The 202,739-nt window shown below is 51.8% G+C and overlaps 13 protein-coding genes, 1 long non-coding RNA gene and 1 pseudogene across 56 annotated transcripts; 9 read left to right on the forward strand and 6 right to left on the reverse strand.

Moving 5' to 3' along the window:
* The first annotated feature begins 11,765 nt into the window (after nucleotides 1-11,765).
* EXOC7 (exocyst complex component 7) lies at nucleotides 11,766-31,664 on the forward strand. 11 transcript variants are annotated; one of them, XR_009595633.1, is made up of 21 exons: nucleotides 11,766-11,891; nucleotides 12,079-12,144; nucleotides 13,268-13,452; nucleotides 13,641-13,746; nucleotides 15,773-15,995; nucleotides 18,211-18,378; nucleotides 21,201-21,293; nucleotides 22,201-22,269; nucleotides 23,235-23,380; nucleotides 23,607-23,759; nucleotides 23,981-24,079; nucleotides 24,441-24,503; nucleotides 24,759-24,825; nucleotides 26,327-26,392; nucleotides 26,685-26,805; nucleotides 27,023-27,118; nucleotides 27,870-27,933; nucleotides 28,124-28,165; nucleotides 28,266-28,399; nucleotides 28,647-28,808; nucleotides 29,844-31,664. XR_009595633.1 is itself a non-coding variant. In XM_060395836.1 (21 exons), exons 1-21 carry the CDS (start codon nucleotides 11,832-11,834, stop codon nucleotides 28,747-28,749), a joined length of 2,163 nt encoding a protein of 720 aa, XP_060251819.1. In that variant the 5' UTR covers nucleotides 11,766-11,831; the 3' UTR covers nucleotides 28,750-28,820. The 11 variants fall into 11 exon arrangements, 7 of the variants coding, with proteins under 7 accessions (XP_060251819.1, XP_027829907.1, XP_060251820.1 ...); XR_009595632.1 differs by lacking the exon at nucleotides 29,844-31,664 and adding an exon at nucleotides 28,931-29,576; XM_060395836.1 differs by lacking the exon at nucleotides 29,844-31,664 and adding an exon at nucleotides 25,555-25,593 and having other exon boundaries at nucleotides 28,647-28,820.
* Nucleotides 29,568-33,471, reverse strand: ZACN (zinc activated ion channel). The gene is made up of 9 exons (XM_004013114.6): nucleotides 33,203-33,471; nucleotides 33,000-33,124; nucleotides 32,815-32,859; nucleotides 32,564-32,670; nucleotides 32,155-32,324; nucleotides 31,241-31,365; nucleotides 30,920-31,127; nucleotides 30,591-30,755; nucleotides 29,568-29,958 (listed from the first exon to the last, which is right to left on the reverse strand). Exons 1-9 carry the CDS (start codon nucleotides 33,294-33,296, stop codon nucleotides 29,768-29,770), a joined length of 1,230 nt encoding a protein of 409 aa, XP_004013163.2. The 5' UTR covers nucleotides 33,297-33,471; the 3' UTR covers nucleotides 29,568-29,767.
* A 1,011-nt stretch (nucleotides 33,472-34,482) lies between these two features.
* On the reverse strand, nucleotides 34,483-37,180 carry GALR2 (galanin receptor 2). The gene is made up of 2 exons (XM_027975405.3): nucleotides 36,692-37,180; nucleotides 34,483-35,375 (listed from the first exon to the last, which is right to left on the reverse strand). Exons 1-2 carry the CDS (start codon nucleotides 37,057-37,059, stop codon nucleotides 34,580-34,582), a joined length of 1,164 nt encoding a protein of 387 aa, XP_027831206.1. The 5' UTR covers nucleotides 37,060-37,180; the 3' UTR covers nucleotides 34,483-34,579.
* Nucleotides 37,181-42,582: 5,402 nt separating this feature from the next.
* On the forward strand, nucleotides 42,583-66,763 carry SRP68 (signal recognition particle 68). The gene is made up of 16 exons (XM_004013115.5): nucleotides 42,583-42,773; nucleotides 44,615-44,681; nucleotides 46,667-46,780; nucleotides 49,749-49,944; nucleotides 50,480-50,562; nucleotides 50,811-50,920; nucleotides 51,261-51,343; nucleotides 51,657-51,797; nucleotides 58,364-58,462; nucleotides 59,394-59,458; nucleotides 61,639-61,795; nucleotides 62,671-62,765; nucleotides 63,239-63,368; nucleotides 64,962-65,037; nucleotides 65,468-65,520; nucleotides 65,954-66,763. The coding sequence occupies exons 1-16, from the start codon at nucleotides 42,590-42,592 to the stop codon at nucleotides 66,179-66,181; spliced, it is 1,881 nt and encodes a 626-aa protein (XP_004013164.1). The 5' UTR covers nucleotides 42,583-42,589; the 3' UTR covers nucleotides 66,182-66,763.
* Nucleotides 66,764-75,830: 9,067 nt separating this feature from the next.
* Nucleotides 75,831-93,768, forward strand: EVPL (envoplakin). Its single transcript, XM_027974100.2, has 22 exons — nucleotides 75,831-76,037; nucleotides 78,326-78,425; nucleotides 79,008-79,162; nucleotides 79,278-79,404; nucleotides 80,388-80,513; nucleotides 80,710-80,748; nucleotides 80,850-81,011; nucleotides 81,098-81,205; nucleotides 81,354-81,449; nucleotides 82,748-82,873; nucleotides 83,712-83,858; nucleotides 84,179-84,333; nucleotides 84,454-84,551; nucleotides 84,840-85,012; nucleotides 86,243-86,421; nucleotides 86,510-86,648; nucleotides 86,783-86,976; nucleotides 87,327-87,477; nucleotides 88,624-88,707; nucleotides 88,849-88,959; nucleotides 89,062-89,154; nucleotides 90,071-93,768. Exons 1-22 carry the CDS (start codon nucleotides 75,940-75,942, stop codon nucleotides 93,509-93,511), a joined length of 6,102 nt encoding a protein of 2,033 aa, XP_027829901.1. The 5' UTR covers nucleotides 75,831-75,939; the 3' UTR covers nucleotides 93,512-93,768.
* A 534-nt stretch (nucleotides 93,769-94,302) lies between these two features.
* CDK3 (cyclin dependent kinase 3) lies at nucleotides 94,303-98,271 on the reverse strand. Of its 2 annotated transcripts, XM_042256342.2 has the most exons (8): nucleotides 98,199-98,271; nucleotides 97,852-97,982; nucleotides 97,444-97,521; nucleotides 97,243-97,363; nucleotides 96,938-97,108; nucleotides 96,753-96,854; nucleotides 96,277-96,480; nucleotides 94,303-95,034 (listed from the first exon to the last, which is right to left on the reverse strand). In XM_042256342.2, exons 2-8 carry the CDS (start codon nucleotides 97,965-97,967, stop codon nucleotides 94,909-94,911), a joined length of 918 nt encoding a protein of 305 aa, XP_042112276.1. In that variant the 5' UTR covers nucleotides 97,968-97,982; nucleotides 98,199-98,271; the 3' UTR covers nucleotides 94,303-94,908. The 2 variants fall into 2 exon arrangements, with proteins under 2 accessions (XP_042112276.1, XP_027829904.2); XM_027974103.3 differs by having other exon boundaries at nucleotides 97,852-98,271.
* A 442-nt stretch (nucleotides 98,272-98,713) lies between these two features.
* TEN1 (TEN1 subunit of CST complex) lies at nucleotides 98,714-121,977 on the reverse strand. Of its 9 annotated transcripts, none has more exons than XM_042256344.2 (5): nucleotides 121,849-121,977; nucleotides 118,723-118,783; nucleotides 110,996-111,092; nucleotides 107,290-107,447; nucleotides 98,714-99,059 (listed from the first exon to the last, which is right to left on the reverse strand). In XM_042256344.2, the coding sequence occupies exons 2-5, from the start codon at nucleotides 118,748-118,750 to the stop codon at nucleotides 98,938-98,940; spliced, it is 405 nt and encodes a 134-aa protein (XP_042112278.1). In that variant the 5' UTR covers nucleotides 118,751-118,783; nucleotides 121,849-121,977; the 3' UTR covers nucleotides 98,714-98,937. The 9 variants fall into 9 exon arrangements, with proteins under 9 accessions (XP_042112278.1, XP_042112279.1, XP_042112280.1 ...); XM_042256345.2 differs by having other exon boundaries at nucleotides 121,840-121,977; XM_042256346.2 differs by having other exon boundaries at nucleotides 121,832-121,977.
* Nucleotides 111,608-118,717, reverse strand: LOC105616425 (ribosome biogenesis protein NSA2 homolog). Its single transcript, XM_042256343.2, has one exon. The coding sequence runs from the start codon at nucleotides 113,842-113,844 to the stop codon at nucleotides 113,041-113,043; it is 804 nt and encodes a 267-aa protein (XP_042112277.1). The 5' UTR covers nucleotides 113,845-118,717; the 3' UTR covers nucleotides 111,608-113,040.
* Nucleotides 121,978-122,053: 76 nt separating the features above from the next.
* ACOX1 (acyl-CoA oxidase 1) lies at nucleotides 122,054-145,708 on the forward strand. 7 transcript variants are annotated; one of them, XM_015098943.3, is made up of 14 exons: nucleotides 122,054-122,273; nucleotides 122,567-122,726; nucleotides 126,579-126,739; nucleotides 135,413-135,520; nucleotides 136,834-136,953; nucleotides 137,096-137,211; nucleotides 137,617-137,786; nucleotides 138,746-138,908; nucleotides 139,453-139,643; nucleotides 139,909-140,088; nucleotides 140,230-140,335; nucleotides 140,464-140,607; nucleotides 140,782-140,988; nucleotides 141,859-145,708. In XM_015098943.3, the coding sequence occupies exons 1-14, from the start codon at nucleotides 122,165-122,167 to the stop codon at nucleotides 141,904-141,906; spliced, it is 1,983 nt and encodes a 660-aa protein (XP_014954429.3). In that variant the 5' UTR covers nucleotides 122,054-122,164; the 3' UTR covers nucleotides 141,907-145,708. The 7 variants fall into 7 exon arrangements, with proteins under 7 accessions (XP_014954429.3, XP_014954428.3, XP_060251829.1 ...); XM_015098942.3 differs by lacking the exon at nucleotides 126,579-126,739 and adding an exon at nucleotides 132,965-133,125; XM_060395846.1 differs by having other exon boundaries at nucleotides 140,782-145,708.
* Nucleotides 145,709-146,823: 1,115 nt separating this feature from the next.
* Nucleotides 146,824-168,481, forward strand: FBF1 (Fas binding factor 1). Of its 9 annotated transcripts, XM_027974099.3 has the most exons (32): nucleotides 146,824-146,941; nucleotides 147,341-147,406; nucleotides 147,692-147,832; nucleotides 147,923-148,007; nucleotides 149,059-149,086; nucleotides 149,689-149,730; nucleotides 151,218-151,311; nucleotides 151,941-152,001; nucleotides 152,552-152,602; nucleotides 153,210-153,351; nucleotides 153,863-153,940; nucleotides 154,863-154,982; nucleotides 155,290-155,428; nucleotides 155,546-155,679; nucleotides 156,385-156,484; nucleotides 157,678-158,124; nucleotides 159,092-159,190; nucleotides 159,519-159,607; nucleotides 159,771-159,829; nucleotides 160,606-160,758; nucleotides 160,888-160,988; nucleotides 161,114-161,320; nucleotides 162,038-162,145; nucleotides 162,236-162,375; nucleotides 162,463-162,581; nucleotides 163,485-163,607; nucleotides 163,692-163,877; nucleotides 164,297-164,473; nucleotides 164,554-164,691; nucleotides 164,794-164,911; nucleotides 166,072-166,181; nucleotides 166,702-168,481. In XM_027974099.3, exons 4-32 carry the CDS (start codon nucleotides 148,005-148,007, stop codon nucleotides 166,783-166,785), a joined length of 3,450 nt encoding a protein of 1,149 aa, XP_027829900.2. In that variant the 5' UTR covers nucleotides 146,824-146,941; nucleotides 147,341-147,406; nucleotides 147,692-147,832; nucleotides 147,923-148,004; the 3' UTR covers nucleotides 166,786-168,481. The 9 variants fall into 9 exon arrangements, 8 of the variants coding, with proteins under 8 accessions (XP_027829900.2, XP_060251824.1, XP_042112285.1 ...); XM_060395841.1 differs by lacking the exon at nucleotides 153,863-153,940; XM_042256351.2 differs by lacking the exon at nucleotides 147,692-147,832.
* A 4,425-nt stretch (nucleotides 168,482-172,906) lies between these two features.
* On the forward strand, nucleotides 172,907-177,410 carry MRPL38 (mitochondrial ribosomal protein L38). 4 transcript variants are annotated; one of them, XM_027974097.3, is made up of 9 exons: nucleotides 172,907-173,004; nucleotides 173,139-173,321; nucleotides 174,242-174,376; nucleotides 174,456-174,664; nucleotides 175,147-175,219; nucleotides 175,388-175,433; nucleotides 176,326-176,484; nucleotides 176,713-176,849; nucleotides 177,060-177,410. In XM_027974097.3, exons 1-9 carry the CDS (start codon nucleotides 172,938-172,940, stop codon nucleotides 177,194-177,196), a joined length of 1,146 nt encoding a protein of 381 aa, XP_027829898.1. In that variant the 5' UTR covers nucleotides 172,907-172,937; the 3' UTR covers nucleotides 177,197-177,410. The 4 variants fall into 4 exon arrangements, with proteins under 4 accessions (XP_027829898.1, XP_027829899.1, XP_060251832.1 ...); XM_027974098.3 differs by having other exon boundaries at nucleotides 173,139-173,318; XM_060395849.1 differs by having other exon boundaries at nucleotides 176,713-177,410.
* Nucleotides 174,053-179,330, reverse strand: LOC114116823 (uncharacterized). Of its 4 annotated transcripts, none has more exons than XR_006061308.1 (5): nucleotides 178,925-179,330; nucleotides 177,509-178,758; nucleotides 176,902-177,053; nucleotides 176,195-176,283; nucleotides 174,053-175,614 (listed from the first exon to the last, which is right to left on the reverse strand). It is a non-coding gene; the product is annotated as an uncharacterized LOC114116823 (long non-coding RNA). The 4 variants fall into 4 exon arrangements; XR_003590617.2 differs by having other exon boundaries at nucleotides 174,053-175,064; nucleotides 175,442-175,614; nucleotides 176,195-177,053; XR_006061309.1 differs by having other exon boundaries at nucleotides 174,053-175,069; nucleotides 175,442-175,614; nucleotides 176,195-177,053.
* Nucleotides 178,884-183,892, forward strand: TRIM65 (tripartite motif containing 65). Of its 3 annotated transcripts, XM_027974095.3 has the most exons (6): nucleotides 178,884-179,300; nucleotides 180,390-180,485; nucleotides 180,713-180,946; nucleotides 181,032-181,206; nucleotides 181,346-181,411; nucleotides 181,964-183,892. In XM_027974095.3, exons 1-6 carry the CDS (start codon nucleotides 178,893-178,895, stop codon nucleotides 182,536-182,538), a joined length of 1,554 nt encoding a protein of 517 aa, XP_027829896.1. In that variant the 5' UTR covers nucleotides 178,884-178,892; the 3' UTR covers nucleotides 182,539-183,892. The 3 variants fall into 3 exon arrangements, with proteins under 3 accessions (XP_027829896.1, XP_027829897.1, XP_042112287.1); XM_027974096.3 differs by lacking the exon at nucleotides 181,346-181,411; XM_042256353.2 differs by lacking the exon at nucleotides 180,390-180,485.
* A 1,668-nt stretch (nucleotides 183,893-185,560) lies between these two features.
* LOC114116948 (small ribosomal subunit protein eS27-like) lies at nucleotides 185,561-189,668 on the forward strand (annotated as a pseudogene).
* A 405-nt stretch (nucleotides 189,669-190,073) lies between these two features.
* On the forward strand, nucleotides 190,074-194,514 carry TRIM47 (tripartite motif containing 47). 2 transcript variants are annotated; one of them, XM_027974094.2, is made up of 6 exons: nucleotides 190,074-190,800; nucleotides 191,779-191,874; nucleotides 192,169-192,399; nucleotides 192,560-192,758; nucleotides 193,202-193,276; nucleotides 193,544-194,514. In XM_027974094.2, the coding sequence occupies exons 1-6, from the start codon at nucleotides 190,105-190,107 to the stop codon at nucleotides 194,182-194,184; spliced, it is 1,938 nt and encodes a 645-aa protein (XP_027829895.1). In that variant the 5' UTR covers nucleotides 190,074-190,104; the 3' UTR covers nucleotides 194,185-194,514. The 2 variants fall into 2 exon arrangements, with proteins under 2 accessions (XP_027829895.1, XP_042112288.1); XM_042256354.1 differs by having other exon boundaries at nucleotides 193,205-193,276.
* The last annotated feature ends 8,225 nt before the right edge of the window (nucleotides 194,515-202,739 follow it).

Consider the following 202,739-nt stretch of genomic DNA (forward strand, 5'->3'; position numbering starts at 1 on the left):
CACAGGCTCAATTGTCATGGCACATGAGTTTAACTGCTCTTTGGCAGGTGGGTTCCTCCTGAATTAGGCATCGAACTCATGTCTCCTGCCTTGGCAGGCAGATTCTATACCACTGAGCCTCCAGAGAAGCCCGGATCTCCACTTTTGAGGTAAGAAGGCCCTGAGCCACTTCATTCTCAGGTGTTAGGAACAGTCCCTTCTCAAAGCAAGAGGCCACCCTTCTGTCCCCTAACTTGCCACCTTTTCCCCATCCTCCCTTCCCCATGGATCCCCCAGCAGGAAAGTGATGAAGCGGGAAAGGGCAGGAGCTCAGGCTTTGGGGGTCCTCCTCCTCTGTCCAGAGCACATCCCGTTCCACAGGACCAGCCACTCCTGGCTCCCATGACCCTCGGGATGTCTGGAAAGCCCCCCCAGGATGGGGTCCCATGCAGTCCTGGAGCAAATGGGTCAGGCCTCCTGCAGCGCTGGGCCCAGGGCAGGACACACTCTACTGCCATCACGCCTCCCCCACCTAGGTGTTCTTGGCATCCAGACCTGCAGAAGGAAGAGTGAGTGGAGGGTGGGAAGGGAGGCCTGGGAGGGCTGGTGGGGCCCAGTGGTCAGGAGTCAGGCGAGCTTCCGTCCCCATCCCTGGCTGAGGCCCAAAGGTAAACAGGTGTATTTGGACTCCCAGCAGGGGACAAGGGGCTGGCCCCGCGGGGCAGGCCTGGGCCTGTCAGAGGCAGGGATGTGGAGAGAAGCCTGCTTTAACAATGGGTGGCAGAGTGGCCCCGGGTCCTGCTGACACATTCTTGTGTGGTGAAGAGGGAAACATAGGTGGCAAGGGAGGGGAGGCAGCAGCACCGGGGACGGGTCTTTGGGAGGCCACCCAGGCTGGGCCTGCACGAGCCAGTGTGAGCCAAGGAGGTGCCTGAAGCCCCGGGGGGTCACCTTCCTCCAGAGGCCCCTGTGTCTAGCCCACTCCGAGGCTCCCAGGTGGGGACAGGTTGGAGGCATCGTGACTGGCTTGCTGGGGCCTGAACTTTCCCTGTATCATGGGCGGGCAGGGACAAGCTGGAGGGTACTGTCCCCCAGAACCCAACCAGACGGTACAGCAGGGCAGGGAGCAGCAGGGTACACGATCACCAAGCCAGGAGGCTGGGCTTCAGGTCTGGCTGCCCCCTACTCCGGCCCCCAGACGCTGCTCTGAGGGCAGGACGGCAGGGTCCGAGACCCAGACCCTCTTTCCCCTGGAAGGAAGCAGCTCGCTGAGCTCCCAGGAATGCAAGCGCTCCAGGAAGTGGGGAAGCCTGGCACCTTGCCCGTGGCCTACACCGCCCACGGCCCCAAGGCCCTTTGAAGCCGCAGTGGATTGCCGGCAGCGCTCCCAGCGCTGCTGTTTGCCCAGGGAATTAAGTTGAGGCTGAGAGGATGCCAATCTTTCTCCACCCCTCACCCAGCCACCCACCAGCTCTGTCACTGACTCTTCCCCTGCCCCCACTCTGCACCCCAAGCCCTGTCCCCAGCCCTAGGGGCACCCCATTCCTTCCAACTTGCCTAAAGTGAACCGCGGACAGGGGGTCGAGGGATGCGGCAGGGTGGCATACAGACCCCGCCACTGAGAGCTTTCATTCTCAGGAGCCCATGGGCCTGTAGAGCCCTGCGGGCTGATAACCTGAAGTGTTCCTATATCTGCAGCATCAAGGACAGGCCCCAGCTTCCGAAGTACTGAAGGAGTGAATGCGCGAATAAAGGAGCCAGCTGAGCAGATCGACAAAAGGTAGAAAAACAGCCAAGTTGCTTCGACAAAATGTGACCGCAGACAGTAAACACTACCGGGGTCATGGTCACTGGGCCCAGGGTGCTTCCTGATGCTCCCAGGAGTGCAGAGCATTCTGTCCTGGGGGAGCTTTTGAGGAAAGCCCCATGCTGCCTTTGCTGATCCTGTGGGTCTGAGTGGAGTAATGAAAGAGGGAGGGGGGCCCTGATGCCTGCTGAAGTGGGATGTGTTGTAGGTTCGAGCCAGGTGAGGGGGGAGGGGGAGGGGATACCAGATGAGGGACTAGAGGGAAGGGATGGAGAGAGGAGGGAGAGGCCAGGCCTTTCTCATTCTCATCTGCTCCTCCAGTCCCCAGCTCCCCTGGGGCTGAGACCCTGGGAATAAGGACACAGAGGCCCAAGAGGCAGGGCTGGTGCAGTGGAACCAGCATTCGAGCCCCCTCTCTCCCATCATTTATTACCCCACCCAAATCCACAGGATCAGTAGATGGCCTTTGACCTGTCTGCACCTGGCTACAAGGTCACCAGGTCAGAGGGGTGCCCAGCTAATCTGTCCATGCGGGCCCCACCCCGAGGTGCACCAGGATGGGCCACTGAGCTTGACGGCCATGGAGCCCAGCTACCCAAAGTCTAAGCTCAGGTTGGGAGCTCTGTGAGGTGCCTGAAAGTCCCCTGTGCCTGCTGTGTGGCTAACGATTAAGCCTGGCCTGGCAGAGACTGCCTGGGAGGCTGGGCCTGCGCTAACGCTGTGCTGCAGGGCTGGGCGCGCTTGGGCCCGCCAGTTCAAGGCCAGTTTTGGAGAGAGGCATGGGGCGGGAGGACCTTACAGAGGGCCGGGACTCAACCCCCAACCACATTCCCTGGGCCTCCCTAGGCTCCCTACTCCACCTGTGGGTTCTGTTGGTATGGGGACATTGAAGGTCTCCCAAGCAAAGAGGAAGAAAATCACCAACTGGACCACAAGAGACGGCGACCCCCACCCTGGCCCCCAACCCAAACGATCAGCTCATAGACTCTGCTATCCTTGGGCTCAGAAAGCTCTTCTCTGAAGGACAAGTCACTTCCCAGACCCCTCCAATTAGATGACCCACAGTGACCTCCAAAGGGACTTGGGAAGAGACAGGTATGAGTGACAATCAAAGATGTGGCTACACAATGAAAACGACTCCCCCCGCCCCCGGGGAAAATGAAGGATGGTTTGAAGGAGTGGAGAGTGAGGACACCTGTGGAATTCACAGGCCGTGGGCAACTGTGTGAATTAGGAATGAAGTAGAGCCATGTGGGAGAGGGGAGAGGTGACCTGGCATTAGCCCCGTCCTGGGGAGGTCACCCCAAGTCCTTCAGTGGAGAGAGCGGAGTCTGCCGCTTAACCAGTATGGTGCTCCAAACCGGAAGGAGATAGAGCCAAGACTTAGGCGCAGTCCCCCAGGACCTCATGAAGGTAAAAGCTGTGGCCCAGGTACATGGACTCTTCCAGATGTGGGATCAAAGAGGAGAGCAGAGGGTGAGGACTGAGCCTGGAGAAGGGCCACCCTTGGGGCAGGAGGGAGCCTCTTACCTCACCCCGCCCCCTCCTGGCCCCCTAGACACACCCACACAGACAGTCCCGTTCCTGGAGGCAGCCACCCCAAGGAGCCTGCAGTGAGAGTCAACAGGTCAGAGTGGGCTTGGAAGGAAGCCAGCGTTTGCCCAGGAGGGCTCCTGGCCTCCCACAGGGCATCTCATTAGCCCCATGGGGGTAGAGCCCAGAGTCTGAGAGCAGGCAGCAAACTCCAGAGCTCAGAACAGGGCAAAAGAGAGGAGAGGGTCAGCTGTGGTGAACACAGGGAAGCTGTTTTAAGATAAGCTGACCTGCATGTGCCTGCAGGAGAGAAAGGGCTAGCCCAGGGAGAGGGTGGGTCGCAGATGCTGGGCGGACAGGATGCTAGGAGAGCAAAGGATAGGCCCCTCTGGTGGGAATAGGAGCCGGTAGGAAGGGTGAGCCCTGCCCCAGCCCAGAGGAGCGGTCACTCTGCAGTGCCTCTTGCTTCGAGAGGGAAGATGGTGATGGTGGGGAGTGGGGTGGGGAGTTGGGGGCGGGGGAAGGGGGCTGTGCTGGGGTGTACGAGAGGACTGTGGGGCCCTCTGATTCCAGCTCGAGCTAGCGGACAGTGCAATGGGTGGAAGAGGAAGGAGCAATCTGGAGTGACATGGTAGGACACTCAGGAACCCGGAGACAGAAAAAAAAAGGGAACAGCAGGGACTTCCTGGTGGTCCAGAGGGTAAGACTCCATGCTCCCAATGCAGGGGGTTGGGGTTCTATCCCTGGTCAGGGAACTAGATCCCACATCCATCCTGGTGACTAAGAATTCGCATGTTGCAAGCAACAAAGATCCCGGCAACTAAGACCCAGCACCGCCAAAATAACTAAGTAAATAAACAGAGAGGAACAGGTACATGGGGGAGCCAGCCTGGGCCTCCTTGAGACTCTGCAACCAACGTATCAGGCCCACAACGTCTCTTGCCTCCAGCTGGCAGGACTCGGGGTGGATTTCCCACCTGCAGGGAGGACGCCCCGGTCCCAGGTGCTAGAAACCCCGGTCAGACATCACCTGGCTGCCTGGTCACCGTTCCTTACACCTGTGGACCAGTGTCTGCATGGACACAAATATGGGCAAGACCTGGTCTTAGAGAGCTTTTCTGACCCACTGAGTTGGGCAGCAGGGTGGTCTTGCCAGGGTAACTCTCCAGGTTCACTCCCAGGATCAGGCAGACTGGTCTTCTCAGGGCTGGGAGGCCACTGGGAGAGGTCACTTGGTGTCCTCAAGACTGGTGGGTGATGGAGTCACTGCTGCCTGAGTGGGAAATGCAGCGTGAAAGGGAAGGGAAGGGGGAGTCAGGCTGGGGGTACAGAGAGTTTGAGGCACTCAGTTGAGGGATGGCTGAGAGGCTTCTGGGTATCAAAGGATGGTTCTAGGAGACTCAGCTTTGGAAAGGCACCCCAGTGTGTGAGCACACCCTAGGCAAGCCCTCCTGCCCCTGCCCCCACTCCCCAATTCGATTTCTACCACCGCAAGTCAGTTTGATATAGATGGTATCAAACACTTTGTACTCTGTGTTTGGCTTCTTTCCCTCACCATTCAATTGTGAAATTTAACTACCTTGTCACATGCAGCGGCAGTTTGTCCCTTTTCACGGCTGAGTAGTATTCTACCAGACAACTATAGCAGTTTGTTTATCCTTTCTCTACTTGATAGATATTTGGGCTGCTTCCAGTTTGGGGCTATTGTGACTAAAGCTGCTATGAACATTCTTGTAGAAAGCTTTTTTTTTTTTTTTTGTCTGAACCATGCAGCATGAGGTATCTTAGTTCCCCCAACCAGGGATTGACCCCAAGCTCCCTGCAGTGGAAGCCTAGAGGCTTAGCCACTGGACCACTAGGTGAGTCCTAGGGTTTTGTTTTTTTTTTTTTTTAGTCCTTTACAGGACTTCCCTGTGATCCTGAAATTAAGAATCCAGCCTGCCAATGCAGGCGACATGGGTTCAATCCCTGACCTGGGAGGACTCCACATGCCACAGGGCAACTGAGCCTGTGTACCACAACTATCGAGAGCCACACGCCCAGGGCCTGTGCTCTGCAACAAGAGAAGCCACCGCAACAAGAAACCCACACACTACCACTTAGAGGGTAGCCCCTGCTTGCCGAAACTAGAGAAAACCCACGCATAGCAACAAAGACCCAGTGTAGCCAAAACAAAATAAATAAAATTTTTAAAAAAATCTTTTTCACGTGAATGGGGCTTGGGAAGAGAAGACAAACCCTTCACTGGACTATGTTGAGTTGATTCTAGAAGAGTCAGCATGGGTATTCAGCCAGACGCAGAGAGGACAGGAGAGGACAGGACAGAGAGACAGGCAGAAGGAGAGGAGGTGGGCAAGGGTGTGGAGGAGGACACCTGGCTGGCTGGCTCAGTGCAGGGGAGGATAGGGGCCGGCAGGACTCTTGCCAAGTGCTCCTCTGCCGTGTCACTCATCGGTTGAGAACCCTGCAATGACTTCCCTTGCCTACAGAAGGCCCTAAACACCATCAAGATCTTCCCCTGCTCGCCACTCACTTCCCACCTACCCCTCCTCTGTGATCAGTCACACTGATGTATTACCCAGAATTGCTATTTCCACCCCTGCCCTCCGCCCTGAGCAAACACCCTCCCACTCTCCCCCTTCACCTGGGTAACTCTTTTCTGAGTCCCCACCTGTGGCCCCCGAGCTGGAAGAACTCTACCATGTTGATAGGACTCACCCCAACCCTTGCCATACTTCTGCTTGAGAAGGCAGTTGGTTATACACATTGAGGTTCCCATACGGGTACCCCAACCGAGGACAGCAGGGCCAGATCATCAAGGAAGGGCAGGGAAGTTTCGGGCAGTGTCCCTGGACACTCACTCTGCCTCCAGCCAGCCAGAGTTCTGGAAAGCCCACCCCCTAAGGCCTCCTTGTGACCCTGAGCCATTTCATTTGGTGAATCTAGAGCCCAGTTGGGGAGGAGACCTCCATCACAACCTCTCTTCCTGCTTCATCCCAGCAGTCTGTTGCATGACTCAAGCTCAGAGGACAGGGGCTAGGGGTTTTATCCTCTTCCTGGCTGATGCTCATGCCCTTCCCCTGCTGCCAGCACAGACTGCCCACCTAGGGGCTCCTGACTGCTGCCTGGAGTTCACATTTGTTGGGGAAGGTTGTGAGCTGAGTTCCAGGAACCCACATCAGCTGGCTGGGCCCCTGGCAGACCCCAGAATCTGCAAGCCTAGGCTCAGGGCGGGGGCACTGCCAATGCTGGTCTGTTTGCCCCCTTTGCAGGAGGGAGGGGCCACCTGGAATGGTTCTCAGTCATAGAGACATAGATATGTAGTCTGCAGGAAATGTTGAGAACCTTTCAGTGTCACCTGCTGAAGAGGAAACTGAGGCACAGAGAGAAGACAGGGCTCTGAGGATGTCAGAGCAGATGAGGTTGGCTTCTCCTGGGCACTACTGGCTGGGGGACCCATCTGGACCTTTGCCACCTCTCCACTCACTGCCATCCTCCAGTGCCCTTGATTTCACCATACTGGCATTGCAGGCCTCTCCTGCTGGATGGGGAGCTCCAGGAAGGTAGAGGCAGTGCCTGGTTCTCCATGGCACCTGCCAGGAGCTGGGAGTGGCACATGGTGCGTGCTCAACCGAGCATGGTGGAACGGATGGAGGGGGTGGGAGTGAATGCCCTATTTCTCAGTGACTTAGAGCCAGAAGCCAGTGCTCTGAGCTGGGCAGGCTGTGGAGAGCCAGGGGAAAGACGGCTGGGTCTGCCTTCTCTGCCCTCAGGGACCCCAGGCCTTGCCTCCCAGCTCACCCCTCCTCCTTGGCCTTATTTAAAAAGCCGCTATTGAAGATGTTATTGCGTGTGTCGCCCTGCAGGTGGTATACATGGAGAACCGCATACACTGATCACTGGTCTCCGTGCTCATTCATTCATTCAATGAATACCTGAGGGATGGGAGGACCTTCCATGGAAGTGCCGGGCACACACGGCAGAAGACCAAACCCACAGAGCAAGTGGGTTCCAAGAGTGCACTGGGGGAACTTCCTGGTGGACCAGTGGTTAGGACCCCACACTGCAGTGGGGGCATGGGCTTGATCCCACATCCCGAGCAGTATGTTCGAAAAAAGAAAAGAGAAGACAAAGACACGAATGAGCTCACTTACATATGGAATTTAGAAAACCCACCAAATTTATAGAAAAACAGATCATATTTGTAATTACCAGAGGCACGGGTGGGCTGAGGGGGAATTGGAGAAAGGTGGTTAAAATGGTACAAACTTCCAGTTATCAGATAAACAAGAACTAGAGATGTAATTTACAACATGAGGACTCCAGTTAACATTGCTTTGTGATAGACAGAAAAGTTGTTAACCCAGTAGATCCTCAGTTCTCATCACAAGGAGAACTACTTTTTTCTTTACTTTGGATTCTATTTGAGATGATGGATGACAACTAAACCTATTGTGGTAATCATTTCACAATACAGTTGACCCTTGAACAGCAGGGGTTAGAGGCATTGACCCTAGGGCAGTGGAAAATTCCCATATAACTTTACAGCTGGCCCTTTCAATCCACTGTTCTATCGTGTGCTATCCTAGTGTATATTCACTGAAAAAAATCCAGGTGGACTCTCATAGTTCAAACCCATGCTTGCTGTTCAAGGATCAGCTGTATATATAATTCAACCACCATGCTGTACACTTTATGCACTAATGTAGGTCAGTCACTGACATTTACTGTCAGTAAAACATGAGACAGTAAAACTGGAGACAATAAATTAATTTTAAAAAGCCAGCAGAAGGGCACCCTGCCTAGGCTGTGAGCCCTTTAAGGAAGGCTCCCTTCTCTTTCTCCTTGCCTACAGGAACCCTGGGCTTAATGAACAAACGATTTAACCTGTTCCCCACCCCCGCCCCCCGCCCCCAAAGATCCACCTGCCTGGCAGGAGGGCCTGTGTGCGGCTGATTCCAGGCCCCTGCCCGCAGACAAGAGGCCGTGGGTCCATCCATCCGGCTGGGGTCTCCGCTCCCCCAAGAGGAAGGCCTGCCGGGATGGGGACGCTCGGAAGCGCAGAGAAAGCGCTGAGTCACGTTCAGGGAACACTGCCCCCAGAGAGCCGCGCCTTTGGGGCGCGGGGCTGCGGGAGCGCCGGAAGCTGCAGGGTGCGGGGGCGCGGAGGCGGGGCTGCTGGGGCGCGCGGGGCGCCCGGCTTCCCCCTTTGCCAACCGCCCGGCCGCTGGCGTCCTCGGTTGCTAGGAGTTTCCGGGCCGAAGTGCGGTGGGTGCCAGCGCCTGACGTCACCGCTGCCCGCCGGTTCGGGGAGTAGGGGGAGGGGGCACCCGCAGAAAGGCTCTGAACGCCCCCCAGCCCCCGGTTTGTGCCCGTCTTCCTGCACTTTCTCTCCTCCGTGCCCTCTCGAGTTTTCCTCGTTTATTTGCTCTCCGTTCCTCTCCTTTTCAGCGCCCCATTTGCCGCCACCCCCCCCCCACCGCCCCCCCGCCGCTCCTTTTCTGTTTCTACCCATCCATCCTCCTGTCTTCGGTCTTTCTCCTTTTCTTGCACCCGCTTGACTTTCTCGGAGGTTCCAGGGGGCGCGGTGTAAAGGTACCAGTGGGTATTGGGCGCCCCCTCGTGTCCCACTTGGCCCAGCCTGGGGGAGGGCGGAACACTCGCCCCACCACCTTGATTCAAGCCAGTTTACTCGGAGGACATTCAACTTACAGTTGTGAAAATAATGTTAAAGCTCACCTGAAAAAAAATAAACAACTCATCTTTTCATTCTTTTCCTATCTACTCTTTACTAGATATGGCTGGTATAAATATAATAATGGATTCACATTTCACAATGGATTTTCTTCAAGTCAGACTAACAGCTTTGCATAACAGCATGCAGAACTCCCGAGCTACCTGGCCTGGGGAGGCAGAGGTCTCCTGGCCAGCTGTGTTGACTCAGTGCAGCTGTGACCTCTCTGAGCCTGACCTTCCTCCTCTGCAGAAGGGAGATGAACAGCTGTGCCTGACTTGTAAGTTTATTGTGAAGATTAGACAAGCTAATGCAAAGTGGTGCCTGTGACAGATCCGGGCAAACAGAAGGCTCTCAAATCATGGTAGCTGGCTACCAAACCACACTTTGTTGTTCAGTCGCTAAGTCGTGTCCGACTCCTTGTGACCCCATGGACCAGGCTCCCCCGACTTTCACTATCACCCAGAATTTGCTCAGATTCATGTCCATTCAGTCAGTAATGCCATCTAACCATCTCATCCTCCGCTGTCCCCTTCTCCTTTCACCTTCAATCTTTCCCAGTATCAGATCTTTTCCAATGAGTCAGCTCTTCGCATCAGGCAGCCAAAGTTTTGGAGCTTCAGCATCAGTTCTGCCAGTGATTAATCAAGATTGATTTCCTTTAAGATTGACTGGTTTGATTTGCTTGCTGTCCAAGGGACTCTCAAGGATCTTCTCCAGCAACACAGTTTGGAAGCATCAATTCTTCCGTGCTCAGCCTTCTTTACCGTCCAACTCTTATATTTTTACATGACTACTGGAAAAATCACATGTTTGACTATATGGACCTTTGTCTGCAAAGTGTGTCTGCTTTTTAATACATTGTCTAGGTTTGTCATAGCTTTCCTCACAAGGAGCAAGCAAATTGCCCTTAGAGAAGGATATTTGAGAAAACACAAAACACACATGTATATAGTTCACAAAATTGCAATGGAATATAAAAAGCTCAGAGTATTTGTCCATAGCCGTAAAGGATTTCTTCTTGAGATGATGTTATTCATTTTCTGGAGGGTCTACTGTGGGCTGGGTGCTAGTCAGAGAGGTTAAGTGTTGAATGAGGCTCTTAGGGCTGGTCCATCTGAGCCCAAAGTCCTTTCCACCAAAGCCCTCTAGTCCACTTTTTCTTTTCTCTGGCTGCTAACAATTTAAACTTTTCCTTTCACTTAGTTCTCAGGGCTGCACAAGGACCACCTCAATGGAGTCATCCTAGGTGTCCTTACACACCTTTTACGCCTTACCTTACACGCCTTTTTATCTCCCTCATCTGCAATAGGGGTGCGCCTCCCAGATATTTCCTTCATCAGTACTTTCACGGCCATCAGCCAGATCTGAAACTGTCCTCTCGCCCCAAAAGAAAGCTGTCCAATCCCTCTCCAGGGGCTCAGTCCCACTTCTTCCTCCTTTTTGTGGAACTGGCTGGCCCCTGGGAGAGCCTTGGGAGCCCTATAACTTGATGCCCCCCAAACCTTCTCACCCACCAGCATATGCTTCACTGTCTGTCTTCCTGTATCTGGATGCCTCAACAAAGCTGTGCAGCCACTTACCACCCCAGGGTGAGACCAGAGGCAGGGTGAGCCTCTGCAATGGAGGAGGGAGTAATACTAGGTTTTGCAGGAGCTGTGTCTGTGGTGAATCTAGAACATTCATCCCTGCAGGAACCCTGACCCAGGGCCACCTCCCCACCCCTGGCTGGCCCCTAATTAGAGGAGACTCTGGGCAAAGGAGCTGAGATATTTTGGCCTCTTGCAGGAGGGTCCCTACCAGCCCTCCAGGCCTTTCTGATGTCCTCAGCGGCCCTATGAGAAACGCTCCCCTTGTGTCTGAGCACCAGCAGATAGGCCTCAGCGTCTCCATCACTGAGAACACCACCTGGGTTCTAACCCCTCGGACAGGTCTGGACTTTTTCAGCCTTCCCCTTGCACTGTTTCCAGACCTGGGCAAATACACCGCTGAAGCCACTCGCTACCCGCGGCCTGGCCCTCACCCCCAGCAAATAAAACCATGTCTCTCTTTCCAAAACAGACACCTTAGTGTGGCGCTTGGAGCTTCTCTCTGGTCCCATCCCAGTCCCCGGGATGAGTGCTCCCAGAACCCCTCCTACCCCAGGAATTTGGCCGAGCCCCTCACAAGTCGGGATTGTAGTTATGGATGCCTCTGGGGCCATGGGCGACCATTCTTTGCCCGGGCCAGGGCTTGCACACAGGGCGCATTCCGTGAGAGCTTTTAGGGCCGAAGGGGGACACGACTACATAGGTCCCTCGGTCATTAAATGAGCACACATTAGGCGCCTGCTGTGTGACAAGCTCTGTGCTGTGCTTTGCGGGGGAACACCTCATCTGTGCCTGGATCCAGACAAACGAATTTGTTATTAATCTTTGTGAAAAGAGTCAGCCTTCCCACGAAGACGGCAAGTGAGCTGTAACTGTTGTGCCAGCTGCGGGACAAAACACCCCTAGAGAACCTTCTCTGATGAGTGCGGCAACACGCATCAAGGTGAAACCCGGTGCACCTCCCCGCCACACCCAAGATGGCCACCTGCCGGGTTCCCCTGTCCCTGAGTTCCACGCAGGCGCACTTCCGCCTGCCACTCCCAACATGGCGGCAAACGGGCCCCCGGGAGGGGGCCACGGGCGGAAGTGGGTGTGACAGGGACGGGAGCCGAGAGGGCTCTCTGAAGCCAGACGCTGGGCTGTGGGAGCCGCTCGGCTGTGGGAGCCGCTCGCAGGGAGGGTCGAAGTCATGATTCCCCCGCAGGAGGCGTCCGCCCGGCGGCGGGAGATCGAGGACAAGCTGAAGCAGGTGGGGCTGGGGAGGCGGGGGAGGAGGTGAGGGAAGGGGCCGAGATCCGGGCCGGGCGTCCACTCAGGGAGGGGAGGTAGCAGGAGTGGAGGGGGCCGGGTACCAGGCAATAGGGTCCGGGCGAGGCTGTGGAGCCGGGATGCGGTGGTCTCTGGCTTCTGCTGATGTCCTCCCCTCCCCCTCGCAGGAGGAGGAGACGCTGTCCTTCATCCGAGACAGCCTGGAGAAGAGCGACCAGCTCACCAAGAACATGGTGAGTAACCCCTCGCTGGGAGGGCCTCCAGACGCTGCGACCCAGGGGTTTGGTACCTAAAGCCTGAGGCTTCTGGCCTGGGTGGTGATGGGTGGTAACGTCTGGGTTTCTCTAGCAACAGTGTTACACTTCTTACACCCTTGCCCGCCACTTCGCTGAGGATGCGGCAGCCTCCCCACATTTCTGCTTTCTGCCTAAGTTCTCCATTCTTCTTTCTCTCCTTCCGCAAACATTTAGTGAGACTGACTTAAGTGGGCTGGGTACTGGCCATGGGTCACCCTTAGTTTAAGTGCGGGTATCACGGGTGGGGTTACCACTTCTGAGATTACTGAGGGCAGGAGACTCAGCCGTCACTCTGGAGAGCTGGAGGGGTAAAATGAATCAGAAATCAGATAGATGCGGGATCTAGCCCTTGCCCCTCCACTTATGTGTGTGTGGCTCCTGACAGGTAACGCTGAGCCTCAGTTACCTCCTCTGCTAAAATAGACGATGCCAATCTCCATTGTAGCTGTGAAGGTCATAGAAGCTAATGCATGGAAATGCCTCTTGCACAGTATCTGGTATACAATAGGTACTCAATAAACATGAACTTCCTTTCTTATTCTGAAAAGAGCCTGGAAAACCCAAACTGAGTAGTAGATAGAAAGGTGGGTATGTATTCAGTAACACAGTCATCAGGTGCTAGTCCTTACTTAATGAGATTTAGCCTTAGAGAGAGGGGGTTTGAAGGTACCAGGAATGCTGGTATAGAGTACCTTGAGGCTACTCTATATGAAAGTAGTTCCTGTTCAGTCTAGGAAAGCATCAGGGAGAACATAAGTTGAGATCTGGCTTTAAAGGGTGGAAGGGAAGCCATCCTGAGGTGATTTTCTGAGAAGTTAATGTAATGGTTGCCTCGCCTTCAAATCAAACTTCAGCCAATTTATTTGGGCCACCTCCGATCTGCCAGGCATGTGGTAGATCCTGGGGATACAGTGGGGAATAAGTATACCCTGTCCCTCTCCTCTTGGAGCCTACTGTCTAGAAAACCAGAGAAAAGGCAGCAAATGCGAAGACCTGGCAAGGGGCAGAAGCAGTGCTGGGACAACCCTGAGGCCTGAGAGCACGGGGCTTCCCCCTGTAGGTGTCTATCCTGTCATCCTTTGAAAGTCGCCTTATGAAGCTGGAGAACTCCATCATCCCCGTGCACAAGCAGACGGAGAACCTGCAGCGGCTGCAGGAGAATGTCGAGAAGACCCTGTCCTGTCTGGACCATGTCATCAGCTACTACCACGTGGCCAGTGACACTGAGAAGATCATCAGAGAGGGGTGAGCTCGGACCAGAGGGTCACATTCCTAACGCCTCTTGGACCAGTAGGCTTTGGAAGCGGGGTAGAATATATATGAGCCTAGAGTCCCCTGTGTTAATTCTGTTCACCATTTCCAAATACCATTCCCTTAGTCCTTCCTATTCATCTTCCATCTGCCCGGGCTAATATGGTTCTTCTCCTTTCCAGGCCTACAGGTAGGCTAGAGGAGTATCTGGGAAGCATGGCCAAGATTCAGAAGGCTGTGGAATATTTCCAGGACAATAGCCCAGACAGCCCAGAGCTCAACAAAGTGGTAAGGGGCCAGCAGAGTGATGTGAGAGGTTGGGAGACACCAATCCCTGTCCGGGTCTCATGAGACACTGAACCAGCTAAAAGATAATATAGTCGAATGAAGAGAAGTATATAGTACCATGCACATACTACAGACATTGAAATGTCTGTTTCAGAAATTACAGGTCTACATTTTGATTGCATTTTAATAATTTAGCTAAATTATAAGTTGTTGTTTAGTTGCTGAGTTGTGTCTGACTCTTTTGTGACCCCATGGACTGTAGTCTGCCAGGCTCCTCCGTCCATGGGATTTCCCAAGCAAGAATACTGGAGTGGGTTGCCATTTCCTTCTCCAGGGGATCTTCTCAACCCAGAGATCTCCTGCATCGGCAGGCAGGTTCTTTACCACTGAGCCAGCAGAGAACACACATTACAAGTTACCTATGAAATACAGATTTAACATTTGATTTTTATAAATGCATGGGTATTTTTTATTGTACTGAAAAATAAATAATATAAAAATTACCATTTCTGACCATCTTTAAGGGAACAGTTCAGTGACATTCACATTGTGTAACCATTGCCACCTGGCTACACAGAAAACTGCAGGATCAGTACACTGTCACACTAGTAACCCAGAGGGGACACACCACTATAACCACTATACTGCAACCCATCAGTGGGCAGCCTAGACTCAGAGATTGGAATGTCAGGGGTTGGAGAACTTTGTTCTTGAGGATCTCTACCAAGTTCAGGTCACAGAGTGAAGAGCTCTGTGCTAGAACTTGGGCGTAGGGGTGGGCTAGAGAAGAAGACAAAAAAATATACAACTCCAGGTTTACCTTAGAGGACTTACTTTTCAAGTAAGCAGAAACACTCCAACTCTTCTATTTTTAAAGCATCTTTATTGAGATATAATTCACATACAATAAAATTTTACCCATCTGAAGTATAAAGCTTAGTAGTTTAGTAATCAGTAATTTAGTAGTTTTGATAATCACCAAGTCATGCAACATCCCTGGAATAAATTTCATGATATACTCATCCCCTGTAAAAAGAGACACATTGGCAGTAACTCTTCTTCCCTCGCCTCCCCCATTCACCCCGCCACTAGTACTCACTCATCTGTCTTCTTTGCACATTTACCTATTCTGGACTTCTGTAAGTGGAGTCACACAGTATGTAACCTTCTGAGTCTAGCTTCTAATTGCCTGTTTACAAGGTTCACCTGTGTGGTAACGCGTGTCAGTGCTTCATTCCATGATAGGGCTGAATTATATTGCATTCTATGGATCTACCACAGTTTGTTTGTCCATCCATCACTTGATCACTCCACTTTTTGGTGGTTATGAGCAGTGTTGCTATGAACACTTGTGTACATACTTTTGTGTGGGCATATATTTTTGATTCTCTTGTCTGCTCTGAATACCTATCACTTCAGATACATGATTTGCAAATATTTCCCTTCATTCTATGGATTGTCTTTTCACTTTTGTTGCGGTGGCGGGGGTGGGGGGCGTGGCGTGGGGGAGTGCTCACAGCATGGCATGCGGGATCTCAATTCCCTGGCCAGGGATTGAGCCCTCACCGCCGTCAGTGAAAGTATGGAGTCTTAAGCCTTGGACAGTCCGGGAAGTCCCCCTCTTTTCGCTTTTTTGATGGCATCGTTTTCAGCACATAAGTTTTTGACATCCAGTTTGTTTTTTTTCTTTTGCTTTTCTAACAAGGGTTTCTAACAAACCCTTTTCTAACAAGAACACAAATTAATGGTGGAATGAAAAAATAATCAGCTGATACCTGTAAGCACCTACTTCTTGTAAAACTGTGGGTTCACCTGCAAGCATACATTTTAAGAGAACACAAGGGAAAGAAATAATAAAGGAAGGCTTCCGAGCATTTCTTCTATGGGAAAAAGGAAGTGAAGGCAGAGGAGGGCTGAGACCCAGAAGCAGGAAGGGAAAGGAAGGGTATGGGGAGGCAAGGGCCAGCTGAGTACTGAAGCAGCTGCGGACCCTCATCTTTCTCCCCGCCCTCCCTCCGTCCGGTAGAAGCTGCTGTTTGAGCGGGGGAAGGAGTCACTGGAGTCCGAGTTCCGCAGCCTGATGACCCGGCACAGCAAGGTGGTGTCCCCAGTGCTCATCCTGGATCTGATTGGTGGTGAGGACGACCCGGAGCTCCAGGAGGAGGTGCCCCTGGAGCACCTGCCTGAGAGCGTGCTGCACGATGTGGTCCGCATCTCCCGCTGGTTGGTGGAATACGGCCGCAACCAAGGTGAGGCGGCCCGGGCGCTGGCAGCAGGCCAGAGGAGTGGGCCTCCCCTTCGTTTCCTTAATCCACTTGCATGTCTTTGATAAGGAGTTTAGTTGGAGACACCGTGAGCCATAAATCCTGAGCGTGTGTGTCAAATTGTGAATCTAGCAAACCCATGCGTTTCTTTATATACCTTCCTTTCCAGTGTCTTTCCGTCCCCCCCCCCCCAATTAATTCTAAAAATTTCAAATGGTGAAAGGTTTAGGTGAAAAACAGAAGTTCACTTCCCTGCTTCCCTGACGCCTACAGCGTAGCCCAAAGATGAGTACTGTTAAGGTTATTTACAGCCTTCCAAAAACATCTTTATGTGTGTGTGAGAGAGAGAGAGAGAGAGTGAATATGTGCGTTATCTCGCCCTCATTCCCAGGTGGAAGGACAATTGTCCTCTCTGACAATTGTTTTCTGGTTTTTGCTTTTAACTTAGTGACATGCCTTGAGAGCATTCCATATCAGTACATGTATGTCTGCTTCATTCTGTTTGACAGCTGCATAATATTCTGTGGTGTGTTGGTCCCATCATTTCTTTGGCCTGTCCCAGGATTTAAAAAAAACAAAAAAACAAAAAAAACAACTCCTGAGTTTAGCAAAAAATTTTTAAAAACTAATGAAAATTCAATTTTAAGCTACTTAGTCCTCCACATTCTTCTTCCCTTCGGCAGTGTGGACACGCGCCAAGCTGCCAGTGTGCCTTATCACTGTCCCCCTCCTTCTCGAGGACTGTGTGGTGCTGGGTCTCAGGGCTGCCTGTACCAACCACACAGGCTTGTCTGTGGCTCACGAACTGCACTCTGGGAGCTGAGGGGTTGGCAGGAGTGATCCAGGGCCTCCCTTGGGATAAGGGAGGCCAGGGGATGCCTCTAGACCCCTCTGCCTCCTTCAGCCAGAACCTCTGTGCTTTGGTCCATTTTGCGTGTTTGGAGCTGCTGAAATGTACCGTGGCATCTGTATCTTTTTTCCTCACTCATTTGAACTTTTTTGTTTTCTAATTTTCCAGTGTTGATAAAGTGCTGGAGTGAACATGCTTGTACTGCTTGCTCTTCTTATTTAGGAAGTCCTTTGGGATATTTTCTCAAAGGTGCAGTTATCAGGTAGAGCTGTCTGAACAGATCTGTAACCTTGCTCTCTTACACTCCTCTCCAGGCAGATGGGGCCGGTGGACTGACCCGTCGACAATCCTCCGGCTGTTTGTTCTTCCTTAACTTCGTTTATCCTAGCTATTTGACCGGGATATCACGATCCTCTAATTTTTAAAAAACTTTCACTTCATTCACAGCTAAAGAATGGTCTATTTTTCTTCATTTACTGACATTTATTGTCTCTTTGCTGCCTATGCATTGCTCACATCCTTTGCATGCTCAGTCGCTGAAGTCATGTAGGACTCTCTGCAACCCCCTGGACTTTACCTCACCAGGCTCCTCTATCCATGGGATTATCTAGGCAAGAATACTGAAGTAGGTTGCCATTTCCTCCTCCAGGGAGAAGGACTTCCTGACTCAGGGATCGAACCCGGGTCTCCCGCATTGCAGGCAGATTCTCTACTGACCAAGCCACCAGGGAAGTCCAAGAATACTAGAGTGGGTAGCCTGTCCCTTCTCCAGGGGATCTTCCTGACCCAGAAACCACAGCTTTTGACCTCTTACCAAGTTGAAGCTGGGTGTTAACTTTGTATTTTTCTTTTAATCTAAAAAAAACCCCAGGAATTCCCTAGTGGTCCCGTGGTTAGGACTCTGCTTTCAGTTCCAGGGGCCTGCGTTCAGTCCCTGGTCTGGGAACTAAGATCCCACAAGCCTCGGGGTGTGGCCAAAAATAAACAAAGTAAAAAAAGCCTTCCTTTCAAAGGGAGCTCTCTGGTGGTCCAGTGGTTAGGATTCTGCTTCCACTGTAGGGAGCACGGATTCGATCCTTGGTCGGGGAACCAAGAACCACATGCTGTGTGGCACAGAAAAAAAAAAAAACAACAAAAAACTCACAACTAACTGTTGGTTCTGTTGGGGGGTAGTTTCTCTCATAAGACTTTGCTTAATTTGGGACGAGGCCGCACTGGGGGCTGCTAGGAAGAGGTTCGCAGGTAGCAATAGCAGGTACCCACTGCTGCCCTGAGGAGCTGTGTCTGGAAGGGAGAGGGAGGCTCCCGGGCCAGGGCCAGGGACCTCAGCTGTTGCCCGTCTCCCCTCAGATTTCATGAACGTCTACTACCAGATCCGCTCCAGCCAGCTGGATCGCTCCATCAAAGGCCTGAAGGAGCATTTCCGGAAGAGCAGCTCTTCCTCTGGGGTCCCCTACTCCCCTGCCATCCCCAACAAGAGGAAAGACACACCCACCAAGAAGCCGGTCAAGCGGCCAGGTGAGCACCCCCCCACCGGCCCACCTCGGAACCATCCCGAGGGCCACCTGGGACCTGGGTTGCCCAGGCCCACCCTGGGGTGAGCAGCGTCAGCCCCTTTAGAGCTTGTCCTCACAGTACCCCTGACCAAGGTACACGGGACAGAAAGCAGGTGTCTGCCCACCCAGCAAGGCCTGGTCCAGTGAGCTCCTTTCTCGCGAGTCTGGGGGCTGTATAAGGATCCTTGGAGCAGTGGGTCACAGGCCTGGAGAGGTGAGGTGACGGGTGCAGGGGCAGCCACTCGCTGGGCGCCCTTGGCCTGTCTCCGTCGTCTTGTGTAAAGGCCAGGCCTGCTGCCGCCACCAAAACTGTGGAATGGGACAGGGGCAGGCGCGGTGGCCTTCACCTTCCAGGAAGCCCAGGCTGCTTGACCTGATGCATAGTTAAGAAGTAGAGAGGGGAGAGTGCTCTTTCACAGTCCATCCATCCAGAAAGAAAAAAAAAATCTCAGGCCATCCTCGCCGAAGGACACAGTCGGGCTTTTGGGTTCCACTCGAAGCTTGTGTCTGGCCATGGGGACTCGGGGGAGGGTTGTTGAGGGGGGAGAGGCCTGGGCTGCAGGTGTCCTGGGCGAACAGCTCACTGTCTGGCCTTCTTCCCGTCATCGTGTGCCCCGTGGTCTGTGCTCCGGATAAACAGTGTTCCCGCGTGCCATCTTCCGCTTGGCAAGCCTAGCTGTGTCTAGCCACTGAGAGGTGTTGCCCTTGAGAGGCTGGGGTCTTCCGGGGTGAGGGACCACTGCAGACCCCAGGGAGAGAGAGAGAGCACGTGAGGCCAGGGGCTGTTCCCGCCTCAGCCCACCTGGTCCAGCTGCTGTTGCCTCATGTGCCCAGAGGCACCGGTGGGACCGTCCTTCGTGACAGCGCTTTCCTTCCCTGCCCCTCAGGGAGCAGGGTTGCCTGTTCACAGTTGCCCTGAAAACCCGCTGCTCCTCAGGCCTTGGTTCAGGATTTGGAGACACGGCAGAGCAGAGGCTGCCCGCAGGCAGGGCACCAGTGGGCAGGGCGGGAGGGAAGCCAGGGGCCCTTCCCCCCACCAGTGTGGATGTCCTGGCCACCCCCCCGGGAGAACTGGCCGCAAACAGGGACTCTAGTAAGGCTGCCTGCATGGCCACAGCCGCCTGCCACACGGGCCTTTCCGTCTCTGCGCCTTAGCTCAGTGAGGCTGTGGGGCTTCTTGGGCCTCGGCAGGCCTGCGCTCTCCTCCCCTCTGTCTCTTCTCCGACGGGCACCCCAGGACCCAGACTGCATCCAGGAGCACTGCTGGCCCTGCAGGGGAGCCGGGGTCTGACCTCGGTGCTCCTGCTGGACCTAAAGCAGCCTTGACTTCGAGCCTGCCAAAAGGACGGCTGTAACTGTGAGGGTCCCTTTGGTTTCTGTGGGGTTTCAAGAGTTGTCAGAAGCTTGGGTTGGGAGGGGCTCAGAACTGATGTCAGAAACTAGGGAGACAGGACCCCAGGATGTGATTCCCAGCTCTTGAGCGAAGCTGGGCGGTGCGGTGGGTAATGAAACACTGACCCTGGCATCATCCGAGGTAGTTGGGCACTTGATGGGCTTGGTGGCTGCCAGATCAATGTCCCCAGCCCACATCCACGTGGACGTGCTGGTGAGGCTCCTGAAGGCTGCGTGGGCCCATCTGCTCCCGCTTGTCCGTGCGGCAGGAAACCGATTCACTCATTAGTGGGGCCGCTCGCTGAAGAACATGGCGAGACAGATGCTGAACCGGAGCCCTGAATTCGGCTGTTAGTAGCTAATTGTGGTTGGTGCGCACAGAGAGAAATGTCCTGCCTCCCCCAGCCTTTTGGGGAGCTGCCAGGACCCAAAGCAGCCTCCCTGTGTTCAGAGATGCTGGGGAGGGCACCCAGGAGTCCCCAGGGGAGAGGGACCCGAGTTACCCTCACGGTGCCTGCCCTGCCCCCTGCTTTGTTAACGAGGCAGCTGCACACGTCTGTTTTGAGTGCTGTTTTATTTCCCCCACGTGTTCTGCCCTGAGCTCTCTCGCTCCCGTAGAGGTAGCTGACTTGAGAGGCTGTGGGCACTGCGGCGTTGTCATTGTTCTCACGTGTGATACTAACTGTTGGTTTTTTCCCCCCATGCCAAGAGCATGCCCCCTTTCCTGTGGCCCTCCCGCTCCAGCTCTCTGTGTGGTGGCCTCTGTTAACTTCTCCTCGGCTTTTGAGTCATTCCCAAGAGCTCTGATGGTTCGGGTCCCTGCCCTGGTGTGTGGGCCACTCTGCCTCTGGATCTCCAAGCCTCCCACTGCTGTCCCTGGAAGCCCAGGCCCATTTCGCCACCTCCTGGGTCTCCTGCTTTTGGTGGGCTGCTGCTTGGCCGCTTCTGGCACTGAGCGTGCCCGGAGAGCTTCCCAGAGAGCTCGGCCTGCCCTTGGGAGAGGACCTGAGGGCCTCGAGGTGTCCCCTGGATCACCCTTTCTGGGCTCTAGAGCTCCATGACTTGCTCCTCTGTCCCAGGGCCTATGATCTAAGTGCCACTCAGTACTGTTGTTTTCTTTGTTAATTTTTGGTTCTCCTGGTGGATCTTTGCCCATCTCATCTCCTTCACCCACTGCACTTCCTCAAATGAACTCAGACCCAGAACATGAGGGTCACTGGCAGAACCAGGAGTCTCCTGAAAGAATAAAATGGCTCCATTCCTCTGTCCGGGCGTGCTCACTGCTGGGGGTGGGCGCGGGCCTGGGGGAGAGGGGCCGGTGGAGGGCTGCTGCTGTTTTCTCACTCATTTCCTAGGTCTTCTTGTCTCCTCTCTGTGTGGCTCTGGTGACAGGGACGATCCGTAAGGCTCAGAACCTTCTGAAACAATATTCCCAGCATGGTCTAGATGGGAAAAAGGGGGGCTCTAACCTCATTCCTCTGGAAGGTAATCACCCCGTGTTCCTCTCCAGTTCCCTCCTCCTCCACTGTGTGTCCACTCCCATGGCAGGGCAGAGCCTCCACCTCCCAGACGGCCTCTGGCATAAGCCTGAGAGGGGCAGGGGGCGGGGGGTGGGGTGGGAACTGAGGTCCCTGGGGTCACTGAGCCCCGCTGGCTGGCTCAGGGGCAGCCTTTGTGGTCTTGGCCTAGTCCTGTCTGACTGACGGCGGCTCTGCCCCCCGGGAGGCTTCCTGCCCCCTCCCCATCCTGTCTCTGTCCTTCTTGTCTCCCGTTTGAACTCGGAGAAAGTTCTCTGTCACGGGTAGCCCTTTCACGCTCAGACCAGCAGTGGCAGGACCAAGCTGGCTGCCCCCCGCCACCCCCCACCTTCAGAAAGGGGAGCGTGTGCCGTGGGAGACGGGCAGCCTATGTCCCCCCTGTCTCCCATCAGAGGAGGGACAGCCCTGCCCCAGTGGACCAGATCCGCCTTCAAAAGAATGTCCCTGGGGCACAAAAGGAGCCTGTCCCCATTCATTGGGCAGTGACATTTCTCTAACTGGATCTCTCCCCAATACGGTGAGACTCAGCCCCTGGGGCTGAACATCAGACCTTCCGCAGCTGCCGGAAACTCTTCAGAAACCCTCTGTGGTCCTCACAGCTTTCTCAGCCTCCGGGTTTGGGGAAACTGGCTCCCAAGGGTGGTCCAGGCACTGCAAGTCAGGCTTGAAACGGCTGTTCCTGAGGTGGTCTGAGGCAGAGGAGGGGCTCAGAGCCCTCTCCAGTGCCCCCACACACACCCCATCTCATATCCGCCCGGAGACTGAGGGCTTCTTCTCAGCGCCCCCCGACCCAAGAGGCAGCCACCCCGCCCCTGGATAAACGCTGCTTGTGTTTGCGGCCAACGTCTCGCTAGGTCACGAGCATGATTTCCGAGTTAAGCACCTGTCCGAGGCCCTGAACGACAAGGCCGGGCCGCTGGCCGGTGAGTACTGCAGCCCAGCCCGCGGGCCGCCACTGCCGCACTCCCGGCCACCCCTCGGAGGGCCCGCTCCCGCCGCCCAGCCGGCCTCCGCTCCGAGGACGAGCCAGGCCTACTCGCCTCTCTCTCTCCCCGGCCTCCTTCTCTCTCTCTCTCGGGCACTAGGTCTCCCTGCCTCTCTCCAGACGGGAGTGCAGGCTGGGCTCTCGGGGCCTGGGCCGAGGGCAGAAGCTGCAGGCGGCCCCTTGGAGGGTAGGGAGCGCCCGCACCTGACTCCAGCAGCAGGCTCTGACCCCCTCAGAGCCCGTCCCTTGGCATGTAGCATCCAGTTGCCTGCGGACACCACTGCCTCAGCCTCTAGTACCGGGAGGGACCCCCTGCTCCTCCTGGGGCAGCTGACAACCAAGCAATCCTCCCTGTCTGGGGCTCACGTGGCCTGCTCTTCAACTTTAATCCCATGTCAGCTAGCCTCATAAACCAGAGCCCACTGCCTTTTTATACATTCCAGGCCTGGCCAGGCCGGTGTCTGCCTTTAGAGGCCCAGCATCTTCTGAGATGGCGCCAACCTCCTTGGGGTGGACATTGCCTCTTGCCCATCCCTGGGTGTCGTCTTCCCAGTACAGTTCAGAATCCCCTGTCTGGGGTCAGACGTGTCTTCTCCGGGAAGTAGACTGAGGGGTCTTCTTGTCCTTGAATCCTCCCCCACACCTCCCACACCTGACGCTCTGGGATAGTAATACTGCCCACAGCAGAGCTGAAAATGAAGCTCAGACCAAGGCTGGACTCAGCCCCATTTTTCCCTCCTCAAACCCTGGCAGCTCTGCTGGAGTCCTCTCAGCTTTCTGCCAGCAGTCTTCCTCCCATCTGCTGCCAATCTGGCCAGGAGCTGGAGAGATTCACGGCCCCCACCCCAGCAGGGAGAGGGGCTACCCCAGACCAGTAGCTCAGGGGCCCTGCTGTCCCCCCAGGGAGAGATGACATGCTGGACGTGGAAACCGATGCCTACATTCACTGCGCCAGTGCCTTTGTCAAGCTGGCCCAGAGCGAGTACCAGCTGCTGACGGACGTCATCCCTGAGCACCATCAGAAAAAGACCTTCGACTCTTTGATACAGGTCTGGCCCCGCCCCGCCCCAAGTGAGAGCTATCCCTGCAGAAGCTTGAGTCTGGGCCAGGTTCCTAGCCCTTAACTCCAGCCACTGCCTCCACCCCGATCCTGGGGCCTCTGAACTGGGTGATCAGAGGCACACACCTCCTCACACCCTTCCAGGTCCCCTCACTGGCCATGGGAGCCGGCTGGCTGCCCCTCCCCTGAGCCCTCCCCCTGCCCCGCTCTCTCAGGACGCCCTGGACGGGCTCATGCTAGAAGGCGAGAACATTGTGGTGGCCGCCCGCAAGGCCATCATCCGCCACGACTTCTCAGCCGTGCTCACTGTCTTCCCCATCTTGCGGCACCTCAAGCAGACCAAGCCTGAGTTTGACCAGGTGCTCCAGGTACGTGGGGGTGGGGGGGGCCCTTGGGGATGCTGCCTAGCAGGGCCTCCCAGGAGAACTGCATTCTCTGCTCAGAGTGGTGGGCAGCGGCAGCTTCCTCAGGGCCCTGGGTGGGTGGAGGCACTCTCAGGGGAATGAGGAGAAGAGACAGTCCCCGGGGCGGGGGGCTGGGAAGGAGCAGGGCTCCGGAGCCCTGTGCAGCCCTGTGGCTACATCCTCAGGGCACAGCCGCCAGCACCAAGAACAAGCTGCCCAGCCTCATCACTTCCATGGAGACTGTGGGAGCCAAAGCGCTGGAGGACTTTGCCGACAACATCAAGGTGCCCTTCCTCTGTTCACGCCACCCAGGCCGGCAGGCGGGGCTGCAGGCAGGGCCACCTGCGACCGGCCTCAGGAACTCCTGAGAGCAGGCCTCCAAGTGGGTTGGGCCTGCCCTGCAGGGAAGCCAGCCAGCCGTGCTGCTGGTCTCCTGTCAGTACCCACGGGCCTCCCTTTCTTTCCCAGAGGCCCCCACTTGAGGCATCAAGCTCCTTTAGGTCCCTCTTGCTCGTTTTTTGTGCCGGATGGGGTGTCCTGACACTTGTCTGCCAGGAGGTGGTGCTGTGGGCCCACAGACGGGTGCAAGGTTGGCTGGGGCCTCCTTAGGAGCTGTTTCAGGGACTCAGGCTGTCTGTCCCACAGAACGACCCCGACAAGGAATACAACATGCCCAAGGATGGCACCGTGCACGAGCTCACGAGCAACGTAGGTGCTGCTGGGGACTCCTGGGGCGGGCGGGGGGCGCAGGTGGCAGGATGGGCTGGAGGCGCTAAGTGCCCTCTGCAGACGGGGCCTTTCCCTGGAGGCCAGACCCACAGGGTGAAGCAGCAAGTTTGCTCCCACCCGTTTCGCCTGCCCTCACCTGTCTGGAACGGTCAGAGGGGCTGCATTGTGGGGGCTGATCCAGCCTTTGGGTCCTGCCCTTAACCTTCTTCTTGGCCCCGTTTTCTCCCCACACAGGCCATCCTCTTCCTGCAGCAGCTCCTGGACTTCCAGGAGACGGCAGGTGCCATGCTGGCCTCCCAAGGTACTTGACACCTCCCAGTGGGGCCCCCCACCCCATTCCTCCCTCCAGGCTAGAGACATGGGGTTAGCCCCTCCCCAGGGGGCACCCTCCTCTCTGGGTGAGGAGATTCCCCCCACCCTGGGTGGGTGGAAAGGAGTCGTGGCCTGTGACGGGACCTCCCTCAAGCCTCTTGGACCATCAGACCCAGCATCAGGAGAGCAGGGTCTGACCACCTGCCCCGGCCTCCGTCCCCCCGGCTCCCTCCACCGTCCTCGCCCTGGAGCGCGGACCCCACTTGTCTGAAAGTGTCTTTCGTGCCCCGCTCCCGCCTCCTCCTGCACTTCCCCACCTCCTCTTGTGTTGCCTGTCCTCCTACTTGGTCTCACACTGCTGACCCATTGAGCGGGCTCGGCTGGCATCTCAGGGCCAGCCTGGTGTCTTCCCGTGACTGGGGCTGGGAAGTCAGCACGTGGGGAGGCGTGTGCTGAGACCCAGCCCTGGGCCTCCCCTGTACCCCGCATCCTGGGGGCAGCCTCTGGCCTGTCGTTCTCCTGATGTCCACTTTCCAGTGTGTCCCTGGCCTGCGGGGGTCCAGCCTGGGCTTTCCTGCTGTCTGTGTCCCGGTGTCGAGGGGCGTGGGCTGCTTGGCTCGGGTGTGGCGGCCGTCTCTAACCTGTTTTGCACTTTGCATCTTTCTCCCTCCTTTGTCTCCCCCCTTCCCCTCTGTGCGCACTGCCTCTCACTGCGTAGTTCTTGGGGACACATACAATATTCCTTTAGACCCCCGAGGTAAGCAGCAGGGCTCGGCAGCCCCATCCTACCCCTCTGAAGCCCCGTGGGTGAGGTTCCCTGGGGACAGAGGCCCCTGGACAGGCTCAGGGCCCCAGTCCGAGCAGGGTCAGAGGGGCACGGGTTCCTTCAGGGTGCTCCTGACCCCCTCAGCTCTCTGACCACCAGTTTCTGTCCCTGGGCTTCTGCAGACAGCATCCTGCTGTGCCCAGCACCCTGACTACACCCTTTGGGCAGGTCCAGCACCTCCCTGTCCCCTTCCTCCCCTGTCCACTCCCCACCCCCCTGGCCTTCTGCTCTGTGTGGGCAGGACACCTCTGGTCTGGTAGAGGAGGTTATGGGTAGTGGGGGAGAAGGTGGAGAGGCCATCAGGGGCCTATTCTAAAACTCTGCTGCTAACAAATGGGATATGTGGGTCTTGTAGGTACCACCCAGCTTGGGTGGGGGGAAGGGGCTGTCCCCACGCCCATCCTGCCCGTCTTCCTCCTGGTCCTTGGGGGCCAGCTCATTAACCCTACCACCCAGGACCATGGAGGGGCCTCCCCGGATTCCAGAAGAGTCCCAGGAAGCGCTCCCCTCAGCTGGAAGGGAGCCCCGTAGCTCAGGACATACCCAGCTCTGACTAAGGAAGGCTCCTCCCAGGGTTTCCCCAGCTGTTCCCCTGGCCAAGGGGAGACCAGAGAGGGTCTCGGCTGCTACCACCGCCGCGGTAACAGGACTTCTCCTCTCGCAGAGACCAGCTCCTCCGCCACCAGCTACAGCTCCGAGTTCAGCAGGCGTCTGCTGAGCACGTACATCTGTAAGTGGCCCCTGCCAGCCAGCAGCCCTGGTGCCTGGCCTCCCTGCCTTTTCCCTTCCTTCTCCTCTCTGTGTGCTCCTGCTAGTCCTGGGCCCGCTTCTGAGGGACCCCACCCTGCCCCGACCTTTAGAATTGCAACCTGATCTCTGGTTGGGGGATTGTGGGCGCTGGGCCAAGGACTGCTGAGTCTGGTGGGGTCTTGGGTCCAGGAGGGACAAGGAGCAACGAGTGGGAGTTGGTTTGCGGATCAGACTGCCGTGGTTGGTAGGTAACCACGTCCTTCCCTGTGCAGGTAAAGTCCTAGGCAACCTGCAGTTGAACCTGCTGAGCAAATCCAAGGTGTATGAGGACCCGGCTCTGAGCGCCATCTTCCTGCACAACAACTACAACTACATCCTCAAGGCCCTGGAGAAGTAAGTGGCCGCGGGGGCTGCTCTGGGGCTCACCTGCCTCTGCCCGGCCTCCTGGGGATGGCCATGCCCCCTGGTGTCCCGGTGGAGAGGGCACCCCTTCACCCTAGGCGGGCCCAGGACCCAGGGAGGTGGGAGGCAGGCCCCGTCGAGGTTGCTGCGAAGGCCAGCAGCCTGTGGGACCTCCTCTCTCTCCTCCCGCCCCCCGCTCCCACCCCAGGTCCGAGCTGATCCAGCTGGTGGCCGTGACCCAGAAGACTGCCGAGCGCTCCTACCGGGAGCACATCGAGCAGCAGATCCAGACCTACCAGCGCAGGTGGGGAGCCCCCCACCTCGACCTGCATACCCACCACTCACGCTTCCTTCCCAGAGCCTGGGGACGCTGGGCGGGGTCAGTGGTGGGGAACTGCTGCCCAGTGGACCCCAATCCTCTGCTTTTTAATCACATTTGTTGGGGGTGGGAGGCCCCCTCCCACTTGCTACTCCTTGGCAGGGAAGGGGCACTTTGCCAGTCTGTTCAAGGGTAGTCTGCCAAGGGTGACAGCTAAGAATGGTTGACTGTCAGAGATGTGGGTAACTTTTTGGCCGAGCAAAGAGCAAGGTCGCAAGGGCCCTTGAACTTGGCCGAGCCTCGCCCTCCGGACCTGTCTCTGGTCCTCTCCTCCTGTTTCTTAGTTCGTGTGTCTCTCTCCCTTCGGGTGTTTCTTCCCCGTGGCTGTATCTCCCTCTTCCTTCTTGTTTATCTGCTCCTCCTTTCTCATCTGCTTCTCCATCTAAATTGGCTGTGATGCTGACATGAACTGCAGTCGGCAGTGCTTAATCAATCTATTGAGTGCTCTGTTTCCTGTCCTTAATTTTAAAAGCGAGCAGCTTGAACATTTTTATTCCCAAGGGGGGAGAAAAAAAATCTCAGCTGTGTTTTGCTCAGTTTTGACCCAAACCGATCCCTGCCCTCACCACCTACCCCAGTAGATGAAGAGATTTTTGAAAAAACAAAACCCCAGGAAAGGGAGCAGGGGCCTGAGGCTGTCCCTTTTCTGCCCTGTGTTTCCCTCCCTGCCTCGCAGTTGGTTAAAGGTGACTGACTACATTGCCGAGAAGAATCTACCTGTGGTCCAGCCTGGAGTCAAGGTGAGCTGAAGGGGAGGGGAGGGATGGCTAGTGGATATGGTGCTCTATGTTGTCTCTCTGGGAAAAAAAGTAAACAACCAGGATGAGAAAGCAAGGATGCCTGTGGCCCCGGGGGCAGAAGGGAAGGAGCCAGGGGCAGGGCGCCTCTGCTCTGAGCTCCACTTTGTCTGCTATCTCCCCCGGCCCCCAGCTTCGGGACAAGGAGCGGCAGATGATCAAGGAGCGTTTTAAGGTAAATCAGGATCTTCTCCCCTCCATCGATTGATGTGTAGCAACACAGACCCAAACATTTGTCCCTGGATCACTGCTATTTCCCCCTGTTTGGTGGCCAGGGCTTCAACGATGGCCTTGAGGAGTTGTGCAAGATCCAGAAGGCCTGGGCTATTCCCGACACAGAGCAGAGGGACAAGATCCGCCAAGCTCAGAAAAGCATCGTTAAGGAGACCTACGGGGCCTTTCTAAACAGGTGAGCCCTTCATCTCTGCCTTCCCAGCCCCACGCTTCCCTCTGCCCCAACTCAAAGACCTCTGGGCTCTTTTCTTTGAGAAAACGTGGAGAGAGGGGGTGGGTTCAGGTGGCAGACCCAGCACCTATGGCTTTGGTGTGGGGCCAGACCAAAACACGACTCGGGGCACACCGTCAGGAGGGCCTTAGGCTGAGGCAGGGCTAGGGGCGGGCTCAGCCTGCACCCCCTGACCTTAGCACCTGGGCAGGTATGGCAGCGTGCCCTTCACCAAGAACCCGGAGAAGTACATCAAGTACCGCGTGGAGCAGGTGGGGGACATGATCGATCGCCTCTTTGACACCTCGGCCTGAGCTGCCACTGCCCCTGCCTGGCTCTGCCAGAGCAGCTGTGTTACTGGACAGATAAACAGGTGTGGACTTGCCTCTGGGCCGGGTGAGTGTGGCATCCTTTGCGACAGGGGCATTGCTCTGCCACCCAGCCAGGAGCCCTGCCCCCGAGTCATTGAGTCCTGGTCTGCCCTTCCTCTCGCAGCCCCCATTCCCTACCCAAGCAGCGCTCTCCCAGAGCTTTGGGGTTTGTCACCCTGACCACAGCCTGCAGCAGCCACAGGATGGCTTCAAGATGAGAAGGACAGAGAAGGGAGACAGAGGTCTGTGCCTACAGCTGCCTTGCGGGACGGGAGGAGGAGTGCTGAGTAGCCCTGCCTCCAGGCCAGCTCGGAACTGGTGTGGTGAATGCCCTTCAGCCCAGGCCTGAGGTTCAGGCTCAGGGGAGCAGGCCATACTGCAGCCCCAGGCCCTGCAGAAAAGCAAGGAGGCTGGACTGCTCTCAGACTCAGTGCAGAGAATGCCTGCCCCATTCCCACAGTCCTGCTGCCTGGGGGGTTCTGTCCCCAAGGTGCACCCGGTGGCTGGAGTAGAAGTGCCCTCCCTGCCCTCTGAGCACTCGGCCGGAGCTCACAGGAGGGATCCTAACCGTCCCGGGCCTGTCTCGGGGGCTCCAGTGCTCCTGGCCCGGGGCTAAGCGGCAGCAGTTGCTGAAGGAGCAGTTAGGCAGTGTTTGGGGACTGGGGGACCAGCGGACAGTGGTGAGACAGTCTGAAGCAGAATGGGGCTCAGGGACGTGAGATGGGGCCCCACCTACTCCAACAAAAGTAAACAGCGGAACGTGACAGAGACAGACCCCAGAGGTGCCCTTGCCCTGGGGTGATGTGTTTATTCCACACTCCTTGCTTACGTGCCAACAAGAAGGAGAGCTTGGGGTGGCTGGGGGTCCTCCAGGCTGAGGGAAGAGAGTCCACCTCCCTCCCCGTCCAGAGGCCCCGTCACAGCCCTCGCCCCCCAGGTCTGCAGCCCTGGGCCTTGCCCGTTACAGCCTGTGCTGCCCGCCGTGGGGTGCGGCTGCTCCAGGGGCGGGTTCCGACTTGCATGTCGCCCATATCCAGAGCACAATGAAGATGATCTGGCTACACGCCACCCCTACCACATACACATGGAAGAAGATGTGGTCAGCAGCCTCCGCCCAGCTCCTTCGGGACCCCTTCCGTGCTCCAGGGGCTTCTGTGTGGGCAGGAAGAGCGAAAGAAGACAGATTGCACGCTCTGCGTGTGCACAAGGGTGAGCCCCAGAGGGTGCTAGTCTGCCCCCCTTCATCACATTCACAGCTAAGGAACATTTGGGTCTAGCCCCTTTTAGATCATCGTGAGTTGAAGAAATGCCCCCTGAGAGAGGCTGTGCAAGGCACAGGGTTATCCTGTGCTAAGTCACTTCAGTCGTGTCCGACTCTTTGTGACCCCATGGACTGTAGCCTGCCAGGCTCCTCTGTCCACGGGATTCTCCGGGCAAGAATACTGGAGTGGGTTGCCATACTCTCCTCCAGGGGGTCTTCCCGACCCAGGGATTGAACCCATGTCTCTTAAGTCTCCTGCATTGGCAGACGGGCTCTATATCCCTAGTGCCACCTGGGAAGCCTAGAGAGTCTGAAGTCACTGGGCCTTGGGGAGGCTGATTCTGCTCCCTGCTCCAGACCTGCTGCTTGTGAGCACAGCCATGGTGGAGTCCGGGCAGCAGAGCCGGCCGAGGTGGGTGCAGGAACCTCTAAGGAGCCCGGTGACCTGCAGCCCCAGTCTGCCAGCTCTGCCCCTAGGCCTCCTCCTCCACCCCGCCAGGAAGGGGCCCCAGCCCCTGCCCACCTTCAGGGTTAGGCCCTGGCTTCCCGCGGTTGTGCTGCTCCCCATTCAGCGCTGGAATGGGGCTGTCCTCTGCCCTGAGCTTGCCCCGGGCCAGGAGCCCGGTCAACAGCACAGTCTCGGTGGTGCTGACAAAGAGCAGCAGCAGCAGGATGGTGAAGTAGTAAACTGGAGACGGGGTGGAGAAGAGCGGTCAGGAGCCAGGCCTGGCCTCGCGGGCCCCAGGACCTGAGCAGAGGCACCCTGGCTCTGGTGACAGCAGGCAGAGGCGGAGTGAGACAGGCCCAGCACAGAGCAGCCCGGACCCAGGCCGGGCGAGGGCAGGGCCTTACCTAACAGGGGGTTGCAGGAGGAGGAGCTGGGCAGGGCCTGTATCAGGGAGGAGTGGAAGACGAGGTAGCTCAGAAGCAGGGTCACCTTGTAGGCGATGCGCTCAGTGTGGAGGGGCAGCAGCCCCCCGCACAGGTCAGCCAACAGCAGCGCCTCCCCAGGGACCAGGAGCGTTAAGATGGCCTTTAGCGCTGTGTTCTGCAGGCGCAACTGGAAGGAAGACAGGGTGTTCCAGGGAGTGGGCATAGAAGGGTGAGGTCATGGCCTCTGACTATGCATCCCCAACACCCGCCTCAGCCCTCAGTAGCCACCTCCCAACTCACCGTCACCTGGAAGCAGGGTACCAGGTGCTGGGATGGGATTTCGGTTTTCAGATCCTGAACCACGAACTCCCTCTTGACACTCACAATCTCATTCACTGCGTGGACCTGGAACTCCAGCTCCCTCACTGAAGGGAGAGGGGTGAGAATGGTGAACTCAGAAAGGAATACCCTGTGCCTGCATCTTTCTTGGCAGTAGGGGCAGGGACGGACTGGAGCCCAGGGATGATGGAGCCCTCTGATGGTTGCTGGGGGCAGACTTGGAAGCTGGTCTGTCCAAGGGCTTTCCAAACTGATTTTGCAATACCCCAAGTTTTCTCCACTTAGAAGAAGGGCCATCTCAGATTCATAAAATGAATTTTCATTGTAAAAATAAACGCACTTCGCACCACTTCACAGAGGGGCGGGGGACATGGTCACAAACTCACTCACTGGTATATCATCTCACACCTGAAATACTAGGATTCGTGGGGCGGCAGCTGTGGTATTTCCCAGAGGGGAGGGATGGAAGGGAAGGTGGGACTACTCTGCTGAGTTGAACATCACATGCTGGGTTTGTGGGATAATCAGTGGGTGGCTACACCTTCAGGATGTTTTCAGGAGTGAGGCTGCAGCAGCCTGCGCCTCTGGGCTGGACACAAGTGGGCAGTTCAGCCCTGGCTGTTGGCCCAGAACTGTTGCTCTGGGGGTGAGAGAAGACGACTGGAGGGGCCCACAGCCTACAGCAGGGGAGGACCTGGAGATGTGGCCGCTATTTGAGTAGGACGTACGGAGTGAAAGAAGCGTGCCCAGCTCCCCTAAGCCAGGGGGTGGACGGGTGTGAACACAGGCCTGGTCCCCCAGGTCAGGTGTTTGCTGGGGGCCGGAGGCTTCCCCTCCCCTCTCCCCTCATCCCCCATTTCCTGTCCTGTCAGCACCGGTGTTGCTGAAAGCGAAGAAGGTGAGGTGGCAGTCACTCTGGTCCCTAGGGAAGTGGAAGAGCTCAAAGTCGCAGTTGGTCTCCGTGGTGAGGGCCAGGTAGAACTCGATGTGGCCGTCCCCGTCTACGCGGGCCTGCGGGTTCTTGTCCTGCCAGTTCACCCAGAGGCTGCAGAGGGACAGGCACCCCTCAGAAGGGGGAGGAGGGGGGACCCCAGCATGTTCCCAGCTGCTGTGCACTGCCCTCGAGGTTCTGGAAGCTGGGGCACCATAGTTTACAGGAGTCGTGTCAGTAGTCTGGCGGGGCCACCAGGAGGGGGATATTCAGTAAGAGGACCTCCCAGCTCCAGATGAGTAGAGAAGGCTGCGCCTGGCCTGTGCCAGGAAAACCACCCCCGCCTCACTTACGCCTCCCGAACAGTGAGTCTCGGCATCCAGAGCACGTCCCAGGGCAGCATGATTGGGTTCTGCTGGTGCCCAGTTGAATTCAAGGCCAGGCGTGTGTTCAGCCAGGACTGGGGACACAAGGGTGCTACTAAGGCTCCCACTCTCTGTGTATATGTGCCCCTGGGCTTAGCAGGTTGACAAAGGCCAGTACTTCTGTGCTGGACTCAAGGGGTCTCTCCCCTCCTCAGCCTCCACCCACCATGGATGCTCACCAGCCGAAGCAGCAATGTGGAGGACACCGTGTACCGAAGGATGTCCTGCGGTAGGGGGGGGAACAGTGTGTCACCTCGGGGGTGGGCGCTGTGGCAGGAAGGCCAGAGACCCCCGCGTTCACGAGGCTGAGCCCTGTTCCATCTCCAGCTCAGCGCTTGGGCTCCCGGGCCCTCAGGACACTCACCACGTTAAACACATTGGACACAAACACCTGCACATCCACCACCAGGGGCTTGCTTCCGTTGTTTGGAATCTGGATGGGATCCGGAACCTCCTGGGGTGAGTTGAGATTGGAGAAGGATGGCCAGTCTGAAGGGTGAAGGTCGAGGTCACCCTGTGCCTTGGGACCCAAATCCCAAAGCTCAAGGCCTTATGCTCTCTACCTACCAAATGCCGGCGCGTTAAAGCCCTGCTGCTGAGCCAAAGGCTGAGTGGTTCCAAGCCCGAGGAAGGTGAGATGGAGCAGGAGCCGCAGGACCATCTTGAGAGGCTATGCGGAGGGACTGGATGGAGCAGCAGCGCCTAGGCTACAACCTCTATTTCAGTCACTTCTCTGGGGGACTGGGCAGTCGGTTGGAGGCAGCTGTTGTGTGCAACAATCCTGGAGCCTCAGACTTGGCACACCTGCACCCCAGGTTCCGCAAACACCGAAAGACAAAGCTCAGGACCCAGCCCCGCCCAACTTGCATCTACCCAGGCTTTCAGGCCCCTGCTCCATTTCCACCACCTGGAACCAGTTTTCACATTCAAGACTCGCCAAGCAGACGAGACAAGCATGGGACCCCTGCCTAAACACACACACACCTTTCCCTGACAAGGTCCTTCCAATCTGGGCAGGTCCAACCTGTGTTTCCACAGCAGGCACCTGCTTGGCTAAGCTCCCAAACCCTTACCACAGTGCTCTGTGCCCAGCCATGTGAAGGTGGCACACCCTTGAGGGTTTCCCTGCCTCTCCTCAAACAACTAATTTCATGTCAAAGGCCTTGGCTCAAGGACTCCAGAAGTGGGGCAAACCTGGAACAGCTAGAGGCTCGCTTCTGACCAAAGCCCCTGGGGTCTTTCTGCTCCCCGCAGGATTCTCAGGCTGCCCGAGGCCAGCAGTGCCTTAGAAATACCTCTGTGCACCCTGAAGCAGGACCAATGGCTGTGGGGGTGATTTTCCTAACCTAAGGATAAACCTGCCCTGGAGACCAGATCCCAGACAGCTGCAGGGAGGAAAGGAAACAAGGGCTGAAGGTGGTTAGGCGCTGGTCTGGTTGGTATGACTCCATACAGCCTCAGGGAGCTGGCAACAGGCGAGGACCGGCCACACGCCTGTGCGCAAACGCTAATGGGAACACACACAGTGTCCTGGTCTGCCAAGTGTGTCATCAGCTGACTTACCCAGTATGCTCTGACAGCTTGTGTGCTGCTCACTGGCAGCTGCTGTTTTCTCCATCTACATACACCTGGGGCGTCCTGATGGCCACGTGGAAAGAGCCTTAGGTCCTCACACGCTCCTCAGTATCCATTAGGGATTTCTAGGCGGATTTTAACTCTGCTGCCTTCAGTGCAGGCCCCTCTCTTGTACTCATCCATCCAGAGCTCCCCGGAAAGTCCCAGAGGCTTCTCACCACGGAGCCTGGGGCCCCTGAGACAGGCAGAGACAGTGCGCCACAGCACATGGAATAGTTTGAGCGTTTTATTCACAAATGAAATTCCCTCCACGATCCCGCAACCTCTGACTCCAATCTTTCAACACCCAAGCATACCCCCTAAGTGCCCTCAGGTCAAATTAACTGTCAAGATGCCTTTGGGGGGCCTTTGGGTCCCTCCAGCACAGGTCGGGACGTGGCTGGATGACTGGCTGCGGAGAGGCGCCGGCACAGGGGCAGAGTGCCCGGCGGCCTCGCTCACGTGCGTCAGGTCAGTGGACTCGCGCTCCAGCACGCTGCCGCCATGGGGGCCCCGGGGCGCGACGCACACGCGGCCTGAGGCTCTGCGCGGGGCGCGGCGCAGCAGGCCGGCGCAGATCTCTCGGAAACCCTTGCGGAAGTGCTTGGAGATGAGAGCGTAGACGATGGGGTTGACGCAGGAGTTGGCATAGGAGACCAGGTGCGAGAGGATGCGGAGCGCGTAAGTGGCGCGCGTAAGAGGGAAGCGGCCGAACCACACGCAGAGGATCAGCGCGTGGTGAGGCATCCAGCAGAGGCAGAAGAGCGCGGCCACGATGATGATCATGCGTGTCACCTTACGCTTGGCGCGCCGGGCGCCCGAGCCGGCGGCCGCCGGGTCGACGGCGCGCCAGAGGTAGCGCAAGGTGCGCGCGTAGGTCAGGCCGAGCACCAGGACCGGCAGCAGATAGCTGACGACGAAGGTGCAGAGGTCCATGGCGCGGCGGCGCGGCGCGCTCCACGCCGGGTGGCATACGGTCAGGTTGGCTAACCGGGACTGGCGATAGTAACTCAGGTACGGCCCGGAGAAGAGCAGCGAGAGCCCCCAGACGAGACCGATGGCCGCCATCGCGTTGCGAGGCGTGCGCAGCTCGCGGGAGTGCAGTGGATAGCGGATGGCCAGATACCTGCGGGTCAGGCCAGAAAGCGAGACGTCGGATGAGCCAGCAGGATTCGCGGGAGCCGGGCCGGACCCCTCCACCTCGAGTCCCACACTCACCGTCCAGGAAGTTCTCTAGCGCAGCGTAACGCCGCACAAGCCCCAGAGGGCGACACCGAGCACCCCATCCCATCCCGGACACCCTCAGCTGCGCGCACCCGTGGGGCGGGACTCGGGAGCAGGAAAGGCTACTCATTTGTTCTTTCTGAGACTACGACCACTGTCAGACTCCACCCGGGCTGGCACCCCCAAGATTAAACCGGCTTCGGGGCTCTGGCAGGCTGTGATTACTCACCAGTGATGTTGCCCCCAGAGGTAGGACTCAGGCGCGTTGAGGCTCTAAGAGAGAGCCTGGAGACACCTCAGGCAAGGTACAGAGGGGATTTCTTAGAGCACTCGACGCTAGCCTATCGGAACTGGGTCCCACTAGCCTATCGGAACTGACACACTTAGTGTTCAGTGGAACTGGGGGCGGTGGGGGGGGGTGGCAGGCTTGGTGCATGGGGAATGTGGCTTGCCTCCTTGACCTCCTTGCCTGTCCAGGGAAGGAACGTGAGGGCGGAGGGGGCCAGGGAGGTAGCAGTCAGACCAGGATTCCCGCCCCAGGAATCATCCCGGTGTCCTTCCAAGCTTCAGCATTCAGGGGGACCGTTGGGCCCACTCCTCTCCTGCCCTTGACTCCAGGCCTGTTGGTAGGGTGGGACCAACCTAGGGCCCCTGGGGCGCGCTTGCTTGGAGTTTGGCGTGGGCCTTCACAAAGGACCCAGATTCTGCAGTCAGAGCCAGAGTAAACTGTGCCGAGCAAACTGTGGTTTGGAGGCCAGCGAGGTGGAGGTGCCTGAGCTTGACGAGAGGAGACAGAGCACTGGCTTCAGGCACGGGATTATAGGATAGGCCACTCAGCGAATCGCTTATAAACCCAGTTTGGTCTGTAAACTGGGCACAGCAATCCTTCCTGTCCCAGCCTCCCAAGGGGCCTTGACCCTCAGATGAAACTCAGCATGGGAAAACGCTTCGAACCCGGAAAGGCTTTATCAGACACCGAAGGGCTGAAGAGCTGAGGCCCTGAGTCCCTGAGGAGGCACCTAACAGAGGGACACCAAGGTCTCCCATTCTTCTTCCTCGTTTTCCTCCAACACACCTGCTTGTCTTTCACTCCCTCCTGGTGCCCCTTCCTTCCTAGCCTTCTCTCTCTCCTCTCTGCACATCTCTCCTTGACCCTCAAGTCCAGCCCCCTTCTTCAGCTCCAGCCTGCATTCGCGACCCCCTGGGACGCCAGCTCACCGGTCCAGGGAGACGGCGGCCAGCGTGAAGCTGCTGGCGTGCATGGTGAGGAAGATGAGGAAGTGCACCGCCTTGCAAAGCAGCGATCCGAACACCCAGTCGTCCAGGGTGTAGATGGTGGCTTGGAAGGGCACGCAGCACACGATGAAACACAGGTCGGCCACACCCAGGTTGAGGATGAACAGGTTGGTCGTGCTGACCGCCTGGCCACCACGAAGCAGCACGGCCAGCACCAGTGCGTTGCCTACGGTGCCCACTAGGAAGATGAACGCAAAGAGCGTGGGCACGATGACCGCCTCAGGCTGCCAGCTGCCCCCGCCTCCCGCCTCGCCCGTGTCCTCGGTGTCCAGGCCACCCGAGCCATTCATGGTGTCGCTGCCTCGGGGCTGCCTGGGCTCCGGCAGCCGTCTGGGTCCTGCCGAGCGCGCAGCTCTGGGGGCTCCAGCCGCTGCAGCGCCCGGCGCGACTCGGCGGAGCTGCGAGCGGAGTGATCTCCGTGGCTGGGGCAGGAGAAGGGGGTGCTCGGGGATCAAGGGGAGGAGCGAGCCGCCGAAGGGGGGCTGATCCCGCTGGCGGGCGACCGCGCCGGGGGAAGGGCTGCCCAGGGGCCCCGGCGCGCCCTGTCCAAGGCACAAGCAGCCCACCCCGGGGTCGAGGGCCGAGTGCGTTCCTGCTCCCTGGCCCTCCGGCTTCGTCGGCGCGCTCCAGCCTCAGGCTTCGAGCTGTGCGGAGCTGTGCAACGAACCGACCTCCAGGGCAGACGCCGGAGGGACCGACCGCCGGGACCTGTGGGCGCGCCTCTGTGCTTCTCTGCAGGCTGGCGGGCGCGCCGGACCTTCCGGGGCAGGCTGGGAGGCGTCCTCCAGAGAGTTCCAGGTGCCCCCTAAAGTGTGGAGGTGGGGGTGACGAGGAGTGGGGGCGGATTGGGCGGGGGGCTGCAGTTTTCCCGGCGTGGGGTGCCATTGCCGCGTGCTCCACGCCTCTTCCCGCTTTTAATTCCCAGGAGCATCGCGCCTCACAGGAACCCCAGGGAACAGACGAGGGAAAGGTGGAAGGATTTCGTTCCCTTCTCTCCCGCACTGAGCGTTTCCCACTCCAGTTCAGTCCAGTAAAAGTTGACTGAGCATCTCCTGTGTGTCAGGCTCGGTTCCCAGCTCCCTGCCTCCGTTTCCTCAATATTACAATATGGGCTAATAACACCTTCTAGAGGGCTCTGATGAAAATGGGAGATGTGTGTGTGAGACCTGAGGCCAGTTGGTAAAATCTGAATGAATCAAACTGTTCTTCTCTTTTTCCTTACTCTATCCAGATATCCAACAAGGGGAAATAAAAAGGAAACACAAACAGCAGAACTGAGACTCCTCCAGTGCTCCTGTAGTTAAGATTCCACACCAGTGCAGGCGGCCAGGGTCACGGAACTCAGATCCCGCATGCCACATCCAAGACGGGCACAGCCAAACTAAACAAACACGCCACAGCAGAGTTATTGATATGCATCAGCAGCATTTTCTGAGATAGCCAGGAGGATGTTTAGGTTGCAAAAACACTTAAATATTTATTTATGATGTTGACATGGTGGTGGTTTAGCCGCAAAGTCGTGTCTGACCCTTTGTGACCCCATGGACTGTAGCCTCTGTCCATGGGATTCTCCAGGCAAGAATACTGGAGTGGGTTGCCATTTCCTTCTCCAGGGGATCTTCCCGACCCAGGAATTGAACCCAAGTCTCCTGCATTGCAGGCAGATGATTTACCAACTGAGCTATGAGGGAAGCCCCTCAGATAGATGTTGACATACTAAGCATCAAAAGTTTGTGACCTAAAAAAAAAACAAAAAAAAACAAAAAACAAACAAACAAAAAAAAAACTTTGTGACCTGGAATCATGACTGTTTCTATATAACTTTAAAATTGGGTTTGAACATCACCACCTTCTGTAGCTTAACCTCTGCTTCACCTTTCCTTGCCCTGTTCCTTGTTGTTCAGTCACTAACTCGTGTCTCATCTTTTGTGACCCATGGACTGTAGCCCACCAGGCTCCTCTAGCTGTTGGATTTTCCAGGCAAGACTACTGGAGTGGGTTGCCATTTCCTTCTCCAATCCTGTTCCTGGGGTCCTAGTCAAAAACTTCCTTTTTCCACTTCCCCTCACCCAGAACCTCAGCCTCAGGAGCCCAGCTGCTTGCTCCTCTCGATAAGAAAACCTTATTTACACCTCTGCCCTGCCCACTTATTCATGGATTAGGAAGATAATAACCGTTCATTTTTCTGAGATGCTTGCCATTCATTTATTCAATACATATTTATAGAGCACCTACTCATTTCCAGGCACTGTTCTGGGTCCTCGGGATTTACCAGTGAGATCTACAAAGATCAAGGCCCTTCGTGAGCTTCCTTTCTAGCAGGGGAGAGAGACAATAAATATAACTCAAGTTATTAATCAGTTGGTAAGTACTTGCAGGAAAAGTAAATTATAGAGTGAGGGGACTAGGAGTATTGGAGTGGTGATGATGGTGCAATTGAAAATGGGGTGGTCAAGCAGACCTCATTAAGAAGGTAACATTTAAGCAAAGACTTGGATGAGGAGAGGGGGCTAGCCTAGCTGATATCTAAGGAACCTGAATTCCAGATAGAACAGCCAGTGCAAAGGCCCTAAAGCAGGAGTGTGTCTGTGTCCCTAACCAAGGAGGGGGTATGGCTTCAGTTGAATGAACAAGGAGATTGGTAGGAGAGAACATGAGAGGGATAGCATGCAGGATTTTTTCCATTGTGAGGAAGGCTTCTAGTCTGAGTAAAAAGAGAAGCCATTGGCAGTTTTGACTAGAGGACTAACATTGATCTGCCTTAAAAAAAAAAAAAGGCTTTATTGAAATAGAATTCACACACCATGGAGTTCACTCATATACAGTGTTTATTTGCTTTTTAGTATAGTCACTAAGTTGTGCAAATACCACAATCTTGGGACATTTTTGCTCCTGCCAAAAGAAATCACCTCAACCCTAGCCCACCATTCTTTCTGTCACTATGTATACAGTCTCTTTTCCAGCCACCCATGGGATTTTCCAGGCCATTTTCTCTCCCAGGGGCTCTTCTCTACCCAGGGATTGAACCCAAGTCTCTTGAGTCTTGTGCTTTGCAGACAGATTCTTTACCACTTGAGCCTTTAGGGAAGCTCTAAAAGGTTCTCGCTGTCAGTTAATTACAGGTTGGAGTTTCTGGAAGGGCATTTGCTTTTCTTGATAAGTGCTCCTACACTAGCCCTGAACTTTCCTCGAGCTCCTTTTCCCCACTTGAATCTATAGCTTTACCTGTTCCAGACACTTTATATGAATGAAATCACACATGTGACCTTTTGTGTATAACTTCTTTCACTTAGCCTAATGTTTTCAAGATTCATCTGTAATGTATCAGTACTTCATTCCTTTTAATGGCCAAACAGTGTCCCATTGTGTAATAATTACATTTTGTTTATCCAATTCATCTGTTGATAGACATTTAGGAGACTCTTTTTTTTTCCCCTTTTTTTCCCACTGGCCATGTAGGATCTCACTTCCCTAACCAGAGATGGTTGAACCAGTGCCCCCTGCTGGTTCAGGGCAGGAAGTTCAGAGTCTTAACCACTGGACTGCCAGGGAAGTCCCAGACTGACTTTTCAAAAAAAAAATTATTATTTATTTTTTTACTTTGCTGACAAAGGTCTGTCTAGTCAAAGCTATGGTTTTTCCAGTAGTCATGTATGGCTGTGAGAGTTGGACTATAAAGAAAGCTGAGTGCCAAAGAATTGATGCTTTTGAACTGTGGTGTTGGAGAAGACTCTTGAGAGTCCCTTGGACTGCAAGGAGATCCAACCAGTCCATCCTAAAGGAAATCAGTCCTGAATATTCATTGGAAGGACTGATGCTGAAGCTGAAGCTCCAATACTTTGGCCACCTGATGCGAAGAACTGGAAAAGACCCTGATGCTGGGAAAGACTGAAGGCAGGAGGAGAAGGGGATGACAGAGGATGAGACTGATGCATGGCATCGCCAACTCGATGGACATGAGTTTGAGTAAGCTCTGGGAGTTGGTGATGGACAGGGAGTCCTGGCGTGCTTCAGTCCATGGGGTCGCAGAGTCGGACACGACTGAGCAACTGAACTGATAATTTACTTTTTAATTAAAAAAAAAAAACAACTTTGGCCATATTGTATGGCTTGTGGGATCTTTAGTTCTCCGACCAAGGATTGAACCCACGCTCTTGGCAGTGAAAGTGTAGAGTCCTAACCACTGGACTACTAGGGAATTCCCTAGAAATTATTTTTAGTCATGGTAAAATATTAAAAACACGGTTTTCCACCTTAAATATTTTGTGTGCAGTTTAGTAGTGTTAAGAATATTCACACTGGTGTGCAACTAATCTCCAGAACTTTTTGATCTTGCAAAACTGAGACTCTATACACATTAAACACTATCTCGCCATTTCCCTTTCCTCCAGCCCCTGGCAACCACCATTCTACTTTCTATGAATTTCACTACACTACATACCTCATATAAGTGGAATCCTACCGTGTCTGTCTTTTGGTGACTGGCTTACTTAGTACAATTATTTTCAGACTTCAACTATGTTGTAGCAGTGTCAGAATCTCCTTCATTTTTAAGGCTGAATAATATTCCATTGTAGGGATTAGACCATATTTTGCTTATTCCTTGAGGGCCACCGAGTTTCTTCCATCTGTTGGCTATTGTTAATAATGCTGGTATAAACGTGGGTATACAAATATCTCAAGGCCCTGCCTTGAGTTCTTTTGGGCATATACCCAGAAGTGGAATCGCTGGAGCAGATGGTAATTCTTTTAATTTTCTCAAAAGCTGCCACACTGTCTTCCACTGTGGATGTACCACTTCATGTTTGCACCAAAAGTGCAGTACTTACAATTTCTCCATGTCCTCACCAATACATGTTTATTTTCTAGTACTGTAGAAAATAGTAGCCCTTCTAATGGATGTGAGGTGATGGCTCATGGTGGTTTTGATTTGTATTTCCCTAATGATTAGTGCCTATCACCTGGAGGCTTAGACGGTAAACAATCCGTCTGCAATGCAGGAGACCCGGATTCGATTCCTGGGTCAGGAAGATCCCCTGGAGAAAGGAATGGCAACCCACTCCAGTATTCTGGCCTGGAGAATTCCATGGACAGAGAAGCCTGGCAGGCTACAATCTATGTGGTCGCCAAGAGTCGGACACGACTGCACCACTTTCACACATTGACAGATGAGCGAAGAAAGGTTTAGAGAGAGATTAAGCTATTTGCCCGTATCTCCCAGCCATAACAACAGAGCCAGAATTAGAGCTCGCAGTGCCATATTGCAGAGCAAAGGTTCATAGTCTTCCACGCTTCAACACTTCTCTCTGCTCGAACTACTCGAGCGCGCCCCGAAGTCCAAAGAAGGGCACAGATCCCCATGCATCTGAGAGTTCCTGCATTAAGGCCGGCTCCAGAGGACGGCGCAGACAGAGGCGGTCCTCTTCCAGGCGGGGTGCTTCCTTCCTTAGGGTGGGAATCCTATCTCCCAGGTTTCCGGGGAGGAAGACACTCCGGGATGCAAAGATCTTATCCAACGGGGTCTCCCGCGCAGGGATGCAGGAGGCGGGGCCGGGTCCTCCATCCAAGGAAGACTGCCTCCAGGAGACCTTAACAGCTACCGCGTCCTCGCCCCTCCAGGGTCCCCAGCCCTAATCCCGCCACCGCTGCAGACCCAGAAACGGCATCCACGCGCAGGTGCGCTACCACAAGTGGCCGTTGCCTGCGGGCAGGGCTGTTGGCGGCGGAGTCCGCCGCTATCCCGTCAGCCAGTCCGAGCCGGCCGGGCTCTCTGCCACCCGTGTCGTCTCGCCTCCTCCATCCCGTCCTGCTCTGCGGCGCATGGGCAAGATGGCTGCTGAGAAGCAGGTTCCTGGAGGCGGCGGTAGCGGCGGTAGTAGCGGCGGGGGCAGCGGCGGGAGCGGTGGTGGACGCAGTGCTGGAGGAGAGGAAAATAAGGAAAACGAGCGGCCTTCGGCTGGGTCGAAGGCACACAAAGAATTCGGGGATAGCCTGAGTTTGGAGAGTATCCTACAGTAGTCGGGCCTAACTCGGCAATGACTACGTGTCGATCTGGCGAGCCGGCGGGCGGGAGAGGCGGTGGGGCCGCCTCATCCTGGGCAGGAGAGGCCGAGGGGTGCACTTGCTCTCGCCCCTACTTCCTGGGCACTTAACAGTTCCAGGGTCTGCTCTTCGACTGACTTTTCTTCGCATCTCCTCTGCCCTCTGCGCTGGGGAACGTTCTCTTCTTTCAGTCGGCACCAGAAAATGGGGCAGTTTTCGGCAGTTTCCCCGCAGTTGCCCAGTTTGAGGGGGCTGGTGGTGGGTCTGACACTGGCCACTCTGATGAACTTGGCACCTGGGGCTGCTGAAGTGGGGAGAAAGAAACTGCAGTCTCGACGTTTTGGCTTAATAGTTCTGTCTGACAGCCGTCGGAGAGTACATAGTAAAAAGTACAGTTTGATGCTCTGCAAGTGGAGGCGAAGGTTGACTGTTCCAAGGAAAGGCTTTTTGCCCGTTTTGAATATAAATCATCAAAGATTGTTACTTGTGTACATACTCTTAATATGCCTCGTGGGCATTTTGTCTTGTCGAGAGTCATTCAGAAGAGCTGTTGAGGAATCGGTTTCTAGTTTTCATCAGAGTGTATCACGGTTGAGTGTTTATGATATTAGTTTGTGGCTTTTTGAAATGAAAATGTAGGCAAATTTCTGAAATAGTACATGTAGCTTGACTTTTTAACATACTGAAGTTTTTCAGCAGATTGCAGTTTTACTTTTTGAACTGGTGATAATCCTTCCAAATGGATGTTAGATTGCTCTGATTTTTACTACAGATCTTGTACATGCTGGTCTCTTTTTAGTTGTTGAAATAGCCCTTTCATTGTTCCGTGTTTTAAATATCCCTATAAAGAAGCATTGAGGAAACTTTAAAAGAAAACTAAAATGGTAGATAAAGGTCATTGGACTTCCCAAAGTTTGGGACATAATCTTAAAATATTTTTAAAATTCTTCAAGAGGAGAATTTGGTCAATGCTTTTTCTTTTAAAAGAAAAACTGGTATTTTAATGCAAAAGGCCTGGTTTGGTTGGCATGTGCTTGCCATAGGCGCAGACAGCATCACAGCTGTTAAGGAAAGTCAGGTTTGGCAGTTGTAGAAGGTTATGCAAATAGGCTAGTAGTACACGTCATTTATAACCTGAATCTGCTTAAATGAGTAAAAACACTAGGTCCAGGTGTAAATCACTGGGAACCACCCCAAATATAGTCAGCATTTATCAATAGAATCCAGCAGCTTGATTTAAATGGTTGGGTCTCATTAATCTTCAATGACTAAGGGTGCCCTCCTGTTTTAGTTTGAAGTAGTAACTGAAAGTTCAGGCTGTCAGGTTTTTTACATGCTTAGCCCTGTCCTCCTGAGAAGGCAGTGGCAACCCACTCCAGTACTCTTCCCTGGAGAATCCCATGGATGGAGGAGCCTGGTAGGCTACAGTCCATGGGGTCGCTAAGAGTTGGACTTGACTGAGCGACTTCACTTTCACTTTTCACTTTCATGCATTGGAGAAGGAAATGGCAACCCACTCCAGTATCCTCGCCTAGAGAATCTCAGGGACAGAGGAGCCTGTTGGGCTGCTGTCTATGGGGTCCCACAGAGTCAGACTCGACTTAGCAGCAGCAGCCCTGTCCTCTGACAGGGTAGCTATTGAAAATGGTCACTAGAGATTTCACTAGTTAATGTACTAAGCATTTTAGAAGTGTTTAATGAGCTGTAATTTGATACAAATAGATTAATGGTACTAATATGGATGAAAGTTTGGGATTATTTGGATTCTTGGCACTGTAAGCTTTTCCTTAATCTTGACTCTAGTTCTTCAGATTATAAAGGAGTCCCAGCAGCAGCACGGTTTACGGCATGGAGACTTCCAGAGGTACAGGTTAGTATTGCTTGCAAGGTGTACAGTATCTCTGGCTTTTTCAGACTTGGTTTGCCTTTGTTACTGCCCTCACTCCTATGCCTTACCAGAAAGTATGCCTGGAAAGTCTAGTTCTTAACTTATATCAAATCCTTAAAAAGATACTTAATTTTCAAATTTAAAAAGAGTGAATCTTTTTATCCACTTTGCCTTAAGACGTTGCAGATACATGGAAGCTTCAGGCGAAAATAACAAGGAATTGTGATTTTTTTTTTTTTTTTTTTAATTTAACCATGTTACAGAATCTGGGTTATATCCCAGGTCTTGGCATTTGCTGTTCTGATTCCTGTCCTTGTAGTTTTGCTTTGTCCGGAACATGGCCTTTCGTGTCCATATTCTCTCACCTATTACTCAGTGGTATTCCATTGCAGGGGTGAACCGTCGTCTGCTTTTATCCTCCAGTTGAATGGCTGTTTGGACTCCAATTTTGTTTTGTTTTCTTAGTTATTATTAATCTTTTTAATGTTGGATTTTCAATTAGATTTTTTGGTAGTAAAATATAAAAATGACTTTGTGTACATTTTAGTCCATATTTCTTTTAGTACATAAATATATTTGTGTATGTGTGCCTACCAAATACTATTTTTCTTCTTCTAGTCTTTCTCTGAGCCTTTTTTTCCCATAAGTTTGCTCGCATTGTGTATACAACTTTGTATTCTCCTCTCTTGCCGGACGTTATGTATTAAGTAATTCTCCATGTTTATAAAAATGTTCTGTACATGTGATTTTTATTAGTTGTGTTATAACCTGATATATATCTGTATAGACATACCATAGTTTATTTACCTTTTCCCCTGAGCTGGTTATTTATATGGTTGCCAGTTTTGTAGGCTTAAAAATTTTGTCCCCGTGAATCTCTGATCATTCCTGTCTCTATTTCTGATTATTTCCTTAGTGTAAGAGTAGACTCTCAGTTCAGGAAGTATGAACATTTTTAAGGATCTTGATAAATGCATCGCCAGAAAATTTTTACTAATTTGCATTTCTATCCATAATATGTATGTTCCATTTGATTTTTATGTAAACGGGTAAGTGATAATTAAAGTATAATTATGAATTGAGGGAAAAGACCTATAGTTCATAGATTCAGTCAGACTTTTTTTTTAATAACCCATCCCTTGGTAGCTTTAAGACTGAGATGTTGAAGTTACTGTTTAAATATCATTTTATATTGTAAATTTTAAGCTGTTTTGAGTAAGAGTGGTAAAATTTTGGATGTATTTTTACACTAGCTTAGTCAAAATACTTTTATTGCCCATCTGTATGTTGGGCACTGTGCTAAGACATTGGGAGAAATTTGAAAATAAAATCATCTTTGTACTCAAGGAGTTTATATTAGTGAGAGATGTAAGAACATGATTATAATATTCTCAAACTATAGCAGAAGTAAGAATTAAAAACTGCATGAGTACAGAGAGAGGCTTGGCATAAGAGGTGACGTTCATCGTATTTCTTGGTGACATCCCTGTCCACCTCATTTTTCTTCAGATGCGCTTGTAGTTCCTTTCTCCATGCCTTCCTCGTCATCCCAGTCTCCGTCAGGATGCCCCTTCTTCCCTCTTACATCCATCAGAATCTGACTCATTCTTTCAAAGCCCGCCAAAAGCCCACTCCAGTGAAGGGGGTTAGCAAGAAGAGGAAGGTTACTCATGTCACTTTGGATTTGCCGTTTGCCTTTTGTGGTTGCCGTTTTGTCTTCATGACTCTCTCCAGCGTGAGTGTGGTTCTTTGAGAGTGGGCACCATGTCCTCTGTCTCTTCACGTGTTCTGTAACTCCAGTCATCGCCTTGCCTGTTTCCATTCAGTAAACATTTGCAAGAGGATGGTGGTATCTGTAGCAACCATAAGTAGAATATCCCAAACTTTTGACCTTGCCTTATTATAGAACTTACTATTGAAAGTACTATCAGCTTAGCTGAATGGTTTTGGGTTGTGGTTTCTTACAGGGGCTACTGTTCGCGTAGACAAAGACGTCTTCGGAAAACACTCAACTTTAAGATGGGGAACAGACACAAATTCACAGGGAAAAAAGTAACTGAAGACCTTCTGACTGATAACAGGTACTGACTGCTCAGTGCTGAGTACATCTTGTTAATACATTTATTGAGCAATTACAGTGTGACAGATGTCGTGCCACACCCTTGAGTTATTTCATGTGGTTTTTGTAGCAGCTCTGTGGAATCGGCATCTTTTCTACTACTCCTCCATTATGAGGAAACTGGGACTTCCCTGGCGGTCCAGTGGTTAAAACCCTGCACTCCCAATGCAGGGGCTACAGGTTCAATCCCTGATCAGGAAATTAGGATCCCACATGCTGCATAGCATGGCCCAAAAAAACAAACAGAAAACAGGCTCAGAGAGACTCTGTAACTTGTTCAGAAATAACTGTGGTGGAATGGTAAATGTTGAAGTCAGTGATTAGACTAATAACCTGATGGGTTATTAGGTAAGGTTTCTGGAATGCAAATTTCAGTGTCTCTTCAGTTCAGTTCAGTCGCTCAGTCATGTCCGACTCTTTGCAACTCCATGGACTGCAGCATACCAGCCTCCCTGTCCAGAACCAGCTCCTGGAGTTTACCCAACTCATTCCCATTGAGTCGGTGATGCCATCCAACCATCTCATCCTTCGTCATCCCCTTCTCCTCCTGCCTTCAGTCTTTCCCAGCATCAAGGTCTTTTCAAATGAGTCAGCTCTTCACATTAGGTGGCCAAAGTATTGGAATTTCAGCTTCAACATCAGCCCTTCCAGTGAACACTCAGGACTTATCTCCTTTAGGATAGACTAGTTGGATCTCCTTGTAGTCCAAGGGTCTCTCAAGAGTCTTCTCCAACACCACAGTTCAAAAGCATCAGTTCTGCGCTCAGCTTTCTTTATAGTCCAACTCTCAGTATACGTCCATGACTGCTGGAAAATCCATAGCTTTGACTAGATGGACCTTTGTTGGCAAACAAACCTTTGTTGGCTGCTTTTTAATATGCTGTCTAGGTTGGTCATAACTTTTCTTCCAAGGAGAAAGCGTCTCTTAATTTCATGGCTGCAGTCACCATCTGCAGTGATTTTGGAGCCCAAAAATATGAAGTCTGGCACTGTTTCCACTGTTTCCCCATCTCTTTGCCAAGAAGTGATGGGACCAGATGCCATGATTTTAGTTTTCTGGATGTTGAGCTTTAAGCCAACTTTTTCACCCTCACTTTCATCAAGAGGCTCTTTAGTTCTTCTTCACTTTCTGCCATAAGGGTGGTGTCATCTGCGTATCTGAGTTTATTGATAATTCTCCTGGCAGTCTTGATTCCAGCTTGTGCTTCCTCCAGCCCAGCATTTCTCATGATGTACTCTACATTATAAGTTAAATAAGCAGGGTGACAGTATACAGCCTTGATGTACTCCTTTCCCAATTTGGAACCAGTCTATTGTTCCCTGTCCAGTTCTAACTGTTGCTTCCTGACCTGCATACAGAGTTTTCAACAGGCGGGTCAGGTGGTCTGGTATTCCCATCTCTCTCAGAATTTTCCTCAGTTTATTGTGATCCACACAGTCAAAGGCTTTGGCAAAGTCAATCAGCAGAAATAGATGTTTTCTGGAACTCCCTTGCTTTTTCAATGATCCAGTGGATGTTGGCAATTTGATCTCTGGTTCCTCTGGCTTTTCTAAAACCAGCTTGAACATCTGGAAGTTCACGGTTCACGTATTGCTGAAGCCTGGCTTGGAAAATTTTGAGCGTTACTTTACTAGCGTGTGAGATGAGTGCAATTGTGCGGTAGTTTGAGCCTTCTTTGGCATTGCCTTTCTTTGGGATTGGAATGAAAACTGACCTTTTCCAGTCCTGTGGTCTTAAATCAGTATATCTCAAGTGAAATCTGGCCATATGTAAAGTACTACCTAAGAGTTCTGTATTTCATTGCTGAGTATGTACATGGTGGTTAACATGACAGGATTACTCTATCAGGCAGTGTGTGTTAATAGTCTGGGGGTCAGTATCTCAGACTGACTGACTTGGCTGCACCAGGTACTAGTTGTGGCATGCAGCATCTGGGTCCCTGATAAGGGATGGAACCTGGGCCCCCTGCCTTGGGAGTGTGAAGTCTTAACCATTGTACCACCAGGGATGTCCCTCTATATCTGTATTTAAACCAAGAGCTCAAAAACAAGAGATGCCAACTTCACCTTTTAAAAGCAAGATCATTTACATATGTGTGACCTGGCCATAAAGAGGAATGAAATCTTGCCATTTGCCACAATGTAGATGAACTTGGAGAGCATCATGTTAAATGAAATTAGAGGAAGACAAATACCATGCATTTTCAAGTCTATGTGGAATCTAAACAACAGCTGAACAAATAAGACAGACTCATAGAGAACAAGTTGGTGATTGCCAGAGGGAAGGGAAATAGGAAGGAGTCAGTAAAAGAGGGGAAGGGGATTAAGAGGTCAAAACTTCCAGTCATGAAATAATTCCCAGTCATGATTCAGGGGGATGTAATGCACAACACAGGGAATATGGTCAGTAATGCCTCATGCCCTGCACCTGAAACGAATGCAGAGTTTTAAGTCAGCTGTACTTCAGTAAGGGCTTTCCAGGTGGCGCGGTGGTAAAGAATCTGCCTGCAACGCAGGAAACGTAGGTTCGATCCCTGTGTCAGGAAGATCCCCTGGGAAAGGGAATGGCTACCCACTCCAGTATTCTGGCCTGGAAAATCTCATGGACAGAGGAACCTGGAGGGCTACAGTCTATGGGGTCACAAAGAGTCAAACACGACTGAGCGACTAACAACACCAAGTCTGGGTTTGCCAAGTTTGAGGTGGTAGCAGGCTTTTCCAATGAGATGTGTCTAGTAGGTGACTAGAAACCTACCGGAGATGCTGATTTGGGAACCATGGTTGATGCTGTGAGAAGAGCAGCTCTGAGGAGAAAAGCAAAGGAGGGCGTAGGGAAAAGTTGAGAAGCCGAGGATTACTCCTCAGAGGATACCTGAGTCTGGTGCTCCTTGCCTTTGCTGTTCAGTCGGCCTGTTCTGTCTCTGATTTAGATATTTGCTTCTGGTTCTGATGGATGCTGAGAGAGCCTGGAGCTATGCCATGCAGCTCAAACAGGAAGCCAACACCGAGCCCCGAAAACGGTTCCACTTGTTGTCTCGCCTACGCAAAGCCGTGAAGCATGCCGAGGAGTTGGAACGCTTGTGTGAGAGCAATCGTGTGGATGCCAAGACCAAGTTGGAGGCTCAGGTTAGTGTCATAACATCAGCTTTGCTTTATTGTGGAGATTAGAGATGTGACTTTAAAAATAATGATAATACAGTTAAACAGAAGAGTCTCTTCCATTGTATGTTGGTAATCAGGGGAGGAAAAAACCTAATCTTGCTTTTAAAAGGTGAAGCTGGCTCTTGTTTTTGTTTTTGAGCTCCTGGATTTTAAGAATTGGCTCTAACTTTTAAGAAAGCCCGTGCTTCTTTTGACATGTATGTGAAAAACATATCTGGGAAGTTCACAAAGTAAAAATTTTGTTCGTAATGGTATAGCCCAGAAGTGGGTTGTTAAGTAAAACAAAGAGAGTAAATTTTCTTTATTTTGAAGTTCTCTCCTGGGAAGTAGATGAATCATAAATTATCCATGGGTCACATTTTATTAGATACATTTTTTGATTTTTTTAGAATCAACCTGAATATCTATTCTTGATATCAGAGTTTGAAGCGAGTAGAGGTTGGGCTGTACCCTGGTTCCTGGGTATTGAAGCAGTGTCTCTTTTCCCATCACCTCACAGGCTTACACGGCTTACCTCTCAGGAATGCTGCGGTTCGAACATCAAGAGTGGAAAGCTGCCATTGAGGCTTTTAATAAATGCAAGTAAGTCCTCTGGCCCAAAGGCTGTGGCCAGTTTTGATAACAGTCACATGGAAGCTGCAGATCAGACAGTGAGTGACTGCTTCTGTGAAAGTTGTTACGGTTTCTTTCTTTTTGCCTTCTCTTGAGAAATGTGGATTGTTCTCTTTCAGCCTCAGAACTTGCCAGTTCTGGTAGTTGATCTGTGTTCCTTGTGAGTTTATTTTCTTAAAGCGAGGCTGCTATGAACCGTGATGTTCCTTGCCTGGCAGGACTATCTACGAGAAGCTGGCCAGCGCCTTCACAGAAGAGCAGGCTGTGCTGTACAACCAGCGGGTGGAGGAGATCTCGCCCAACATTCGCTACTGTGCCTACAACATTGGTGAGCGGGGCTGTGCGGGGCAGCGACAGGCGGCCTGCGGGACCTGGATGATGGCTTTAACTTTCCTCCTTTTCCCCTGCGTCCTTCTTTGGTGTGGGTTTGCGTTGATGAAAAGAGTACAGTTGTCGGCGTCAGCTCTGCTCAACATCCGGAAGGCAGTTCCCTAGCTTCAGTTTTGGCCCCGCCGTATCTGTGCCCACCCAGAGCCTTGTGAAAGGACTTAGGATTCATTGAAATGCGCTGGTGGACGGGGAATAGCTTGGAGTTGAATCTGAGAGTTCTTGAGGAAACAACCAAGACACTTGAGGGTTTTCCTCTCAATCTCTCTCTCTTTTCTCAGGGGACCAGTCAGCTATCAATGAACTCATGCAGATGAGATTGAGGTCTGGGGGCACTGAGGGTCTCCTGGCTGAAAAATTGGAGGTAATCTAGTATGCACATGCTGTGGAAAGTCTTCGGTTTGAAAAAATGTCCAATAAAAGAAGTAACACACAATCCCCTCATCCAGGGATAATTGCTGTTAGTATATGCATATTTATATTTTTAATGAAAAGTTTTTGTCACTTTTTTTTTTTTTTTTTTTGCTGTACCTTGTGGCTTGTGGGATTTTAGTTCCCTGGCCCAAGGATATGTAATATGTTAGTTACAGGAAGAGACAAACGATAGTTCCCAGTGAGCTTCACCTAATCACTCACATCCACGGTTGAAGCTTTAACATTTTGTAACTGTTTTCTAGGCATTGATCACTCAGACGCGAGCCAAGCAGGCAGCCACCATGAGTGAAGTGGAATGGAGGGGCAGGACGGTTCCTGTGAAGATCGACAAAGTGAGGATCTTTTTACTGGGTTTGGCTGACAACGAGGCCGCCATCGTCCAGGTACGGAGCTAGGCCTGTTCTGTTCTCTCAGGTGTGTCTGCCCGTTGTCCTTACGTGTTTAAGATACGATATTTTGTTGCTGATTAGGATTTGGGTAACCATCTCAAGATGCATGCTCTTAAATAGAATTCTTTTGAAAGCTGAGTTTATCGGGGAGTTTTCCTGTTGACAGTGACAGCCTTCAGTGAAAATGGGAGCAGCAGAGGGCTGCTTCAAGTCAGGGGTGACATTTGGCCCAGCAGGTGGTGCAGCAGCATGGCTGTTACGTCTCGTGTCTCGCTGACCTCTCATCCTCACCTTCCAGCCCTGAAGGGTCACCTCTTGTCCCTGGGTCCTTAAAAGACAGCCTGGCTAAACCCGATCAGCTTGTTGTACGTGTGGTGTTTATGTGGTATTCATGCAGAGCCGTACTGCCCGATGCTCCTGCTGACATAATTATTACCTGATTGTGGGTGTGAACAACCAAATGAGTTCCAGAAGAGAAGAGATTCTGGTGATCCTGGTTTGTATGGAGTAGACAGTGATGGAGGCGTTTTTTAGAGCTCCTTCTCTGTATTAGGTGAAGAACATCTGCAAAAAAGACCACGCTACTCCCTGTGTCTCCAGCCTCAGCAGGGACCAGTGGCATTTCATGAGACTTCACAGCTGGCTGCTGTCCCCAGAGGGATATGTGTGTGAGGCGCTTTGCTAGTTGTGCTGATGGGTTGTTAAGCATCCAGGCCTTTCAGTGACTTGTTCCAGAGCGGCTCCTTTGGTTGGGGGCAGCTTTCAACAACTGAAGGATTTCTTTGTGCCTTTTGTCTGTATTGCATATGGCCCCTCTCCTCCCCCTTTGTTTGCTTACAGGACAGAAGATTAGAACAGTACCAAAAAGTTGAGTTTTCATTCATCTAAAAGTCTAAACTTTTTCTGAAAGTATTTCATTGGCACTTAACAGTATAGAGGTCTCTCTTCTTGACTAGGGCTGATAGCAACCATTTAGATTATGCAGCTGGTTTTCTCTTCAAAGTGATACATACTGGAAGAAGAGAGCTGCCACAGATCTGTGCCAGGCATCAGTGACAATCAGGTAGGAATTCTGGATAGAATAGGGAGATTTAGTAAGTAACTTTAAAAGCTATTCATGCTTACCATTTGTACAATAGAAGTGTTTATAAGAGATCAGCCTACAGGCTGACTTCCCATATACCTTCACTGATACTGCATTGTACGAAAAGGAAAATATGTTTCAAGCCCTTCGTATTTGCAAGATATAACTTTTTTGTTAGACTGAGACCCAGTTTCACGTTGTTTTTTTTTTACTAACACGTTGTAAGGATTTTTCATGTTCTGACAAATTATTTCACCAAATTTTTTATTACCTGGTAGTCACCTGGACAGATACCACAGAGACAAGCAGGGAGTGCAGTGATCCTCCTTTGTATCCTGGATATACTGCTTAATGCTCTCGTGTGTTTTTCTCTTCACCCTGTGAGGTGGGTGATACTCATTTTACAGATGGGAAAGCTGTCACCTGTCCTTAACCATATGTCTGATAGAAGGGAGGGCCTGCGTTTAAAACCATACCCTTTTGATTCCAAAGCTCGTGTTCCTTGAAATTTTCCACATAGCCTTAGATTCATCAGGAAGGTTAGTAACAGGATCGTTTTATGTGGTTTTGGTGAAAAGCTAAATGTAAGTTCACTTAACAGAAAAGCAGGGTCCTGGGCCTCTGACTGAAAAAGTTGAATTTTAATGGAGATCTTAATGGAAAAAAGTAGTCCTTCACAGGAGAATCCTCTCCATTTCAGAAGGTTACTGAGGTTGGGGTTTCCCACGTGGGAGGAGAAGATACAGGCATGTTTTATCTGAATTTATCTTTCTTTTGCTTTTTTTTTTTTTTTACAAATAGAGAATAAGATCTAAATGGGGGAGGTATTTTTGCCTTATTCATAAAGTAATTCAGATTGGGCTAAATTAGACCAGGTGAAAAACATTTCACAATTGCACATGAAGCTGTTGCCTTTAAAATTGAAGATCACTTCAATCGCGGGTGACTAGTTGAGCTTTGTGTGCATATAAAAGGATTACTCTCAAACTCGGGTTTTAGTGTAGGTGAAGGGCTGACTTCTGGATCTCCAGGTTATAGTCCCCCTTACAAAGCAGTTCAAAGAAATTCCCTAGTGGTACAGTGCTTGGGGGTATGCCTTGCAGTGCAGGGAATACCAGCTCAGTCCTTGGGGAACTGGGATCCCGCACACTGCAGAGCAGCTAAGCTCGCACACCACTAGAGATTGGGGTGCCGCAGTGAAAGATCCCGCATGCCCAAACTAAAACCTGCTGCAGCCAAATAAATACATACTAAAAAAAAAAGTTCAAGATTGGCCAACATTTTGGTAATATTGGCAAGAAAAGGCAGTGACATGATTCCAGCCTTGACTAGATAAAGATTCTCACGGTCAGTCATCTCATCGCAGCTGCTGTTAGTTGTGTGTTCCCACCTCGCCTTCAGTGTGCGTGTTTATGGTGTTAAATATATTCTTTTTAAAAGCCCTTCTTTATACAGATAATGGCAGGTGGATTTTTTTAGGGTTGGTGTCAGGGTTATACATCCCTTGTAAAACAAGTTTGGGGATGTGCCCTCCTCTGCTTTCTGAAAACGTAACTTTTTGTTTTCTCCTTAAATGGTCGTTATAATTCACTAGTGATACAATTGGGCCTGGAGTTTTCTTTGTGGGAAGATTTTTATAATTTTTTTTTTTGCCTGTTTTAAAAAATATATAATTCCTTTATGAGTTGGAGGGCTATTCAGATTTTCTGTTTCATCTTGTGTCAGTCTGGATTTTATATTTTTAATGTATGTATGTATTAATGTATTAATAGTGCTCACATTAATTAATGTATTAATTTCATGTAAATTGTTGGTTTTATTGACAGTTTATAAATCCTCTTATCATTTTAGTGTTCGTAGAATCTGTAGTGTTATCTTCTGTTAAGTGCCTGGTTAATGTGCTGGTTGTGGTGAATACAGTTAATTGTGGTCTTTAAGGATCTTACGGTGAATTAGGATCGCTTGAATATCCAAGACCTTTAAATAATTTGGTTGAACAAACAAAATGTGTATTAATCCCAGGAATCCCATTAAGGTTTTAACCTTAAAAACAGCTACATGCCTGATAATGCTGCATCACACATACACCAGGTCAAGCCAGTAAGAAAATAATTTAAGTACGGTGTCAAAGGAAGTTTGGTTAAACCCTTAGGTTTCAGGCGTAGCTCTGTGGCTGATGAACTGTGTACTGAATTGAATGAACCCTGGGTTATTATGCATGGGAAAGGCCCTTTGACTATTCGGGGCTAATCTCCAGAACTGCTTGCTCACTGGTGCGCTTGGCAGCTGATTTGCCAGCTCTGCTTATTGTATCGAGCTTTCTCTGCCCAGGAGATGGGGCTTCTCACTGCAGTGTGTCCTGACCCTGCTGCTATTGGTGTTTCCCACCCTCTGGCAACTGGGTTGGAGGAATCTGGTAGCCCCCCACTTCTTGGTTGCTTGTAGAGGTTTTTATGACCTTTAAATACTAAAACAGCAGTTTACTGAAAGGCAAGAAGAAAGAAATAATTCAAGGAGATAATACTAAACTGCAAAGCCTGGAGCTGAGGCTTAATCAACTGTCAAAATCCAGCTGCGGCAGCCACCTTTTCTTTAGCCAAGCTTTAGGTCTTCATGTCTTTAATATTGCCTTACTTTCTCTTTTGTTTTTATTTTGCTTTGTTAATACTTGATCACACCTGAATTGTCTTGGTGGTAATTTGAGGATGTCACGCAGCTGGGGCTGGGGACAGGTTAAAAATGTCTATAGGTTTGATGATTCTTATAATATATTTTTACGTGAGGTTTGTGTCCTTCTTTACTCGATTTCTGTTTGTTTTTTCCTAGACCTCACTGTGCCAAGGGAGGCGGGCTCCCATTCCCTTGGTTCTCCTGCGGGTGTGGTGGAGAATGTGGTTGGACTCACCTTGCTGTCTCTGTCACACCAAGTAGACAAGTGAAAACAGTCTGGGAGCTCTGTCTTTAAGAGCTGAGGGTCTTGCCTCAGGACACACACAGCTGGTTTTCCTCAGCCTTGAGACGTGCCTTGGGGCTGTGGAAAAGCACTTCTGAGAGTGTTTGAAGTTTTATAAAAATTGATCTCAAACTTGTTTATTAGGACTGAGTAACGCGTTACTTCTGGGCTACGGGTTTCTCCCTGTCACGGGTCCACCGGGGAGATCTAGGCCGGCCACAAATTCTTCTGCAGGGAGTTGGCCCGTGTGTGCAGAAGCGGTTCTTGTTGGTTTTGTGGCAGACCTGAGCCACCTGCATGTGGGCTCTGAGGGACCCTCCCTCTGCATACCCGTGGAGAGGTGTTTCTTGTTCCACTGTCCCTTCAGGATTACCTTTGCCTCCAAGATAGGTTTACAGAATAAGAGTGTAAGTAGCAAAATGTGTTTCAGGCTTCCTCTGTGGACGTTTTGCCCAGCCCAGGGAGAACCATGAGAGGTTCTGCTCCAGAGATGAGTGATCTCTGTCCCTGTGCAGTGTGGCTGTGTACGAACACAGCCGACTGACGGCCTGTGATCCAGATCGGCCTTTCCCTTCATTGTGGTTTAAGACCTTTGTAAGATCCCAGGGGAACAAAGAATTTTCTGGAAGCAGAGGGGAGGGAGGTTTGCTGCTCTTCAGTACCTTGATGCAGAATGTCTTTATTCAAAGGGAATGAAGGTAATACCTAGCAGTAAAGAGGTATTGCATTTTTGCATCATATTAATTTTTTTTTACTTGAGCCATTCCTTCCCTAGGAAAGGAGGCAGGTCCCACATAGCTGGTAAAACCAAATGGCTCTTTTCTTCTACTTAAGCACTCACTGCCCCAACTGCTGAACCCCACCGGTCTTAAAAGGGTGTCGGTGGCATGTTTGCTGGATTGCACGATGCCAGGCTGGTGCTGGAGCTCACTTGCCTGCTTACGACGTGGCTCTGGTGTGTGTGTGTGTGTGGCTGGTCCAGGGCTGTTTCATATCTTATTCCAGTTGTCAATTCTGCAGCTGCCCCAGTCCACAGGATTTGTACTTTGAAAAACTTGGCTAGTTTGATTAAACGAGTAGAGAGAATCTTGCTGACTTGAGGTCCTTAACAGTGTTTGGCGTGAAGTGTGTTTCTCCAGAGCCGGGCTGTCTGGTTCCTTAGCCACCTGCACACATACGGCTGTTTACGTTGATTAGACTTGCGGGTGCTCAGCAGCCACCTGTAGCTGATGCGCACACTGGACCACGCAGGGGACGCCACCGTCACAGGAAGTGCTGGTGGACAGCCCTGCTCTAGCCTGCAGTGTGTTAATGGTGTCTGGGTTCGCCTTTATAAATTTATAGAATAGCCATGCCCCTGATTTGTTCCTCAGTTACTGAACAACAAGAAAGTCAAGTAACTTATAAATAGAAAAGTATGTTTGATTTATATTGGGTAATTTACAAGGAAGTTTTGTTTTTTTTTTGCTTCCTCACACTGGAAACTAGGAAAAACATGAGAGCTCTTAAGAGAAGAAAAGGTTTTTCTGAAGGCCCCTCCCAACCATATCTTAAAGGAGTGGGCAGTACTGGGTTTTCTTTTGAGCTTTTCTGGAGGTCAGTTGAATGTCAAGAGATCAGATTGGATGTTAGTTTCTGTGGAAAGTCAAATATAATCATGGGAATGTTGATGTTCTAATGTCAGAGTGGGTCTGCCAGTAACACAAGTTCATCTCCTTTCTGCTTTTTGTCCATTCCTACCTGCTTAGTCAGATTCCTTAGGATGATAATGTGGTTTGGCAGGTATTCAGTTAATGAATCACCTTTTGCCTTATCCCGGTTGGCTGGCACAGGGGCAACGCCCTGTGCTTTGCAGAGACTTATTAAATGCTTGTCAGCTTCATCTGCCCTGAGATGTTCTCAGCATAGCCGTATGGAATAACTCCTATATGCAGGAAAACCTCATATGGCATTTAGGAGAGAAATATATCTTTGGTTATTAGTAATATCATTAGTAATGTCACTCACCCACTCACCTACTTGGAGCTTAGAAGAAATCCAGTATCTACAACTCTGTTGGGTTACATTTGCAAGGGAAAGAAACTTGTGCTGTGCTTCAGAGTGAGGTGGCAGTGCCCCAAATCTAGTCCCTAAGGCTCCCCTGAAATGCCAGGTGCTGTGTCCTGAGCACAGGTAGAGGCATTGAAGGAAAAGAGTAGAAAGTTCTGTGATGGAGGAAAGATGAAAGCCTCTGTTGGTTGACAGTTTAGATCAGTGGTATCGATGTTTTTTCAGTATGTTCACTTTACATCTATATACACGCTTCTCATTTCCGTACAAATTAACGAATAAAACCATAAGAAAAATTGTATATGATAAAGAATATTAACAGTTGAAATGCTCTCTGATCCAGGCTGTTTTTTGGTTGGATGTGTGTATTTCGTGTCTAACAGGAGGAATCAAAGCACTATCATGCCCTCCTCCATCAGAATACCATGACTTACTCAAAAAGAAACTCTTTCGCCACCTTCTGCCTTTGTTTAGGCCGAGAGTGAAGAAACCAAGGAGCGTCTGTTTGAATCCATGCTCAGTGAGTGTCGGGACGCCATCCAGGCCGTGCGGGAAGAGCTCAAGTCAGATCAGGTAGGACTCTCAGCTGAGTCCCCAGCTCTTGCTCTGAGCTGAGGTCTTCTCTGCTCTGTGTGTCACATTCCCGGAGCAGGGACTCTTAGCCACTGTTGTGCTTAGATGTGGCGATTGGCTGACCAACAAGAGAAGCCTCCTCTGTGCTCCACCAAATTGAGAAACTCTTTCCCTCTGTCCTGCTTCTCCTATTGGCTTCATGTTTTATCTGTTGAGCATCTGGTCTCAAATCCATATCTCCAGGTGGATTTCTCCAGTGCTCCCTTTTTCTAATAATATCGCTGTGATTCATTCAGGCATCTAGGCTGGAAACCTCAGAACCGTTTTTGTCCTTCTTCCCTGTTGCCAAAAAGCCTGTCTGTTCTCCCTGTGTGATTCCCCTCTCCCTTCGTCCATTCCACCTGCCACTGATGGACTTTATTATGCCTGGACTCGTAGAGAAGTCCCCTGATTTCTCTGTCCAGGCTAATCAAGAGATCCTTAACTTCTCCACAGCTGTAAGGCCTCCTACCGTGTAAGGTCACGTCTTCACAGGTTCCTCCCTTTAGGAGCCATTCTTCAGTCAACCAGGAAAGCAGGAGCTGATGGCACGAGGCATAGACCTTGGGTCTGAGACACAGGTCCTAAAACGGAGCCGTGGCCTGAGGACTGTCTGCCTTAATGCTTTGAGTCTGAACACTGGACACAGTGGCCAGGAGGCCTTCCTGGCCGTTACTCTGAATTCTCGTTCACGTCTGGTTTTTCTTTGTCAGTGGAAACTGAGTGACCTTGTCGTTCCAGAAAAGCCCAGGAGTTCTCTGATATTTGAGGACCTCAACTTTGTAGTCTGTGCCTGTGTCCCAGGGCACTTTGAGGTCCACACCTTTGAATGAGGTGGTCAGAGCCAAGGACGTAATCAGCCATTTAATCTCTACCTTCCTACATTCTGCAGAAGCAGAGAGATTACACCCTAGACGTGGAGTCGGGGAAGGTGTCCAACCTTCAGTACCTGCACAGGTAAGAGATGTGACACTTTTGCTTTTTAACCTCGCATGATGTGTCATTGGAACAAGAGTATGCGCAGTTTATGTACATTAGAATTTACTGATACATATTCAAATATGAGTGCATCTGTGCGCATTTTTGCATATGAGATTTGCGTGTGTATATTATTCTAATATCCGTATAATTTCCCGTTTTTGTACAACAGAAGAACTAGAATGTAACCGATAACTTTGGAGTTCCGTGTGGCCCCCTTGCTGATTCCTGCCCCTCTTCTAGAGCTCACCGCTCTCCTTGTAGGAGCGCCAGACTCCTAGAGTGACCCTCCTCTGCATTCTGAATGGCTTACATTGTCCTGTCCACATTTAAGTTCAAGTTCAACCCAACTTTAATTCCATCTAGAGTTTATTTTTGAGTGCGGTAAGGATCTGCGTCACCTTTGTCCACAAGGGTGACGGATTGTTGCCGCGTGCGGTTTATGGGCCGGGGTGTCCTTCCCCACTGGCGCGCAGGTGGACATCCCGCACTCCCTGCACGCTGGCTTTCTGGACTCTGCTCCTCTGTCTGCACGGATGCCAGCGCTGTGATTTACTGTGACTTCATCACTGGTCTTGGTGTCTGGTCCAGCACGTTGTCCCCCTACCCCACCCCACCAGCTTTCTCCTCGGGTACATCTTTTTTCTTTTCTTTTTTTTTTTTTCAGGCACATCTTGATTGGTTTTATCCCTTTGCTCTTTCATACCCATTTTCAAATTGCCTTGTCAAGTTTAAGTTTTTAAAAGATAGGTCATTTTGTTTCACAGAAAAGAGGAGGAAGGAAGAGTGACATTTTTCAAACTTCCTGGGAGAAAAAATTCCACTTCTCCCCAGGTGCTCTTTCCATGTGACCTTGAAATTTTTAATGTCTTAGTCACTGCTTACAACTTTTTAGTGAACCTGGCAATATTTTCAGTCATTCCCAACCCCCGCCCCCCAGCCATTTTAATAAAAACAAAACAAAAAAAAACCTCCTCTCTCTGCCTTAATCTCCATTCTTAGAGAATTTGGTATTATGTCGCATTGACTGCCTTACGGCTCAGATGCACAGAATATTAGCAGGAACAGTCCTTATCTCCCTTCTGTTTCAACAAGCCCATGAGAAACAAGGCTTTAGGAGGTTAGGGGACATATTGGTAGTTAACAGCCACAAAGAGGCAAAGGCAGTTGTCAGCCTCCTAGCCTTGAAAGACCGAGAGAGCTTCAGCGGGGCTCAGGACACTTCCACATTGTGAAGCCCCCTCGCCCTGGGATCTGTCTTCCCACCTCCACATGTAGCTGGTATAGGGACAGTGAGCAGTTAGGACCAGAGGCCAGCTTTGGGATAGATTAAAGTCAGGAATCTAGTAGCTCTTGTATTTTAATAAAGCTCTGATATCTTAATAAAAATGTATCTAGATTCCTGTTCCACACGGTGAATAACAGTTACTTGTTTTGAGAGTCTGATTTTTCTGCAGAGCTCTAGGAAAGTCCATCTCATGACTTCTCAGATGCAGCCACTTTTGAGGATCCCTGGTGGCCCAATGGTTAGGACTCTACACTTTCAGTGAAGGGGGCACAGGTTCAGTCCATGGTCAGGAACTAAGTTCCCACAAGCCTGACAGTGCCAGTTTTAATTCTTTAACAAATTCTTTTGGTATTTACCTCCATGTGTCTAAATGACATGTGTACGTTGCTACTTGTTGATTTGGGCTTTTAGCATTTATTACCACTTTCTTCTACAGCCTTCTCACCAGTTCTACTCCTGCTCTTCACCCTGACCCCTCTGGCCTTCCACCTGACTCCTACACAAGCTCTCTCATTTCCGATACTGTTTTATTTGTTTAGTCCTTATTTCAGAAACTAGCTTGCTATCCATCTCTCGTCTTAAGGACCAGCAGTGTCCTCTGAAATTGGTAACTCTCTAAAGATACAGAAGATATAATTCAAGTTAAAATCAAATTTTGTCATAAGGTCTCATGCGGGTCCCCTGCGAGTTTGCCACCAAACAGCAGCCAGTCGAAGGTCCGTGGAGGCGGAGGCCCAGGCCTCCCAGCCCAGCCGGGCAACACGCCCTTGCCCTCGCAGCTCCCCAGGGCGGCCCAGCTTGTGGTCCATTGCTCTTCCCAGCACATCGGCCTCCCTGAGCATCACCTGAGCTGACATGTGGTCCATTCTAGCTACCTGACTTACATCAAGCTGTCAACAGCGATCAAGCGGAACGAGAACATGGCTAAAGGGCTGCAGAAAGCCGTGCTGCGGCAGCAGCCGGATGACGACAGCAGGCGCGCCCCCCGGCCCCAGGACCTGATCCGGCTTTACGACATCATTCTGCAGGTAACCCCGGGGGCTTGGGAAAGCCTGTCCTGTGCGTGGGTTGGCTACAAAATGACATAGCAAAAGGGTTGTGATAGCCAGGAGCTGTTGATGACTCGGTAAAAGACAGAAGTTCTTGTTTTCATACCAGTTCAGCTGTCCATGAACCTGATATCCAGACATGTTGATGTGTTTTGTTGTTGTTTAGAGTCTTAGTCATGTCTGACTCTTTAGTGACCCTGTGGATTATAGCTCACCAGGCTCCTCTGTCCATGGGATTTCCCATGGACAGAATACTGGAGTGGGTTGCCATTCCCTTCTCCAGGGGATCTTCCCAGCCCAAGGATTGAGCCCATGTCTCCTGCATCGGCAGGCAGGTGCTTTACCACTGAGCCCCAGGGAAGCCTATGTGGATATGCAGACATGGGTAAAACCCCCGGTATTCATCACTGAGCACTTGCTGTGCAGGCTGGTCGCCCACTTGCCTTGACGTGTCCTGGGACCTGAGGCCACGCTGCCTTGGCCCCCCGGGAGCTCATCGGTGAGGGAGTTTGAGACCCCTCCCCACAGTCAAGGTGTCTGTGTAGGCGCCACACAAGGGGCCCATCTGAAATGAGAGTTCAGAACCAGAGGGATCCCCTCCAGCTGAGAGGGTCTAGGGAGCCTCTGAAGAAGGTGAATCGTGACTGAGAGAAAGAGGCCATGTGGGCTCTCAGGGTCAGGAGGGTGGAGGTGATGCCAGGTGTGGCTACGGCTGAGTCACTCGTCACAGACGTCCCCGTTATCTGAAGCCCAGGCTCGCTCTTTCTGCCCACCTCTGTCCTTCCAAATCTTCTGTCAAACACTCATTGTGGGTCCCCGTCTTCATGAGTTTTCCTGTTATATCTGTTGTGCAGAATTTGGTGGAATTGCTCCAGCTTCCTGGCTTAGAGGAGGATAGAGCCTTCCAGAAAGAGATAGGCCTCAAAACTCTGGTCTACAAGGCTTACAGGTAAGTTCCCCTGGGATGGGCAGAGTTCCCCTCAACCATTGGAAGGTTCTAGAAGCTTTGGGAGCATGTCCCTGGAAGGTTGGGTTTTGGTTTTTGAAAGACATGAGCGGTTATGACCTAGATGTGTGGGTGGTGTAGGAAGCATTTGCAGCTGGACAACGTCCCTCCTTCCTGCCTGTCTTCATCTTCCTTCCTGGGCCTTTAGGGAATTACAGCTTTTTTGCAGAGTTAGCAGTAAGTAAAAGACAGTGGGTCAGCTTTGGACCTACACTGTCAAGTCAGCTCCAATTTCAAGGAGGAGTCTGCAGGTTAGCCTGGCAAACTGGAACAGTGAGAGTGGTGAATTCTCCCACCCCAGGGAGTGAGCCTGACGTTAAAAGACTTGACAATTTATTTAGCCTAAACAGCAAGGAAAGCCTTAATCTTGGGTGATTGTTGCTTAAGAATACTGTGGCTCTTTCCTTCCCCATCAGGTGTTTCTTCATCGCTCAGTCCTACGTGCTGGTGAAGAAGTGGAGTGAAGCCCTTGTCCTGTATGATAGGGTCCTGAAATACGCGGATGAAGTGAATTCCGACGCTGGAGCCTTCAAGAACAGCCTCAAGGTAAGCCAGTGGCCTCGCCTGTTTCTAAGCCCTGAACAGTTGGCCGTGAGGCTGTGATGCCTTCTCAGGCGGGTCCTGCTTGGTCAGCCTTGGGATGTGGTGCGCCCGAGTGCCTGGGAGCTGTGGGTGTAACTCGTGGCAGCGTTCCAGCCTGAAGAGGACTCAAGTACTAAGAGAGACGGCCTTCACCCGGTGTACAGCCCCAGAGCACTGTTCTCAGGCTCGGCTTTGTGTGGGAACTGCTTCCAAGGTGGATGTCTGGCTCTGATTGGTGTGGGATGAGAATTGGGGTTTTTATAATATTTATTTACTTTTTTGTACTGGGGCTTTTTTAAGCCCTTCAGTGATTCTACTCTGCAGAAGTGGAGAACCACTGGTGAAGCCTCTCCACACGAGGGTGTGGGGACCACCAGCGGCAGCAGCATTTGGGAGTTTGCTAGAAATGCAGATTCTCAGGCCAGGGCACAGGTCTACGGAGTCTAAAAGTGTATTTTACTTTAGCTAGACTGCCATGTGATAGGGTATATGTCAAAGCTTACGTGCCAATCTGGTATATTTTACTGATTTTTGAATGACAGATTTTTAAGCTTACGGACTGCTGTGAGGTTACAGAGATTCTTAAAGCAGTGGTTCAGGGGACCCATGTATATTTTACAAGTAGAAACTATTCAGAAAAGTGGGGTTAAGGTTACTGTTACCAACGTTACAGCCAGTGTGGGAGTGTCTACCTGGAACAGCCCTGGGCTCAGCCGTAGAGAAAACTTTGGTTTCTGCCTTCAGAGAGCTTGTGGTTTTGCTGCAGCCACAAGACTTGCATAGGACCCACCTCCGAATACAAGGAGGAGGCGAAATAGGAGTAGGTGGGAGGCGGGCGTGGGCAGTGGGAGGGGTGGCCAGTGTGGCAGCATGGTCGGGTGGGGTGTTACTGGAATGTGGGGACAAACCAGCGTGGACGGTCTGTCTCTGGAGAGAAGTAAGGAGGGTTTCACGAAAGCCCGTCTGCCCTAACATGCCAGGGGTTAGGTTAGGGGGGAACTAAGAGGAAGCAGGCGTGAGGGGTGCAGCAGTATCCAGACCTGACCGATCATTCCAGATTCTGCCAAGTGAGAAGCTGAGGCAAGAGAAGGGCTGTGAGTAGGGGCTGAGGTCCTCGAGCCAGGCGGCCAGGCTCTGGGTCCCGCCCTGTAGCCACTGGGGACATGACTGGACATGTTCTTTGGCCTCTCTGTGCTTTGTCTTCTCACCTGTAAAATGCAGGTACAGACTGTCCCGGGATTATCATGAAGATGAAATTGACAATTGTGTGGATTGCTTAGGGCAGTGCCTGGCACACAATCCATTTGGTGTATGATAAGTGTGTTAATGTTATCTTTGTCGTTATTATTATTTTCAGGCAGTATTACTTAAGACATGGCATAGATTTCTCGCCTTGAAACGGGCTAGTTTCTATGTTTTGCTTTTTTTAATAGGGAAAACGTTTAAATTACCTGAAATCCGTGAAAACACCAGTCGGGTTACTTAGCTCGGGTTAGTTTGGTGCACCTCTCTGGCCTGGCCCCGGCTCACGGGTCCATGTCTTCCTCACTGTCACAGGACCTGCCGGACGTGCAGGAGCTCATCACACAAGTGAGGTCGGAGAAGTGCTCCCTGCAGGCAGCCGCGATCCTGGGTGAGCCGCGCGCCTCTTCCTTGTGGCCTGTGTCCCCAGACTCCCCTTCTCTGCTGCTCCCCTTCTCTCCCACCCCCACTGGTGTAAGACTGAAAGGGGTTGTTTCGGTTCATCCGTGAGATTTTAGTTTTTCCTGCCATTTCCTCTGCCCCCGTGAGGCATCAGGTTATGTGGAAGAATCTGGAGGAACCCTGGCATGCGGTCCCCCTGCCTGTCCAGGGAGCCATGCTGGCCGCACTGGGCTGAGCACGCTGGTTCTGGGTGTGTGGTCTGTTATCAGCACGACTTGTCTGCCTTGGGTTGGAGAGGGCTGACTCCCCACAGATGGGCTGCCTTTACCCATGGGGTTTAGGATCCAGGCAGGTGATAGGTATCATTCAAGCCTGTTGCGTTAAGTCCATGTTCTCACTGAATCCTGTGAAACTTTCAGATACAAACGAGGCCCACCAGACAGAAACCTCTTCCCAAGTCAAGGACAATAAGGTAAGTGGGCTGTGGCTTTTGAAGAATAAATAGGATTTTGTGACTCCCTAGGAGCATGTACTCATCTGTAGAGCAGAGGGCCCTTCATTTATCAGGAAACACCCTCCCTTCCCCGCTCCTTTTACTCCGGACCTGAAAGCTGCCTGTGTTATGTTAGGTTAAGTTACGTTAAGTTAGGTGTCATGTAAATGGTCCCAAATAAAGTTAGGGACCTGCCGTGCACTCTGGTTGGGAGCTCTGGCTCTCACTCAGACAGCGGACAGGCGTGTATCATTCTAGCCCACCACTCTCAGCCTCTCTAGATTTCAGTGACTCTCAGCTATAAATAAAGTGAGGACATAATAATAACCCCTCACAGGAGGTTTGTGGGGATCGAATGTTCCACCGATGGGCTGTGATTAACTCTGGGTTCCTGGTTTGGTTTGACTTCCAGCCCCTGGTTGAACGGTTTGAGACCTTCTGCCTGGACCCTTCCCTCGTCACCAAGCAAGCCAACCTGGTGCACTTCCCGCCGGGGTTCCAGCCCATCCCCTGCAAGCCTTTGTTCTTTGACCTGGCCCTCAACCACGTGGCTTTCCCACCCCTCGAGGACAAGCTGGAGCAGAAGGCCAAGAGCGGCCTCACCGGGTACATCAAGGGCATCTTTGGATTCAGGAGCTAACCAGGCCCTTCCTCAGGAGGGGAGAGTCTGACTCTCAGTCTGTGTTGTGAGAAAACCCCAGCAGGTTCCGTGACATTAAGTCCAGGTCCGCGTCGGCCCAGGGCAGAGTGTGCCGTCCTCGGCCCGCCTTCCTGTGTCTCGTGTGTGTGTACACTTCCATTCCCACCCGGTGTGCTGGGAGGACGCCCTGTTGTCTTCTGGTAAACGTGTGCAGGGTCCTGTGTCGTCCTCCCCGGGGAGGGGCCCTGCCACCTGGTCTCATCTGAGCCACTGTCAGGACTGTTTCGTGGGGTCCACACTTGGCACGGACGGGGGCTCGCATGCTTTGTCGTGTTTCTTCAGTACCATGGATTTGAATGAACTCATCCTTGCTGTGAGCACCCAGGAGCCCTTGAAGAGTTGGTCTGAGATGAGGAGACGTTGGCAGCGTCACCCCAGGGTTACAGTCAGCCTTATTCCCCTCCACCTCTGAGCGAAAGTTGAGAAGTTTCAGAACAAGCAAAGAGCTCTATTTTTAGAAGAAATATGTTACCCTCAGAAATGATGAAAACAAATCTTCTATTAAAAGGCAAAGATGCTGGCTGCTCTGCCCGTTCTTTACACTCCCTCTTTCCCGTCTGGCCCCGGCTCTCTCCTTGGGAGCCTTGTTGCAAAATCCTGTCCTGTCACGTGCTTCCTGACTTCCTGGCAGTGCGGGTCTGTCTGATGGCCTGATAAGAGTGTAGAGGCCCTACAGGATTTCCCCACCTGTAATTTTTATATGCCATCATATTTTAGTCAGTCAGCTTCCTTACTCTTGTTTTTTCTCAGTCACTTTTTTATCTCTATTACAGCATCAACAGTAGAATTCCCAAAAGCAAGGTCGGACAGCAAGGAATAAAAGTGACTTAAACATGAGATGCATGAAGCTCTGTGGGCTCAGTGGGCCGCTGTCTTCCCGGTGGACCGCGGAGCGGCTCGCCGGAAGTGGTGGGAGGAAGAGCAGCTGTGTCTGTTAGACCTGAGCGTCAGCTCCGGAGGTGCTTGGGGAGATGTGCTCCTCTCCTTCTGGGGTTTGCTTTGGGTCAGTGAGTCTCAGGAAGCAGATTTTTTTCTTCTAATTAGAAGTTTCATAGTCTGTGCCATATAAGTTAGGGATATCCTTTCCTCTTTCCCTACTTCCTGAAGGTACAGCGCAGATGACCTTAGGTTGAGGTCCTGGATCTAGGTCCCGAAGATCCAGTCAGTGTTCCTGACGGGTAGTGGGCAGAGCGCTGGGGACCTTGCTTCTCCCTCAGCCCCATCCCGTTCCCAGCGCCCTTGGCAGCCCCAGGCCTGGGGTCTCAGGTTCTGCACCTCCCTCGCCTCTTCTCAGCGCTGACCTGGGCTGCAGCCACAGCTGGGTTGTCCTGCAGCCTCGGGAACCCAGTTCGAGGCCTCACTGTGGGCAGCCCTCCAGCCAACTTGGGCCAGTGTCTGTGGCACTGGGGGGTGGGGTTGGGGGGGATCCTATGATAAGGATAGAAGGTCCTGTTCTCATCTGGGAAGGTGTCCGTTTGTCTTGCTCAGAGTAGGCCCCTCCAGGTTTTCTTACTTTCTTTAGAGTGCTGGCAACGAGGGGGAGCCAGAATCCTAGGTTGGTCATTCAGATTGAGCCTTTTCTAAGCTTTCTCATGAAAAAGAAACACACTAGGAACTCCTCTCCACATAGTGGCCCTGCTCTTCAGCCTGTGAGACTGTGACAGGACGTGTTTGTATTAAAAGCACATATTTACCTGAGAAGACAGACCTGCAGGGCAGAGGTCACGCTTAGCTCTCACGTCTCTTCACCTGGAATCCCCAGACATTGAACAGGCTGTGTCACTGGGGGGCGGAACCCCATCCTGTCTCAGGCCTGGGAGCGGCTGATGCGTCTCATGGGATGGGTTCAGAGTCAGGCCCAGGGATCAGCTGTCTTTGCTGGGTGGGTTCACAGGATGAATCCGCAGAGGCCACCCGCTTCTGCCTTCCCGGGGGGAGGTTGCAGGTGTGAGGGAGGGAAGGGGACACGCTGCCTTGGGCAGGTCTGTCCTGCTTCTTCGGCTCGTCCCTCCTGCAGGACAGGCAGTGGTGCGGTCAGCAGGATGTGGTCCTGGAAGAGTTGTCTGTCTCCCCAGATCCAAGAGGATGAGGGGAAGCTCAGCTGAGCCTACACTTTGAGAACATGCCTGAGGGCTGCTGTGTTCCTGCTTTTTATTTTCTTACCTGTCAGGTGGTGACAGTCTCAATCTGCAGAAGCATTAGAGGTCAAAGCTCCACCAGGTCAAAGCTCTGCATGCAACCGAGAGGAATAAATGCTGAACCTTGGATAGGAAAGACACGATTTGGCCAAGTTTGTCATCCTTAGCTGTGTTGGCTTTGTTGGGGGAGAAAGGCAGTTGGGGGTGGCCAGGCCCTGCACTGCTCAGCCTCCTGGCTCTTTGCTTTTCGCATGCACTGTTTTGCTATACTGGCCAGTTTTCCATTAAACGAGAATTCTTGGATTCCCTGTTTGAAATGAAACACTGCCAGGCTTGTTTCCACTTTTCTCCTCTGGTGGCAAGCTGAGCCTTTCATCATGGCCAAGAGGTGACGGCCTGGGATGGCAGCACACCCATCCGCCCTCGGTGGCCCAGACCCTCGCTCTTCTTTCCTCCCGCAGCTGAGGCAATGGCTCCCCCGATCCCCACGGAGAGGATGCCGGCTCCAGGGCAGGACCTCGTCACTGTCGTCACTGTGGTGATGCTGATCTGCCCCACACTCAGCATCAACTATACACAAAAGCTAGTTGATCACAGGATTCGAAACAGCACGTGGCCGTCTACAGCTTTGAGAAGCTTGGAACCTTCAGAGGTCTTAGGAAAATGTCCAAAGATAGCAAAAATATGTGTTCTAATTTTTTTTTTTAATGTTTTGGAAGACACTTGTTGCTACAGAGGAGATGGAAACCAGATTTAGCTATAAAATTTATTGATGTTCCAAAGCAAAGAGATAAATTGAAAACTGTCTCCATCCTGACGCCACCAACTGGAAGAGTCCGGCCTGTGGTTCTGTGAGATGCTGGGAACCCTCTGCACGGGCGCGAGGTCACGGCATGGCCTCTCGCTGCCCGGGGGGGGGCTGTCCCTGTAAGCACCGTACAGGCCCTGCGAACATTCTCCAGCTGTACTGTTAGCTGGTACAAGTTAAAATTTAACCTTAGCTGATGAATACTGTCGGGACGCTTGTGACCTTTTGAAGCCACTAAGGGACTGTGGTCTGCATTACGGTTTGGTTTTGTTCTTTTTGTTTTCAGGGCAGGATCCTGGTGGCAGTTCGAGGCCCTGTGGCCCTGGGGCTGAGCCCTGCAGAGCTTTGAGGCGGAGTCTCTGCTTTCCTCCCTCAGCCACGGCCACTGTCGTCATTTTCATTGTGTTGGGAAGGGGAGCCTTGCTTCTCTGCAGTCCCCATTTTCAGCAGCTGGTTTCGTTCACCTCCATTAGCTGTATCCTTCAACCATGTGTCCTCATGCTCAGTCTGCAGTTGAATGACCCCTTGGGAAAGAACCACGGCCTTTCAGTTAGGCTGGACTTTTCCCAGGGACCTTCTGGCAGGAGGAAGTGTGGTTACAACAGGCAGGTAACTGGTCCCCGAAAGCTAGTGATGTTTGGAAGCTCTCACTCACTCTGGAATGGAAAAGGGATGGGGGTCGTCCCCTGGAAGCCGGGGACATCTGGTTCTCTGACACGCAGAGGCCTTAGTACCTAGTAGACAGGCCCTTGACAAACAAATTCCTTCCCTTTGCTCCCCCATGGATGGAGCTGGCATTAGAACACCATGCTTGGGGACTTCCCTGGTGGTCCAGTGGCTAAGACTCCTCTCTCCCAGTGCAGGGGGCCCAGGTTCAATCCCTGGTTAGGGAACTAGATGCCACAACTAAAGACCCAGCATGCCGCAGCAAAGATCAAAGATCTCTCATCCCGCAACAAAGACCCGGCACAGCCAAGTCAGTATTTATGTGTTAAAAACCAACACCCTGCTTCTCCCTCCACTGCTGTCCATAAGCGCCCGTCACACCGGAGTCCTGTTCTGGCCCTGACCTGGGCCTCGTGGGAGGAGCCCCTGCCTAGCTGGGACTCAGTCTAGAACAGCTTGCTCACTGTAGCCGTACCGTCTAAGCCCAGGATCCAGGCTCCTGTGCGCGGAGTTGGTAGGGCCCGCACGTTCACAGCCGCCTTCACTCTCGGCAGGCCCCACCACCTTCTTCCTCTTCCCTCCCAGGGGTGAGTCTTGTGAGGTCTCAGTGACATCATTAGGACAACAGGTGAGGCTAATGAGCTGGGCTGTGTGCTTTCCAATGTCCTGGCAATAAGGACTGGTTAGGAAGGCTTACCCCTCAGCTCTGAAGATTTAATAGTTCTTCCATTTTTTTTAGTTGTTTGTTTGTTTTATAAATCTTTCTTCCTGAGACTATTGAGATGCGGCTTGGTACATCTGAACCCCTGCTGCTTTAGTTCAGACAGTGTCACTCTCCTCAGTATAGTTCAGTATAACTCTCCCCAGCTGCTGGGCTGGGCTGTTGACACACGTGTGCCCGTGTGCATGCACTGTTGACCTTGTGTGTGTGTTTGTCACCCAGTCTGACTGTTTGTGTCTGACTCTTTGTGACCTCATGGACTCTAGCCTGCCAGGCTCCTCTGTCCATGGAGTAATGCTCCATTCCAGAGAATACTGGAGTGGGTTGCCATTCTCTTCTCCAGGGGATCTTCCCAACCCAGGGATCAAACCCGGGTCTCCTGCATTGCAGGCAGATTCTAAACCATCAAGGAATTTGTGAGGGACACGGCTAAGCCACCTCCATTAAACCTGAACTTCTCCGCAATAGGGCTGCATATCCCCAGACCTGGCTGTTAAGGCTCCTCATTGTCTTCAGGGTGACAGAGAGGCCCAGAGCCCCTGGGCGGCTTGGGGAGACCTGGAGGCCCCACAGTGAGTTGTGGGCAGGCTGTAGACTTCCAGAAGGCAGGCTGCTGTGGCTGGGAAGTGTGGGCTGTACCAGCACGGGTCCCACAGGGGAACTGGGGCTACCGTGACCCGAGGCTGAAGGGAATCACTCCCCGGGAGGGGCAGACAGCCAGAGCATCCTTGGCCTTGCCCTCCCAGCCAACTCAGGACCTGAGGACTCCTGAGGTCCTTCGTGTTCTCTGTCTTGCCACCTAGTATGGGGAACCCTCTTCTCAACATAGGCGGGTCTGGGTTTGTTGGAGTTGCTTCCTCTAGACTCTCGCTATAAAAGGCCCGGAAGGAATAGCCGGCTCCTTTTCTGCCCTCCCTGCTCTAGCTGGGCAGCCCATGGTCACCCACTTCTCTCCAGGCCAGTCTTTGGCATTCCTTTCTATCAGACTTGCTGGGCAGACTTGCAGCCAAGGGAGCCGCCTCCAGCCCGCCCGGTGGATTCCTGGGGCCGCAGCCTCTACCTCCCCCGGCTCCTGCGGCCAGAAGGAGGCCCAGGACTGCTCCCCGCTCCCCAGCCCTCGTCTCCTCCGCCCAGTCAGTGAAGGCGCCTCTGCTCCTCAGCTGGCCGAGGAAGTGTTACCAGCCAGCTCGGCTCCAAGGTTCTGCTAGCAGAGCTTTGTACAAACACAAACAGAGGGCCATTTCCTGAGACGGCTAAGCTTGTCCTGATCCGGGAGATATGGAAGCCTGACAGGTTACGGCTCCCAGGGCAAAGTCGGCAAGTTGCTTCCACAGGGAGCAGCAGGGAGCAGACTGCCCCTCCCTGGAGGACCCCCGGAGCGGAAGGAGAGAGTGGGCAGCCTAAGCCAGCCAGCCTAGCACAGTATCCAGGCTGCCACCCTGTTGCCTAGCTGCGTGCACACGTGGTGGGTTCCCAGCTGGGAGCCACACCGCTTTCAGCTCTGATCACCCCAGGGCTTTGGCCTTGGGCCCCACGAGCTGTGAGTGGCCCACATGGCTTTCCTGGAAGGGCCAGGCTGGGGCGTGTGAATAAGCTGCCGCTGAGAGTCACGGCGCTGAAAGGCCTTCCCTGGTAGTCCACTGGCTAAGTCTCCGCACTCCCAATGCTGACTTTGATCCCTGGTCGGGGAACTAGATCCTACACTCTGCAACTAAAGATCCCCCATGCCCCAGTGGAGACCAAAGATCCTGCTTGCCTCAACTAAGACCCGGAGCAGCCAAATAAATAAACTGAAGGGAAAAGTCACAGAGCTGGAGGGAGGTTGAGGATCCATGGATTTCAAACATCTCAGTCCACAGAGGGAGAAGCACATGCCAGGCAGGGGAAAGGCCTCAGGGGCAGGACGGGAAGCCAGGTCCTGGGCCTCCTGCCTGGTTCCAAAGGAGAAGATGCTGTAGAAGTGAGGCCCAGGAAGGCTGAAACAGGGCACCCAGTCCTGCTTCTGGGTCAGAGCTGTCTGATAGAATTATAATGTCAGCCACAGATGCAAGTCTTATCTGTAATTTCACATTTTCAAGTAGCCAGGTTAAATAAAAATAGCAACACCTCTTCCCCTATGTGAGGAAAACATGAGAATCCATGCCCCTGAAGAGTACCCTCACTGACCACACGGACGCTCAGACCTCAGATGTCCCACCTGCAGAGCTGGAAGCAATAAATTCCAGCCGTTTATAAACCAAAAAATAAAAATAGGTAAAATCAGTTTTTTTTACATAATGTTTCATTTAACACAATATATCCAAAAGATCACTTTGACATGTAATCAATATGAAACTCTGCTTCCCTGGGGGCTCAGACAGTAAAGAATCTGCCTGCAATGCAGGAGACAAAGCTTTGATCCCTGGGTCGGGAAGATCTGCTGGAGGAGGGCATGGCAACCCACTCCAGTACTCTTGCCTGGAGAATTCCATGGACAGAGGAGCCTGGTGGGGTCCATGGGGTCGCAAACAGTAGGACACTAACACTTTAACAATCTAAAACAGTATTGAGATATTTTACAACCTCTTTTCATACTAAGTCTTTGAAGTCTGGGGTGAATTTTGCACTTAGAGCATCTCTCAGTTCAGACTGGGCTCATTTCAAGGGCTCGAGTGACGGGGGCTGGGACAGCACAGGCGGCCACCGAGGCTGTCGGTCCCCTCCCGGCTTTCTAAATGTTTTTCTCAGATGTTGAAGAGCCTGCATCTTTCTTTGCCCTCATCCTTTCTCCACTGCCCTAGTCTTGGGGGCCAGGGCTCATCTGAAGAGGAGCATCCCGAGGTGACAACCACCTTGGAGGCCTGGCTACTCCTGCCTCCTGCACGCCAGCCCCATCTGGGAGCTGTGCTCTGATTTGATCTGATGTTAAACGGTCACGCCAGGGATTCAGCTCTTGGTTTTCTTGCAGTGAATTAGTTCATCTTAATCTCAGGCATGTGAGGGCCCTCTGTGATCCTCTTCCGGGGCTGGGGGTGGGAGTGAGGTGCTTCTGCAGAGAGGAAGCAAAGCTCTAATGTCCCAGAATTCAGCCTCCAGTGGGGCCTCCCCTGGATGCCTCCATTCCTGGCGCTGGAGTCAATGACCACCGCCTCCCCAAGAAGGGGCCTGGAGTTCTCAGGGAAACAGGAGAGTGGGCTGAGGGCTGCTGTCGTCTGTCTTGGCTCTCCTGGGATATTGCTGTCACTTGCCCGACCTCAGAGATGAGGATGTGAGCCAGCTCTCGGGTTTGCTATAAGAAGCCAGTCATTGGACTGGCTCCTGAGGGGCCCCTTTCTGAGAACAGAAAAGGACAGGTATGCAACGAATGGTTAGAAGACAATTGTCACCCAGGACTAACATGGAGAGAGGGGCTAGGGCAGAGGGTGAGTGGCCTCCAGGCCCAGCCTTCCTTCTCTGGCTCTGTCTCACCATCACACTCAGCTGGGAGAAGAACCCTGGAAACCACTCTGCTTCCCCGTTGCTACGTCCCTGTTCTGTTAGGTTGGACAAAAATTCATTCAGATTTTTCCATAAAAGATAGTATGGGAAAACCCGAACAAATGTTTTGGCCAGCCCAACCCTTTCCTGTTGGGTCAAGGCCTCCTGCTCCCCTTCCCACCCCCACCACCACTGACAGGATGGGTGACTCCTGTCCCTTCTCCAGGGCCAAATTCAATTCAATTCAATTCTTCTCGAGATGCAACCAAAAGAGGCTCAGGCCTTTTCTGCCCCCGGGGGGCATGTGGCCGGTCTCGGGCCTCTGGCCCTGGTCTCCCCAGTCTACTGGGACCCTTGTCTGTTCTCCAGATGTCTTCTGCCCTCAGCTGGGCCTGCCAGGATGTCCTAGTGACCCTAACCCAGCCTGTCTGCCTCCCGCCCCTCACCTTGCTCCCCCTCAGACCCTCCTTCCACTGAAACTGCAATGATTCCAGGGAATGTCTCCAGATTTTTAGGAGTGACTGGAGCTGGGCCAGTGAAACGAACCCCTGGAGACAAGGAACCCGCGCCTTTCTTAAAGACCCTGGAGGCCACTGCAGGAGAAGGCAGCTACCAAGATGACCTCCCTGGGCCTCAGTGTGAAGAAAAGACCAGTAAACAGGCACTGCTGTTGGACAACTCCATCCGACTCCAGAAAAGCCACCAGGGGCCACTTTGGGGAGGGAGGAGAGGCAGGTAGGAAACCCAAGTAACAGTGCGTTCCCGGGGCTTCCCTGGCGGCTCAGTGGTGAAGAAACCGCCTGCCAACGCAGGAGACATAGACCCCATCCCTAGTCCGGGAAGATCCCACATGCCTCAGAGCGACTAGCACGCCACAGCAAAGTAGCCCCTGCTCGCCGCAGCTAGAGAAATGTCTGGGTGGCAATGAAGACCAGCACAGCCAAAAATAAACACAATTATTTTTTAAAAAACAGTGGGTTCCCAAGAGGCTCCGCCAGACCCTGGACTCAGCAGCACCCGAAGGCTAGTGCTGGGGTCCTTGGGGAGTCCCGGCCCCTCTTGAGCTGGTCTGCGACTCTCTGAGGATCCCAGCAATGCACATCTGACTGCATCTGGCCCGGGAGCCGCAGACAGAGGGGAGAGCTGGCCGGCCAGGAAAAGCGTTCTGTGGCACCGTGGGGTGGGGCTCCAGGGAGCGGGCTGGGTGGTGTCCACTTTTAAAAGGTACCTGTGCCAGTTGTCCAGGGAGAATGCCCCCTGGCTGCCCCACCCTGTCGGTGGAGGACACGGAGGAGAGACCTGGACACCCTGGGGGTGAGCAGAGAGTCCGGGGTCCCTCCGCCCACCCTGAGCTGGCAGGGAGCAGCCCCCGGCGGAGAGTCCTGGGTGAAGAGGTGTGCCTGATAGCAGGGTGTGGGCTGGAGGTGTTCATTAACCCTGAGCTCTAAGGCCGGGCCTCGATCTCTGAGCCTGTGTGTGCACACGCGCGTCCGTCTGTCTGGAGCCCTGTCTCCCCTGGGCCCGGCTATTTCCCCGTCTGGCTGTGATCACGGGCTGGCTCCCTCTGGCTCTGGGCGTTGGGTGTAACAAGTCTGAACCATCTCTGAGACTCCGGCAGGCGCGAGCGCCCCGCCCTCTGGGCTGTACCCTTTCCTCCCAAACTGGTTGTACAGGAGCAGGCGAGAGTGTGGAGTGGGGAGTGGGGGTGCATGTGCGCAGCCCTGGCCCCCTCACCGCCTCACCTGCAGGGAGGGCCCGCCCAGAAACTGCCCGCCTGGTGCCCGGCCGCCCCACCTCGCCAGAGCCCAGCTAAGCAGCCAGCGAGGACGCACACCCGCTGCCCGCTGCCCGCCGCCTGCCCACCCTCGCCGGCCGAGCCCAGCCTGAGCCTGCACCAGCCTTCAGGACCATGTTCAAGGGGCTGAGCAAAACCTCCCAGGGGAAGGGGTCCCCCAAGAGCTCCCCGGCCAAAGGCTCCCCCAAGGGGTCCCCCAACAAGCACAGCAGGTGAGTGCGGCCAGGGGTGGGGGCCAGAGCCAGGATGGCTCCAGACCCAGGGGCTCTAGCCACCTGGAGGCAGCCAGCCAGGGCCGAGGACCAGCCCAGCGCTGGCATTTGGTGTACTGAGGCTAAAGAGCCTGGGGGTGAACTCTCTTCACGGCCCAGGCCTAGCTCCAGCCCTGGCAGGGGCCCAGGCATGTCCTGGAGCTCCCCACGTTCTGGGGGGTGCAGCCTGAGGGCTCTACAGACATGCTGGACAGGGGCCTGAGCTTTCCTCCTCTGCTGGGAGGTGAGGAGGCTGGAGGGCACGGCTCTCCATCCACGGGGCTCCACTTGCCCCGGGATGACCATGGGACCTGGGCACAGGGTGGGCAGCAGGACTGAGGCCAGAGAAACCAAGAGGTGGGCGGTGGAGTGCCCAGAGGCAGGGAGGCGGGGCTGTACTGCTCCAGGTCCAGGCTGCCGCTTTCCCCACGGCCTGAGACCTTGGGCCTCGAGAGCTTTGTTACAGAGTTGAGATGATTCCTTCACCAGGTGGGTGTGCGGAGGGGTGCTGTGGGGAAGCAGGAGGGGCCCACGGACCTGGGACATCTCAGAGCCTTCCTCAGTTCACCCAGCTCTCTGCAGGGGCCCCAGCCCGCCCCCACACCCCCAGAGCCCCACGCTCTGCAGACAGACTCGGGCAGCCTTCTTCCGCTCACTGGCTGTCAGCCCCCTCTGCTGGGTGGAGGTGGCAGCTCGCCCGGGGTCCTGGGTGCGGAGGTGGGGGCCAAGATGAAAGGCCCAGCACCCGATAGGGATCAGGGCGAGGACACAGAGGCTGGGCTTCTGGGCGGACAGGAAAGATGGTGGTTAAGACTCTCACTGGAGTGACCTGTCCCCCCTGGGGCTCTGGGCCCTGCCCAGGGCGGAGTGGGCTCCTCCCTGTCAGAGCAGCCCTCCCAGGATTCCGCTCCTGGAGCTCCCGGCCCCAGGGCGGCTCCGGTCGTCTCCTTCCCCTCAGTCCTGTCCTCCGGCGGCCCCAGGAGGGTACATCAGTCCCCTCCCGTGCAGTCCATTTGTTCCTACTTATGGAGCACCTACTGTGTGCCGGGACTGCTCTAGGCCCTGCGGATGACATCGTAAACAGGTCCTAGCCTTCAAATCCCTTTAGAGGACTAAAAAGAATCACTTAGGGGTGCTGATAGGACGCTAGTTTTCTTCACACAGTAACACGGTATTACTAGAGCGTTGACCTCTAGGTGAGGAGCCTCAGGCCCAGAGAGGTTAAGTAACTTGCCCAAGATCACACAGCTGCAGGGATAGAGGAAGATAAAAACCAGGCTGCCGGTCAGAGTTCTTTCAGACTGTCCCTTTGTGGCACGGCCCTTCTGCTTGGAGGGGGCTTCTCCTTGGACCCCTGGTTCAAGGCCCAGCCCATGTTGCCATCCCTCCCCGGGGACGGTGGCCTCCCAGGGTACTGTGCTCCTGAGGCTTAGACCAAGCTCTTGTTAGGTCTGCTCGTCCCTCTAGACCCCAGAGAGTGAGCTGGAGCCCACAGCTGGCACCCTGTAGAGGTTGGGAGACGGCCCTGGGAAAGGACCGCGGTTCAGGCTCATCCTCTGCTCCTCCTGGCTGTGCCACCTGCAGCAAGTCAGGTCCAAGCTTGGGCTCTGAACCCCCGAATCTGGAAAGTGTTGGGGTTCCCTGGCAATCTCGTGGCCCACCCCCACCCCCTCCCGCCATCAGGTGCTGGGTGTCTCCTCTGCAAGCTTGCTAATCCCCGGCGGGCCCTGCAAAGCCTGGGGCAGTGGAGGGGAGATAGGGCTGGGGTGGAGGAAGCTGAGCTGGGGGACTTGCGGCTATTCCCCTGCCCCCAGCCAGCTCACCCACCCCTCCCAGGATCCAGCTGTCCCGCCTCAGGTATTAGGGGCTGAGCCAGTGAGTCACGTGCTTCCCTGTGGGCTGCCTGCCCTCCAGCCTGAAGCAGCAGCAGAGAGCAGGGTGGGGTTGGGAGGCACTTCCTTGACGGGAAGATGGCAGCTCCACAGGGCCACCCTCACCCAGGACCCTCATTTTCTGAACCCTCACTGAAGGCAGAGCTCCCCTGCCCAGGACTGCGTAGCTCACAGAGTCCTACCAAGAGGCCAGGGCTCCCCAGGTCTTGACTCCACCCACCTAGGGCTCTGAGCTCAGCTGTAGGGCAGGACAGGGCGGGTGCAGGCAGGGCATCCCACCCAGGTGGGCAGACCTCTGCCCAAGGGAAACAAGGAACTTTGCCAACCAGGCTGCCCTCTGTCTCCACCCCTCATCAGAGCTGCCACTCAGGAGCTGGCCCTGCTGATCTCCCGCATGCAGGCCAACGCCGACCAGGTGGAGAGGGACATTCTGGAGACCCAGAAGAAGCTGCAGCAGGTGAAGCTGGGGGAAGATGGCAGGGCGTGGGGCATGAGAGACTTGTTGCCATGCCTAGTGGTCCCAGAGGTGCCCACTCGCCTTGGTAAAGATACACAGACGGTCCTGTCCTTCCCTGGTCACTCCCCAAACACAGTGGGAGCGAGGGCTTGGCACACCTTCTCTGGTGGGTTCCCAACACCATGCCCTCCCCTGTCCCTTCATCGTCATCACGGCACCCCTTCTATAGTGACATCAAAGCAGAGCTCTTCACCTGATGTTCAGGGGGCCCTTGACCTGGTTCTGCCTACCTGCTCAGAAAACCCCATTTTCCATTTCTCCCCAGGCTTCCTCTAGGCAGGAATGTCTGTCCCTTTTTTCTGAAATGTGTTCTCCTCACCACTTTACCCCATCCCCCAAAGCCCTCCCACCTGCAGGAAGCCCTCCCTGATTGCTTCCTGCAGGGGAGTCAAAGGACCCCCCCTGTGTCCCTGAGTCCGCCTCACTGGTGCTTGCATTTCGCCTGGTGTGGGCACCAAGGTTGGCCAGGGTCCCTGGGATGGCAGGGGGGCTCGGGCAGCAAGGATGCCTTCCCCGCCTCAGGACCGGCAGCACAGCGAGCAGCGCCAGGCCCTACAGCACCAGCAGGAGGTGGGCCGCAGCCTGAAGGAGGCAGAGGTGCTACTGAAAGACCTCTTCCTGGATGTGGACAAGGCCCAGAGGCTCAAGCACCCGCAGGCAGAGGAGATCGAGAAGGAGTGAGTGTGGGGCAGGGGGTGGCAGCGGCAGGAGCTGGGGGTCCAGGATGGAAGGGCCGGGGCTCCCGGGGGAGCCCTGGACCCGGCTCCAACCTGCTGGCCGCTTCCTTGGCAGCATCAAGCAGCTGCACGAGCGGGTGACCCAGGAGTGCGCCGAGTACCGCTCCCTGTACGAGAAGATGGTGCTGCCGCCTGACGTGGGGCCCAGGGTCGACTGGGCGAGGGTGCTGGAGCAGAAGCAGGTCGGGGGTCACCCAGCAGCCATCAGAGAGCGACACAGGGCTGTGCTTCGGGGCTGATGCATCCTTGGACCTGGGTGGGGGCTGGGTCTCTGAAAAGGGAGGGGGCAGAAGAGACCGTGCAATCGTGGAGGGCTTCCTGCAGGTGGGAGAGCTCGGCTGGGATGAGGTGAAGTGGTGAGGAAAGGATATTTCAGAAAAAAAAGAACAGAGGCTCCTGCCTGGGGTGTGATGGAAAAAGGGCTTTTCTGGGCAGGGAGGGAGAACCAGGTCAAGGGCCCCCGGAACATCAGGTGAGGAATTGTGCTTTGCTGTCACGACAGAAGGGGTGCCATGATGACAATGAAGGGACAGCTCAGTTCAGTTCAGTCGCTCAGTCATGTCCAACTCTTTGAAGGGACGGGGAGGGCATGGACAGGGCAGGGTGTGCGCAGGCTCAGGAGCCAGGCTGGAGGTGTCCAGGCAGGAGGCAGGGCAGAGCGTGGAGATTTTCAGAGCTGAGCCTTGAGACTTGGGGACCAGCGGGATTCAGGATCCACAGTCATGTGACCCTGAGGCCTCAGCCGGGACCACTGGAGACTAGCATGTTCCCCAGTGTGTCCGAGGTGGCGCTAGAGGTAAAGAACCCACCTGCCAATGCAGGAGACATAAGAGATGCAGGTTCAATCCCTGGGTCGGGAGGATCCCCTGGAGGAGGAAACGGCAGCCCACTCCAGTATTCTTGCCTGGAGAATTCCATGGATAGAGGAGCCTGGCGGGCTGCAGTCCCTGGGGTTGCACAGAGTGGGACACGACTGAAGCGACTTAACACATGCCCCAGGGTGAGCTGCAGCCATTCACCCAGGCAGCACCTGGCCTGTCCACCCTCTGCCCTAATGACCAGCTCCATCCCCTGCTGATGGGGATGCTGGGTGGAGGGGGAGGCTGGGTGTGGGGCTCCCCACCCCCGGCCCTGTGGCAGAGCTGAGCGGCCAGCTCTTCTGCAGAAGCAGGTCTGCGAGGGCCAGTACGGGCCGGGCATGGCGGAGCTGGAGCAGCAGGTCGCTGAACACAACATCCTGCAGAAGGAAATCGACGCCTACGGGCAGCAGCTGCGGACCCTCGTAGGGCCGGTGGGTGAGCCGTCGGACACACACCCCGTTTGGCCCCCTGGTTCCCTTTCTCCTATCAGAGCCTGAGCGAGGTCTAGCTGGTCCTTGGCGACTAGGGATGGAGGAGGGGCAGGGGAGGCCCAGGGATGTGGGGTGCATTCTCCCCTGCACCTCCTCTCTCACTGGGCCCGTGTTATCTCCCCCTTGGTCGAGACAGGACGCAGCCACCATCCGGAGCCAATACCGGGACCTCCTGGTGAGCCCCAGGGCAGGCTGGGTGGGCTGTCTGCACCCTTGACGAGGCCAGCTTTCCTGGGCGCAGCCTGACGGTGCCTCTCTCCCTGTATCCGAGCGCAGAAGGCAGCCTCGTGGCGAGGGCAGAGCCTGGGCAGCCTGTACACGCACCTGCAGGGCTGCACGCGCCAGCTGAGTGCCCTGGCCCAGCAGCAGCAGCGCATCCTCCAGCAAGACTGGAGCGACCACCTGGCCGACCCCGCGGGCGTGCGGAGGGAATATGAGGTCAGCGGGGACAGGTGGGGGTGGGGTGGGGGAACAAGGCCGGCCTGGTCCTCACTGCCAGCGCCCTCGCCTCGATCCTCTCCTAGCACTTCAAGCAGCACGAGCTGCTGAGCCAGGAGCAGTGCGTGAACCAGCTGGAGGACGACGGGGAGCGCATGTTGGAGCTCGGGCATCCGGCCGTGGGGCCCATCCAGGTGCGAGGGCCGGACACTCCCTGCTGCCTCGGGGACTCTCGGTCAGGGATCTTCCCGGGGAGGCTGGGGAGACGGGGCCCGGGCCAGCGGGGGCAGTGGGCAGGGCCAGGTCGGGCGCGGTCCGAGGGCTCCGTGCTGCTGCCCCCAGGCTCACCAGGAGGCCCTGAAGGTGGAGTGGCAGAACTTCTTGAACCTTTGCATCTGCCAGGAGAGCCAGCTGCAGCGCGTGGAGGACTACCGCAGGGTGAGCCGGGGCGGGGTGGGCGGGGGGCGTGATGCATATCACCTCTTAAAGATGACAGAGCTGCATCTTTGTGCCTGGGTCCCAGTGGAAAATAATGTCACCCATGAATTCTCGACAGGGTGGCATCACTCCTGGGGGTGTGAATGTTGGATCTTGAAAGTGAAAAAAGAAGCTTTTTTTTCATAAAAAAATAAATCACAGATATGCATATGCAAATGATATACAGAATATCCGTGATATTAAACTGTCATGCCAATGATGGGGAAAGTAAGGACAAAAAAGGGGAAAAGTTACTTAGAGATGTGTCTCTGGTGCCCCAGCAGTTAAGACTCTGCACTCCCAATGCAAGGGGCCCGGGGTTCACTTCCTGATCAGGGAACTAGGTCTCATGCAACTAAGAGTTCTAATGCCACAAGTAAAGATCCCACACATACAACTAAGACCCGCACAGCCAGATAAGTAAATTAATTAGAAAAAAAATTTTTTAAATAAAAGCTCCTTAGAGGGTTCAGTAATGAAACAAGGGTGGAGAAATATTGATATAACAGACTATAATAGACAACCATCCTGTCTATAAAAATAAGATAATTTTTAAAAAAAAAACAGAAAAATAAAAAATATATATCCACAATGGGGACTTTTGTGTGTTTTTTTGGCTGTACCACACAGCTTGTGAGATCATAGCTCCCCCAACAGGGATTGAACCCAGGTCCAGGGCAGTGAAAGTGCTGAGACCTAAGCACTGGACCACCAGAGAATGCCCAATAGGGACTTTTTTGGCTTTTTTTTGGGTAGTTTCCAACTAAAATGGCTTATAGGCTTTGAGAAAAAAAAGAAGCCAAAAGTTTTCCCTTTTTCTTTTTTTTTTTTAAGAACATTTTCCTTATAAATCCACTATACGTTAGCACATCCACTGACGAGAATTCCGTAGTATCACCCAACTGTGGGCTGTCTCTTTAAAGCACACGCCTAGCTTCTGCTCAGAGACGCCCTGGGCACCCACCCCTGGATCCCAGCCAGGACTTCAGGTGCTGGAGTGAGTCCTCCAGGAGGGGCACCGCCCTTCATCTGTGCAGGAAGGACGAAAAACAACGTGCTTTATGGCACTGAAAGAAATTAAGTTCAGTGACCCCCAAACGCCTGATTTGCTGAGCCCTTCAGTTAGAAGGTCCCACTGCCTGGGTAGAAAGGCCGACGGCAAGTGGCACTTTGGGTTCAGCAGGTTTGGGTTTAGCTGGTTTGCAGGGTGGCGGGCAGTAGGTGCCCCAGCTCCACCCCTGATCACCCACCGACCTCAGTTCCAGGAAGAGGCGGATTCTGTCAGCCAGACCCTGGCAAAGCTCAGCTCCAACCTGGACAGCCAGTACAGCCCTGCCCCGGGGGGCCCGCCTGGCACACTAACGGAGATGCTGCGGCAGCTGGAGGTGAGATGGCCCCTCGGCCCCTCCCCATAGCTGCTCCTGGGTGTCTGGGCCTCACGCCTCCAGGGTGCTTAGTCCTGCCTGGATCCCCTGCCCTGAGGGCGGGAAGAGGGGCTTCACTCCAGTCGAAGAGCCCGTCTGCCAGCTGCAAGCCCTTCCCACCTCAATATGTTTCCTCGCCTGTAACGTGACAGGGCTTCCCAGGTGGCGCTGGTGGTAAAGAAAGTGAAAGTTGCTCAGTCACGTCTGACTCTTGGTGACCCCAAGGACCCTCCAGTCCATGGAGTTCTCCAGGCCAGAACAGTGGAGATCTTCCCAACCCAGGCATGGAAGGCAGGTCTCCCGTATTGCAGGCGGATTCTTTACCAGCTGAGCCACCAGGGAAGCCTCCTGCTTGCCAATGCAGGAGACATAAGAGACGTGGGTTCGATCCCTGGGTGGGGATGATCCCTTGGAGGAGGGCATGGCAACCTACTCCAGTATTCTTGCCTGGAGAATTCCATGGACAGAGGAGCCTGGTGGACTACAGTCCATGGGGTCACACAGAGTCAGATACGACTGAAGTGGCTTAGCACACACGCACACACACTGTGACAGGGACTGCCCAGAGCAGCTCCAACACCCATCCAGCTCCCACTCTGGAGGCCTGGGGGTTGCTTGCTGGGCAGCTGCCTGCCCCACCCCAACCAGCAGACTCTAGGATCCTGGGTGCCCAGGGAGGGGCTCGCTTTACGTTGCTGACTAAGACACCTTGTCTTCATGACTGCCAGGACCCCTTCCTGGCCCTCCTGCGGGGCACAGGTGGGGTTGGCCTGAGCCCTCATTGCCTGGCTCACTGCAGGCAGAGGAGAAGCAGCTGACCGTGGCCGAAAAGACGGTCAAGGACCTGCAGCTGCGGAGCCAGGGGGTGGCCCCTCTGCCCCAGCGAAGGAACCTGCCCCCGCAGCCCCTGCGTGTGGACAGCATCTGTGATTGGGACTCAGGAGAAGTACAGTCTCCACCCACCCAGCTCCTCCGGGCCCACCCACCCCACCCCTGCCATCCCCAGTCCCTCCCCTGCCCCCTCCTACCCACTCCGGCCAATGCCCCGCCCCACCCCTGCTCCACCCCTCCCCAGCACCATCCCCTCCAAGCCCTGTCCAGCCCCTGGCCAGTCCCTGTCCTGACCCTGGTGCTTCTGTCCCTCTCTGGCCCTGTCCCTAGCCCCTACCCTACTGGCCTCTACTAGGCCTCGATCCCTTTTCCAGCCTGGCCCCTAAGCCTGCACAGGCCCCTCCCCACATCCCCGCCCCCTCCATGCCCCAACAGGTGCAGCTGCTGCGGGGTGAGCAGTATACACTGGTGGACAACACTGACCCGTACACCTGGGTGGTCCAAGGTCAGGCAGGCGAGCCCAAGCGGGCCCCAGCCGCCTGCTTCTGCATCCCAGCTCCGGACCCTGAAGCCGTGGCCAGGGCCTCCGGGTGGGTCCTCCCAGGCCCTGTGGTTTGAGGCCGTTGCCTGCCCTTTGCCTAAATGTGTGACTGCGGGGCCTGGGGGAGAGCATGGAGGAATGTCCTTCTCTGACCGGCCCCTTGTTCCAGGCTTGCCTCGGAGCTGCTGGCACTGAAGCAGAAACTGACCACAGTTCAGAGCCGCCTGAAGGCCAGCGCCAAGGAGCCTTTACGGCCCAGCCAGCAGGGTACCGAGGGCTGGCCAGGGAAAGAGGGAGGCATTGTTGAAATAGGAGTAGATGCCTACTCTGGCTACCCAGGGGCTGCCACGGGCAGGGGGTGACCCTGAACTAAAGGCTCTGATCTGGGGGTTCCATTCCCTGGGTTGGCAAGCCTGATGTCCCTCCCTCAGTGAGGCTCTGCCCACCGCCCTCCTCCATACAGGACCCTCTGCGGGTGCTCACAGAGGGACCCAGCAGGCAGGCAGGCAGACACGAGGCAGGCCCTGGATCCTCAGAGGCACTCTCTTCCCCCAGCTCCAAGCAGCTCGGGCCCACCCGACCCACAGGCCCAGAAGCTCCTGACACAGATGAGCCGGCTGGAGGAGGACCTGGGGCAGATAGAGAAGCAGCTGCTGGCCTGGGCCCGGGCCCCGCTGAGCCGCACCACACCACTCGGGGACCTCGAGGGCCGCATCCAGAACCACCAGGTGGGTGAGCCAGGGCAGCTGGGATAACAAACGGTCCAGCCCTGGGGAGGCAGGTGTGGGGGCAGCCGCAGGCCCCCGAAGAGGAAGAAGTGAGCAGATAGTCCAGGGCTCCCTCAGGCTCCTTCCCATCCTGGCTCTTCCCCTGGCCTGCTCTGTGACTCTGGGCAATTCGCTTAACCTCTCTGGGCCTTGGTTTCCTCATCTCTGAAAACGGGCTTGCGGCATCTTAGGGGTGGTTTCTCCGGGGTGGCTGACGGGGAGCCTCCCTGGAGAGAGTGCAGGGGTATAAACATGGTCACAGAAGGACTCCGACATGCTAACGGTGAAAGCCACCCCTTCCCCACACCCAGGGGTGGGGGGCGGGGGAGAAGTTCGGGTTGTATCCTTCCAAACCGATTTCTACTCAGATATATTGTTTGGATTTCGTTTTTTAAAAACGAAGCATGTTTTCCACATGATTGTGCATCTCGGTCTTCACTCCGCCACGTTCTGGGGCGTTTCAGCTCAGTCGGGGCCGACCAGGCGGGGCAGGGCTCCAGAGGTGGGAGAGGTGTTTCAGCTGGGGTCCTGGGGGGCCAGGCAAGGAAGGAGGAGTGGCAGGAGGAGGCACTGTGGGGTGACAGCCTGGACAATACCTCTGCCCATGCTGGGCCCAGGTTACCACCACCCTGGGCAGGATCTTAGTTCCCCAACCAGGGAGCGAACCCATGCCTTCTGCAGTGGAAGTGCAGTGTCTTAACCACTGGACTGCCAGGGAAGCCCCGGTCCTTGGGTTTTGAAGGTCCTCTTCCGCATCAGAGGTGTTGGGGGTCCAGTTAGCCTGGAAGGTGAAATTATGGAATAATGGATTATGGAATCGATGTGTGAATAACTGATAAAAGAATCGACAAAATCAAAATCCCAAGTGGATGGAGCTAGGGCTTTGCTGCTTGACTGGAGGGAAGGTGGCAGGGAACTGAAGGTTTTGTGAACAGACGTGAAGACCAAGGTGGGCGACAGCTCCTGACTCACAGGGTCTCATTTCATCCTCCCATCAAGCATTTGTAGATGAGGAGAGTGAGGGTCAGAGAGGTTGACCTGCCTACGGTCATCCACCTGGAAACTGAGCCAGAGCATGTCCACACCACATTCTGGAGGCCTCACAAGCAGAGTTAGGTTGACATAGAGGGAGGGCTGGGTGGAAGCCACCTGCCCAGATCCAGAGATCCTGAGACCCCCAACGCATCCCAGGGCACGGCCCAGCGGCTGCAGAGCCTGGGAGCAGAGAAGGAGGCGGCCCAGCAGAAGTGTGAGGCGTTCCTGTCGGGGAAGCCCTCGGGGCCCGCTGCCCTGCACCTGCCCGTGGTCCTCAACAGCGTCAAGAACAAGTACAGGGACGTGCAGGTTCTCTGCAGCCTCTATGGGGAGAAGTGAGTGCCCTGGAGGTGGGGGCCGCTGGGTGAGGCCTCGGGGGTGCGGCCAAGGGGGTGTCCGACCCTGGGTCTCCTCTTGTGACAGAGCCAAGGCCGCCCTGGGTCTGGAGCGGCAGATCCGGGATGCAGACAAGGTCATCCGAGGCTTCGAGTCTGCCCTGGCACAGGAGGCCCCCATCCCCGCAGGCCCGGGCGCGCTGCAGGAGAGGGTCAGCGAGCTGAAGGTGAGGGGCCAGGAGGCCTCCTGGCAGGAGTGGGGGTGCGGGCTGACCCAGGAGCGGGGGGGTGCAAGTGGAGTGTGGGCCTGGCATCCGACCGACCGAACCACAAGGGTACGTTGTGTCCCCTCCTGCCCCAGCGCCGGCGGCGGGAGCTGCTGGAGCAGCAGGCCTGTGTGCTCGAGCTGCACCGCCAGCTGAAGGCCGTGGAGCACATGTGCAGCGCACTGCAGAACAATTTCCGCGAGTTCTGTAAAGACCTGCCTCACCAGCAGCGCCAGGTGCGGGCCCTCACCGACCGCTACCACGCCGTGGGGGACCAGGTGGACCTGCGGTGAGTGGCCAGGCCAGTGGGGCTCACAGCACAGCCCCACAGTGCGTGGTGGCCATGGCTGATAAGCTGTGGGGCCTTGGACGGGTGAGCGCACCTCTCTGAGGCTCAGCTTCCTCTCCTCTAAAATGGGATGATAACAGCATCAGCCTCCCAGGTGGTGCCTGGCAGAAAGTGTCGGTCCATCTCTGAATGCCCAGCTCCAGCCACCCGGCCAAAGTTGAGAGGATCAGCATGGCGAGTCAGTCAGGCCTCCCAGCCTGTCCCAGAGACGGAGGAACTCACCAGCCTCCTCCGCGCACGCCTCGCTTGCCCCCCGAGGGCTGCTCTCACCTATGCTCCTCCTCCTGCAGGGAGAAGATGATGCAGGATGCCGGCCTCACCTACCAGCAGTTCAAGAACTGCACAGACAACCTGAACGCCTGGCTGGAGCGCCTGCCCCACAACAAGGTGCAGCCCAGCGATGGGCCCAGCCAGATTGCCTACAAGCTGCAGGCGCAGAAGGTGAGGAGCTGGGGCTGCAGCGGGTGTGGGCCGGCCTCTCTCCCTGCCTCTTACCCAGAGCTGAGCCCCTAAGCCAGGCCCAGTTCCCTGGCCACCTTCCTAACAGGGAGAGCAGCCTGTGTGCGTGTGGACCACCCTCTAGTGGCCAGTGTTTTAATGACCTCAAAGCTCAGACCCCAGAGGCCTTGCTTCGCTCACCACCACCCCCGCCACCCAAAATGCTACACTTTGTCCACGGTGGCTCAGACAGTAACAGGTCTGCCTGCAATGGAGGTGACCTGGGTTCAATCCCTGGGTCGGGAAGATCTCCTGGAGAAGGAAATGGCAACCCACTCCAGTATTCTTGCCTGGAAAATTCCATGGGCGGAGGAGTCTGGTAGGCTACAGTCCATGGGGTCGCAAAGAATTGGGCACGACTGAGAGCCTTCACTTTCACTTTGTCTAGGAAAACAGCCAGCCCTTCTCTCTCTGGCCCGAGGTGGGCAGTGGGCTTTGTGTTCCTGGAGGTACCAACTCCTACTTCATCCTCTTCCTCACACCTCCTTACTATTGTTGTTGCTGTCCAGTCACTAAGTCCTGTCTGACTCTTCGTGACCCCATGGACTGCAGGACGCCAGGCTTCCCTGTCCTTCTCTATCTCCTGGAGTTTGCTCAGACTCATGTCCATTGAGTCAGTGGGGCCGTCCAACCAAATCATCCTCTGTTGTCCCCTTCTCCTCCTTCCTTCAGTCTTTCCCAGCATCATACATGCTGGGAATGAAAAGGGGCTGGGTGCAGGCTGCCTGAGGGAGCCAGTTTTGGGGGGAGGCCAGTGCATCTCAGGCCATGATGCTGATAAGTGCTTTGGTGGAGAAGCCAGTGCTGTGGGAGCCCTTTGTAAGGACACCCATGGGGTGAGGGCAAGCAGTCTGGAAGGAACTGAAACCCAGCCTAAGGAATAAGTAGTGTGACCAGTATGTGTGTGTTGGGGGGGTGAGATGTTTTGATCAGAGGCCGTGGTGGGTCACAGCCGGGGGTGGGGTGGGGTGGTGGAAGGCAGCTTCCCACAGAACCCTTGCTGCCCCTGGGTGCTGCTGGCTGCCTGCAGGCCTGGAGGCGAGTCCAGGTGAGTGGGGGGTCCCCTCACCCTCTCTCCTGCCCCGGCAGAGACTGCTGCAGGAGATTCAGGGCCGCGAGCAGGACAGGGCCAGGGCATCCCGCTTCTCCCAGCACCTGCAGGCAGCCCTCCAGGTAAGCAGTCCCTCCAGCTCCTCCCTCTTTATCTCCCCCTCCCCCTCCCTCCTTCCGCCAGTCCCCTACTCCCCCTCCCCCAGCTCCCCCCACTGACAGCCAGTCTGTGTCCTCCCCGCCCCCCCCCCCGCCCCCGCTCAGGACTATGAGCTGCAGGCAGACACCTACCGCGGTTCCCTGGAGCCCACCCAGGGGGCGTTGGCCCCCAAGAGACCCCGAGTTGCGCCCCTGCAGGACAGCATCCAAGCCCAGGTGAGCCGGGCTCTTTGTTCCTCATTCCCTTCGGGGTGCCAGCTCTGCAGCCTCTGAGGGAGGAGCTGACACTGGCCCACCCACTCCCTTTGGCCTCTCCAGGAGAAGAACCTGACGAAGGCCTACACTGAGGTGGCAGCTGCCCACCAGCAGCAACTGCACCAGCTGGAATTTGCCAAAAAGATTCTGGAGAAGGTATGGGGGTGATGTCCACCCTAGGCAGCCTGGGCGGGTGGTTGACCGGGCAGACTTCCCTACCTGCTCACACTCAGCCCCAGGACAGGTTCAGTAGCCTGAGGGAGGTGCGGCTCTCTGCCTCCCCCAGCAGCCCTTCCAGGCTGGTTTCCATCTCAGAGTTAATACCAGGAGATGTCACTCAGTGTAGTCACAGCTTAGCCCCTGGGCAGCACCCCGGTGGGGGCAGGAGAAAATCCCGCAGTCTTCACCCTCAGGACCCAGTCCCCATGGGCAAGAGGCCACCTAGGTCTCCATCCCCGGTAGACCAGGAGCTGGGAGCTCTCCATGACTCTCGGTGAGTGGCCAAGGGACTTTCCAGCCTCCTCCCACCCAGAGGTGTATCCCAGGATCCCCCAGAGGAGCACAGGCCCATTGCTGGGAGCCTGGGTGGAAGGGGAGCAGGGAAAGGTTGGGAAGGGAGGACCTTCTTACTTTCACATTCTAGTGCAAATGCAGCCTGAACACTGCCTTACGTCCTAGCACACCGGGCATTGATGAAGCCTCTTAAAAATCCTACCTTCGAACACCTCAGATCTTCAGTTCCACCTCCCAGGACCTACTGGGAAGTCTCAGAAAGCAGGGAAGGGTCCTGCTCTCAGGAGGGTGGGGTGTTGTTGTTCAGTTGTTCAGTCGCTTAGTCATATCAGAATCTTGGCGACCCTATGGACTGCAGCATGCCAGATTCCTCTGTCCTTCACCATCTCCTGGAGTTGACTCAAACTCATGTCCATTGAATCGATGATGCCATCCAGCCATCTCATCTTCTGTCGCCCCTTCTCCTTCTGCCCTCAGTCTTTCCCAGCTTTAGGGTCTTTGGACAGGGGCTTATCCCTTTCCTCCCCTAACCCCAGGACTCTCCCCTCTTCCTCTGCAGAAAGAGCTCAGTGAGGACATCCAGGTGACACCTAACGCCCAGCAGGGGTCCGAGAGCCCAGCCCGGGTGGGCAGGGAGTCAGAGGCCCTGAGGTCCCAGCTAGAGGAAGAGAGGAAGCGGGTGGCCCAGGTGCAATGTGAGCTGGAGGAGCAGAGGAGCCAGCTGCTGCAGCTGAAGACCCAGCGGCCTGTGGAAAAACTGGAGGAGAAGGAAGTGGTGGAATTCTACCGGGATCCCCAGCTGGAGAGCAACCTGTCCAGGGTGAAGTCCCAGGTGGAGGACGAGGGCAAGAAGCGGGCCGGCCTGCAGGCAGACCTGGAGGCAGCGGCGCAGAGGATCGTGCAGCTGGAGAGCCAGAGGAAGGCCATGGAGCCCCACCTGCTGACCAAGGAGGTCACCCAGATCGAGAGGGACCCCGGCCTGGACAGCCAGGCAGCCCAGCTCAACAGTGAGCTCCAGCTCCTGCAAGAGGAGAACACGGCTGTCTCGGCCCAGCTGGAGGCACTGAAGGCAGAGCTGCTGGCCCTTGAGCAGAAGGAGGTGAACGTGAAAGAGACAGTCGTGGTGAAAGAAGTGGTCAAGGTGGAGAAGGACCTGGAGATGCTCCAGGCCGCCCAGGCCCTGAGGCTGCAGATTCAGGAGGATGCGGCCCAGCGGAAGGGGGCGGAGGATGCCGTGGCCAAGCTACAGGCTCGTGTCGTGGAGCTGGAGGCAGCGATCCGCGCCGTGGAGCCCAAGGTGATCGTCAAGGAGGTGAAGAAGGTGGAAAAGGACCCCAGCCTCCTCCAGGAGGCATCCAGGCTGAGGAGCCTCCTGGAGGCGCAGAAGAGTGAGAATGAGGTGCTGGCCAGGGAGCTGAAGGAGCTGCACAGCAAGCACAGCGCGGCAGAGAAGCAGAAGCCGCGGGTGGATCTGCAGGAGCGCGTGCAGGAGACCTTCCGGGTGGACCCGGAGACGGAGCGGGAGATCGCGCGGCTCCGGGCTGAGCTGCAGGAGACTGCCCGCAAGAGGAGCGGCGTGGAGCAGGAGGTGGAGCGGCTGCTGCCAGAGCTGGCGGTGCTGCGGGCCCAGAAGCCCACCGTGGAGTACAAGCAGGTGACGCAGGAGCTGGTGCGGCACGAGAAGAGCCCCGAGCTGCTGCGGGAGATCGACCGCCTGAAGGCCCAGCTCAACGAGCTGGTCAACGGCAGCGGGCGGGCCCAGGAGCAGCTCATCCGGCTGCAGGGGGAGCGCGACGAGTGGCGGCGCGAGCGTTCCAAGGTGGAGACCAAGACGGTGAACAAGGAGGTGGTGCGCCGTGAGAAGGACCCCGTCCTGGAGCAGGAAGCCCAGCGGCTGCGCCAGGAGGTGCGGGAGGCCACCCAGAAGCGGCGGGCGGCCGAGGACGCGGTCCACGAGCTGCAGAACAAGTACCTGCTGCTGGAGAGGCGGCGGCCCGAGGAGAGGGTGGTGGTGCAGGAGGTGGTGGTCACCCAGAAGGACCCGAAGCTCCGCGAGGAGCACAGCCGGCTGAGCCAGAGCCTGGATGAGGAGGCTGGCCGGCGGCGGCAGCTGGAGCGGGAGGTGCAGCAGCTGCGGGCCGCCGTGCAGGAGGACGAGGGCCGACTCAGCTTCCGGGAGGACCGTAGCAAGAAGCTGGCTGTGGAGAGGGAGCTGCGGCAGCTGACCCTGAGGCTCCAGGAGCTGGAGAAGCGGCCTCCGGCAGTGCAGGAAAAGATCATCATGGAGGAGGTAGTCCAGCTGGAGAAGGACCCGGACCTGGAGAAGTCCACGGCGGCCCTCCGGCAAGACCTGGCCCAGGAGAAGACCCAGGCGACCGAGGTGCATCGGGAGTGCAAGAACCTGCAGGTGCAGATCGACGTGCTCCAGAAGACCAAGCCGCAGGAGAAGACCATCTACAAGGAAGTGATCAGGGTGGAGAAGGACCCGGTGCTGGAGGGAGAGCGTGCCCGGGTGTGGGAGGCGCTCAACCGGGAGCGCGCGGCCCGAGAGAGCCGGGAGGAGGAGGTGAGGCGCCTGCGGGAGCGGGTGGAGCGGGCTGAGGCTCTGGGGAGGACCTGGGCTCGGGAGGAGGCCGAGCTCCAGAAAACCCGGGACCGGGCGAGCCAGGAGTGCAGGCAGCTGCAGCAGGAGCTGCGGGAGCTGGAGAGGCAGAAGCAGCAGCAGGTGCTGCGCCTGCACGAGGAGTCCAAGCTGCTCAGCCAGAAGACGGAGAGCGAGCGGCAGAGGGCAGCCCAGCGGGGCCAGGAACTCTCGCAGCTCGAGTCGGCCATCCTCCGCGAGAAGGACCAGATCTATGAGAAGGAGCGGACCCTCCGGGACCTCCACACCCAGGTGAGCCGGGAGGAGCTCAACCAGGAGACCCAGACGCGGGAGACCAACCTCTCCACCAAGATCTCCATCCTGGAGCCCGAGACGGGGAAGGACATGTCCCCGTACGAGGCCTACAAGAGGGGTGTCATTGACCGAAGCCAGTACCTCCAGCTGCAGGATCTCGAGTGTGACTGGGAGGAGGTCACCACCTCCGGCCCCCAGGGCGAGGAGTCTGTGCTCCTGGACCGCAAGAGCGGGAAGCAGTACTCCATCGAGGCCGCCCTGCGCAGCCGGCGCATCTCCAAGGAGGAGTACCATCTCTACAAGGACGGCCAGCTCCCCATCAGCGAATTCGCTCTGCTCGTGGCTGGGGAGACCAAGCCCTGCCCCTCCCTCTCCATCGGCGCCATCATCTCCAAGTCCCCACTCGCCTCCCCGGCCCCCCAGAGCACCAGTCTCTTCTCCCCCGGCTTCTCTCTCGGGCTCGGTGAGGACAGCTTCCCCATCGCTGGCATTTACGACACGACCACGGACAACAAGTGCACCATCAAGACGGCCGTGGCCAAGAACATGCTGGACCCCATCACCGGGCAGAAGCTGCTGGAGGCTCAGGCAGCCACGGGGGGCATTGTGGACCTCCTGAGCCGGGAGCGCTACTCCGTGCACAAGGCAATGGAGCGAGGGCTGATCGAGAGCGGCTCAACCCAGAGGCTGCTCAATGCCCAGAAGGCCTTCACCGGCATTGAGGACCCCGTGACCAAGAAGAGGCTGTCGGTGGGCGAGGCTGTCCAGAAGGGCTGGATGCCCCAGGAAAGTGTGCTCCCGCACCTGCGGGTGCAGCACCTGACCGGGGGGCTCATCGACCCTAAGAGGACTGGCCGCATCCCCGTGGTGCAGGCTGTGCTCTCCGGCATGATCAGCGAGGAGCTGGCCCAGCTCCTGCAGGACGAGGCCAGTTACGAGAAGGACCTGACAGATCCCATTTCCAAGGAGCGACTGAGCTACAAGGAGGCCATGGGGCGCTGCCGGAAGGACCCCCTGAGCGGCCTGCTGCTCCTCCCAGCCTCCCTAGAGGGGTACCGCTGCTACCGCTCAGCCTCCCCCACTGTCCCACGCTCCCTGCGTTGATGTTGACGGGGGCAAGTAGTCACAGGGAGTGATTGGGGACGGGGAGGGGAGGATGCACGCACCTCCGTCCCCGGGAGCAGCCTAACCCAGGGGAGTGGGTCTTCCCTCTGTCTCGTCAGTGTTGTTTCTAAGCGTTCTTGGTGTTGGACTCTCTCCCGTAAATTTGGTATCCCCTAACCCAACCCCTGAGCCAGCAGCTCTGCTTTCCCGGTTCCTCCCTCACCCAATAAACGAATTCTCCTGGTGCTTCCAATAAACGAATTCTCCTGGTGTCTTTTTTTTTTTCTTTTACAATAGTAAAAGATGTTTATCAGTTTTCACAGTCAATAGCCAGATCAAAAAAAGATAATTCCAATTGCAAGCCATCATGGAAACATGACTAACCTAACGGTATAAAATAATTACATACAATTCGAGGGGGCTGAGTGAGGTGGTAAGTGAAAGTACACATTTTCATCTGCCCAGCCAATCTACGTCTTTTGGCTGGTTTCCCCTGGTGTCTTGTTCACATTTGAGAACAGAGTCGATATTTCTGGGGCGTGAGCAGGAGGGAAGGCACTCCTAGGTGGGGAGTGGACACACCCAGCTGGCCCTGCTGGGAACGGGGACTTTCAGCTCCTTTCACTCTGGGAAGGACCTGAGAGGGGCAGGTCATGGAGGATCAGGCCTTCCCCACAGCCAGCTCAGGGCCACCTAGTTCAGGGCAGAAGCTGTCTCCAGCCCTCTGTCAACCTCCCCCTTGTTGGCACGTCCCCGGCGTCCTCCCAGAGCGGAGAGAAACACTAGAAAACTCAGGAATATATCACTTTCATTTTCTGTTCTTGAAGCCAGAGTCATACAAACGTAAGCATATCCGCAATGATGAGACAGCTACTTAGAACATCCAACCTCCCCCTGGGATCAGGAAAATGGCCTCTCCTCCTTACTCCGCCTCCTGTTTTAACATGAGACTCTTAACTGGAACTCAACTCTTCCCCCATAACATTTTAAATCCAAAAGGATCAGCTTGGGGGGAACCCCTTCCTTGGGGGTCTTGCTCTGCAGCCAAGGGTGGGGCGGCCAAGGGGCGCTAGGAGGGCCTTGCTGGCGGCCCGGGCAGGCTTTCTGCTCTCCTTGGCACCTGCCAGTCTGGTGCCCAGGGACCCCACCTCTAATGGGCCTCCTCAGGCAGGGGGCTTCTGTCCCCCCATCTTGAAGAGGCAAACCCAGCAAACAACACAGGAACTTGCTAGCCTGCTGGCAGGACTAACCCAAACTCAGCCCTCGGACAGCTGATGCCAAACTGCTCTGTCCCCAGGTGTGTCCCCTTTCTTGGGGAGTGAATAGGGAGATGGCGGCGGCAGGGTGTGGGTGGGGGGGCTGCAGAGGGGCTTTGAGGCAGTGGGCCTCGCACATTCTCAGCGGCAGAAACGCTCCAGCACACACTGGTGGGGCGCTGAGGAGGTCTCGGTGGACGAGAAGTACGGGTGGGCCAGGGCGGCCTTGGCTGAGATCCGCTGGCTGGGGTCGTACTGCAGGAGTTGCTGCAGAGAGAGGAGGAGAGAGGCTGGACCCCGGGTGTGGCCAGGGCCCCATAGCCCCAAAGCAGCTGCCTTCAAACCCAGAGCGGCCCAAAGCCACTACCTCCCAGCTGGAGAACCAGTTCCAGACACTCCCGGAATCTGGGGACAAAGACTTTGTTCTAGTCCAGCCCTGTTGAGTCACCCCCTGTCTCCTTCATGCTACTGAGGCTGAGTCAGTCTCTCCTCGTCCTTAGCTTTCCAGGCTCCAGCCCACTTCTAGTTGAGACAGATCTAAGTATCAGGAAGAGGGGCCAAGCACGTCCAGGGAGCATGCTTGAGACTGGGGCAGAAACAAAATCCCCTAAACCCAGCTAGGGGGTAGAAGGACCTCCCCACCTTAAAGCAGCCAGGATGGAGGGTGAGGAGTCTTGGTGGGAAGTCCATGCTGCCCCCCAGCACTGGGTTGGGAGACCCACACAGCCCTTGGGAAAGCTGGGCACACAGCGTGAAGATGAAGTTGCTGCCCTGCCTTCCTGTGACCCAATGTCAGACTCAAGAGAGAAATGTGCTCCGAGTCTTTGGGGGCAAGAATGGATCCCTGGACCCCTCTGGGCATCCCAGCCTGGGCCAGCCCAAGGGGTCGAGACGGTACACCTGGAGTGGTGACCGAAGACTGTGGCGGGGGCTGAGGAAGCGAGGAGGCAGCCTGCTCTGAATAATAACCACAAGAAAAAAATCACCAAAACACAGGCCAACCAAGAGAAAGGGCACATTATCCCGGTACAGGGCTTCCCAGCGGAAAAGAATCCACCGGCCGACGCAGGAGACGTGAGAGACCTGGGTTCAGTCTCTGCATTGGGACGATCCCCTGGAGTAGGAAATGGCAACCCACTCCAACATTCTTGCCTGCAGAATCCCATGGACACAGAAGCCTGGTGGCTACAGTCCAAAGGGCCACAGAGAGTTGGACACGACCGAGTGACTGAGCATACACATACATCACAGCGTGAAAACAAAGCTAACTGGAAGAGAGAAGTTTTAAAAAGGATGACGAACATTGGACTTATTGTGCGAGAGGCCTCCAGGTGCAACTGATACACACAGGGACAAGCCAACTGTGTACAGAGGTCAGAAAAGAGACCGGTCTTGCCCCAGAAGGAGCCAGGGTTACATTAGAGGCTGGATGACAAAGCGGACACTTCTAGGGAGAGCAGCAGCTGGCGTGAGGAGGCCTTGGCCTCCCTGCCGCCCACCTGTACCTACCAAGAGCAGGTCCTGGCCCTCTGGCTCCAGGCTGGGCACGACCTCCTCCAGCCCCTTACTGGTCCACTTGGGGAAACTGCCCTTATAGTCAGGCAGCTGGGTGACTCCTGGCCACATGGCCTCACTGGGTGTCCCCAGGGTCCGAAAGATACGGAAGAGTTGGTCAATCTCAGAGTCGCCTGGAAACAGGGCTCTGCGGGTCACCTGGAATGGGGAAGGGGAGAAAGTGTGGGGTCTGTTCCCTTGTCATAAAGAACCCAGTACCAGACGAGAAGCCAGACCAGGGAGGCACCTTCCAGACATCTTTCCCAGGGGTATGCTAAAAATCCTGACCTTTTCTGGAAAAAGACCTTTAGCCCAATCCCAAACATCCCTTAATCTACTTTTAATAGGAAAATCACAGCCCCCACATCCCCCCTACCCCAGGAGGACCCTGCCTGTGGCCTCCCTCTGGCCATGTTTATCCCTCTGTCTACCATCTCTGCAAAGATGCAACCAATGCTCCAGATATCTACAGCAGTGGAGTAGAACTTGCAGCCCAAGAGGATCTCAGGGGCACGATACCACAGTGTCACCACCTGGGGGAGCAAGGAAACAGCACCATTCAGGGCGGCTGGGTGCACAGGTGACATCCCTTCTCTCCCTCTCTGTCCCCTGGTACCTCATGGGTGTAGGTGCGCAGGGGCACCCCGAAGGCTCGAGCCAGTCCAAAGTCAGCTAGCTTGATGGCCCCCAACTCATTGATGAGCAGATTCTGCGGCTTCAAGTCTCGATGGATGACCCGATGCGAGTGGCAGAAGCTCACCCCCTGCAGCAGCTGGAAGAGGTAACTCTGGAACAGTGGGCAAGAGAAAGAAGGAGCTGGCAGAGTGGAGGTGGGCAGGGGCTGGTCAAGCAAGTCTTTGGGGCTGACTTGCTGGTCAAACAATGGCCCCCTTGCTGGTCAGCCCGTCCTTCTCCCGGTACCTTAACTAGGTGCAGGGGGAGCTCGGAGGCCGGGGTAGAGTCCATGTACTTCTTCAGGTCCTGGCTAAGGAACTCAAATACCAGGTAAAGCTTCTTCTCTCTGTGAACCACGTCCAGCAGCCTGGCCAGGCGGTACCAGTCAGCACGCGGCTCCGAGTCGGGCTGGGACAGGCCCACTGCCCCATCCCCTGCCCGCCTCACCTGACGATGTTGGGGTGCTTAAGCTCTTTGAGCAGGGAGATCTCCCTGATGGCAGTGCTTGGGACCCCCTCGGTCTCCCTGGAGGAGAGGAAGGTGCAGCAGTGGAGTGAGAAGCTGGGCAGGGTGCTTCTGCCAGGGGGGTGGGGAGGGTTGGGGGGCTGTTTTATATATAACATAAGGATGGCCCACCTCCTAGCAATGGGACCCTCCTGGGCACGTACTTATCACTGCCAGAGGCCTGGGGCGAAGCCTGGTCAGGGTGAGGATGAATGAGGGCTGCACCCCCTGCTACGTGAGTGAGCAGCAGTCAAAAGAAAAGGAGTCGAATACAAGACTCTGAGATGAGGGTCAGGCGGATAGCTGGGTCACTCCAAACCAGGGGGTCTCAGAGGCTACCCCAGCACTCACAAATCCAGCCTGATCTTCTTCAGGGCCACAAGCTGTCCAGTCTCCTTGTTCTTGGCCTTGTACACCACCCCATAGGTGCCCTCTCCAATCTTCTCCACCTTCTGGAACACGTCCATGTCCGCAGAGCTGCCCTGGAAATAGAGGCGCCTGGGGCATTTCCCCCCGTGCCCAGCACCCCTGCTGCCCCTTCAGCCTCCTCGGCACACCCTTGCTGGGTCTCCCCACCCAGGCGCCCGGGGTTTCTGAGGCCTGTGGCCCCCAGGGCTCACCCTGCTCTGCCGGCGAGGCGGACCAGGCCCAGGCCCAGCTCCCACCCTCCACCCCAGCCCCAGCCCATCCCCAGGAACCTGTCATGCAGGGAGGCTGCAGCCCAGGCCGGGCAGGAACCCCCAGGCCCCAGGAAGCAGCTGCCCCAGAGCCGGGCTACGGAGCGCAGGAGGGTCCAAACTTCCCTTGCTCAGCACCCGCCCCTGCCTGGGTCCCGGCCCCAGGGAGGGAGGCTGCCCAGAGGGGCTGCCCTGGGGGGCCCAGGGTCAATTTGGGGCGGAGGTCAGGGGTCAGGAAGGGCTTCAGAAGTCACAGCGCCGCACTGGGCTTTGTGGCCAGGGCGAGGGGCTGGGCCCTGCCTGTTTGGAGATGCTCGACCTCCTGAGGGCAGAACCTTGGCAGGAGTGGCCCCCGCTGCTTCCTGGGCCCTTCCACCCGGTCCTGGGCCACCTGCCACCAACAGCCTCCCCTCAGGCCCTCAGCCCAGAATTCACCAGAAACCCTGCGATCCTGCGGCCTCTCTGCCAGGCAGGCCGTCTGCTCCAAGGCTCCCCCTCCTGGCCTCTGCCGGCACTGCACCACGTGCACGCAAAGCTCAGTCACACCACCAGGCTTTATTCACGGGGACATTCTGGAACTCTCCAGGACCCACACGAGGCCCAGAGCCCCCGCACCCGGCCTCGGAGCTCTAGGCTGCCCTCCCCTCGTCTCTCCAGACAAAGGCTGTCACTTGGGGGATGCTCCTGCATCTTCTCTGCAGCAGCTCCAGCATCTGGCCAGGCGGGAAGGTGGTGCTCCCAGGAGCTCTTGGTTTGCTCTCTACTGGCCGCTGTCCCTCTCTTGCTGGTACAGCCTCTGCTCCCGGATGGCTTGTTCTAACAAGGGGAGGTTCATTCCTTCCACACACGTCAGCACCCGGGCCTTCACCACGCAGCTTCCGTCTGAAACAGACACCAAGACTCAGGCAGGGTTAGCAACACATCCTTGCATTCTGTTTCTAAGGAGGCATTCTATTTCTCCTCAATTTATCCTCGGTCCTGAGTTTTGACAGACAGTCTGACAGGGCACAGGTGAGAAGGATCGATGCTGGCAATTTGTCTACTTGGGCCTCAGAACTGTTGGGCCCGCCACAAACTACAGACATGGAACTTAGGAGGGTGGCCTGAAAAGTCCACTTCTCCTGGGAGAGGGCCCAGAAAGATGTGGCCGCTGCCCGCCTCTTTTGTCACGCTAACTCCCGCCAGCTTCTTTGCAGGGCTCAAAGGCCCAGATTGAGGAAGGGTGTCTATCACATCCTAGTCCTCCATTTGTACCAGAGGGCCCCTTGGCATCACGGGAATCGAGGCAAAGAGAACCCCACATTGGAAAACAAATTCATCTATTTATTTGGCTGCACCGGGTCTCAGTTTCGGCACATGGGGTCTTCTATCTTCTGTGCAGCGTGTAAACTCCTAGCTGCAGCATGTGGGATCTAGTTCCCTGACTAGGGATCGAACCCAGGCTCTCTGCTTTGGGAGCGTGAAGTCTTAGCCACTGGACCACCATAGAAGTAGCTCCGTATTATTATTATTTTTTTTAATGAATACAGTTCCCAACAAACACAGAAGACTTTTAATGATATTAATAAAGCTCCTTAAGTTGTTGTTCCCCTCCCCACCCCCAGTCATGTTGCACAGCATGTTGGATCTTAGTTCCCTGATCAGGGATCAAACCTGCTCCCCCCCGCACTGGGAGCATGGAGTCTTAACCACTGGACTTCCAGGGAAGTCCTGAGAACCCCATATTTAATCAATCCAAGGGGAGAGTCCAGCCTGATAGGGGCATATCACCCCACCCTGGACATGCAGCTGCAGGTGCTTCTAGCAGATGCTGTGGTTTCCCAATGGAAAGCTTTGTCAATGTCCAGGTGACACCAAGCAGGAAGGACATCTGCAGTTTGTCTTCCTAACAGTTTGTTTTTGTTTCCACTACGTTCTCTTTGCTCTCTGAGCACGTCAATGAATACAGTAAATGTTCTAGAACATTATCCTGTCTTCTTTGATGCCGTTTTGAGATAGAAGCATTCTGTGGTTAGAGTCTACACCTAACCTTCCTTCTAGTCTAGGCCATTTTATTGATTTAGCATAGCCCAAGGGCAGAATTCAGAGGCTTTGACTGTCTAAATTTCAAACTTTAACACATTTGGACTGTGTTAAAGATGAACTCATGTGAAACAAGAGATTACCTGTGTGTCACCAGCTTCTGTTGCCCCAGCACTTGGATTGCAGAGGCTGCTAAGCCTAGATCAGGTAGGCATGGGGCTACCCATCTTTGAAAGGTCTATATAAATGGAATAAAAGGAGAGCATCTGAAGAGCAGGGGCGAGAGAAAGGAGTTGATGAACCCAAAGAAAGGGTCATTTAGGGTAATTTCTTCTTGTAAAGATAAAAAGAACCTGCAGCAAAGGAAAAGGGGCTGATAAAAGAGCAACCAGAAGCCAGTAGGTTGAGGTGTGAGTCTGAGATAAGGAAGGGATGATATGGAAAAAACAGACCTTCTTTTAGGAAGTTTGACTATGGAGGCAGGAGGGTCATAGCTAGGTAGATATAGAGCCAAACTTGACCGCTTATTGTTGCTGCTATTATTTTAATACAGAAGAGACTTAAGTGCTTTATATGCTGGAGGGAAGAACCAGTGGTAACAGGTTAAGGGTTCAGCTGAGCAAGCAAAGCCCCAGCAGGAGGGCAGGTGTTCATCACAGCACAGGGGCGCTGCGCCCCAGGCAGGAAGGCGCCTCCTCTCTCCCAGACTGGAGGAAAGGAGCTACTGATGGGTGTGGTGGTTGTTGTCCTTCAGGCACCAAGGTTCTTGGCGACCCCATGGACTGCAGCACATCAGGCTCCTCTGTCCTCCACTGTCTTCCACAATTTGCTTATGTTGGTGATGCCATCTAACCATCTCAACCTCAAGGGCGCTAATGTATATAATTATAGGGAAGACTGCTGCTGTGGCCTCAGTTTAACGTGGGATGTAGGAGGTGAGGAGATGTACTGGAAAGGACAGGGGAGGTGATGATGTAGGGGTTCCTACGTCACAGATGAATGCCTAAAGTAGCTGTGGCCGACTGGGGGTTGGGGCGGGGGCGGGAAGGGGACTGATCAAGACACGTGGAAGGAATTCTAGGCAGGTTCCGGGAGAGATAAGGGCCCAGAGGAGATAACAGACCTTGAAACCAGGGGAACCCCTGGAGCTTTGTGAACTTTCTACATCAACAGTTAGGTGGGAACTTAGACAGTGGCAATCAAATTGCCAACATCCACTGGATCATTGAAAAAGCAAGAGAGCTCCAGAAAAACATCTACTTCTGTTTTATTGACTATGCCAAAGCCTTTGACTGTGTGGATCACAACAAAATGTGGAAAATTCTTAAAGAGATGGGAATACCAGACCACCTGACCTGCCTCCTGAGAAATCTGTGTGCAGATCAGGAAGCAACAGTTAGAACTGGACATGGAACAATAGACTGGTTTCAAATAGGAAAAGGAGTACGTCAAGGCTGTATATTGTCACCCTGCTTATTTAACTTATATGCAGAGTATATCATGAGAAACGCTGGGGTGGATGAAGCACAAGTTGGAATCAAGATTGCTGGGATATCAATATCCATAACCTCAGATATGCAGATGACACCACCCTTATGGCAGAAAGCAAACAATAACTAAAGAGCCTCTTGATGAAAGTCAAAGAGGAGAGTGAAAAAGTTGGCTTAAAACTCAACATTCAGAAAACTAAGATCATGGCATCTGGTCCCATCACTTCATGGCAAATAGATGGGGAAACAGTGGAAACAGTGAGACTTTATTTTGGGGGGCTCCAAAATTACTGCAGATGGTGACTGCAGCCATGAAATTAAGACTCTTGCTCCTTGGAAGAATAGTTATGACCAACCTACACAGCATATTAAAAGGAGAGACATTACTTTGCCAACAAAGGTCTGTCTAGTCAAAGCTATGGTTTTTCCAGTAGTCATGTATGGATGTGAGAGTTGGACTATAAAGAAAGCTGAGTGCCGAAAAATTGACGCTTTTGAAGTGTGGTGTTGGAGAAGACTCTTGAGAGTCCCCTGGACTGCAAGGAGATCCAACCAGTCCATCCTAAAGGAAATCAGTCCTGAATATTCACTGGAAGGACTGATGCTGAAGCTGAAACTCCAAACTTTCGCCACCTGATGTGAAGAACTGACTCATTGGAAAAGACCCTGATGCTGGGAAAGATTGAAGGTGGGAGGAGAAAGGGACAACACAGGATGAGATGGTTGGATGGCATCACCGACTCAATGGACCTGAGGCACTGGTGATGGACAAGGAGTCCTGGCATGCTGTGGTCCATGGGGTGGCAAAGAGTTGGACATGACTGAGCAACTGAACTGAACTGAACGGAGAGGGTGGAGACTGGGGCTTAATCAGGAAGGACCAATGGAAGGTGAGGGGTTGGAACTTTTGCTAGGAAAGCGATTGAAATGATAGCAAGGTCCAGATGGAAGGGAGAGGAGGTCGGAGAAAATGGAGTCCAAAGTCTTCAGGTCCCAGTGGTGACGCGGCAGAGGGCAGAAAGATACCGAGGGTGGAACCCAGTTTCGGATGGCAGAGTGGGTGGTTTTGGGTGTGGAGGAAGCATGGGGTAGAGGTGCTTGGAGGCAGAACTGGTCACTGCAGAGGTGGAGGGGGGGAGGTGTGGGTGACAAACTTGAAGAGCTGGCTAGATTCCGGCCCCACCTCTGGTTGCTGGGACATGGGTGACCTGGGAGGCTCCACGTGGGAGGGCAGGAGGGGAACTGCTGACTGGGACAAAAGCTAGGTTTCAAGCAAATCCCAGAGGAGGCGAGAGCATAGGAAAGGGGCTGGAAATAAAATAGTGACAATATAAAAAGTAGTAATTAATAAAAACAAAACAAAAATAGTAAAATATAAAAACAAACGAATGCTTTATAGACCCTGGGAAAAAGAATTTTCAGCCAAGTACAAACATGGAAAGCATTCCTCTCTTTAATATGGTAATTCTTTACTGCGGAAGAACTCAGAATGTCAGAACTGGGTAACTGAGCAAGGAAATGTCATTTGGATTATAACATCATGAAGGTTTGAGAGGACACAAGGAAGGCTGACGAGGGGCAGGAAGCAGCAGTCAGGTGAACGGAAACCAGAAGAGGTGGGACTTATGATGAGAGCCCGGAGCAACAGAGCAGAGGTGAGGCTGTGTCCTCACCCCTTAATCACTGGGCCAGAAGCCCTGAGCCCTGCAGGGTGTCCAGGCCTGCTGGAGGGGGCAGATACTGGCACATTCTCTCTTTTGCCTGCAAACATTTCAGAAAGATGACCTGAGGCAGCCTCTTATCTCTCCTCAGAACTGCAGACCTTGCCATGGGGCAGGGCCTGTGTCTGATTGACCTTTGTGTCTCCAGGGAACTTTGGACCTGGCCGGGGGCCAGACATGCCAGCCCAGGCCCGAGGTCAGCGGCCACTGCAAAACTCAGCCCACACTCTGCCCTCTGTCCTCACCGTTGTCTTTCTTTCCTCTGTCAGTCTTGAATGATGAGTCTGTATGTCTCAGAAATTAGAAACAGAGGGAAAATTTTTTTAGGAAAGAAAAAAAAATACAGATTGTGATGAAAAATAATGAGAAATGGGAAACTAGTTGGAGCCTAGGAAAAATGCTGCTGGATTATTGATTATAATAATAATATTGATTATTAGTCAAGCTGCTGGCTTGACTATTTAGCTTCCTGGGTTGGTTTGTTTTTGTCAAGCATACAGCCCAGCAAGGGAGTTTCCTGGCAGTCCAGTGGTTAAGATTCCTCACTTTCAATGCAGGGGGTTGGGGTTTAATCCCTGGTTGGGGAACTAAGGTCTCACAGGCCACACGGCATGGACAAAAAAATTTTTAGAAAGTAAAAAAAAAAAATAAAAATAAAAATGAATACATCAGGGCGGCACTGTCTTTGTTCTCCTGGTGCATTATACCAGAGGCCCACAATTGATGGGTCAGCTATTTGTAATGTTGGATCAACAGGGCAGGCCTGACTTCTGTGCTTCATATTCCCCACAAACTTCCACTTAAAGATTTGAGCCTCCAGTGATAACAACTGCCACCTGGGTTTATTCTTTCCTCAGGGCTAGAATTTAATGGTTTCTCCTGCGCATATTCACTATGATTCTTCACTAAAGAACTTTCCCTGAGGATAAAATCAAAGGAAGGAGGAGCAGGTTTAATGCAAGGAGGAGGAAGCCAACGACTAATTCCAGACCGAAGGTCTCCATAAATGGCATTTAGAAAAATAAAAAAGTAAGAAAGACAGAACTGTTATAAAGACTTGGGATATGTAACCCAGAGGCAATGCGTGGATTTTGTTCAGCTCCTGCTTTTCAACTTAACTTTTTCTAAAAAGCCATTCTGGGGCCAAGGACGGGAATGAACAGGGACAAGCTATGTCCTAGAGTATATTAAGGACTAGCTATTAATTTTGTTGGGCGTGATCGTGATTTTGTTAGAGATACACACTGAAGTATTTATGGATAAATGAAACAATGTCAGATTTGCTCTAAAATACACCAGCAACATAAGTAGGTAAGAGACTTCCCTGGTGGTCCAGCGGTCACGCTCCCAATACAGGGGGTGAGGGCTTAATCTCTGGTTGGGGAGCTAAGATCCTACGTGCATCACAATGCAGGGAGAAAAAAAAAAATCAGTAAGTGGACGTGGGTGATGAAGACATAGACCAGTGGAATGCGGATCTCTGCTGAATCTGGCGGAGAAGGCAATGGCACCCCACTCCAGTACTCTTGCCTGGAAAATCCCATGGATGGAGGAGCCTGGTAGGCTGCAGTCCATGCAGTTGCTAAGAGTCTGACACGACTGAGCGACTTCACTTTCACTTCTCACTTTCATGCATTGGAGAAGGAAATGGCAACCCACTCCAGTGTTCTTGCCTGGAGAATCCCAGGGACGGGGGAGCCTGGTGGGCTGCCGTCTATGGGGTCGCACAGAGTCGGACACGACTGAAGCGACTTAGTAGCAGCAGCAGCAGCTGAATCTGGGTGACAGGTACGTGGAGGCTCATTCTACTTTTGTGTATGTTTGATTTGAAAACGTTAAATTTTTTTAAGTTATTTGGGTTGAATTTGGACTTTCCAGTTTTTTCCATTTTTTTTTCCACAAATAATTCTAAATGTCCACTCCAGGCCCTGGTCCCACCTTTGTTTCAACCTCTAACTCTGTATTTTTGATCAGACCTTTGAGTTCCAACTCCTAAGAGCCCCCAGGACTCCCTGCCAGGGCCAGGAGTACAGGAGGGAGCCCCGGGTGATGTGCGCTGAGGTCAAAGTGGAAATCATTTATTCCAGGTCCTTTGTCCTCAATTCCACCCCTTCTCCTGATACTTCTTTCAAATCAATTAAGAGGGCAAGGACTCAGCTCAAAGGCTTAAGCCTGAATAAAGATTAACTTTTATTAAACCAAACATAATTAAAGTAAGCTCCATTTAATTGCCTTCTTCTGGTGCATTTCATCCAGAGTTAAAAACCACTGAAACTTTTAGAAAGTAAGTTGGTAGTGTAAATCAAGAGACATATCCTTTAATGGAGCAATTCCTCTTTTAGGAAACTACCCTGAAGAAATAATCAGAAAATGAACAAAGATTAGAACACGGGGCTATTAACTGTAGTGTTTTTAATATACATCGAGATAGATTTTTTAAAACTGGATTCCGCTCCCCACCCCAGGCTATAAAGCAATATATTTTCATTGTAAAATGCTAATAAAAGTATAGGGAATCCTACAGTTCTACCACCCAGACATAATTACTCTCAACATTTTGGTAAATAATATTTCAAACTTTCGTATGTACAAAAATGTCCATTTAACAAGTGAGATCAAATGATACATAGTTTTATAAACTGCTTTTTCTTTAGTAAAAATACTATGAACATCTTTTCATGTCAAAAGATATACATTTATAACATCATTTTTGATGGTTGTATAATATTCTCCAACTGAATATACCATAGTTTTTTTAATGAATTAATGTACAGCGTGCTTATAAGAGCAAGAAATGGAAACAACGCAAATGTCTAATGCTTGTGTGAATTAGTGCGTGCATGTGTGTGTGCGTGCTCAGTTGTGTCTGACTCTTTGCAACCCCATGGACTATGGCCCTCCTCTGTCCATGGGATTTCCATGGCAAGAATACTGGAACAGGTTGCCCTTTCCTCCTGCAGGGGATCTTCCTGATCCAGGGGTTGAACCCAAGTCTCCTGTGTCTCCTGCATTGGCTGGCAGATTCATTACCACTAAGCCACCTGGGAAGCCCTGTGTGAATTAGTATATACATCTAATCTGATGCTGGAAGGGATTGGGGGTAGGAAGAGAAGGGGACGACAGAGAACGAGATGGCTGGATGGCATCACCGACTCGATGGACATGAGTCTGAGGAGTAAACTCCGAGAGCTGGTGATGGACAGGGAGGCCTGGCGTGCTGTGATTCATGGGGTTGCAAAGGGTCGGACACGACTGAGCGACTGAACTGAATCTATAAAATATTATATAGCCATTAAATACTTTAGAAAAAATTTCAAGACACAGAAGAATGTTTATGAAATAATGTTAAACTAGAATAACCAGATACAAGATGTTATACAAACCGTAGGACAAAAATGGCACACGGACGGCCAGAGAGGGAGGCGAAGAATCCGAGCATCCAGGTTTTAAAGGTTTGCAACCTACTACTCCCGATGCCACAGAGATTCTCCCAGGTTGCGTCTTTTCTATTTCTCTCACCCTGACTTCCTGGCCTCTTACTCTAGCCCCTCTTACTTCTTGGCCTCTTACTCCAACCTCTCTGGGTCTTGGTTTTCTCATCTATGAAATAGCCATAAGATAACTCAGATAAAGGGCTCGTCAGTAGATTAAAAAACTTTTAAGCAAACCACAAGCCTGGCGCATTCTAGACCTTCAGAAATGAAGGATTTCTCTCCCCGCTTTTTCGCGTCCCTATGGCAGGTCCACTGGGAAGGTGATCACATCTCTTTCCCTTGAGTCCCTACCAATCTGGAAGGAATGTTAACTTCAATGATGGACTCACGCGGGGTTAGACGCCAGGCCCAAGCACCCAAAAGACTGTGTGAGGTCAAGGCTTACCCTTCTGGTGTTCCAGTTCCCCAAGGACAATGTAGAGGGAGCCCAGCTGGGCTTGGAATGGCTCCACCAACTTGGTACAGACGAGGATTGGGTGCTGGTCAGATCTAAGTTGAGCCATCAGGGTTACTTGGGACCGGGTCATGTCGTAGCTGCACAACCTGGAGGTCAGGGTACATGGGATCATTCCCATCCATTGACAGAATCACCCCAAGGTTCAAAAGATTTTGGGAGGCCAGGATGTCCATGGGAAGATGTTCAGCCCCGCTCGGATCAGAGAAATTAAAGTGGTAGCAACAGAAAACATTGTTTTGGTCTATATAATTGAAGTATAAATTACATGCATTAAAAGACATCTGTTTGAGACTTCCCTGGTGGTCTGGTGGCTAAGACTCTGAGTTCCCAATGCAGAGGCCCAGGTTCGATCCCTGGTCAGGGAATTAGATCCTACATGCCTCAACCAAGAGTTTGCATGCTATGACTAAAGATCCCGAGAGCCACAGCTAAGACTCAGTACAGCCAAATATGTAAAAATTATATATAAAAAAAAATTTAAGGGACTTTTTCATTGACTGTTGATAAAAGTATCCACTGTGCAAGTGAGAACCCCAGTCAAGCTCTGGCACATTTCCATCACCCCCCAAAATCCCCTTGTGCCCCTTTGAACTCAGTCTTCCCATCTCCCACATCAGGCAATCACTGATCTGCTCTTGGTCTCCACAGATGAGTTTTCCTGCTTAAGCATCTCCTGTGAATGGAACCCCATAAGCATGTATCCTTCTGTGTCTAGCTTCTTTGATTCAGCATAATGGTTCTGAGACCCATTTATGTGTTTCATAAATCAGTAGCCTGCTCCTTTTTGTATTGCTTGTTCGCACTCTGTTGAATGGACTAATACATTATTATTATCCATTGACCAGCTGATTTAGTTTGCTCATGAACTTGTGCTGAACATGTTTTCATTTCTCGTGGGGAAATACCCAAGTGGGATTTCTGGGTCACATGGTCAATCTGTCTGTTTAAAGGGAACTGCCAAATTATTTTTCAAAGTGGTGGTGTCACTTTACTTTCCCCCCAGCAATGTATGAGGGTTCTAGTTACTCCAAATCCTTGTCAGCACTTGATATGGTCCGTCTTTTAGCCACTCTAGTGAGCATGAGATACCATATCATTGTGGTTTTAATTTGCATTTCCTTAATGACGCATGATGTTGAACACATTTTCATGTGTTTATCTGTGATCTGGACATCTTCTCTGACAGTGTTTGTTGAAATCTTTTACTTATTTAAAAATTAAGTTCTTTATTAGGACTTGGTGGTCCAACTGTTAGGACTCTGCACTTACACTGCTGAGGGCCTGGGTTCAATCCCTTGTCAGGGAAAAAAGATCCCACAAGCCACGTGGTGTGGCCAACAAAATAAAAAATATATAAATAAAAATTAAGTTCTTTATGTTCTTATTATTGGATTGTATGAGTTCTTCATATATTCCAAATACAAATCATTTGTTGAATATATACAATATACATACACACATCACTCCCAAACATCTCCCAGTTTGTGGCTTGCCTTTTAATCTTCTTGATGGTATCTTTTGATGAGAAGCTTTTAATTTTGTTGAAGTCCAAATTTATTCATTATTTCTCTTTTATGGCTTTTGTTTTCTGAATCCAAGAAATCTTTGCCTGTCTCAAGGTATATGTGAAGATCTTCTATTTTCTTCTAAACAATTTTATAGTTTTATTTTGTATACTGATGATAATATCTTGTACACTGATAGAATAATTCATGTGTGTGTGTGCTGTGGGGTAGGGATCAAGGTTTTTTTTAACCTCCATAAGAATAACCACTGGACCCACCAGAAAAGTCCCATTAATAAGTTTGATATCCATGCTCCTAACCATCACTCTTCTTTGGGGCCACCCAGTCCCCAAAGTACTTCATGCAGTCAAGCTCTTGGAGGTGGAGGCATGGGGGAGGGTAGACTCCCATTTCCACACACCTGCTCTGATTCTGTGCTGTTGGAAAAGACTCTTGAGAGCCCCTTGACTGCAAGGAGATCCAACCAGTCCATCCTAAAGGAAATCAGTCCTGAATATGCATTGGAAGGACTGATGTTGAAGCTGAAACTCCAATACTTTGGCCACCTGATGGGAAGAACTGACTCACTGGAACAGACCCTGATGCTGGGAAAGATTGAAGGTGGGAGGAGAAGGGGATGACAGAGGATGAGATGGTTGGATGGCATCAACGACTCAATGGACATTGAGTTTGAGTAAACTCTGGGAGTTGGTGATGGACAGGGAGGCCTGGTGTGCTGCAGTCCATGGGGTTGGTTGCAAGGAGTTGGACACGACTGAGCGACTGAACTGAACTGAACTGATATGTCTCCAAGACAGGCCCCAATGATTCTTTTTTTTTTTTTTTTCTGGTTGCACTGAGTCTTTGTTTCGGCACATGCGCTCTTCCTGTTCTCAGGCTTAGTTGCCCTGCAACATGTGAGATCTTAGTTCCCCTCCCAGGGATCAAACCTGTGTCCCTGCATTGAAAAGTGGATTCTTAGCCACTGTACCACCAGGGAAATCCCTCCAGTGATTCTTATCTCCTGGCATGCACATCCCTGTGCAACCTCCTATCACCCTAACTAGTGCTGACTTGTGTAACCAAGAAAACATTGCAGAGATGACTTAGAGTGATTTCTGAGATGAGGTCATTGACACTGTGGCTTTATCTTTGCTCTGTTGAGTCACTCCTTCTGGAGAAAGTCAGCTGCCAGATTATGAAGACCTTCAAGCAGCCATATACTGAAATTCATATTTTTGAGAAAGTGAGCCTGTGTGACAAGAGGCAGCACAAAACTGCCCAACATGTGAGTAAGTCCCTGTAGAATCAGATCCTCAAGCCACACGCCAGCCTTCAGATGCTGGCAGCCCTGGCCAACATCTCAATTACAATCTTCAAAGCCAGTCTGAGCCAGAACCACCCAGCAAAGCCATTTCCTAATTCCTGACCCATGGTACATATGAAAAAAAATTAACTTTTGTGGTCATTTGAAGCCACTAAATTTGGGGGCGATTTGTTACCCAGCAATATGTGACTAGGGCTTCCCTGGTGGCTCAGAAGGTAAAGAATCCGCCTGCAATACAGGAGACCAGGGTTTGATCAGTGGGTTGGGAAGATGCCTTGGAGAAGGGAATAGCTACCTAGACTAGTATTCTTGCCTAGAGAATTCCATGGACATAGGAGCCTGGTGGGCTACAGTCCATGGGGTTGCTAAGAGTCAGACACGAGTGAGTCACTAACACTGCACTGAAATATGTGACTAACACAGTATATATGTTTATACACATATTGTGTGTATATACACCCACGTATACATATACATACACACATGAGAAAGCATATAATCAACAAAAGGTTAATGGTCGGTGATTTTTGCTGGCTTTCTTTACACGTTTACAGATTTATCAACATTTCTTACGATGAATATACATTGATTTTTTTAGTATTTTTAAAATAATTAGATAAAATTATAAGAATTTTGCTTTTTAAAACAATTTTGAAAATATAATAAATTTAAAATATAAAATAAATCATTTTAAAATAATTTAAAACATATAATTTAAAAATAATTTTAAAAATATATTAAAAGACTCAATTTTTTTTTTTAAACACTCCCCCCCACACCACATGAAGAAAAACATTCTCACCTGCCAAATGTCCTCAGTGTGTCCCCATCAGGAACCTGGCCAGCACTGACCTCCCAGGGGAAGAAATAGATCCCAGGTTTGGGCAGCATCATTGCTCCTGTAACCAAATAGTAGGCATGGACTTTTGAAGATAAGCCAACCACGAGATCGAGATTAACAGACGTGAGACCAGCAACATCTGAAAAGCTAGTTCCAGGGGAAGATGTTTTAAATTTAAAAAGATTTTTTGATAGATCTGTGTGGAAAGTGCATTTGTCGTTGTTTAGTCGCCAAGTTGAGTCTGACTCTTTTGTCACCCCACGGACTGTAGCCAGCCAGGCTCCTCTGTCCATGAGATTTCCCAGGTAAGCATACTGGAGCAAGTTGCCACTTCCTTCTCCAAGGGATCTTCTCGACCCAGGGATAGATAGAAACTGTGTCTCCTGCATTGGCAGGATTCTCTACCACTGAGCCACCTGGGAATTCAGAGAGTGTATTATTCCCACTCTAATTCCTATGCAACCGTTTCCCTCCTCAAGCCTCTAAAAGGGTCGGTAGAAGGCAGATAGTAATATGACTTCTGTCACTACTGACCTCTGCCATCCTAGTATGAAAACGCTCATAGCCAATACATAATGAATAAGGGTACTTTATTTCCTTCCAACTTTATTTACAAAAACATGCAATGGGTTGGCTTGGCCCATGATGGTGTTTGCCAATCTCTGCCGAGGTGAACCTGTTTTCATAAAATTTTTATCTTTTCATTATTCAAGTAAAGACAAAGATGAATATATCTTTATTTCCCATCTATACTATAGTATACATGCTGTTCTTGATTTTTTTTCCACTTAATATATTTTGACACTTTCATAGTTGTACATAAAGGGTGTCTTCACATGTTTAGAATAAGCTTTTTATTTTTGAATGATTTTCATTTTTTTTCAAAATGTTAGATAATCGGGGATTCAAGACTAACTAAAGGCATCCTGACTAAAGGACTTCCCTGGTGGCTCAGATGGTAAAGCATCTGCCTACAGTGCAGGAGACCCGGGTTCAATTCCTGGGTCAGGAAGATCTCCTGGAGAAGGAAAGTATTCTTGCCTGGAAAATCCCATGGATGGAGGAGCCTGGGAGGCTACAATCCATGGGGTCGCAAAGAGTCAGACAGGACTGAGCGACTTCACTTTCACTTTCACAGGCATCCTATAAGTGTTGGTCTTCAACTGTTTCTGCATTGGACAAGCAAGTGGAAATCTGAACCAAGAAAACAGTCATTAAATAATTTCAAGATCCTTCTGAAAATCAGATGACACAGCTCTATTCCCAAAATTTAATGTAACCTAGAATCTTGCACAAGTGTTTGCAAGGAGGTCATAGGAGATGGCTGTTGACCCATGTTCCACGGTCATGTCAGTATTGTGTGCCAAGAATGAGTTTGGCCAGTGTAGTGGAGAAGCAACTTACTCAGGGGTTCCTCCAAACACAGACATCCTTCATAGCTTCGACCTTTGAGAGAGCTATCTGGTTACCAGAGATAGTCCCCTAATCATCTCTGGCCTGAGAGAGAAACAAAAAACAGAACCAAACCCCCAAAACAGTTAAGAGAAGGAAAAAATATAGTGGTTGCTATTGTTGATAATGGGGACAATCCCATCCAATCTAGCAAAATGCTGAAACTTGAGAATCTTTTTTAAAGTAATTCTTCTACTCTCAAGTACCATGTATAAGTTAAACTATAATTAACTAGGTCATTAATTTTTTTTAAAAAACTAGATCATTTTAATGTTGGCTTTTTTCATTTTTAAAACAGTAGAAAAAATAGTTTTCTTTGACTGAAGACAACATATAAGGTTGATTGGTAGCATTCAGAAATTTCAGAGTAATGGTTTCCCAACTGGTGTGTAGTCTTCAGTAATTATAAGGAGTTATTTGTATGTAACTGCTGTCAAACCAGTAAAACTGCATTTATGCATCCATCATTTTCAGGATTATTGGTAACCTGGGCATATTTTCCTCAGATGACTTTGCCTCCTTGTGTTACAAGGCCCAGCTTGCTCACATTCACCTCAATGAATACCTTTGGTAATAACATCCAAAGTTGTATATAGTGGGGATGAGGGATTCTTCTTTACACCAAGTATTGGCAAGCAAAAGGTGGCTTTCAGTTCAGGATGTGTTACATAAGCCTTCTTGAAACGTAATCCCATTGGCCTAATGAATCTTTCATATTTAGGTGGTTTTCGAGTAAAGCCATCTCCAACAAAGCAGACTTTAGTAACCATCCTCTTCCAGGCTTTCTTCTTTCTCTTTTCTGTTCGAATAACTTGTAATACTTCTGTTTCTCCCTGGGCACGAAGCTTAGGCAGAGGGACCTCCCATTTTCCCGCTTTCTCTTTTCGTTTCTGTTTAATCATATTGGAAAGTACTTTAGCTCGAGACTGTCCCTCTCGGTCCAGTAGATATGCAGGTACTGCTCCCTGTGGAGTCTTTTCATCATTCTTCTGTTTGGTGTCTCTCTTTTCATGCATCTTAATAGTCTTTTTCATTTGTATTTTCTCAGCATGGTGCTGTTTATGGTAGAGCTTAGCTTTCAGACCAATCATCTTTTTTGCCTTCTTTGAACGTTCATGAGCCTCTCGACCTTCCTTCTTTCTCTTTTTCTCATGGTAATCCAAACGATATCCATAGAGCTTACGGTGTAACTCAATATATTCATTTGTGGCATGGAGACTGCCGAGCCGCTGGGTGCAGTCTCCACGGTGCGAAGAAGCTCTCAATTTTCGGCTCTGAAAGACCCACGAGCCGACTCCGCACCACCCTCGACAGGAAAAGGGTCTCTTCTCATTAATTTTTATTTTTAAAATTACCATGCAGACGCACTGACTCTTTGAGGGTGGGGAAGAAAATCCTTTTTTAAGTTATAATTTTATTTATTTATTTTGGTTGCACTGGGTCTTTGTTGCTGCACGTAGGGGTTCCCCCACGGGAGCCACTCTGTTGCGGTGCATGGGCATCTCATTGCAGTGACTTCTCTTGTCGCAGAGCACAGGCTCTAGGCATGCGGGCTTCAGTAGTTATAGCACACAGGCTCAGCAGTTGTGCTTCCTGGGCTTAACTGCTCCTCCTTAGGCCGAATCTTCCCAGACCAGGGGTCAAACCTGTGTCCCCTGCGTTGGCAGGCAGATTCTTATCCACTGTACCATCAGGTAAGCCCTCTTTTGTAAATTTTAACCTCAATTTTTTTCTTCAAACAAAAGTTGCTATGTGTTTATTCAGATATTTCTGTTGACTTAATAAGCACAGCTGGCTCCATAAATCATTATCCATATATTATCACACATTCAAGAACATTTCTGTGAAGATATATCAGAACAGGCTTCTCTTGTGACTCAACTGGATTTCAAATAATCTCTCTAGAAATCTGAGTAATGGTACAACCTGTACTTCAAGCCTTTTCATTCCTCAAGGTAAAATATCTACTTCTAGGGGAAAAATCCATGGTATGAAAAACATTCTTCTTTTTAACGACTGGGAAGTTTGAAAATACTGTACAGGAAGGGTGGTGACCCAATGACTGCTTCTGACTGCTTCTTTCATCTTTTCTGAAGGAACTGCCGAGGTTTCTTCAGTGGGATTGAAGATCAGAGAAGAAACACTTATAACTAAGTTCATCATAGCTTTTGTAGGCTTAGGACTTGTTTCTTGTGGATGAAAAACTTTATTATACACGTTTACCATTCCACAATTAGAACAGGTTACTGGTATATCACAAAAGTGTAAGGATATAACTCAGGAACAACCAAAAAGAAGAGATGTATAGAACACAGGAGGTGAGGTGGGGTATGGTGCTTCTGTGCCCTTTCCTGTTACTTGCCCAGCCCAGCCCTGTGTTCACCAACCCAGAAATCATTCATGTGTTTAAAGTTACAATTCTTTGTTAGTCTTATATTACACAATGAATCACCAATGTTAAAACTCAAGTTATGTCACATGATTTGATCTATGGCCTCAAAAGATTCTATCACATGGGGATTACTTCCAATTTAAGTGTGATCTCAACTAAATGAATTTTACAGTGGCAAAATAAAATGACTATTTCACCACACCTTTAAAAGTTCCGCAATCACCACAGTAGAAGTAAATTCAGGGAAGAATCATCAATGGATGTGAAAAGTTATTGGGTAAAAGTCTGAAGAACAGATTATTTAGGGACTTCCCTGGTGGTCCAGTGGCTAAGACTCCACACTCCCAATGCTGGGGGTGCCAGTTCGATTCCTGGTCAGGGAACTAGGTCCCACATGCTGCAACTAAGAGTTTGCATGCCTCAACTAAACAGCCTGCAAACCGCAACAAAGACTGAAGATCCAGCGCACTGCAACTATGATCTGGTGCGGCCAAATAAATAAAAATTTTTTTAAATATAAAGAACAGGATATTTATATGGTCTCAACAAGTATCTCCCACAGACTACTTATTAATTACAAAGGGGAAAGTGGTCTAGCTCATAGTGAAGAATACAACCTTCATGTGCCCTGCTGGATGTGGTGCTCAGAGAAGGACACATTGCTTCTGTGATATTCCTGTAGAAAATGCATAATCTGAATCTAATCATGAAGAAATATCAGACAAATCTGAATTGAGAGACATTCCGCAAAGCAACTGTCAAAATCACAGAAGACAAATTGCTCTAGTTAAAAGAGGCTCAAGTGATGTTAGATCACATCACTGACCTGGTGGACATGAATTTGAGCAAACTCCAGAAGATAGTGAAGGACAGGGGAGTTTGGCCTGCTGCAGTCCACGGGGTCACAAATAGTCGGACACAACTTGAACACAACAACAAAAGTGACAGGACAACTGTTACAGATGGAATTCCTGCCTCCCCTCCCAAAAAAGGTAAAGTTGAAGTCATAACCCCCAGGACCTCAGAATGTGACCTTCCAGAGAGATTCTTCAGAACTAACCATGTTAAAATGAGGTCATTCCTGAGGGCCTCATCCAGTATGACTAGTATCTTTCGAAAGAGGGAAAAGTCTGAACAGGGATGGACATGCACAAAGGGAGGAAGTCGTGAAGATGAAGGCAGAGATACTACACAAGCCAAGGAACACCAACAAAGGCCAGCAAGCTATCAGAAGCTGAGAGGCATGGAGCAGGTTCTCATTCACAGCCTCAGAAGGAACCACCCTGCTGACACACCCTGACTATACACTTCTGGCTTCCAGAATTCTGGCACAACAAATCCCTGTTGATTAAGCCACTTGGTCTGTGGCGCTTTGTTATGGTAGTTCTAGCAAACTAATACAGCTAAATATAATTCATGATCCATGGACCTTGGTTGGGAGGAAAAAACTGTGATAAAGGACTTCATTGAACAATTATAAGTCCACAGAAAGGTTTGGAATAGTATTGTATCGACATTCAGTTCAGTTCAGTCGCTCAGTCGTGTCCGAATCTGCGACCCCATGAATCGCAGCATGCCAGGCCTCCCTGTCCATCACGATCTCCCGGAGTTCACTCAGACTCACGTCCATCGAGTCCGTGATGCCATCCAGCCATCTCATCCTCGGTTGTCCCTTTCTCCTCCTGCCCCCAATCTCTCCCAGTATCAGAGTCTTTTCCAATGAGTCAACTCTTCGCATGAGGTGTGCAAAGTACTGGAGCTTCAGCTTTAGCATCATTCCTTCCAAAGAAATCCCAGGGTTGATCTCCTTCAGAATGGACTGGTTGGATCTCCTTGCAGTCCAAGGGACCCTCAAGAGTCTTCTCCAACATCACAGTTCAAACACATCAATTCTTCAGCGCTCAGCCTTCTTCACAGTCCAACTCTCACATCCATACATGACCACTCGAAAAACCATAGCCTTGACTAGACGGACCTTAGTCGGCAAAGTAATGTCTCTGCTTTTGAATATACTGTCTAGGTTGGTCATAACTTTTCTTCCAAGGAGTAAGCGTTTTTTAATTTCATGGCTGCAGTCACCATCTGCAGTGATTTTGGAACCCAAAAACATAAAGTCTGACACTGTTTCTACTGTTTCCCCATCTATTTCTCATGGAGTGATGGGGCCAGATGCCATGATCTTCGTTTTCTGAATGTTGAGCTTTAAGCCAACTTTTTCACTCTCCTCTTTCACTTCCATCAAGAGGCTTTTTAGCTCCTCTTCACTTTCTGCCATAAGGGTGGTGTCATCTGCATATCTGAGGTTATTGATATTTCTCCCGGCAATCTTGATTCCAGCTTGTGTTTCTTCCAGTCCAGCGTTTCTCATGATGTACTCTGCATAGAAGTTAAATAAGCAGGGTGACAATATACAGCCTTGACGTACTCCTTTTCCTATTTGGAACCAGTCTGTTGTTCCATGTCCAGTTCTAACTATTGCTTCCTGACCTGCATACAGATTTCTCAAGAGGCAGGTTAGGTGGTCTGTATTCCCATCTCTTTCAGATGTGTCCTTAATTTGAGAACTGCCATTCTCCTGTTCACTTCGTCCATTTATGTCCTCTCCCTTCACAGGGAGAGGAAACAGACAAAAAAGGACAATGTTTCAACCAGAACCAAATCCTATGGCTTTAATACCACCTACCAGCCACCCTCTCTATCTCTTAGAGCCCCATTGTCTTCCATATGCTCAAGCCCAGGAGTCATTCTTTTTTATATCTATTTATGTATTTATTTATTTGGCTGGTCTGGGTCTTAGTTGCCACATGGGATCTTTGCCGTGGCCTGTGGATCTAGTTCCCTGACCAGAGACCTGACCCAGGCTCCCTGCATGGGGAGCTTGGACTCTTAGTCACTGGACCACCTGGGAAGTCCCTTGTTGTTAAGTGGTTAAGCTGTGTCTGAATCTTTTCGATCTCATGGACTGTAGCACGTCAGGTGCCTCTGTCTTCCACGATCTCCCGAAGTTTGCTCAAATTCAAGTCCATTGAGTAGGCTATCTAACCATCTTATCCTCTGCTGCCTCCTTCTCCTTTGCCCTCAATCTTTTCCAGCACAGGAGTTTTCCCAATAAGTTGGCTCTTTGCATCAGGTGGCCAAAGTATTAGAGCTTCAGGTTCAGCAAAAGTCCTTCCAATGAATATTCAGGGTTGATTTCCTTTAGGACTGACTGATTTGATCCCCTTGCAGTCCAAGGGACTCTCAAGAGTCTTTGCCAGCACAGTTTGAAAGCATCAGATCTTTGGTGCTCATCCTTCTTCATGGTCCAACTCTCACATCTGTACATGACTGGAAAAACCATAGCTTTAACTATACGGACCTTGTTGGCAAAGCGAGGTCTTTGCTTTTTATTATGCTCTCTAGGTTTCTCATAGCATTTCTTCCAAGGAGCAAGCATCTTTTCATTTGAAGGCTGCAGTCACCGCCCTCAGTGATTTTGGAAGTCCCTTAACCACTTCGTATTATAACTGTTAAAATTACAAGTCTCCATTGGCCCATAATGCCACGTGGGGTCTGTGCCTGTTTTGCCATCACCCCTCCTCTAGCTCACCTTCACCTCAGAACTACACATTTGCTTTGTCGCAGACTTGAACAGGTTTCCCAGACTTTCACGTGGCTGGGTCTCTCCCCTCCTCAGCTCTTAGGCTGTCTATCTCCTTGGCAAGACTAGCCCTGTCCACCTCATCTAAAATGGCATTCTCACCACCCCCAGTCACTCCATCCTCACTGTAGTCCACTAAATAAAAGAATTTCAAATAATACTATCTGTTTACTTGGTTAATGTTGATGTCTCCCACTAGCTTACCAGTTCCTTGAGGGCCACGACTCAGCATACTCCCTGGTATAGCCCCTGTGCCTGACAGTGTCTGGAAAATTATTAAATATTTATCAGATGGATGGATATATTCATGAAGAAAAGAGTGAAAACCAAAACCATTTACCGCCCCCCCCCCCCACAATCAGACCATTCACCGAGAACCCAAACTACATCTTACTGCCCACATTAACTTAACTTTGTGGTGCTGGGTCTTCATTATCATCTTTTACTATTCCCGACTGTCCAGTCCAGAAAGCGGGTTTGAATATCAATAACTAGCTTGTTCACTGAGATTTTTTGAGTGCCCCTGCCTTGCCCTTTCCACTAATTTTGACTGTTGTGCAGTGGTTTGTATCAAGTCTTAATCAAAACCCTGAACTAAGAGACTCATCTTAAACCAAACTTTCAATTCTCAATAAACTGTGGCCTTACTGTCTCTTTGAGGCACTGCCCAGGCTTTGCCAAGCAGCAGTCACCCTTACTGAGTAAGCAATCAACTCAGATTTGTTTAGTCAACAGATTATATTGGTGATATTAGAGAGCCAGCTTTGTTTTTAATAATTTTATTTTTATTTTTATTGGAATATATTGGCTTTATAATGAAATGTTAGTTTCTGTTGCACAAGAGAGCCAGCTCTTATTTTTTTTTTTTTTAATTGGAGGCTGATTACTTTAAAATATTGTGGTGGTTTTTGCCATACATTGACATGAATCAGCCATGGGTATAGATGTGTTCCCCATCCTGAACCCCTCTTCCACCTCCCTTCCCATCCCATCCCTCAGGGTAATCCCAGTGCACCAGCCCTGAGCACCCTGTTTCATGCATAGAACCTGGACTGGTGATCTAGTTCACATATGATAATAGACATGTTTCAAAGCTATTCTCTCAAACCATCCTACCCTCGCCTTCTCCCACAGAGTCCAAAAGTCTGTTCTTTACATCTGTGTCTCTTTTGCTGTCTCGCATACAGGGTCATCGTTACTATCTTTCTAAATTCCATGAAAGTGAAAGTGAAGTCACTCAGTCGTGTCCAACTCTTTGTGACCCGTGGACTGTAGCCCACCAAGCCCCTCCATCCAGGGGATTCTCCAGGCAAGAATACTGGAGTGGGTTGCCATTTCCTTCTCCAGGGGATCTTCCCAACCCAGGGATCGAACCCAGGTCTCCCACATCTCCTCTCTGTGCAGGCAGACGCTTTAACCTCTGCACCACCAGGGATGCGTTACTATACTGTATTGGTGTTTTTCTTTCTGACTTACTTCACTCTAAAATAGGCTCCAGTTTCACCACCTCATTAGAACTGATTCAATGCATTCTTTCTAATAGCTGAGTAATACTCCATTGTGTATATGTACCACAGCTTTCTTATCCATTTGTCTGCAGATGGACATCTAGGTTGCTTCCATGTCCTGGCTATTGTTAACGGTGCTGCGATGAACACTGGGGTACAAGCATCTCTTCCGATTCTTGTTTCCTGCGTATGTATGCCCAGCAGTGGGATTGTTGGCTTGTGTGGCAATTCTATTTCCAGTTTTTAAGGACTCTCCACACTGTTCTCCACAGTGGCTGTGAGAGCCAGCTTTTAAACAAAAGGAATACACAGTACCCAGACTAAACAGTGTGATGCCTGGGGGCATAAAAAACAGCAGGGATTATCTGAGACTTCTGCTCAGGTACATTGGCGTCTGAGACAAAAGGAACAATCAGTACTCAAGATCTTGTCACCATTTAAAATGTTGCTATTTTACTCATCGCAGATTTTCCTACATTTTAATTTTTTTAATGTCTTATTAAAAAAGTCACTAACCGTGACTATGGGGCCATGAAATTAAAAGACGCTTACTCCTGGGAAGGCAAGTTATGACCAACCTGAAAGTGAAAGTGAAGTCACTCAGTTGTGTCCGACTCTTTGCAACCCGTGGACTGTAGCCCACCAAGCTCCTCCGTCCAGGGGATTCTCCAGGCAAGAATACTGGAGTGGGTTGCCATTTCCTTCTCCAGGGGATCTTCCCGACCCAGGGATCGAACCCAGGTCTCCCACAATGCAGGCAGACGCTTTAACCTCTGCACCACCAGGGAAGCCCATGACCAACCTAGAGAGCATATTAAATAGCAGAGATCACTTTATCAACAAAGGTCCGTCTAGCCAAGGCTATGGTTTTTCCAGTGGTCATGTATGGATGTGAGAGTTGGACTATAAGGAAAGTTGAGAGCAGAAGGATTGATGCTTTTGAACTGTGATGTTGGAGAAGACTCTTGAGAGTCCCTTGGACTGCAAGATCAAACCAGTCAATCCTAAAGGAAACCAACTCTGAATATTCATTGGAAGGACTGATGCTGAAGGTGAAGCTTCAATACTTTGGCCACCAGATGCGAAGAGTCAACTCACCGGAAAGGACCCTGATGCTAATTGGAAAGACTGGAAAGATTGAGGGCGGGAGAAGGGGAGGGCAGAGAATGAGATGGTTGGATGGAATCACCGACTGGATAGACATGAGTCCGAGCAAGCTCTGGGAGTTGGTGATGGACAGGAAAGGCTGGCGTGCTGCGGTCTATGGGGTCGCAAGGAGTCGGACACGACTGAGCTACTGAACTGAAGCCCACACCCACACCCATAATAAACGCGGGGTCGGGGGAGCGCTAGCTATCTCACACTCGGCTTCCCCGCAGCCTTCGCCTCTGGCAGCAGAGATGCTATTATCTTAACAAGTGATGGCTGGAGCCTCTCCTCAGCGCGACCTTTTGTCCCTGTCCTTTTGCCTCCACTCTTGGAGGGTTTTGGGAAAACTCTACGCCATCCCCGAGCCAACTCAAGGAGGCCCGGCTCACCGGCTGCAGCCCTGGTAGACCCCCTCCCCCTCTTACGCCCCGGGAGAACTCAGCGCGCGTACCCGGAAGCGGCGGCCCGGGCGGGTCCAGGGGCGCAGGCGCAGTCCTCTTCAGCCGCCTGGTCCCGCCCCTTCCCAACCCCCCGGCAAAGCTGTGTGGGCGCGCGGGCGGCCGCGGGCGGCCTCTTTCCGCCGCGTGGGACCGGCTGACCAGGGAGGGGCGGGTTGCTGATAGCGTCTCGGTTCCCCCCCGCACCACCACCACCACCTGGGCACCTCCTTGACCTTCTTCCGGGGTCCGCTTGTCAGGGGGCTGCTCTGAGGCGCCACTGGCCGAGAACAGGGGACTCGCCCGCCCTGGCGGCGCCCACAGCGGCACAGCCGCCGCCTGTCGCCCTGTCCGCGGTCGGTCACGCGCCTCGGGGCCGCGGTGAAGGAGAAGGGGCGGGCCGAGGCGGCCGGGGGGCGGGGACTCGCCTTGTACCCGGGTGGCTCTTAGTGCCGGCCCCGCGCAGGAGCTGCGGACTCCTGCTGTCGCCGCTGCCACCTACGCTGCCTCAGCCGTCGCCTCGGCCCCGCGCTGCCTCAGCCGGCCGTCACCATGAATCAAGACCTGCAGAAAGAGCGGGCTGGCGCCAGCTTCATCCCGGAGCTGCTCACGAATGTCCTGGACGGCAGCCCCGAGAACACTCGGCGCCGCCGAGAGATCGGTGAGGGCAGCTGGCCAGGCCTCCTCCCCGCCTTTCCCGAGCAGAGCTGGCGGTTCCCTCCGGGAGGAGTCGGGGGTGTGGGGGCGCTGTAGGGCCTAGGCCACAACCTTTGGCCCAGCTTTGAGGGAGTCGCAGGACCCCCGCACTTCTAGGGGAGGCTGTGGCGGGGGGGAATCGCCCATCGCGAGAGAGGACCTGTGCCCGTGAGTCTGAAACCTGGTGTGATCCCAGAGAGCTTTAATGGAGCCGTGAATTTCTTGTCTTCCTCTTGGTACCCTTTAACTCCCTACCAGAGAACCTCATTCTGAAAGACCCAGACTTCCAACATGAGAACTTGAATTTCCTCAGCCGTAGCCAGCGTTACGAGGTGGCTGTTAAGAAGAGTGCCACCATGGTGGAGAAGATGAGGAAGTTTGGCATCGCAGATCCTGATGAAATCATGTGGTTTAAAAAGTAGGTATGCCTTAAGCTTAAGAGCGAGGGCCTAAGCCTGAACCTTGAATTCGCCATCTGTGGTATCCTTTTTCATAGTGTTTGGCGTTTGAAGACTCAAATTCACATCTTTTCATGTCATTTTAAAGTCCTATGTGTGGACAATGATGTTTACTTTGATATTTAAGCCTTTTAAAGGGCTGACGTTTGTAGAAAGCTTGTGTGAAGATGCTGTAATTTTCTTTCTCAAGAATCATACACATGCGGTCCAGACCTCTCAGTTTTGAGCGATTTAAATGCAGAATGACTTTGCTTCTTCTAAAAAGGAGGCCTGCTAAATTTAGAAGCTGAATTTAGAAGGATGTTTTCTGTTGCAAAGACCAAACATTAAATATTTTGGAGCAGTAACAGATTGTATTTTCATATACTAATGTAGCTCTTGAGTTTAAAGTAATGGAAAATATGAGTGGATGAGGAAGAACTTTAGTCAAGCCTCAGAATGGATATGAAATATTCTGAGAACCCCCAGCTTTGTTGAATCTGGCGAGGGTATTTAAATGGCCCTCCTGTGCATATGAGACGTCATAAAAATATGCCTTGGTCCTACTGCTGAAAGAGTATGTTCTTTTTTCAGACCATCTTTTTGTTGTGTTTTTAGTTAGAAATAAGACACACACTTTTTTTTTGCCTTTATGTAAATATACACTATAATTATATAATGTTAGTATAAGATTCCTTTGATTTGCAGCATTTCTTCTCATTTATTATTGGGCATTTCCTGTTTTAGGTCTCTACATTTTTTAAGAACGCCAATATTTTCATCAATAGAGAGTAAATGATTTGGATGGTACAAATTTAAGAGTCAAGAAAAATGAAACAATGAAATATGTTGCAGGCTCTGTCTTTATGTTGCAATAGGCATTCCTCCCTTATACAGCTGCCAACTGATATATTTGGCATCTATTTTTGAGTTTGACCTGGTTATTCTTGTCAAGAGGAAATTTACTCCCGATCACACTCAGAACTTCTTTCCATTTTAGTTATAAAAATACAGTTAATTTGGTAGTCCAGTCAGAGTACTTAACTAACTTCCAAATGCTCTTTTTTTATTTTTTAAAGTTTGTAACTTGTGGCTGTGAGGATATCGAGGTGGAGTAACTCCTAGAAAATTGTTTCTGATTTACCTGAATTGAGTTTGTGAACTTGTAAAATTAGTAAAATTTGATTTTTCCTTAAAACGAGGTTTGTTTTGTTTTACTTTTAAATGGCTGCTTCTGTGTGTTTCAGAGTTAGTTAGATTTCATAATCTGTGGTGGTGCATAATGTGTAAATAGACTCCAGTGAAGTCACAGTGACATAGAACACAGTCCTTTATGTGAGTTAAAAATCAGGTGACACCAGCCAGTTTTTTTGGTTTTTGGTTTTTTTTTCTGTAATGTATTTTATGACTCAGACCTCACTGTTTGGGAAAAAGACAAAATACAACCTGTGGCAGGCCCTTTGACATCCTTTCAGTATTTCTGGGATATGACAGGAAGATCAATGTTTGTTAGAGAATGTTTCATTAGTCTTGGCAATTACTGAACACCATCGATTGTTACTCGCACCTGTGTTTTATGTATCACTAACAAACTTAACTGTGACGTACCATTAACTGTCAGATTCATTGGATGTCTTAAACGCTAAAATTGGCTTTGGGGAGAGGGATGCTATGATGAATGAAATATAGTAATATTTCTCTTTCTAGGGATTTGGGACATTTACTGGTCTCTTATATCCAATTTTCCTGTCACAAAATGAAACATGAGAATATTTTGAAACTGACTAAAATATTAGTAAAGTACTTTGAGTTTTCTCAACTCAAGCAGTAGAAGAATTTTTCTCTCCTTGAGAAAGTAAGACTTTGCTGTTTGGGGAATATACAAACTCCTTTCCTGATCTCCTTTTCTGAAATTTTGTCTTTTAACTATACTGTTTGCTATGCAAAAACTAAAGTATTTTTAAAGTAACAAAATTCCAATGTGAACCAGTCGAGATTTTTTTTTTTTTAATCCTTCTTAGGTTTTTAAAGCTAGTTCCTTGAAAAGCGTCTTCAGGGAGAATTAAACAAAACTTACAACAAGTGCTCAGATATTTTTCTTTAGTTAATTTCAAGAGGCCTCAAAAAAAAATCTCAAAAACATAAGTATTTGATAGTCTTTATTTTGTATCACATATTTTTTCCCTCTCAGTTTCTAGAATTAAGTATTTTGTGTCAACATCAGCACTTTACCAACCCAGAGCCTCCTCTCATTTCCCATAAGGGAATGGCTGTGTCTTGTATTGCTACTGTTTTTAGCAACTAAATTACTGCTTTTATTACTCAGAAAGTCTTGCAGGTTCATTTCCTCCTTCAATGAAAGTGAGGTCACTCAGTCGTGTCCGACTCTTTGCAACCCCATGGACTGTAGCCTACCACGCTCCTCCGTCCATGGGATTTTCCAGGCAAGAGTACTGGAGTGGGTTGCAATTTCCTTCTCCAGAGGATTTTCCTGACCCAGGGATTGAACCTGGGTCTTCCACATTGCGGGCAGACGCTTTACCGTCTGAGCCACCAGGGAAGTCATAAAGCATGGCTATTAGGGAGTGCTGTGGTGCTCTTGCCTTTGAGAGGCCGGTTTTTACATTTACCTCCACATTATCCCACCTTAGTGAGATGGGTATGTTTTTTGCAAAACGTCTTCTCTCTCTAGAACAGCTTCTGTGAGAGTTACCTAGAAACTCACTCGCCTCTTCTGTTCCTCCACTTCCTTTGCCTTCTTTGTCTCCTTGCAGTCTAAATTAACATTTAGTATTTGTGTGAAAATCAGAGAACCTCAGGGTTAAAAAGCATTTTTGATGTTGGCTAGTCCAGGCACTCCTTGAATGTTTGAATCTGTCCTCAGCACCCCTAAAAGGTGGTGGTATGGTTTTAGGGCCTCCCCAAAAGTAAGTTGGCAGCCTAACCCCTCTTTCTCTTGAATTTATGCTCTGCTTGTTCTACAAGCCAGGACAGGGTGGTTACACTGCTTTCTGTCCATCCCTTGAAACATCATGAGGGTCAGTTAGATGATACTTTGTACCTTAAACTGTTTATATAGATAGAGCTGACAGAATAGACCCCTATAAAATCTCTATCTTGGCATAGCTGAGGCTGACTAGTGTATATAACTTGTATTGACTACTTCACAGATTCTTTTAGGGGAAAATCAATAAAGACTGAATTTCATTAAAATTAGAATTCCCTTAATCTGGACTAATTTTCAGAGACCCTTTGTGATTTTTAACATATTCGCATTACCTGCTTTACCCATCTATAACCTCTGAAGATGTTTATAGATTTGTGCTTTGGCCCCAGAATGTATACATACTATCCTGGACATTTGCTTTCGTTACTAGGGGAAAATAGTTTAAATTATTCTTCTTTAGGACATTTTGTTAACAGCTCAGCAAATGTAAATGTTCTATGGAGTTTCTTTTGATTTTCAAGACAAGTGAAGCCTAAAAATAAAGCAAAAACACACGCTCATGTTCCAAGAAATCAAACCAACAAATAACACCAACAGAATAATAAACAAAAGAGGTCTGAGGCTGAAACATGGGTAGAATTTGCTTCCTGGATTAAATGTGAAATTCAGAATCCTGGCCCTGAAATGACTAGGGGGAGAAGAGAAACCACTAGATTCTGCCTTTGGCTTTTTAGATAGCATATGATAAGTTTGAGTCTCAATTTCATAAGAAAGGGGTTTAAATTTGTCTGACCTTCATCCTCAGGGCCAAACGTGTCTGGCGAGAATGGTGGTAGAATGCAGTTTCTAGAATAAGGCTGAGAACCTTTTCTTTTCTCTCCTGTAGACTACATATGGTCAATTTTGTGGAACCTGTGGGCCTCAATTACTCCATGTTTATTCCTACCTTGCTGAATCAGGGCACCACTGCTCAGCAAGAGAAATGGCTGCATTCATCCAAAGGACTCGAGATAATTGGCACCTACGCCCAGACGGAAATGGGCCACGGTTAGTCCACATTTGAGGGTCAGTGGGTAGCCCAGTCAGGTCTTCAGTTAACAAATGACTCTGGGCATTTGACTTTTTTTTCCTTCCTGCTACACGTTTGGAATTTTATTATTAAATTGATAAATCTTAAAATTCAAACTGTTTCCTCATAGTTTATTTCCCCATAAACTGGTCCAAGATTCTGGCCTGAAAGATGTATCACTGTTATTTTTTACCATTGCTGTGTACACCCAATTAAAATGGGTATCGAGCAGTTTGGAAAGGTGGGGTTGAAAATATGGCAAATTGCTCCATTGTGTGGGTGTCCGATTTAAAAGACCTAGTTGGAAATTCTTAAGAGGCTTCACGCCTCAGCAACATGTGAAAGATGCTTTGCTTTAATGAAGTTAAAAATGTGGATTTTTAATGAGACAGGGTTAAAGTGGTGAAGGCTGCTAGGGGGTTTGGGAAAAAGTCCATGATGGTCTTCATTTCGTTTCTTTTCATTTGTTTTTCTGTACCTGCCCATGGACTTTGAATTCTTGGTTAAATTGTTCTGAAAACCTTTAAAAAAGTTTTTGTTTGGTCTTGTGAAACAAGTTTGTTTTCATAGACAAGGCCACAGATGAGCTTAAGGGTCTTGAGTTTGAGCTGCCCAATGTCATTCCTAATTATCAAAATGTTTCCCTCATGTAAATAAAAGAAAGCAAAGAAAAGGGAGGAAGAATGGAGGCAGATATCAGGGACATTCCTCTTTTGTGTTTGATTTGGTGCTTTTTGGCTTGTGAATTGGTTTAAGTAAATGTCCTTTCTCATAATGCCTGTGGGCACTGCAGATCCTGGTCATGGGACAATTTTATGAACACCCTACCAGGTACCCCAGGATGGTTAGCACTGAGATGACAGCCCTGAGGGAAGATATCCTAAGGGAAGAAAGATCACATTCCTAGAGTGTTCCTCTCTTGGAGTGTGTGTGGGTGTTTTGTAATCTTGAAATAGCTTTGTGGTACAGAATCCTTTTTTGTTTGTTTGTTTTCAAATTCATCACTGAATCTATTTAAGAGGCATACTGTTCACCGGAGACATTAGATGTAAACTGTTGTGAAACTAAATGAGTCTGATCTGTTTATCTCTTGTTGGTCTGTCTTATCCTTCTGCCTCTGTTTATGAAGTATATTTCCCGTGTATATTTGAAAGAAGAGAGGAAGAATTGAAGACTTAAACTTCATTGGTTTGAGGAGCGCCGAGGGTTGGATTAAGGTCCTGTGTTGCTCTGGGCAAGATTGTATTTGTTAGTCTTCTTTCTCTTCTTCCTTCTAGTTTCCAAATGTTTTCTGGTGTTTGAAACCAACTTTGTCTTGATCTCTATGGTTTATTAGAGAACAGAGTTTTAAAATTAGGTCTTGTTTCTTGCTGCAACTTTGTCAGTTCATATTAGTTGTGCTTTGCTGAGTGCTGTTCTTTTCCTAAAAAGCCAGTCTGTTGGCTAATTAATATCCTGTAAGAGTATAATCTTAGAGAGAATATATAAAAAGTACTTCAGCATCAGCGGGATTGGAAATAGAGCAACTTGTACAGGATGATTTGACTACTTAAATTCTGAGACTTTGGAACATTGGTCAACAGTGATTATCTCACGTTCTTACAGAATTAGCTGTAACTTCCAGTTTGGGATTCTTTCGCTTCTAGGAAGCCTCTGAGAAGTGAAGAAAGTAAAAGTGCTCAGTCTTATTCCAGGATCCTCAAGAATCTTAAAATTCAACCATCTGCAGAAAGTCTAGCTCACCAGTGTTCCTCTTCCCTCCTTTAAAGACACTTCTGTCTGTATGGGCACACAAACCCAACACATACTGGGTCTGTGGATCTGTGAGCCCTAATCAAAGGCGGAATCCTGGACCAAGGAGGTTGCATTGTCTCCCCGGGACTGCTTTGTTAAAGAGACTATCTGGGACATGGTCTAGGGTTAGTTATCTCCTGACCATATGTCTCTCCAGGTCACAAAGCAGATAGTGTCTTGGTCGTCACGGTTATTTGATCATTTCAAGTTCTGGCCACTTCATAGGGATTCTTCTTGCCTTTTCTGTTATTATAATTATTCAGGAAAATAGAGCTTCTGTAGTACATGCTTATCATCCTTGAAGATGCAGCAGTATCTTTGCAGATTCCCATCTCTAATACTAAACTGTGAAAATATTCTTCCTTTGAAGCTTGAAAAATAGGTCATGCACTTGATCTTGTAAGTCCCTAATCTTCTTCTTCCTGGATCTCACTGCTCTGTCTCTCCAAAAGCCTCGGATCCTCTTTTTTCCCTTTTTTTTCCATTCTCTTCCCTGTTGGCCTTCCCATGAGACTTGCTCCCTGGATATTCTAATTTCCCCACTGTTAGTAATAACAATATAAATGTCTACAAAAGCTGTGTTCTTTCTGTTATGCCTTTGGAATATCTTTCTCAGAGATGAATGACTACATTTGAAGAGAATGAGTACTTTATAGGTTTTGTTGCATAAGACATGGAATAGGTTTTGATGTATTTAGTGTACTCGTGTCTCCTTTGTCCCATCAACATGGTCGCTTTGGGTTTTTTGCTACTTTTGTATCTATTTAAGAATTAAAGTTTTCATTTACCAATGCTGATGAGCTTGGATATTACTCTGCATTTCATATGTATGAACTGGCATTTTCTCCTTTGAGTATTGGATACATAGAATCTGCATGTTGATCTTAGAAAATTATATTGTTTCTATTGGCTCTGTTTAATTAAATATTTTGGCCTCAGTGCATCTGTCTCTGACTAGGTATAAGTTTTCTTCTCATATCTTGGGTAATTAGCTTCTGTTTTATTCCCATTTTTGTTTGTTGCATTCGTGCTTAATGTTTTCACTTGTGTATGATACAGAGTGATCAGTCTCACATACAGTATTTATGTTTGTTAACTAATAGCTCTTTCACTTTATTATGTTCTTTCTAGTTTATCTTAGAGTTTTGTAATAGTTTCAGTTTATTTATGGAACTTTAAATATATTACATTAATTTGTTTCTTTCTGTTTTCTCTAACATCATAAGCTTTGGCTCATTGTTGTTTTAAAGATATTTAAAAATCTGATAGGATAAGCCTACTATTGTTATAGCCTATGTTTCAAGATATTTGTATTTAGTGTTCTTGCATACTTATTCTTTTTGATAAACTCTGATCTCAATTTATCAAGTTCTAAAACGTATTCTATAGGAATTTAAAACGTGTTACATTAAATCCCAGTATTTTCTTGGGAACTATTAATTTTCCTTCGTACTCTGAGCTAGGAATTAGCGATTTCTTTTCTGTTACTCGGATCTTTCATTCATCCTAGTAGGTATTTATGTGTTTTCATAATTAAATCTTTAATAGTCTGAGCTAACTTATTTAAAATTTAAAAATATTTTGTTGCTGTTATAAATCACCTTTCTCTTTAATGGGATTTCTATTTGAATGATTCTAATGGATAAGAATGAATGATTTTTTAAAGCCTATAGCTTTTCTAAATGAATTTATGATTGATGGTGTTTTGTTGTTGATTTCCTAGGATTATAATCATGTTGTCCACTGAATTGCTATTTTGATTTCTTCCTTTCTCAATATGTTGTTAATCTAATCATTCATCCTCACTACTGGCCAGCCTTCCCAGCCCTGTATCATGTAGGAGATACGGGGAAAGCCTTTTGGTGTTAACGCTTTTGAAAGAATTGACTGCAGCTCCTTACCAAGTAAAATGTTGGTGCTTTGCAATTATAAAGTAAATTAATTTAAAATAATTTATGATCTTTATCATGCAAATATCAATACTTGATTTAAATAAAAAACTATCCAGGTAACTTTGTCCTTGTAACGTTTCTACATTTCCTCTGCTTCTGAATAATCCTTACCCTAGTTACAAGAGACATTTTACTCCTGGAAACAGCTTTCAGCTTCAGAACAGTTTGTGATGATAATAGTCTTCCCCTTGCGCTTCTCAGTGTGCTCTGCGGTAACCCTTGGTGTTGGCATTATTCTCTGATACACACCCGCCCATGATGAGTCTGAAGGGCACCTCAGAGCGACCTCTCCTTCACCAGGAATTGGTCTGGTTTCTAGCCAACTCAGCACTGAGAGTGGTTGGCTTTAGGCCACAACATTTGACCGTAGTTCAGAGTTCTCTTCTTACAGCTCCTGCTGCTGCTACTAAGTTGCTTCAGTCGTGTCCGACTCTGTGCGACCCCATAGACGGCAGCCCACCAGGCTCCCCCATCCCTGGGATCTTCTGGGCAAGAATACTGGAGTGGGTTGCCATTTCCTTCTCTAATGCGTGAAAGTGAAGTTGCTCAGTCATATCCGACTCCTAGCGACCCCATGGACTGCAGCCCGCCAGGCTCCTCTGTCCATGGGATTCACCAGGCAAGAGTACTGGAGTGGGTTGCCATCGCCTTCTCCTAGGCACACTTTAATTTTTCTTCCTGCACACCATTCCTTTAAAAACAGGACAGTTGACATTTCTGTTTGTGAGTGAAAGGTACTCTCTCTTCTCAGGAATGTTGTTTTTCCAAGTATTTTCACTATTTATTTAAAAAAAAAAACAAAAACTTTTTATTTTGAAATGACTACAGATTCATAGGAAGTTGCAAAAATAGCCCAGAGACATCCCATGGACCTTTTCACTCAGTTGCCACCAGTGGTAATATCTTATAGGATTTCCAGTTTGACGCTTCCAAATCTTAACTGATTTGGCAGGTCTTTCTAATGTCCCCACCGTCATCCTCAGCTCAGATTGCACTAGAAGACATGATTAGGCTACGAGATTTTTGTCCTTGTTTTGCCATGATCTTTTTCTTTTGGTTGTGCTTTGAGGCCTGTGGGGTCTTTAATTTCCCAACTAGGAATGAACCTGTCCCCTTACTCTCATTGGAAGCTTGGAGTCCTAACCACTGGACCACCAGGGAAGTCCTGCCATTATCTTTCTGACCTGAAAACACTTAATTCATCTCAGCTTTAATTTCTTTGTAAAATGAGGAAGTTATTCGTGCATCATTTGATTTCCATGTGATGGTTAGCTGAAAGCTCAGCTTACCCCAACCCTTGTGGAAAGGCATCACAGATCAGCCCTCACCTAGCACCCTCCCCCTGATTATTTCCTTCTTCAAGTGGAACAAATGGAGAAGTTTTGAAACTGTTCAGGCTCATTTCTAAGATAAAGAACATAGTAAGAGCAATATAGAATTGATTAATTTAGAGCTGGAATTTAGATAAAAATGCCAGAAATGGCAACCCACTCCAGTACTCTTGCCTGGAAAATCCCAGGGATGGGGGAGCCTGGTGAGTTGCCGTCTATGGGGTCTCACAGAGTTGGACACGACTGAAGCGACTTAGCAGCAGCAGCAGCATGCAACATTACAAAGCTGTATAACACTATTTCCTATTAGAAATAAATTCACATAAAAGTCTAGGGGACTTGCAAATTTTAAGTGGAAAGAATGACTTTAGAAATTGGATTTTAAATGACAGTTAACATGTTTTTTCTTATTTTGTTTGATTGTAATGGAGCACTTGTTATGCATGAATCTGTTATTTGTGAATATCATGATCTTCACTAAAAATTGCATGTCTATTTATATCTGAAATTAATTACTGGAGTGAAGAGCACCGTCAGTTTTTGTATTAAATTGTTTCAATAGCATGTGGCTGGATATTTTAATCAATCCGAATGAAATGACCAAAATTATGTGAAGAATGTGGATTAATGGTGGATGTTTTATAGACAAATAGAAAAGTTTTCCAACCCAGAAACATGATTATTAGATCCTGGAAAAATTTTTTCCAAGAGAACTTCTGTGTTTTCCCATCTCAACTTTTCATTAGAATATATGTCATTGTACAACTTCTCCATTCCATCAAGCCTCTTCAGAATTTTTATTTACCTTAATTGCAAGGCTGTAATCCTTTGCCTTGGTCACATGGTCTTGGCTGCACAGGCTTTGGATCAGTTCCCAATCCCTGCCAAGTTACTTTAGAAATGAGTCACATTAGAAAATACTTCTCACCAATTTAAGAAAAATGAAAGTAAACAAGAATTATAATGTAATACAGAAAGGGGCAGTGCTCCCATCCATGATGAAGTCTACTCAACTAATTCATACTTAACAGAAGGTATTTTTTTTCTCCTTCCCTTGCTGTTTGTTCAAATTGCTGATCTCACACCTGATGACTCTCAAATGCCCATCCTTGGTATTTCTTTGAAGCTTTGTGCATCGAGGGCAGCCTGGGCCTCTGGATCTTCACTTGGGCATGTTCCTGCCCACCTTGCTGCACCAGGCAACCGAGGAACAGCAGGAGCGCTTCTTCATGCCTGCCTGGAACTTGGAGATCATTGGCACTTATGCCCAAACAGAGATGGGTCATGGTACGGTGCATTCAGTCTACCTTCTGGGTTGGGTGGGGCTCTGCAAGCCTAGTGCACGTGGGGCGTCCATCACGTGCCAGCAGTGGCGTCTCCACGTGCTGTGTGAGATCTGTTTAAATGCAGTCTTTCTGCAGCACTCCAGGTTTTCACATGTGTAAGTCTTGGCATAGACAATGCCTTGGTCAGCGGAAATTAAAGCTTATGTTATCAGAGATATACTGATTACTTATTCATGGCTCCCCTTCAGCAAATCAAGAATTAAAGAGTTAGGTCTTACTTACTAAGTGGTTTTTCAGGTTCATTGCTTTTGTACAGAATTTGTATAGAGAGTCTGAACCCATCTCTTTTTCTTCATTACTATGATTCCCTTTGATACTGATACCTTAATGAACTTAAACAGATTCCAGAAGAAATACATGTTAGTAGCATGTGTGCTAAAGGGAAGTGAGTGGCCTATGTAACCAAAATAGGCAGCATTTTTTACCTTGACATTATTTGTGTTGATTCACTAAATTCAGTAGACTTCTAAAGGGGGCTTTGGCCAAAGTTTAGTAAAAAATAAGATAAGTTGTACTTCCAGGTAATTGATTTCACATTCTGTATATACGACCTTTCTTTTTTTCTTTGCATCCCCCACCTGCCTTTCGCTGTGAACTGGATGGGGCTCAAGCTGGTGGCACTTGTTCTGTGTTGGTATTTGTGTTTGAATGGTATCAATGCATCTACTTCTGGCTTCTGGTTTGCCCACTCGGAGGTTTCAGAACAGCTGGTCTAGTGTATATTTGCTCTTTGTTCCTTATTCCTGTAACAGCTTCATCTTAATTTGATTGCTTAAATTAAATTTGACTTTCAGCTTTGATGCTAAATAGTGTTTTACAGGATGTTCCTAAGACACAAAGTGGAATACTATTTGGTTCAGTTGTGCATTTGAAAACGCTCTGTCATTACCTGTTCTATAAAAGTTTCTTCTTTGGTGAAAGGAGTCTCACTGTCTGATTCCTTGATTCCCATCCAGGGGAAGGTTGATCACTCATAAACTGGCCATTTCTGTTATTCAACTTGGAAGTTTCTGAATGTTTTACAATTAATTTTAAGTGGTGAATGAAATCTGGCATTATCAAAGCAATGTAAAAAGTTCTCATCATTGACTTCAGGATAGGGAGAGGGTCACATAGAACATTTTTCTGTAACTTTTTTCAAAGAATTTTGGCGAGTTTGTATTAGAATTCAAGGGCTTGCCTGATAGCTCAGTTGGTAAAGAATCTGCCTGCAATACAGGTAGACCCCAGTTCAATTCCTGGGTCGGGAAGATCTACTGGAGAAGGGATCGGCTACCCACTCCAGTATTCTTGGGCTTCTGTTGTGGCTCAGCTGGTAAAGAATTTGCCTGCAATGCGGGAAACCTGGGTTTGATCCCTCCTAGAGAAGGGCAAGGCTACCCACTCCAGTATTCTGGCCTGGAGAATTCCATGGACTGTATAGTCCATGGGGTCGCAGAGTCGGACCCGACTGAGCGACTTTCAGTTTTTCATTAGAGTTTAAAACACAAATCCCTGTCCATCTCCAATAAACATGAAAGTGGTAAACCAGTCAGGATTAAGTGAAAGCCTAGTGTTGGAAGCCTACAGGGTGAACTTGGACCTTATTGTTGGACTTTTAGAAATTTTTAAAAAGTCACCATTACAGGTCTTCTTTTCCTCAAAATGGTTATAACTTTTAAAGTTTTAAAGCTTATTTTCCTTTCTAGCATTCATTCTGAAATAAATTCTCAGTTTACAAGAACTGTAGCTGCAATCTCTTCCTGTCCCGTGTTATCTCATTCTTTGTTATAATACAGAATTCCAGAATGTTGAATTGGTGTGGTAGACACAATACGAATGAGTTGAAACTGGCACACTGACAACTTAGAGATGCTTTTAAAAGGGCAGTTAACTTCCCTGTTAAAGTCATAGCCTGTGATCTCAGGCAACTATGATTCTTATCTGTCTTTACATTTTGTTTTGGTTGATGTAAATAAATGTTCCCTATCCACTGCTGTGCAGCAAATAAAATACAGAAATGAAACATACTTGATGTTTATATTTTCAGCTTAATATGAACTATCTGATTTAAGCATGGGAAATTCAGGATCTTGGTTATCAACCGTTTGTAGCTCATCTACAGATTTTTTATTGTTAGATGTTGTTACTCTCTGAGATGCTAGCGCTTTAAAGGAACTGGACAGGTTTTACCCTGTACCTGTTTTTTCCCATATTCTATCTGAAGTAGGTAAAATTCATTTCCTTAGGAACTCATCTTCGAGGCTTGGAAACCACAGCCACTTATGACCCTGAAACCCAGGAGTTCATTCTCAACAGTCCTACTGTGACCTCCATCAAGTGGTGGCCTGGTGGACGTAAGTGAATTTTTTAAATAGTAACTGGATGTTTTGAAGACATTAGAACATTGTGTTTAGAATGTAGAGCGTCTATGAGAATATAATTTTGAAATATAGAAAGAACTCTTAGGGCTTAAACTATGCTGAGCTTTTCACATTCTCTTGTGTTACCTGTTATAGATATTTAAACACTTGTAAAGTGCAGAGGACAGCTGTCAATTTTGCTGCTTTTCATAGATTTTTATCTAAGCATTCCCATGTGTTAGCATAATTTCCACAATCATCATTAAAGTAATTAAGTATTCCCAGTTTGGTTAGTCATTTATGTATTGAAAAGTATTTGAGGGACTTCCCTAGTGGTTCAATGGCTAAGACTATACCCTCCCAGTGCAGAGGGCCTGGGTGCAATCCCTGATCAGGGAAATAGATCCCACATGCTTCAACTAAAGATCTCCGTATGCTGTAACTAAGACTTGGCACAGCCAAATAAATAATCAAACAGAAATAGAAATGAGTATTTTTTTTAAAAGAAAAGTATTTTAGTTTTTAAATTTTTGTTATAATAGCTTTGATGTGAAATTTATTTAATATTGTCTTCTATTCTGAGTTATTGTTTTAGGATACATATATTTCAAATGAAGAATTTTGTTATCCACATTATATATTTTAATATGTGGTATTACATTTTAACAAGGAAAAAAACTAGCATGCAATAAAAGGGAAATATTTCTGGATGCACTAACCAAAAATCTCTTAAAGCAGCGTATCCTATAGTACAATGGGGTAATCTGCAGTGGTGGAATATTCTCTTATCTTTGCCGTTCAGCGTGGTAGCCACTGGCCACCTGAACACTGGAAATGTAACTAGCTGACAGAGGGACTGAATCTTCTATTTTATTTCATCATAGTTAATTTAAATGTAAATAACCACATGTGGCTAGTAGCTACTGTCTTGGAAAGCCCTGCCTTAAGGGAGAAAAAGGAAGTAATTTAATGTTCTACGATTATCCTAAAAATGTCTTTATATAAATGAATGAAAAATAAGTAGAACAAGTAAAACTATCTTCTTTAAAATGCTATCAAATTAACATGTTGTCTACCCTAAACTTAGATAATATTATATGTCAGTTATATTCCAGTAAAAATACACACACATATATATGTGTGTATTTTTAAAATGAAGGCTTACTTTGCCAAAATTCAATGAATTTTGCTCTTGATGGAATCTTAATCTTATGTTTAACATATGCTTTTCTCTCTTTTGTTTCTGGCTTTTGAAAATGTGAGAACATTTGCTCACTTTTCCTCTCTCGTTCTCTTTTATGTTGTAGTTGGAAAAACTTCAAATCATGCTATCGTACTTGCCCAGCTCATCACTCAGGGGAAATGCTATGGATTACATGCCTTCATTGTACCTATTCGTGAACTTGGGACCCATAAACCTTTACCAGGTTAGGATTATCTAATGTTGAGATGGAAAATTAAACCAGTCACTATCTTCTGCAAAAAGTATAATATGTAACTAAAGAAGAAGAGGGGAGCCAGGAATTCCAGAACATAAACCCCTTGTAACTTTCCTTTCATCTGCGGTAGGTATTACCGTAGGAGACATTGGCCCCAAATTTGGCTATGATGAGATGGATAATGGCTACTTGAAGATGGACAACTATCGTATCCCCAGGGAAAACATGCTGATGAAACATGCCCAGGTACAGTGAGATGGAAAATAGGAGCAGACATGTCAGACATGGGGGTTTCAGTGGCCATTGATAATCATAGGGTTGGGATGGTCTGTTCGTTTAGAAGGTAATAACAGATTTTTTACTTCTGATGATGCTTTTATTGTGACCATGAAATCAGATCAGTTGACAGGTGTGAAGAGCATGTCTTGGTTTGCTAAACCAGTGGGGCTCACACTTTAGCATACATTAGAGTCGCCTGGAAGGCTGGCTAAAACTAGATTACTTAGCCCCCAGAGTTTCTGATTTAGGAGGTCAGGGTGGGGACCGAGCATCAGGTGGTACTGATGCTGCCTTTTTGGGGACCACACTTTGAGAATAAACTGCCACTTGGGTTTAACAGAAGGAAGCATCCATCTCATGTTCTTTTTCCAGGTGAAGCCTGATGGCACATACGTAAAACCCTTGAGTAACAAGCTGACCTACGGGACCATGGTGTTCATCAGGTCCTTCCTCGTGGGAGAATCCGCTCGGTGTCTGTCTAAGGCATGCACCATTGCCATCCGATACAGTGCTGTGAGGCATCAGTCTGAAATCAAGCCAGGGTAAGGGTAAAGTCTGAGATGAGCTCAGTATTAAAGGTCTTGCGTGAACCCCATCCAGATATCAAAATTCCCAAATGTGATGTGAAGAAAGTGCATTTGTTATAAAATTAGCTAGAATGGCAGTGTACTGGGTCTGCTACTTAGAATCTAAACTTCCTTAAGTGGAAAGATGAGAATAAGCACCTAATTATTACTTTTAACTTTCTAAGAGAAATGGTAATATTACTAGAGCTTTATAAGTGAAGTATTCAAAACACTGAAGGTGTGGTGTGAAGGTTCTAATTGCTGCTCATAACTACAAATTGTTTAGTGAAAGTGACATTCCCTGTTGTGTTCCTGGGCATAGTTTGTTCTTATTTCCGCCTACTAATTGGGCATGACTGTGATAAACGTTTTACTCTTAAAGAAGAAATAAAGAAATTGGTAAGAGCAGACTCGTTTTGCATGCTCAGTGGACCTTCTTAAACTTTCAGTATTAAACTTAGTACACTGGGTCTTCTCATATTAGTGGTCAGGATATAGTTTATTCTACCAACTACACCCTTTAACATTGCCTTCCTCCTGTGAAGTTAACGAAGTTTGGTTCTGTATGTTGCCATGAGATACTGTTTTCATAGTCAAACTAGAAAGACTGGAAAGATTAAGAAAAATACAAATGTCAACTAGAAAATCCTGTTCACGTGTTCAACAGGGTGGTTCAGAGTGTGGTCTTCTGTCGCCAAATAGCCTAGATTTAAATCAAGAATCTGCTACTTACTAGCTCTGTGACCCTGGGTAGGTTCTTAACCTCATTCTCCCCATCTGTAAAACAGAGCTAATAAAAATTATCTCATAGGATCTTTGTGAGGATTAGATAAATTAATCTATCAAAAGTGCTTAGTCCAGAATCTGGCACATAGTGAGCTCTGTATAGGCATTTATTTATTTTTGTTTGTTTTTTCTTTTTTCATATACTTTAGTGAACCAGAACCACAGATTTTGGATTACCAAACCCAGCAATATAAACTTTTTCCCCTCCTGGCCACTGCCTATGCCTTCCAGTTTGTAGGCGCATACATGAAAGAGACCTATCATCGGATTAATGAAGACATCGGCCACGGGGACCTGAGTGAGCTGCCTGAGGTCTGTGTCTGGTCTCTGGCCCTTGTGGGAACCCTTCTTGTTCATACTTCCCTGTGGGATCGTGTGCAGAGAAAATTAAACATTGGGATACCTTGAAAAAAATCCATATTTTTATGGATTTATCCGTATTTTTAAATTTCAGAATTACTGTACTATGTTGGTCCTTTATTGAGCAAAGGAACCTAAGTGGTGCCTTTTTTTGCCACGTAGAACAGTTCAGAAGGGAATGTGGTAATATTACTAGTTTAGGCTAGTTAGATGAGGATGTTTTTCAGTTTACATACATGGCAAGTGATTTTGTTTGGTTTTTGTTGGGTTTTTTTTGGCCACACCAGTCTGCTTGCGGGATCTTAGTTTCCTAATCAGGGATCAAACCAGGCCCCTGGCAATGACAGCACAGAGCCCTAAGCACTGGATGCCAGGCAAGTCCCTGGCAAGTGATTCTGCAAGTGACCCTTTCTGTTAAGTGAGGTTCAGTGTGTCTATTTGGAACGCAGGCTGTCAGCACCGCAGACGTCCTGATGGCCTGTGCTTCCCCCTTCAGCTTCATGCGCTCACCGCCGGGCTGAAGGCTTTCACGTCCTGGACAGCAAACGCAGGTATTGAAGCCTGTCGGATGGCTTGTGGCGGACATGGCTACTCTCACTGCAGTGGACTTCCAAATATTTATGTCAATTTTACCCCAACCTGCACCTTCGAGGGGGAAAACACTGTCATGATGCTGCAGACAGCCAGGTTAGAATCTAATTCATGATTTCTATGCTATGTTCTCAGGAATGTCCGAGTCCTTTCCACTGATACCCGTTCCCGTGTTTTCTCTTCGCATTATGTTTGTTCCTGAAAGATGTCATTTTGCCTTCCATCCTGACCCAGGATGTTTATCTTGTGCTCAGACTAGTATGAAACCCCTGTCACAGAGTTTAAAGTCATTACAAGAGTTCACTTTATTTGTTTCACGGGAAGCATAGTTACTGAAAGCGTGTGCCCTGGTGACTTCTAGGTTCCTGATGAAAAGTTACGACCAGGTGCACTCAGGCAAGTTGGTGTGTGGCATGGTGTCCTACTTGAATGACCTGCCCAGCCAGCGCATCCAGCCACAGCAGGTGGCCGTCTGGCCAACCGCGGTGGATATCAACAGCCCCGACAGCCTGACAGAGGCGTACAAGCTTCGAGCGGCCAGGTGAGCGCACCCACAAGAGCTGGGACCGGCAGCTGCAGGGGCCTCAGGCCCAGGGCCTAGGTGGGAGGCACGAGCATTCACTGTCACCTTCTTGGGCTCCAGTTTTCCAGGTGTTTTTTTTTTTGTTTTTTTTTTAAACAGATTAGTAGAAATTGCTGCTAAAAACCTTCAGACTGAAGTGATTCGCAGAAAAAGCAAGGAGGTAGCGTGGAACCTAGCGTCCATTGACCTTGTTCGGGCAAGTGAGGTCAGTGATGGTTCTCCCCACCCTGCCGCCGGTCCTTCACCACCCCCTCATTTTCTTAGTACAGAAACCTTATCACTGTTGAATTTTTTTCAGAGATTCTTACATTCTGGTGTTTTCCTTATATCTAGGCACATTGCCACTATGTGGCAGTTAAGCTTTTTACGGAAAAAGTCCTCCAGATTCCAGAGAAGTCCATCCAAGCTGTCCTAAGGCGTTTGTGTCTCTTGTATTCTTTGTATGGAATCAGTCAGAATGCAGGGGATTTTCTTCAGGTCAGGATTTTCTAAGTTTAAGTCTCTTTATTTATTTACTTCTTAATTTTTTACGGAAAATAATTTTGGTTTATTTTGTAGTTGTACCTGTGTGTGTGTCTAGATATTCATAAACATCTCTCTGTATACGTACCTTATAACGTCTGTGCTTGCTTGCTCATTTCTTCCCTTCAGGGGAGCATCATGACAGAGTCTCAGATCACCCAGGTGAATGAGCGCATAAAGGAGCTGCTGACTGCGATTCGCCCTGACGCGGTTGCTCTGGTGGATGCATTTGATTTTCAGGATGTGACGCTGGGCTCTGTGCTTGGCCGCTATGATGGAAATGTGTACGAAAACATGTTTGAATGGGCCAAGAAATCCCCACTGAACAAAACAGAGGTAAAAAAAGAAAAGTGTCTTTCACCTTTTGAAGTTATTCATTTAAATACTAAGGCAGGAAAGCCCTCAGAGAATGACCACCTGTGGAAGCGTTGAGAGCTCTCATGACCCCTTCAGACAGTCCCTTTATTGGAGCAGCAGATTCTGAAGGGAACAAGACGTTTCCTATAGAACGTGGGCCTCTACTTTCCTTAACTAACGACAGTTGAAACATTTCACGCGTGCACACACACACAGCACTGCGGTGCGGCTCCCTGTACCCTTGGTCACGTTCCAACCACTGTCTGCCCATGGCCAGTTGCGTCTCACCTGAACCTCCCAACTGAGAATTATTTTGAAGCAAATCCAAGGTATCAGGTAATTTTATTCATAAATATTTCAGTATGTATCTCTGAAAGATAAGGATTCCTTTTTTAAAAAAGCATAACTGCAGTACCGTTCTCACAGCTAAACAAATTAACAGTAATTCTTTCATATCATGAGCTAGCCAGTCAGTGTCCAGATTTTTTCCCCAGTTAGCTCAATTCTCCCCCCATCCCCCTTTGATTTTTTTGAATCAGGATCCAAATAAGGTTCAGATAGTTTTTTGATTAAAAGTACGTTATTTTGGGACTTCCCTGATGGGCCAGTGGTTAAGAATCCACCTTCCAATGCAGGAAACGTGGGTTTGATCTCTGGCTGGGATCCCACATGCCATGGGGCAGCTAGAGAGCCCTCGTGCCACAACTCGAGAAGCCCCTGCACCACAACAAAGAGCCTCTGAGTCACAATAAAGAGCCAGTGCAGCAAAAAAAAAAAAACACACACAAAAACGCTATTTTAAATTGTAAGCTCTTTATCAGTGATGTTTTCTCTCTCCCTTTCCTGCAGGTCCATGAATCCTACAAGCACCTAAAGTCACTGCACTCCAAGCTCTGACATGGCTTGATGATAAGTGCAGTCTGCCCCTGAAAGTAGCTGTTCTCCTTACACCTGTCACACAGACTGCGTGGAATCTTGATCAAATTCAGAAAAGCTGTAGAGCAAGTAGTAAATTGACCCTTTCCTCTTTTTATAAATGAAAAAAGAAAACAGATTTTGCAAATTAAAGGAAAAAACCAGATGTGTTTTACAAGTGCAATTAACACTGAAAGAGACTATTAAGCATTCAGAAAAAGCTTTAAGAAATGCAGTGCGACTTCCATCTGTATTGCTGCTGATACCAGGAGGCCAGGACTTTTGATAATTAGTAAAATTTAACTACTAAGTAGTTAATTATTTTCACATCTTAATTGCTAATCACTGGATATACAAGTGTTTTTAAGCAGAAGTGTTTTTTTAAGCAGGGTAGAACCCTTCCAAGCTTTCTTGCTTGTGTCCTAACACAGCTGCTAGGGTCCCGGCTAGAAAGCAGGAGTGAAGAAGAGAGACTGGGGGAAAGGAAACTAATCAGGAAACCTGTGAGTTCGTGCCTGACACACTGACACCTTTCCTGCCTGCTTGCCCTCCTTTATTGGTGTATTGCTCCTATCTTAAGTGTTCACAGTAGCATCTTTCCAACCCAAAGATTTCTTGAGCACAGGCTCCTGCAGGGTCTCTGCCCTGTGCAATTCGGAACTAAGCTTCCATTGGAGGGTTCCCTAAATTGTCCCTCTAGTAGCACTATAGCTCCCTTTGCCTCAGCTTCTCGGGAAGAGGGAGGCAGCCAAGTCATCTCTACATACAACTTTTGGCAACTAATGAGATCTCCAGATCAGTGGTTGATCTCCCTCTCCTGAGAAAGATGCTAAAGAAAGGAGAAAATTAGTCACAGTTCCTTCTTAGAAGAATAAGGGCGTGGAGAGCTATCAGTTATGGTTACTGTAACTTTGGTGACCATGGTAACTACATTTTCTAGAGCAATCCAGATTTCCTATATTCTGGCACTCTGGCAGAAGCCATTAAAATGCTTGGAGGTTACTGTGTCTGGCCTTGGAAAAATAAAAGCATCACTCATTGCCTCTTATGCCCAGGAAAGTCCTTTGACAAACCATGTGTTCTGATTTTTTAATCAGAAAATATAATCATTGAAACAGTGACTAAAGGATAAATGGAAGCTCCATAGAATGTTTCTTACGGTATATCTGGTTTTATTTTCAGTATGTTTCTAGGAGCTTTATCTGACTTGCTAAATTGTCCTTTCAGCTGAAGTCTAATTTATACAATCATTCTATATTTAAAAGCTAAACATGTATCTCATGATGAATTTTTTCTTCAAATCAATGTAAAACAAATCACTTAATTTTCTTGTTGTTGTTAACTGTATTTGTAACCTCTGTCTCATGAAGCCAGTTGTTCTAGAGTCAGTCTTGAGAATGTAGTATGTTAATCAGGGAAATGTAATTCCCTTCTTGGGACCTTATCTATCACTGGGATGGATAAAATCTATCCCAGTGAAACTAGTAATAGGAGACGTTCAGGTCCAGCAGAAGAAATACTGCCTGTTGACACAAGCCTTAATCTTTCCATCAGGAGAACTAATTGATAATTGTGTTAACATTGAAGTAAAAAAGCACTCTGTAAATCTTGTATGGGTATCTCTTAGGACTAGATCAGATTCTGGGAAATATAGTAAATTCAGATTGCTTAATATTAACCTGTTAAATATAGAATTGTTTCCAGTTAGTGGTTAAAAATCTTATTCACAGAGGGCTAACCCATGGCCAGGACATGAGGGTTTTTGAAATGACACCCACACAATCTAGCTGCATAGGTCTGGGATCTAAGCAGTTTGAAACGTGGTGGGCTCTGCCAGAGCCACCTTCAGTCCAGCATCTTGAGTTTTATTTGAAAGCTAGATCTCATATTGACAGTATTTTTATTAACATTGAAATGTTTTTAACTTATTGACTATAATTAAAGAATAAAGGTACCATAAGACCTCAAGAATTTGTCACTATCAAGATGGAAAGAATGTGCCATGTAAAATTAAACATAAATTTAAATTATGAAGAATTTAAGAAGAAGGAAGGAAGGAGTGAGACCTGCCTGAGCAGATAGCCCTAAACCTGCCATGATGCTGTCTTTGTAGAGTATCTGAGTGCTCTGTCCACACAGGAATACGGGTTTGTTAGTTTCTCATAAGGAAGCAGCAGACCCAGCTTGCTGTCCCTTAGAAGCCAGACTTTGCCACAGATAAGGTTGGTTCTGTTGGGTTCATTTGTGAGCCATTTTCATAAAGAGTACAGATAAATTTCAACCTAATCTCCAAAAGGATGATAAACCTGAGCAGAATTATCGTTTCTATTAGATGATACTGACCTAACCCTTTGAAAGATTCATGAGGTTTTTGCTGTTTGTAATGGATGAAGTTTGCTACATCCTGAAGTATTTGGATTTCTACTTCGTATCTACTCAGTAGACACTGTGGTATACTTCAGTGTTTGGACATAAATGACCTCAAAGCACAGTTGGTCCCAAAGCCTTTGCAGGCCTTCCTGTTCTTGTCTTCAGAACATCATACCACTAAGTAGCAGCTTATTGTCAGAACATTCACTTAATTGCAACATTAACCATGTTCACATACTTTCTGAGAACTCACTGGTTGTAATTTCAGATAACATACACCTGGAGGCATTTAATCATTTGTAACATTGTTATTAGAACTCAATTCTTGGATTTTCTTCAGTGCAAGGCTTTGGTTGTGGGAAATATATTGATTCATGATCCTTGAGTTCTCTAGGGAACAAAAATTCCTCTAATGACTTGCCCAGAGTCCTACCCCTGAGTTCTTTCTGTCCATCTCAGTAAAAAGAAAACTAGATGCAGATGGCCTGTAACACCCACTAACCATTTTGTGTACTGTGCAAGGTATGCCTGGGGTTATAGATTGTCCTCAAGCAGTAGCTGCTGCACCAGCTGGAGAGGAGCCTTGCCAGGAAACTGATGATTCTGCTTGAGGCCAAGAGTCTTCTGTTGAGTCTCCTGACTCATAAGAAGGTTTTCATGGAGAAATGCAGAGATCAGCTAATTGAATATTTATTATTCCATTCCTGGAGGATTAGACCAAGTCACCGTAAATGAATAAAATGTCTTTTCATTTTAAAACACTGGTGGAGTTTTGCTTATAGCTCTCCAAACTCAAATTTTCATTATTATTCCTGTGGTCCATGATAGTAAATATAGAAATATAAGGAAATTTTAGAGTTATCAGATGTTAGCTTTTGTAGACTACAAATTCCTAGGTTTCAGAGAATTTTTTATTTTTATTTTGTATTACATATAAGTGAGCCACTGATTATCTCGAGGAAAATCATGGAACATTGGGAGGGATATTAAGAATTCTGAAGCAAAACAGTTTAACCACGTTACTGTCAACTGTTTCACAGATTAGGTAACAACGTGATTGTCCATCTTCTGCATAATATTCCAACTGATGACTGCTTGTTTGTAAACATTTCCAGTTGCTATGAATTCAAGGAAATTACTTTGGCGCATATAATTTGCTACCTTCTTACCCCTTTAACTGTCGTGGTTTGAGTTTGGTTCCTACCTGATGAAGTGTATTTAGCATGTATTGTTCCGCATGCCTGGCAGAACATGTCAGTGAAGGTGGGAGTACTGGAGGAGGTGCACAGGTCCAAAGACTGAGTCACGGTTAGATAGTGGTGACCCACCAACCTTCGAATAAGCTAAACCACTAACCCCATCTTCCTTTGTAAAATTTAAAAACCCTTAATAAACTCTGTAATCAACACAAAAAGTGTTACTGTCTTTATTAGGTGATGGTGTTGGGTTTCATCCTGGCTTAACAGCTTTGGCTTTCATAATTGAAGGTCACAGCCACTTTCCTAGTCTTTATGGTTTCACGGCCCATCAGTTTTCCACTCTTCACACGTTTCTCACGCCCTCCCCCTTTCCACCAGTGAGCCCTCAAAAGAATGCTGAAAGAACTCTTTTTTTTTTTTTTTTTCCGGCTGTACCTGTGGAGCATGTAGGATCTTACTTCCTAGAGCAGGGATCAAACCTGTGCTCCCTGCTGTGGAAGCGCGGAGTTTAATACTGGGCCACCAGGAAGTTCCTGGAAGAACTTTAAATGTTTGGAGCCTAGGTGGGCTTTCCTTGTGGCTCAGCTGATAAAGAATCCGCCCGCAATGCGAGAGCTGCTGCTGCTGCTAAGTCGCTTCAGTCGTGTCCGACTCTGCGACCCAGAGACGGCAGCCCACCAGGTTCCCCTGTCCCTGGGATTCTCCAGGCAAGAACACTGGAGTGGCTTGCCATTTCCTTCTCCAATGCATGAAAATGAAAAGTGAAAGTGAAGTCGCTCAGTCGTGTCCGACTCTTAGCGACCCCATGGACTGCAGCCTACCAGGCTCCTCCGTCCATGGGATTTTCCAGGCAAGAGTGCTGGAGTGGGGTGCCATTGCCGTCTCCGGCAATGCGGGAGACCTAGGTTCAATCCCTGGTTTGGGAAGATCGCCGGGAGAAGGGAAAGGCTACCCACTCAAATATTCCGGCCTGGAGAATTCACAGTCCATGGGGTCGCAAAGAGTCGGACACAACTGAGCGACTTTCACTTCACTTCACTTTGGAGCCCAGGTAGTGGTAGTTCTGCAGAAAACCTGAAGGAAGAAGCTCACTGGCCTCGGAACCCACGTACCGCCCGCTTAGCAAAGGGGCGTTGAGGCAGCTCCTAGCAACGCGCCCAGCGGCTAACTGGACATGGTGCGCCGACTAACGGCCGCGGAGGGGCACCCTGGGAAGTGTGGTTCATTCCAGCGCCCCAGAGGCCCTTGGCTCTAGCAGGTGAGGGGGTTTAGGACTACAACCCCCAGGATGCTTCGCGCCTCTCCTTTCTTCCGGAGGCCGGGCGACCGAGAGATTGGCGTCCGTAGCGCTCCGAAGCTGGAGGCCTGACTGAACCGGGCTGGAGTGGATCCTGGAGCGGCAGCTATGTCTGGGACACGTCCCAGTGGCTGCGCCTCCGAAGGGAATGGCACGTAACCGGGGCGCGGGGGCCAGGGAGCGTGGGGAGGATTTCAAGGGCTGGAAGGATCATAGGCTGCACTCGGGATCGAGATGGGCTGGGCGCGAGGACCGAGGGGGTGACACCAGGAGGGCCCTAGCTAAGGGATCTTAAAACGCCTGGCACGGAGTTGGCTGTGCACAACGATGCGATGGTCCTTGTGGTCCTGAGGCCCTTTGCAGCCTCCCTTAGAAATTCCCACGGCCTGCGAGGCTGGGACAGGATCACTGGGAAATGGGAGACGCTCCTAGATGTGATGGGAGACAAAACACGTTGGGTCGTGAACACTGCCATTACAGAGGAGAAACTCAAGCATTCAGGGTGGCCCCTGTGCAGTAACCCCACATTAACTTTGCATTCTAATAACAGGACAGGCTGGCACCTGGCAACTAGAGCCGCCCACCTCCTATTACTTTCTTCCAAGCCGTGCCAAAGGTCAGTGTGCGGAACTTTTTGAGGAGGGGGCGGAAAAGAATGATAATTCTGGTGAAAACAGTTCACCACTAATGGAGTGAGTTGGATTTACAGTTAAAGGGGGAAATTTTCCAACGATAGTGAAAATACTATCAAGGAGTAACCAGCTTTCACTTCCGTTCTGTGTGCTGATTGCTGCTGGGAAAGTAGTCCTGAGTGTTGCCTGGAAAGGTGTATAGACCGCAGTGCCAGACCCCCACCTCTTTTCTAAGATGGGGACCTGCCATTTTCTGTATCCTCTTTCAGAATAAGGAATGAGGACCACTGCACTTTTTTCAAATAATCTCCAAGCCTCGAAAAGTTACCCAGAACACTTTGCCTCTCATCTGAATCACCCACCATAAGAAATTTTTAACTGACGGAAATAGGTTTTGACCTCTTGAACGGGTAAAGTGAGAGAAGGCTTTATCAATCTTCGACTCAAGCACTGTTAAAGCCAAATTGTTTGTGAGCAGACACTTTAATTTTCTTCATTAGGGAGGATGAGCCTGACAGGCAGAATTCCAGTGAGCTGGAGAGCACTGTGAAGGACCTAGAAGCAGCCCCCCAGAGCCTTGAGATGGTAAGCAGAATGCAGAGCAGTTTAGTTCAGTTGCTCAGTCATGTCCAACTCCTTGCGACCCCATGGACTGCAGCACACCAGGCTTCCCTGTCCATCACCAATTCCCAAAGCTTACTCAAACTCACTGTCCATTGAGTCAGTGATGCCATCCAACCATCTCATCTCCTGTCATCCCCTTCTCCTCCTGCCTTCAATTTTCCCCAGCATCAGGGTCTTTTCAAATGAGTCAGCTCTTCGCATCAGGTGGCCAAAGAATTGGAGTTTCAGCTTCAGCATCAGTCCTTCCAATGAGTATTCAGGACTGATTTCCTTTAGGATGGACTGGTTGGGTCTCCTTGCTGTCCAAGGGACTCTTAAGAGTCTTCTCCAACAGCACAGAATCAGAGCAGGTGTGTGGAAATGGGAGTCTACCCTCCCTCCTGCCTCCACCTCCAAGAGCTTAACTGCATGAAGTACTTTGGGGACTGGGTGGCCCCAAAGAAGAGTGATGATTAGGAGCATGGATATCAAACTTATTAATGGGACTTCTCTGGCAGGTCCAGTGGTTAAGACTCTGTGCTTCCCAATGCAGGGGGCATGGGTTCAATCCCTGGTCCAGCAAGCTGTGTAGCACGGCATAAAAGAAAAAAAGCAACTTCTTATTAAACAGTAAGCGAGCATCTCTTTTGAGCCTCTGAATATCCATCTGGAAAGCATTTATACGTATCTGTCACTGATACTGAACAGTCAGGGAGATGGATTAGAGGAAAACGTTACATCCTGGGAGGGGTTGTATGTGGCATCTGGAAATCTGGGGGAAAGGAGAAACTTCCGCCCACCAGATGGCACCCAGTGTGGCATCCACTGCTGGTTGGGGGTGGCCCTTTTCATGCTCTGAATGCGTCTATTCCGAGAAACTCTAAGAAAACCATAAAGGGCGTCTGTCCCCAAATGCCACTGGTGTTCCTTGTCCCCATCTTTGCAAAAGGCAAAACAGTTCATTCTGCATTCTGGGTTTTAGTACACATTCACTGTCTGCTCTTGTTCATGGGATTTGTTTTTCCCTTTTTAGGCACCCAAAACCAAGAAAAGATTGAAAGGTAAGTGGGGATGAAACATCACCCATAAGCCAAAAATAATTCCCCTGCCTTGGGTCCACATGACTTAGAAATGTCTGCCTGAATGTTCTCAGTGAATATCTTTTTTTTTTTTTAATATTTATTTGTGCCAAGTCTTAGTTTTGGCACTTGGGATCTTTAGTTGTAGGATCTAGTACCCTGGAAAAACCTATGGACAGAGGAGCCTGGCGGGCAACAAAGTCCATGGGGTCTCAAAAAATCAGACACGACTGAGCATGCAGTCACTAGTTCCCTAACCAGGGACTGAATCCAGGCCCCCTCTCTTGGGAGCATGGAGTCTTAGCCACTGGGCCACTAGGGAAGTCCCTTGGTGTGAGTCTTGCTATTGTCCCTGTAATCCCAAAGGCAGCTTGTGCTTTCCTAGGGAACCCCCTATGCTGCCTTGCTGGCCCTTGGAGTAATTCAGAAATAAACAACAGATGGGACTCAGGGAAAAATCCTTTTTATTGGGCTCTGTATCCAGAAATATCCAGGTGGAGTATCCTGGATGAGGTCTCAAGCCATGAGGCCCTAAAGGACCTTTCTTTCCTCCTGAAGTCACGGTGGCCCCTTTCCTGTTCCAGACTCCATCGATGATGTCCTTGCTGACCTCCTGGGAGATGAGGGTAAGTGCCCCTTTCCCAGAACCCCCTGATTCAGGCTTGCTCTCTCTTTTATTAACTGAGATACAATTCACATAAAGTTCAGTCTTTTATAAAGTGTACAGTTCAGTGACATGTAGTATATTGACAGAATTGCGCGGTCACCACCACAGCCAAATTTAGAACCTTCTCGTCACCCCGTAAAGAAACTCCACACCATTAGCAGTCACTCCTCACTCTCCCCTCCTCCACCCCTAGGCAGCCACTTACTTAACTTTCTTTCTCTATGAATTTGCCTTATTTTACATTAAATGGAATCATACGGTATGAGGCTTTTGCATCCGGCTTCTTTTCACCTTCCACGTGTTCGAGGTTCATCTGCACTGTAACATTCCTCTCTTCATTCCCTTCCATAGCTGGACGATATTTCATTGTTCTTTATGCCCCATTTTGTTTGGCCATTCATTAGTTTATGGACGTTTGGGTGGTTTCCACATTTCAGCTAGGCTGTTATGAATAATGCTGTTATGAGCAACCATATACAAGTTTTTGTGTGGGCTTATGTGTTCAGTTCTTTCGGGTGTAAACTTAGGAGTTGAATTACGGGATTATATGATAACTCTGTGTTTAACTTTTTGAAGAACCGCCAAACTGTTTCCCACAGGAACTGTACCAGTGTACATGCCCATCAGCAGTGTAAGAGAGTTCCAATTTCTCCACATTCTTGCCAGTAATTGTTATTTTCTTTTTCATTATATCAGTCTTGGAGAAGGAAATGGCAAGCCACTCCAGTATTCTTGCCTGGGAAATCCCATGGACAGAGGAGCCTGGCGGGCCACAGTCCATGAGGTCACAGAAGAGTTGGACACAGCTTAGCGACTAAACAGCGACAACAAATAGCAATCTTAGTGGGTGTAAAGTTAAATCTCATTGTGATTTCGATGGGCATTTCCCTAATGACTAATGATGACTAATGACCTTGAACATCTTTTCATGCGTTTCCTGGCCATTTATATCTTTGAAGAAAGGTCTATTCAGATCTTTATCCAGTTTTCAAACTGAGTTGTTTGCCTTTTTATTGCTGAGTTTGTAAGAATTCTTTCTGTATTCTGGACACAAGTCCCTTACCCTGTGTGTCCATGTCTGCTGCACTGAGCAACGGGGCTTTGGGGTCAGTGAAGCTCAGCAGCCACCACGTGGCTTGGTCCAGAAGCACAAAGCACAAGCCCGCGGATGATGGATGTGCGTTGTTTCCGCATTCCTGGTTGTGGGTGGGAACAGCCTCTTGACTTGGCACCAGTTGTGTTGACTTCCTACTTGGAAATATATGATGCCCTCCTCCATTCAGGTTTTTAAGAGACCTGCCTCGAGGGTCAGTTTCACTTCCTCCAAAAAGGCCCCTCTCTCAGTAGGAAGATGTGGGAGACAGCTTGGTGGGCAATGTGCAGTCCTTTCCATCTTGACTTCAGTTCTCCGTAGCCAAGTTACATCTTTTATTTAATTTTTTTCAGTGACACCACCTGAGAAGCCTGTTAAACTAACGTCACGTGCCAGAGATGCCCCAGGTGTAGCCCAGGCGCCCCCTCCCTCCGGGCCTGGACCAAAGTGAGCACATGGGGCTGCCCGGGCATCCAAGCCCCTTTCAGGCCAGATGCTCCTGCCTTTCCCTCCCTCTCCACTCACGGTGGGTCCTGCTTGTAGGGCCACGACCTTCCTGTCCTCCCTTCAGCTCTGGGGCAGCGGAGGACCCTGGAGGGGTGGGAAGGGAACTGAACTGGAGGTCAGAGGTTCCGGCTTCCAGTCTTGCTTACTGTGTGACCTTGGGCAACTCCTGAAGCTCTCTGAATCTCTGTTTTCTTACCCTCGGAATAAGGGGATTGACCTAGATGCTTGACTCTCAAGTTGGTGACTCTCAGATTGTTCTTCTGAACTTTCCCCACGGTTGTGAGATAGGGAGGCACTTTGTGAGCGCTCCACTCTCCACCTTCATTTTACCCCAAATAGCTCTGTTTTTCTCTCTAACCTGTTGTTTTTAAAGGGACTGTACATTTTTAACAAACTTAAAAATCATCGCATTCGGTGACTTGTGAGATTCCATTCAGCAATTCTGTCCTTCTGGAGAAGTCTGTCTAGGTTCACTTGGCCTCTCTAAGCTCCTTCTCCTTCCTTGAATCATCTAGTGCCCTGGGGCCCATGGGGGTGGGGGTGCGGGTATAGACTCTGCTCCTTTGCAGGTCCCTCCTGGAAGACGATGCCTTCATCACCCAGGCAGGCCTGGCGGGAGCTGATGCCGAGGTGAGCCTGGCCTGTTCCCTCCTCGTCACTGGCTCTGCTCACACCCAGAGACAGTGAGATGGCTGTTGTGTCTGAGGGACTGCCCACAGAAGGCTTAGAAGTCCCCACAAAGCCAGTTTGTTCTTAAAACAGTACCCAAAGGCTGCCAAGTGGACTCAGAGCAAGTCCTTTTCACTCCTCCCGGTGAGATGAGCTAGAAAGGAGAGCTCCGAGCAGCTGCTGGAGGCGCAGCGGTTGCCCCTTCTAATGGCGCTTCCCATAGTAAACTCCACGCTGTCCGATCACATGGCGGGAAAGTAGCCTAATCTGTTTTGTGATGGCCGTGGACTTCCTTTGGGGAGGACCCAAAAGCAGCAGCGCTTTGTGAGTGTCCACAGCTGGTCAGGTTTGACTTCATATAACGCCTGAGCACCGTGAGGGCAGAACCCTCCAAATTATGTTCCTCCCCTCACCCAGCTCTGCTCCTGCCCTAACAGGAGCCAGGTGATAAGGGTCCTGAGTTTTGTTGGGCCTTGACCAGCATGTCTCTCCTGACCCTCCCGTCATGTAGGTTTCAGACATCTCTGATGCAGACCCGCAGGCTCTGCTGCAGGCCATGAAGGTAAGGAAACAGCTTCGGGGAGATGGGCTGGGACACTGTTTTATACCAAGCCTTCATTCTCCCTCTTGTTCCTTCATTTATTTATTTATTTATGCATATTGGCTGCACTTCACAGCATGTGGGATCTTAGTTCCCTGACCAGGGATCAAACCCACACCCTTCTCTGCAGTGGAAGGCAGATTCTCAACCCCTGGACCACCAGGGAAGTCCCAACCTTGGGGAACCTTAGACCCCAGGACCCTGCTGTTTCGTTTCTACTACAAACAGCTTCGGCATTTGCTAAGCTTTTGTGAGAAGCTGCTGAAAGCAGGTTTGAGGCTCCCTCCCATTCTCACCTCGAGGCGGCAGCTGCTCATGAGGGTTGGTGGGAGTACCAGCTGGAAACCTTTCAGCTTATCTGAGACCGACTGTGTGGAGCCTTTGGATTTTGGCCCTGCCTCTATCTTTGTCCTGTGACCTTGTTGGGGTGGGTCCCCCACCAGAGTCCCCATCTGTTCCACGTGGAAGTTGGAGGCAGCATCTTACCAGGCTGCTCAGAGCCTGGGGGTGTTTAGCACCCACCAGCTGAGCACCTGTGGGGATTCCTTCCTCCTTCCTGCTTTTCCAGGACCTGGATGAAATGGATGCTGACCTCTTAGGGCTGAAGAAGTCAAATCTAGCCTCAAACAAAAGGCCTGCAAAGGGCTCTGAGAAAGAAGAGCCGCCTAGTCCTCCTAAAACCGCCAGTGTGTTAACCGCCAATGAGAAAGGTGAGTAGGACATAGCTCCTCGAATGAGAAGATACTCTGGGGATGTGGGAGATGCTTAGACAGAAGGCCTCGTGTGCTATGGGTTTTCTCTGCCTGGGAGCGGGAAGACCAGGAGCTCACTGTGTACCTGTGTGTTGGAGTGTTTATGGTTGGGGAGGGAGACGGGTTGAGCTTCCCACCCCCCCACCCCCACTTCCTTGGACTCCTGGAGAATCCATTTGAGTTAAATTGCAGAATTTTATGGTAACTTTTGCATGGCCCCAACCCATGTACCTGTTTGGAGCAACTTGTAAATGGAGGGCCGAAGGTCACTTCCAGAGTGCATTTCCAGGCCAAAAGCCTGACTGAGATGCAGGGCGGTATAGACCTCTCCCACGGCTGTGTCCATGGCCGCGAGCCCTCAGCCACCAGATGGAAATACACAGCAGCCTGGGGGCCCCGTCACAGTGTGGCAGCACGGAGGCCAGAGGAGACCCAGCCTGTGGCCTTGGCTCCTCTTTGCTGCCTGTAGGAGATGCCATTCCCACCAAGAAGCGGCCTCCGTCTCCCTCCAGCTTTGGGCATCAGTACAGGAAGTTCTCCTTGGAAGGTACCGCGGGCCCTGCAGTCATGCCCCTAGGACGCTTCAGTTTGGTACTTGTTTGCCCGAGGGCTGACAGGCTCTCAGATGCGGAGCAGCCAGCTGGTGCTGTTGAGTTGATTTTGTTCCTCACGAATTGAAAGTGAAAGTGAAGTTGCTCAGTCGTGTCCGACTCTTTGCGACCCCATGGACTGTAGCCTATCAGGCTCCTCCATCCATGGGATTTTCCAGGCAAGAGTGCTGGAGTGGATTGCCATTTCCTTCTCCATCTGCCCAACCTAGGAATCGAACCCCAGGTCTCCTGCATTGCAGGTAGACGCTTTACCGTCCGAGCCACCAGGAAGACCTCACGAATTGAGGGAGGGACTAATTGTGCCCCTCTGGCTGGGATGTCTGGGCACTTATTTGCACAGACTTGGAAGCCAGGGGTCAAACTGAAGATTATAAAGCGTGGGGGAAAGTCTGTTGTCCTTCATGCACTCCCTGACATTTTACCTGCCTTCTCAAGCCTCGGGGATGTTCCTAGAAGGCTGGGGCAGACAGCAGAGCCTGGGGCCATTATGCTGGAATGTGGGCCCTGGGGCCGCCCTCCCTGCTTCCTTTCCCCTGGCCCAGTCTGCTCTGTATCGGAGCCCCGCTACCCCAGGCCCCCAGATGCCGAGCGCCTCGCATAGGTGTCAGAGCAGCTACAGCTCTCTGGTCAGTAACTCCCCTAGTGCAGTACAGGAGAGGGCAATGGCACCCCACTCCAGTGTTCTTGCCTGGAGAATCCCAGGGATGGGGGAGCCTGGTGGGCTGCCGTCTTTGGGGTTGCACAGAGTCAGACACGACTGAAGTGACTTAGCAGCAGCAACAGCAGCAGTGCAGTACAGTGCTGGTTTTCCTGAACGCGACGTACAGTCTGCCCTTTGCTTCCCCTTCTGCCTGTGAGACTCAGAAGACCCCCTGGCAGGACTTCTCTCTGATGATGAGGAAGGAATCCCCAAGAAGCTGCCCTCCACGGAGACGAAAACCTCTTCCAAAAAGAACCCAGCCCCTGTCAGAGATCACGGTAGGGTGGGCTTGTTACGTTCCCGGGGCTGCTGCGGTTGACTCACTGAACTTGCCAGCGCAGATCCAGAGACCCCACCAGGCAGGGACCAGAGGTCTCAGATCCTGGACCAGGAGGTCATCAGTCTCTGGGAAGAGGGAAGGGAGAGGAGATGGGAGCGCCTGGGAGTGGGGCTGGGAGTGCAGGCTGGGACAAGCCGCTGCTGTGCCTGCTGTTCCACTCAGAGGTAGAGAAACGCCCCCTCAGCCCATTCAAACTGCACAGTTGAGGACCAGAAGGCCTCTGTGCCCTGTGTTCTGTTTCTTAGGGCCCTCTATCCCTCTAACTCCTGGGGACACTCCAGTCCGAAAGAAGGAAGAGCTGCTCTTTGACGATGGGGACGACATCATGGCCACCTTGGGGTTTGGAGACAGCCCCAAGGCAGAGAGGCGGCAGGCGGGCGACCAGTAAGGGTCCCTGGGCGTGGAGAGTGCCACCAGGAAAAAGCAAGAGGGAGGGTACAGTGTGGCCCCCGCAGGAGCCCTTCGTGCTCACAGGTACCTGCCCCGTGTCCCATCCTGCAGGGAAGGGCCCCTCCCTGCCCGCTCCAAGCTGGATGAGCTGCTGGGTCGGGGCCCGGCCGCCAAGCTCCTGGCCCGGTCAGGCACCAGCGAGCACAGGGAGTTCAAGCTGGACAAGAAGTACCAGCGGCCACAGGGTGAGGAGGCTTGTGGGGTTGGGGCCCCAGAACAGGTTTATACCAGGAGCCATAATAAGAAATAAGCTTTACATCATGACACACACACACGCATTGTATTATTCATGTTTATGAACTGGGTCAAAAGTGTCAAAATAATCGTCACCATGTTCAAATCTGTTTTTTTTTTTTTGTTTGTTTATATGCTCTTTGACTAATAAATTGGAGTAGGAAATGGCATCTCACTCCAGTATTCTTGCCTGGAAAATCCCACAGGCAGAAGAGCCTGGCAGGCTATAGTCCCTGGGGTCTCAAAGAGTTGAATATGACTGTGCAACTCGGCATTTTGACGATTAAATACATCGGTTGTAACTTAACTTCTCAACCTGCTAACAGGCAGCAGCTCACAGTTTGAAAGACACTGCTCTGGCCAGTGTTGCTGTGTTCAGAGCATCAGCCCGCGGCCCGTCGTTGGGACACGCGAGCTCACCCGGCCTCACCCACAGGGGTCGGGGCCGGGCTCCTCAGGTGCACTCTTCACGGCTCACGGCGATGTTCTCTGCGCTGGGGCTAGAGGTGTAGACCGGCTTCCTCCGCCTCCGAGCCCCCATTACTCGTCTTACCCGTCAAGCTGCTCGCTCAGCCCTTTTCAAACCCAGTATTCTGCAGCATTCGCAGAAGAGGTCGACTCCCCCTGCCCTAGATCACGGGTTCCTTCGTTCACAGACAAGGAAGACACCTGGGGTGACGAGGACTTCACCTTTGGGGCCTACCAGCCCACCGTGGGCTCTTCCGAGGGCCGACAGTCCCGCCGGCAGTCTGTCAGGTAAGCGCAGAGGCAGGCTGCCTGCTGAGAAAGTAGGGGCCCCCCCTTACCCCATCCCACCACCAGGCTTGTTTGGGAGGCACTAGACTCCGTGGACGCCAAAGGAGGGAGTAGCCAGTGCCCACCAGTCCAGGCCAAGGGGTCGGGATGGCCCCCCCAGCAGGAGCGGACCCTGGATTCTGCTCCCAGCCTCCTGGGAAGAGTAAGGAAGAGGTGGACTTGACACAGCTGGAAGCCCCGGGGGACCAGAAACTGCTGTGACGTCAGCTGATCTGCTTCTCTGTGAGGAACACCCAGACCCAGGAGGAGCAAGAGTGAACCTTGGGCAGCAGCTTCTCAGACTCAGCTCCCGGGAAACCCGGCCCTGGGCTCTGCCTTGCCCTGCCTTGGTCTCGTCCCAGCTGGCCACAAAATGTTAAGCTAGTGGATGGACTTTTCTGAATTTGGAGATTTTTTTTTTTCTCCCAGTATATATTTTAAACTTTATATTTTGAAATAATTTCAAACTGACAGAAGAGCTGTGAGAACAACTCCCTCCTATCCTTTCTCCAGGCTCCACAGTGTTAACATTATGTCACATCGGCTTTCTCAGCCTCTCTTTCCATCTCAGTAACCTTGCATACGTGTGTATCAGCTCTTCCCTTAAACCTCGGAACCTGCTGCCACCTGCCAGTAACTCATAGAGTGAAGTGAAAGTCACTCAATTGTATCTGACTCTTTGTGGCTATACAGTCCTTGGAATTCTCCAGGCCAAAATACTGGAGTGGGTGGCCTTTTCCTTCTCCGAGGGATCTTCCCAAACCAGGGATCGAACCCGGGTCTCCCGCATTGCAGGCGGATTCTTTACCAGCTCAGCCACAAGAGACCATGGCCAAATGAATGAATGAGTGACGGAATGACTATTGACGGAAAGCCAGAAGTGCTTGACCTGGCTGACTTTTCTCTGGGTGTGTGTGCCCATGGTTGGTCCTGTTCGCTGCAGATGGATTTGTCCCTGGTTTTCGTGACTGAATCAAGGTGTTTTGCAGAAGTCAATTGGCTTGCCTTGGCTCTGACCGAGCAGGGCCCCAGGCATCCTGGCTCCTTAATGTGGGCCCCCTAGTTCCCCTGAGCAGTGGAGGGAAAGGCCTGTCAGGAGTTCTTGGGAAAGGCTGCTTGCCCTGCCTTAGACTCCCCTCTTCTCTGTCTTGAAGTAGGTTCTTAGATGGCGGCACAGACCCCAAGAGAGAAGCAGGCTCCAGGCAGAGCACCCCCGCAGCCTCCAGCCCCATCCCGCCCAGGAGGGGAGGTGCCGACTGGCTAGGCCTCAAGGACGACAGCTCGGACCTGCTCCCCCGCTCCCTAGGCAGGGAGGCTCGGAGGGGCCCCCCTCCTGCGAGCCAGCATTCCGCCCCCGTCCGCCACCCTGCCGCAGCTGGGCTGCCCTCTTTGGGGGCAAAAGCACCCGCCAAGGGTACCGGCCCTCCTGCCAGAGGCAGCCAGCCTGCGGAGCCAGGAGCATCTGAGGAGGAGGCAGATGAGGACTGGCTGAGCCATGCCCTGTCCCGGAAGAAGGCCCAAGGTCTGGCCAGAGCGGAGTGCGGCGCAGCCTCTGAGGGCCAGCAATCGGCAGGGGCAGCTGGCCGGCCGCCTTCCCGCAGGTAGGGCTCAGGCTGCCGTCTCTCTGGAGGGAGGACTCGGCACCTCCATCAGCAGCGCCCCCAGTATGCTGACTGTGGGCAGAGTGCAGTCTCTCAGCCTTGCTTCTCCCCCTCTCTGGGCTCGGGGAGAGTGTCTGGCTCCCCACCTTTGGGAGCTGGGGGGCTGCTGACGCTCATGCCCTGCTGCCGCAGGGCCAGGCTCTGGCCTGGTTGGGCAGGAGACCCAGGGTGCCCTCATGGGGCTCACACAGCCTTCCTGGTGCCTCCGAGCAGGGCTCTATCCACAGTGCCCTCGGGCTGGCGGGACACCCAGTGTCCAGTGGCTCTGCTGACCAAGCTAAAGCAGGCGACACGTGTCAGGGATCACTTGTGCTCTTGGGGAGTGTTTGAGAAGACGGTGGCTGCCAGGGGGCTCCTAGGGGAGGCTATGGAATGTGGGGAAGGACAGGGAGCAGCCCCAGAGCAGGCTGGGACCATCCAGAGGAAGCTCTGTGGTCAGAGCAAAGGGGAGGCTGGGCATGTCACCCCGCCTGGGGTTGAGTAAGCAAGGAGGGCAGTTAGGACCCAGACCTGAAACCCAAGGGAAGGGAAAGTTTCCAAGAACGGACAGGGAAGAGCGGACGGAGACAAGAGGAACCACGGGGCACTGGAGCCGGTGGGTGAGTGAGCAGGGCCTCAGTGGACGCTGCGGGCATGGCATGGACCAGAGCATGGCCATGGTGCCCATGCAGGGCCACCGCTGCTCCTTAGACGTTACCAGGTGGTTGCCCCCGGGAGGGGTGCAGAAGCCCAGGGGCTCAGACCGCGAGGAGGATTCCAAAGATGGAATGGTGGCAACAGGAGGAAGGTGGAGGGGGTTGGGAAGAGGGGCAGCCTTGCAGCTTCCCTCCTGGGCTTTGTCCCAGCCTGCCCTTGTCCAGCCTAACCCGGACCTTCTCTGCCTTCATACTAATAATTGCTTTCTCAGTCAGCCTGCTGCCAGCACCCAAGTGCTCGAGCCAGCAGCCGCCGGGGAGATCCCAGGAATAGCAACGCAAGGGCCATGGTCCCCGCCTGCCACCTCTGGGTACGTTCAGTCCGAGGCGGGGTGCAGGCGGGTGAGGCACAGGGGGCTGGCCTGAGCCCCTGTCCCTAGAACAGCGGGTGGTTGTGCTGGGCTCCACGTGGTCAGTGTGGTGTATGGGATCTGAGACCCACTGAGTCAGGGGACCTGACTCAGGTCCCCATCCCCTTTTCCAGCTGGGACCCTGCTCTTAGTAAACTACCAGCCTTCAGGCCTTTCCAGTCTATGACTTGACCCTGGCCTTCACCTTTCCTGCCAGACCAGCCCTCCCCTTCTCCCTGAATCCTTCACAGCAGGCTGCTCACCTTGCCACCCCCGCCCGTGTCCACAGGTCCACCGTGACTTGGAACAAGGCCGCCTCGGCCCTCCATGCGGGTGACCCAAAGAGGGGCAGAGCCCCTGGAGACCACTCTGGCACTGGTGTGTGTTCTGCTTTGTTTGGGAGGTTAACTCTGGGTGGAGAGGCACTGAGAGCTTCCTTCGGGGGTCCCTGCAGACAGACCTGAAGCCAGGCTTTCCCAAGCACATGCCTAGACCGCGGGCCTCCCTGTGCCTCCTCATTTCTGTGCTGTTGATTTTTCAGAGCCTGCAGTTGTTTTCCCGAATTCCCAGGAACCCTCAGGGCCATCTGTGCCTGTTCAGGTAAGGAGGGTGAACAAACAGGCGGGCCCATGGGGCAGTTCTCCTGTGCTCAGAGGCAGCACCTGCCAAACCGCCAGGAGGAACGTGTTGTCCTCTCAGCCGGCTCTCCCGTCTCCCCACCAACACTCGCCTGCCTCTCCCGGGCAGGGTTGGGTGCTCACTTGCTGGCACCAGTGGAGAACTGAGGTGGCCCCCAGGTGGAGGCAGCTGAGAATGCTTCACTCAGAGCGCAGGGCTCAGCTGTCCTGCTGCTCCGTCTAGAAAACCTCCTCCACTGCTGTCTTCCCACCGCCCACGTTGCCTGGGTGCAATAGCTCCTGTGACCCCCAGGCCCGAGGAGGCCTGGCCCCACAGGAGCACCTGTGGAGTGCTTCACCGGAAACCCGGAAGTGCCTCTGCGATGGTGGGTGGGTGGTGGGCAGCCTGCAGGACCCAGAGCATCGCTCTGCATTGGGACTTGAGGCCTGACAGCAGGGCCGAGGTCACCACCTTCTGTTGTAGCTGGAACTCTGCGGGGACCCGCTGTTTATCTGGAACCCCTGCTGGGAGGATGTTGTTCTGAGGGCATGGGGGAGACTCATGTTCCCCAACCTGACCTGAGAGGGGAAGGACAGGGACCATATGACCCTCCAGGCCTCATCCTTGGCCTCTGGGTGTCATGACCCTGTCCCCGTCTCCAGCCACAGGTCAGGCGCGGAGCCTGGCAGGTCAGAGGTGAGCTCAGCTGGGCCCCTGTCCCCTACTTGACGGGGCACGCCCCTCCCCCTCTCCTCCAGTCCCTCCTCCCAGACTCCCTGGCCCAGAGCCTGCTGCCCAGCCCCGAGTACCAGCAGCAGCTCGTGGCGGCACAGGCTCAGCTTCAGAGTGGCACCGAGCTCCAGGCCACCCTCCTGCAGAGTCAGGCCCAGCTGGCGGAGCTCGAGGCCCAGGTGAGGGGCAGAGGGGCTGCGGCTTCCAGGGCAGGGCTGGGGGGAGGGTGTGTCATGAGGGCTGGACGGCCTCCCCAGGCAGCCTGAGGGACTCTCCACTCCGTCCCCTCACTCCATGCCACGGCCCAGGTGCGAAAGCTAGAGCTGGAGCGGACCCAGCACAAGCTGCTGCTGGAGAGTTTGCAGCAGCGGCACCAGGCAGACCTGGAGCTCATCGAGTGTGCTCACAGGTACCCCGCTTCTCCAGCCCGGGCTGCCCATGGCTCAGGGCCAGCCCCAGCTCGGGTGCCCTGAGGGGCCCTCTGGGTGGCCGCCCTCCCCTTCTGAGCCTCATGGTTGGGTGTTCTGTTGTCAGGAGCCGAGTCAAGGTGCTAGAAACGTCGTACCAACAACGGGAAGAGCGGCTGCGGAGAGAGAATGAGGAGCTGTCTGCCCAGTATCTGTCGCACTGCCAGGAGGCTGAGCAGGCCCGTGCTGAACTCACGGCCCAGCACCAGCGGCGCTTGGCGGCCGCCACACAGGAGAAAGACCAGGAGATGGAGCGGCTCCGGGAACTGCAGCGGTGAGGGGAGGCCGGGGGCCGGCTTCAGGGGTGGCCAGAGGAAGCCAATTGCCCTGAGACTCCAAGCCATGGGCTCAGCAGCCTCTGTACCAAGGCTTGACCTCTTCCTTCCAGATGAGGACTGAGAACTGAGGCCCACCTCACTGACCCACCTCATGTACCCTTCTACCCCTAGTGGGGATCCCCCCACTCCTTCAGAGTAGTGAGGGCATCCCGGCAGGGCCTGCAGTCACTGGCTGTTCAGGCAGGGCCTGGCAGCAGCGAGTTACCCAAGTGCTAAGTAAGCGCAGGTGAACCAACCCATCAGCCGGACCACTCGAGGCTAGTGACTGCATCAGCCCTGGAAAAGGGTATGCCTGGCGTGTGGATCTGATTGCCTTTCCAGAGGAGAGCAGAACTAAAGAAAAGGCACATGAGAGGGTCGGCCAAGGTGGGCTGAGTCGGCCTTTCCCCATGGCTCAGATTGGCCAGACATGAAAGAGTTGTCGGGCCCCCCGTCAGGTGTCCTTGGCTGAATAACAAGGAACCTGCCCCCAGAGAGAGGATGTGGCATCGAGGCAGCAAGACAGATAAGGCAGAGAAGCCAGGGAAACGGAGGCAGTGCTTGGTGCCGGGGAGGAGAGGCCACAGAGCATGGACCGCCAGAGCAGCCCCCTCCCGGACGGAGCTGCCCAGGGTGTTCACTGTGCCACCCTCCCCTCCGACCCCATCCCCCAGCGCCTCCATCCTGGAGATGCGCAAGGACCATGAGGAGCAGCTGCAGCGGCTGAAGCTGCTGAAGGACCGGGAGATCGACGCCGTGACCAGTGCCACTTCCCACACGCGGTAGGCTCGCCATCAGGCTCTGCTGTCCCGGTGGGGCGGGGCCGGGGGACCCAGGCCTTCATGACCCGAGCCCCGCCCCCCGCACCCCAGGTCCCTGAACGGCATCATCGAGCAGATGGAGAAGTTCTCCAGCAGCCTGCACGAGCTGTCCTCTCGTGTGGAGGCCTCGCACCTCAGCACCTCCCAGGAGCGGGAGCTGGGGATCCGGCAACAGGACAAGCAGCTCCAAGGTACTGGGGCCCCGGGCTCCTCTGTCCTGTCCCCACTGACGGGAAGGCAGGTGAGGGGGCAGTGAGCACCCTGTGGGCCGCCCCCAGCGCTGCAGGAGAGGCTGAGCCGGCAGCAGCGGGACATGGAGGAAGAGAGGAGTCGGCTCCAAGAGGTCATCGGGAAAATGGAGGCACGCCTGGGCGAGCAGAGCCGGCTGCTAGAGCAGGTGGGGCCTGTCTCCCCAGCACTGGGCAGCTGTACTCTGTCCTGGCCTCCTCGGCGCTTTTCTTTGTCTCTCCTGCCCCTTGCTTTGCAGGGACTCCCACCTCCCTAGCCTCTAGAAGTGCCCCCAGCCCACCCCGTCCAGCCCCTACCCCCTCATCCCTGATGGCCATCGCTGATGTGACTTTGGGAGAAATACTCTTGTCTCCTGAGCTGTCTTTAAACTCCCTTCGTCTCTTACATCTATAAGAGCAGGCTTTGTGCTTTAAAAAATCATGCCCTTTCGTGCCTGTTTCAGCAGCACACCCGTGCTAAAATTGGAAGGACATAGGCAAGATTAGCATGGCTCAGTGCAAGGACAGGCAGATTGGTTACAATCTAATAAGTGGTGAAAACAATTGGCTGCACTTGTGGGAAAAAAACAATTCACATTGACCCCTACCAAACAAAAAAGCAATTCCTGAGAGAATTGATACAGTAAATGTTTGATGAATTCAGAAATAGTAATAACCTTTTCTTTTTTTGTACAAAGTTCTAAGATGATACATTTCATTGAAAAAATTAAAATAACTGGCAACAGTAAAGAAAAATTATCCAGTCCGGAGGTAGCCACTGATGACATCACAGATACCCTATAGACCTGTCAGTATGTGGACACAGATGTTCTTATATCCTGAACCATGTTTATTCAGCCCTTTCAGCGCTTGACTGAGTACCTGCCTCAAACCAGTCCCCAGGCTCCTTCCCATTTTTACTGCTCTGGAAAGGCGGTGTTTGTGGCATAGCGTGGGAAAAGCCAGATGAGGGTGGTTTGCCCAGCTCCCCGGGGAGCATTCAGGCCTGTCTGGGGAGCAAATGGAGCCTCCAGGGGCCGAAGCGCTCAGCCCTGACCCTACCGGGCCGGCAGGAACGCTGGCGGGTGCACGCCGAGCAGTCTAAGGCCGAGTCGGCACAGCGCACTCTGGAGGAGCAGAGGAAGGTCATGGTCCAGCAGATAGCCATGGAGCGGGAGGAGCTGGAGAGGGCCAAGGTGAGTCCAGACGCACCGCGTTTGGCTGCATCCCTGCCATCAGGCCCAGGGATGCTCACTGGGCCCCTCACACCCTCGCCCCAGAGTGCCTTGCTGGAGGAGCAGAAGTCCGTCATGCACAAGTGCGGGGAGGAGCGGCGGCGCCTGGCGGCCGAGTGGGCCGAGCTCTTCGCGCAGCAGAAGCTGAGGAAGGAGCAGGCAGAGCGGGAGGCGGAGCGGGCGCTGCAGGTGGACACCCAGCGGGAGGGCACCCTCGTCAGCCTGGCCAAGGTAGGACCCAGAGCCTCCCGGACTGTGGGAACCCAGCGCAGCCCTGCCCCTCTCCCGACCCTGTCCCTCACGGTCTGCTCCTCACAGGATGGTCAGCTTCAGAAAGCGCACAGCGGTAATAAGAGTTACCCCTGCAGAACTGAAACAACCACAGTCATCATAGTAACAACTTGCTTTTGCTGCTTCTTTATACTCATTTGATCCTTTAATCCTCATCATGGTCCCATGACTTAGATATTCTAGAAATGAAGAAATGGATTCAGAAAAATTGAGCCCTCGGTTTGGCCCCAGGTCTCCCGCCACCTCCTCCCAGAGTCAGGGTGGTGTTCAGCTCCAGCAATGAGGCAGGGTGACCTAGGGTCCCCAGAGCCCAGTTCAACTCCAGGAAGAAGAATGCAGCCAGGCTTTGCCATCTCCAGGAGCAGGCAGAGCTGAAGATCAGGGCCAGTGAGCTCCGTGCCAAAGAGGACCAGCTGGCGGCCGAGAGGGAGGCCCTGGAGCGGGAGCGGCAGGAGCTGCGTCTGGAGAAGGAGAGGGTCAGCGCCGCTGCCCAGCGCATCAGGCTGCGCTCGGAGGAGGTGGAGAGCATGAGCCAGGTGCCGCGGCACAGCCTGGGCGGGGGTGGGGGGCATGCTGACCTCTGCCAGCCCAGCTGACCCAGGTGGGCTCCCCGCAGGTGGCCTCGAAGAAGTACGAGGAGGGGGAGCGGGCCCTGCGTGACGCCCGGCAGCTGCAGTCGGATCAGCAGGCCCGGCTGCAGCTGGTGCAGGAGCAGCAGGAGCGGCTTCGGCAGCAGGAGCGCCACGTACACCAGGCAAGGCGCCTCCCAGAGGCTCTGCCCCCTGCACCCCTCCCTGGGACCCCTCCCCAGCCTTCTGCCCTCACTGCGGTGTCCTCCTCTCTGGGGGCTGGACAGGAGCATCTGAGTCTGGCCCAGCAGCGGCTGCAGCTGGATCGTGTCCGACAGGACCTGCCCTCCAGCCCAGTGGGGCTGCTCTCCAGGGCCCAGGACCCCGCAGCCTCTGGCCTGAGTGGTAAGTAACTCCGGGAGGAGGGTTCGTCAGCTCAGTCCGCCCACTGGGCAGAGCATGCCAGCCACATCCTGCCCAGCCTCCTGTGTGCTCAAGATAGGAGGCAGCTGAGTTTGTTTTTTCAAAACCTAAGTTAGTTGTTTTTATTTCATTTATTTTTTATTTTGGTTCTGCTGGGTCTTTGTGACAGCACACATGACCCGTGGCATGTGGGATCATCCCAGACCAGGGATGGAACCCATGTCCCCCAAATTGGAAGGCAGATTCTTGATCACTGGACCACCAGGGAAGTCTGCAGCTTAAAGTCATCTTGTTATTTCTTTTTTTATGCTAGTAACGCATGTTATAGAAAAATAGGTCAAAAATAGAAGAAGGGAAACTGGTTTTTAAAATACTTCCCTCAGGGCTTCCCTGGCAGCCCAGTGTCCAAGACTCCAAGCTCCCAATGCAGGGGGCCAGGGTTGAAACCGTGGTCAGGGAGCTAGATCCCATGTTCTGCAAATAAGACTCAGCACAGCCAAATAAGTTTTAAAATGGACCATGCTTATATTAAAAAAAAGAAAAAGAAAAAACTACCTTTAACCCACTCTCTAGAACCACTTTATAAACATTGTGGTGCACAGTATTCTAGACTGTTGTGTGTATGTTTGAGTTCTTGAGGAGCTAGCCCGCACCCCCTTTGCCTGGTAAAGAAATAAAGCAACTCTTTCTCCTCCATTAAAAAAAAAAAGAGAGATTGCATCATACATTATTTTGTACCTTTATTTTTCCCATTCAGAAATATTCAGATGGAACATATTTTCATGTCAGTAATTAAACATTTAACTCTTAATCCACATAATTTTCATTATGAGTTGTCCTATATTTTTACTAATTTCCTATTGATTTTTTTTTTTTGTCAATAAGGTAACTAGCATTTCAGTGGAAATCTTTGTATAATACATACATCTCTCCCCGATTATTTCCCTCTAATAAATTTTCAGAATTGGACTTAGCAGCTGAGATCCCATGAGCATTTTCCGAGGCTTCTGAAAGCTGGATGTGCCCGGAGGGTCGGTCAGGTCGCACCCACCCGCAGTGGTGAGAAGGCCCCAGGATCCAGCTTTGGCTGTCCTGGTCTCCCACCACGCTGCCCCCTGACCTCGTCTTCCTCTGCCTTTCAGCCACGTTGTCACCTGCCCCCACCGTTCCTCGGTGCAGCCAACCACTGGTTGGCCTGGGTCCCTCACACCTCTACGCCAAGCTGGTGCTGCTGAAACACACAGCTGAGCAGGTAAGCATCCTGGAGCAGAGGCCACCCAGGCCCACCCACTGCCCCTGGACTCAGGGCTCCTCGTTCACAGTGGGGACAAGAAGCTCACGCAGAGGAGGGGGAGAGTGCAGCCTGGCCCCAGGGAGGGCCGAGCCTACCCCACTCCCGGTGGAGAGCAGGTAAAGGATAGGCCGCAAAGGCGCTCGCAGTGTCACTGAGAGCATTTCCTCCCCGCCAGGCTCTGCGCTGTGCCTTGTAAGTGCTCCCTGGCAGGCACTGTCGTTTTCTCTAGTTTGCAGACAGGCCAAGAAGGACCATGTCATGTGCTGACACGTGGCCTCCCCTCGAGGGAGAGCTGGTGCATTCCCTGCCCCACCCCCGCCAATCCCAGAGCCAGGCAGAGCCAGGATGGGAGAGGACTGATCGATCCGCTGACCCCCAGGGTCCCCTCAAGCCCAATCCAGCGATCCGCATCCCTGTCCACAGAAGTGGGTGCAGGAGGGAGCCAGAGGGCAACTGCTCACCCAGCTCTGCCTTTCAGGACCGCGACTTTCTGGAGAATGAACAGTTCTTCCTGGAGACCCTGAAGAAAGCCTCCTACAACATGGCATCCCACTCAGCCTGAAGGCCCAGCTGCCTCCTCAGCAGAGGCCTCAGACCCTGCAACTGACTCTCTGGCCACCAGCTCATAGCAGGGGCACCGGGAGAGCCCCTCGATGCCCAGCGCCTAATTACAGCTCTTCCTGTGGACAGGGTGCTGGCGGGTTCTTTACGAGCCCTCCAGCCCATGGCTGAGGCAGGTGGGTGCGCCCGGGCCTCTCAGACACCCCAGGAGGCAGCGGCCTCTAGGGAGATGCCGTGCTGAGGGCAGGCAGGCCCACGACACGGTCAGTGGCTGCTGTGGGTCTGCTCCCCACAGACTTCCAGCTCAGGACCCAGGGTCTGAGTGGGCTCTGTGGGCCCCTCAGCCCATGGATGGTTTTAGAATCTTTTCACCTGAGCCTCTCCTGAGGCAGGGGGCTTCTATACTTCTATACACAAGGAGTGGCCGACAGAGAGCATGGGGTCTCCCTGCTTTAGGGATGTAGAGTCCGTCCACACATGTTACAGGGCTTTCTGGCCTCCTGGCTGACAAGGTGGAGGTGCTGCAGGGGCAAGGAGGGTGCCGTGCCTAGCGCTTTTACCTCGAGTTCTGACATGCTCTTGGGGCTCAGCCAGCCCATCCTGCTCTCAGGCTGGCACACAAAACCTGCACCTCATTCCCAGCTGCCAGGGCAACCGACTCACTGGCACAGACCCTGGGCTCATCGGCTTCTTCTGATACACTACCCAGAGGGTGACGGGGTGCAGGGAAGGACGGAAGGCTTTTCTCCGTGCTGTTCACTGGCCACAGAAGGCCAGCAGTGGGAATGAAGATGACAGAGCAAGCTCCTGTCTGGGAGGATACAGAGCCCTGGGGAACGGAAGGGGCTGCACCTTGGCTGCTGCCCAAGTTGGGGGGCTTCGCCCTTCTCCATGTATAGGCAGTGGGCCAAGGCCTTCCAGAGGGGCACCAGGAGAGGGGTGAGGGGGTTGGTAGTTGTCTGCTGCAGACCCAAGGACTCAACTAATAAAACTGCAGTTACCAGAACTTCCCTGACAGTTCAGTGGTTAAGACTTGGCACTTCCACCGCAAGATGCGCAGGTTTGATCCCTGGTTGGGGAAAAAGAAAAATCAGCAGTTACCTTGAGAGCGGCTTCTCTTACCTCCCATCAAAGAGGACTGTCCGAGGAGCAGGAAGGTGAAGGAGGGCAGTGCCGAGGGGGTCGTGAGTGGGCCCAGGGGTGTCTCTGCTCTTTGAGAACAGCCTCCAGCAGGATCTCATGTTATTTACAACCTTCTTCCTGGACCCACTGAACTGCTATATCCTTCATGACTGGGTTCGTAGAATTTGCCACAGCTCATCAGAGTTGGAACCTATTTATCAGAAATGTTTGTTCTGTAGGGCTGTTATTTGCTCTAAAACTGACTGGCCGGGACCCTCCATCGGCCCTCGCTCTCCTGGCTGGACCACAGGCCAGAGGAGGGTGTGATTGTCACCCCTACTTCACAGATGAAGGGACTGAGACTCGGAAGTTAAATAACAGCCAGACCTGGGTTTGAGCTGTGCTTGGGCAGTTTCCAAAGCCCAGGGTGCTCAGCCACATCACAGCTGCCTCCTAGAAAAGTGTTCTGTACCCAGAGCTTCTGTGAAGTAGAAGATCCCCTACTGCTGCTGGGGTTGGTGCCCACAGCCAGGAGGGAAGCATCCATGTGCTATTAAAAGCCTTGTTGAAGCTTAGGAATTCGGTCCTCTCAACACTCTTAATGAGTTCCCACCTGTGTGGTGAGCCGGGGGCCTGGCCTAAGGTTGGGCGTGGCCTAGGAGAAGCTGGCATTTAAGCAAGCACTTGACAGATACATGGGTGATCACAGGAGGGGATCACAGGTGATGACACGTTGGAGGCTATGCAGAAGCCCACAGCGAATGAGCTTAGAATTAGGGGGCAGGTCGATGAGGCTCCGAATACCTTGTTAAAGTTTGAGCTTTCACCTCCAGGGCAGTGGTATTCAATGAAGGATTTAAAGCAGGATGGAACCATATTTGTGGGGTTTTTTAATGAATTTTTGTCGGTGCCGCTGGGCCTTCGTTGCTGCGTGCAGGTTTTTCTCTAGCTGTGGTTCGTGGGCTTCTCCCTGCGGTGGCTCCTCTTGTTGCAGAGTCCGGGCTCCAGGGCGCGGGCTTAGTGGTTGTGGTACACAGGCTTAGTTCCCCCATGGCATGTGGCATCCTCCCAGCTCAGAGATCAAACCTATGTCCCCTGCACTGGCAGGCGGATTCCCAACCACTGGACCACCAAGGAAATCCGACCATATTTGCGTTTTAGAAAACCTACTATGGCTGTGGGCAGAGCCCAGACTGACCAGAGCGGGCAAGAGTGGGGACAGGAAAGCGCTGTGCCAGACATGGCACGGGGACCTGGTGTCTGATGGAGGGTCAGGAAGGAGAATATGCCAAGGAAGACCCCCAGGTTCCTGGCCTGGGCAATTGGGTGCCCATGAGACAGCCACATAGAGATGTTCCACGGGCACTGAGTCATGCTGACCCTTTACCCAGTGCCTGGAACTGTTCTGAATCACCGTCCCCAGCATTAAGGTGTGGCGGGTGGCTTACTCATCCCCTTTTCATTAACGTTCTCCTAGGCCACAGGCGGGAGAAGGCTGCTCACAGGAGTGTTATGTATGTACCTGCTGGTCTTTCTTTTTCCCTTCATAATGATAAACAACTCTGCAAGGTCATAACCTAGATGTTCCCTGTAGAAAGAGAAATACTGGTAGAAAGTAACAGTGATAAAAGACACGGTGGGGCTAATACTTCTGGTTTCAAGAGTTACTCATGTTTATTATTTGCTTCAAGCTGACACAATTGGGAATCCTTGCTTGGGCTTTTGAATTAGAACCCAGTGAGCCCCCCTCTTAGAAGGTTCTAGGACAGTGAGATAACTGAATGTTTTTCAAAAGTAAGAAATGATTGGAACTACCCTGTTGGTCCAGTGGTTAAGACTCCCAGCTTCCACTGCAGGAGGCATGAGTTTGATCCCTGGTTGGGAAACTAAGATCCCGCATGCTGTGAGGTGTGGCAAAAAAAAAAAAAAAAAAAGAAATCATCTTTTAAAAGAAAGTAAGGCATAATGGAGAAATAGGAGCCACCTGATTGACCAGCAAGCTCTGTGCCTCTGCCCCTGGAGGTCCCGTGAATCTTCAATTCTAGAGGGGCAGCCTGGGGGTGGGGGTGGGGGTTAGAGGCCAGTAGAAGAGGATTCAGAGCAAGAGTAAAATAGCAAAGGAACCAAGTGTAAACACACAGGAGGTTAAGAAGTTACTGTGCTCCTGGGCTGAGGCATGGTCCTGCTCTGTTTACAGAATATTTGACTCTGCTGTTGACCAGCAGGATTTCACTAATTAATAAGCAATGACTCCTTCAGGGCAGAGCTGGGTCTTACTGGCCTTAACAAATAGCAGCTGTGCACTGATGGTGAGTTCAGCTGCTGTTGATGAAAACCAGATTCAAGGTGTGGCCACTTCTTGCTGGATGAAGAGATCCTTCGCACCATTTCTGTGTGAATGTGAGGGTCAAGCTTCTGCTAGTACCAGAGCAACTGAATGGGTCACCAACCCTGGTTGGGACATCAGGGAAGCCTTCCTGAAGGGACAACTTCACCAGATCTAGGAGGTAACTTAGCAACAGGGGGAAAGGTAAGGAGGGCAAGGCAGAAGGATCAGCACGTGCAAAGGTCCTGTGCAGGGGAGAAAAGTGCTAAGTAATTGAAAAATGAAACCAAGTCCCCATAAAAACATGTTCCCTTACCAAGTTTATAATTAATCTCTCAGGCCAAAACTTTATTCCCTTTCCTTTACCTTCTGACCTCAATCCTGTGCTAACTGGACACTAATCAAACAGAGTCAGATGACTAAAACTGCTGTTGACAACATCGATAATGTGCTAAGATTGTTACTAGAGATATCACCGTTAATGTGCAACCTTTGACTGTTTCTCCAGGACAAGATGAGGTAAAAGACCCCCTCAAGCCATGGACCACCTGGCTAGAGAGTTGTAAACCAGAAACATCCAGATACCCAAAACTTCAATTAAGAAATGTCACGGGGGGTGGGGTGGGGAAAAAGGCACAAAATGATGATTAACCCCAGCTTCATTCTAGACTTTAAAAAAAAAAAAACAACCCTCCGAACTAAAAACCCTCCGAACTCAAAGACCAAGTTGGGGCAGATCTGAGGCTTGTCTCCCACTCCCCTCCTTGGTGTCCGGCAATAAGTCTTTACTTTGCCACAAACCAAACCCACTGTCAGAGTCTGGCTCTGCATCATGGGCACACGAGCCCTTTGCTGGGTTACCAGAGTTGGTGTCATGGAAGCCTGAATTCCAGGACAGAGGAGCCAGAGCAGAAGCCACTCCAGGTCACCTGGGGTATCAAGTTTTATCTTGTTAGAACCAGATCCCAAGAACAACACAACCCTGAAAAGTTTTCAGTTCAGTTGCTCAGTCGTGTCTGACCCTTTACAACCCCATGGCCTGCAGCATGCCAGGCTTCCCAGTCCATCACCAACTCTTGGAGCTTGCTCAAACTCATGTCCACCAAGTCGGTGATATCATCCAACCATCTCATCAGGCAGAGGCAAAAAACTGGAGGTAATCAAAAGCTAACACATATACCACAGTTTTGGAGGAGGAAATGACAACCTATTCCATTATTCCTGCCTGGAAAATCACATGGACAGAGGAGCCTGGTGGGCTACAGTCTACCAGGTCGGAAAGAGTCAGACACGACTAAGCAGCTGAGCACACATACCACGGTTTAGTCTTCCCCGGGGGCTCAGACAGGTGGGGAAGATCCCCTGAAGGAGGAAATGGGAACCCACTCCGGTATTCTTTCCTGGGACATCACAGGAACAGAGGACACTGGCGGGCTACAGTCGGTAGGGTCACAAAGTGTAGGGCAGGACTGAGTGACTAACACTTTCATACCACAGTAAATGTTTTATATATGTTAATTCATTTCATCCTTAACACCCTCTATGAGATAAGCACTATTACTACCTACTTTCTTTCCAAATGAGGAAAACTGCAAAGGCGAAGGGAAAGTCACATCCTAGAATATGAACCCAAGCAGGGGGACTCCTGAGCTCCTGCTCACAACCCCTACTGCTGCTGCTGCTGCTACACCACTACAGGGGCTGAGGATGCCACCTTCAGGAGTTAGATGACCCTTAAGAACAACACGTGTCCGACTTAGCCACGCCATGGATATCCAGTCCATGGAACTCTCCAGGCTAGAATACTGGAGTGGGTGGCCTTTCCCTTCCCCAGGGGATCTTCCTAACCCAGGAATTGAACCCAGGTTTTCCAGTGGTCAGGTATGGATGTGAGAGTTGGACTGTGAAGAAAGCTGAGCGCCAAAGAATTGATGCTTTTGAACTGTGGTGTCGGAGAAGACTCTTGAGAGTCCCTTAGACTGCAAGGAGATCCAACCAGCCCATTCTGAAGGAGATCAGCCCTGGGATTTCTTTGGAGGAAATGATGCTGAAGCTGAAACTCCAGTACTCTAGCCACCTCATGCGAAGAGTTGACTGATTGGAAAAGACTCTGATGCTGGGAGGGACTGGGGGGGGCAGGAGGAGAAGGGGACGACAGAGGATGAGATGGCTGGAGGGCATCACTGACTCGATGGACTTGAGTCTGAGTGAAGTCCGGGAGTTGGTGATGGAGAGGGAGGCCTGGCGTGCTGCGATTCATGGGGTGGCAAAGAGTCGGACACGACTGAGCGACTGAACTCCCACACTGCAGGCGGATTCTTTACCATGTGAGCCACCAGGGAAGCCCAAGACCACCACCCAGAGCCCTGCAGCGGGCGGACCTTCTCCAGCGGAGGCGGCTACAAGCCCGCCTGACCGCCCCCAGTCTGTGTCGCCCCCTGGTGGCCGACGGCAGGCATGAGGCGGGACAGCCCGCAGGTCCGCCCCACCGCCCACTGGGTACTTCCGAAGCCGGGAAGCCGGATGCCCGCAGCCACCTCCAGCCCGGAAGAGGAAGACTTCGGGCCCAGGGCGGGGGCGGGGCTCCCGGGACGCGAGGGGCGGGGCTCCGGGACGCGGGGGCGGGACCTGCGCCGTTAGCTCAGGCGCCGCTCCGGCCACCTCTGTGGGGTCCATAGAGCGGCGGCGCGCCGGCCTGAGGGAAGATGGCGGCCGCCTGGTGGCGGGTCGTGCTGAACGGGAGTCGGAGTTGGCGGGGCTTCAGCACCTCAGGTGAGAGCTCTGGAGGATAAGGGGCTCTTGGAGGCCCCCGTCCAGCCGAACCCTGGGGCTCGAGCCGGCTCCCGCTCCGGGCCTCCGCGGGAGCCGGGCCAGGGCCAGCCTGATGTCCTGCTCTCCGCCCGCAGCCGCCCTGAGCCGCCGGGCCGCTCCTCTGGGGCCGATGCCCAACGAGGACATCGACGTGAGCAACCTGGAACGGCTGAAGAAATACCGCAGCTTCGACCGCTACCGGCGCCGTGCGGAGCGGGAGGCGCGGGACCCGCACTGGTGGCGGACATACCGGGAGCATTTCGGAGAGGAGTCAGGTGGTGGTGTCCTGAGCTGGGCTGTGACCTCACCTCCTTGGGACTCGGAGGTTGGGGCGGGGGTGGATTCCGCCGGCTTGGATTCCCCGTGTTTGACGGAGAAGGCCTGCTCACGTTCCTGTGTGCACTGGTGGTGGCTTAGTCCCGCCAGCATATTTCATATCTTTTGGTCCCCCTCCTTGGAAAATTCTCTTCATTATTAGATTTCCACCTTTTATGTTTCTACACCGAAAGTCTTTTGCTGACCAACTGCCCCCGTCCCAATTCTGGGTTGGAACGCCCTTCTGTGCTTCTATAACACTGTTGATGTCACCCTGGCCACACTGCATCCTGAGACTCTTTGCTGCTTTCCTCCCAGACTATGAGCTCTCTAAGAACAGGGATCCTGTCTGCCTTGACCACCACTAGCTCTCTACACCTGCCACAGATGACCAATACTTTGCTGAGTTAAATTGAAAGCCCTGGGGATGGTGACTCAGGGACCCTGCACAGCCAGCTGTGAACAGGCTTAAAGGTGATCCCAGCCACAATTAGGTCACCGTCCGCCTGGACAAATAATGCTCTGGAGAAGGACGTGGCAACCCACTTCAGTATTCTTGCCTGGAGAATCCCACAGACAGAGGAGCCTGCCAGGCTACAGTCCATGGGGTCGCACAGTCAGATGCTACTGAAGTGACCTAGCATGCATGCACACAGACAGATGTAACCTTGTTTAGGGATTAGAAAATAGAATCTCACATTGCATCCAGTTTACTTAGTGACTGGAACAAGTCCAGATCTGTGAAGCTGACAACACAGTATGTTTTAGTTTTGTGAATTAAAGGCTAAGTTTTAGTAGCAGAGTTTGCCCAGTGAAAGGAAAAGTATGGACAGGGAGCTTAACGAAGCCCTGATTCCACTTTCTCCACATCTTCTGTCCGCAGGTCCCAAAGACACGGTTGACATTGGCTTGCCTCCACCTAAGGTCTGCCGGACCCAACAGTTGCTGGAACGGAAACGGGTCCTGCGGGAGCTGCGGGCCAGTGTGGAGGAGGAGCGGGCCACCCGCCTCCGCACAGGTAAGCCTTCCTGAGGGAGGGGGTCCTGGGTGTGTCCCTGCCCCCACCCCGCATCCCCACTGGCATCATTCCTTTCCAGCGAGCATCCCCTTGGAAGCTGTGCGAGCCGAGTGGGAGAGAACCTGTGGCCCCTACCACAAGCAGCGTCTGGCCAAATACTATGGTCTCTATCGGGACCTCTTCCATGGGGCCACCTTCGTGCCCCGAGTCCCCCTGCATGTGGCCTATGCCACAGGCGAGGACCACTTGGTACCTGTGTACTATGGCAATGAAGTCACTCCAGCTGAGGTAACTGTTGGCCTGTGCCCCTCCCTGCCCTTTGTGCACAGACACATCCTACTGTGGGGCCAGAGACAGCTCCTTTTTGAAAGCAGTTACAGAGGCGGTTTTTATGGTGGTCAAGGGCACAAGCACAGCGTCTGTGTGGGCTCACCTGGGGTTTTCTTGTTCTCTCTTTTTAATTTCCCAGTAAGCACCACCATGATAAAGTAATCACAAAGGAGGGAATGTAAAATACAAGCAGCTCCATCAGAGTGCCCTCCCGGCCCCTAGCCATTGGCCTTCTCGTAGTTCAGATCTCTGGATAGGCAGCTCTGTAGGGCTCTTTGGATAAGTCTTTGCTCACTTGCCTCTCAAGGGGCTGTCCAGAGCACTTGGTCCAGAATGGGCTCTCCTTTCTCCAAGGCTCCTGCCCTCCAGAATAAAGGTCTATTTAGAACAGCTTGTCCGTCCCTGACGGGGTGACAGCGCCCTCGTTCTTTCCCCACCAGGCTGCCCAGCCCCCGGAGGTGACCTATGAGGCAGATGAGGGCTCCATGTGGACGCTGCTGCTCACCAACTTGGGTAAGGGTCAGGGGGCTCATGCGGATGTCTGCCTCCCTCACCTCCCTGGGGCCGCCCTAGGGAGCTGGGGGAGGGGCCAGGTGGAAAGCTCCAGCCCCAGCTCCTTCCAGGGGAGGAGGAGGGAGGGGGTGGCAGTGCCCGAAGTCAGCAGGGTGTGTTTGTGTGTAGATGGACACCTGCTGGAAGCGGACGCAGAGTATGTGCACTGGCTGGTGTAAGTACCTGGGATCAGGGTGTGGCTCAGCGTTTGAGGAGGTTTCAGCATCCTCGAAAGAGCTGCACTTGAACTTGAGTCTTGGCTTCACCATGGATTAACCACCACCTCCCAGCCCTGGAGGTGATCCCTCACCTCTGCTTCCTGAGGGTGTCAAGGGCCCTGACGGGTGATCCAGGGGCTGATCCAGGATACAGAAGGAAAGCAGGCGGTGGGTTCCAGCCCCTCCCGCACGCCCCTGTCTCTCTGAACTCATTTCCTCGCCTGTGGGACTAGGGTCGTGTCCCTACGTGCCTTAGCCACTCTGCGGGGCTCAGTGACAAGCAAATGGGAAGGGAGACCATGAGAGGCCTCTGGTGCCTGTGGGCTGCCTTTTGTTTGAGCACCAGGCCTAGAGGCAGAGGTCAGGCACTTTTACTCAACTACAGTTACCACCCTGTGCAGCAGGCCCTCTGGCGAGTTGTACCTGGGGCAGGGGAAGGGGGGGATCCAGTGGCCATCCCAGTGCCAGGCTGGGCAGACACTCCCTGACAAACCCAGAGCCTTCAGGACATCAGATGAGAAGCGGTCCCAGGTGGCGTGGCTCTCCTATCTGAGCGGCCCTGCCGCCCCACCAGCCCCCCAGCGCCGGGAAACCAGCTGCTCGAGCTTGCTCTCATCCTGACAGTTGCTGGGGCTCTTGGTGGACTCCGAGCCCCTACTTTCCCCACCCCCGACACGTCTGCTCTCCATCTGAGGGCGTACAGAGCTCTTCTTCCTACCTGACTGTGTAGTGGAGATCATCTTGGGGTCCTCCTGGAGAGTTGTAGCAGTCTCTAGGAGCGTTGGGTGGGGATGTCCCTGCTGCCGCCTGCGGTGAGTGGCAATTAACAGATGCTTGTTCTCCCTCCAGCACCAACATCCCGGGCGACAGGGTGGCTGAAGGACAGGAGACGTGTCCCTACCTCCCCCCCTTCCCTGCCCGAGGCTCCGGCTTCCACCGCTTTGCCTTCGTTCTCTTCAAGCAGGACAAGCCAATCGACTTCTCCGGGGACACCCGGCCCTCACCCTGGTAATCTGCGCCTCCCCACCCCAGCTCCCCCGGGCTCAGGCCAGTGTCCCGGTAATGGTCAGTCCTCCTCAAGTCTCCTTTCTCATCACGTGGGCCTTGAGGCGAGCAGAAGGGTGGCTGTGCTGTGCTAGGCAGACCCAAAGGGGCTTCTCAGCACTGCCTGTGGGACCAGAGGTGGGGTATGGGGCTCTGGCCCCCCCCACACTCTCAAATGCTCCCCTCCTACAGCTACCAGCTTGCCCAGCGGACCTTCCACACTTTTGATTTCTACAAGAAACACCAAGACGCCATGACCCCAGCTGGCCTGGCCTTCTTCCAGTGCCGCTGGGATGACTCAGTCACCCATGTCTTCCACCAGCTCCTGGGTAAGGGCAGAGTGGGCAAGGAGGAGGGGGCGGCTGGTCCGAGCACACAGACCTCCCCTGACATGTCAGGAGAAGCGCCTGCAGGAGAGGGCCAGCAGCAGGCGTGCCATTCCTGGGGTGGGCTGGCTGGGCAGTCCCCTGGAGCAGACAGACGGATGGGCTCAGGCCAGCAGCAGTCCACACCTGTGTCTCTCCTTCACTCTTCTGCAGACATGCGAGAGCCTGTGTTTGAGTTTGTGCGCCCGCCCCCTTATCACCCTAAGCAGAAGTGCTTCCCCCACCGGCAGCCCCTGCGCTACCTGGACCGGTACAGGGACAGTCACGAACCCACCTATGGCATCTACTGATTGACCGGAGTGCCCCCCATCTCAGCGAGTGAACGGGGCTTCTCAGGCCTCCCTGCCAGACTCTGCAGGCGGGGGCAATAGAGACACAGCGCCGAGGGGCCAAGCATTGGGGTTCTCCTGCCTGAGGCCACCCCTCTGCCACCCTCCAAGCAGGCTCAGGGATTGGGAGGGAAGAAGGCTGGGGGTAGGGTTTCCAATAAAGATTTTTGCTGTAGCTGGTCTGGGTTTGTGTTCTGGGCGCCCCCTGGTAGAAATCTGTTGTTTTATTGGCGGGGAGAGGGCTGCCTCCCACCCCCGGAAGTGCCCCCTCACCTCTGCTTCCTGAGGCTGTCAGAGGCCCTGTGATCCAGTGGCTGAAGACGGGTACAGAAGAAACGCAGGTGGTGGGCCCTGGCTGCTCCCACAGGCCTCTTGAAAGAAATTTGCCAGCCCTGGGCATTGTCCCCTCACTGGCTTTTCTCATGCTCCCAGCCTTCAGATGCTTTGAAGGTTTGTTAGGTGGGGCACAGGCAGGTCTCAGAGGTCTCTGGGCACACTGCCCTGCTCAGAGCCCTGGAAGCTCCTGCATGCTTGCTGGGTGGTTAGTGCATCTCTCTTCTCTGAAGGAGAAGACTGCCTAGGAGCCAGTCGAGATCAGAAAGAAAAACTATACACATTACAAAACAAGACAATAGGAGGTTTGCTGCATCGAAGTGAGAGGATGTCCTGCTTTAAAATTAAACCAGCTGGGTCAGAAAAGGAGAAAGTTAACTCTGCCTCTCGCACTGGCCCAGCACACTGCCCCAGGGACGGTGGGTTAGTGGTCAAGACCCCCTCTTGCTCAGCTGCAGGGGAACCAACTCTCTTAAGAAGTGGGGTTCCAGAACAGTTTGGACCTACAAACAAGGAACTCTCCCCAGCACAGCATTCTGAGTGCAGTTGAAGACTGCTTTGAGTTTCCATTAAAGGGGGTAGGAAGGAACCACTATTTTCTGGTCTCTGTCTCTTGGTAACCAGACATTTCCACTTCACTGTTTACTTTAAAAGAACCAAAATTAGGCATAGCCTAGAGCAGGGAGACACCTTAGTCTGGCAAGTGCTGAAACTCAGCTCAAGGCAAAAAGTGCAGCAGAGACCCATGGATCAGGAGGGCATTTAATGAGCACCAGCTGTGTGCCCTGTGCTCCTTTCCAGGCACTCCCACCTGCTGTCCTGATTCATTTAATGGCCAAACCCCCTGGGAGGTAGATAACTTCTTGTCAGTGTTAGTTGTATTAGATTTTCAGATGAGGGCCTCGGAAGAGGTTCTGATGGTGGCCCTTGGCCAGGAGGAGGCTTGGAAGCCCAATGGCTTTCCCAAGGCTCTAGTCTCCAGAACCTGGGGCCAGATCCCCTGCACGAGAGCTGTTGGACTGAGGATCTCGGGAAGCGGGATGAGGTCCCAGGGTGGGACCAGAGAGAGCTGGACCCCATCTCCCAGGCTGGGCAGTAGAAGGCAGGCAGGTGCGCTTCGGAGCCGGAGCCATCGGCGCTGGGCGGAACGGGCGTGCTGCAGCGGGCAGGCGCTGGGAGTGGCAGCTGGTCTGGTCGGAGGGGAAAAAAGGTTGTCATCCCGGCGGGTCCTCGCTCCGCCCGTTCCACCCACACACCGGCGCCCGCGGTCCCTTTAAGAGGCCCCGGCCTTCCTTCCGCGCGCCCGGGGCCGCCCGCCGCCGCCATGGCCGCGCAGCAGCTGGAGGACAAGCTGACCTGCTCCATCTGCCTGGAGCTCTACAAGGAGCCGGTGACGCTGCTCTGCGGCCACAACTTCTGTGGGGCCTGCATCCGGGACTGGTGGGGCCGCCGCAAGAAGGTGTGCCCCGAGTGCCGCGAGCCCTTCCCGGACTGCGCCGAGCTGCGTCGCAACGTGGCTCTGAGCGGGGTGGTGGAGGAGCTGCGCGCCATGCCCGGCCCCGGCCCCGGCCCCGGCCCCGATCCAGGCCTCGGCGCGCGCTGCCCCCGGCACGGCCGGCCGCTCGAGCTCTTCTGCCGCACCGAGGGTCTCTGCGTGTGCTGCGTGTGTACCGTGCGCGAGTGTCGCCTCCACGAGCGGGTGCTGCTGGACGCCGAGCGCCGGGCGCGCGAGGTGACTCGCCGGGGACCCGCACAGCTCTCTGCGCCCGGGCGGGGGGCGGGGCAGCTTCAGCCGCTGGCTTGGCCCTGTTTTGATTCCGGGTTGAGAGGAGGTGGCGGTCAGGACAGGAATGCTTGGAATAGAGATGTCAGAGCCGGTGCCAGGTCCAGGGTGAGGATACGGGAGTGAGTAGCCGGGATGCAGTGAGGAGGTCAAGGATCCCCGAGCCGAGTGCTGGAGGACAGACAGTCCCCCGCGGCTGCTGAGGACGCAGAGTCAGGACAAGAGGTTACTGCCTTGGGGGCTGAATACAGTGCAGGGAGTGTGGAATTTTGCAGGGAGGACTAGGTGGTGCAGCTGGAAGGCAGAAGCACTGAAAGAGCTAGAACTTGGCTAGCGGGGCGGGGGGGTGGGGGGTGGGGGGAGGGGGCGGGGGGGGGGGGGGGGGGCGGGGGGGGGGGGGCGGGGGGGGGGGGGGGGGGGGGGGGGGGGGGGGGGGGGGGGGGGTGCAGTGATGCTGGGGTGGGAGTGTAGGACTGTGCGCCCTTGGGGAAAGTCAGGGTGAACTAGGAAACTCTGCCCTGTCCCTTCCTACCTCCAGCATGTTGTACTGTGCTGGAGGCTCTGAGGCTCGGCTGGAGATGCAAGCATTGCACTTGGGAAGATCCAGTGACCTGGCCAAGTTATGAACTTCCCTGACCTGCTTCCTCTTCTGTGAAGTGGGGATAACATGGGTCCCTCACTTCCCGGTGTCACTGGGAGGAGCAGAAGCAAGACAGGCTCTTGACCAGGTGCAGGACCCCAAGTCCTAGCAAGGGTGCCATCCTGCAGTCCTGAGGTTATAGCCGTGTTGCTCGTATTAAGCCTGAGGTTTCTGTACCACCTGGGGACCACTCTGCTCCCGGCAGGGCAGGGGCTTTGTCCAGGCCTCCCTGGGACCCTGACCCAGTTCCCCCAGGGCTCAGAATGCCCTGTGTGCGGGCCTCACCCGGGTGGCACACGGGGAGGCTGAGCATCTGCAGGTGCTTGCCGACTGGCTGAGGGGGTACTTCACAGCCAGTCCTGGCCCCCTCTTGTCACTCGTCCCCGGTGGGCCCACAGGCCCAGCTGAGAGCCACGCTGGAAGTCACCCAGCAGCAGGCCACCCAGGCCCAGAAGCAGCTACAGGAGCTGCAGCAGCGAAGCAGCCAGATCCAGGTATCAGGCCTGTCCCCCCCCCCACCCCCCGCCATGTCCTTGTGCTGCGTCCTTCAGGCGGCCACCAGCCAGCCCCTGGGACACTGAACAGTAGGCATGAGCTACTTTGAAAATGCCTCCCAGCAGCAGGAAATAAAGGGCCGGGGGGCGGGGGTCAGAGAGACCTTGGCTCCCCACCCCTCAGCCCAGGGCCCTGGCTGTCCTCAGCTCCTCCTGTGCCCACCCAGAACTCAGCCTGCACCCTGACCTCCGTGATCTCTGACAAGTTCAGCCACCTGCTGCAGGCTCTGGAGAGGCGGCGGGCCAGGGCTCTGAGGGACATCGATGTGGCTAAGACCCAGGCCCAGGAGCAGGCCCAGCAGGAGAAACAGCGCCTGCAGAGCCACCTGGAGGCCATGTCTCTCTGTGATCGCAGGATTCGCCGCCTCCTGGAGCATCTGGATGACCGGACCTTCCTCCAGGTACCAGGCCTCAGGAAGGCGGGCCGGGGGGCCGGTGTGCCTGCCCCTTGTGCCCAGACTTACTGCAGCTGTCCCCTGCGCTCAGGAATCACAACAACTGGTGCCCCCAGGCCCTCTCGGGCCACTGACTCTCCCACAGTGGGACGAAGATCAGCAGCTGGGCGGCCTGAAGGAGTCACTGAGCCAGCTGTGTGCCCTCCTCCTGGAAGAGGGGGCTCACCCTGGAGTACCAGCCCAAGCTGCTGACTTGGGCTCCGTGGGTAAGACTGATCCCAGACCTCTGCCTGCCCCTCTGGGCCCAGCTGTCCCTCCCACTGGGGGTGGGAAAGGAGTCAGTTGCCTGGCCCCCCATGAGCACTCCTCCTGATGACTCCCCTAAAACCCTGCTTTGCTCTGTAGAGTCCCCAGGTCCCCTGGCACCAGTCCTGAACCCAGTGTGTCCACTGAGGAGGAGACTCTGGCAGAGTAAGAAGGCCTAGAGCACGTGTGTCTGCACCTGTGTGAGCATATGTGTGTGAGTGCATTGTGTGCACACATGGGTACGTGTGTGTTTGTGTGTGCACCTGAGCATATGTGTGTGTCCCTCTGCGTGTGTCGGGGGGCACCTACTGTTTCCTGACTATTCTGTCCAGGAAACATGTCTCACGCCCCTCCCTAGGGCTGGCCTGCCCCCCCCCATGTACACCTCCTACACATGCTGCGAGTGTAGTGTTTAAGGAGATTCTGGGTGCACGAACCTGGGATTGATCACGATTCTTCCACTCACTATGAAGTTAGCTTTCTGAGCCTGTTTTCTCATCTGTGAAATGAGGCTGATGGAAGGTTCCACCTCAGGGATCGCGTGGAAGATCAGATGCTAAGAGGATGTCCACGTTTGCTCAGCTTCCAGTGACCCCTGCAGATTTCTGGGGGTCCGTCAATGGAAGTTCAGTTTTTGTCTGTCCCCTGTGAGAACAGAGTGACAGCTAGGCGCAGGCACCCTTGCTCACTCACCTTCCATCTGCCTCTGCCCAACAGATTATCGCAACCTGACCTTCGACCCTGTCAGCGCCAACCGCCACCTCTACCTGTCTCAGCAGGACCAGCGGGTAAAGCACCTTCTAAAGCCCCGGGGCCCAGACGGGCCCGGCAGCTTTGAGCTCTGGCAGGTGCAGTGTGCCCAGAGCTTCCAGACCGGGCGGCACTACTGGGAGGTGCGTGCGTCCAGCCACTCAGTGACGCTGGGCGTCGCCTACTCAGAACTGACGAGGCGCAGGCAGGGGCCCCACACGGACAACATCGGCCGTGGGCCCAGCTCCTGGGGGCTCTGCCTTCAGGAGGACTGCACCCAGGCCTGGCACGACGGGAAGGCCCAGCGTCTCCCAGTCGTGTCAGGGCAGCTCCTGGGCGTGGATTTGGACCTGGCCTCTGGCTGCCTCACCTTCTATAGCCTGGAACCCAAGACCCAACCCCTGCACACCTTCCATGCCATCTTCACCCAGCCCCTCTACCCCATTTTCTGGCTCCTCGAGGGTCGGACCCTGACCTTGTGCCATCAGCCCGAGGCCACCCTCCCTCCAGGATTCCAGGAAGAGGCTTTGGGGCTCAGCTGAGGAAGGCAGGGGATGAGTGCCAACCCGGTGGCCAGGTGCCACCATTCCTGTGGGCCCCAGAACCGCCTCAGCTGCTCCCCTGGGGACCTGAGGCCACCGCTCTAATGGGACCAGTTGTTGGCTGGAAGACCGTCTTCAGAAGCTGGCTGGGCCACTTGGAGAGAGGCGGGAGGAAGCCTCCAAACTGGAGTTCACCTTCCCCTCGTCTCTGAAGGGGGTGAGGCTCAAGGGAGGAAGATGGGAGCTCAGTTCTAGGGCTGCCTGGACCTCAGAGACCAGCGCGGTGCCCAGGTCCTGCAGGAGCGCACGTGCAGTACAGGACATACCGCAGCAGGACAGAGTCACTCACAGGGCAACAACAGTTTACCTCCTACCGAGACAGTGTAGACCTCAGAACAGAAGATTCCTAGAGGCAATCTTGAGAAGGTTGATTTTTACCTTCTCCCTCCTCATCTCCTTTCTATTTTCCTTCACATTTTGGTACATTTTCATCTTCTCTTTTACTTTGCACATCCTGTGCTCATATTCTATAAACATTTGTGTTTTTCTGCATCTTTTATTTAACATAAGCATTTTCCACATTGTTCAAATTTTCTCCCTGAATGACTGCAACATTAATGGTCATCCTAATGACAAAGCCAATTTAATCAGAATTTGTTTATCCATTATTGGACTTCAAAATATTTTATTTGGGGGCTATAAAAATATGGCCGTGATGACTTTTGGGGGGCACTTTTTGGGATCCACACCCTGCAGCATGTGGGATCTTAGTTCCCCCAACCAGGGATCAAACCCTTGCCTGCTACAGTGGAAAGTCGGAGTCTTAACCATCTGCGCCAGAGAAGTCTTAAGATGATGACTTTTGAGCCGGAAGTTTTGGCCATATTTATTGTCCTGTATGTGGGCTACATTCCCTAAACAGAAATCGCTCAACAGAGACACAGTGGAGACTTGAAGATTTTATTCTTATACAAGGGACCGAAATGAAGAAACCTTGCGTCAGGCCAGCTGAGTCCTGCTCCCCAGGCTGCCAGCCAATCGTCACGGCAGAGCCTCAGCCGCCATCATTCTCACCTCGACCCTACCCGGGGCGTGGGCATCAAGTGTAGGTGCCAGCACAGTTCCTGCTCCTTCTGTTTTGGATTTTGCCATTCAGAGCACGTTTCCATGCAGGTCCCTGTACATGTTTTATCTTGTGATCTTGTGTTTCTGGAGGTGAGGGTGCCGGGTCATTGGGGAGCAGTAATTGTGTACAAGAAAGTACTTCTTGATCAGGGTAGTGGTCCCGTATACTGTACTTGCATTTTTATATACTCGTGTGTAAGTATTTGACAATAAAAGCTTTTTTAGAAAAGGATGGCATCACTGACTCAATGGACGCAAGTTTGAGTGAACTCTGGGAGTTGGTGATGGACAGGGAGGCCTGGTGTCCTGCAGTTCATGGGGTCGCAAAGAGTCAGACACGACTGAGCGACTGAACTGAACTGAACATGTAAAAACACACTCCAAAAATTACCAAATATTTTTATATTTCTATAAGATAGATTTCCCTCCCCACATTGTCACTGGTCCCTGGTGGTGCCGCGGTTGCAGACCCCACTTTGTGGCTGCACTTGTTAGTTCTCGGTTTAAGGGCGGGGCCGGGCCTCTGACCGGTGCAACCTGGGCAAGGAACTTCCAGAAAGATAACTAAGGTGGGGAGCTCCCCAAACAGGGTAAGATGGTTCTAGCCCTGGACAGTCAGTGTGACAGTGTGACTGTGTGACAGTCTGACAGCTGGGTTAAGAGCAGGAGTTGAAAGCCCCGGCAGGGTAGATACAGGATTGGGTTGGCTAGGTAGCCATTATCGCTGGCTACCCCAGCGGACAGATTCTACCCATCCCTCCTGATCCCAGAGCCCCTACACAAAATGTCCAGCTAGCCAAGCCCACAGAAAAAGGGACAGAGAGAAGAAGAACAGCCCCTTCTCTGCTTCCATAGTGCAAAGAGTCTTGGGTCATTTAATCTATGGATTTACTTTTTTATTGGGTTGTTGGTCCTTTCCACATTGTCCTGTGGGAATGTTCTATACTGTGACCATTAACTTTTGTTTACATGACACTACTGCCTTTTTTTGAGGGGATTGCGAGTGCCATGCCATGTGGCATGAGGGACCCTAGTTCCCTGACCAGGGGTTGAACCCACTTCCCTGCATTGTGAGCTCAGAGTCTTAACCACTGGACCCCCAGGGGAGTTCATATTTTTATGAACTCCATAGAGTTCTATGGAACACTGCTTCCTATGTCAGTGTGACGGCGAGAATTAACTCTCCTGGACAGTTACTTCAGATTAAATTCTCTCAGCCCTGCTGATTGTAACAACTCTCCACCTCCTCACCAGGAAAAATGCCTTGGTGCAGAGGGAGAAAGAAACGTGGACTCTGGGGCATAACATTTGTAAAGGGGACACATCTGATGAGGCTAGGAGTGTTTCCAGCATCTCTGCTCCACTCCTCACAGTTTCTGGGCATCTGTGAGGCAGAACATGAGGGTGGGGATAGGAACAGAACAAGAGAAGGGAAGGGCGGGAGAGATTTTAAAAGACAGGGACCTCTGGAGCTGGTGGATTGGAGGCCAGAGAGGGGAGGGGTAAAGAGAATCAGAGGCTATCCTGCCTGTGGAGGGAGGAACAGAAAGGAGCAGCGTGGTGACCAGGAAATGTGTCTTGAAGTAACGCAGGGCTGGAAACTAGAAGACAATGGAGCCAGGTCTTTGAGACTCTGAGGGAGGAAAGGATTTCTATTCAGAATTCCATACCCAGCCAAACTGTTAATCATGGGTGAAGCCTGAACAAAGACATTTGCAGGCACTTCCGCATCCATTATCAGGAAACTCACAGAGGATGTAATTTTCAAAAATAAAGAAATAAATCAATGAAGGGAAGGGGAGCCCCGGGATCCAAGCAATGGGGAATTCAACATAAAGGAGAAATGATAAGGAATCAAAATCTTGCTTCCTGATCGTGACGACCTTGCCATGAGAACATGCCTCTTGCAAAGGATCTCCTTTGTCCCCCTCAAGAAGACGAGAAGAGGAAACCCCAGCAGAAGCACCTTGTGCAGAGCCCCAATTCCTATTTCATGGGTGTGAGATGCCCAGGATGCTATAAAATCACCAACAACTCTAGCCACTACACAGACAGTAGTTTTGCGCTCTGGTTGCTCTACTGTCCTCTGACAGCCTACAGCAGGAAAAGCAAGGCTTCCAGGAGGATGCTCCTTCAGACAGAAGCAACACTGAAAGTACCCTGCATCAGAAAGAATGGGAAAACATCCCAATAAACACATTTTGGATATCAAAAAAAAAAAATCAAAATCTCCAGAAATACGAGCGCAAACATCCAGATGTTCAAGCTTACACCCGTGTGCTTTAGGCATATGGAGGTAAGCGCTAGAAGAGACAGAAGGGTTGAACCTAGCTGTCCATGGAAGCAAGAATCTGAAAAAGGTGGGATACAGGACTGCAGCTTTTATTATAGGCCTCACTAAATTTTTTATTCAGATACTCAATATATTATTTTGAAATAAACACACATGTTTTAAAAGTACATCAGTAGCATAAAGAAGAAGTGCTGTTGTGGGATATGGCTTGGTTCCCATTTCCTTTTCCCAGAGATTCAAGCAAAGCTAAGCTTGGCTTGCTAAGTACTATTGTTTGTTCCACTGCTTTTACAGTTTGTTTTTATTTCTGCTTGACTTTTTTTTTTTTTTAAGCAATACTGCAGCCAGACAGGGTCATTTATGAGGTTTAGGATTATTTTCAGGGTGCATGTTCTGGGTTTAAGTTCTGCCTCCTCTGCAAGACTAGATGTGTGGCCTCTGGCAAGATTTGTAACCTGTTGGAATTCAATTTCTCCTCCTTCATGAGAGTCCTGGAGAGGACAGAGTGATATGCCACCATGAGCAGAGTGTCAGTTACTTAAGAGCCCATTCATTTCAAGAATAATGAATATAGGGCTTCCTTGGTGGCTCAGTGGTAAAGAATCCACCTGCCAATGCAGAAGACACGAGTTTGATCCCTGATCCAGGAAGATCCCACATAACCGCAGGGCAATTAAGCCCGAGAGCCGCAACTACTGAAGCCCAGGAACTCTAGAGCCCGTGCTCCACAGCAAGAGAGTAGCCCCTGCCTGCTGCAACTAGAGAAAAGCCTGCACGGCAACCAGCCCAGCCACTAAAAGAATAATTAATATATTGGGCAACTTTAAAAACTCCCATAATGGAGATGAGATATCAAAATGCCACCACCCTGACAAATCACATCTCCAGGCATTCCTGGAGGAGTACACCTTCCTGAACAGGCTGTGAGGTGGGGAGCGGAGGGTGGAATTTGTCCCCTGTATGTACCCCCAAACCCGAGTGGCACCTCCTCTCCCTTCCAAAGCCAAGCGGGTCTGTGGTCTCAGCAAGCCCAGGCAGCCTGGCTGCCAAGCCTCTGATGTCTGAGCCTCTGAACCATCCCTCATCTTGGCAGACAAGGGGCAATCAAATCAAGTGCTCCTTGTGGAAACTACTTACGGAACTCATTAGATGCCTCTCTGCCAAACCAGGCACACCCAGGCTGGTCCACCCACTGCTCTGCCCAGAAGGTCTTTTCCCACCCTAGTTTCTGCACGTCTCCAAGCCCTAGCAGTCTGTGAAAGCCCAACTCAAATGACACTTCCTCCACGAAGGCCACCATGACTTCCCCTCCACCCACATCCCACAAATTCCTCAGGAGTGGATCCCACCCCTCTTTTAATATTTAATAGATCTTAGTTTTCGTCTCTCCTTTCAAGAGGCTCTGCACAGCATATTTTTAAATCAGATTTTCTATTTTTATTGGAGTATAGCTGTTTTCCCGGAGAAGGCAATGGCAACCCACTCCAGTACTCTTGCCTGGAAAATCCCATGGATGGAGGAGCCTGGTAGGCTGCAGTCCATGGGGTCGCTAAGAGTCGGGCACGACTGAGCGACTTCACTTTCACTTTTCACTTTCATGCATTGGAGAAGGAAATGGCAACCCACTCCAGTGTTCTTGCCTGGAGAATCCCAGGGACAGCGGAGCCTGGTGGGCTGCCGTCTATGGGGTCGCACAGAGTCGGACACGACTGAAGTGACTTAGCAGCAGCAGCAGCATGGCTTGTGGGGCCTTAGCTTGCCAATCAGGGATTGAATCGGAGCTACAGCAGTGAAAACACCAAGTCTTAACCCCTGGACTACCAGGGAATTCCCCCTAAATTAGCCATGTTTAATCCAGGTTTTTGAGAGGTGGGAATTCTCTTTATTTTCAATGTCCTCTAACAGTAATCTAGCATTACTTTCCATTACAAATGGAGAAAAAACACACCACAGTGATATTAGCCATAGCTGTGACTTGTCACCAATAAAAATGACAGATTTTTCATAGCATATTACAGAAATGACAGAGAACTTGAAATATGCTTACATCCATCACTGTCTCAAAAACGCAGTAATTCTTAGGCCTCCATCAGATCTTGTTATTTGTTCTTGTGTTAAAGAAACACAGATATAACTTTATCACAAATTTGTTTTCTTTATATTTTGTACCTGTATTTCAATGTAATTGATTGCCATGGAACCCTGTGCATTTTATTTTGTGCATTTAAAAGCATTACTCTGGGGACTTCCCTAGTGGTCCAGTGGTTAAGACTCCATACTTTCTCTGCAGGGGGCACGGGTTCGATCCCTGGTCAGGAACTACAATCCCACAGGCAGCATGGTGTGGCCAACACATAGAAAAATAAATATATAAAAATAAAAAAATTACTCTGGAAAGACCGGGCCCTGGAGGAATAAGAAAGGCTATTCCCCACCTCTATGTGGATCAACCCTCTCCATCTGTGTATTCCTTCCACTTTGGCCTCTCATCAGCAGGAGGTCTGCAGGCCTGAGTGTAGGAAGCATTGCCTCAACTATTTTATTTTTTTTAATGAATTTTAAAAATTTAATCCTATTAATGTATTTTTGGCTGTGCTGAGTCTTCATTGCTGCTCGGGCTTCTTCCTAGTTGCAGTGAGCGGGGACCACTCCCTAGTTGCGGTGCACAGGCTCCAGGGGGCTCAGGCTTCAGGAGCTGTGGCTCGGTCATCGCGGCTCCTGGGCTCTGGAGCACAGGCTCCATAGTTGTGGCACAGGAGCTTAGTTGCTCCGTGGTGTGTGGGATCTTCCAGGATCAGGGATCGAACCGTGTCTCCTATACTGGCAGCGGATTCTTTACCACTGAGCCACAAGGGGAACCTGTTTTCTGAACTTTTAAAATAGTTACAAGTTTACAGAAAAATTGCAAAGATCACTCAGAATCCCCCTATACTTCCCTCCCAATTTGTCCTTTTGCTCATATCATGACTATGGTACATTTGTCACAATGAAAGAGCCAATATTGATACATTTTTATGAACTATATTCCATAACTTATTTGAATTTCCTGTTTCCCCCTAACATCCTTTTTCTCTCAGGAACACGTCCAGAATACACAGGACATTTAGTTATCATGTCTCCATGGACTTCTCTCGGCTGTGACAATTTTTCAGACGGAAAGTAAACTTTCAGGGAAACTGCTTGACAACCTTGAGAGTTTCAGGGGTTTCTCTTAAGGCGCTATGTAGACTGCGTCTCCATTGGGATTTGTCTAAAGTTTTAATAATAATTAGAGTGGGACTGTGGGAAGGAAGACCACATCATATCAATGGTATTTACTGCCGAACATGACATCACTGTTGTTGTTGACCTTGATCACCTGGCTGGGCTGGTTTTCATCACTGTACCCTGTCAAGTTACTCTTCTGCTCCCTTTGGAAGGAAGTCACTTGGCACCCTCCACACGTGCAGAGTGGGAAGCCACTCTCCATCTTGGAGAATGTGCCAAAGCTGCTTAGAATTCCTCTGAGTGGGAAATTTGTCTATTCTCCATTTATTTATTTATCCAGAGATTTATTTATAACAGCATGAACTCATGGAAGTTTGTTTTATACTTAGGGTTAAAACCCAGTGCTCCTTTAGTTATTCTGTTGCCATCCTGTTCTTTTTTAACATTATGGAGGTATAGTTTACATATACTAAAATGCACCATTTCAAGTGTTAATTACACTAGTCTCAGCGAACACCTCCATTTGGGGAACCCACAGCCCGAGCCCCTGGCACATCACGTGAGTGTCCATGGGCTGGAACTGAATTCGTGGGACAGTAGACTTGGAGGACATCAACTTCCCATTTTAAGTTTAGAGAAGCCCAAGTTCCCCACCGAAGGTAGAGTCACTAAGAGGCAAAAACATGCCCTCTGCCCTCTCTCTCACTGCCCTTTCCTCCAGGAGCCCCTAGGGGGTCAGACTGGGGCCCAGAGGCCACCCCCACGCTGTCCGGGACGGGGCCGAGTACTGGCCGGCCTTTTGCGCTCGGGGGCGGTCCGAGCCGGGGGCGGGCGGGGACCGGACCCTTGGCCTCTGTCCCAGGGGGCGGCGCCGCGTCGCGAATGGTCCGGGTCCCTCCCAGGCGCGAGCGGCGCAGGCGGTGCGCCGTGGCCGCGGAGTCATGGACGGGAGTGGGCCCTTCAGCTGCCCCATCTGCCTGGAGCTGCTCCGGGAGCCGGTGACACTGCCCTGCGGCCACAACTTCTGCCTCTTCTGCCTGGGCGCGCTCTGGCCGCACCGCGGAGCGGGCGGCGCCGGCGGCCCCGGAGGCACGGAGCGCTGCCCGCTGTGCCAGGAACCCTTCCCCGACGGCCTCCAGCTCCGCAAGAACCACACGCTGTCCGAGCTGCTGCAGCTCCGCCAGGGCTCGGGCCCGGGGCCCGGCCCCGGCCCGGCCCCTACCCCGCCGGCCCCGGCCCCGGCCCCGGCCCCCGAGCCGGCAACACCCAGTGCGCCGCCCAGCGCCCCGGAGCCGTCGGCTCCCAGCGCGCCCGAGTCATGGCCGCCCGGTGAGGAGCCGGTGCGCTGCGATGCGTGCCCTGAAGGCGCCGCCCTGCCCGCCGCGCTCTCCTGCCTCTCCTGCCTCGCGTCCTTCTGCCCCGCGCACCTGGGCCCGCACGAGCGCAGCCCCGCGCTGCGCGGACACCGCCTGGTGCCGCCGCTGCGCCGGCTGGAGGAGAGCCTGTGCCCGCGCCACCTGCGGCCGCTCGAGCGCTACTGCCGGGCCGAGCGCGTGTGCCTGTGCGAGGCCTGCGCCGCCCAGGAGCACCGGGGCCACGAGCTCGTGCCACTGGAGCAGGAGCGCGCGCTCCAGGAGGTAGGGCGCGGGCGCGGCGGGTGGGGGCGGGTGATGCGCCTCGCGCGCCGGCCGAGGACCCCTCATTGCTTTGCCATCCTTAATTCCCCTCTCTAACCTGAGGATCTCTGCGGTGCCTTCCAGCCCTGACCGTCATCCGCTCGCTGTGGGACATTCCTCTCGGGATGAGAATGGGGGTTGGAGAGACCCAGTGAGAACTCGAAAAGGATGCAAAAATCGGGCTGGAAGACTGAGGCTGGGGCGGAGCCCATGGGGTGGGGGGTGGTTAAAGGAGCCTGGTGGGGTCCGCAGGGTCCCCGGGGGGCGGCCGGTGCCTTGGCCGGGCTCCTGCCGGTCCCGCTCAGATCTGCCTGGGCTGAGGGACTGGATGGGTGTGGCAGACGACAGGAGTGCGGCGGAGGGTGGGCTGAGCACACAGAGCGCCCTGTCTGGCTGTCCGGGGGCTGGTGGTGGGCGCGTGTACTGGCTGTCCGGCCGTTACCTCCGCCCCGTTTCCTTTGGCCCCAGGCCTGGTCTTGGCGCCTCTGGCCTTGGGATTTTCCGTCTCTCCTGCCTGAAGTGGTGACTCATAAGACCCAGGGGATTTGCCCGGAATCCCCATTTTTCAGGCTTGGACTGGGGACACAGACTCTTGGGGGACAATGATTCCCAGACCTTGCGCAGGGCCCCTCCTCACTTTCTGCTTCTTTCCCGCGGAGGGAAGTTCTCAAATCACAATGAGCAACATGGTGGACCCGAGGGCCCTGGACTTGCTCACCAGTCAAAGAGGGGGAGGCAGGCAGCCCACGGCCCACCAGCCTGCCCTCTCCTAGACATTCCGAAAGGGAACCAGCCTGGGCTTGAGGCCCCTCTGGTATATCATCACCACTCCCAGTACACCTGGACCCAGATACCACTCCTGGTCACCCCCACCTCCCCCTCGGTAAGGCCCAGGACCCTACTTCTAGACCCCTTTCACCTTGAGGGTGTCATCCACAGGCCGAGCAGCCCAAAGTCCTGAGCGCTGTGGAGGACCGCATGGACGAGCTGGGTGCGGGCATCGCTCAGTCCCGGCGCACGGTGGCCCTCATCAAGGTCAGATCCCGTGCAACTCAGCCCCCGTCCACCCCTGCCCCAGGCTCCTGGCGCTGTGAGCTTTCAGCATGGCACCGTCCACTCCAGAGAAGCCCGTGCCCAGGGCGTGGCCCAGCTCCACTGAGCCTGTCTCCCCCCTGACCTGGCACAGACCCAGGGCAGTTTCGGCTGGTGCCTCTGTCCACCCCCCGCCCTCAACAAGACATGGTGGGAAGACGGGGGTCTGAGAAGGTGGCCAAAACGTCTTCGGGGCGTTCTTTGTCCTCACTGCCCGCCCCCCACTGTCCTATGCAGAGTGCAGCCGTGGCAGAGCGGGAGAGGGTGAGCCGGCTGTTTGCCGAGGCTGCAGCCGTCCTGCAGGGGTTTCAGACGGACGTGCTGGGCTTCATCGATGAGGGGGAGGCCACCATGCTGGGCCGCTCCCAAGGCGACCTGCGGCGGCAGGAGGAGCAGCGGAGCCGACTCAGCAGGGCCCGCCACAACCTCAGTCAGGTCCCCGAAGCCGACTCGGTCAGCTTCCTGCAGGTGAGGGCGGCTCTGCGGGTGCAGCGGGCACCGAAGCCGCAGGAGGAGGCCGCGGGGGGCTGCCTTCGTGGCTGTGCTGGCCTCCTGGCAGGCTGTCTGTCTCATGCCCGGAGGAGCTGCGGCGGCCAGCTCAGCCTTAATGGGCATCTGTCTGGCACAGGAACTCCTGGCACTCAGGCTGGCCCTGGAGGAGGGGTGCGGCCCCGGGCCCGGACCCCCGAGGGAGCTCAGCTTCACCAAGTCCTCCCAGGCTGTGCGCGCGGTGCAGGTCGTCCTGGCCTCGGCCTGTTCCAGCCAGTGGGAGCAGCTGCGGGGGCTGGGCGGTGACGAAGACGGGCTGCAGAAGCCAGGCACGGAAGGTGGGCGCCCCCTGCAAGTGACTCACCCTTCCCCAGGCTCCCCGCACAGGGCCCCAGGCCCGGGGCCCGCTCAGGAGTGGAGGATGGAAACTGTGCCTAGAACAGGGTGGGACCCCAAATCCTGCCAGGGACTCAAGCCACCACCCTGTAATCACGAGTCAGCCCCTTTGGCCGCAGCCCGGGGGGCAGAGAGGGCCTGTCCTGGCACACCCTCTGGCTTCAGAGAGGATGAAGCCCAGGGAGGACATGGGATGTAGAACAAGGACCAGCATGCATATGAACACAGGGTACCGTATTTGGGCATGTGCCTGTCCCCAGGTGGCCTGGGGTGCTGAGAGGATGGAGGAGGAGGATTTCAATCACAGGTTCAGAGATGGGTTGCCTTGCACAGCCCAGCCACAGGCAGCTAAGGAGGCCCTCACCGACTGTCTCCTCTTCGGCAGCAGACGCTGAGTCCCAGGACCCCGACAGCACCAACAACCTGGAGAGTGAGGCTCCTAGGGATTACTTCCTCAAGTGTAAGTTGACACCTGGGCTTGCCAGGATGCTTACCTGGGCTCTCCCAAGGCTGCTGGGCTGGGCCCTAAGTGCCCATGGGCTGGGATTCCTGTCCCCGGTTCAGAGGGTGAACTAGGTCAGCTCACGGGGGGCTCCCCGTGATGGCTGAATCATGCTCATTACAAAGGACGGGAGAGGTGTTTGGGGGAGGTGGGCCCCTCGGGGAAAGGCTGCCCTGCCTGACCTTGGACCTGAGTCCTGCATTTCTCTCCGGTGTGTGGGGGCAGTTGCCTACATAGTGGACTTGGACAGTGACACGGCCGACAAGTTCCTGCAGCTGTTTGGAACCAAGGGCGTGAAGAGGGTGCTGTGTCCTATTAACTATCCCGAGTCGCCCACCCGCTTCACCCACTGCGAGCAGGTGCTGGGCGAGGGCGCCCTGGACCGGGGCACCTATTACTGGGAGGTGGAGATCATTGAAGGCTGGGTCAGTGTGGGGGTCATGGCCGAAGACTTCTCCCCACAAGAGCCCTACGACCGGGGCCGGCTGGGCCGCAACGCCTATTCGTGCTGCCTGCAGTGGAACGGACGCAGTTTCTCCGTCTGGTTCCACGGGCAGGAGGCACCCCTGCCGCACCCCTTTTCACCCACCGTGGGGATCTGCCTGGAATATGCTGACCGAGCCCTGGCCTTCTACACCGTGCGGGACGGCAAGATGAGCCTCCTACGGAGGCTGAGGGCCTCCCGGGCGCGCCGGAGTGGCACGCCGGCCTCCCCGGTTGACCCCTTCCAGAGCCGCCTGGACAGCCACTTTGCGGGGCTCTTCACACGCAGACTCAAGCCTGCCTTCTTCCTGGAGAGTGTAGACGCCCATCTGCAGATCGGGCCCCTCAAGAAGTCCTGCATATCCGCGCTCAAGAGGAGGTGATGCAGGGGCCCGGGGCCGCCTCCCGCTGCTGACCCAGCTCCTGGGAAACTTGCTTCTCTGCACCCCTGGTTTGAACCAGAGAAGGCAACAGCCTCGGACCCCCACACATTCCCCAGCCTTCTCATTCCTAGAGGCCTCCACCTTCTGTACCCAAGGCCTTCCACCTCTCAGGGAGGAGGCCCCCCCAGACCCTGTCCCCCTGCAGGCCTTGTTTCTGGGAGAGGGAACCGCAGCTTGGACAGTTCCAAGCTACCCTGACCCCTCCTCTCCCGGGTTCCTGGGACAGTGCCTGGCACATAGTAAGTGCTCAATAAACGTTTGGTCTCTGAATGACTCCCTTTTCTACCCTTCTCTCCTGCGTGTGTGCTTGCTCAGTTGTGTCCCAACTCTTTGTGACCTCATGGACTGTAGCTCTCCAGGCTCCTCTGTCCTTGGGATTTTCCAGGCAAGAATACTGGAGCAGGTTACCGTTTCCTCCTCCAGGGAATATTCCTGACCCAGGGATCAAACTCACGTCTCCTGTATTGGCAGGTGGATTCTTTACCACTGAGCCACCTGGGAAGCACACTTCTCTGCATCCACCAAGAATTCCCTGTACTTCCCATCTTTCCTGAGCTGGTCTTGAAAGACAGGAGAAGGGAGCAAGGCCCTTGTCCCAGGATTCCTACTGGGCGGGAGAGCCCTGACCCAGGAAAAGGAGGCTGAAACCGGGTGCCTACCCTTTGCACACCCCCTACTCCCAAGTTCTGAACAGGGAGAGCCAGAGGTGGCTTCTCCCAGAGGGGTCCACCCCCACAGTCATTCTGGCTGCCCCCGTGTCTGCTTTGGATGGTCTGGTGCCCACCAGCTATTTTCATCCCTGTTGCTATAGCCTAGTTCTGGAACCTGCCGAAGGGTGTCTGCCCAAGATTCAACGCAGACCTCACACTCCGCAAGAGCCGGGCAGGACTCCTGGGTGTGGGCAACAAAGTCTGAGACTAGAGCTGTTTTCATAAGCACACCTTCTCAGCTCTTGAGGGCTGCGGCTGAACCGACCCCAGGGTGTGGCTGGAGCTGGGAATGTCTTCCCTAAAAGGACCTGTCTCTTCCTTCGGAGGCTGCCTGACATCTCTGCAGCAGCTGGGCAGCTGGAACTGGGCTCAGCCTCCACGCTGGGGAGTCCCTGGGCTCTGTGCCCCAGTAAAGCCTCTGCCTCTCTCCCAGGAAGGTCCAGGGCCCCCTGCAGCCCTAGGACCACCCCCCACCCCACCCCATCCCAGCTTGGGACGCCTGCATGCTGATTTCAAGGCAGAGAACTTGCTCCAGAGGCTCCAAGGTGTGTTCCCAGGTCAGCCTCCGCCCCCCGGGCTGGGGGGGGGGGTTCTCGGTAACTCAGGTGCACCCCAGGGAGGACCAGCCTGGAGAGCAGGGGCAGACAGAGGCCTCTGAGCCCGGGACCTAAGGTCAGGCGGGACAATGGCTGAGTTATACAGCCAGACAGCAAGGCCATACAAGTCCTGCCCTGGCTGCCTCACCAGCTAAAAATAGCCCCTCCCACAGAGCCTGCTGGTGCCCCACAGCCAGGATGTTGTTTTTCCGGGCGGGGCCTGCTGGCTCCTGGGGCTCTGTGTTCTCGGCACCGTTTCCTTGACAGCCAAGGGCCCCAGCTCACTGGGGCCGGGGGCGGATGGGGGAGGCTGTGCCTCCACGTTGCTGTGGCAACGTGGACCAATGGGGAGTCCCCTCACCTCCGGAACCCTCCCACCTTTCACAGAGCCCCGCCCACCCCTGCCCTGGCACGCCCCGTCCCGCTCCTCTTACAGAGAACACTCAGGCCCCTGATTCTTCTGTAGGGTCCCTGCATGGCACCGAAAGTGAGTTAGATGGACGAGGCGCCTGCACAGGACTGGTGCCTCCTTCCTGCAATTCAGGCCTGACTAGTCAAGTCTGCAGCCACAGTATCCCTGCCACTTGCAGAGTTTGTTATTGTTCAGTCTTTGCGACCACATGGACTGTAGCCCACCAGGCTCCTCTGTCCCTAGGATTTCCGAGGGAAGAATACTGGAATGGATTACCATTTCCTCCTCCCGGGGATCTTCCCGACCTAGGGATCGAACACGCATCTCCTGAATTGGCAGGCAGATTCTTTACCACTGAGCTGCCTGGAAAGTTACCAGAGTGACTGCCAGCTTCGAGACTCACAGAACCTTGTACACCTTAATCTCGAATCCCAGTGTTAACATTTACAGCTCAGAGCAGGGGACCGGCTCACCCAGGGCCGCACAGCTCACAAGAATTTGGCTGAGGCTGACCCCAAGTTTCATTGTCATCCCCAGTCTAGAGTATTAGGGGCAACCCTGCACTTCCTCTCTGATTGTAGGATCATACTAGAGCTGGAGAGATGTGGTGTATGTGAGTGTCTATGTGTTTCTGGGTGTATCGCTTTGCCTATGTGTGTGTTTAGGTGTCTGTGTCTGTGCTTGAATGTTGCTTGTGCATTAGTGTATAGGTCTGCATGTCTGCCTGGGTGTAGTTGTGTGTGTGGATCCAGCCTAGTGACTTTTCAAACATGCTCTGAGGACATCTGGAGTTCTGAGGTGGGACACTGAGGCAGGGCTGGCGGGGTGGGAAGGGATACCAGGGGGCCAGCCCCTCATCGGCCCTGCCAACACTTTATAATCAGAACAGATTTTATGCAAGATGACTTGCAAAAAAGAGAAGCTGTTAAAAAGACAAAGACTAGAAAACCATTGATCTAGTCCAAGCCTTCTTTTACCACCAGCATTTGCAGATGAAGAAACTGAGGGATGTGCTTAGAAATGTCTACACACACTCACACACACACACACACAGGCTGCTCCCCAGTGCTGTCGCCTGTGGAAGAGCTGCTCCCAGCCCAGACCCCAGTTTCCACAGCCACCAGAGTCCTTTCTTCCAGAGCGGCCTGAGGCCCTGCAGTTTCCGAAGCTCCCATGGGAGCCAAGCCAATGACAGACATTGGCAGTGTGGGAAGAGTGTGAAGGGTCCTCGGAGGCTGCGTTGCTATTAGCCGAGTCTGGCTCCTTTGGGCCAGGCGGGAAGCCAACCGCCACTTGAGCTTTGTTTCTGTGGGAAAATGAGCCCCAGAATTCCAAACAACAGGCTGATCAATGGACTCAAGCATCTCTTCCCTCTTGGCAGCTAGGTCCTCCACCCCTCCCTGCTCCCACCATCCCCCCACCCCCAATTCCAGGAGGAAAGGGGTAGACACATCCTCCTCCCTCTCCTCCTCCAGCCCACTCAAGGAACTCACAGAAGTGCCTTTCTTCACTTCCCAGGCACAGGGTGAGGCTGGACTGAGACTGTGGCTGAAAATGAAGGCCTGGCCAGGAAGATGGGGCTGAACTGGGAGGGGTAGAGGCTTGCAGTTGTCTCTGCTGTTGCTGGGTTTTCTCCCCTGGGAAGAAGACAGCATTTAGCTGCAGGGTGTGTGTCCCATTCAGCCCCATACCTCTCCCCCAGATCTGCGTTCCCTGTCCACCGATGCCAAATAGAAACATGGAGACAGAATTTGGAGGAAATAGAAAGATGGCTTATAGGCTTCCCAGGTGGCTCAGTGGTAAAGAAGCCGCCTGCAAGGCAGGAGACATGGGTTTGATCCCTGATCCGGGAATATTCCGCATGCTTTGGAGCAACTAAGCCCACAACTATTGAGACTGTGCTCTAGAGCCCAGGAGCCGCAACTGCTGAGCCCGTGTGCAACTTCTGAAGCCTGCATGCACTAGAGCTTGTACTCCTCAACAAGACAAGCCACGGCAATGAGAAGCCCGCGGGCCGCAACCAGAGAGGAGCCCCTGCTGTCTGCAACTCGAGAAAAGCCTGTGCAGCAACGAACACCCTGCACAGCCAATAAATTAATTAATTAATAATAACAACAATGAAAGGAAGATGGCTTGATTCCACTGCCATGCATGGGGTAAGACACAGCAGGCTAGCACCTCAAGGACTGTACCCCCCTCCTAGGAGAATTGAGAGATGTTATGTAGCCTGGATTTCATGGTTTTAGGGTAAATGATAAAGCTCAAAGTAATGAAGGTCTTGTGTTTTTCTTCATCTTGCGTTTTTTCAAAAAAGTCTAGTAACTGGGTTTATTTGTCTCTGGGTCATCTGCCTTTGACCTTCTTTCTAAAAAGCAAACAGTGATAAGGGGTGATTTGCTTCAAGAGAGAGCTAACACCAGGTTCAGGATGCAATAAGCATAGCATCAGGGGGTGATAGGTTAGCTTTGTGAAGGACAAATCTAACAGACACTATAGATTAATGACAGGTAAAATAAAACTAGGAGTGATGAAGCCTTTCAGGCCCATTTACGTTCCTTCTCTTAACTGTTCACAATTCTCTTTACTTTCCTTGTCCTCGGGAGAGGAAACACTTCATTTCCATTTTTGCTGCAACACACTCAACATTTGATGCCAATGTTCAAAGTCTAGAATACAAGGTCACTCTTTTTCTGCACCATCATGTCTTCTAGGAGATGCCTAAGAACTGCAGGAGGTCCTGAGTGGTCCTCACAGGCCCCACCTGGGTGCAAGCCTCAATCTGCTTCCCAGTATCCTCAGCGAATTGGCTGGGGAGGCGCTCACAGCCCGAGCACGGAGACAGGTAGGAGGTAGTCTTTGAGGTCCTGGGCACTTTGTCTGTAAATGACACTCAGTTTTTAATTTTACTCTGTCATATCTCTGATTGGCTATAATGTAAAGAGTAGCACCTCTCTGCTTCAGCCTTGGAGAAGAATGGTTTTGTGTGTGAGTTCCGGAATCAGAAAGTCTGGGCTAAAAATTCCACTCTGGCCATTTCCTAGCCATAGGCCTTTAGGCAGGGTACTTAGCCCCTTCTGTGCCTCAATTTCCTCACTAGTAAAATTGGGATAATAATAGAAGCGCAAGAACTTCCCTGGCGGTCCAGTGATTAAGCCTGCTCGCTTCCAGTAGAGGGGCAGGGGTTTGATCCCTGGTTAGGGAATTAGGATCCCACACGCTGCTTGGGGAAGCTGAAAGAATAACAAATAAGTGAAATAAAAATCTGTGAATCTAGACTGCTAATGATTGGTACTGGGTTTTAAAAATAATAGTGAAGTGAAGTTGCTCAGTTGTGTCTGACTCTTTGCGCAGGCTCCTCCATCCATGGGATTCTCCAGGCAAGAATCCTGGAGCAGGTTGCCATTTCCTTCTCCAGGGGATCCTCCCGACCCAGGGATCGAACCCAGGTCTCCCACATTGCAGGCAGATGCTTTAACCTCTGAGCCACCAGGGAAGCCCAAAGTGAATAGTAAAAGAGACAATACTGGAAACCACTGCCAATGACAAATTTAAAATGATGTCTCCCCAAACTACAGTGGCTACCAGGTTGTCGTCTTATTCAGTAGGGCAGAGAAGGGGAAAAGAGAAAAATAATAGTAGTAGAATTCAAACACAGATACAGAGAACAAACAGGTAGTTGCCAGAGGGGAGTGGGTTGGAGGAGGCAAAAAATCAGGTGGGAGAAATTCAGAGAAAAGTGAATAGTGTGTTTTTTTGAGGATGAAATGAGCTATTTAGGCAAAGTGTTTGGCACAAGTCTGGCACAGAGTGAGCCTTCAATACATGTTACTGGTATTATTATTATTCTCTTGAATGCAGTACTGGGGAGTTGCTCCTGCTGTTATGTGCACAATGAGGCTCCCTCTTTCCCTACCCCATTGATGACTACGATGCTCCCCAAAGCACTATTATTTATTCTCCGTCTTTCTTCACCAGTACCACTGGCAGCTCAGTAAATGGTTCTTGGAAGCTCACCGGTGAGGATGTGGGCTGTGTCAGCCATGCTGCTCAGTCATACATGTACATGTCCCGATTCTAAAATATGAATATATTCTTAAAAATAAATTAAAACTTGTATACTTATATTTCAAAAATAAATAAAATTGATACTCTTGGAAATTTTGTCAGTCCTTGGGGAACTCCAGGAGAAGGCAATGGCACCCCACTCCAGCACTCTTGCCTGGAAAATCCCGTGGACGGAGGAGCCTGGTAGGCTGCAGTCCATGGGGTAGCTAAGAGTCGGGCACGACTGAGCAACTTCACTTTCACTTTTCATTTTCCTGCATTGGAGAAGGAAATGGCAACCCACTCCAGTGTTCTTGCCTGGAGAATCCCAGGGACAGGGGAGCCTGGTGGGCTGCCGTCTCTGGGGTCGCACAGAGTCGGACAGGACTGAAGCGATGCAGCAGCAGCAGCAGCAGCAGCAGCAGCAGGGGAACTCCATGGATTTGTTCTTTGGGAGCTAAGATTAGCCCAGACTACCTGTGTCAGGACGCTCCATGTTGCTCCACCCACTGAGATGGGACACTTTCCCTCACTCACTCAACAATATGTATTCAGTGCGATGTACAGTACTCAGGGCTGGGGATACCGTGGTGAGTAATCCCAACAAAGATGCCTGAGCCACACCACCGGCCCCATGATAGTCGTAGCCGTAATAAGTACTGCACAAGAAAAGGACAGGGACTCCACCCCTGGGATACACCCAAAAGAACTAAAAGCAGGGACTCAAACAGATGCTTATAAATCCATGTCCATAGCAACATAATTCACAACAGCCTAAGGGTGGGAACAACCCAAGTGTTCATCAATGGACGAATGCATAAACACAGCGTGGTCTGAATATACAACGGCCTTAAAAAAGACTGAGATTCTGACACATTCTATCACATGAATAAACTTTGAAGACATTATGCTAAGTGAAATAAGCCAAATGTGAAAGGACAAATCTTGTGTGTTTCCACTTACACCAGGCACTGAGAATAGGCAAATTAATAGAAACAGAAAATAGTGGGGCGTGGTCGCAGGGGCTGGGGGGCGGGGGGATTGAGGAGCTCGTGTTTACTGGAGTCAGAATTCCCACTTGAGGTGGTGCATGAGTTCTGGAGAAGGATCGTGGGGATAGTCTCACAATAACGGGATCATGCTTAATGCCACTGAACTGCCCACTTAACGGTGGTAACTTTTATGTGATGTAGCCAGTGTACTTTCACGCTGAAGAGAAGCTTTCCCTCTGCTATATTACAAAACAAAACGAAACACAAATTTTCCAGGGACAGACATTTTTTTAAAAAAAGGAAATTAGATAGCGGTCACGAGAAGGGGCCCTAGTGGGGCTGGCGGACAGGCATTTTCAGGGAAGACCTCCCTGAAGGGACAGCTGAGGCCTGCAGGGCAAGGAGTGAGCAAGACAGAGAGGATGGGTGTGGGCTCAGGACTGGGCCAAGCACCCAGGGACCGAAGTGTTTTAAGGAAGACAAGTGGTGGTGTGAAGTGGCAGCCAAGCCTGGTAGGGCAGAGCCTGGTAAGGATTCTGGATTTTAATTAGAAGGAATGGGCAGCCTACGGCAGGGTTTCACATGGGTAAACAATTAAAAAAAAAAAAAAAGTTAAAAAAAAAAGTTTAAATCACTCTATAGGGAATTCCCTGGTGATCCAGTGGTTAGAGCTCCATGCTTCCACTACAGGCAGCTTGGGTTAGATCCCTGGCTGGGGAGCTAAGATCCCCCATGCCTTGTGGGACGGCCAAAAATAATCCCAACCCACTCTGTTATTTAAGTGAAAAATGGTTTTAAAGAAGGAAAAAAAAGGGATGAGAGAGATCATGCATCTTTCCAGGGAGATGGAGAGGAGCCTCCCTGCCCCCCACCCTCTTGGAAGGAAGACCCAGAAATAGCAGGAAGGGGCCCAGAGCCACAGGAGCCCCTCCAGACACCTCCCTGAGCTTCCTTCTATAGAAGGGTCCTTCCAGGCACGACTCCTCGGTGCTGGGGTGGAGACAACGTCAGAGGTGACGCCTGGGTCTTTCTGGCTTTCTGGGATATGGGAGGCACAGAGGGGAACTTGAGAGCCGGGGTGTTGTGTAAACACTCCCACAGCAGGAATAGCTCAGTATCGGCCTTGCAGCTGTGCCTGGGGATACTGAACTCCACAGAGCAGGGAGGTCTGGATGGGGAACTGCCGGGTGGAGCTCATCTCCATAGTAACCAGAAACAGCCCCAGACAAGCCCTGGCTGGGCTTCCTGATGGAGGAGCAAGGAATCTGTGTTACTGAAATACCCGCGGCCAAAATGACATGCCCTGAAACAGCTCACTTCCCATCACTGACGCCCCACGTGGCCTCTACCACTCCAGCTTCGAAGCCCAACCAACCAACAGCAGATGGCGGAAAGTCGAGGCTTACCAAGAGTTTTCTTTCTCAAGAAGATGACTGGCTGAGTGAAGGAAAACAATGCAGTGTATGGAGTATGAAAAGGTTCCATAATGCTCAGGTACAAGAAATGTCAATTTTGGTATTTTTCCTAAATCATAAAATTTGATTATGAGCTGCCCTTCACCAAGAGGGTAAGAAATTCAATCTCAGGAATTTTTTTTTTTTGCGGGTTTAGGGGGTCTTCCCCTCAGTAGAATGATAGTCTGGGTTTATACAGTGCCATTGGAGAAGGAAATGGCAACCCACTCCAGAATCCTTGCCTGGAAAATCTTATGGACAGAGGAGCCGGTGGGCTGCAGTCCATG

This window comes from Ovis aries, chromosome 11 (assembly GCF_016772045.2).
Source record: "Ovis aries strain OAR_USU_Benz2616 breed Rambouillet chromosome 11, ARS-UI_Ramb_v3.0, whole genome shotgun sequence".
Lineage (NCBI taxonomy): Eukaryota > Metazoa > Chordata > Mammalia > Artiodactyla > Bovidae > Ovis > Ovis aries.

Coding starts and splice junctions, on each gene's coding strand:
- EXOC7 (XM_060395836.1), top strand. CDS start 11,832: ATGATTCCCCCGCAGGAGGCGTCCGCCCGGCGGCGGGAGATCGAGGAC. Junction 12,145..13,267: donor ACCAGCTCACCAAGAACATG/GTGAGTAACCCC, acceptor TTCCCCCTGTAG/GTGTCTATCCTGTCATCCTT. Junction 15,996..18,210: donor GGAATACGGCCGCAACCAAG/GTGAGGCGGCCC, acceptor GTCTCCCCTCAG/ATTTCATGAACGTCTACTAC.
- ZACN (XM_004013114.6), bottom strand. CDS start 33,296: ATGGTCCTGCGGCTCCTGCTCCATCTCACCTTCCTCGGGCTTGGAACC. Junction 30,756..30,919: donor CTCCTGCAACCCCCTGTTAG/GTAAGGCCCTGC, acceptor CCCCGTCTCCAG/TTTACTACTTCACCATCCTG. Junction 29,959..30,590: donor GCCAGGGCCTAACCCTGAAG/GTGGGCAGGGGC, acceptor CTGCCCACACAG/AAGCCCCTGGAGCACGGAAG.
- GALR2 (XM_027975405.3), bottom strand. CDS start 37,059: ATGAATGGCTCGGGTGGCCTGGACACCGAGGACACGGGCGAGGCGGGA. Junction 35,376..36,691: donor GCCGCCGTCTCCCTGGACCG/GTGAGCTGGCGT, acceptor CCTGACCCGCAG/GTATCTGGCCATCCGCTATC.
- SRP68 (XM_004013115.5), top strand. CDS start 42,590: ATGGGCAAGATGGCTGCTGAGAAGCAGGTTCCTGGAGGCGGCGGTAGC. Junction 42,774..44,614: donor GGATAGCCTGAGTTTGGAGA/GTATCCTACAGT, acceptor TCTTGACTCTAG/TTCTTCAGATTATAAAGGAG. Junction 51,344..51,656: donor TCCTGGCTGAAAAATTGGAG/GTAATCTAGTAT, acceptor ACTGTTTTCTAG/GCATTGATCACTCAGACGCG.
- EVPL (XM_027974100.2), top strand. CDS start 75,940: ATGTTCAAGGGGCTGAGCAAAACCTCCCAGGGGAAGGGGTCCCCCAAG. Junction 76,038..78,325: donor TCCCCCAACAAGCACAGCAG/GTGAGTGCGGCC, acceptor ACCCCTCATCAG/AGCTGCCACTCAGGAGCTGG. Junction 81,206..81,353: donor CGGCCGTGGGGCCCATCCAG/GTGCGAGGGCCG, acceptor TGCTGCCCCCAG/GCTCACCAGGAGGCCCTGAA.
- CDK3 (XM_042256342.2), bottom strand. CDS start 97,967: ATGGACGTGTTCCAGAAGGTGGAGAAGATTGGAGAGGGCACCTATGGG. Junction 97,364..97,443: donor AAGCACCCCAACATCGTCAG/GTGAGGCGGGCA, acceptor CCGCCTGGCCAG/GCTGCTGGACGTGGTTCACA. Junction 95,035..96,276: donor AGGGCCAGGACCTGCTCTTG/GTAGGTACAGGT, acceptor CTCTCTCTGCAG/CAACTCCTGCAGTACGACCC.
- LOC105616425 (XM_042256343.2), bottom strand. CDS start 113,844: ATGGTAATTTTAAAAATAAAAATTAATGAGAAGAGACCCTTTTCCTGT.
- TEN1 (XM_042256344.2), bottom strand. CDS start 118,750: ATGCTGAGTCGTGGCCCTCAAGGAACTG. Junction 111,093..118,722: donor TCGTGGCCCTCAAGGAACTG/GTAAGCTAGTGG, acceptor ATTTGGTTACAG/GAGCAATGATGCTGCCCAAA. Junction 99,060..107,289: donor GGAACTGGAACACCAGAAGG/GTAAGCCTTGAC, acceptor TGTCTGTTTCAG/ACGGAAGCTGCGTGGTGAAG.
- ACOX1 (XM_060395846.1), top strand. CDS start 122,165: ATGAATCAAGACCTGCAGAAAGAGCGGGCTGGCGCCAGCTTCATCCCG. Junction 137,787..138,745: donor CAGTCTGAAATCAAGCCAGG/GTAAGGGTAAAG, acceptor CATATACTTTAG/TGAACCAGAACCACAGATTT. Junction 140,336..140,463: donor ACCTTGTTCGGGCAAGTGAG/GTCAGTGATGGT, acceptor CCTTATATCTAG/GCACATTGCCACTATGTGGC.
- FBF1 (XM_060395839.1), top strand. Junction 153,352..153,862: donor GTTAACCGCCAATGAGAAAG/GTGAGTAGGACA, acceptor TGCTGCCTGTAG/GAGATGCCATTCCCACCAAG. Junction 164,692..164,793: donor AGGAGCGCCACGTACACCAG/GCAAGGCGCCTC, acceptor GGGGCTGGACAG/GAGCATCTGAGTCTGGCCCA.
- MRPL38 (XM_060395849.1), top strand. CDS start 172,938: ATGGCGGCCGCCTGGTGGCGGGTCGTGCTGAACGGGAGTCGGAGTTGG. Junction 174,665..175,146: donor ATGAAGTCACTCCAGCTGAG/GTAACTGTTGGC, acceptor TTTCCCCACCAG/GCTGCCCAGCCCCCGGAGGT. Junction 176,485..176,712: donor GACACCCGGCCCTCACCCTG/GTAATCTGCGCC, acceptor CCCCTCCTACAG/CTACCAGCTTGCCCAGCGGA.
- TRIM65 (XM_027974095.3), top strand. CDS start 178,893: ATGGCCGCGCAGCAGCTGGAGGACAAGCTGACCTGCTCCATCTGCCTG. Junction 180,486..180,712: donor AGCGAAGCAGCCAGATCCAG/GTATCAGGCCTG, acceptor GTGCCCACCCAG/AACTCAGCCTGCACCCTGAC. Junction 181,412..181,963: donor GAGGAGGAGACTCTGGCAGA/GTAAGAAGGCCT, acceptor TCTGCCCAACAG/ATTATCGCAACCTGACCTTC.
- TRIM47 (XM_027974094.2), top strand. CDS start 190,105: ATGGACGGGAGTGGGCCCTTCAGCTGCCCCATCTGCCTGGAGCTGCTC. Junction 191,875..192,168: donor GCACGGTGGCCCTCATCAAG/GTCAGATCCCGT, acceptor TGTCCTATGCAG/AGTGCAGCCGTGGCAGAGCG. Junction 192,400..192,559: donor ACTCGGTCAGCTTCCTGCAG/GTGAGGGCGGCT, acceptor TGTCTGGCACAG/GAACTCCTGGCACTCAGGCT.